The sequence below is a fragment of the Cervus elaphus genome, chromosome 32 (genome assembly GCF_910594005.1).
Source record: "Cervus elaphus chromosome 32, mCerEla1.1, whole genome shotgun sequence".
Classification (NCBI taxonomy): domain Eukaryota; kingdom Metazoa; phylum Chordata; class Mammalia; order Artiodactyla; family Cervidae; genus Cervus; species Cervus elaphus.
In genome coordinates, this window is record NC_057846.1 from 24,254,766 (window position 1) to 24,543,123 (window position 288,358).

General features: G+C 41.4%; 2 protein-coding genes and 1 long non-coding RNA gene across 8 annotated transcripts; 1 reads left to right on the forward strand and 2 right to left on the reverse strand.

The window, feature by feature from the left end:
• Positions 1–7,803: 7,803 nt before the first annotated feature.
• Positions 7,804–33,676, reverse strand: MTNR1A (melatonin receptor 1A). The gene is made up of 2 exons (XM_043893701.1): positions 33,407–33,676; positions 7,804–8,672 (listed from the first exon to the last, which is right to left on the reverse strand). The coding sequence occupies exons 1-2, from the start codon at positions 33,639–33,641 to the stop codon at positions 7,804–7,806; spliced, it is 1,104 nt and encodes a 367-aa protein (XP_043749636.1). The 5' UTR covers positions 33,642–33,676.
• Positions 33,677–47,449: 13,773 nt separating this feature from the next.
• FAT1 (FAT atypical cadherin 1) lies at positions 47,450–169,535 on the reverse strand. Of its 6 annotated transcripts, none has more exons than XM_043893703.1 (29): positions 169,268–169,534; positions 168,040–168,122; positions 151,589–154,874; positions 109,277–109,591; positions 93,068–93,129; positions 90,956–91,285; positions 90,401–90,611; positions 87,790–87,929; positions 83,149–83,424; positions 82,810–83,020; positions 73,042–77,109; positions 72,288–72,484; positions 71,427–71,580; positions 70,380–70,613; positions 68,882–69,271; positions 67,395–67,609; positions 66,716–66,853; positions 64,392–64,535; positions 63,684–63,881; positions 62,042–62,843; positions 61,769–61,900; positions 60,688–60,845; positions 59,340–59,802; positions 58,218–58,371; positions 57,960–58,070; positions 55,684–56,315; positions 54,878–55,015; positions 49,935–49,970; positions 47,450–48,931 (listed from the first exon to the last, which is right to left on the reverse strand). In XM_043893703.1, the coding sequence occupies exons 3-29, from the start codon at positions 154,854–154,856 to the stop codon at positions 48,303–48,305; spliced, it is 13,806 nt and encodes a 4,601-aa protein (XP_043749638.1). In that variant the 5' UTR covers positions 154,857–154,874; positions 168,040–168,122; positions 169,268–169,534; the 3' UTR covers positions 47,450–48,302. The 6 variants fall into 6 exon arrangements, 5 of the variants coding, with proteins under 5 accessions (XP_043749638.1, XP_043749637.1, XP_043749639.1 ...); XR_006339276.1 differs by lacking the exon at positions 168,040–168,122 and adding an exon at positions 54,339–54,391 and having other exon boundaries at positions 48,831–48,931; XM_043893702.1 differs by lacking the exon at positions 168,040–168,122 and having other exon boundaries at positions 169,268–169,533.
• On the forward strand, positions 155,568–165,772 carry LOC122687948. Its single transcript, XR_006339277.1, has 3 exons — positions 155,568–155,579; positions 157,220–157,222; positions 165,638–165,772. It is a non-coding gene; the product is annotated as an uncharacterized LOC122687948 (long non-coding RNA).
• Positions 169,536–288,358: the final 118,823 nt, after the last annotated feature.

The window sequence follows — 288,358 nt, forward strand, 5'->3', positions numbered from 1 at the left end:
AGGGATCAAAATCCCATCTCCTGTGTCTCCTGCACTGGCAGACAGGTTCTTTACCACTGAGATACCTGGGAATACGCTTATGCTGAGATAACTGAGATACGCTTATGCTCAGGTAACTCTCAAATTTAACATTCAGTCATTTAAATTTGATATGCATCTATTATGGGCCACATGTGTTTGCTTATTCACAATGAAATATTTGATAATGCATCAGAGGCAGTCCAAAAAATGGTCAAAATTATTACAAAACATTCAAGTTGAATGTGTTTACTCAATGAGCAATTATAGATTTAATATCCAAGACTGGTTATAGTGTCACACTGCTTCCCAGAATATTTAATATCAAGTAGTTCTGCTGCTTTGTTGAGAAATAATGTTGTTTATGCACACAAATGATTTATATACCCAAATATATGGTAATGGAACTTGAAATAAAGTAGAAAACTGAAATTATTCCTCCCTCAAAGCACAATACTCTATTAACTCCTTAGTTTTAAACAAAAACAGTCCTATTTTGTGTGATTATGATGCTTACATAAAGAAACATAGGCAATAAAAGTCCCAAACTAATATGTTCCAACAGGTATAAGAAATACAACATATGTTTAAAAGTGAGATTCAGTAGGGGCAAACAGGGGCAAACCAGAATTCTGTGTGATTTAAATTTTTCAGAAAGAAATACAATTGAGGCAAACACTCCAGAGTTAATATGCAAATGATTGATGTAAATTAGAATGGTCAGACTCTGGAGTCTGTCCACTACAGCTGGATATTAGTGTAGGAATGTAAATAATATTATGCTAGAAATTGCACATGATTCTAGCAATTGACTTTTTAAAAAGACAACGATAGTTTTGGGGTTTTGTTTTTGTTTTACCATTCTTATCCTACATCAAACAGTCTTGTGTAGACCTTGTGTATCCAGATTCTGGTAAAAAAAAAAAAAAAAAGGTATTTCCTCACCTTACAACATAGATGTTGCTATCAGCTTCACAAAGCAACCAGCCTAGGCAGTGAAATGCAACCTACAGACCAAATATTCATAAAATCTGTAAATTGTGCCACTTCAAATGTCATTTCATTTCACTGCTAAATAACCCTCATATTACCACCAGTACTCTGACAGAAAGAGGGAAGGTTGACAAAAACTATTACACTGGTAAGTAATTCTGATAGATTAAACACGTTTACCTTATCAGAGGCTTATAGTTAATTAACATAGCAGACCTGATGAAAATGTGTTCCCTTTAATAACACAACACATTGCCAGCTATTCATTTTGTACTATACAACAGTACTTATCATTGGATCAATAGTAATCTAGTAGTCTTTAAAGAGTTAATGTTTCAAACAGTTCACAAAGTGATTTACACACTCGGGAAATCAGGCCCAGCAGATTACCTACCTATCTGAGGTTTTTTTCAGGAGAGAAACATTTTCTATTTATTAATATTACAGTGAGGACACCGCTGATCTGTGTCTCGAAGGCTTACAATCTTTTACAATGTGATTTCAATAGAGGAAAATATCAGTCTTTGATCTTTATGAGTTACTTTTTCATTATCATTCTTTTAACTAGCTAATATTTTGATGATAGAGAAGAAAAACATTTCTAGACTTTAAAGTCACATACTTGATCTTCAGTTGAGATACTCGGCAGATAATTTTTAAAAGGCATAGTTTCTGTGCAGTATTTTTCCTATTGTATAAATTATGAAATAAAATGTTATAAAGAGCAAGAAATCATACTACACATAGTTCCCAACACAGTAATTCATCCTCAGCATCAAGAACAAAGTATAATATCTTTCAAAAGGAGTTACCATGGTTAATCTTTTTGAATGTTCAGTTATCTGAAATTTGGAACATTAGCTTTAAAATGACCTTTACTATTTAATTTACCTCTGACTAGACCTTTAACACATACATGACTTGATGGGAAAAGTTTTAGAGATAACTTACAAACATACAAACACACACACACACACACACACATATCCCCCATCACTATCACCATCAACTATAACTTGTCACCACAAACTATAATTTGTTGTTGTTGTTCAGTCACTAAGTCCTGTCTGAATCTCTGAGACCCCACAGATTGCAGCACACGAGGGTACCCCGTCCTTCACTATCTCCCGGAGTTTGCTTAAACTCATGTCTGCTGAGTCAGCGATGCCATCCAACCATCTCATCCTCTGAACCCTCTTCTCCTCCTGCCTTCAATCTTTCCCACCAGCAGGGTCTTTTCCAATGAGTCAGTACTTCACATCTGGTGGCCAAACTATTGAAGCTACAGCTTCAGCATCAGTCCTTCCAATGAATATTCAGGACTGAATATTTAGGATATTCAGTTTCCTTTAGGATGGACTGGTTTGATCTCCCTGCAGTCCAAGGGACTCTCAAGAGTCTTCTCCAACACTACAGTTCAAAAGCATCAGTTCTTTGGTGCTCAGCCTTCTTTATGGTTCAGCTCTCACATCCATACATGACAACTGGAAAAACCATAGCTTTGATATACGAACCTTTGTTGGCAAAGTGATGTCTTTGCCTTTTAATATGCTGCCTAGCTTTCCTTCCAAGGAACAAGTGTCTTTTAATTTCATGGCTTCAGTCACTGTCTGCAGTGATTTTGGAGCCGAAGAAAGTAAAGTCTGTAGTAATTTAGTATTTCCCAAATATGCTTGATCAAACAAATTATCAGAGATATCTTTTACAATTATTGACCCTAGAATTTTCCAAGGAGATTCTGACTATACAGCTGTAGAGATATTAGCAAACATATCCAGATCACTTTTTTCTTCTGCATATAGTTGCAAAACACCAATACATTCAAGAATGTGATAGTTTGTTTTTGCTGTTGTTGTTTTTATTTTTGCATAACTTTAAAATAGAAGAAAGTCTGATCACTGATGAACATAGATGCAGAAATCCATAACAAAATTCTAGCAAACAGAATCCAACAACATATTAAAAAAATCATACATCATAACCAAGTGGGCTTTATCCCAGGAATGCAAGGATTCTTTAATATCCACAACTCAATCAATGTAATACATCACATTAACAAATTGAAAGATAAAAACCATATGATTACCTCAATAGATGCAGAAAAAGCCTTTGACAAAATTCAACATCCATTTATGACAAAAACTCTCCAGAAAGCAGGAATAGAAGGAACATACCTCAACATAATAAAAGCTATATATGACAAACCCACAGCAAACATTATCCTCAATGGTGAAAAATTGAAAGCATTTCCCCTAAAATCAGGAACAAGATAAGGGTGCCCACTCTCACCACTACTATTCAACATAGTTTTGGAAGTTTTGGCCACAGCAATCAGAGCAGAAAAAGAAGTAAAAGGAATCCAGATAGGAAAAGAAGAAGTGAAACTCTCACTGTTTGTAGATGATATGATCCTCTACACAGAAAACCCTAAAGATTCTACCAGAAAATTACTAGAGCTAATCAACGAATATAGTAAAGTTGCAGGATATAAAATTAACACACAGAAATCCCTTGCATTCCTATACACTAACAATGAGAAAACAGAAAGAGAAATTAAGGAAACAATACCATTCACCGTTTCAACGAAAAGAATAAAATACTTAGGAGTATATCTACCTAAAGAAACAAAAGACCTTTACACAGAAAACTATAAAACACTGATGAAAGAAATCAAAGAAGACACAAATAGATGGAGAAATATACCATGTTCATAGATTGGAAGAATCAATATTGTGAAAATGAGTATACTACCCAAAGCAATCTATAGATTCAATGCAATGCCTATCAAGCTACCAACGGTATTCTTCACAGAACTAGAACAAATAATATCACAATTTGTATGGAAATATAAAAAACTTCGAATAGCCAAAGCAATCTTGAGAAAGAAGAATGGAACTGGAGGAATCAACCTGCCTGACTTCAGACTATACTACAAAGCCACAGTCATCAAGACAGTATGGTACTGGCACAAAGACAGAAATATAGATCAATGGAACAAAATAGAAAGCCCAGAAATAAATCCACATACTTATGCACACCTTATCTTTGACAAACGAGGCAAGGATATACAATAGAAAAAAGACAACCTCTTTAACAAGTGGTGCTGGGAAAACTAGTCAACCACTTGTAAAAGAATGCAACTAGAACACTTTCTAACACCATACACAAAAATAAACTCAAAATGGATTAAAGATCTAAATGTAAGACCAGAAACTATAAAACTCCTAGAGGAGAACATAGGCAAAACACTCTCCAACATAAATCACAGCAAGATCCTCTGTGACTCACCTCCCAGAATATTGGAAGTAAAAGCAAACATAAACAAATGGAACCTAATTAAACTTAAAAGCTTTTGCACAACAAAGGAAACTATAAGCAAGGTGAAAAGACAGCCTTCTGAATGGGAGAAAATAATAGCAAATGAAGAAACAGACAAAGGATTAACTTCAAAAATATACAAGCAACTCCTGCAGCTCAATTCCAGAAAAATAAATGACCCAATCAAAAAATGGGCCCAAGATCTAAACAGACATTTCTCCAAAGAAGACATACAGATGGCTAACAAACACATGAAAAGATGCTCAACATCACTCATTATCAGAGAAATGCAAATCAAAACCTCAATGAGGTACCATTACATGCCAGTCAGAATGGCTGCTATCCAAAAGTCGACAAGCAATAAATGCTGGAGAGGGTGTGGAGAAAAGGGAACCCTCTTACACTGTTGGTGGGAATGCAACTAGTACAGCCACTATGGAGAACAGTGTGGAGATTCCTTAAAAAACTGGAAATAGAACTGCCATGTGACCCAGCAATCCCACTGCTGGGCATACACACCAAGGAAACTAGATCTGAAAGAGACATATGCACCCCAATGTTCATCGCAGCACTGTTTAAAATTGCCAGGACATGGAAGCAACCTAGTTGCCCATCAGCAGATGAATGGATAAGGAAGCTATGGTACATATACACAATGGAATATTACTCAGCCATTAAAAAGAATTCATTTGAATCAGTTCTAATGAGATGGATGAAACTGGAGCCCATTATACAGAGTGAAGTAAGCCAGAAAGATAAACACCAATACAGTATACTAATGCATATATATGGAATTTGAAAAGACAGTAACGATAACCCAATATGCAAAACAGAAAAAGAGACACAGATGTACAGAACAGACTTTGGGACTCAGTGGAAGAAGGTGAGGGTGGGATGTTCTGAGAGAATAGCATTGAAACAAGTATACTATCAAGGGTGAAACAGATCATCAGCCCAGGTTGGATGCATGAGACAAGTGTTCAGGGCTGGTGCACTGGGATGACCCAGAGGGATGGGATGGGGAAGGAGGTGGGAGGGGGGATCGGGATGGGGAACACATGCAAATCCATGGTTGATTCATGTCAATGTATGGCAAAAACCACTACAATATTGTAAAGTAATTAGCCTCCAACTAATAAAAATAAATGAAAAAAAAAACCAAACTGGAAATAGAACTGCCATATGACCCAGCAATCCTACTCCTGGGCATACACACAGAGGAAACCAGATCTGAGAGAGACATGTGTACCCCAATGTTCATCACAGCACTGTTTATAATAGCCAGGACATGGAAGCAACCTAGATGCCCATCAGCAGATGAATGGATAAGAAAGCTGTGGTACACATACACAATGGAATATTACTCAGACATTAAAAAGAATGCATTTGAATCAGTTTCAATGAGGTGGATGAAACTGGAGCCCATTATACAGAGTGAAGTAAGCCAGAAAGAAAAACACCAATACAGTATACTAATGCATATATATGGAATTTAGAAAGATGGTAACGATAACCCTATATGCAAGACAGAAAAAGAGACACAGATGCATAGAACAGACTTTTGGACTCTATGGGAGAAGGTAGGGGTGGGATGATCTGAGAGAACAGCATCAAAACATGTATATTATCAAGTGTGAAACAGATCGCCAGTCTAGGTTGGATGCATGAGACAAGTGCTCGGGGTTGGTGCACTGGGATGACCCAGAGGGATGGGATGGGGAAGGATGTGGGAGGGGGATTCAGGATGGGGAACACATGTAAATCCATGGCTGATTCACGTCAATGTATGGCAAAAACCACTACAATATTGTACAGTAATTAGCCTCCAACTAATAAAAATAATTGGGGGGGGGGGGAAGAAAGTCTGATTCTATTTTCCTGCAAAGCACTCCATGCCACAAACCTCATAGTACTTCCAAATAGCTATTTGGATTAAACTTAGAATCATAGTTTATGAAAACATAGTTTATGAAACCATAGTTTACTCATGCTTTTTTTTTGTTCTTCTTCTAGACTTTCAGTATTATTAGGGTAATGAAATACTGAGCTATTACAGAATATTGTTTTCAGTTACCTATAAAAGAAAAACATTCTGGTTTAGCAATTCACTTGCCCAAATCAATTATCAATCAAGAACACATTCATTGCATTTAGCACATATATCTAAGAATCTACAACTCTTTGATTCTTTGGCATTTTTAACTGATTTAGTTCAGTTCAGTTCTGTCACTCAGTTGTGTTCAACTCTTTGCGACCCCATGGACTGCAGCACGCCAGGCCTCCCTGTCCATCACCAACTCCCGGAGCTTGCTCAAACTCATGTCCATTGACTTGGTGATGCCATCCAACAATCTCATCCTCTGTCTTCCCCTTCTCCTTCTGCCTTCATCTTTCCCAGCATCAGGGTCTTTTCCAGTGAGTCAGTTCTTTGCGTCAGGTGGCCAAAGTATTGGGACTTCAGCTTCAGCATCAGTCCTTCCAATGAATATTCAGGACTGATTTCCTTTAGGATGGACTGGTTGGATCTCCCTGCAGTCCAAGGGACTCTCAAGAGTCTTCTCCAACACCACAGTTCAAAAGCATCAGTTCTTCAGTGCTCAGCTTTCTTTACAGTCCAACTCTCATATCCCTACATGACTACCAGAAAAACCATAGCTTTGACTAGACAGACCTTTGTAGGACCTTTTAACTGATTAGATGACTCAATAAATTAAAAGAGAAAAATTCAAAACAGTTGGTCAGTGACATGAATGATAATGATATTCAGTGACAAGATAATAATAAAGCAAATGTCTAACAAAGTTGAACACAGTTTTCTATGTAGTTAGTGCTTTAAAATACTATGGTCATTGACATTTGAAAAGAATTCCGTCACATAGTTTGTTCTTTATCTAGTTGAATGCACAGCTTTTAATAGAGAGGATCACTGTGATTATCATGACTGCAGCTCCCCAATGCTAATCCAGCCAATTGAAGACTTGGTGATGGCAGTGCTTGTGGAGTTATTCACTGATTTATTTTCAGCCTTTCTCTGTGTAATGAGTTACTCATCTCAATTTCCCTTTTTTGTTCCATGTACTCATTTTTAAGTAAAACACACTGTTTGTTTTTCTACTAGAAATATTCAAAAAGTGGAGGGAAAAAAGCAATTACTACCTTGGTGGCACTCGGCAATAAAAGAAAAGTTTGCACACTTTCTCCACTTGAATACATTCAGCATTTTTCTTAAAATTAACTCCCACTCTGTTCCCTGAACTATACTCTTCAATGAACATATGTTCTGTTTCTCTTGGTAAGTAGAACCAGAGACTTGTTCAAAATGCTGACAGCACATTAGCTCAGACATATAGAAACAAACTCTGAAGACTGTAAGTTTTCTCCTCCACATTGTTTTTCTAGGCATCTGTCAAGAGGGAATGAAAATGAGTAAGGCTTGGAGCAGTGTTCACATCTTGCCATTCATGCTCTGCATTTTTAAACTGAGTCCACCTTTATTAGGTTACGGTTGGCTATTAATGGAGAGGGTTTGCGTTTAATTCTATCTGCTACGTGATTGGAGCTATCTGCAAAGAACATTTTGATGGTACACAATGAGACTATAATTTTTCGGTATTCCTGCCTGAAATTTTGGTTCAGTAGCCCATATATGATCGCATTGAGGCAGCTGTTGAAATACGCCATATAGTAACTGGCCACAAACAGCCACTCGGGGATCCTGGGTGCCATGCTGACGGGGTCGGAGGCCACTACAAGACCAATGAAATTTAGAGGAGCCCAGCAAATGGCGAAGAGGACAAAAACCACAAACATGGTGACAAAATTCCTGAAGTCCTGGGGCTTCAGCTTTGGTTTGTTGTCGGGTTTCACCCTCCATCTGACCTGAAGAACCAGGGCCCAGATCCTCAGGTAACAGAAGATGACCACGAGCATCGGGACGATGAAATGGAACACCACCACGGCGATGGTGTAGGCTGAGCTGACGGACTGCGTGAAGGTGCAGGAATAGACCCTCGGGTCGTACTGCAGGGTCCCCACACACAGGTTGGGTACGATCGCCATGAGCGTCAGCATCCAAATCAGGAACACGCAGCAGAGGGAATTTTTGCTGCTGTAGAGTCTGTCGTATCTGAGGCTGTGGCAGATGTAGCAATAGCGGTTGATGGCAATTCCCGTGATATTGAAAACAGACCCGATGACGCTCAGGCCCATCAGGAAGCCACTAAGTTGGCAATGCAGGGAGCTCAGGCTCCACCCATTGTTAACTATAGACGCCAGCGCCAAGGGGTACGGATACACGGCCCCCAGCAGGTCTGCAACTGCCAGGCTCACCACAAACACATTCCCTAAAAGAGAAGGGTTTAGAAAACATGAGTTAGGGCCAGTTTCACATGGCTGTACATGCGTTTTCTTTCACAGGTATTCAAGAAAGAGCTGTGTCTGCTGCTTGGATGACCCCACATCTGTTACTGAAAGAAAGTGAAAAGTGTTGGTCGCTCAGTCGTGTCCAACTCTCTGCGACCCCATGGACTGTAACCCCGTCAGCTCCTCTGTCCACAGGATTTTCCATCAAGAGTACCAGAGTGGGCTGCCATTGCCTTTGTGGTTAGGGCCAGTTTCACGTGGGTCGCATGGGTTTTCTTTCACAGTTTTAAAAAAAGGGCTGGGTCTGCCACTCGGGGGACCCGACATCATAGCTTCTGCCGCATTCTAAAAGAAGTGGAAGCCATTTCCCTGGGAATTGAACTCTTCATTGTCTTTATCAGATCAACTCCACTGTTCCCAAGCTCCTGGATTCCCCAAACAATGCATGTCAAAACTGTTCTCTTTATAACTCTTTGGTTTCTTGTGCTTTAAAAAAAAAAAAAGAAAATCTTGAGTTCAGGATACTCCCATCACGTCTTTTATTCTGGAATCGTCTACATTATCTGAGAAACCTTATATTGCATTTTTATTTTTTCTCAAGCCAGTCAGGACTTCCCTAAGTTCCAGGCCTTTTATCTCTCTCTAACTCTTCATAGGTTCTCACACTCCTGTTCCCAGAAAACAGAGGGCCCCCGTCCACAGCATAGTTATGAGAAAAAGCATCCTGTTATCAGCAGCTGGGTTAGAATGTTGGCTTCGCCCCTTACTAGCTGTCTAATTGGGGCAAGTAACATTATCACATCAAACTTCAATTTCCTCTTCTGTAAGTGGGGATAATGATGGCATTGTCTTTGCAGGGTATGACGAGGACTAAATGAGGCCATCTCTGTCAAGTACTGAGCAGTATCTGTCACATGATTGCTGATTGGTAAATGTTCTGTAACTCTCTCACCTCAATCCAAAGCAAAAGGGAGAAATGTTTTTAGATTTTATAAACAACGTAAGGTAGAAAAATTAAACTCTAGATAATCAGGGTAAGTAACAATTTCATATGAACACAATAATTCAACATATTTTAAAGTTTAAGTATACTCTAGTCAAATTTTACAAGCTCTTTTACAAGTATATTAAAGTAAGTCCCCTACATATGAATAAGTTCTATTCTGAGAGTGTGTTCTTAAGTCCAATTTGTTTGCAAGTCCAACATAGTTAGCCTAGGCACCCAACTAATAGAATTGGCTATATAGTACTTTACTGTAATAGGTTTATAATACTTTTCACACACATAATACATAAAAGTGCTAGTTAGTCATGTCTGACTGTTTGTGACCCCATGGACCGTAGCTCTGTCAATGGGGTTCTCTAGGGGTGAACAGTGGAGTGGGTTACCATTCCCTTCTCTAGGAGATCTATCCAACCCAGAGATTGAACCCAGGTCTCCTGCTTTACAGGCAGATTCTTTACCATCTGAGCCACCAGGGAAGCCAAAATACATAAAAAAGAAACATAAAAGGAATTAAACATTTTTAATCTTACAGCACTTGAAAAATACAGTAGTCCAGTTCAGCAGCTGGCACACAGGGGCTGGCATCAAGCGAACAGGCAAAAAGAATTACCAACAGGAGCGGGAGAGAGGAGGTGGGAGATGGTAGGGCTGATTGTCGGCAGGAGGTGACGGAGGGCAAAGCTGCAATTTCACTCACGCCTGATGTGGATGGCACAGGTTCTGGTTCCTTGCTGGATTCAATTCTATCTCCTCTCTTGAAAAAACCAATCCTGTGATGTCTGGATAGTAGCTCTTTTTTATTCTCATCACAGATGACAGAGTAGCACTGAAGCGCATTGTGGAAGAGTGGCTACAACCTCTGTGGACCATTCTATGTTCGGTTCCTGTGTCTCCAAAGCTATCCGTGCCTCCTCAAATAGCACTAACTTAGGTGACTGGACATGTGAATGCACGTTGACAGCTTTAAAAGTTTGCCGCTAGCAGGCTCGTATGTAGGGGACTTACTGTATTTACTTTTGTGGTTTGTTTTCCTTCGTTTCATACTATTCTTTGGCCCTGAGCAGCTCCTCCTCTAACTTTTCATTGCTCCCCTTCCCTCCCAGTCTGTGTTAAAAGAAATGCTTAGAACCTTCCCTTGTTTGCCCAACCACATGGAAGGGCATTCTCCTTTCAAGGTTCCTAAATCACTTTATTTTTACAACTTTCAATTTAGGTAATGTTGTAATAAATTCCATTCAGTAAAAATGTATTAAGGGCATAGGTTCTGGGGAAATGGGGATGAACAGGCAGAATTCCTCTGACCCTCGATCTCAGAAAAACAAGCACAATTTAAAAGAGAAGGAAGGAGTACAGGAGTACGTACAGAAGACGAGACAGAGAGGAAGGGAGGGGGCTGGACAGAGTGGGAAGATCATTTCAGGCAGACTGGTGTGTGTTCTGCTTTGATTACATTTACTTGCAAACTTGGCTTTCTTCTGTTTCTACACTGTAGTCCCCTGAGATTGTCTGCCTGATAGTTGTATCCTGAATAGTACCCAGCTGAGACTTTTGCTCTAATGTTTGAGGAAATAAATTAAATTGTCTTCTCCCAACATCTGAAATAAAATAACCTTTGTGAGATTTCTGCCTGAAAAATTTTATTCCATCCTGAAAAATGCTACAAAGAAGTGAAGTAAAAAAGCTGCAGGGACTAAAAAAGTAAATAAGTAGGAATGCAAGTAGGAACTTCAGATAGATTGTCATGAAAACAATTTTCTTTGAAAATTGGTTATACTGAGCCAAATTGAAGCCATAAAAGCAAATTTATTTTCCCCACAGTTCAATTTCAATTACCAATGAAATGTTTAAATTCTAACGTGGGCATATTTCAATAAATTTTTTGACTCAGCATGTTTAATACCTTAAAAATGAGTAGAATATATGAAACTCAGCTACAAATTAAATTGTCATCAAAACAGTACATTTTTACCCAGAACGTTATGATGACAAATGGGCTTGATATAGACTCTTTTTTTAAGTTTTAAAATAAGATAATAAGTGATGTCACAAATTTATTTCATGGCTTTAATCCTCTGCTCCATTTATTTTATAGTGATTACACTTCTTTTCTGTTCAAATAATTACCATCATCAAATGATTCATTTTCTTTTCTTTGAAATGATCCTAGTTTACAAGTGGAGAAGAAAAAATGAAGCCATAGATTCTATGCAGATGTTGTTGTTGGGGAGCTCAGCTAGAGGCTTTGTCATAGCTGGTGTGTGTGTGTGTGTGTGTGTGTGTGTGTGTGTGTGTGTGTGTGTGTGTGTGTGTGTGTGTGTGTGTGTGTGTGTGTGTGTGTGTGTGTGTGTGTGTGTGTGTGTGTGTGTAGCTCAGCTAGAGGCTTTGTCATAGCTGGTGTGTGTGTGTGTGTGTGTGTGTGTGTGTGTGTGTGTGTGTGTGTGTGTGTGTGTGTGTGTAGCTCAGCTAGAGGCTTTGTCATAGCTGGTGTGTGTGTGTGTGTGTGTGTGTGTGTGTGTAGCTCAGCTAGAGGCTTTGTCATAGCTGGTGTGTGTGTGTGTGTGTGTGTGTGTGTGTGTAGCTCAGCTAGAGGCTTTGTCATAGCTGGTGTGTGTGTGTGTGTGTGTGTGTAGCTCAGCTAGAGGCTTTGTCATAGCTGGTGTGTGTGTGTGTGTGTGTGTGTGTGTGTGTGTGTGTGTGTGTGTGTGTGTGTGTGTGTGTGTGTGTGTGTTGTGACAGGGAAGAGGAGGATAGATAGTTCCTATCTTTCATTTAAGAATGCTACCAGATAAGAGTAATCACAATTAGACACCTTATAAGGTCCTCGCTTCCATCTCAGCTCTGGGTAATTCCAGATAGATACAACCTATCTGCTTTTATAGACATCTAAGAGTCTATACAACCAGCATAACGATGTACTCTGAAATTTAAAATAATCTCTGTTAATGGCTTACTGGGTTCCAGTCCTTCCCTCCAAGGTCCGAGTTTGCCCTCACTCTCCCTCTTGACATCCTTCTTCTCAACTGGTTTGTCTGTGAACTTCAGGCTTGGAATGGTTAATTTTATGTGTCAACTCGACACTCTCTTGGTATATGTGGTTAAACATTTCTGGGTGTGTCTCTAAGGGTGTTTCAAAAAAGTACACTTGAATCAGTAGACTGAATGAAGTAGAGGCCCTCACTAGTGTGGATGGGCAATCATCCAATTCACTGAGGGCCTAAAGAAAACAGAAATTTGAAGGAAAGGAGAACTCAGCCTTGCTGGCTGTCTTACTGAGCTCGGTCTTCCCCTGACCTTGGACTGGGACTTTTGCCTTAGACACTCGAAGGTCTTCAGGCTCAGACTAGAACTCTACCCTGGCTCTTCTGAGCCTCCAGCTTCAGAGAGTAGACCGTGGGATGCCTCAGCTTCCACAGTCACGTGAGCCAACTCTTCACGATAAATATAGCATCTTTAATATATATAAATGAAACGCATTTATCCCTGAAAATCTGATGAGTGCTGGGTGCTTCCATTAACTGCAGCTGCGCCCTTCTCCAGGGAAATGCCCTTAGTGAACCAATGAATGACCAGCCCTCCTGCCTCGAGTGGTGACAACTGCATGGTTGGATTTCCTCTCAGACGCCTTGGCCTCAAGGTCAGGCCAAGTCTAGGCTTCACCCGCGCCCCCACCCTTGCCTGACTCTATCCCGGCCTGGTCTCCTTCCCTCACTTACTTCTGCTCCCTCCTGAGTGCACACTTTCTACAAAGCATGAGCACCGAACCTCTGACCTTGTTCTCAAGTTCAGCTTTTAGGCAAAATAAGACAGACCTTCAGCTCTATGATGAATCTGGGTGGTTTTTCGAAAGATGTCACCAGCTTCTCGGTGCAAAAAGAGGAGCTAGTTGCTATGACATCTTACAAACCAATCAACCAGCCTCTTTGGGAACAAGTTATAGACTCTGAATGCTTCTCAGCATCACTCTTCAATTCTTTCATCCTCACTAGGAATGGACACGCTTCCTACATCTCACCTCCACCTGTGCGTGGAGGTCTGTCTTCCTCTAAGACTGTATTTGAGATTCAGGACTGTGAGAAAGAATCTTTCAATCTTCCCTGACAGCACGGCACCTGGCATAGAACAGGTACCAAGAACAGTTTCCTGGATGAGCTAATACATCCTTAGTCTCTAAACAACACCTGTCCAGAGCAGAAATTGCATGCTCTTACCTGCCCAAATTTGGGTTTCTCAACAAACCAATATTCATTCCTTCTTTCATTTTCAGCCTGGACTTCACCCGTGTGCAGAGCACGATTAGAGACTCACTGAATTCATTGCTCATGAAGATTTTTTTCAATGCCCCACCCCCCCAAAAAAAACCCTGCTGTGCCTGGACTTTATCATCAAACTGGTAAAGATCAATTTAATGGCAGACCAAGGGATTGAGGTTTTAATCATACAAGGCTCAGATCTAAGACTTGGAACTCAGGAATACTTCCAATTCAGTGTCTCTTCTCCAAGCTGAGGCGGTCCTATGCCCCATTTTGACAAAAAGTTATCACAGTCATAGTTGCCCTGTTCCATAAATAAAACTGAACAGGACTCTGCGGGGTGGCAACTCTGGAGTACAGACCTGCTGTACTGTAAAATACAGGCTTTATTCAGCCTCCTTGACCTTCCCTGAGTTCCAAAGGGTAGATTCAAACAATTGCCAATCAGAGAAGGAAAAAATACAGAAACAGAGGGGAAACAATCAAATGGTGGTACAGCCTTGAGACGGGTCCTGGTTCCTACTCAAAGAAATATGCATAACAATGTCTTTTGAGTTCTTCTACAGAACTAGAGCCCCCACCCAGGTGGAAGATGGTAACTTCAGACTAAACATAAGATTCTTAGAACACAGCTCTGTTGCTTGACCACCAGCCAATCATCCCAGCAGTGCCTCCTGTTTCTGGGGACCAGTGATGACCATCCTTTTAGGTCTGTTTGGCCCCTGTCTATTTTACCTCTGAGAGGTGCTGACAGTTCCAAACTAAGTTGCTGTTATTACAAGAGTAAAAGCTGGTTTCAGATATAGAACACCCCAACTTAGGTCAGGTATAGAGAGACTTCTGCTCTGCTAGGCAGGCCTACGCCCAGGCACAGCAGGAAGAAGTTACAGAAGAAAGAGACCTCCGCCCCAATTCCCAAGAAGCATCTTGAGTATGAAGTCTCTCAGGGGGGAGTTGTTAGGGGAAGCACACTGATTGAAACCGCCCACCCTGGCCAGGCACCATAGTAACCATTTGCATGAGTTGTTTTATGGCAGGAGATCCTGATAAGGAATACGGAACTAATAGGCCACCACCAGCCGGAAGAGTTCGGGAAAGATCGAGAGGAGACACTACCTGTCCGTCCACTTCCCAGAATCCCTCTTGCTAGCATCCATCTTGGCTGAGCGATGCATGCACCACCAGGAAAGACTCTGAATTAGAATGATTGGCCAAAGACCACCTGGAAACAAATCCCATCACCATAAAACCCAAGACTCCAAGACTGTGAGCCACGCAGCAGAGCAGTTCTTCTGGGTTCCCTTACCTACTGCTCTCCACCCGGGTGCCCTTTCCCAATAAAATCTCTTGCTTTGTCAAAAAAAAAAAAAAAAGATCAATTTAAATGTGGGGGAGGGGGAAATGAGCTTCAGCTACTCTTGGAAATATTTTTTTATTTGTTTCAGCAAATCCATAAACTCAGCTCTGAGAAATCTGGTTTAATGAAGAGTCTGTTTATAAACCTGGATGATATAAAAAAAAATTCCATGTGCATATTAAACATTAACGGTAGGACAGGGAAAAGTGGAGATGTTGAAGGTGATAGGGTGCAGCGCAGGGAATGCAGAAGGGCTTATTTTGCACATCAAAGCACACCGGCCCTGTCTTACATTCTTGAACTTCAAAGGACAGTATCTCAGAAACGTGTCTTTTTAGATTATCAGAGGGAGTGTGGACCAGATGCTCAGAAACAAGCCACACCTGAGTTCGAATCCTGACTATGTCGCTTGCTAGAGGACCTTGGGTAAATCAGAGCCTCAGTCTCTTCATATGTAGTAAGTCACGATACTAATGGCCGTGGTGAAGATGCAAGAGAACGCACGGAGCGTGCTTGGCTTGGGATAAACACGTGTTCCTTACTTCTCCTTTGCTGTGGTGGCAACAGCCTTCAGCTTCATAAAAGGTGGCTCCCCAGAGCAGACGCACACCAGGGCTGGAGGAAGCGTCTCTTTTGCCCTGGCTCTTGCCTGGATCCCTGTCACCTTGCAGGGGCCTACTCCAGGCAAATAAGCCTGCTTATCTTTTTTAAAAATTTCTTCTTGGCTGCACTGGGTCTTTGCTGTGGTGTGCTGGCTTTTCTCTTGTTGTGGATCACGGGCTTAGTCGTTCTGCAGCGTGTGGAATCTTCCCGAATCAGGGATCGAAACTGTGTCTCTCTCCTGCATTGGGAGGTGGATTCTTAACCACTGGACTACCAGGGAAGTCCCCAAACAAGCCTGCTCTTACCCTCCTGTCCCTCCGGCTATCAGCCTCTCCCACTCCGCTCCAATTTTTCAAGCAAGGCTGACCCCTCTATTTCCTTTCCACCAATTTTGAATTCATGTTCTAGAATACCTGGGTGCTACTCACATCACATTGCTCAAACTTCTCTCCAGTCATCAGTAACATTCTTCCTGACCCCTTCTCTCAGCCTTCATCCTCCTTAAAGTCTCTGAAACATAACATCCTGTTCCTGGGAGACCTGTCCTTAGACTACCTTGCCTGAATAGTAGAAGATGTTATTCCTACAACACATGACTGTGTGTGAGGACAGCTTGGCTCTCTGGCCACCTCCGTCCTACTTCCTTCCTGGGGTCTTCAGTCTCTTTCTCTGTCACACTGCACCTCCCCATTCTGCCCCTTAATTTGGCCATGACTTCCTAACACTGTGAACACAGATGATGATTAGCTGGTCTTAACTGTTAGATAAATACAGCCTCTATACAATAAAAGAGACTAAGAACATCATAAGGAGCTCGACATAAAGTAATACAGTACAGAAACGCACCACTGCACATCACCTATGTGTCAATTAAAAAAAACAAAAAAGAACTGGAGAAAAAAAAAAGGTAATACACCTCTTGCCCTAGCTCAATTTTGAGCCAGTTTTTAAAGGTGTGAAATCTTGCTTAAGGATTCTGCTTATTTTCTAGATCTGGTCATTCTCTTCTTAGAAGGATGGCTTAGGGAGACACCTGTAATATGTAAACACCCATATTATAGCCGTATTGATCTAGTCTTTCATCTTTACACTGACTACAAATTACTCATGTCTGCACTATTTTTTATATCACAGAATGAAGGATGAAACTTTAAAAACAGAAATGGAATACTTGAACCACATTTTTAAAAAGGCAATCAAGAAACTCTATCAACTCTACTTGGGATGTGTGTGTGTTAGTTCAGTTGTGTCTGACTCTTTGCAACCCCATGGACTGTAGCCTGTCAGGCTCCTCTGTCCATGGGATTTTCCAGGCCAGAATACTGGAGTGGATTGCCATTTCCTTCTCTGGAGGATCTTCCTGGCCCAGGGATCGAGCCCATGTCTCCTGTGTCTTCTGCATAACAGGAAGATTCTTTACCCGCTGAGCCATTAGGGGTAGTCTTTATTTCCTTAGACACCTTTCCCAGTTTTGAAATGCCAGAGAAATGCCAGCTTTAATAGACAAATTAATGCCATTTAATAATATCTCTATTTAATTAGAGAAGAACTCTAAATTGCTAAATTAATTTTAAAAAATCCTGTCAATATTAAAACTGGTGGGACTTCCCTGGTGGTCCAGTGGTTAAGACTCTATGCTTCCAATACAAGGAGCACAGGTTTGATCCCTGGTCAGGGAACTAAGATTTCACATGCCACACAACGTGACCAATAAATAAATATTAGAAATGGTACAATCATATTATTGCCCTTTTTATATGCTAAAATTAAATGAGGAGAAATAAAAAATGTTAACAGTACAGAAGTATAAAATAAGATTCTCACAAAACTAAGTTTTACAACTTCAAAATTTGGTTCTTTTTTTTATCTACTTAGAGAATATTTAAAAAGCATACATCTATATAGTATATGCATGATATATATAAACATATATATATATATGTTACATGTAGCAACCTTTTTTTTTTTTTGCAGTTCTTTTTTTTTTTTTTTAATTTTTTTTTATTAATTTTTTTTTCCAGTGGGTTTTGTCATACATTGATATGAATCAGCCATGGATTTACATGTATTCCCAATCCCGATCCCCCCTCCCACCTCCCTCTCCACCCGATTCCTCTGAGTCTTCCCAGTGCACCAGGCCGGAGCACTTGTCTCATGCATCCCACCTGGGCTGGTGATCTGTTTCACCATAGATAGTATACATGCTGTTCTTTTGAAATATCCCACCCTCACATTCTCCCACAGAGTTCAAAAGTCTGTTCTGTATTTCTGTGTCTCTTTTTCCATTTTGCATATAGGGTTATCGTTATCACCTTTCTAAATTCCATATATATGTGTTAGTATGCTGTAATGTTCTTTATCTTTCTGGCTTACTTCACTCTGTATAATGGGCTCCAGCTTCATCCATCTCATTAGGACTGGTTCAAATGAATTCTTTTTAATGGCTGAGTAATATTCCATGGTGTATATGTACCACAGCTTCCTTATCCATTCATCTGCTGATGGGCATCTAGGTTGCTTCCATGTCCTGGCTATTATAAACAGTGCTGCGATGAACATTGGGGTGCACGTGTCTCTTTCAGATCTGGTTTCCTCAGTGTATATGCCCAGAAGTGGGATTGCTGGGTCATATGGCAGTTCTATTTCCAGTTTTTTAAGAAATCTCCACACTGTTTTCCATAGCGGCTGTACTAGTTTGCATTCCCACCAACAGTGTAAGAGGGTTCCCTTTTCTCCACACCCTCTCCAGCATTTATTGCTTGTAGACTTTTGGATAGCAGCCATCCTGACTGGCGTGTAATGGTACCTCATTGTGGTTTTGATTTGCATTTCTCTAATAATGAGTGATGTTGAGCATCTTTTCATGTGTTTGTTAGCCATCTGTATGTCTTCTTTGGAGAAATGTCTGTTTAGTTCTTTGGCCCATTTTTTGATTGGGTCATTTATTTTTCTGGAATTGAGCTGCAGGAGTTGCTTGTATATTTTTGAGATTAATCCTTTGTCCGTTTCTTCATTTGCTATTATTTTCTCCCAATCTGAGGGCTGTCTTTTCACCTTACTTATAGTTTCCTTTGTAGTGCAAAAGCTTTTAAGTTTCATTAGGTCCCATTTGTTTAGTTTTGCTTTTATTTCCAATATTCTGGGAGGTGGGTCATAGAGGATCTTGCTGTGATTTATGTCGGAGAGTGTTTTGCCTATGTTCTCCTCTAGGAGTTTTATAGTTTCTGGTCTTACATTTAGATCTTTAATCCATTTTGAGTTTATTTTTGTGTATGGTGTTAGAAAGTGTTCTAGTTGCATTCTTTTACAAGTGGTTGACCAGTTTTCCCAGCACCACTTGTTAAAGAGGTTGTCTTTTTTCTATTGTATATCCTTGCCTCCTTTGTCAAAGATAAGGTGTCCATAGGTTCGTGGATTTATCTCTGGGCTTTCTATTCTGTTCCATTGATCTATATTTCTGTCTTTGTGCCAGTACCATACTGTCTTGATGACTGTGGCTTTGTAGTAGAGTCTGAAGTCAGGCAGGTTGATTCCTCCAGTTCCATTCTTCTTTCTCAAGATTATTTTGGCTATTCGAGGTTTTTTATATTTCCATACAAATTGTGAAATTCTTTGGTCTAGTTCTGTGAAGAATACCGTTGGTAGCTTGATAGGGATTGCATTGAATCTATAGATTGCTTTGGGTAGAATAGCCATTTTGACAATATTGATTCTTCCAATCCATGAACACGGTATGTTTCTCCATCTGTTTGTGTCCTCTTTGATATCTTTCATCAGTGTTTTATAGTTTTCTATGTATAGGTCCTTTGTTTCTTTAGGTAGATATACTCCTAAGTATTTTATTCTTTTTGTTGCAATGGTGAATGGTATTGTTTCCTTAATTTCTCTTTCTGTTTTTTCATTGTTAGTATATAGGAATGCAAGGCATTTCTGTGTGTTAATTTTATATCCTGCAACTTTACTATATTCATTGATTAGCTCTAGTAATTTTCTGGTAGAGTCTTTAGGGTTTTCTATATAGAGGATCATGTCATCTGCAAACAGTGAGAGTTTTACTTCTTCTTTTCCTATCTGGATTCCTTTTACTTCTTTTTCTGCTCTGATTGCTGTGGCCAGAACTTCCAATACTATGTTGAATAGTAGTGGTGAGAGTGGGCACCCTTGTCTTGTTCCTGATTTCAGGGGAAATGCCTTCAATTTTTCACCATTGAGGGTGATGCTTGTAGCAACCTTTTTAAAAAGCTTGTTTGGTAAAAGAATGAGAATAACTGAAAGTACTTCAAACTCTAAATAGAGGAAATAATTAATGTAAGCTAGTAGAATAAGTCAAGTAAGTAACAAAGGGCACAAATTAAATTAAAACTTAAAAAAAACTAGCAAATAAAATTCTTAAAAGTATACATTAAAATGTAAATCAAATCTTAAAATTAATTAACTGGAATAGTGTTTGTTTTGCCAAAGAACTATGTCCCAAGCTCCGATATTATCCTAGACTTGGCACATAGGAGACACCCAACAAGTATTTAAGTAAAGAAAAAAAAAAGAAACTGAATGTATGAAAGATAAAAGTACATTATCCCTTTCTGGATCACAAAAGAGTTTTGTATTCCTAAGTGTTTCAGAAAATTACATAAGAGAAAATACAAATCATTGACTATAAACATTTATTATCTGCCATTTAATAGATACATGAGAAAACTTTTATGAATTTAAGTTAGCAGGTTGGTCCCCGAACCTTTCCCAATAGGTATTTCTTCAGGCTATATTAATTTCTTCACAAGATATGGGGCCAATATATTCTCCTCAAAGCTCTGCTTTTGTCTCTATTCTTGACTCTTACTATTGACTCTATTGACGTTCTCTCATAGATTTGCCCTTAAAGGAAAGTTCACATTTCCCTATTTATTACCCTCTATTCTTTCATCCTGAGGTAACACTTTAAGAATGCTCATGACTACTTTAATCTCCAGCTATTACCTACCAATCAACTTGAAAAGTTTTCCTGTTATATAACCTTTATATTCTGAGTCTTACACTGTTATACTCCATGTTTTATTTTTATTTGAAAATAAAAGAACAAAATTTTAAAGGTACCTTGACTGTAGCCATGAAATTAAAAGATGCTTTCCCCTTGGAAGAAAAGCCATGACCAACCTAGACAGCATATTAAAAAGCAGAGACATTACTTTGCCAGCCAAGGTCCATCTAGTCAAAGCTATGGTTTCTCCAGTAGTCATGTATGGATGTGAGAGTTGAACTGTGAAGAAAGCTGAGCGCCGAAGAATTGATGCTTTTGAACTGCGGTGATGAAGACTCTTGAGAGTCCCTTGGACTGCAAGGAGATCAAACCAGTCAATCTTAAAGGAAATCAGTCCTGAATATTCATTGGAAGGACTGATGCTGAAGCTCCAATACTTTGGCCACCTAATGCGAAGAACTGACTCATTGGAAAAGACCCTGATGTTGGGAAAGATTGAAGGTGGGAGGAGAAGGGGATGACAGAGGATGAGATGGTTGGATGGTATCACTGACTCGATGGACATGAGTTTGAGCAAACTCTGGGAGTTGGTGGTGGACAGGGAAGCCTGGCGTGCTGCAGTCCATGGAGTCACAAAGAGTTGGACATGACTGAGCAACTGAACTGAGAGAAGGTAATCTGTTGAAAATAGGAGCCGTGTTTTACATATGCTTAGCACTGTGGCTTGCATTTTGACAACCAATAAGGATTTGTATTCTGTACCATATTGAAGGTATTCAATAAATACTTATTTAAATAAATACTCAATTCAGTCAGCACCAAAAGTGCTCAACATCAAAGCAAGTAAGCATCTTTTTAAACCATAAGCTCAACAACTCAAATTCATCCTAAAATAGTCTAAATTGTATTCAGACTCAAGTAGATTCTTTTTTTCTCTTTTTGTCCATTTCTCTAAGACTAATTTCTTCAATGTGATTGCCAATAATGTATAGCTCTGTAGGAGAAAAAAAATTTTAGAGAACGTCAATCAGAAAACCCAGAAGTTTATCCTTCATTTGCAGCATTATTAAATTTCACTAAAATTCCTTGAGCTATCACCCAGAGTCCTCTGGCTTCAGGTCAGCTAATCTATTTGAAAGTTGAGAAAATTAGGTTGCTGATTAAGGAATCAACTTTGTGAATGAGAGCAAATAATATTGATGACACCATGCAGTGTCCTAAACAAGCAAAAATGCTTCTTTAAAAACAAACCATACCCGAATGATCATCGCAGCACTGTTTATAATAGCCAGGACATGGAAGCAACCTAGATGTCCATCAGCAGACGAATGGATAAGAAAGCTGTGGTACATAAACACAATGGAATATTACTCAGACATTAAAAAGAATACATTTGAATCAGTTCTAATGAGGTGGATGAAACTGGAGCCTATTATACAGAGTGAAGTAAGCCAGAAAGAAAGATACCAACACAGTATACTAACGCATATATATGGAATTTAGAAAGATGGCCACAATAACCCTGTATGCGAGATGCAAAAGAGACACAGATGTATAGAACAGTCTTTTGGACTCTGTGGGAGAGGGCGAGGGTGGGATGATTTGGGAGAATGGCATTGAAACATGTATATTATCATATGTGAAACGAACCGCCAGTCCAGGTTGGATGCATGAGACAGGGTGCTCAGGGCTGGTGCACTGGGATGACCCAGAGGGATGGGATAGGGAGGGAGGTGGGAGGGGGTTCAGGATGGGGAACACATGTACACCCGTGGTGGAGTCATATGAATGTATGGCAAAACCACTACAATATTGTAAAGTAATTAGCCTCCAGTTAAATAAATTTATATTTAAAAAATAAAAATAAAAGTGCACATAAATAAATAAAAACCATTAATTGCCTCTTTGGTAGCCTAGAAAATCCTGAGTGTGTGTATTTATTTTTTAGAAGTTAAGGCATTTCTGTTAGACAACTGAAAAAATATTTAGGAAAAAGAGGAAAATTCAAGGTACCTTTTAACAATCCTACTATTCACCTCAAATGTTCTAGTTTTTATTTTTCAAAGGTGTTGATAAAGAATGAGCAAAACAAGCCTCGAGACTCAATGGAGATTTAAGACTTCCGAGGCAGACATTTTTAAAAGCAGATTTTTTTTTTAAAAGAAAAGCAGAACCCTTGAATGTTAGTAAGAAATAAAAGCAGAAGGTTTATATTTTATCCTTGGTTGACTTTCTAAATTACCAAGAGAAAAGTGATTCTGAAAGCTGGCAAAAGTAAGTTCTATCTCATCCATGATTAATTTAATGCTGAAAATTGCTGCTTTCTTATGAGATTGAATAATGGGAAGAATGCAAGATCCAAATTTAGCCATGTGCACCCAAATTCAATCATGTATTTAGCAGTCTAAAACCACTGCCCTAATGTTTCCAGGGAATTTGACAAGTCTGGAAAAAGTTAGAGTTCTGTATTAAAATACTTTAAAAAACAACAATGCTTAAGCATGCAAAGGAAAACATCAATAAAATGTCTTTAAAGGTAACATATTGCCTTGAGTCAATAATTTCAAACATCATGGAGAATAACAGGAAGAAAACAACAGTCTGAGAAGAAATACATCAGATTAGGGATTTTATTAAACATTAACTTTGTTAGCCTGAAATCATTCTCCATTCTCCAAGTTTGTACATAAAAGTTAAATCATAACTTTCTCAATAATAACATACTTGTCTGAGAAAGTTTTTGTAGCTTCCAGGACTAATACATTTTAACTTAAAGAACAGTTTGGCTATTGAGATAATCAGTCTCTCAGAGGGTGGATATTGAATTAATCAGAATCTCAGCCCTACCTTGCTGTGAAAGGTAATGTTCATCACAAACGGGAAAACTGAGGCATCAGAGAATTTACATAAATTTGCATGATGCTGCAGGAGAATTAGATCCTAAATCTTCAATTTCTGACATTACACTTCTTGCCATGCATAGCGTCCACTTTCTTTTAAAAAATAGATTTTAAAAAACTGAGCAATAATAAATAAAAACAACCTAAGAAGAACTACTCACAGAATACACACTACTAATAACGTGAAAAGAAAGTGTCAGTTGCTCAGTTGTGTCCCACTCTTTGAGATGCCATGGATTGTAGCCCACCAGGCTCCTCTGTCCAGGTGATTCTCCAGGCAAGAATACTAGAGTGGGTTGCCATTTCCTTCTCCAGGGGATCTTCCCGACCCAGGGATTGAACCTGGGTCTCCTGCACTGCAGGCAGATTCTTTCCCACCTGAGCCACCAGGGATAACATAATAATACTTTTATTTGTAAAATATTTTATGACTTCAAAGTGATAGGTAGACAGGTAGATGGGTGGGGCAGGATCTAAGTTTATCCTCCCAGCATCCCTGTGAGATAAGTACCCCCACTGGACAGATGCAGAAGCTGAGCTTTAGAGAGACTGAGAAACTGGGCTCTAAACATACTGCAAATAAAAGCATTGCAGATACAAGACTCAGCCTGGGTCTTCTGACATGAATTGCTATGTGCCTTCCACTGTACTACATAGGGCTGTGTGCTGGGGTAAGAACCACTGATCATTTATTATGAATTTTGGGGTTTAGTCTCCTTTATCTACCTGAGGAGGTTGTTATAAGGACAAATAAAACAAAATGTGGGAAAGTACTTTGAAAACTGTAAATTGCTGTACAAAGTAAATTGTAAGTACAAAGCAGTAGACATTCCAAATAAGAAGTTATTTTTCCACTTTATCCACAGAAATTGGACCAAATTTGCTGTCTGTGAAAGTGTGACATAAAGTATAAATTCAGCAGCTTCCTGCTTTAATTTTTCTCAAGCTGGAAAAATGCTTCAAACACAAATTCATAAATACCCTAAAAATATAACTATAGGGTTGAAAAGCTGAATTCCTTTAATAATCGGGGCTGGTAATGTGATATGGATGCTGTAAAATATTCATGTGTTAAATGGAAATGTTGACCAAAGATGGCCAGTGGTTTTTGCAAAATTGTGTATGAACCAGAGCAATAAAAAGGAGGCTTCGGTTTTATTACAAACGGTTTAGATTTACCATTAACAACACCAGACAGATCAGTGAGGAATACTGCATATCCTAGAATCTAGGCCTTTGTTACTGTTTTAGTTACCTTATACCTGATGTCATGGATATTCAGCATATCACAGGAAAGCATCATTTACAGTGGGAAAAGAATGTAAGGTGCAAAATGAATGCGTATTTGCCAGGAGCCGGCACACGAGATCCCACCCATGACAAGGTCACGAGGAGAAAACCTGACAGGCAAGGCAGATCAGGTTTTCAGGGATTCCGAAAAGCTGCCCCCGGTGCTCACCTTAAAGATGATATCTGTCTTTCTGATGTCTGCTTCAATAGACTACTCCCTAATTTCTGTGACTCAGGCAGAAGGCCTTCCCCGATCTCTTTCCAAATAAGAATCAATTTAGAACTTTAATCAATAAGTTTCCCAGGTGGTGGTATTTTATGAGATTATCCAGGGTGAAAGGAGTGTTTTAATTTAAACTCCTTTGCTGGTATTTTAGTTTGTTTGGCAAATGCATTTATGCCGTTGGTACTAATATGCATGATTGCTTATAATACCCTAATCATAAAATAACATAAAGAACCTAATCATATAAAGGCCCTAATAGACATAGAGCCCTTCAGGGAGTGAGGAAGCCCTATTAGAAAACGTAAGAAAAATTATTCTAAAGGTGGTCATTGGGTTAACATTTGCTTGCTGTGTTTTTACTCTTAATGTGCTAAGGTTGTGTTATGGAAACCATTGGTAATATAGTTAAAGATCTAGAAAAATAAGAGCTTAGCCCTAGTGTGGTAACAATGAGATGGTTGTTAATTGTCAGCCAGGAGTGCTAGGTAGAAGCTGCCTCACCAAAGTCGCAGAGTCAATGTGGGGTAAACTTCTTAGATAAACTCAACTGCAGAGGATTAATTTTTATGTTAACAAGGTTATACTTCCACTCTGTACTGTTGCCCTATGAGACTGCTACCTTTCAGTTAAGGTCACCATAGAAACGGAAAATAGGTTTACATTCACCTGACTTGCATAAAATGTTAATAGGCCCCAAGGCCAGAAGATAATGTACAAGACCCTCATAAACAAAGAAATATGCAGAAAACACCCTGGTTTTGTGAAGGACAAGCTGATGTAATATTAAACTATCTTCCCCTTAGAGATGTACTAACTTAGGGTATAAAAGCTACGGTAAAAAATAAAGCATTGCCAGACCCTGCCAGACCTGCTGCACACCCCGGCTGGTGTCTCGCTCGCTCTCTCTCTCCCTCGCAGACTTGGCCCTATCAAGGCTGGCCTCACGTGCCTTCTCTCGCTGACACCGTTCATCCCGAGGGTACCCCCTGGATCCTGCCGAGGCTGGACCCCGGCACATATTGAAAAAGAAAGTTCCTGGGGACTTCTTGGTGGTCCAGTGGCTAAGACTACATGCTCCCAATACAAGGGGCCTGGGTTCTATCCCTGGTTAGAAAACTAGATCCTGCAGGCCCCAACGAAGCCCTGGCACAGCTAAATAAATATTTTTTTTTTTTTAAAGAAAGTTCCTGAAAGGATAAAATGACTCAGAAGTGTTGAAAATGAGTTTTTTTTCTTTTTCTTTTTGGATTTGGGTACTTGGTTCATATATAAATAGTTTAGATTCTGCTGCGCTTTTCTTTGGCTTTAAAGAGTCCACAGAACTCTGGTTTTTAAATCACCAGGAAACCATGTGACTAAGCCACTTTCATGACCTCCATACAGACATTCCAAATTGAGAGTGCGGGAAAGACTGTCTGATTCTTTATTTTAGAACCACTTCTAACATCCGCCTTTGAACACCTCTGTGAGAGGGAGGCGTTTCCTTATGTGAACCCGCTGTTTTCCGGGTGTACATTGTTGCAAACTGAATGACCAGGCTGGCCATCTATTGAGGCTGTTCCTCCCGAGCGCTTACGACAGGCCAGCAGGAGCCCATCTCTCCCCAGTGGCCCACCCAGAGGCATTCAGGATTGCTTGCTCACATACTCTCTGGTCAGCTCATCATGTGTGTCCCTGGCTCATCCTGCCCAAACTCATGAGAACCTCATTATGCCCCAGAGAAGTAATCCATTGCTCTGCAACCAGAAAGAGGCCCATCAGAACAGGCTCGAATTATTCTGGTCACTTCACGCTCTTCCAAGGAGGGAAAACCATATGGAAAATTTCTAAGATTTGTAAACATTTCTTGGGAAATAAAGTGGGGAAACAAGATGTCATTAAGATATTTTCCCTCCAGCCAATATATGACAAATGAACCAGATAGTTTAGGACAAGTGAGGCACACTTTCGTAAGAATACGATGCCAGTTATCACCATCTGCACACACAGCGCTGCATCCACAGATCTCCATTGCTAGTCAGTTTCATAGCACTATGATTCCCAACTGCGTAGTCAGTTTCACAATCATGTAAATCAAAGGACTCAGAACCAGAAAGGACTCAGAGATCTTGTCCATCAATTTACTGAAGTGCAAACAGTCCAAAGAGATGATGGATAAACACAGATCCATTCAGGAAAGAAGGCCCAGAGCCCTGGTTCTGGGCCCATTCTCTTCCCAAGCTCCTTCCACACCTCCCTATAGGATCTGATTTACTGGTCTCCAACACAGGAGCTCTCAACTTACGAGCAGTTGCACATACTTATACTTATTTCCACTCTATCCCTGACTCTAAATCCACTATTATCATGTCATGAACCCGAACCCTCTCCTGACATTTCTGAATTAATAAGGGAAGCTCCCACCCACTCCCATCCATACCACTCTTTCCCATCCTCACAGGATCCCAATTCGGGCTCAGAATTGGACAGGCTCAGAATTCGGACAAGGAAGGAAGGTTGTTTTTCAGAAGCTCATGAGTTTCAGGTGACCTAGCAATTCTGAAGATTATTTCAGCCATATTGTTGGTCTGACTGCTCTTGTGGACTAGCTAGCATAAGAACCAAAATATCATATACAATATTCTTCTAAGAAATCCATAGTGTGTTAATCGCTCAGTCGTGTCTGACTCTTTACGACCCCATGGACCATAGCCCACCAGGCTCCTCGGTCCATTGAATTCTCCTGGCAAGAATACTGAAGTGGGTTGCCATGCCCTTCTCCAGGGGACCTTCCCGACTCAAATATTGAACCTGGGTCTCCTGCATTGAGGGTAGACTCCTTACCATCTGAGCCACCAAGGAGTGAACTTGTATAATACAATATACTTTTAAGTTCAGGGCTATTTTTTGCTGATGCCCAACAGACACAAATAGGAAAAAGAGATTCAGGTATGACCTTTACTAAGTGGCTGAATCTAATTATGTGGTTGAAGAAAATCAGAGACCAAAGAGCAAAAAACAGACAATGGAGAAGAACAAAAGAGAAGGCAAAGAAAGAGAAAGGAGGGGAAGGGGGGAAGAAAAGCTAGCGCAGGTGATTAGAATGGTCAAGGGCTCAATCCAGGCGGCTATGAACACATGCAATGGGACCTGGGCTGGAGAACTGATGACCAGGTGGTGAGTGTGGTCAAGGTTAATGGAGATGTGCGTCATCCTTCATCGTCTGAGCAAAGGATACAAGCAAAGAGTCAAGTTCAACACAGGCAACAATCTGCTGATAGATGATAGAAAAACTTCAGGTTGGTGGTTTTCAGTACTTGGATTCTGCATAAATTCCAATTTAAACTGTGACTAATACTGCCATCTATCAACACCCTTATTTCAAACCATTTCCCAAAAGTGATGGTCACTTAATGTAAATAAATATCTTAAAATACACCAAGCTGTACACTTATGTTTTATGCATTTTACTAAGCTATATCTGAATTTGAAAATAAGAGGTAGGCATTCCTAAGACCTCAAAGCATCCCTGGAGCATCCAAGTATAAAATTCATAAGTCAAGGCAGAGGCTCCATGATTCCTCCATAGTTTGTGCAGCCTTTCCACATGGTGACACAGGATAGACAGGAATAATGTCCAATATCGATCTGAAAGAAACAAGTGTGGGAGTGGAATACCAGTGTTGATCACCCAGTCTTGGAGTCACTCTGGGAAAGTTTTTTTTTTTTTTTTAACTCTACTGAAAGTTTACCCCACTATGCACCAGACTGAAAAATGAAAATAAACCTCTTTAGAAAGGTATCTTTCTAAGCTATTGCATCCTTGTCTTCTTAAGCAGAACATCCTAATGTGACTGGGTCTTTCCTTGATGGCTCAGGGTCCCAGGTAACAAATCCATCACTGTGCTCTGTTCTTCTCGGGAGTGGTTAATGCTGGGCAGTTATTTGTTTCTGTACAAAGTTCCCATAAAAGGCTGTGCTTATTCAGCTTTCCAGGACTGCTTTTAATGAGTCTATTTCTACTACCTGTGCTGTTTGCCACGTGCAAACATGTGGCAATATGTGTCAATTATATGTGTCAATCTTCCTTCTAATTCACTGCTTATAATTTATGATGGTGCAGATACTAGCCTCAGAGGTTTGTGGCATTCCAATGCAGAACAAATCAGCTGTGGGTGAGAGCACATTATTTTTGCTTATTTCCATTTATTGCCTATTTTCCACAGAGGTTATACTGTCAGATAATTAAATTTTAAATAAATCAATCTTGCTTTATTTTTTAGCTAAAGTTTTAAAGTATAACATGTATGTAGAAAAATGCATAAGTCATAAGTCTACAGCTTATTTTAACAAACTGAATACGCCTGTGTTAGGTGTATCTAGGGAAAAAACACATAATTACACCTGCTTTATCCTTTTCAACATATGCATCATTTTCCATACGCAAAGTTTGCAAAGTATCCTTTACCAAATGCATCATCTCACTAGGTAACCTCAACAATCTGTGGGACTAAAAGATTAGATATTTTCTGTATTTGACAAGCGTGGAAAGTGCGGCTTGGATATCTTAACTGATTTCTTAGATAACAGGGTAGTTAGCAAGTATGAATGCCAATGTTTCAGTGGAGAAATCTTTCCATTACACTATGAAATTTGCTCAGAAGATGCAAATACAATACTGTTGGTTCTTAATATCAAATTTTGGACAGGAGCCCAGCAGACAGTCTGTCAGCACCTAAGATCCTGGTGGCTGGCTGGGGTTGGTGTCTGCATCTGTTCAAGTTCTGATAAACAGAAGGAGGGGGGCTTAGACAATCATGCCATTATACCATTTTCCCCAAAGAAAGTCCTAGTTCAAAGTTGAAGATGCCTTGGCATTCCTATTTTCTTATCTCACCTCTTTCATTCTCTCCTGTCCATCTTTTCATCCTTAATACAGATAAAATAAACTTAACTGAAATTGAAGGACGGTACAATCACAATTTTTCATAATGATCCCAAAACTCATATTTGAATCAGTGATCTCTATCACTGTTTCAGATTACCTTCCATTCTGTTGTTTAGTCAGTAAATTGTGTCCGACTCTTTTGTGACCCCATGGACTGTAGCCCACCACCTTTCTCTGTCCATGGGATTTCCCAGGCAAGAATACTGGAGTGATTGCCACTTCCTTCTCCAGGGGATCTTCCTGACCCAGGGATCAAACCCCCGTCTCCTGTGTATACTGCATTGGCAGGCAGATTCTTTAGCAGTGAGCCACCTAGGAAGCCCACCATTCATTCTAGAAAACCTCAAATAGTTTGAATTGTAATAGTGGTTCTTTTGAATAAAAATCCCCAATTACGAAAGTATAGATGTTTCAAATATTTAAGCTCACCACAGGTCTGTCTCCCAGTTAGCTACAGGAATGCAATGTTTTATAAACTCTATCAAAAAATTGCTCAGCAAACAATCAAAATACAAAGCAGTGTGACGGGACAGCACCTTGCCTAAGTTCTATTTTGTAAAGCATAAGGAGTAGACTTGTTCCAGACATGTGGATATTTTTTTTTAAATGAAAGGTTCTGTAGGATTCAAACTTTCCAAGTGCTGCAACTGTTGATATCAATGAAGTGAGGTGAGCTCTTGGAGGAAGATCTGAGAATTACACTCCACTTGACAATTGAGGGTCGAAAGCAAAGTCCTGTTATTAAACCCTAACCCAAGGAGTCAAAACAATCACTAATGCAATGAGACTATTGCACTGCAGATTAACCCATCATTATCAGAGCAAGCACGCCCAGAACCCGGAGATCCAGGGCGCAGTGGGGACTGGTAGGAAATCAGTCCTGGTGAGAAAGCAGGCTTCTCAACTCTGCTCCTGGGATATGACAGAGAATTCTCATACCAGACTCACAGCGCTGGTCTCCTCATATCCTCCTTTTTTATTTTTTTGTTGAGAAAATTCCATTTAACTTAAAAAAAAAAAAAAGAAGAAGAAAGAAAGCAAAACCAGTTCACCCATTTGTCTCAATCTCTCTACCCATTTCTGGCAATCTACCCACAACCACCAATCTATTTTCTGTATCATGAGCTTGTTTTTTTTCTGGGGGGGGGGGCATGGATTTACATGTATGAGAGATAATATGCTATTTGTCTTTCTCTGACTAATTTCCCTTAGCATAATGTCCTTAAGGTCTATCCGTCTTGTCACAAATGGCAAGATTTCATTCTATTGTATCCATTCAGGTCAGTTGCTTAGTCATGTCCAACTCTTTGCGACCCCATGGACTGCAGCACGCCAGGATTCTATTGTATGGCTGAGTAATACTCCACTGTGCATTTACACATTTTGTTTATCCATTAAGCTGTCAGTGGACACTTACATTGCTTCCATATCTTGGCTACTGTAACCAATGCTGCGAAGAACATAGACGTGCATATATCTTTTCAAGTTAGTGTTTTGCTTTCTTTGGGTAAATACCCAGAATTGGAATTGCTGAATCATGTGGTAGCTCTATTTTAAATTTTTTGTTTTCCATAGTGGCTGCACCGTCTACATTCCCACAAACAGTGTAGAAAGGTTCCTTCCCTCCAAATCCTTACCACCACTTGTTGTCTCTCGTCTTTTTGATGATAGCCTTTCTGACAGATGTGAGGTTCTAGCTCATTGTGGTTTTGATTTGCATTTCCCTGGTGATTAACTATATTGAGCATCTTTTCTTGGACCTGTTGACCACCAGTATGTCTTTAGAAATATATCTATTCAGATCTTCTGCTCATTTTTTAATCAGATGTTTGGGTTTCTGCTATTGAGTTGTATGAGTTCTTAATAGACTTTGGATATCAGCCCCTTATCAGATATATAATTTGCAAGTATTTTCTCCCACTCCATAGGACGCCTTTTCATTTTTCATGACTTCTCTTGCTGTATAGAAGACATTTAGTTTGATATTTGCTTTTGCTGTACTTTTGCTTCTGATGTTGGATTCAAAAAATCAACGCCAAGACCAGTGTTAAGGAGCTTACAGTCTATATTTTCTTCTAGGAGCCTCTTCCTGAAGGCAGAATTCCTTTTGGCAACCCCATTTCAGCCAGTCAATGAAGTGAGGCTATTCAATGGACCAACTCCAATTCAATTCATATTACCAGGTGCTGATTAATTCTTAAACCATGGACTGTACCAAGCATTATAGAAAAAAGGGAGCCCTCTTGGAAAGGAACTCAACAAAATCAAATTGTTGATTGACTACCAGTCAGAACAAAAATATTGCTTTTAACAAATTTGTAAGCACATGGTTCCTTCCCATCCCCACCTCCTAAAAGTTTGCCTCCAAATACAGAAGTAGCCATCTAGTCATCACTTAGAGGTCCGAATAGCTAGTGTCCCACGGACAAATCGTTCTGGGGCTCCTACCCAGGATAAACCAATTTCAATTTACTGCTTGGAGGGAAAAAAAAAAATGAAGTTTAACTCAAGCACAAAATTAGCTCTAGTATTATAGTATATAAAAACATACTCTTTATTACATCAATATCTATGTTTAAGATGTAAACTTGTTTAACTAGGGGAGAATGACAGTCACTTTCCCAAGCAGGTCTAGGTGTCTATGGTTTTTTTTGGCTAAAAACCGAAAACTCTTCCTGACAACAAAACTAAAAATACTTTCCTTATCATCTTGCCAGCTTACATATTTTCTCATATTTGAACAACCCTGGGAAAAATCAGTTACATGTCAAAAAAGCAACTGATTTATTCATTGATCTGATTTGAAAGGAACTTTCTGCAACCTGTACGTGGTCTCTCCCAATCTAATAAAGCTCAGAAACTGAAAATTGTACGGTGGGTTCCCCCCCCCCAAAAAAGAAAGAAAATCTGACTCTGACTTAGAAATTGAAGGCTTCTTAGTGGTTTTATGGAAACATATCTTAGATGGGCAGGTTCAAGAAAAAGTACTTCAGTCTCTATTTTTAAACATGACTCAAGGCCCCAGGTTTTAAGAAAGAGTTTAACTTTTCTAGCAAAGAGCCAGTTCACAGCTCGAGGCGGCTGCGTGCTTGCAAAGACCGCCGAACAGGGGAGAGGTTGCCGTCGGGGAAAGCTGCGGGCTTGCCCGTCCAGCCTGCCGGGTCCCAGGTGCCCCTACCTGCGTTCCTCAGCTTCTTGTTCCGATACACGGACAGGACCACCAGGAGGTTGCCCACGATGTCCACCACGATGGTGAAGATGAGGATGGAGGCGAGGGTGGCGGCCAGCCACGAGGGCCGCGGCCGCGCGCCATCCCAGCCACCGGGTGCCGGCTGCGAGGCGTTGAGCAGCAGCGCGCTGCTGCCATTGCCTTTCGGGGTCCCGCCCGGCGAGCCCCACAGCCGCCCCGCCATAGCGCGGGCAGGGCCGGCGCCCGTGCGTCCCCAGAGCGGCGAGATCCCCCCGCTCGGTCGCCTTTTATGACCCCGGTTACCCGCCCGCTGCGGCCGGACTCCGCACCTGCCGCCCCGCCCGGGACACCTGGCGCCACCCGGGGCGCCGCTGACTGTGCGGACAGCGCCCCCGTGCGGGCAGCCCGGGCCGCCGCCTGCGCCCCAAGGGGACCCTGTGCCTTCTTTTTTTTAAAAAAAAATTATTTTAATTGGAGCCTAATTACTTTACAATATTGTAGTGGTTTTTGCCATACATTGACATGAATCAGCCATGGGTGTACATGTGTTCCCCATCCTGACACCCCTTCCCACCTCCCTCCCCATCCCATCCCTCAGGGTCATCCCAGGACACTGGCCCGGAGCGCCCTGTCTCACGCATCGAACCTGGACTGGCGATCTGTTTCACATACGGTAATATACATGATTCATTGCTATTCTCTCAAATTATCCCACCTTCGCCTTCTCCCACAGGGTCCTTGCGCCTTCTTAAGGAACGTTGCTCTTTGATCCAGGGACCCTTCATGCTCCATGAAACTGTGTCCCCTCTGGGGCATTTCCCCAAATCAGGGCCAGACTGCTTGGGCTTCAACCCTACCTCAGATCCCCGTTCGTTAGATAACCATCGTGTGCCCCAGGTTCCTTATCTCTAAAATACAATGTTATAAAAAGTAACTCATCTAACCTCCTAGATGGTAAGAGATGAAAACCGGCTCAAGGAACTTTTGCAGTCAGGTGTTGCTCCATAATCCCTCACCTCTGCCTCATATGCTGCAAAGGCCATCCCTAATGGTGATCATCTTTCCCCAAAGGCTGTTTTGGGGACTTCTTGAACACTGTCCTTAAAACGACAAGTTCTTGCCCTCAACCTCTGTGCATGCCTCTACCTGCTTCCACTATGTAGGAAGAATGGAGAATGCTGTTGGCTTGAATGATGGAAGGTTCCACTGCAAACACTGGCTCACAGCAATCATAAACTCATTGAGCTTTCAAATGTCAGGGATTAAATAGATTTAAAGGAGCCACAAGCCTGCGTCTATAGCTGTTCAATTCAGGCAAGCGTTCTCTACCAGACTTCTCCCAGGAACAGTACAGACCTAAACACCTTTACCTGCCAAATCCCCACGCTCTCCCTGCAGACATAGGCAAGGCACACACTCACCCTACAGCTTTTAAAAACAAGCCTCCATTGACCACTGGAGGTATCCAAGAAATCTGCAACCTCAATATGTAACTACCAGCCACCAGGCTGTGGGAGTGATTCCAAAACAGTGTGAGATGAGGCAAGCCAACAGCAGTCCGGAACTTTTCAATCAATCAGCCAAAGACTGATTAAATTATCCAGGAAATAAACCAATTCACCTATATCCCAGGTTTTACTTTTGTATCTTTTCTGTATCCAGGCCTTAAGGGTACAGTCTTTGAAATCAATTTCCTTTCATTCGTGAACGTACTTATTCAAGAAAAATTGACATACTTGGCTCTATGTTTAAAATACAGTCCTTGGCTTCTTTTTGGGCTAGTAAATAAGGTAAGGGAGCAGGTCCTAGGATGGGTGCATGCCAAGCTGCTTCAGTCATGTCAGACTCTTTGTGACCGTATGGACTGTAACCCCCCAGGCTCCTCTGTCCATGGGATTCTCCAGGCTAGAATACTGGAGTGGGTTGTCATGCCCTCCTCCAGGGGACCCTCCTGACCCAGGGATCAAGCCTGAGTCTCTAATGTCTCCTGCATGGGCAGGCGAGTTCTTTACCATTAGCACCACCTGGGCTTGTAAGCACTCTCTTGCAACACCTCTCCTTTTAAGTACTATATCGCTTCCAGCCCTGGAGAGCCGGAGGGGCATGCTGCCTTGTCCCACCTGCTGTTTTTGTTTGTTTTGACGCAAAGAGGACAGTTTAGAAGACCTCCTTTTGGTCCAGGAGATCCTCCCAGAAGAAGCAACATAGAACCTGCCTGCCTGCCTTTCATTTTTTTCTTGCCCTATCCTTTGTGGTAGAGGAGCCTGGATGCTGTTACCTGTGTGAAAGGAAGGGGTCAGAGGGGCATCCTTTTAGCTTGTGCTAGAACGTGTTGTCAAACATCACACCTTTCAAGATGGTTCTCTGGAGCATCCTTAGCATCCTGCTTTGGGGACTGGTACTTTTATATGGAACATGGGGTCCAAAGGACACAGGTAGGGCTGCCCTCTGTTGCCCTCCTACCTGAGGCCCCTTATTCGGAAGCTGCTAGAAGAAGCCCCTGGCAAGCAACAGAGGCCAGGTCCTAGGATAAGCCTTGTGGATATGCTGGAGTCTTACCAGTGTTCAGCTGACATCCATGAGCACGCTAGGGAGAAGCGCACCGTTGGAAAAAATAAAATATAGTCCTTATTCTCCAAATGGCAGTGAACACTGTGGGTATATATATGAGCTAACAGAGGTGAAATGAGTCCATGAGTGAGAGCATTGAGGAGGGAATTTGAAAACTAATAGATACTTCAAATGAGTTGAGTCATAGGATTTTAATTCTTTTTTTTTTTTTTAGAGAGAAATTTTAGGTTTACAGCAAAACCGAAGGCAAGGACCGATATTTCCTGTATACTCCCCTGCCATCTACACATTCTCCGCTATGGTCAGCAACCCACACCAAGGTGGTACTTCTATTATCATTTATAAACCTACGTTAACACTCCATTCTTACCCAAAGTTGTAGTCTACATTAGGGTTTTCTCTTGGTGGTGAACAGTCTGTTGGTTTAGACAGTTGTATAATGACATGTGTCCATCATTATAAAATCACGGAGTATTTTCACTCTAAAAATCTTCTGTGTTCTACCTGTTCCTCCCTCCTTCCCTCCAACCTCTGGCAACCACTGATCTTTTTTATTGTCTCCATAGTTTTGCTTTTTCCAGAACATCCTCTAGCTGAAATTATACAGGATGTAGCCCTGCCAGATTGACTTCTTTCACTTGGGAATTTGTTTTTAAGCTTCCCCCAGGCCCTTTTATTGCTTAATAGCACCTTTATTTTTAATGTTGAATACTATTCTATTATTTAGATGTACCACAGTTTAGTTATCCATTCACTTATGGAAGGGCATCTTTGTTGCCTCCAAGATTTTGGCAATTGTGAATAAAACTGCCCAGCTGTCTCACAAGCATTGTACATGCGCTCTTACCAGTAAACTTAAAGCCAGCTGTGACAAACATCGTAAGTAATTATACTCTGTGATAACTCCACTAGACAATTTTTTTTTCATCCTGAGCATTGGGGTCAAAAATAGTTTGAAGCAAAACCACAGACTTCCATTAGCATCCTTTAAATTTCTTATCCAGTTCAGCAGTATGATCTGAAAGTTATCAAATGTTTTCCATATGATTTATTGCATATTCTTTGCCATCCAGGAACAGCTCAAGGACAATATTATTATCATTTCTCAACAAAAACCACCTTCATTCTTTATACCTTCTCTCACTGACACCACACATTCTACTTGCTTTGCACGCCGAAATGCTTCCCTTATCATTTTAGTAGCTGTAATTACATAATATTGTATAGTATAGCCTTTTGTTAAGGTTGAATGCCTTAACAAAACCAAGAAGTAAGCAATTGAACTGTTACACCTGCATCTACTTATTGGTGAACTTAAGTACATATTCCATAACTTCTAAAAGCTTATGTTTTTTCTCATAGCATAATTTCTCTTTAATGTGGTACAAAACGTGTATTTAATAAACCCAAACATCTTTTGAAATTCTACTAATTAACCCAAGAAAGACTGAAGTCAGGCAAAGTTGACTGTGTTTGTATTTTGAGGACAGAAGAGTTCCCTTCAAGCTTTCTTTTAAGCATAGTTTTGTTCTCTTGGGTCAGGATTTTGAAACAGTATTTTATCAAACTAGCTTTCTTTACCTGCATTTGCAAGGGGGAAAAAAAAAAAGTTTTGGAATTTCAAAAGAGTTTCATCTTGACCATTTTTTCCCCAGAGTTTAAAGAATACCATTTCATAAATCATTAAAAAAATTTTTTTTCCCTTTAGTCATAATCTCATAGCTAAAATTTTTCTAATGAATTGAACCTGGATTTTCCATTTTACAGAAGACAACATAGATGCCTGTCACACAAAGGGAATATCCGCTCACACACCATCAGACAGGAGGCTCACAGAGCCACCAAGAGGATGATAGGAAGGAAATCAAACCAATACCTCCCACAAACGACCTTCGGAACCAACTGGCAAAACGCGCGAACAGCAGTTTGTACTCAAAAGAGAAGTTAGCCGGGTGCACACCGGTGGACTTACTCAGCCTTGGAGCTTGTCAGCTCGTCCGGACGCATGTTTCCGTTCCAGCAAGGAAGAGAGGATGCTGGCAGCCGCTGCAGGGCAGGGGAGAAGCGGGGAGGATCCCCAAAACAAGTGGTTTCAGCAGCTGCTAGAAACGTCCCCCTAAGACCTCCTCCCGGGGCCGGTGAGCCAGGAGCAGGGGTTCCTTGCATCCATCCCCGCGCGTTGTCCTGGCCTCGACTGAATGCAGGAAAACCCTGGAGTCAGCTCAGCAGCCCCACCTGAGGCACCAGAAACTGTAATTGAAAGCGCCTGGGCCTGGCTGCTCACCCATCAAAAGCCGATAAAGAAGCAAGGTTGGTGGAAAGGAAAGCTAGGTTTACTTCCGAGGGGGGCATGCCTGCAAAGGCCGGGTCCCGCCACTGATGATCACTGGGCAAGAGCTCTTCTAGATGGAGGGAGGGGGCTAATACAGGAACAGCGCCGTCAGCTCTGCCAGTCATCTTGAAATTGGTCGTGTGGTGATCTGGTCAAGTGTAGCTGTCTTCAGTTCCAGTATCGATGTGTTCCCATTTCTCTGACTCTGGCTGTCAGAGTTGTGGCGGCTTATGTCATGGCTATAGTCTGGGCATCATGCAGTTAAATTCTTTCACCTGGTGGGGTGCCCACAGAACGGCTCCAAGAAGATGGCTCAGAATATCATCTATAGCCCTTGAGGACGAACGAAATTAAACATATTCTTTGGCTAAAGTTTTCCATGGACAAAAGGCAGGCAGAGGACGTTGTGGAGGTAGGCGGGAGGACCACAGAGTCTTGCTCTGTTTCAATATCATTTAGAATATTCCCTGCTGTACTCAGATACAAAGTGGAATGCAAACACACACACACAGGCACACAGATCCCCACAGCTGATGGTCATGAAGAATTTTCCTACAGCTTAAAGCATCAGACATTTGTAAAGGATTAGGGCAGCTTCGTTCTTCCTCATTGTAACAGAGAAGACAAGCCCCAAGGTCCTTGCTGGCAGAGCTAGGACCTCATCAAAAGCCCTAGTTAGAGATTTCAGTCCCATTTGCTCTAAATAAGAATCAGGTTTCCCCAGGCGGGGCTCCACCAGCTTGTATCAGGCCCTGGGCCTGCATTCCATGAGCGATTTCATACTAAATATTTACCAAGCACTTCTGAAAAATTTCAGTGAGTCTGAACTTTAATAACTCAGGAAGTACAGTTGTGTAAATAAGAGGTTTTACCACACGCAGGGAGATGAAACAGTGCTGTGTGTGTGTGTGTGTGTGTGCGCATGTATACTGGGGAAGGATACTCATGAATGGGGCTCACTCCCCACATGAAACACTTGAACAGATCACAATGATTTCACAGTGAGGAGGGCAGAGTTCCTGAAGTAAGCCATTTCCTTCCCACTTCATTGGCTGCGTTAATGTTCCAAGCTGGGGGATGAATCAGCCTTGTCCCCAGAGTACACCTTGACAGAGGATAAGCGGTTTCACTACGTGTTCCTGTCTCCTTTTGTGAAGGCATCAGAGCACCCGAAATCCACGAAGGGAGATGTGTGTGTTACTACATCTTTAACTGCAGATTACTTACAGATAATAATCCCCATGCCCCCACGTCAGTCACTGCCAAGGTCCTCCAGATACACAGGGGTCAGAATCGTGCTGCCTGAGTTTCAAGTTAACATACAGAAAACTCATAAGGAGACCCTTCTGATTTTGATTTACTCTCTGTTACTCCAAGCATGTGACTATTATTTCAGCATTGACAAATACTGCAGCTTTTGGGGCTTCCCCGGTGGCTCAGACGGGAAAGAATCTGCCTGCAGTGCAGGAGACTTGGGTTCACTCCCTGGGTTGCGAAGATCCCCTGGAGAAGGGCATGGCAACCCACTCCAGTATCCTGGTCTGGAGAATTCTAGCTTCTTAGGAGTGGGGAGAATTCTAGCTTTTTAAGAGCTTTTTTAGGAGTGGGAAAGAAGAGTGCTAAAGTTTCATAGTTCAGTTTTTATTAAATGTGTTGCTTCATAGCACACAACCCTGGACCACCCTGGAATATTTCTCGGTCAAAGGTCATGACTACGCATAAGTAAGCTTTGTTCACTTTATGTGCAAAGGGTAGAGATTAAATTAATGTATGTTGATGCAACCCACAAGATGAAAGGAGCTGAGTGAATCAGAGGATGAATGAATGAATCAGACGAGGGGCAGAGTGAGGAAGGGCATGCGAGCCTCTGAAGCACCAGTACTTACTTGGGCTAAGACGAAATGGAGAATGTTATTTTTATTTTGTTCAATGAAGCAGGTGGAAGAATGAGGGGCCACAGGGTAGGAAGCTGTGAACTTGACCCTGAATGTTCTCATCTTATTCCCCATGAAGAGGAAGGAGGGTGGGCTCCCAAGGATGAAGGGGGCTTTCCACATGGCATCTTTGTCCTCATGGACAAATGTCTCCATTTCTCTATATACATGGGGAGATGATAAAAGATACTCCCCCACACCATAGTTGTAAAGCTGATCTTGCTAAACTCAGAGAAGAAAGCCCAGTGCATAGACTCAGCAAGGTTTGATGTTATTATTCTAGTAAAGAACAAACCTAGCCTTGTCATTCAGCATGAGGGGGTCTCCAGAAGTATGGACATAAACAATATATGGAAGAACCATGACCTGAGGATATTTTTTAATTTTCTGAAGCTCCCCCTTAGAAGTAAACACTCAGTGTTTTTATCATTAAAATAAAAACTCAGAATTTATTATTATTAATAACTATCTCAGTCCAATAAGTGCTTTTAGTTGGAGAATAGTTTTGTATTTTGAATATTCAGTTTAATTAAAAGAATTCATGTTTTTAGTAAGGTTTACAAATGAAGTTTTGTTTTATCCATCCTAACTTAAACCATCTGTTTGAAAGTAGGCTTATTTTTGAAAGAAGGGAAAAATACTCATTGGAGGTAAAAGTTTAGATCACAAGAGCATCACTTTAAAATGTCATCTGTAATCCTAATTTGCAATGGGATTCACATTTAAAATCCGTGGCCAAGAAATGGAACCATGCCCCTAAGTCTGTGGCAGGCATGAAGGGCTTGACATATCCTCTGAGGAGATGATTTGTTCCTTTTCCTATCATCTCTCCTCATCCTTAAACTGTTAGATAATATCCATAAACATTAAAATGAATGGAAGCAAGAATCATGCGACATTTTGAGAACTTCACTTTACCCCTTAGGATAACTGGCTAATGGCTCTGGTTTAGAAATCACTGAGCTCGTACTTCTCATCACTTTCTTACAGACCCTGCGAAAGGTCTCAGGTCTGCTCAAGATGTATTTGGTCCCATGACATTTTCACTCAAATGCTATGCCTTTTCTTTCTTCTTTCTGTCCAGCTTCATCGAAAATGGAGCCTCTTCTGTGGTCACTCTTTCCAACAGCACAGTGATGACAGCATTAATGACCCAAGTGTTCACAGAAGCAGAGGTTTTCTCAGGGGAAAAAAATTACTTGTCATTCTTTTCTAGTGCCTCATTCTGTTTTCAGTCAAAGCTGTAAACTGCTGGTAAGAAAATTACATTCTGACAAACAACGCTCTCTTGGCTGGCGCACTAATTGAGCCACATGCCTTAGATGGAGAGCAATCAGAAAGTTCATGAAATGAACTGGTTATCATTTAGTTGCTCAGTCGTGTCTGACTCTTAGAGACCGTATGGACTGCAGCCCACCAGGCTTCTCTGTCTATGGGGTTTCCCAGGCAACAATACTAGAGTGGGCTGCCATTTCCACCTCCAGGGGATCTTCCCGACCCGGGGCCTCCTGCCTTGGCAGGCTGATTCTTTGCAGCTGAACCACGGGGGAAACCCTCAAGGAATGAATGCCAGTCTACAAAAGAGAAAGAACAGCTCACACTGGACCTTCAAAAAGTGACTGACCAGATTTGGTAAGCTGGTGAAAGGGGGAGATGGCCGCTAGAGGGGACGCCCCCATCAACTGAAAAGAGGCTGGGGGTGCTGAGCAGGGGGTGGGGATACTTTTCCAGGTCCTATAAACTATAAACCTAGATGTTATATTGATATGGAGTCCCTGAAAACTGAATGGAAATGAAGGCTTATTTTGTGACGATCCTCAGTTCCTGTCTAGACTTTATTTTTCACAGAAATAAATTCACAGAAACAGGAAAAAGAGCAGGATTGTCCAGAATCTCCTAGACCAGGGCTTTCTGGCACCAAGGTCCTGTCCCTCCAGCCCACTGGGTGATTGGGAGGAGCCCAGGGCACCGGAATACACGGCTGAGACCTCTGGTTTAGAGAAGCCTAGTGCCTCACGTTACTGCACCATAAAATCATCATCTTCTACATATGCTGTGATGTGGAAAAGGCAGGGGAAAAAGGCATGCATAGAAATATCATTACAGAAGGAAATGGCAACCCACTCCAGTATTCTTGTCTGGAAAATCCCATGGACAGAGGAGCCTGGTGGGTTACAGTCCATGGGGTCGCAAAGAGTCGGACATGACTGAAGTGACTTATCACGACAAGAGCTTTAGGTCGATTGTAAGGAAATGTAAAAATGCCATCAAAGTTCTGCCGTTTGTGTTGTTTTAGGTCTAAATTTTATTGTAGGCAATATTTTGAAAACAATCCACGTACCTAGAAATCTGTCCTGAAGAGGAACAAAAATGAATCTACAAAGACATTAATATTGGATTAAAAAAGACATTAATGTTGGGACCACTGTGAGAAGTCATAAACATCATTAAGCATAGTAAAATAGATAGGTTCAAAATCCATATTATGAAACATTATGCTCTATAAAAGCATAAAAACATTATGCTCTTCATATGCTCTATGAAACTCTTTAAAAAGGCATTTTCTAAAAAACATCATTTACATGGTGAAATGGCAAAAAGCAGGGAGCAAAACTGGATACAAAGTACTAAGTCTGTAAATCAAACTTAGGTAGCACACTCAGAAAATAAAGTCAGACTATACACACAAAACAATAATGGATTTGTTTCTGGGTCTGTGTGTGTGTAAGTATCTTCAGTTGTGTCTCTTTGTAACCCTGTGGACTATGGCCCACCAGGCTCCTCTGTCCATGGGATTCTCCAGGCAAGAATCCTGGAGTGGGTTGCCATTTCCTTCTCCAGGGGATCTCCATGGGATCTTCCCGACCCAGGGATCGAACCTGTATCTCCTGCATTGCAGATGGATTTTTTATTGACTGAGCTACCGGGGAAGCCCTGATTAATCTCTTGTGATGGTTAAATTTAGATGTTTTTAAACATGAAAAGATTTGAACTAAACTGCTTCACAAGAAATCATGAGAGGCAGCCAAGAGAGACGCCAGGAAGGATGTTGAGAGCCTGGCAGTGTCTGGCAGGCAGCAGCAGGTCAGTGGCTATTTATGCAAGAGGAGCAGGGGTGAACACACCCAGCAACCCTCTGTGAACATGCAGATCGGTTACAGGAGAGGAACTCTCTTTCGGCAGCATTTTTTTTTTTAAATTAAATATTTGGCATGCCGGATCTTTCACTTGGGCACACAGACTCTGGATTCTCTAGTAGCAGCACCTGGACTCGAGAGCGCACGGGCCTCAGTGATTCTGCTTCAGCTGCTCCTCCGCATGTGAGATCTCAGTTCCCTGACCAGGGGTTGAACCCGTGTCCCCTGTCTTGCGTGGTGAATTCCTAACCACTGGACCACCAGGGAAGTCCCTCAGCAATGTTCTTAAAGGAAAGGAACTCAAAGGAGTCAAAGTTTCTCCTAACCCCTGTAGATAACTTGGCTACAAATTTGCGTTTTAATGATCAGTAAATAGCCAGCAGGCAAAATTCTGTAACTGGTCGTTTTGGCAACTCAAAGCACTGACTCCTCGCAGCTTAATTCAGTCTTTTCATTAAAAGGAGTAGACCACAGCTTTTGCACTCGTATTACTCATTTGCAGCGAGTGTCTTGGGTCACCCTTCCATCCTCCTCCTTCACCATGTTTTTAAAATCAACCCCCAATCCTAGGTGAATGCTTAGTTTCTTTGGGAAGGGATGTGCGAACTTAGACAGCCTGTTTCTTGTCACAAACAGAAACAACCCAAAAAGCTTAAGGCAGCTTCTGGAAAGGCGCTGGGTGTCTCTCAGCACCTGGAAAACATCTCTCACACTCTGCAGGAGATTTGTATGATAGCTCCACACAGTTATTGATAAAAATGAATGTGACGAGCACAGTTACCCAATATAAATAGACTCTTCCCATCACACACACATAAATCTAAATTTTAGAGACCCAATTGAAAAAAAAAGTCCAAAATCGAAATTCAAAAGTTTAAATGTTTCTAACTAGCATTTTTTTTTTCTAATGGATACTTAGCCTGCCAATCTCTTTTCCTTTTAAACTAAATCATAATTTCCCAGGGCAGCAGACAAAGAATGTGGCAAATAACAAGTGGCCTTCAAATACAAATATATCACCAAAAAATATATATAAAACACCGAATCCAGATGGAAATGGCATTTAGCAGTGCCCAGAAATACTGAAAAAGCACTGGAATTTTCTAAGGCATCTGAATTTTGCAAGGGAACTCTAAATGGGCAACAGGCAAACAGTCAAAACGAAATCTAGTTGGGGAAAGTGACCCTGACTTATACCTACCAAGGGTAATGGAAATAAAGGGTCTTTAAGGAAAAAATGGGCAAGCATATGCTAGTTCTATGCGGTCGCTTAATTTTTCTGTAATAAAAGTGTTCAACACTAATTCATATAGTTGGTGTTATGTTAATCATTTTCATTTGAGACCTTAAATAAGTTGTTTATTCATTTCTAACTAACTCCGGATGATGCCTTTAAAAAAAAATAAAATGCTAATAGTCTTCAGTTTAAAATACGGTCTGTATAACATTTTAGAAGGTCAAAGTATTGTCAAAATAAAAACTGACAGAGTGCCGACGGTGGTCCACAAGAACCCCACCCTGGGGAGTAATAGTATAATTTCCCCCTTGAGCAAAGATGTGATTTGCAAATACAATGGGAATCCCCATGATTAGGTCACTAATCAGTTGATATTTAATTAGTCAAATGGCAGAGTATTTTGGATGGGCCTGACCTAATCAGGTGAGTCCTTATACCAGGGACTGGGCCCCTTGAGGTCAGAGATGGGAAGCATGAGGGAAGTTCTTCTGCTCGCTTTGAAGCATAAGCTACTAAGTTATCAGAGGGTCACAGAGCTAGAACCTGAGACAGAGGCTGCCAAAAAAGTGGGTACGGTCAGTGAGAAAGCAGGAAGCTCACTGTACAGCCAGTAAGACAGTGGGGACCCACATCTCAGTGACCCCAAGGGACTGAATCTGCCCAAAAGATGAAGCCTGGATGAGGACCCAGACCTCGGGAGGCCACAGCCCAGATGAAAACTTGGGTTTCAGCCTTGCAAGATGTAAGCAGAGATCCTGGTCATGCCATGACCTGTAGAACTGGAGCTAACAAATGGGGGGTATTTTAAGCCACCACATGTGTGGTTAACTTGCAATGGAGCAACAGGAAACTAACACACCAATGTTCTTCTAGACACTGGGAATCCATGGTTAAGGGCATATTCCAGGCTTCCAGCTGAAGATGGCAGAGCACTGTTTCTTCTCTTGAAAAACCAAGACAGGGAAAGGGAGAAAATGTTAAAAAGCAACCCCGTGTTCAAAGCAAGTAAGAGGGAGTGACTGTAAAGCACACTAGAGCGTGTGAAGGTGGGTGGTGAGGGGAGTGACGAATCCTGCCTTCGCAGAGGAGGAATCAGACCTCGCAGCCTGGAGAGGTCGTGCAGCCTGCAATGATTTCTCCCTGGAAAGTGGGTGAAGAATGGGATGAGTCCCAGGGGTACGGGCTGCTTCAGCTGTATACACGTTGTCAGACCCCAGCCTCTCAGCTCGGTCCTGAGCAGGACTGTTCCCTGAAATGAGAGCTGGGGGTCTAAGTGCATGATAAAACCGCCAGTCTTCCCATCCAGCCAACTTTAAAATAAGAGCAACAGTATTTCTCAAGCAGAAATGGAAAGGTCCTGTCTCTGGAGAAATGGATTCTTAAAGTAAAAGGCCTCTGGATATCAGCAGAGGTCCTCTCGTAGTTTTGACCACGTCCCAAGAGGCACTTTATAAATCTACGAGACCACACCTGTCTCCCTTATTTTCTTTAACCTTCGAACCTTGGGGCCTTTACACTAGCTCTTCTGCCAGCAATGCTGGTGCCCCAGGTGGCCCCCTTGGCATCACTCCCCCTTATCAATTTCAGCTGTTTATTCAAATGCCAGCTTGCCCCTGAGGTCTTCTACAAAATCCCCTCCCATCCCCAACCCTCCCCATTGCTTTCCTGCCCACATACTAAGTTTTCTCCTTAGTGATCACCACTTCATACTCTGCTTCGTATTTTAGTGATTTACTATCTCCCTTTGCCACCCACCCTCCCTTCGTGTAAAATCTAAGATGACAGAGCAATTTTTGTCCATATAGAACAACACTCAGTAGGTGAGCAAAAAGATTTTTCAAATACATAAAAACTAACAAATTTTTTAAGAGAAAAATTAAGGCAATTAAGAAAAAAAGAAAGTTGCAAGGTAGATAGAAAGAAACATCATATACTACGTACCTCTGTGGTAAATATTTACATCATCAAAGCAATGAAAACATGAATGAATGAAGCCAAAAAAGTAAGCTGTAACAAGTGGGAGGATAACAAGAGAATTAGAGGTTTGATAAGTTACATGATCTTTTTTTTTTTTTACATGATCTTCTGCAATTCCTAAAATTAGTGACTCAAGAAATAATATATACACTTAAAAATTCCAAAGGAAAAATGAGAAAAACAGCTTAAAGAGTTACAAGTGGTTACAGCAAAATGTGAGTTTGCTGCTTTTGGTTGTACATATTTTAGCTCTCTTTGACGTTTAAACTATATGTATTAAATAACATGTCATTTAATAAAAGCGAAAATGCGTCTTTGGATGTTATAGGAACGCCTGATTCTTTGTCATTCTTATCACAGGGCTGGCACGTGGTCGGTATTGAACAAGTAGCTGTGGGACAGAGGGATGGATTCTGACTATAAATACACATGGAAGATGACTTCTGGGTTTCACTTTAAATCCTATAGAAGTAGGATGTGTTCTTTGACAAGAGAAAGGTAAAATGCTTCACAGAAAGCTTTGTCTGTGATATAAATCATAGGTGAAAACTATACATGCATTGAAATTATGGCCAAGTAATAGCAATAAAATAATATATAAGAAAAAAATTTTTTAAATTTTAGTTAGAAAATGTTTATTATATAAGAGTGCTGAGCCTCTACACCTGTAGTTTTGAGTAGTATCACGTGGCCATATACTGCCACCTAGTGGTAACATCTGTAAGTGCAGTCTGGTTTTGGCAACTGGGAGAGACTTCACATTTACTCTTCTTTCTCAATTCATTAACTGAATCCTGAACAGGAGTATAAATACGGAGGAAGAAACAGACAGCAAAGCTAAAGTATTTTATTAATAATTTATTGTCAGTAAGAAAGACTGGTTAATGGTAGTTTTCAGTAAAAACCTTTACAAGACCTTGCATCACAAATATACAGACACTATAAAAATTGTGTCCTGGTGGTTTTGGTTCTAAACGATTCTGCAGAAGGTCCTCATTACACTTTCCAATAATGAAAAATGTTTATAACCCTAAAATACAGCAACCCATTTATTTAAGACATGTTCATGGATCAGGTCTGTCCTCATCCTATGTACAGCTGGAAATGAATGACTATACTGAAATGTATGAATGAAATGTCCTACTTCAGTTGAAAAGGACAGAGAGTGAAACCCTGGTTATATTAAAAAAAAAAAAATCAGGGTGCTAGGTAAATGACACGAACACCACCAAAATCTGGTCAAAAACAAAATGCACGAAGTTATCTTGAAAATCTAGGGGAAAACTATGAAAAATCAAATCTGTACATAAAATTTACAAAAAAAAAAACAGGAAAATTAAAATAATCAAATCTATATAAATACATGAATCATGCTAAAGAGAGAGAGGGGAGCTGATTTTCGCTTCATTGTTTTAACACGGGACGAATGTAAATACAAAAAAAAAAAAAAAAGTCTGGAAATGGTGCGGTGGACGTCAACGACAGTAGGTCAGGACACTGGCGATGGCGAACAAGGTCAGGAGGCGCGGGCGGGGGGTTCAGTGCAGCCATGCCCGGGGGCGGCTCCCCGAAGGAAGGGGCGCAAGCGCTGCTGCAGAGAACGGTGCAGGACAGGGCATCCGCTGCAGGGATCGCTCTAGGTTCGCTGGGGTTCAGGCACTTGGGGGGGGCGGGGGTGGGGGGAGGGCCTGCGGGGTCAGACCTCCGTGTGCTGCTGCGAGTCCAGCGGAGGGACCGTCACCTCCTCGAAGGGGCCGTCGTCTCCGCTCTCGTAGTCACTCATCATGACCTCCGACTCGGCCTCGCAGCACGCGGACACGTCGGAGCAGGACGCCGTGGAGGCGTACACCGACAGCGGCAGGCTTTCCACGGCGGGGGCTTCAAAGGTCCTGGGGTACCCCGCAGGGTAGGGGGCGTAGGGTTCTCTGCGGGCGCTGCCGTCGCCAGCGCCGGCTTTCTGAGGTTCGGACAGGTCCACGGCGTAGAAGCTGGGCAGGTACTGGTTCGGGTGGAACCTCTGCCGGCCTCGGGAGGCGGAGCCCGGGCTCCCCGCGGCCGGCGCGTCCCTGGGCGGGTGTATGGATTCGAACTGGTCGCTGAACTCGGGGGGCAGGGGCGGGAGCTCGTCCGCGCCGGGGAAGTCCTCTGGCGGGGGCGGAAAGTCACTCTCGATGTCGTAGCCTCCGGGGTAATAGTCCGTATCGATGGCGTTGGGATCGGCCGAGTACAGGGGGGTCTGCTCGTCGATTACCTCGTAATTGGGGAATTCCTGGATGTCCGGCAGAGGAACGCTGGGCATCCAGTCCGACGTATCCCAGTGATACCCTTGGTGGAAAAGAAAACCAGATGTCAACGTGTTTTCCTCCCCAGCGTGTGCGCCGCGGAAAAGGGCCCAGCGTATGCAGCACGCACAGGCGCAAAGGCATCTGTCCCCGCGCACCGAGGGCCACCGTCGGGGGAAGCCTCGGTCCCTGCTTGGACCCCCTCCCCTCCCGCGCCGGTTCTGAGACCCTCTATGAGTTAGGCTCTGCTCCTGAAATGAGGACTTACAGTTTTAGGTAAGTATCTAACTTTCAAAGAAACGTTAAGTTTTTAACAGAAGAAGCAGTATGCTAGCGCCTAGAGGACATGCACTTTTCTTCAAACGATTCCAATCATCCTTTCAGCTTCCCTGCAGTCACTGAGAACCCTCTGCCTTCTATGAAGAAGAGTGTTAGTTCAGCCTTAGGACCTTGATAAAGAAATTTTGTCCTTGCAAAAAGGCGGCTCAAGAATGTCACCTGATCTGCACTACTTGCCATTAAAAAAAGATACCAACGAATGTGTCTTTCAGATAATAAAAGTAATGACTAGCATGCAAAATTTTAAAACTAAATTTCCTTTAGAATGTCATAAATTTAATATTACAATTGTACTATTTTCCATGAGTCCTCAGAAAGACAACAAATTATATTAATTTAGTAACATAGCAAAGCATGCCCCAAAATCAAATGAAAGGCAATTAAACATTGACAAATGTAATACAATTTTTGATAAACTACAGTAATTTTGTTTCTTTAAAAAGGACTAAGGGTCATTTTCAACTATTTAAAGGTATAATTATTAAAAAAAAAAAAAACCCTTCCAATTTGGGGGTAGCCCCCCCACCCCAGGATTTTTGAAATCCTTTGGCAGCCAGTGAAGGTGAGGCAGGCACGTTCAGAACGCAGGCCACAAACAGGTAGGCAGTCGTTACGGTGCAGACACGTGCAGCAAGTCAGCACTGGGTCAAGGCTCCACTCATTTGTTTTAGTGAAAAATCAATGAACAACTGGCATGCATAAGTCACCTCTTGATTTGCTGAGGTCAGGAGCAGCCAAAGACTCTTTTGGTTGCAGAGTAGAGAGAAAAGAAAACACTTGTAATTAAAAGAGAAAGACGGCTGAAAAGGCAATAAAGATTAAGTCCATAACACAATATAAACTGTTTTATAAAGGCCCAGTCAGCCATGTACTGTGCCTTTTAAGCCATTATCTATGAAAATCCCCAACGGTGAGAAATCTGTGTAGCACAAATAAAATGGGACGTGGGAGCGGAGGGAGAAGATGAGGGATGATGAACTAGGGACGCGGCCGGGAAACTCGGACAGGATTTTACTTTCTTTCTCTTGTTTCTGGCAAGCTACTCCTGAAACACAAAATTTTGTTAGGAGTAATTGAAATAGAGTCTACAAGGCTCTATAATAAAATGTAAACTGGTGAAAAGAATTTAAATGACCCCCTCATGTTACTGAGAAATATTACGAAATCATTTTTTTCCCCTAAGGCTGGGTAATATCAGGTTGCTTAGGTGATAATGCAAAATACATAAGCTATAGCCACATGAAAGACACAAACTTTACAGCACAATATAGCCTTCACATGTCCAAGATTCAGAGAAACCACAGACACACTTAGATACTGATAAATAGCTAAGAGAAAACCTCACCAGACCTTGCCCTATTTGAACATGACTTTATATTCACACTGTCCACCTTTCCTTAGAGACACCATCAGCTGACCTTAACCCTGAGCCCAGCCAAATCTGTCTGGCCTCTCCCTCTCCTGGAGGCCTTGTTTTGCACACAGAACTCCGGCATGGGGCAGAGTCCACGTGAATCCCGTGACTGTGGGGCAGGCGGCTTACCCTGGTAAGCTTCAGGCTCTTCTCTTCGAAATGGAGGTGGAAATCCCTTAGTTATTACGAGGGTTAAATCACATAATGTAGGTCAAGCACTAACCATTGACTATCATTCTAATTCTTATTGTGGAAATCGATGACTAGTAATTTTCTAAACTAGACCCATGCTTTCTGTGCATTCAATGATGCTCTTGAAAACCCAGTGATAAAGTTACTTGGGGAAAAAAAAAAAGTAACTTGGAACAAATAAGATTTGATTGATGGTTCTCTTCTAGGAATTTAAATCAAAAACTGAAAAAATTGTGATTTCTAAAACATGAGTAAGCCAGTATTTAACTAATGTTTATCTCTGGAACTATTCTAAAAAGCCTGCTAAAAATGTGGTAGTTTCTTTCCAAAAAGAGGATTGACAACTTCTGTTTACTAAACAGCCATTCCATTATTCTTAGTTTTCCATTTTAAACTCAATTTATATTTAATATGTCAAAGATATTTTTCAACAAAAGAGATTGCCATGAAAGAACTATTCGAATTCTGTTTCTTTAAACTCAGTCAATATATTACATAAATATTAAGGTTTCATCATGGGAGAACTAAGATTCAGTAGACAAAATATAGATCCCCTTCTGATACGCCAAGTAAAGACATGGTCACTTCCTGGAAACTAAGTGTAAGGCTCACTGGTAACTGAAATGAGTAAGCTGAACCCCTCAAACTTGGCTTGAAACCATCCTTCTCTCACCTACATCTCAGCAAACCTATTTGTTGTCCCAGCAGAAAGGATTCCCTAAGCTTCGTGGGCTCCTGGTGGTCTAGGCCAGTAGTTCTCCAAGTGTGGTTCTTAGACCAGCAACATCAGAATTAACTGGGGGCTGGTTAGAAATGTGCATTCTCTTGGCCCCAGCCAGATTTGCTCCATCAGAAATCTTGGGAGTTAGGGCCTAACAATTATGCTTTTCACAAGCCCTATGGTGATCTGATTTCTAGTCCGAAAATACCTGTGTACTTTGCACGTGATAACTCGAATTCCAGTGCACTGATGGAGGGATAATTTGAAATAATTGAAGGCAGGTATTTCTTAAAATTTTGAACAGATAAAGCTTCCTATGAGATGATTTTTTACTCAACCAAATATAAAAATATTGCCTTCTATCATGTTCTACAATTTTCCTTGACCATACCAGGGAAAATACAAAAGGGAAGAGTCAGGTATAGGCAATTATTAAAGCTGTGTTTTACTGAGTTTTACTATATTAAAAATTTTTTTTAGATAATTAGAATTACTTTTCACTTCTTCATACTGTTCCATGTAAAGGCAGTTGTCAAGACCCTACCGGTGACTTCTGGCAACTGTGTAAATTCACTGTGAACCACAAGAAAGTAACAAAGACCACAGACATACGTAACATACATATATAACGATATTTTGCAACACCCCTGGGTTATGAACGGACACACCTGCACAGCATGAAAGTATTCAACCTCTTCAGAACCATCAGACAAGGACTCTGTACAACACTACCACGGGAAAAACACAGCACTCCAGGGACAGTCACTGAACACGAACACAGACACAACTGTACCTTCTTCAGTCACCGTGTCAACGACAGCATTGACAAGGTGTATTACAGTCACTATGGAAGCTTGTGAAAGGCACAAGAGCAGTAAGTTAGAAAGGCCTTCAGTGAGTCAGGAAACTGCATTAGATATGATTTCTGCATATTATACAGTTTCTACTGCATAGTTTAACAATGTGAAACTTAAACACAGCTATATAGTTATGTATGATCTTTGCACTTGTTCCTTATATGTTGCAGATTTTTCCAATCAAGTTATATATTTGTTATCATTAATCAAAGGAGTAGAGTAACGAGTAACCACATTATACTGTAATTTAGGAAAAGAACTTTCAGCCATAAATTTGTTTCACAATTACAATTATGAATCAAGTCAGGACAAAACAACCCTGATTTTAACATCCCATGGGCAAAAGCTTTCACATTCAAAGAGTCAAATACTTGGCTAGGCCAATTTTCTGGGTCCATTTAATACACTCATACATTATTTGCAGGAAAAAAATTAAGAGCTGCATAATAAGGTAAAATATGCAATATGAATACAAAAATGGCTTTGTCTCTGTTCTCTGTACTCCCACCCCAGTTTTCTTGTCTTTCTGCAGACGAGTTAACAGCTGGTGAGCTAACATACCAGCAGAGAAACGCAGACTGTCTGCCTGGCTGTTTCCTCTGTAAATTCCCTTTTCATTCCGGTATCAAACTGTTTCAAGGTATTTATGCCAAGATAAATAAGTGTGCATGTAACAGGCAGAAGGATGGCCCTCCAAAAAGGCCACATCCTCGCCCTGGGAACAAGTTACCATCCTTGGCCAAAGGGACTTTGCTAATGTGATGAAGATAAAGAGCCTGAGATGAAGAGACTCCCCTGCATGATCTGTAATTGCAAGGGTCCTTAAGGGGACCAGCTTTCCCAGCTGCGGCTGGAGAGCTAGGACTAGAGCAGAAAGACCAGTGAGGTGCAGTGTTGCTGTCTTTGACAGATGGAGGCCATGAGCCATGGCATGTGGGGAGGTTCTAGAGGCTGGAAAAGGTACAGCACAGGATCTCTCCTCTGGCGTCTCCAGAAAGGAGACAGTCCTGCTATTATGTTAATTTCAGCCTGCTGAGACAAGCGTCACACTTCTGCAGAACAATAACAAATCTATCTTGTCTTAAGCCACTATGTAATCTATTAAAACAGCCTTAGAAAACTAGAAATATGATTTAAATATACTCTTAATACAGACTTTAATTTTGATGGATAATGATTAAAATTATGATAAAGATTAAAATAAAGACACTCCTGGATAATATATTTTTTCTCACATTGTATTATCTGGCAATTAATTTTCATGACTAGTTTGACCATAGCTTATTAAAAGTATCTAAGAGTATTAAGAAGAATGATGTTTCAGTTAAAAAAAAAAAAACCTAGGAAAAGAAAGAAAATACTGGCAAATTCTGAGATTGATGAAGAGCATTTAAGGACAAAGATATAAAGTATTATGTAAATTGGCAACTCTATAATGTTTTAGAATTAAATCTAATGAAAGAATTCTACTTTGTTGTTGGTTTGATAAGCAGAGCTCTGTCCAAATACTTTACTGCTAAATAATAAACACTGTTGCACCTTCATATCATATATAACATGCTTGAAATGGCTCAGGAATTAATGGAACATACATATGGCCATCCTTAGTTTCGAAATGGTCTCTGCAGTGTATTATGGACTACTTGGCATTTACAAACAATCAAATAATTATTAGTGAGTTATTTCCTTCCAACTGTTTACACATGGCATTTTTATGCAAAAAAATTACAATCAAACTAATTCTGACATTCAAAAATTTCCACTAAAAACTCACTTTACTGGGTTTCTGGATACTGACAGTTTTCTCTACTGGTATGCGCTAATATGGTAAAGCTGCTTATCAACGCCATTCACCCTCCAAGAAACAAAACTGGCAGCCAAGATCCCACTGTCAGACTTTCTTCATTAGAAATATAATCCAACTTACTAGCAATCTCTTAAACTGCGTTCTCAGTCAGTACGCTCTGATCCAAATGGGAGCTGAGGCCGCAAGGGAGTCGGTGGGGAGAGACAAATAGAACCGTGTGACAATCACAGGTGCTGCTCGGGTTGCCCGTGTCAGACCGGCGCATCTCCTCGCAGGGCTGCGGGGGTGCACGCGTGTGTGCACGCGGGGGTGCTCAAGGAAGCGGGGACGAGGTTTTTTGTTTTTTTGTTTTTAAATCCACATAACTTCTATAGCATTCACTGTCATGGAAGAAAGGCCCATGCAGAACTGACTGATCAGACAGAGCTCATCTTTCAATCAGTCATATTTTCTTTCTTATGATGACCAGTCACTACAGATTCCTAAGCATGAAGGACGTTTTCGGCATCGCCCCCAGAGGATGTTCATGCAAGGCTGTCTAACTGTGGCCTGAAGTGAAGTGTGAAGAGCGTCTGAGATGGAGCCAGCGACCATGTCCCTGACCTGTGTCAGCGAGCGGGGCCGCGGACGGTGGGCGCTGCGGAAGCGTGTTTACTCACCATTGTCGTCGCACGGCTCCGACTGGAAGGAGCTGAGGGAGTGCACTTCGGACAGGCTTTCCCGGGCGCTGCACGGGCGAGACGGCTTCTCCTCCAGCGGCTTTTTGGAGAGACAAGGATCAAGATCCACCACTTTAGCTAAAAGGAGATGACGGACAAAACAGTTACATGTCACAAAGGCAGGAGACTCTCTTTTCTTCCCTGCTGTATCCTGACAGGAAGCAAGTGTGACCCGTGGACTGCCTAGGATTTATTCAATAAAAGTACATTGAAAGAAAAAAAAAAGAAACATCTCCAAAACAGAACCAAATACAAAATGCAGCTTGCAGACTCATAGAATAGAAATTCTCAATAAACCTGCCTGTGGTGGAGACTATCAGACAACATGGGGAATTAAAATTTTATTTGAAAATGGTAATATATAGCTTTTTCAAGGCATCCCATAGAAGTCAGGCCACTTAAATATTGTCGCTTCTTCTGGCCACATCTGAGAAAAAAAAATCATATCATGCCAATGCCCTCCCAATTTTTTTGTCATAAAAATCCCCCCACCAATCAGAGCTGAGAATCCAGATCAATTAAGAAAACGAAATGATCTTTCCAGATGAATGGAACACAACTAGATTCAATTCCTAAATTAAAGCAACATCACGGCCACAATGTGGCTGGTCAGGTCTGGGATGCCAGGAAAAGGTTCCCAATTGTACCAGAGCTCTGTGGAGTCTGGGCACGTTCATCACTAACAGAGACGCCACACTCCTGCGAGGTCAGAGACATTTTATCAAGATGGAGAAAACCATTCTTACTATCATAATCGAAGTCCCAGCTAGGTTTCTGGATGGAGTCGCTGTCAGAAGGAGAGTTTGAAGGCGGCGGGGGAGGCAGGTTTGGGGCCACGCTGCAGACGGCCACAGCTTTCCGGTGCCCGTGCACGGACTCCGGGTTGAAGGTGCTGAACTCGGGGTGCTCGGGGATAGCCGACCCTTCGAAGGAGTTGCGGTCAAGGTTGTTCCGAGAGTCACTTGGAATGCTTGGGGTGTAGGAGATGGGCCGGACAGGCACCTGGGGTGGTATGTCCGAGTAAATGTTCTTATTCAGCTTGGAATCGAAATACGGTCTTTGCAAGAAAGCCGCGCTGGGTCCCAAGTGTTTGTCCTCGGGTTCAGGCTGGGGTTTCTTCTTCCGACTGATCATCTTGCGGCAGAAGACGAACACCAGCACCAGCAGAAAGATGCCCGTGATGAAGACAACGATGCCGATCCCCTCGGCCAGGCCGATGTTCCAGGGGGTCGACACGTACTGGTTGGGAGCCACGTCCTCGCAGTGTTTCCCCTTATATTCGTGGCTGCAGTTGCAGTGGTAGGAGCCGTGCGTGTTCTCACAGAGGGCCCCATTCCGGCAGGGGTTGCCAGCACACTCGTCAACGTCGCTCTGACACCTGCCGAGACAGCCCAGGGTTAGGAGAGGCCTTGGCAGCACCATAGAGACTACAGGCTAATCATCCCTCCTAATAAAACTCACCCAACACTGACCCGGGCTTCCCAGGTGGCGCTAGTGGTGAAGAACCCGCCTGCCAGTGCAGGAGACACGGGTTCCATCCCTGGGTCGGGAAGATCCCCTGGAGGAGGGCGTGGCAACCCACTCCAGTATTCTTGCCTGGAGCATCCCATGGATAGAGGAGCCTGGTGGGCTACAGTCCATGGGGTCGCAGAGAGTCGGACACGACTGAAGTGACTTAGCAACACTGACCCAGACACAGGACAGCCAAAACACACTATTGACAATAACTACACAAAAATCCTTTGTGGAGTAATGACTCATTTGAGTTTACACCCTGTACATCTGGGAGATAAACACGTCACATCAATGTTTAGCTGCCATTTTTCTCAGGGTTCAACAGACAACTAAATCAAACTCACTGGCTAAACATCAGTTTGTCTCGATTTCTGATCCAGATATTTAGAAAAGTGCATGCCGATAAATGTATTCCAAGAGGGCTGGATTAAATTTCTCCGATAACTTTCCCATGGGGGAATATGACAGCTCCATACAGCATGTGAAAGGCCAGAAAACTCTCTGTTTTTCATTTTAAAATGTTTCTCCATGTTGAAAACCCTCCTCAGCTCCTCACCCTTACAGAATCGCCCACAGGAAAGCCGCTAAGCCCCCTCCTTCCCTCCCCTTCCCAGTGGGCGTCTCTGGCACCTGTGCGGGTCCCCCCGTCACCTTCCTCCTCTAACAAAATGCATCCTCCTCTAACACCCCTATACTCACCTGGCATTACAATTTTGATTACTGGGACATTTTTGTCAACTATATTGAATACTGACTAGGATTCAAGTAGACTAATGAATGAAGACCACGTGACGGACGGTAAAATTCAGAATTACTACTAGAACAAAACCTTATGTGAATCCATGCAGGCAGGTCACACTTCAAGCCTTCTAACAAAAGTGACAGGTGAAGGCTTTTCTAGATGCATAGCGCTAGGCACTTGTATGGAACAAGCACTAAGTTTTTTAAACTGAACCTGGTGGAAAGTCTAAGGGGAAATGGCACCTGGAACAGAAAACCATTTCATTCAACGTCGACAACAGGCATCTAGTGCCTCATATTCTTCACCAAAAATAATGATCGTCTCTCAGACTATGGAAGGCTCACAAAAGATACCTAAAGAGTTGAGAAATGTTTTAGATGCTACATAAACAATGAAAAAGAAGTCATCTATCTCATAGATAGGTAACAACCCCATGCGCATCTGTTTTTAAAAAAACAACAATCTTACTGTTTCCACAGTTACTTCCTGCAAGTACCCATACGTTCCTTGTTCATAAATAACATTTTTAAAGTATAGAAGCACTCTATATTCAAAGCATATAGTATTTCAAGCATTATATCATGTTCACTTGCTCAATTTTTTTTTTAAAAGAATGAAAAGATGAATTATACAAAGAGTCACTATGAGCTCTGAATTCAAATTCTAAAGCAACACAGTCCAAATTAAGTAAGTGTTGTTGCATCTTGCCAATCGCTGTGACCCTACAAAGAGCTGCAAACACAGATCTTGAAGGAAGTTAGTTACCTTTCTCCCCTAAAACCTGAGTCACACTGACAGACCGCACCATCCAAACTATCAAAACATGTTCCGCCGTTTTTACAAGGTTCATCTTTGCAGTAGGGGCTAAGCTGGCACCTGAAGGACAAGGGAAAAATAAGCATAAAAACCCAATGTTTTCTCTGTAACTACAGGAGCAAATGAATGTAGACACTGCACAGACACACGATGACGCTGAAAGAGCTACTGCTCTAATGAACGATGGAAGTCTGGGAACCTACACACCTCTGACCGGTATAGAGTCCTCGGCACTGGCAGACGAAGTCTCCGTTGTCCACAATGCAGGTGCCGCCGTACAGGCAGGGGTTGGAGGAACACGGGTTGACGCTCACCTCGCAGTAGGTCCCGATGTGCAAGGCGTTGCATTTGCAGTAATAACCTAAACCGGCAAATGGGAACCAAAAGTACTATCACTCAGTAACTCGAAAAAAGAAGTCTCAGGGTACTGGTTTTTATGTTTAAGTGAAAATTTAGCCCTCTAAGACTTGTAAAACATATTCAATTCCCCATTCCCTCTGGGTACAAAGCTGCCTATATCACCAAACCTTCCACTGTTGGTATCACCTGAATACAAAGGACTGAAGAGGGAACTCATGACTCGATCAAGGTCATCCTAACTTAGCAGGGTGCCCAAGGCCTTCTGGAAAACGACACTCCCACCCCCATCTCAAGTGAGCAATACTGGCAGGCCCCCCGCTGCGCCAGCGGGTAAAAAGAAGCTTAGGGAGAACTGCTGCTGCTGTGTTGCTTCAGTCGTATCCAACTCTGTACATCCCCCCAGACTGCAGCTCACCAGGCTCCCCCATCCCTGGGATTCTCCAGGCAAGAACAATGGAGTGGGTTGCCATTTCCTTCTCCAGTGCATGAAATTGAAAAGTGAAAGTGAAGTTGCTCAGTCGTGTCTGACTCTTAACGACCCCATGGACTGCCGCTCACCAGGCTCCTCCGTCCATGGGATTTTCTAGGCAAGAGTACCGGAGTGGGGTGCCATTGCCTTCTCCGTACGGAGAACTACGTGGAACCAATTCCAACCCCCTGGTTGGCGTCCTTGTGGCTGCAAAGGCATTCAGGGTCAGCTGTGGTTTCCTGTGACTACTGGTGCAGAATGACACGTGTCTGGAAATGTGATGTAGTGTGGCCACCGCTCAGCAGGAGAGAAACTGTCCCCTCCAGCCGCTCCCAGGATGAACCCTAAGCCCAGCTCCACTCGAGCATCACTTACACCAGCAGCGGTATGCGACCAAACTGACTGCACATGAAAAGGAAAAGCAGAAATGCCGGGAGACCTCTGCCCCAGCGCATACACGTGGATGGACTGCTTGGGAGAGGCGCTGCTGTGAGGCTTACCTCCCGTCGGGGAGGGGTGGCAGATGCCCCCGTTCTGGCAGGGGCTGCTTGAGCAGTCCTCCGTCGCCATCAACAAGCACCCGGGAGACACATCCACTGACTCCTCGATGTGCGCGTAGCTCCTGGGTCTGTTGTTTAAGGGCAGCTCCTGCCCATTCAGGTAAATGGAGTCCATGCAGCCCCGGAAACCATTGCCCACCTGGGGGCTCCGTCCGTGCCTCGAGCCCTGCTGGCGGACGTGGCCCCCAAAAAACATGTGGCTGTCGAGGTTGAGGGTTTTCAGTGTCCCCGGGGCTGTGCCCGAGGCGGTGTGGACCTGATCCAGAACCAGCCGGGCGTAGTTCCCGTTCACCTCGAGGGACACCGCGTGCCACAGCCCGTCGTTGACCTGGATGCTCTGCACCGAGACGATGCCGGGGCCGCTGCCACAGTCAAACTTGTACTGGAGCCTCCCGTTGTGGATCTGCGACAGAGACAATCACTGTGCACATTACTCTCGCGGAATCATCACGCCCGGCCTCGGATCACGCGTCTAAAGGAGGGGGTGGGTCTGCTGCCTGAAGGCAGAAAGTTAGTGCAAGTAGGGATGAAAGGGAAAGTCACTCAGTCGTGTCCGACTCTTTGCGACTGTATGGATTGCAGCCCGCCAGGCTCCTCTGTCCATGGAATTCTCCAGGCAAGAATGTTAGAGAAGGCAGCCATTCCCTTCTCCAGGGGAATCTTCCTGACCCAGGGATCAAACCCAGGTCTCCCGCATTGCTGGCAGATTCTTTACCATCTGAGCCACCAAGGAAGCGCAAGGCCTCGCACTTAAGTACTATAGAATACGTGCTCCTTGGTTTACTGTATGAATAATAAAAATAGGCCTCTCAGGGATATCAAAGTTCCAACTACATAACTAAAAGGCATTGTGTAAGTAACTGACAACTGCTAACTGAACAGAAAAGCATCAGATTTTGTTTAAAGTCAAAAACAAATCACTCTTGATAAAAAAGAAAAAAAGAAAAAAAAACGTAAGCTGATCATCACTTCAAGTGTATGTAGGACCTTTCTGTAAACTCTCCATAATATCAATAAGATTCATATCAGAGTTTGAATGTAATGGTCACAGGAACCTGAAAATGTTTGTAAAAAACAGAAGTAAATGTCTATGTTACTGTAGAGCAAAAAGAGCTTTTCACCCCACAGAACTTATGTGTTGGGATCAATGAATCGTTTAAAGGAAGAACTCAATCATTTCATGTTGCTTATCTTGTTCTTTTAAAAAATGGGCCATCTGAACATACAATGGAATTCATGTGTCTAAAGTCTCCCACAATCTGAGATACAAATATGCACAAACACCCACCTCCAAGATGCTGTAGTCGGTCCCTCGAGCATACATGACAACCGCGTGGGCAGAGTACGTTCGAAGCCTCATGGTCAGCTTCATCTCTAACTTGTTTTCATTTTCCATTAGACGGTATTTCACAAAGCTGTTTCCAGTAAATGTTATAGATGCAGTCCCTGGGAATCACAAAGAGAAGAAATAAATCAGAACCAAGTTTAAGCATATTTGTATAAGTTGTCCCCTCACCACCATGCCCTAATTCAAGTTTTGGATCTAAGATGATACAGTATAAAATTCAATTCAATGGGAAATGTCTATTTTTTTCACAAAGAGCAACAGCAAAACTGGATCTCCATTTGGAGTGAATAAGTTAGACTACTGTATCACAGAGAAATGAATTCTAAGATAAATAAAAGATCCAGATATGAAATATCCATTAAAAAATCATTAGAAAACAATTTAGAAAAATATGTAGCCTCAAGGTGGTTTGCAAAATGTTCTCAAGCAAGACGTAAAACAATTCACACTCTACAAAAACGATGAAACTATTATCAATCCAGAGATGAAAACTATTCTGTAAAATTATGCAGAAATGAGAAAATAAAAATTAAACAAATCAAAAGACCAGTGACATACAGACAGTGGGGTCTATTAACATGTAAATAATGTTAATGCTTAAAATTATACAGAGCTCCATCCATTAAAAATAAGAAACAGACAAATCATCTAGGCAATCAAGCAGAGAGCATGAACTGACCAGTCACAGAAGAGGAAGTGCTGCCATGAACAAATGAAAAGACAACCTTCACAAGTAGCCAGAAAAACGGCAATTTAAATAATTAGACGTCATTTCATCCCTGGCGGCTCAGATGGGAAAGAATCTGCCTGCAATTCAGGAGACCTGAATTTGATCCCTGATTGGGAAAGATCCCCTGGAGAAGGAAATGGCAACCCACTCCAGGAGAATTCCTGCCTGGAGAATCCCAGGGACAGAGGAGCCTGGTGGGCTATAGTCCATGGGGTCGCAAAGGGTCGGACACAACTGAAGGACTAACACTTCTACATTTTTTCACTTTTTTATCTTAATTGAACCTCTCACCTGGGCACTGACCAGACTTGCCACCTGGACAGACGCAGGTATACGTCTCCTCTCTGGGGTCAGTGACACATTCCGATCCTTCAGGGCACGGATTATCTTCACATCCACGATGGATAAGTGGGCATTTTCCCTCTTTGTTTTTAAAAAAAAAAAAAGAGGAGGGGGGAGAGCTAATGAATAGGAATTTCAAAAAAACGGATCTTTACTGTGTCGCCATCAAAGGCTGTAACATGAACCGACCCACGCGCTCATTTCCACCTGCGTGTGCGTTACCTCTGCAGAGGCACACGGCCGTCCGCCGGTGGCGTGGGGTCACAAAGCTCAGTCTGGCCGTGCTGTGCGTTGACATCACGCTCTCGTCCACGGACACCTTCTCGTCACAGAACTTCCAGGGGCAGTCGAGGCCCGCACACAGCTTCCGGAACACCTCCAGGATCCTCACACCGATGATCTCCTCGATGTCCGTCACGGAAGAGTTGATCTTCTGCAGGAGCTGCCTGGTGGAAACGTGGGCGACACCCGACCTCTCTACAAACAGCAAGACGTCCAGGTGCGGGTGAGGCTCGGCGGGCTGCAAGCTGACGATCTGAATGCTGTTCCTCCTCACGCCCAGGATGTTCCCCAAAGCTCGCTGGAAGTTGCGCCAGTAGTCACCAACGAACTCTTCCGGGGTGAGGTTGGCGAAGCGGATGGCGACCGTCTGGTTGAGCATCTGCTGCGTCACCTGTCTGACCTGCACCGTGATGTCGGCCGTGGTGGTGAACTTCCCGTCCGTCACGCTCACGTTGAGCAGGTACTGCCCTATGTCCAGCTTCTTGTGCGCGATCAGCTTGCCCCCCGTGCTGGACACGGAGAAGAGGTTGTCCATCTGCGGGTCGAGGCTGTAGGTTAACGTGTCATACACGTCTTGGTCGGTGGCGTGGACCTTCCCGATGACACCGCCCGAGTACTCCTCCCCGAAAGCAGTGATGAAAATCTCCAGCGGCAGGATTGCCGGGGGATAGACGCTCTCTTCAATGACCCTGATGTCAATATATGTCAGAGATGACAGCTGAGGCTTTCCATTGTCTGCCGCCTGCGAGAAAAGAAGGGGAAAAAAATCACCTTTGTCTGTGTCGTCGTTCACAACTTCTTAATACAAATATATTTATACTGCTCAAGTTCTAAAGTACTACCAATCGTTAGATACCTAATTCTTTGTATGAGAAGCATTATCAAGGGACAGGGTAGAAAGCGTTTTCAGAGTAGGTGTATTAACTGATCATAGCGGAATCGGGGGTATGATGCTTGAATTCATAGGAAAGAAATTGTTAATAGTAGTGACTTGGTGATAAAATTAATCGTGTACAATTCTGGCATGTACGGGTTGTTGAAAGAGACCACAGGATAAATACTTCTTTCTGGCCCTTTCACTGATTCATGCTGAAACTTAGCTCCACCCACATCTATGCTAAAGTGTGTGCTAAGTCACTTCAGGCGCGTCTGACTCTTTGTGACCCCATGGACTGTAGCCCGCCAGGCTCCTCTGTCCATGGGGATTCTCCAGGCAAGAATTCTGGAATGGGCTGCCATGCCCTCATCCAGAGGAATCTTCCCAACCCAGGGGATCAAACCTGCATCTCTTATGTTTCCTGGATTGGCAGGCGGGTTCTTTACCATTAGTGCCACCTGGGAAGGTCTATGATAAGGTAACTGAAAAAATAAGTATGCCCCTGCCAAGTGCTGTGGGATAAAAATGAAGATCTGACAAAAAAAAAAAGAAAAGAAAACCAGACTGTAATTCTAATTCAGTTTTGCAGTTCTGTCTTCTCACGAGGCATAAGCTGTTTACACATGAGAAGATAGATCACCGCAGTGGCTCTTTTCCACGAGTTCTCAAAAAAAACCAAAAAAACCATGAGAAAGGCGTGAATACCTTAACTCGCAGTAAGTAATGATCCTTCACTTTCCTATTTATGGCGGCCGCCGTCAGCAGGGCTCCCTGCTGGTTGACTTCAAACGCCCCCTCTTCATTCCCGCTCACGATGCTGAAGAAGAAGGGGGGGCCGTTGTGGGAGGAGTCCCTGTCCGTCACCACCAGCTGCAGCACGCTGAACCCCACGGGCTTGTTCTCCTGCAAAGGGGAGGAGAACCACGCCGCTGTCAACAAGACGCCCTGCAAGCTTTCCAGAATAGGACGTTTGCAGAAAACAGACATTGCTGCTTCATTTGGACGGAGGAGAGGGGAGAGGGGCTGGCGGTGTTGGGAAGAAGAGGAGGGAGACTGGTGGGGAAGGGGGGGGTGGAGGGGAGGGGGGTGTGTAGGGAGACTGGGGAGGGGAGAGGTGCTTGGCAGAGGAGTGAGAGGGTCTGCGTGGGGCCAGGAGGAAACGCAGGGCAGAAGGTAAGGTTAAGAACCAAGCTACTGAGGTTATCTTAAAAACCAAAGCAAAAAGAAGAGACGAAAGCATTTTGGAAATGGTTCATCGTTTAGTACCGACAGAGAGCCCTGTAATGTCACCCTTCCCATTTTTCTCAAAAGCGGTCTTTGGAAAAGGAAAGCTATTTCGAAAGAATAATCGAGGCCCGTGAGAGCACACATTTCAACAGGGACGCATTCCAGGAGCCCAGGACCCACGGTCACCTGGATGATCAGGCTGTAGTTCCCCCTGGAGAAGACCGGGGCGTTGTCATTCACATCAGACACGTCTATGTTCACGGTGGTCGTGGCGACTCTGGGGGGACTGCCATTGTCAGAGGCCTGCACGGTGAGCGTGTAGCCTGAGATCTTGTCGGGGAAAACACAAAGAGAAGCGTGTCTATTTCCACAAGACCAAAGAACAGGGGTTCCGTCTCAAGCGTGCTTCTGACACCCCCAGAGGGGCAGATCTGAGGGTCTCCGCCCCCTGAGCCCTGCAGGCGGGCGACTCCCTAGCCTGCACACAGGGGCATGGCCACAGGCCACCTGCAGAGTGGAATGTGTCTGCCCGACAGAAAAAGTTACTAACACAGAGGAGGAGCTCAGATGCCTCTCAGAAACATACTTGCCCTGTGAAGGTGTTCTAACTTTGAAAACGTGCGGATCTATTAACAGAAATTAAGACAGAAAAGGAACACAAACGATGAGAAAAGATGGGCACATGTGTCTAAGGGTGCAACCTTCCCTCTGCCCCAGTGCGACTCTCAGCTAGAGGCAGACACACAGCTAGCTGTCTCCTGCCCTCGAGGGCCCATTCATTCTCAACGCTCGGGACTCTCCAGATCATCTTCCTCTTCGATGTGGCACTTGGCTTGCCGTCAACTGCCTCAGTCTCCCAAGACCCTTCTCTTTGTGACTTCCTACTAGAAAAGGTGACTTAAGTGGGATGGCTGCTTTTCTAGGACAGCTCCTTTTAAGGTCTCTCTTTCAGAGGAAACAGTGCAGAGGCCAGGAGGCTGGCTAAACCCCAGAGGATGTGCTGTGAAGTACCAGTCCTGCGAGACACGCCCACGGGAGAGGGCGACTCGGCCTGGGGAACTCACCTGCCACCTCACAACGGACATGAGTTTACTCAAGGTTTTGAGAAGTCGGTTCAAGTTAAAAACACTAACTTTTGTCCTGCCCAGCAGTACTGAAGTCCTAAGCGTTAACAGTCATGCCTCCCAATCTCTTGGGAAGTCCCTGCTCAAAAATAATGGGTCAGGAAACGAATTAAAGAATGGAGATTTTATGAAATATCTCAGCACTATCTCCCCAAATTCCTTTCAACTTGGATGTGCCCACTATCCTTCTGAAATCAGTCTGTATTACCCCTGACGCCCTTCTAATTCCCTGAACGAAGGCTCTTTCACTTCTTCCCTCCATCACTTCTGCGGCAGCTCCCCTCCTGTCTGTGAGAGAGGGTAAGCGGATGTGTGGATGGATGGAGGGATGGAGACAGGGAGGGAGGAATTGGCTCTCTCCTCATTCGCTCACATTTACCTCCAAACCTCAGGTCATTTCCATGATCATCTCCGGAGGCACATGCCTTTTCTGTATTTCCAGCTTTCAAGTCTCCAGTTTGACTACAATGTCCCAAAACTGGCTGTACAGTTTTACCTGAATATGCCCCTTTCCTTGCCAGGTCAGCACACCCAGAACACAGTCGAGCGCGTCTCCCCAGCGCCAGGTCTGTGCCCCGTGACCCCGTCTGATGGCAGTACCCCGTCACAGCAGGACTGAACAGCATCGATCGAGGCGCCGGCCACCTCCGCTCTCCGTGGAGGCCACAGCTCAGCTCTGTGGTCCTCACTCCAAGTTTCTGCGTTTGTCTTGTCGCTCACGTGTCACGCTACTGTCCCCGCTTGGGCTCTTGTAACGACTGTCACTGGGCCCCCTACCTCCTCACGACACTCTGACCTGCCGCAGGCCTGGTCCTCAGAGAGCATCCCCTCATGCTGCTGCACTTGGGTGCACAGACGTCGGTAACCACCTAACCCCTGCGATGCAAGCCTGGACCTAGGATCCTGGCTTTGTCTATGGCCTGAAATCTGTTCCTAAAACACCTGATGTACCTTCTCTCCCTCGCTTGTCTGTAAGATCACTCTCCTCCAACACAACTGAATAAAGTCTCCTAAACACACCCCGTGACTGCCTTCCTCCATTCTTTCCTCCCCCCAGTTCCTCACGGGGAATTCCCTCCTCTCAACATGCGCGTCTCCCAAATCTCTGCTGTCATGTAAAACCCAGATTCTAGCTCCACGAAGCGTCTCAAAACACCGGTGCCAACAGAGTTTCATCCCAAATACACACTTTTATTCTCTAAATGTCACAAGTATGAAACAAATCACTATTCTGGAGATCTTCATACTATAACTGCTTTTCAGGTATTTATACTCTGCTTGTCACTTCCTAAGAACAGGGCTGGTTCTTTTGACATTTCCCAACATGTTGGCACTTCCACCTATTGATTTGATAATCTGTATAAACAATTTAATTTCTCCACTTACTGTTTCCCGGTCTAGAAGTTTGGTCACCTTCACTTCTCCTCTGGCAGGGTCGATTGTAAATGGACTTCCCTGGTTGCCATCTATAATTGCATAGTGGATGTGGCTGTTTGAAGGTCCATCAGCATCATCTGCCATAACCTAGAAAACATCACACTCCTGTTTAGGAGACAGATGAGGACGTGACAGCAGAAGTCTATTAAGCAAATTTCTGGTATCAACGGCAGTTACTTATAAATAGAGCCAGTCACTGGGTTAATAAAAGACATTTCCTCATCTTCCAGTTATTTTCAAGTAAGGCCACTGTAAGAACTGGAAGAGAGTGTCCCTGGTGGCAAAGAATACGCCTGCTAGTGCAGGACACACGCGTCTGATCCCTGGTCTGGGAGGATCCCACGTGCCAGGGAGCAGCTCAGCCTGTGTGCCACAGCTTCTGGGCTGGGCTCCAGAGCCCAGGAGCCGCAACTGCTGAGCTGACGTGCTGCAACGACTGAAGCCCCCAAGTCTGTGCTCTGCACGCTCCACAACTAGAGAAACCCTCAACAGCAACAGTGACCCAGCACAGCCAGAAATAAACAAACAAATAAAATTAAAACAGCAGCAGCAACAAGAAAACTGGATAAATCCCTAGAAAAATTCTTGCCGAGACCCAGAAGAAAACTGCAGAGGGAAAGATATGCACCGTGATCACAGACTGTTCAAGAACAGCGTCCTCGCTGATGACCGCCGTGTAGGTGTCCTGGCTGAACACTGGGGTGTTGTCATTGATGTCTGTTACATTGATGTTCACCGTGGCAACATCGCTTAATGACGGTGTGCCTCCGTCAGTGGCCTCAACAGTCAGGTAGTACTCATGAGAGCTCTCATAGTCCAGATTCCCAATGATAAATATGGCCCCTGAGCAGAAAATCAGAGTCACTTCCAGTGCTTTAAAATGCCACCACTTTCTCCTCCTATGACTGAAATCTTCAAGAGCTGACTTACCATTTATGTATGTTCTCTAATTTCTTAATTCAACAAGTAAAACAGGAATTGGCTCATCCTGGGAACTCTCCTTATTGCTTTTACTTTCCTGATACTCTTTGGAATATTTAAATTGCTTTTAAACTTAAATTGCTCAGTACTTGCTATATCCCTGTTATAAAAATGATTACATTTCTCATCTCTTCTAAATGACAGTTTACTACAGACTTTAATAAAACAGAAAGAAAACATAAAAATTCTATTCTTTGGCTTTTTATTTTCTTTTCCTTCTCCTACTTTTACAGAAATTCATATCCTTTTTAAAAATCTCTTGAATAACGCTTTGTTTACATTCTATCATTTTTTTAAAAAATCCCTTTTTGATTTAATAATTCCTTTAACGTCTTTCAATGTTGTTCTTTTTTACCTCCTTACAGTCTATCCTACTTAAAGAGTCCTAAAAATAACAATTTTTATATGTGCTAAAAATACATTTTAAGATAGCATCATCACACACCAACCCTTCATCTGAAACAGTCACATACAATTAAACACAGTTTGAATGGAGCCGTTTTTGAGAGAGCAATTTCCTTATAGCTATTTCAGTCGACAGGTTAACAAGACTACAAAAGTATTTATGCAGCCAGAGTCAAGAGCTCCAGCGACTTTTGACCCTCACTGCCAGTCCCTCACTAAGGAGCTCAGCCCAGGTATTTGCCAGTTATACAGAGCCAGCATAATGAAGAAGTCAATTTAACGAATTATCAGGTGCCCCTACTGAATCTAAGAGCAAAGAGGTCGAAACTCCTGTTTCACTTGGGAAGCTATTTCATATGAGATCCACAAGGGGCACAAAAAAGGGAGCCATTATGCAAAATTTCCTACCATCTTCCATTCTTTATCTTTACTGATTTATTACATCTTATATCTTTACTAAATAACTAGAGTATGATGCTTTAATTTTCTCCTTAAATTTGCTCATAACAGACAAGCCAGAAATGATTTTAGTGTGTAGAAGTATAGTTTTAAAGCCTTCTAAACCACGATGAATTCCACTTCAGATAACAACACAAAGGAAACTTGAGTTTTCTCTTTTTTTAGGGTATCTACTGACAACATGTGACCTGTCATTGTCCCAGTCAAGTGCTGAGCAATCTAGCCTTTCTGGCAGAATAAGGGCTCCCTCCCATTTGAGTGGTAGGTTACCTGTCTTAGAGTCGATGCTGAATTTCCCATGTTCATTCCCGCTTATGATAGAGTAGGTGATTTCTGCGTTTGCTTCAATGTCCCGGCTCGCTGCGTACACTTGGAGAACTTCAGTCCCAACGAGAACGTCCTCAGACACTGTGGCACCGTATTCACGGTACTCAAACACGGGCGGATTGTCATTTATATCCAAAACAGATATGACAATGGTCCCGGTAGCTGTCAACCTTCTGGGCAAACCGTGATCGACAGCTTTCAAAGTCAGGGTGTATACTGCCTGGAGTTCTCTATCCAAAGGCTTTTCTAACTGAATGATTCCAGATAATTCGTTAATGGAGAACTGCCCATCAGCGGAGTTAAGCAGTGAGTAGGAGATTTTCCGATTCAGTCCTGTCAAAGACACCACATCATGTCAGAACGCTTTATTTCAAGAAATGTAAGCACGCTCCTTAAAAATATGGACACCTACAGCTGATTCATGTTGATGTTTGACAGAGAACAAGAAAATTCTGTAAAGTAATTATCCTTCAATAAAAAAATAAATTAAAAAAATACATGTAGCATACATATGAAAAGGGAAAATGCTAATATACATTATTTAAAAATTCTTGTTGACTAAGATCTTAAAAAAATGTAACTTTTAAATGAGAGATTCACTGAGTTAAAACAAATATAATTTCATAGTCATCTGACTTTTTTTAAGACCATATTATATAGGAACTTTGTTCTAAAACCCAGATCTTTAAAAATAAAGCCTACTTATTACTTAGCTTCGGTGACAAACATTTATTTGAAAATTAATACATTTGCTATTCTAACTCTTCAGTGTTACAATGATTGAAGAAGTTATTTCTATTCTCTGCTATCAAAATGCTTTGAATATATATCCTACAGCCTTACTTTCTCCATAAAAAACTTGAAAGATCTGTAAAACTAAAACAATATGTTGTTTGCTTCTGTTATGTCCCTATGATACTAAATCTCTTTGTCACAAATGCTTTATTCGCCAAAAAATAACAACCCTTTATCAATTAATTCAATGGGATATAAAAATCTGTTATCACAGGCTAGAATTTTAGAGGCATCACAGTAAGTTCATTGTGCACAATTTTGAGATTTTGAAGATTCATTAAAAATGAGTTCCTTATTCTGAAGATTTCGTTCAATTTTTAACGCCAACACATTTTTTTAAAGATTTTTTAAAAAAAATATGGACCAGTTTTAAAGTCTTTACTGAATTTGTTACAATATAGTCTATGTTTTGGTTTTTTGGCCACAAGGCGTATGGGATCTTAGCTCTCCAAACAGGGATCTAACTCACACCCCCTACACAGGAAGGTAAAGTCTCAACCACTGGGCCACCGAGGAAACCCCAACGCTAACACAACAATAGTGAGTTACTCAACACCCATCAGGCTGGGTACATGAGAGGGGATGAATGTGTTAAAACAGCCCCTCAGGCCACAGTCTGAAGACAAGAGCATCATCCGGGCTTTACCTGCATCCGCGTCCGTGGCCTGCACCCTTGTCAGGAGCGTGCCTGGCTCCGTGTTCTCGAACACGGTGATGGTGTAGGGATCAGCAGAGAACTCGGGGGCGTTGTCGTTCACGTCCTCTAGCGTGAGCACAATGCTCGCTTGGCAGAACCTTCCCCCTCCATCGGCGGCCTTGACGAGAAGATGGTAAGTTGCTTGCTCCTCGCGATCCAGCGGGGCTGATGTTTTCAGTTCACCTAAAAACAAATATCCACGGGCTCACTTGAAACCGAAGATGTAACTGCCAGCAGACACCCTTCTTCCTCTTACATCTATAAAATCTGAATAATAGCCTTCCTTTGGACAATAATTTTGTCAGTGACAGAGTCAACAGCTAAGGGAGCCCTCTGAGTTGGAGATTGTCAAATCCTGCTAGGAGCCAGCTCTAAGCCATAAAGATCTCCAGGCTGGGGGTCTCTTGTATTATATACAACGTCAAAAAGCAAAAGAGTTGCCAATTTACGGAGTTCAAGGTATTTTTTAACTGACTCAAAAATTAGATTCAAATGTCTATAATTAATTTGGGGGGAAAGCTTAATAGAAAACTACTGCTTGATCCCCAATTTTAACAAAATACAAATTCAAAGAGAAAAACAATCCCAGAGGTTTAAAGACAGGTAAAATATCATTAATCATTTTAATGAATATGCTAAGTTATAAATTTATGGTCACAAGTTCAATGAAACAAACTATATGGAAAACTGATAAAGCAGAAAGCTTGATATACTTTAACTTCTGAGTTGTTTTCTTTTTTTAAAGAAGGCGATATAAAAAACTTATAAACGTTAAATCCTCGATTCAAGTAGGTGATATTGCTGCTGTTGATATTTTATCTCACCATAAATTTTACAGTTAATTGTTGCTTACCTTTCTAAAAGATGCCATTTTTGTAGCAGAAGAGTAAACTCACAAGAACAAAATATAATTTCAAACTATCTGTGTGATCCAAAACCACCTGAATATGTGACTTTGTTGAAACAGAATCTGTTTTGCCCAAATTCCACCTTTACCTGTGTCTGGATTTAGTTTGAATTTTTCTGCACCTGGACCAAATAATGTGTAAGTAATTTCAGCGTTGGAACGGATATCTGCATCCGTCGCAGAGACCTGCATGATCAGCTTCCCAGGAAAGGCATCTTCTGGAATCGTGTCAGAATATAAAGTCTACAAAGATTGTAAACAATACCGTTAACTTAGAACATTGAAAGTTAACATGACTGCCAAGGGAGCAACAGAAATCACTTAACTGGGGTCACAGAACACACAGGAAAGGAATAAAACTAAAATCCAAGGGGTCTGCAGAACTATTTTTCTTACAAAAGAGGAGTCAGGTCACAGCTAACAACCCCATACGCTGAACTACAGTTCTTCCCTGGTACCCATGTTGTCCTCGTGTTAAAAACTATGCGCTCCGCGGGGGCAGAGGCCACACCCTGCACCTCTGGGTTCCTCCAGTATGTGCAAAAGCAAGGGTTCTAAATATAGTCTGCTGGAGCAGAAGAGAGCTGTGTACCAAGAACTCCTGGCCTAATGTCCCCCCCGCCATAACCTCACCCCACGATGAAGGGAATCCCTTCAGGAAAATGGAAGAGAGCATGTTTAGAGTTAACATACAACTGTAATCCTGTCCATAATTCACAGTATTTTTGAATGATGTTTTCAAGCTTTTTAAACATACCCCAAAAGTACTTCTGAAACTACTCCAACTCTGGCTCCATCAACCCCATCTTGACTTAAACATTAAGAACTTACAAGGTAAAAGACATCTGAATTACTTCCCGTGCAGCAGCACCATGTGACTGTCCCACTGAAAGGTTTAAGAAAGAAATCTGAATTCATAATATATGAACTTAAAGACAGGAGTAGCCTACCTTTTCACAAATGGGACTGTTGTCATTTGCATCAAGGACTTTGACTTCAACTATAGCTTTGGATGAGAAGGTCCCGTCAGTTGCTGTGATGGTCAGAAGGTAATTGTCCCTTTCCTCTCTATCTAGAGCTTTCTTCACATAGACCTTCCATTCGTTCTGTATATTTTCAATAGCAAACTGCCCCAAAGGATCTCCGCCTATGACATCAAAGGAAGGAGACGACAGTCAAATTTGTTGAAATTAAAAAAAAAAAAAAAAAAGAGTAAGTACAGGAGAAACAAATTGTATAAAAGATACATAATTTAAAAGTTTTTAAAAAATAATTCCATTTATATTTATTAGATTTCCTGTTTACTAAGCCCTGCCAACCCTCAACAAAACCAAAAAAAAAACAAAGGAAGCAGCACTAAAATGTGTATCTGAACACAGCATGAAGCCAAAGAGAATTTAAAGACCATCAGTAACACTTTCGCCTACACTGAAACTGCATTTTTTAAATCGTAATATCTTTTTTATATACTACGTATAAAGTCTGACAGAATGAATCATAAAAATCAAAATCTGTCTAATGAAACAACGACTGGCTTTGCTCAGGCAAAGAACTTGAAATATAGCTTAAGAGATTGTTACTTTCTACTTATTTTAAACATACTACAATTGAATCTTTAACTCTCAATTGCCATCAAATAACGTATCTCAGAATCCATGCTTCTGATACCACTTGACTTGAAATTAAACCGTCTGCATATGTTACCTGTTATGTAGTATGTAACTTGTCTGTTGATCTCCTCAGAATCGGCATCCGTGGTGCTCACGATGGCAATCACGCCCCCAGGAGGATCATCTTCGCTCACGGTCCCTTTGTAGATCTCGGCTGTGAACCGAGGGGGGCTGTCATTGACATCAGTGACTGTAACATCCACAACGGCTGTGGAGGAGAGCTGAACCTTCTCACCGTGATCTGAGGCCACCACCTTAATCTGGTAGCTGTCTCTCTTTTCATGGTCCAGTTCCCTCAGCGTGGTGATCCAGCCCGTTTCCACGTTAATGGCAAAGGATTCGATGACGTCCATGCTTTGTGACTGATCTAGATTATACATGACTTCGCCGTTGGTGCCTGAATCCAGGTCAGATGCCCTGATCTGAATGACTCTGCTCCCCGCCGGCAGGTTTTCAACAACAAAGGCCTCGTATGGACTAGACTCCAAGACAGGGCTGTTATCGTTGGCGTCCTTCACCTGGATGCTCACGTCGACAGAAGCCACCACCTCCTGGTCACCATGAGTGCACCTGGCAAGCACGGAAAACTGGAACCACTTTGTGGTCTCGTGGTCAAGACTCTTCTCCAGTTTCAGCCTCCCGCTCTGCCTGTCGATCACAAAGAACTCATCTCTGTTGCTCTCGGGGGTATTCCCTTTGACCAGGCTGTAAAGGACAGTCCCACTGTGTTCTGCTCGAATGAGGTCTATTTCGGTTCCGATGGGCACGTCTTCACAAACTGTATAGGTGTAAAACGGCTCTGAAAACCTGGGAAGCCGCATTTCTGGTGGGAGCACTTTAACGTAGACGGGAACAACCGATTCTCTTTGTGGGGACCCGTTGTCCACAGCTCTGACGAAGAAAGTGAAGACCTCATTCTCCAAGCCAATTAAACTTTCCTTGGTAGTAATTACGCCAGACGCTCTGTTGATTTCCAAATTCTCTTTAACACTTTCAGAATCTGCTTCGATGGCATAGGCGATGTCGGCGTTGGAGCCCTCGTCGGCATCGCTGGCGAGGACTTTGATGACCGATGTCCCTTTGGGAGCGTTGGACCCGATGTTCACCTCAAACCTGGTTGCCCGAAACTGCGGGGCATTGTCATTGTCATCTGTGAGGATGACGTTAACGGTGCAGAAAGCAACCTTGCCTCCCGCATCCTTGGCCATGAAACGAATGGGGATTACTTTCTCTGCTGGGGTTTCTCGATCAAGCTTTTCTAAAGTAAAGATCTGCCCTCGCTCATTTGTGTAAAACCGGTCTTTGGCGAAGTCATTGACAATGTGGTAGGTAACGTGACCGTAAATACCTGAATCCCCATCGGTTGCTTTGACCTCGGTCACCAGAGTGTGCAGGGGAGCGTTTTCAGCGAGCTCCACTTCATACTCGTTCTGAAGAAACGTGGGACTGTGCAAATTGCCTCCAATCACAGTCACGTGAACCTGAGCGGAACTCCTAAAAACTCCATCCGACGCAGACACCTGGAGGGTGTAGGACGGCTTCAGGGCGTGCCGGCGCAGGTTTGACAGCGTGATGATCCCTGTCTTGCCGTCGATGACAAAATTCTTATGGTCATTGCCAGACAGGATGGAATATTCCAACTTGTCTGCATCGGAACTGTCTGCGTCATAGGCCCGTACACAGGTCACAAAATGCCCGTGGGCGGCATGCTCGCTAATTCTGGCTTCGTAAAGCTGCTGGTCGAAGAGGGGCGGGTGATCATTGAGGTCTGTGACATCCACCGTGACAACCACATCGCTGCTCAGAGGGGGCATGCCGCCGTCAACAGCCCTCACGGAAATCTGGTGCTGCCGGAACTGCTCATAGTCCAGAGTCCTGACCAGCGAGATGAGGCCAGTGGCGCTGTCGACATGAAAATGATCGTGGCTCTTGCTGTGATTCCCGACCACGTGGTAGGAAATCCCTCTGTTTGGTTCTGAGTCGGCATCTGTCGCTCTGACTTGAACCACAGACGTCCCGATGACAGATGCCTCGGACAGGGTGGCGGCATAGGACGGCTGGGCAAACACGGGAGGGTTGTCGTTGATGTCCTCCACGATTATGTCCACAAAGACCTCGGCATGAGCGCCGGTCAAGGAGTCTGTGGCTCGGATGCTCAGTTTATATGCCGGGTGGGACTCGAAGTCCAGGGGCGCCACGACGCTGATAACTCCGGTGTTGAAGTTGACAGTGAACTGGCTGAAAGGGTCGCCCTCGGCGATGCTGTAGTGCACCTTCAGGCCCTCCGGGCTGTTGGCTTGTACGAGGACAACGGGGCTGTGCATCTGTGCGTTCTCTGGGATCTCGGCACTGTAGAAAGGCTTTTCAAACACGGGCATGGCTTTGTTCATCACGGTGATGGGGACGATGACCTCGGCCGAGAAAGCTGGATCTCCTCCGTCTCTGGCGACCACTGTGACGAGATACTCTTTATTTAAGGTGTCGGGTTCAAACGGCTTTTTCAGTGAGATCTCCCCAGAGGACCCAATCTGGAAGTGTTCGTGGTGCTCCTTGAGGTAGTAATGAACCTCCCCGTTTCGGCCACTGTCCCTGTCGATGGCGGTCACGTGGCGGATCACCTGGCCCACGGCGGCATCCACTTTCACCAGGGCGTAGTAAGGGAGGTTGACGAACACCGGGGCGTTATCGTTCTGGTCCTCGATGGCGACCTTCACGACGACGTGGGCCACGGCCGGAGGAGTCCGCTCCCGCGTGACTTCCACCACCACATCAAAGGCCTCCTGCTGCTCGCGATCGAACGGAATGCCGGTGGTCGACAGCACTCCGGACGTGCGGCTGATTCTGAACCTGCGATCCGGGTTGAGGATGTGGTAAAACAGGGGCTCGTTGATTGGATTCCCAAGGGCAGTGATGACAGCGAGCGTTCTGGCTTCGGTGGAATTCTCCTTCACCACGGCAGAGTAGAAATCTTGAGTAAATTTCAGCTGGCTCTCCTTGCTTTCTTTCACGTTAATTTTGACGGACGCAAAGCTGGCGAACCGGCCATCGGAAGCCCTGACGGTTAACTCATAGCGGCTCCTCAGCTGAGTCGTGTTCTGCACAGTTATGGTGCCAGTCTTGCGGTCCATCAAGAACTTCTCCCCAATGTTGCCTTCGGTGATGGAGTACATTAGCTGTGAGAACGCGCTTGAATCGGCATCAGTGGCATTCACCGTGATGACCTTGACTCCTCTGTAGGTTGGTAACAGAAGAGATGCTTCATATAATGATGCGGAGAACACAGGAGGGCAGTCGTTAATGTCAATGACGTGTATAGTCACATTGGCTGCGTATTCAGCAAACAGACGTGGTGCTCCCATGTCATGAACTTGCACAGTGAAGTGAAACGTGCTTGCTTCTTCATAGTCCAAACTTAGGACTGTATGAACAGCACCAGTGCTAGAATCAATGGTAAAGTATCTGTGTACAGATGGTTCAACAATGTGATAAACAAGCAAGGCATTTGATTCTTGATCAGCATCAGTGGCTCGAATGACTAATGGGACATTCCTGTCTGTTAGGACCACGCTGTTAATAGAAGCTGATTCGCTAATGAGCCCTGTATACTCTGCCTGCATAAAAACTGGCAAGTTGTCATTTTCATCCAGCAGGTGCACCACAACGGTTGTGTTTGCAGACAAACCAGCCATGTTAGTTCCTTGTACTGTTAATGTATAGACGGGCAAGGTTTCAAAATCCAAAGCTTTCTGAGTGATGATACTTCCAGAGTGTGGATTAATATCAAAGGCATCAGCTACATTTCCATCCTTTATTTCATAGACCACTGATGACTGGCTGTGGGCTGTAACCATTCCGACGAAACTCCCAATGCCGACAGTTTCACTGATTTCAGCAGAATATTCTTTTGATGTAAACTTGGGAGAGGCGTTGTCGGCAATGGTCACAAAGATCCGCACAGAGGTGATTTCACTCATTGGTGGGTCGCCTTTATCTGTAGCTTTTACCATTAAGTCATATGCCCCTTGGTTACTACGATCTAATTCTCTGGCAGTTTTTATGGAGCCCAAGATGGGGTCGATCGTAAAAGAATTTCCAATGTTTCCTGGGAGGGGAGAGAGAGAAGCATGTTGAGAGAAAAATACAAGGACCGATCAACCTTCAAAGGGAACTGGCTTCATTCAACCTGTCTCATTTCTCAATGTGTTTCATTTTTATCCACCTAAACTAAGGAAAACTTTTCCAAGTTTTGTCTATAAATTATCAAAAAACAAACAAACAGAATTAATATCACTATGCAGCTAAAGCTAAAACTCTTTCTGGCTGAACTAGGAATATGTTGTGGGAAAAGCTGATTCTCCTTCATAAAGCAGTGAAGCTAATCATTTCCGAGAGTCCCTCAAACCCCCTTTGGAATGTATTTATTGCTTGCAAATTCTCAAGAATCTTATATGAAAGGGAAGACTTCAATTAAATTCAACAGACTTCAATAGGGTTGGCCCTCGTTTTAAACATTCGGGAATTGATGAAGAAGCCTGTATATAATCTGCCCCACTTTCCAGGTTTTGAAGATTTCAATAATATTCCCTGAGTTTTTTTCAGGTCAATTTGATTTCTAGGTGAGTGTTTCTCAACCCGGAGGCGATTTCACCCAGGGGGACGTTCAGTCGTGTTTGGACATATTTTAGGTGACCACTACTTGTGGAGAGAGGGTGCTCCTACCATCCAATGGGTAGAGACAAGGGATGCTGTTAAATACCCTATAACACAGCAAAGCATTTTGTGATCCAAAAATGTCAATAATGCTAAAACTGAAAATCCTAAGATAGTTTTACTTGCTTTCTTTGGACTTTTTACAGCTACAGTGACTACAACAGCTACACATACAACTCCACAATATTCCGTGGTTTTGATTCACTGACTGAAACCTTTTCTGAGGAAGCCAGTTTACTAGCTACACAGTTTACTATCTTTTTGGGCAGATCACGGCAGTGTGAGGGTCCTCAGAACTGATCCATCCACAAAACCTTCATCCCTTTCCTGTTTTCTAAACAAAGAGTCCAGAATCATTTATTTGAGTCATAGAATTGAACTTATTTTCCCCAAATGAATTCTTTTTTTTTTTTTTTTCCCAAATGAATTCTTACACTGACGCAAAACAAGGCTGACTTGCCACTTAACTGCTTTCTCAAACTCTTGCTTTCCCCTCGGTTTGCCATCAAGTGTGGCCCCTTCACGGAGCAGAAATACCCAGAGTGATCTGCCGACCAGGGGCTCAAGGCAGCACTCCTTTCCCCACATCATTACTAGTAAACACTTCCTCAACAGCCTTCATTTCCTTCCTTTAATACATTTTCCAAAAACCCGTGCTAGTTCTTCCTGAGGCCAGACCCAGTCTGGTTTTCATTAAGTCTGCCTGGCTCCGCGTCCAGGCCCCAGGGCCACGTCCTGACCTGCAGCAGGACCGAGGCCCAGAACGTCTCCAGGCCACGAGGCTGCTGAGCCGAAGCCTGGCCCACGAACGGGGTCACACTGCCTCTGCCAGGCCTCGCAGACACTAATTTCCGGCCTGTCTGTATTTACGAGAGCCAGTGACCCCGGATCCTCTCTTGCTGTGTTTCAGGCACTCAACGGCATTTCGAGGCCCTTGCTCAGCGACCTGTGTGTCTTCCTGCGTCCACAGCTGTGGCTGCGTGGCTGCCTGGCCCGAGACAGGGGGCCGTGAAAACCTTGGACAACTGTCTGCATCCCCACCCTTTACTCTCCTGTGTCTGTACTGATCAAGCAGCTGACCGACCATATTTTATATTCATCCATCTATATGCATTTCTCTTATTTTGTACAGTGAAAGCTTCAAATACACAAGGTCTAACTTGGAGGAGTGAATGGATTCTATCTGCACCAAGAGACTCCTCAACCAGGTAAAGACACCCTCAGTGGGTTTGGGGGGGGTGGGGGTCCTCTCCTGGAAAAGACTTCCCCCCCAGCTATTCTCACTGCCTCTCCATGCACCCGTTCATTCATTCACTCTCTCAGGCTCTGCCCAAATGCATCCTTCTTGGAGAACATGATGGTGAGGCGCCCCTGACCGCCCCACTCATCATGGCTGGTCTGTCCTGCTACCCTGGCCTTTTTCTACAGCACGTCGTATTGCCACCTTGTTCTTATCTGTTCTCCCCCTGGAATGTCGGCTCCACTTCAGCAGGGCTTGTCTTATTCGTTGTTTTATCACCTCTGCCTAGAAGAACACCTGATACTAAGGAAACACTCCACAAATATTTGTTGAATGAAACAACTTTTAGACATGTTTGGAAAGAAAACAAATTAATTACCCAACAGGTTGATCAGCAGCTTGGAAAAAATTAATACATTCATTAAATGCTATATTTCTATTCAGGGTTTCCCAGGTGGTACAGTGGTAAAGAATCTGCCTGCCAATGCAGGAGATACAGGAGACTTGGGCTCGATGCCTGGGTGGGGAAGATGCCCTGGAGGAAGACATGGCAACCCACTACAGTATTCTTCCCTGGAAAATCCCATGGAAAGAGGAGCCTGGTGGGCTGCAGCCCATGGGGTTACAAAGAGTCAGACAACTGAGTGACTGAACATACATATGTATCTATTTGATTTTCTTTTCCTCATTGATACCATACTTCAATCACTGCCAACAACCATTTATTGCAGGCAGCACCTCATTTAAAAGAACTAAAAAAAAGGAATGTGTCAGGACTAACTGGAAATCCGTGATAAAAATTTTCATCAGGATTGTGAAATTCAGAAACACTCTTTATTATGTGCAGCAGTTTTACTTTGATAAAGACAGCTCTGAGCTTGTCAATGGTAACAAGAAGGTTAAACAGGAACACAGCTGGTTAGTTAATATATGGATCCTACCCATACATACACTACAGCAGAAACCATCAGATTTGCAGATGAGAAAGCAACGTCATGTTTACATGAAAAACCCTGAGGGCTGCTGAGCGGCTAAAATGTGTCTTTGTCTGATTGAGTAATAGCCACATTCACCAAATACTGAAATACACAGATGGCATTTGTGAACAAATTAACAGGGCAGGGACAAAAGTCTGTACTAGGCTGGGGCCTCGGTCATTCACTTCAGGGGAGATGATTGCTGATTTCTAAACAGTCTTAATTTGTTCCTTCTGTATAAACAGGGCAGTTATCTGGACAAACATGCAAACGTGTGCATGTCAGCTGTGACTTTCTTATACACACCTACACCCCAAAGGACACGTCAGAGAGCTGTGCTAGGACCTGCCTCTTCCCACGGAGAACATGCCGTGGGTGCTCACTGCCTGACTGCAGCAAGCTCTGTAAAGCTGCAACTGCAATGACGTTTAACCTAAGTTTGGGGAAGAAAACCAATGCTAGTCAATACATATTTTTACCGAATGTCTTCTATTTCCAGAGGTTACAACAGTTTTGAAGAAACAATCATCCACTTTAAAAAAATAAATAAAATACTATAACTCAGAGTATGGCACTGATGTATCTCTAAACACATAACTGTTACTGAAAATATTCTTCAGTGACTTCCTTTTTCCCTAAAGACTTGTCATCAGACCAAACCTTTTGCTCAACAAATTGCTGCTAATTAAACCGGCAATGTCATGGCCAGAATTCACAGCTACTCTTCTGAGCTTTATTAAATGACATAGTCAGGAGCAGGTGAGTATGAATACACTGTTGAATGAAGGCTGTGTGACCGTTTTATAGTTCCTTCTAGTCAACAAATTTACAGACACGTAATTCTATTGCATTTTAGTGGCAGTCACTTCCTATAAATCAAGTGGAATAGTATGATTGTTACACTACCAAATCTATGATAATTTTATAGATGTTATATCCAACCAAGTATTTAAAATCCGTCCAAATTTTATGTCCTAATAGGCCCCTTGTATTATCTGGTTTTTGAGTTGAGACACAGTTCCATTCTTGGAATACCAGATTACTAATCCCATCAGTCATTACAGGCATTTAAAGAATTCGCATGCCTTCAGTCAGGCACCAACAATCATATTTTAAACACCCAGTTGTTGAAAATTATGTGAAAGCTAAGGGAAAGTTTAGCATTTTCTCCTACACAAACCCAGTCAGTTTGTCTAGGAGAAAATTATTTTATTGAAGTGCTCAGGCATGCACAAATGGAATGCACTGCTTTTTTTAATGGTTAAATTTCTGAACCAGTGGAAAAATCATCTTTATTCAAGTCACTAACTACACTATGATACATTTTAACACTGCAACCTCAGGCAGTATATGAGGTTTTATTTGTGAGAAATGGCCTAAATTTGTTCATTGTCAGGGAAAATATGAAACTTCAAATATATTAAGAAATAAAAATAGTTTAGCCACATAAAATACAGTGATCAAGCACTGTTTTTTAAAAAGTGCTCTCCATTTGCTCAGCTTTGGATTATGTGATCTAGAGTTAGTTATACCCCTATCATTTCTAATGCCTAGAAAGATACACAATTCCTGAACATGCAGAGGTATGGACTTTTTTTTTTTTTAAAAATCAGGTTAACTGGATGATCTCAATATTCTAAAATCACCATAGGGAAAGAATGGAAGAGAGTATGAGCCTTGTACTAACAATGGCAGAGAGAGATGGGAAATTGGAAGCTGCTTTCTCCATATTTAAGCACTAATATTAATACTAATACTCATAGTTATTTGGCATGAGTAGGGCAAGTCCTGGAGCAAGGTCACTTCTGACTGGATAAATCACATGCTCTAAAGCAGATCCCGGCTTCATCAGGGGCAGAATTATTTCCCAAGAACGCACATCTGTGGACTAATGGTAGCCCCCCTTCCTGCCAAGCAGAAGCATGAATGCTCCTGGCAGGGCACCTGGCACATAAAATGAGAGTCTGAATGAAGACACGGAAGAGTGAGGAGCGGGAGCAGCAAGCAGCATAGGACAGCAGGTCCCTCCGCCGCCACCACTTACAGCTGCTCCTCCTCCGTGGAATCGGCAGCAGGCCTCTGGTGCTCTGCTCCGTCCGACTCTTTGCGACCCCATGGACTGTAGCCCTCCCAGGCTCCTCTGTCCATGGGATTCTCCAGGCAACAGCACTGGAGTGGGCTGCCATTCACAGCTGGAGCTGTCCAGGCCCACAGTTCCAGCTGGCCTCCCCACCCTTGCTGTCTCCTGCCCGATGCCAGCAGGGACCTAGCCTTGTCAACATCTCTTCAAGTCCTTGTCCCAAGCCAGGGACCTACTGCAACCACCCTCTTCCATTAATGAAATGCACCTGTGAAAGATGCATGGGGGTGACCACAGCAGAAAGGCGAAACCTGGAAGGGACAGGAGCGGCATGGCACCCCTCATGAGACGTGACCCAGTGAGAACTCCGCAAGTCAGCACTCCCGTCATGGAGCCTCCTGCTCTGCGCAAGAGAAAATACTCTCTGACTAAATGAAAAATGTTAAATCACTAGGCCAGCCTTATTCCAACAGTACTCTGTGGAGGAACGTGACTGTGTAGTTAAAATCATTTTGGAAGTCCTGAATTGGTCAAATAAAGTTTTCTTCACTGCAGGACTTCTCAGAGCCTTGAATTATGCTAACATTATGAAGTCTTTGACAACATTACCCAAACGTAGTTAGGACTCTCTATCTTTGCTTTCTAATGAGTTAAAAGTTCATTTTTTTTCTCTTTCTCCTAACAGTTTAAGCAGTTTTTATACACAGAAATCTTTCAACATCTGGAAGTAATTTTAGAAGAAATATCTTTCTAACAAGTGCCAAGTTATAAACCTATGCAGTGCTCCAAAAATACCTGATTCGATGGAGTACAGTACTTCAGCATTTTTCCCTTTGTCCTTGTCCAGAGCTGTAACCTGCAACACAACTGAGCCGACAGCTGCTGATTCGTAAACCCGCCCTTCGTAGGAGGAGCTTGTGAACCAGGGGGCGTGGTCATTGGTGTCGCTGACGTTAACAACAACCCTTGCAAAGTTGCGCTTTACAGGGACATCTTGATCGCGTACCTAAAAGAATCGGCATATTATCAATGCTGTTAAGGTAAAGGTTAAAAATTGATTTAAAAAATCACTCTCAATCACATGGAGCCCTCCAGGAACCAAACGGCAGCAGAACAAGGAACAGAAAGCCCTACCATGACTGTGAGAATATGCTGGTGAATGGCTTCATGATCAAGCTTTTCTGAGGTATAGAGAGAGCCGGTTGCAGGATCAAGACGAAACTTCTTGAGGCTCAATGGATCGATACTGCTCTGCAGAGTGTAGATCAGTTTGTTTTTTTCATCTTTATCCACAGCACTGATTTGCAAAATTTCTGTTTCTGGCACTGTGTCTTCAGGAATAACAACTTCATATTTTGATGTCGAAAATTGAGGACGATGGTCATTTGTGTCTATTACTTTGATGAATACCTGTAACGACAACATGACTCACATAACAATATTCCTAATTACAGTGTTTTAGTGTTAAAAAAAAATCCAGAAAAATCAGATGCACAATGAAAAAAAAAAAACTAATTTTGAGCAAAACAGAATTCAAACATGAGAAATAAAAGCAACCAAAATCTGGAATAAAAAACATTTAAAATTTTTCATTGACATATTATCTGTATTAATATGAGTAAGATAATAAAGACCTTTCTACATTATTGAGACTAATTTTTGAGAGAAAAATGTAACATACATTTCTCTCTGAAATGCAGACTTACTTTCTCTTAGGTCTCCAGAGAAGAGATATTTCTAGATTACTCATGGAAAGATAAAAAATTTACTTAACCAAGTTTCATAGATTGATTTCCTGTATCAGATTTGCACCTGTAACTATTAAGCTACTGAGGTGAGGATGCTACTTAAAGGTCACAATATCTGAAGTTCTTGCTCTAATCTTTGAGACTCCAAATCTCTACCCATAAGATATTGTGAATAAGAAGGAAAATTAGGAATGTGCTTTAAAAGCCTTATATTTTTGTGATCACAAACTACACATATATAGTAAACACATTTCTCACTTAAAAGCAACATTAAGTACACTGGAGATAGTTCTCTTAAGTATGCCAGCATAGGATGAAAATCTTAAAGGAAAAAAGAACAGATGTGTATAAAGTGAGTCCCAAGCTAAATTAAAAAATTTTTTTACCCTGACAGTAAGAAGATTAATTTTTAGATTGAAAAGACACATGTGGATAAGGGATAGTAGAAATCACTATGATTACAAAAGGTGGTTCAGTTATAACAAGAAAGCAGAGCTTCACTAGCTCGTTTGGAATAAAGCTCAGTAGTTTGAATGGCACAAGAGGCCAAAGTCCCTGGACCACATGAAGGTGTTTAACCACTTTGGGGTTAACAGAGGTTAGCAAGTATGTGGACCAGAGCCCTTTTCATGAAGATGATACTACCATTCTGTTCTAAGAATACCAAAACCTCAGTGGTGAATCTGTAACATTAAACTATGTGAATACTAAGTGCATCAACCAAACCCCAGAAAGGTTTTATGTAAAAGTTATGTATGTAAACATTTAAAACTATAGACACCTCACCTTGAAAGGTCAATGATGATCCAAAAGTCATGGCTACAAAGATAATTTCTATAAATTAAATCATTATATATTCACTTCCAGTATACATTAAAAGACCCTGATGCTGGAAAAGACTGACGGCAGGAGTAGAAGGGGACAAAAAAGGATGTGATGGTTGGATGGTATCACCAACTCAATGGACATGAGCCTGAGCAAATTCCGGGAGATAGTGAAGGACAGGGAAGCCTGGCATACTGCAGTCCACAGGGTTGCAAAGAGTTGGACATGACTGAGCGACTGAACAACTGAACAACAAATACATTAAAATGCATCTTTCTCACCAAGTGCTGGGCAGAAATAGTTTCATTCTTCTTCAAGATCACCTGATCCCACCTAAACTGGGACAGCTGGCGTAAGAACAATTCTTATTGATAAAGCGACTCAAATGACATATTATCCGGGCACGTCCACACCCAGCACTTGTGTTTATGGAGGGTGTAAAGGCATTGTGGGCATCCCTGCCTGCTGAGGCTTTCAACCTCATTGGGCAGTGCTTTGCACACATAGGTTTCCTGCATTACCAAGGAGGCTTTCAGGAGTCCAGAGATGGTCTGGGCCATTCAGGAAGCTTTCGAGGAGGAGGCAGACTCTGCTTGCACGGCTTTTTGGTTGGCAGATGAAATACACTGGAGTAGGAGGAAAAGCTTGGGCAAAGACGTGAAGGCAAGGGCGGAATGAACATCCTGTCTCTAAGAGACTGCAGAGGAGGGCCTGGACCAGGGGTGACACAGTACAGGAGCAGGGATAAGGGGGTGGGGGTGGGGGGTCCAGGAGCAGAGCTGTCTCCCAGCAGAGGCTGAGAACTGCATGGCCTGTGTGCTCTGAACTGCCTGATGGGGAAAATTCACCTCCTGTCCTTCGAGTCAGGCCGACAGTCTGGCAGCAGGCAGGGCAGGCTGAATCGCTGGGACAGAGGAAGGAGGCAGAAAGGTGACTCGATGCCAAGAGGGGTCACAAGAGCCCAAACCAGTGCTCATGGGCAAAGGAGAACACATGGGGAGCACTCACGGGGGACAGACCTGAGAGCCTGGAGAGGGGACACTGGAGTGTCATCTCGCTTCGCCCTCAGAGGAGCTCTATAAGGAGGGAGTCACGGTGCCCATTTCCCACAGAGGGTCCCTGCCCACATACAGGTGTAAGAGGCAGAGCCCCCGCTCAACCTAAACGGGCTGCCCCAGGGTATGCAAAGATGATGCGAAAGAAAACATGAAAGTGAGGCTGTTTCCAAAAAAAGAAAAAAGAAGTGTAAATTGGATTTGGCAAGTTACCTTGAGATATCAGATAAAGCAAAGTGCCTTGATTTAATACCAGTCAGCATCAACAGAAAACAGCAGGACGGGAAGGCAAGGACGGCAGCTGTTCCAACGGGGCACCGGCCGCCAGGTCACGACCCTCTACCGCCGGCCTCTGTGAGGATGCACCCCGCGTAACCACGGCAACGCTCTCCCATCCGCGGATTGGACGCCTGCCACTCCTGACCTTGATGCAGCAAATACCTGTTCTGTTGGTTCACTGGCAAACAGGAATCTACCCGCTGTGCCTGGTCAGCCTGGCTCTGATCTCCGTGTTCCTCTTCAGCTGGTGCTTGCCTCTCTGCTCCCACTCAGATTCCTATCTTCCTATACTCAGCCCCAGACCACTAATCAAAACCTCATTACTGATTGTTCTCTTACCGCCCACACCTGGACAGGTCAGCCTGGGCCCTGGAACTGCTCTCTGATACTTTGATCAGCTCTCCCTGCCAGCAACTGATATTATCAAGATCCTCTGCAAATGACTCAGAATAAGTTATAGAAGTATGCCTGAAGCACTGAAATAGAAGAAGTTCTGTTTCCCTGAGAAAAGACTAGAATATATTTACTGGACTTTATGGGAATTTTAGTCACCATATTTCATACGATTACCAGGTGTTACGTGGTAAATGGTAAATACTACCTGTAGATACACCACCTTTAGGAATGAAAACGCTTGGCACCCAGGGTCATTTCTATGCTTTTAAGTTTCCTTTTCTAGACTTCTGGTTAGTCAATTACTTGAACTGATCTTCATACAGTTGTACTTTTTAACCTTTCAAAATTATCCTGCTAAATTCATTACAACTTTTGATGCTTTTACTCTCATTTTTATGCTCTAGAATCTAGCTTCTACAATGAGAACAGTTACTGACAAGATTGAATTAATACTGCGTTGGCAATTTTACATGAAAATCTCAAAATGACCCCAAAGCACGACTCATGTATCAATTCTAAATACACTAAAAATCACAAGCATTTGGAGAAAGAAATAAGGTCATTTCACAACTGACTTTAAATTATCTATTCATTTATTAATTGAAAAGATATCACAGACCATAATTTTTATTCTTCAATACAATTAAATGATTTAGCAGATGATCTGTCTTAAGATTTAAAATATTATAAAGACAGGAAATTGGAATTCATAAGCGTTTTATCTTCTAACATTTCTTCCTTTTACCTTTCAGACACAGCAAGTCATACACAAGCCTTCAGCTTCTACCATTCTAATGTAAACTCAAAGAGGACAGGACTGTGTGTCCTTCTATTCAGCTTTTGGAAAATACCTGGCACATAGCAAGTATTTAACAAGTTCTACAACCAGCCCTCACCATGAATCAAAGGGAACTGATATGAAAGAAGAGAACTTAAATGTAATTTATAGGGCTCTGACATTTAAATTTGAAACTCAATGATCTGACCATGTCTTAGTCATCAGACAGGAACAATAAAGATGTTAGAGGAATTATTAGAACAGTTTAATCAGTTATTTTACACAACCAAAGGTAGCCAAGGCGAAAAAAACAATCCAAAAAGGTATTTTAAAAGATAATCACTTTAACCAGTTTTAATGCAAATGACTTGGGACAAGTCATTCTCAACAGTGATATACTTTATACTAATACAATTCAAAATGAGTATTAAAAGATTTTGACGGCATAACAATGTGTGGGGCTTTTTTAAGTCTACTTTCAAATTTTTTTAAACTGGCTAATTGCATTCAAAACCTAAAGCAGGGTTTATGGTGAATTTTCATTCCCTAAATAAAAATCCTCAGTGTGTACATGTATATAAACTGTATCAACACAGTAACTTCTGGTGTGGGAACCTCAGAGGGCAGAATCAACTGTCCCCAGCATTGCCTGTGGACCCCTAGACCAGAACTCTGTCATCAGCCATTCACCCACCTGAGTCAGTATAGTGGTGGTTCCATCTGTAGCCTCCACTGTGAGGTTATAGTTTGATTTCTGTTCTGCATCAAGAGGCCTGGCAACAATGATGGTTCCAGTGCCCTTGTCCACATCAAAGTGACTGTCGTAGTTGCCACCTAGTTTAAGTTAGGACAAACAAAAGTAAAAACAGGTCACAGGATGAAAATCTATGATTTATTTTGTGGCTTTCTAATTTTTAGTGGCAGTTTAAAAAAAAAGAATAAAGAAAAAATTCTGATACAGTGATCAAAGTGATTCCAAGGAGCTTTCGTTTTGAAAGATCAGAAAACAAGGACCAACTGGAAGGACAACATTTGCTTACTGAAAAAAAAGGAAAAAAAAGGCTGATCCATGACTGTTGAGGAAGCTACTAAATCAGAAGAAGCAAGAACTGAAAACAACAACAAAAAAACATTTCTAATTCTACCAACCAGTTGCTGAATTACTTTCAGTTTGTTCTTTTAAGGGTTCTGAATACCTCTTTATATCTCAGTAGCTACGAATCACATCATTTAGTAACCAAAGGTGGCCACTTAAAATGTTACTTAAAAAATTTTTTTACTTAAAAAAATTGTGACAATTAGAGCATACAGATCTAATAAAATAACTATTAAAAACAAACGTTAACTTTGAAAAAAATAGTAGTTAATGTCAGTTAGTCCTGACTCTACACTATTGGAAAATTTTTCCCATTGCTGTGGAACACAAAGCTTAATGAAGCAAAGTTTTCTATAATATGAACGTTACCCAAATGCATTCCTCATCATATTCCAGATAAAACTCTCTTTTCAAAGCCATTGAACTTGAGATATGTATACCAATGAAATGAGATGGCATGAAAATAAAATCTAAACATCATGATGAAGTTCTACTACTAAATCCAACCAAAAAGCAAAACAGCACATGCACAAAACAGAGTGTTCAGTTAAATCTAAAAATCCAAGAATCTATGGAGGTGTGGAGAGTCAGTATGTTTGCAACTGGAATGGGTGAGCATGGACCTGCTATGAAAAGAAAAAGCAATGAAAGGTGGTCACTGGAAAGAATAACGTTTGAAAAATGGCTGTTTTTCTTTAGATCTCATAATCTGAGGCAAATTATGTGATCTCAGCAGATACCTTCTGCTGTACAGTTCAGGTCACAAGGCATCGGAAAGATGTAAAACACTTCTCTAGCAAGCGTGTCTCCTGGCACAGCCAAAAAGAAGCAAGCATGGAAGGCAAGCACAGAACAAGAACAGTCAGTCACAGTGGTTCCCAGGGCAGTCAGCCTACAGGGCGGGGGGCGGAGGGGGATGGGTGTGGGGTGGGTGGGTGGAGGGGGTGTGAGATGCTGCTTGGGGGCAGCCTGCTCATCTGGAAATTCGAAAGGAATTAAGGCAAAGCCAGCAAACTACTCTCACTGCGGTTGACTATGAAGAGAGTCCTTTTTGCTCATTTAAAACTAAATTGTAATGGTTTCATAGGTGTTGAAATGAAATCAACAACTTCATTCAAAGACCAAAGTTGGGAAAAGAGCCCAGCTATCTAGAGAGAAAGTTCAAGGGGTACAGCCTGAACCCCATGTCCCAGAAGCTTCAACCCGCTGAGACAGCAGCTGGGCCAGGAGGGCTAGGGGGTGAAGAGGGAAAAGGGATACTGGGTTCCAGCTAGAGACGACCTGAATATACTTCTGATTTTAATTATCCTTGTAATTAAAACACTGTGTAGACATAAGAATTAAAATACTAAGATATCAAAGTCTAATGTAAAATTGTTTTCAGGATGTTGTATGACATTCTATGTCTAGCTAAATTAAATGACAGGAAAAACAAAAAGAATTGGCTGATGCAGATAATTTTTTTTAGCCTGATTTAATCTAGTGATTCCCCCAGGTGGTACCGTGGTAAAGAATCCACCTGAAATGCGGGAGACATGGGTTTGATCCCTGGGTTGGGAAGATCCCCAGAGAAGGGAACGGCTACCCACTCCAGTATTCTTGCCTGGGAAATCTCTGGACAGAGGAGCCTGATGGGCTACGGTCTACGGGATTGCAAAGAGCTGGACACAACTCAGTGACTAAACAACAACAATCTAGTGAAGCCTACTTCCTACTGAAAATGAGGTAAATCAAACTTAAAAAGTCATAGTTGACACTATCTCTTATAAATTTAAAATTTTAAGCATATTCCCTATAAAATAGTGACATGTGACAATCACACAGGCAGTTATTTTAAACATTCAAATCATATTCACTACAAATAGTTACGTGCCATATGTTATGTATCAAGAAGGAAAAATTAAGAAGCTGTGCCTTTGGACCAAACATTTATATTTCTCTGTGTCCTTCTGATGTACTTTTTAAAACCTTATTTTTATATTAACAAGGTACATACACAGTGCTTTTATTTTAAGCAAGTTTAATGTATGTTGGATATTACTGTAAAAAAAAGTTGCAAGCAAAATGATGCGATTTAAAACAAATTCTCCACTTACAGGTCTTACTATCAATTTTAAATTCTGAGATGTGTACAAAAAGCAGAAAACCTGAAATGGGCTCCCCTCCGTGTGACCTAGACAGGACAATGAGAGCTATCCTGAATGCTTACCAATGATGTCAAACCAGAGAGGTATGCCTGGAGGCTCAACAGATATGACTCCGATCATGTGAGCTACCGGATCACTTTCCATTACAGTAAAGGTGAAAAATGATTCTTCAAATGAAATTGGCTCCAGGGATGGTTTCGGTTTGGAAATCCATTCAATGTGGAGTCGAGTGGTTGACGACTTTTGGGGGCGACCATTATCAACAGCCTTAATCTATAAAATGTGGGCAGAGAGGGGGAAAAGAGCCGCATATGAAAAGTTGCATTCCATAACTAGAAGCACGGATTGGTTTGGTCTAACACTGAACCAATTTCAAACACTTAATATCCCATGCTGTCTATTCCATGTATTTAATGCCCGATAAAAAGAGCAACCTTTTCATGCTGCGCTCAACAGAAATAACTGGAACGAAGAAGGGAAAAACAAACCCACACTTCCCACTGTTAGCTCACCGCACTGAGGTCAGTAAACGAAGAGAGAGAGTGTGAGAGAAGAGACTTAAGACTAGATTACCAGTCAAAGCATGGAAGAAATTCAAAGACTAGATCTTCACTCACCGAAAGAATATCATATTCTCCAGCCCCAGAAAACTTCTTGGACAAAACCACTCCTGTTTTTGGCTCAATGAAAAATTTGCCAAGCTCATTCCCCTCTTCGATGCTGTAGGAGATTTCCGCGTTGGGACCTTCGTCTTTGTCTGTGGCGATCACACGATACAAAGGCTCTCGTTTGGCGTTTCTTTCCCGCTCTGGCTTGTCCCGCTCCGGGAGCCTGATCTTGTAGAACTTTTGCAGGAACTGAGGTTTGTTGTCGTTTTCGTCAAGGATCTTCACGATGACTCTTGTGACGGTTGACTTGGGGGGGCTACCGTTGTCTGTCACAGTAACCTGTTTGGTTTTTTTTTTTTTTAAAGGTAGGATCAAGAAATGTTTTTAAGATATACTATATAAAAAGTGAGAGTCTTCTTCCTAATGATAATCAGCTTTTGCATAAACCTCTGCAGTTCACATGGCATGGGACACACCCAGGTTCTCTGACCATCACCCTGTGAGGGAGCAGGACCACCTCTTCACTTTCACACAGGGATTCGGGGCGGTGGGCGGTGGGCGGTGGGCAGTGGGCAGGGGATAGGAAAGAACCAGCTCTGAGCCCTGGCTCTCTCCTCACCCCGTCATCCCTCTTCCCCACACACCCAACTGTAATGTGACAGCCACCAAAATGTTAAACTCTCACAAATTTAGTATTTTTAAGTGAAGGAAGATTTTGCTAAGTACTTAAAGAGTCCTCTTGTATATGTTTAAAAATAAAATCTTAACATGCTGCATTTAAAAACTATCACTTTTAAACTTCATCAATAAAATAAGTTAAACCGGCCAATTAAAATACACATTATGTATAAGGAGCAAGCCTTCTAATACTAGCAGTCATTTTGCTTGGCTCTCTTTTATTGTCCAGAAGTTTTGGTAGAGAGGACACAAACACTTAAACTGAAGGCCAACTTATTAAAGAAGGTTTTCAGTAAAAGAAAAGCAAAATAACTTTCATTCTAGGTATTCATGTATTGAGTTTTGGCATGAAAATCTAAGATTCTTGAGGATTACACTGATGAATGCTTCTGTATGCATAAGAAACAATTTCACTCTCAAATTACATGTTCATTTTCACTTCAATATGTACATTACAAGGAACAACATTAGTTATTCTCCCCTCACCCAGATCCTCCCAAATTAATCAATGTAATACTAAAAACAGTGAAGTAGATTGAAGTTTCCTGTGGAACTATGTTCCTTTTAAAGCCTGGCAGGTGTAAATTCTGTTGTTTATAGAAGTGTGAATGAATGTATCCTGAGGGTACTTGTCAAGAGTAAGTAAAGTTAACTGCTTTAATTAAAGTACATGATTTTCCTTCCCAAACTCTCAAAATAAAACCGAATTGTATTTACTATTTTAATTTTAACTTCTCAAAATATTTCCTTTTAATCAGTTTTCATATGATCCATAGGGAAAAGGAAAAAAGAGAAATACACCACGTACTATGCTTTGTAGCATTCATCAAACTGTTCCTAAGTCTGGGGTCATAACCCACCGCCAGTAACAAAGCTTTTCATGTGTGACTTAAAGAAACAAAAAAACAAATTCTTTTTTAAGACAGTCAAATCCATGCCAACTTTGGCCTTAAATAAATTACCACAAAAGGACTCCAGAAAAACACACACGATATTATAAGCAAACTAATCTTCATTTCCCATCAATATCTTAACATCATCTTTGAAGCCCTAAGCATCTTACACCTGCTCCCATCAGCCTTTGACATTCAGAGAACTCAGGCTCCAGGGTGAGGCACACAGGTAACAGGTGTGCTGTGAGGTTCTACCCAGGGTGAGAGGACCACACGAAGAAGGATGCCATCGTCTGTAACCTGCTGCTCTGGGTGTTTGGGCATCTGTTTATTTTCTGGGAGTAAAAAGGAGTGTAAAGAAGACCTGAACTGTACTCACAATGTTTTTCTTTATTTTCCTTTTTCTTAATAACTAGAAGCTAATATAACAATATAGCAGGAGCTATGAATGACTAAGGTGACATCGCTCTTTCTCATACTATTTATGATTACAATATTCTTCAAATTATTACAGTATCTTTTGAATTATTAAAAAGAAAGAAATGCTTACTTCTAATATGTGTTCATCTTGTTGCTCCCGGTCTAGTTTCCTTGCTGTGGTTGTGATGAGACCTATGAAATGATAACAGCCCATGAATCCTCACATAATAAAGTCCACCACAAAATACTGTAACTGCAACCACACACCAAGAGTAGAAGTTTGAGCAAATGCGTAATCTGTTCCCAAGAGGAACAAATTTTTAATTCATGTATAGTTAATTATTTTATTGACAAACATACGTATTATTTATTAACATACTTTATACTTTCTCAGGGCTTCCCTGGTGGCTCGGGACGGTAAAGAATCCGCCTGCCATGCAGGAGACCTGGGTTCGATTCCTGGGTTGGGAAGACCCCCTGGAGGAGGAGGGCATGGCAACCCACTCCAGTATTCTTGCTGGAGAATCCCCATGGACAGAGGAGCCTGGCGGGCTACAGTCCATGGGGCCGCAAGGCATCGGACACGAATGACTGACTAAGCACAGCACACAGCATACTTTCTCTTCTTAACATTTCTTAAACATACTAGATAAATGACAGGTATTAAGTGGAAAAAATCAGTTACACTTTAAAAATTTGTTTAGTGGTTTCCACATTACATTTTCTCAGAAAAAAAACATTTATAAAAAGTAAGATGAAATTATCCACAATTTCAACCTCATCTGTGTCTCCTGTGACTGCTGCAGAGGTGATTAAGAATTGACAGAAAAAGTTTCTACAACTATATCAAAAAAGACTACTGGAAAATATAATGTTGACTATGATTTATTACCTCTGGGCCATCCACCCTCAAACATGAGGAACTGTCATAAAAAGTAATGGGATTTTCCAGTAAATGCTAGTCAAATAACAATCATTTAATTTCCCCAAAAAAGAAGAAAAGAAATGATCCTCAAATTAAACCCCATACCCATTATTCCTTTGATTTTCCTATCAAATAAGAATATCTATCTATATCTATTTAAACTGTCAACATATGTTGACACCTAGAAGGCCATTAAAATTAATGAAATATATTCTTATACTTCACACAAATTAAAAACAAAATCCCTCCAACCACTAGAATATCCTCTACAAACTGTGTTGATGATAGACAGGTATAAACTGAGTGGTTGTGATATCAGATGTGAGGATCAGGTAAGGCCTTTAGGTGGCAAATCACTGCTAAGATTAAGCTTCCTTTTGCCCAGCTTTCTGTGGCTTTCCACAGAGAAATATCTCAAACAATTCATATTTAAGAACAGATTTTATCATTCTAATTGATTTTCTCCTATTATCCTAGCTAATTTCACAAAACTACCAATTGAAGGCTATTTAAAACATTTCTCTAAACTTGCAAATGAAAGGCTTGTGTTTTCATTTAATTCAAAGTCTTTTTTCCCTTAAATAGTCACTAAGAATCTACATCAACATTATCTTCCCCACAATTCAGTGAAGCAACGCTCTCTTTTTAATAAGGACAACAAAAGACTATATTGTACATTAGAATCTGGGGTTTTTCCAAAACCGTATTTCTAGATGAAAAGAGGCTCAAGGCAAATGGTTCACAATGCTTAATGGTGTGAAAATGTGGCTTACTGTTGCAAAGGCTTGATTTTCATTAGTCAAAGAACTTTTAAAGTTAATCCCCTTTTTTCCTCCTTATCAAAAGTTTACCACACTTTCTGATTGTGGCTTTAAGGAATTCAAAAATGACAGGAAATTGCTGTGATTAGTCCCATCTAATCGTCCTCATGTACCCATCAGAAACTTGCTGTTAATGCTGACATCGCAAGAGGCCACAGCTTGTCATGTTCATAGCAAAACAGGATTCTGCTCTGTAGAACATAATGATTTATTACAGGAAATCTTAGCAAATAACTTTCTGTGACCAACAAGTAAGTATCTTAGCAAATATGATTCCTCACTTTACAGTTTCCTTACAGCATGCCAGACTGCTAATGAGGATGATCTTATGTCCATATCACCAGTTCAGTATAAAGACAAAAGAGTTCCCCAGATAGCTCAGCTGGCAAAGAATCCGCCTGCAATGCAGGAGACCCTGCTTAGATTCCTGGGTCAGGAAGTTCCCCTGGAGAAGGGTTAGGCTACCCACTCCAGTATTCTCGGGCTTCTCTGGTAGCTCAGATGGTAAGAAATCTGCCTGCAATGAAGGAGACCTGGGTTCGATCCCTGGGTTGGGAAGGTCCCCTGGAGGAAGGCATGGCAACCCACTCTAGTACTCTTGCCTGGAGAATCCCCATGGACAGAGGAGCCTGGTGGGCTACAGTCCACGGGGTCGCAAAAAGTGGGACATGACTGAGCGACTAAAACACAGAAAGACAAAAAGCAAACCTATCACCTAGGTTTGGAATTAACTGAATGTTCTATATACTTAAAACTAATTCTCCCTTAACTCAAATGGAATATTAATTCCATTTAAACACAATGAATTCTACTGTTCCTTTTTTTAATCATCCCAGCTACTCCTATCCATTCCTCGGCCTCTCAGTTTAAACCTCACTTCCAAGGTCTCCCGTGACAAGCCTAGCCTGGGGTTCTGCTCCTAGGTTTTCCAGGCTCTCTTATTTGCTCTGTCATAACATCACCACATGGGCACTCCAGTCACTCATTTAAGTCCCACAAGACTCTGCCTTTCCCGTGTACTTGCTTATACTGTTGTTATCTCTATTATCTTAAAAAAAACACTTAAATGTGTGAACATATGAATTTCTTAAAAACATAAGAGTAGATTTTTAACATATGTATTGGAGTAAGAGGCACATAGACTACACTGAACTTGGAAATGGTACAAATTTATAGCTTATACGAGAGGACCGTTTAACATGTATTTACAGGTAAAAGGCGTCAGGCCTTGAGGCAGGAGGTCTAGGTGATGGTGGTGTCCAGCAGAAGACAATTAGAGGCACAGATGTGAAGCGCAGAGAAGGTGCCAGAGGCGGAGACAGACTTAATTACACCCCACGTACAGAAAGGAGAGTGAGGAATGGTGAACAGTGCATGCATGCGTGCTGCGTTGCTTTAGTCGTGTCCGACTCTCTGCGACCCTATGGACCATGGCCTGCCAGGATCCTCTGTCCACGGGATTCTCCAGGCAAGGATACAGGAGTGGGTTGCCATTTCCTTCTCCTACCGAAAAATAAAGAGGAGGGTTGGCCAACCTTATTGAAGTGTCTAGGACACCATGAAGAAGCCTCAGAAGCAAAGGAGGAAGTCTCCCTCTGCCAAGTAACTTCAGGGAAGCTTGGAAAAGAAGATCAAGCGAGAGCCAGGGAGGCAGGAAGATGAGGAAAGGGATTTCTCTAATGAGGAGGGGACGGTCGGGCAGGCTAACAGAGTGTATGCGATGAGTGATTATAACCACAAAGGAAGAAAGACAAAGATCCAGATGTGGACGAACCAATGCAGGAGGTGCGGGCCAACTAACTACATGTAAGGTGTTCCAGCCCTTCCTTCCCACGTTTGCACACCTGCACCCCAAGGACGCCTATCCCGAGGGTCACAGCTTCCTGGCCCCTAACACCACATCAGGGAGGGCAGGGCAAGCCTGTCCATGGGGAGGTGGGAGGTGGGGCCGCCCCTCAGAGAAAATGAGTGCTTCCTGTGGATTTCCACACAGAATGAACTCTGAGAGAAAACGAAATGCTCTAATGAAGCAGGAACATCGAGGAAGACCGGGATGCTCTCCAGAGGGGCGCTTGACCTCACGGCAGGCCACCACACTGGGAGCAGAACACGACGGAAATGGTATCCAAGGAGCCATCTAGCTTCGAAATTCATGATGCAGTTCACTTCCATCTTCACCTCTGTAATTTTCCACATCTCAAGCCTGCTAATCCTCCACCTTGCCTGCCTGCCTGACAAACATCTATTTTCAAAAACGAATCCAGAGTATACCATTTCTACATACATGCTATTAACCCTGTTGGGATGAAATATCTAATAAGTGTATCCATTTCTTTCTCTTTAAACACTGGTGCTCATCTGTCATGTTTACCACTAAATCCCAGAAGCAGCTGTACTTCATGAAATAGTGCGCTACTTCAGAAATAGAGAGAAGCCTTTAAGATGATCAAACTCAGCTACCTGAGCCGGAGACAAATTAAATTGTTCCAACTCACCAGTAAATCAGCATCAAAGCCAGGATTAGAATTTAGTTTTCCTGGAGCCCAGGTGAGAGGTTTGGGGTTTTTAATCCTCCCTCCCCATCACATCACACTGTATAATTTACTGCACTTTGGTATTTCAACTCTCTGAAATTCTCAACTGTCACTTACGTGAAGTTTAAGAAAAAAAAAACCAGTAACAGTTAATCATTCGTTATTTAACAGGTCCAAAAAAGCACTTTAGAGAATAAAATAAGAGTGGGAGAAGGCAAAAAAAAAGCATAGGCAAGTGCTGCCTCTTGTGATCTTGTGTCTTTATCCTTCTTTTCTCCTGAACTCTGTTAAGTTAAGAACAGAAATGAAAAGACAAAAAATTTCCTTGCCCTACAAAACATCCCATTTGTAGACCAATGCCATTGTAAACAGAAACGGACTGAGAGAGCAAATACAGTTTGCTTATTTGATAAGTTATGTCTGGCTCTTTGCAACCCCATGGACTGTAGTAGCCCACCAGGCTTCTCTGTCCATGGGATTCTCCAGGCAAGAATACTGGAATGGGTTGCCATGCCCTCCTCCAGGAGATCTTCCCAACCCAGGGATGCAACCCAGGTCTCCTGCATTGCAGGCAGATTCCTTTTACCGTTTGAGCTACCAGGGAAGCCCTTGCTCCAAAACAAAAGCTAACTAATGCATCAAATGCACTCATCTCTAATTGTTTTCTGGCTCAGTAAATGCCCAAGTATTGTGCTATGAGCTTTAAATGTATTATCTCACTCGATCCATATATATACATATGGCGATACCTGTACCATAATAAATAAATATTTTTACAGGCTCAGAAATTAAGTTGCTTACTCAACACCATCGAGCAAAGGGGTGAGGGGAGTTGAGTAAACACAGAGCATCAGAGCCTGAAGCCACATTAAGAATGAAAGAAGCCAAGAAGGGACAATGGAAGGCTTAGGTTCTGGAAGGAAGGGTTTGAAATATCAGCACCAGGGATGCAATGAGATGGCAGCTGAGAAGAAAAAGCAACCAAAAAAACAGAATTTCTGAATAGGATTAAGGTCCAACTGCCTGGAGAGAGAAAATAACTTGCGATCTGCAGAAGGAGTTTTTAAAGAACCAAAACTATGAAAGAAAAAGTCCTGACTCTAAAAAAAAAAAAAAAAGCTGTGTGGTCATGCGTTCACCTTGCTTGGCAGGAAATTTGCTTTGAGTTATTTTCCAGTTATTCTACTTGAAAATAAGCAGAGGAAGGAGAAAGATCAAGGAAGAGAACAAAAGCCTGCTCACCTAATTAACATTTCCCACTATTCTGATTACTTCTGCAGCCACTCTTCATCCTTTTGCTTATTTTACAGAAACGCATGAACTAAAGCAACACACATTCTGGAAAGGCGCTGTGGTCACGGAACTCCTGGCGATGATGGACAAGTTCCACCTTGTCCATCATACGCAGCCGCCCCAGCATACGTGGTCACCGAGCACTGGAAATGTAGCTGGTGTGAACAAAACACTGACTTTTTAAATTAATTTAAATGATGTAACTCATCTCTATTCCTTTGGAGAGTTTCCCATTTCAAATTATATATGTCAAAACCCAATTTTAACATCCACAATAGTCAGAATCTTCTTCTGTGGTTAAAATTTGAAGCAGTACTTCAATAGCAAACATACTGTTATATTAAGATCCAAATTCTGTAAGCAGCTGTCTTAACTCTAAATAGTGAAAATAGCAAAACTTGCCAAGATTTTGAGATGCTGAATACTGTTCAATTTTGGTTTTTTTTTTTAAGTTTCCATGGTGCCTGTTCTGAGTTGTTCAGCTATCACAAAACTACAGGAACTAATCAAATGTATGGAAAATAAAGGAGGCACTACATTGGTAATTATTAGTAGTAAATGTCAGTTAATCTAATTTTTTACTCTAATTTTTGGAAAAGACCCTGATGCTGGGAAAGATTGAGGACAAGAGGAGAAGGGGGTGACAGAGGATGAGATGGTTGGATGGCATCCCCAACTCAATGGACATGAGTTTGAGCAAACTCCGGAAACAGTGAAGGACAGGGAAATCTGGTGTGGTGGGTCCATGGGGTCCCAAAGAGTCAGACACGACTGAGTGACTGAACGTCACCACCATTTCTAATTTTTAAAATAAAGTATTAAAGCAAGCAAAGAACAGTGAGACAGGAAAGCAAGAGACATTAACTGCAGAATTCCATGTGGAGCACATGACAAATACGGTTCCAAGGGACTTTCTAGTCTACAGATCTTTGTGCCCAACCAGCTTTTTAATAAAGTGACAGTGTTCACAAAACAAGGCTATTAACTGCAATTTACAAAGAGCACAGCTAAAAGTCCTGAGGTCTGGAGTGTGGGTAGGCAGAGGACACCACGGGAGGAGGGAGGACAGAAACCAGACCAAGGACAGTGTTTTCCTATTCAAACTTCTAAGACTCCTCTTCCAACAGGTGAAACGGAAATCGTATGAATTCTGCTAATTTTCAGACAAGTCAGCTGGAGAATAAGGACTAAGCACTAACCACATCCTCCATATCACGCTTAATTCTCACCCTGACCCTCCAGGGCCTTAGCCAGGACTGAGTGACCACAAAACAAGCAAGATGAGACGAGCGCCCGTAGTGGAGAGGCAGAGCAGACCTGCAAAGGCAGGCAAGGAGGTGGGCATTGCTACTGGAGTTCGCATCTAAAAATACAGACTGCCTGACAGGCCAAGAGCGAACTTCCAGTTTTTCTACGGTTATCACTCAGCATCCGTCCCCTTGGAGCTTTGGCCCTTGGGCTCCGCGATCCTCTGCAGCACCGCGCTGCCTTTATTTAGGTGGTGCTCTAAGGCTGCATGTAACCACAGCCTGTCTGGAGCTCTCTTGGCAGCTGCCGCCATCTGAGCAGCTATTGTTTGTCTCCGCAGTCCTGGTGCCAACGGGATTAGGCTTGGAGCCAAAAATGGAACTCTATTCATAGGCTGTCAAGGCTGGAGGGGCGCTCGGAACTCATTTAGTTCAAACTTTGAGAGTCCCGTGGAAAACCCTCAAAGAATGAAATCAAATGACCAGCCTAAAGTCACACAAGCAGGAGTTGAGCAAGAATTTGCACCCTGAACTCACCAGACTTCTCTTCTGGCTTTAAGTCTATCTTGACTAGCTGTTTCTCACTGAAAAAATGGGTGGTGCTGAGACATGAGATAAACATAAGATCAAAAGCCAAATGCAATTTACTGGGAATTGCCTTCGACATTCCCACAAATGTCAGATACAGCACTGATAGAGAAGGGAGAAACCCAACCCATTTTATAAGTTAACATCATGTTGATGTAAAAGAGGCTAATCTCACTCAGGCACTTAAATGCAAAATCTTAAAATACTGGTACTTAAAGTAATTTTAGCAAATGATATTCAGCAACATAGAAAAGAACAGAATACTCCTTGAAACAATTTATCTTAAGGATTCAAGATTAACAGATTTTGGGGTAAAAAAGTTTATCTATTCCAATATGTGCAGAAAAAGCAGTGCATAAAATCTGATTTTTATTAGACTTTAAGGATAACATACTTCATGGTAAAATAAAAAATAAGCAGGAAGAACAGGTAAGATCTATAGAGTCTTCCTGAATATTTGCAAATATTTGGGAAAAGACCACAAATAAGTAAACTTTTTTTTTTTTTTAATGAATTCCTGTCATTGTAAAATGACTGGCCCTTCACTTCCTTCCTGTGCAGCTATCAAATGTTACCGGAAACCCTCGGAAGTTGTTTGCAGCTATAGCTGTTTCCTATTGCACTTTGTTCAGCCACAATAAAATGCCATTTACTTTGACTGAGAAAAAACAGTTGTAATACGACACTCGCCTAGAACATGGATGGTTACCCAGCATACCTATTCACTATTATAGCACTTTATGACTTTCTCATGCTTTAGGCATCACTATATATATATGTATGTGTGTACATATTTTATATATATATATGTGTATATATATATATACACACATATATACTATTCTATCTGCAGTTAAAGGACATTTCTTACATTGAACATAAAATAACCCTACATTATTCTATTCTGCATATAAACAAATGAATAAAAGGTCCCTGTATAAAGCTGTCCTCTACAAAGTATATGAAGCTGTAACTTGGTTAATTTGAGCATGCACATCTCAATGCAGAATAAGGGATGAACAAAAATGGAGAAAATGGTAAAGATCTGATAAATATACACATAACCAACTATGAGAGCTGGAATTTCAAGCTCTGAAATATTTTTAACAGGACATAATAGCACAAAGAAGTGTGAAAATCTCAAAACTTGAAAATATTGTATCTTCTAACGAACAAGAAACAGTTACTTCTTAAAGTAGAAGCGATCTGAATAATAGTCTATCATCAACTTGATAAATGTCTTCTGAGATTTCAACTTTGGTAACTAATATTCTACTACTATTCTTTAAAGAACAATTTTAATAACCTGGAGAAGCAAAATACAGATCTTTTTTAAAATATTCACTGCTTAGAGTAATGGAAAATAAATTTAATTCTTACTTCAGGAATATCAAGTAGTCTACCCTCTCAAAAATAAATCAGCAGTACCACCAGCCCAACTAGTAAATATATCAACATATAAAAGGTCAGAAAACTACTGCCGAACTGATTTTGTATAGCTTACAAACTAAGAATGGCTTTTACATTCTTAATCAGAAATAAAAGGATATACTGTGACACACGAAAAGTATATGAAATTCAAATTTCAATGCTCATAAATAAAGTTTTATTGGCACCCACAGCCATTCTCATTAATTCCCCTGCTGCCGAGGGCAGCTTTCACTCTTCAGTGACCGATCTGAGTGGCTGTGAAGTGACTCTGTGGCCTGCAAAGCTGAAATTATTTCAGACTTGGCCCTTCACAGCAAAGGTTTAATGATCCTCACCATACACGGTTAACAAAACAAAGTTTAAACACTTAGTGTTATTTACAAGCTTTGTGCTTTTTGGTCTGAAAATATTACTAGAAATAAGATTCGCCTAAAAAGCAACCATCATATAATTCAGCAAAAAACAGAGAAGGTACAGGAAAAACAGATATGAAACCACATGTACATCCCAAACCCAAAAGCCTATCAAGTGAACATGGGATCCTGCAACCAGAAGCAGCAATCATGAAACTCATGTCTCCCTGGCTCTGAGCTCAGGTGGCCTTTCCCTCTCTCTCAAGCCCTACGTAGTGGTGGTTTAATTGCTCAGTCGTGTCCAACTCTTGCAACCAAGGATGTTAGCCCACCAGGCTCCTCCATCCATGGGATTTCACAGGCAGGAATACTGGGCTGGGTTGCCATTTCCTTCTCCACTGAAGTCATGTAATTTACTTGAAAATTGGGGAAAACACAAATGGAGAAGACAGCAGACTGCTGGCATTTGCAGTCTCTGCCTGTCTCACAGGGTTTCTTGTAAAGATCAACCACATGAGGCTGCTTTAATACATTAAGTGCCTCATGCTTAATAAGCTGTACTTGTCACTGCCCTTCTGGCTCCCGGAGAAAGTTTTATTTCAGCCTGATCTAAAAGTGAGGTCAGGGGTGGAAGAGTGGGACAAGAAAGATCGGAACACAGCACAGAAGAGTAGCGAAGGAAGGAAAGCCAAGGGCTGCTGGTTTCTCTTCGGCCGTCTCCTTCAAGGTCAACTCTCAAAGGTAACAAGCATGTGACAGTCTCACAGAAATCAGCCCAAAGAGAGGGACCCGTGTGGCTTCTGTGATTTCAATGGGGCCACGTGCTCCAGATCTAATAATAAGAGATTTAGAGTAGAGATCAGCCTCCAAAACACATGAAATTTTAACTCTACAGAATTGATAGAGGAAAAGCTAGGAAAACAGTAAGCTGAAACAGCCTCAAGAAAGTTTTTAAACCATTTAAAATTTTAAGCAGATGGAAACAGATCCAATAGTCATCAAAGAGCCTAAACCCTTTGAAGATGTTCTTGCAGACACACAGAAATCACATCCACAAACATACTCTATATTCAAAAAGGACACCTCTACTTAATACACATTTCTGATGAATTTATTTTTAACCATGAAAAATTTATTTTTCAGTGTTTGTTCCCAAACAGGAAGATGTACCCCAATGAATGGGAAGATACAAAAACCAAAAAAAAACCCACAAACATTTACTGCTGCTGCTGCTAAGTCGCTTCAGTCGTGTCCGACTCTGTGCGACCCCATAGACGGCAGCCCACCAGGCTCCCCCGTCCCTGGAATTCTCCAGGCAACAACACTGGAGTGGGTTGCCATTTCCTTCTCCAATGTGTGAAAGTGAAAAGTGAAAGTAAAGTCGCTCAGTGGTGTCTGACTCGTAGCGACCCCATGGACTGCAGCCTACCAGGCTCCTCCGTCCATGGGATTTTCTAGGCAAGAGCACTGGAGTGGGGTGCCATTGCCTTCTCCGACAAACATTTACTAGACAGTGTAAAATAAGTGGACCAGTGAAATGGGTATGAAAGGTACATGGATATGTACCTATATTCTTATAATAAGGTGGCAAGCCCATCAACGACTACAATAAAGTAATTTTCCTAAGGTACAGCCTCTAATGCTAATAAGGGAAAAACCTGAGATGTTTACCACTGTGTATAGTATGCTACCACCCCTGTGAAAAAGACGAGAAAAAAAAAATAATGCATGCTTGTTTGTACATGAGTAAAAGAAAGTACAAACAGCAGTTGCCTCAAAGTGCTTGGAAATGCAGGCTTTCCTATCATTCAAGAATGCTGAGGCCACTAGATCAGGAGACCACTGTCACTGAAAAGAGTTTATTATTCCCCGCAGCCAAGCGGGTCTGCACTGGGGCCAGTCAGGAGGCAGAAAGAGCAGGACAAAGAGTGGGTCGCAACCTTCCCTGTGGTTTCCGTGGAAAGGGCAAGGTGCTGCAGCTCAAGGAGGTTTAGAACTGGCTGGTATGAATTATTTCAGTGGATTCCGGTCCTCACTACAACATCTGTGACTCTCAAAAGAAAACATGTTGAGTGTAAGAACCTTTACAAAAAAAATAACCCAGTATACACTCTGTGAGTCTATTTATAGAAAACTTTAGGGAAGGCAAACTAATATACAGTGATTGAAGGCAGATCAGTGGCTGCCTGGGGGCGGGAGGAGGCAGCAACAGAAGTGAAAGGCTTGGGGGACTTAGGGGGAGAGATGGGTAGGTTTGCTGCCTGACTGCGGAGATGGTTTCACAGCTGGGTAGCTACGTCAAAACTCATCCAATCGCAGGCTTTAACCACATGCAATTCACTGTATGTCAACGACAGTCCAGTAAAACTTTTTTAAAAGCAAAGAGCAATACTTGCTTTGTGTCCAAAACTTGGAAAATACCAACACAGAGATAAGGGAGTAAAACTGTAGTCATTTCTAAAGCATGCACAGGCCCCAAATGACCACTTGGAAATTACATGCCCACTGTAAGCCACCTATCGGACCTCAGAAGTTCACGTTGATAGCATTGACTAGAAAGACACTTTGCTGGGGCGGCTCCGGTCTGCCGAGGTTCCCTGTGGAGAACGGAGCCTGGGAGTGCACACTGGTCCCCATTGTTCGGCCCCCTTCTTCTCTGTCCTTGACATTCTGCAAGGAAGCCGTGACGCATGTGCATGCAGGAGCCAGGCTGCCCGGGCTCAGACGATCTAATGCTCCCTGCTCTTGCCTCTCTCCCACCTCGAGCAACTGCATGATTTTTGTTAAAAGAAGCAGATTTACCCTGATACTGAGCATAATCAAACAAAAAATGTTATTAAGAACTTCTGGCGTTAACAAAGTGTGTATTAGCAAAGGAAACAATTAGAAAAGATCAAGTGGCTTTTGCTTGCACCTTCTGTTAAAAGGAAACACCCTGCCACCCCAGTTAAAAACAACATAACGGGAACCATCTGAGATGCAGAAAGGCAGTTCTAGGCACCAAATACATTTAAAAACGTTCATCCAAACTTGTCACTGAGAATCCCCAACTCAGCTGATCAAACCCAGTCCTAGACAAGGTTTTTTGGTTCCGTTTTTAAAAAAATAGGCGTCCCACCATGACAATAGGAGAGAGAAAGTTTCTGGGGGGATGTTTCCTCCTCTCCAGGAGGACTCAGTGAGGCCATCTGATTTAAGTTTATACAGAACATTCCAAGGGATTGCACAGAGACTCTCCAAAATAGGTCATTATTTATAAAAATAACATAAATATTATCCTTGACCTCTTCTGGTATTTACGCCTTTCCACCAAGCACAGCCATTCTCTCATACACTCATTGAACTGGATTTCTTGGCCTCACCACTCCTTCTAATTGTCCCAACGTGAACACCCCCGAACCCCGTCTCTCTCCATCCACTTGACTACTTGCTATATCAGCACCCTAACTTTTCCAAGGGGCCTCATCCTGCTTCCTGCACCGCCACATCCGTCATCATCACTTTCCCACTTCCTCCAGAGGCGTTTATTAGCACCTGGGCACACATCTCACATTCACCTGTTTCTCTCTGCTATTTCATGCACGCAGACTACCAACTCTCAGAGCATCTCTTAACATGCTGAATAGACAGCAGCGGCTCAGTAAACACCTGATGGGTTAAAAAATGATTTGAATGGCAATGAATTCAGATTTCCTTTAGTCTGTTAGATGTTGTGATAATCACCAGGTTCCTAAATTTCTCTTAACCACTAAGAAGCAAGTAGACCCATTTTACTTCATCAGATCTGTTCATCCAAAGGACAGGCATGCCTTTATCAAGCTACTGAGACCCTGGATATCTCATGCAGTGTTAACAGAACAGAGGTAACTAACCCCTGCACATGGGAGAGGCCGTGGCATCTCTCCCAGCTGCAAAGATGCTCATCACTAATCGCAGAACGTCAGGACCCGGAACGCCAGTTTTCTCCAAGATCCCAGAGGTAAACCTCACTACTGCCCACATCTCATGCCTTCCTGCCCAGTGATTTTCTCACTCTGCCATTAATAATTAGGCAACATGATTCTGGGACCCCAGGTGATGTGATGGGTCAGCGCATCACGGAAACTTTCTTCTACCTGACTGTCTTCACCAGCTTTCACAATCAGGCCCCCAGTGATACTGACCAGCCTACTGAAAGTCAGTCTACTTTAAAAGTTCTGAGGCACATATATCCTTCGAGGCATTACATTTGGACCCTGAAGGTCATGCCCAAATTATCTGCTGAGTTGAGGAAATAGAAGCATCCAGAGGTGGACCTATATATTTACTATCTTCTTTTACAGTGCCCATGCTAATATATGGTTATTTCTAGACTTTTAGAGACTTAGGTGGCTTGTGGAATGATCAGACATTTTTACAAAACACAGTTTACTACATGCTTCGCAACAAATATTTCTGAGTGGTAACTATAGTTATTCTCCACTGTTATCTGCCTTCAACTCATAAATAAATAAAACCTCTTGGGAATCTGCATGAATTTTTCCCCCACTGTCTTAGCAGGATCTATATGCCGCCCAAGGGTCTGGGAGCTAGCTATGGACTCCGAAATGGCATTTCTTCTCCCCAAAGGAAGTGTTTTGAGGTTTCAGCAAACATCCCTTCCAAAGAGTTGTCAGAACAGACAGACTTAAAGGGAGTGGCGATACCACATTTATCCCATTTCTTCAAGACATAACACAACAGCAGTGTCCTCATCATTTCAGAGGCCGGAGACAGATAACCAAGGTTTTAAGGCTCCCCACAGTAGCTCTAACTTCTATAATTTCTCTGTTTCTTTCTCCTGTCCTCAAATACACATTATGTCCAGACATATGGTATCTGCTCAGATATTGCAAAGGGCATATGTATAGCTTGCTTGCCTGTCTCTTCACAGAGGATTTAATCTAATCTAAAAGAGAGATGATATAAGAAAAGTGAAAATATTTTAAAGTCTAACTAAACAAGCAACTGTTTAAAAGGGGTGGTTATGTTCCTGAATTACTACCTTGAGGCTGTGGCTTCTAGATTTCTCAAGGTCTGTGACCAGCCCCCGTTTCAAGCAAATAGTTTCTTGACTATGAAATCCTCCTCTGAAATTTTTATAAATATCTCATCTTTCTTCTTTTTATATTTGACAGTGAGTTCTAAATTTTTTAGCTCTTAGTTCTTTCATTTCACCAAAAATGAGGCTGAACTGAGTTATGAGTAATGCTGTGAAACAGTATAAAAGACACTGCTTAAACAAGCCTTTAGTAACCAGAGGTATTGCTGACTCCAATCTTTATGAAAAAGTAAAGTGAAATTGTTACTCACTCAGTCGAGTCCGACTCTTTGCGACCCCATGGACTAGAGCCTGCCAGGTTCCTCTACCGATAGGGTTCTCCAGGCCAGAATACTGGAGTGGTTGCCATGCCCTTCTCCAGGGGATCTTCCCAACCCAGAGACTGAACCCAGGTCTCCTGCCCTGCAGGTAGATTCTTTACTGTCTGAGCCACCAGGGTGTTCTTACACAATCTCTTAGTCCCAGCGCTTATTCTTAGGCTCAAGAAACTCCCTTGGCATCCTATTCCTAACACTTCCAAAAGCAAAGACCCTCAAGTCCTGTTTCTCTCCCACATAATTAAATTCTTACAGGGCTCAATCATTCTTAATCAGCTATTGGTTTTCTAACAATCCAAACCTCACTTTTAATCTCCATCAGAGGAACACATCAAAATTTAGCCAAAGAGCAAGAGCATATTAATCTCAAGGCAAAAGCATAGTCAAAAATCAATCTTGTTTACTTGTACTAATCAAGAAAGACAGTCTATAGCACAGGTTGGAATATGGTGACAAGAGGCTTAAAAACTAATTTTTTAACATCCTTTTTTAAGACATAAAACATTACATACACACATGCTCCCTTATCAAGCATCTTTCTACAGGCATTTCAGTACATGGATATTGAATTCAAGCTTCTCTCCACCTTAAAAACTGCTTCCTTTTAAGTTCAACAAAGTAAACTATAAAATAAGAACAGTACAAAAAAAAAAGGAATAACAAAGACTTGCAAGGAAGCTGAGAATGCCTTCTTAATTTTGGTTTTTATATGTTATTTCCTTGATATATCAAATAGACAACTCAATAACTGAACACGACAGTTCCCCTAAATAAGACATAATAAGCAAAGGCATGACAGAGGTATGTAAGTTATAAATCTACCTCTTCATAATCTAGATTATGGAAACTAGATTCTATGGGAAATACTGACTCACTGAAAAGTCTAGACTCAAAGGCCAACGACCTCCTCCAAGAGAAGCTTTATCTTCCTGCGAAGGAACTGTCCTCTTGGTGTCATGTGGACAGTCCTGTTTTAACTCTGATCAAGAGAGCTTGTAGACTCCACTTGCAAATTTTCATGCATAAATGGTAGCTAACTTTTTACTACACAAAGGATAGCTATGCTGAACCTCTGTGTATGTGTATGTGCAATAGGATAAAGAGAACCAAGACTTAAGGAAAAAGTTGATGCACTGTCAAATGTAAAAGTTCAACATTCGAAGTTTATAAGGACTTTGGAGTCAAGGAAGTACCTTCTCAGAATGTTGGACGTTCAAGAAAAAAAAATGGTCAGAAGGAAAATCTGACGTGTGAGTTCAAGAATTTGCTCCCAATTTGAAAATTACTGAATTCTAATCCTTTACTGCCTGCAGACACACAGCACTGCTCTATGGAAAAATTCCAAAACAACATTAAAAAAAAAAAAAGCACTGTGAACTGTGAAATAAACTCTTTTGATAGTTTTCATAAAATGCAGAGTTTGGAAAATGCAGCAGCAGTAGAATCTGCAGTTAAGTTTAAAATACATTTCTAAATTTAGGAGCTATTAATGAAACTACAATATTTGCTTTTTCACCTGCAAGTGAAACTCTACTAAGAAGCAAAGTAGTTTTATAAAAGCAAACTGAAAGGAAAAAAAAATGGGGCTAAATTTTCATCAGAGAATAAAAGCTTGTCTTGAATAATTCTAAAGGAAGATGACTTATCAAAAGCTAAAGAAAAGTGGCAAATAAAGAAATTTAATTTAAATTTCCCCAAATCAAGCGAGTACATGCATGAATATTTCATACCTAATAGTATTAACACATACCTGTTTTAGAATTAATTGAAAAAAATCCCTGTGGATTTCCACTTGTGATTTTGTATGTCAGCTTGTCATCAGAGCTAGAGTCTGGATCAAATGCCTCAATCTGGACCACAGATACATCCTTGGGAGAGTTTTCCATTATTTCTGGATAATAAACAGGCTCCGACGTCTGCGGAGCGTTGTCATTCACATCCTCCACCTCTATGTAGACCTCTACGAAGGAGGACAGGGGCACCACGCCCTGATCAGATGCGTAGACTGTCAGCCAGTAATGAGAGGTCGACTCGCGGTCCAGTCGATCTGAAGTCTCTATGACACCTAGCAAAGGAAGAAGAAAAGCATGAAGCAGTATGTCAACAACAACTTGTCACTATGTCAAAGTGTCAGCCTACATGACAACTCTGACTTATGCAAGGCTCACAGCTAAGCCATCTTAAGCAAACGAACCTGTGTCTTGGTTTCCTCTTTTATAAAATGGAATAACAGTATGTTGAAAAAATGAGCTAATACACTTACAATGATTAAAATACAGCACTTGGCACATAATATCACTCTTATAAAAGTTTTTGTCATCGCTGGTATTAGGTGCCAGGAACCACGTGGAGTGCTTTACAGAAATTATCTGATTTAAGTCTCAAAACAGCCCAAAGAAAGGAATGGGCAAATATGGTCTCTTATGTCCTGAAATCCTTCCATTTCTTTTAATAGCCTTAAACAAATGGCAACACAAGCAAGATGCTAAAAACATCAATGCTCTCATCGCGTTACAAGCTCCATAGGGGCAGAGACTGCCTCCTTGTCAAATACCAGTTTACCCAGCACATTACTACTTACTATTTATATAACTATTTATTAAATGAATGAACAAGAATGAATGTATATGTTAACTGGACTTGGTATAGAATAGTCCTCAAATGGACCCAAACTAGGACACATTTCTTAGTAAGTCAACCAGTGAGAGGTAGAGCTATAAAATTACAAAGAAGACGGTTAGAATGTCTAACATTTTGGCCCAGACCCTGAAATCACTCATAGGCATACTTAATCTCAGGATGATTAACAGCGGAAATGTCCACTTGTCTTGGGCAAACCCCACCTTTTTATTCAATGGTGTAATCTTGTCATTTGGTTTTCCCAAAATACATCACTGCATTTTTTCTCTTGTGCAGAGTGTGTGTGTGTGCATGCGTGCGTGTGTGTGTGTGTGTGTGAACTAGTCACTCAGTCATGTCCAACTCTTTATGACCCGTGTGTGTGTGTGTGTGAACTAGTCACTCAGTCATGTCCAACTCTTTATGACCCATAGACTGTAGCCCACCAGGCTCCTCTGTCCATAGGACTCTGTGTGTGTGTGTGTGTGTGTGTGTGTGTGTGTGTGTGAACTAGTCACTCAGTCATGTCCAACTCTTTATGACCCATAGACTGTAGCCCACCAGGTTCCTCTGTCCATAGGACTCTGTGTGTGTGTGTGTGTGTGTGTGTGTGTGTGTGTGAACTAGTCACTCAGTCATGTCCAACTCTTTATGACCCATAGACTGTAGCCCACCAGGCTCCTGTCAATAGGACTCTCTGGGCAAGAATACTGGAGTGGGTTGCCATTTCCTTCTCCAGGGGATCTTCCCGTCTCGGGGATTGAACCTGGGTTTCCTGCGTTGCAGGGGGATTCTTTACTATCTAAGCCACCAGGGAAGAGCATCACTGTGAATTAATGCTACTCTTAGTGTTCAATATGGTCCAGGTTGAACTTTGGAAATCCTACAATTCTAGAATCCCTAAAGTTTTCCATTGAATGCAAAACAAAATATTATGGAAAAAGTAACAAATATCAATTTAATCTGTGCTCAGAAATGAAGCATTTTTTATTGACTGAATACACATCTGTATTTCTTATTTTTTATCATGATATAAAATTAAATATGTGCTTATCTGAGGTTATTAATATAAAAAAAGACCTCGTTTATTTTAAATGCTAAATAATTATATCTAACCCTCCCCAAAAGATGTCCAACTTATAAAGACCAAACCTAAATATTAAAATGTGAACTGGATTATCATAAAATGAATATGTACTGCTATTCAAAAGCATTCCGACTACTGTTTCATTAATTCTCAGCAAACCCTCAAAATGGATCTCCTCCTAAAACTATGGAACAAAGACTCAGAACTCTTAAATAAAAAAGGAGCTAGCTGGTCTCTGTACAGCAGATAAGTCAAACATGTGTTCCTTTTTCTCTTGTCCAAACATGAGTCTATGCATACTGAATCCGTTCACTAAATTAGCAAAATTATATCTGTTTTTAGCCTGAAAGAAGAGTGCCCTAAGTAACCAAGGGAAAGTAATCTTTTCCAGTTTTTCTTTTTTATCACTCCCATCAATTGATACAAAGGACATCAGGGAATAACTGAATGTCCTAAGAGGATTACATAAACAAATGAATGCACAAATGCTTCTCTTGTTTCTGCCATGTCATGAAAATGTAACACAATTCACTTGGCAGGTGAAGTATTATTAGAAAATTTCAAGACAGGTACAAGGTACTTGCACTCACCTCTTTTGAATTCTAATCCTCAACTTCATTTTAAAAACTGTGTCTCTCTCTCAATGTCATTTGTAGGCATTTAATAACAATAATTAGGAAAAGTTTTGTCCATCTTTATATCAGGCACTGTAACTATCTTACATGCCTTATTTTATTCACTCCTTATATCTAATCTTCCCATATATGTAGGGTTATTATCCTCATTTTGTGAATGAAAAACTTAGATTAAGAGTGATGAGGCTTTCCCAGGGTCCTAGGAAATGGCAGAGCTGGGGTTCAAACACCAGGAATTTCTGACTTTAGGTACCAACAAAATCCCATCAGTCTTACCGTTAGTATGACAAAGGTGCAGTCAACCAAATTTACTGTGAAAAGCCTGAAAAGACAAGTCAGTGCTATGCTGTCCATTTTTTTGCAGATCAGTATTCAGAAGGCGTGAATTAAGTGTTCATTCACATACAATAGCTTTTTTTTTTTAGTGTCAGGGTAGAAGGAAAAAAAAGAGACAGAAAACGCAAATACATTATAAGATTTAAATCACAGACAAAAACAGCTCTAGATTTTCCATCCAGTCCCAAGTGGAGTCTGGTCTGAAAGCGTCCAGACTGCAGTGCACAGGCGTGAGACGGATGCTTCCGCTGGGAACTGCCCTCTCTCCCAATCACCCTAGCAACTGAGGGGACCCCACCTGTGCCTGACTGCCGAGCCACGGTCTGGAGGGAAGGTGTCAAGGCCCAGGGAATCGCCAGATATTACCATCAGTTCAAAGTGAGACACCGAAGCTGCTCTACTCAAATATGGGAGAAACTAGAATTGGGTGAATTAGCAATTAAACATGCCTAAGTGAGATACTCAGGTGTTTATATTTCATGAATTCTTGGACTGTATATCTTTATGTATATTTCATATCATGACTTCTGAGATGTTCATGTTTTAATGTATTTTATTATATCCTTGTAAAAGAACGAAATTACTTAATACAGCTGATAGGTAACTAAAAAATAAGGTGAATTTTTAACTTCCAAAGGGAAAGGAGGGCATATTGAATAATCTCTTCTTTAAAAAAAAAATGCTTAGATAATAACATGAGTACATTTGCTATATTTATAATAATTTAACAATATAAGGGTTTACTGCATGTCAAGGACTTCATTAGGTGCTTACCTGTGTTAAATCATTTAAAGAACACAGGAATCATTTGATTTTCTTCCAAGCTTCACAAATGAGGCGGCAGAAGTTTAGATAAAGTAAGCAACTGGCCCTAGCCTTAGAGTGATTGAGAAGCACAGTGATTAAGTAGTCAGTCAACAGTTAAAAAGGGAGAACTGAGATGTGAATGAGCCAGTCTGATTCCAGAACTGTGGCTCTTCACCATCAGGCTATACAGTTATCATTAGCCACAGATTCACCGTCACACACACACGACCACAGCAAGGGTGCTGGGCATCACGGGTGTGGGTGGGGGCTGCCACGATGAGAGCCCACAGGCAGTTTCCCATTGTGGAGGTCAGAGTCTTTCCTAAACTTAGAGGACAATAAAGCAGAGAAGATTACAGGGCTCCGCTTGGTCACAGAGGTCCAGGGTCCAGTGCCTAAGCACTATTTTAATTGCAGATTCTAATTCAAATTATTCAATTTGAATAATTGAATATAACAAAATTCAAATAATTTCATTATTCTGAAAGCAGAGTGTAGATGGGAACAGACCATATTTCGGCAGAGAGATTTTTGCAGAGTGTTTATGAGAGTCCTGCAATGAGGGAGACCTGGGTTCGATCCCTGTGTCAGGAAGATCCCCTGGAGAAGGAAATGGCAACCCACTCCAGTACTCTTGCCTAGAAAATTCCATGGACAGAAGTCCATGGGGTTGCAAAGAGTCAGACACGACTGAGTGACTTCACTTTTCTTTATAAGAGTTCAGAGTAAGGTACCTCCTTAACCAGGGGCTCATCAGAATCTCATTTATTCTTTATAAGCGTCCTCGTTTCTGAGACAACCAACAAAGCAACTGCTAAGAAATCTGACCAGAACAGTTTTTATTCTTTCAGTCTTTACTCACTTATTCCTTATTCCTTCAGTCATTATTTCAGTCCTTATACACGTGTCACCATTCTTTTCCCCATCCTTCCTAGAGCCACAACTAGCATGCATAGATGGCTCTCTTCTGTAACTTAGTTATCTTAATTCATTCAAAAGAAATAAGTTTTCAAAATTCCATCATGAAGTACTTTAACACAGGAAAATAACTACTGAAGACTCCCAGGTATTGCTGGAAGTGAACCGACCTACTGTGTTCAGAGACCTACTATAGTTCTCAAAACTACACCAGTTCCATTTTTCTCAGTCCATGATCTTCTACCAAACCAGCTTTCAATAACTCCTACTTTTCTGCACACTGGGTTATAAATTCACTTTTCCTGAAACAACCAACAAAAACTATAAATACTTAAACTCTGGTTTTAAAGAGTTTTTTTGTTTTTTTTTTTTTAACACACACCCACAGTAATACTCCATTTGGCACATATATACATCCATACACTGACTTCCAATGATCTCCCTCTTGTCTTCAAATACCTCCCTCTCTGGGCCTATTTTTTGTTCCTCTTTCAGTGTCTGGGAGAGCAACAATGGCATGCAACCAACTAGATGATCTGTAAGCCTGGGCTGGGAGAGACAAAGAAGTGATAGCCCAGGGCTGCCACAGAGCTCCCTGCAGCCAGACGAGATCATCGGTGATGTACCAGAGGAAGCCAGTGAGATGGCGGTGGTGGAAATGACACCTTTCTTGTCAAAAGGTTAACAGTGCACAAGCAGCAGGCAAGGTAAGGATGCCGCTGTGTGATTCGACACTGTGCATTTTGAGCACAGAAGACAAGTTCAGACAAGCTTGGTATGTGTGCACCATCCAGCAATGTTATAAGAATCATTTCTCAGCTTTAATGAAACGTGACGGAAACAAGAGATGGCCCAGTTTTTCCAATCTCAAGAATATGATGAAGACATTTTCAGGGGGAGTTTGTTAAAAGCTGAAAAATTTGAAAGAAGCCGGAAATCTGGAGCTATTAAATAAAAATATTTATCATTCCAAACATACTCTCTAGGATTTCAAAACTACCACCAGATGTCACTATGGAAACTGATTTTAAATGTGCGTACAGTGGAAAAATAGAGCTGAAGGAAAAAATACAATGTAACTGTTCAAACAGCTTGACCAATGTGGCTGAAAATACAGCTCACAGCAAAATTTCTTTCAAAAAGGTTTCATTCATGTCCATATATTTAAACAGGCCCATGATTAGACAGGTACTGATGGTGTCTTCCTTACACAGTCCAATTATTTAAAGGCTGTAGGGTACAGTATTAGTTGCTCAAGTAAATGGCCCCAAAGTAAATAAAGGTTTCCAAAAAGAACTCCTTTCTGCTGCCCATCCCTGATGGCTAATGGCCCGTTAACTTGAACACTGGCCTTGGACAGGAACGTCCAGCAGTCTCCCCAGTTGCCACCGGTCGGCAAGATGCTTTCAACACGGCAATCTTTCAGGCAAAAATAAAGTAGTATGTAATCACTATAATGCCCAAAATAATTTAACTGATTCAAATTTCCATGGCCAGAGAGTACCTTTTCTTCCTGGAATTTTCCTATTTTCTTGGTTTAACAGGTGTTGGCCCCATATCAAGTTCTAGTGCCAAAGCTTTCAACAAAACCATGCTATTTCAGCTTCTTTAGCTACTCCAACTAAAAAATACTATAATCAGCAACAATCTGGCAACATAAACTTGCAAACCCTATCCTCATCTCTGATATACCATATTATCACACCTTTTTTTTTAACTTCTCTGCAACCAAGCTTATGGCAGCAATTGTATGAAAAGCTTCTTAGTCAACCACCAGAAAAATGTCAACGTAAAATGTAATTTTTGATGATATTTTCCCTGAAGGCAACAAGGGGTTGACCTTTCTTTTCTCCATTTCTGTAGTCTTACCATAAACAGAGTAACTCTTTTGGAACTAAATGATTTCTCAAATGTAAAAACAACGCTCACTTAAAAAGAACAGCTATCTTCTACAGACTAGAGATACAACAGCTATGCTTCTGCAATTAATCTGCAAATGGCCACTCCATTTTTTTCTGCTCATTATGGAAAAATCAGAAGTCGCTCAACTGTCATATTAAATAGTAATGTGCTACAAGGCATTAGTCTTTAAAGAGTCAACGATAAACTCTCCCCTAAAAACTAAACCTTTTGAGGGCATGGATTTGTTGCCTGCTTTGTTCAGGGCCTGGTAAAGGGGTGCTTATTAAGCATGTGTTGAAAAATAGATGTTCATCGAAAAACAAGGTAAGGATGAAAAACAAGTCCCAAACAAGAGTAACGTAAGGAAATATGACAGCTAAAGGTCATGCGGGGTTCTGCGGAGAATCCTGGACCAGAAAAAGCACACTGGATAAAAATCAAAGAAACTGAGTAAACTGGGCCTTAGTTGACAAGAACATATTGACATTAGTTTGTTAATTATAACAAATAGACAATAATAGGGGAAACTGTGCGGGACAGGGGACACTAGCTGCTCAACTTTTCTGTAATCTACCGAAGTTTTTCAAAAGATGTCCATCAGGGATAATTAATATGCAATTTGTTTCTTCTTTAAGTGATAAAACTTTTCTGAATTTTGTTTTTAATCTCATTTTCATTAAACACAAGATTGAGACTGATAATGTTATGAATACCATACCTTGAGAGATCCTAGAGTGTCCACAGAAAAAAACCTTGTTATGTTGGGCTAAAGATTTAAACAGCAATCCAATTATTTATCTGTTTACATTGTAACTTCTAAATTTACTGTAAATATTGAAAGATTTGCTGTCACTTAAGTTTTGCCTTGATAACATTAATGTGAAATGGTGATAAAACGGAGTTTCTTGATATAAAAAGCTCTATTTCTGAAATTCAAAGACTCTTTAAAATGACTATACCAACCTGACACGCAATAGTATCTAACAAATGAAAACCCTTTAGTTCTTTTAGAAACATTAAGTACAGTAGATTATAATATAAATGTATAATATGTATATATTTAATGTTTCTGCCTGTTTTGCATTGGTTGGCAAAATTGCATAGTTACTGCTGACTAAAATACAGGAACAAATGAGATAAGAGTCTGTTAAAGGCATTTCAGATGCTAAAATGGCTATACAGTCCACCTAGGGAAAGACACAGAAAAAATGTTTTTGGTAGTCAAATAAAAGTTTCATACTTCCTTTCGCCTCAAGTATATAAGATATTATCATGTATTTTTACTGGTGTTGGTAAGTATGAAATATAAGGAAAATATAGACAGAGTCATGTTTAATAGTTTGTCTTGCAGACAAAAATTCTCTGCAAAAAAAAAAAAACTTATAAAAAGAAAGTAATACATAATTAAAATTTTAAATGCTCGAGACCACACAAATAGGATAAATATCCCATGCTTTTGATAAATTTAAAAAAGGTCAAGATGAGTCCACCAAGAAGCAACCCCCACAGGCCAAGCAAGCCCCTAGGCACACATCAGCATACAGCACAGGCCAATGTGTACCACTGTCCCCTCACGGCTAAAAAGAGTAAGTCCTGTCGCAAAGGCGAACGATATGGTACCGACCGCTACCATCACCCAGTCTTCCAAAAGCAGGAGCTCGCCGTGTTATTTTGTGAGAAGCCATTTGTGACTAAGAACACAGCAAAGTCAAGTGAAATGGTAATGATGATGGTGGTATTGTTATAAAACAGCAAATCCATCTATTATATAGAGTTCACGATACACCAGCTACGATTTCAAGCATGTCTCAAGTCTTTTCATCTTTACAGAAACTCTAAAAAGTGGGTAATAGAGTTAGAAACTCTAAGAAGTGGGTAGTTAGTTAGTTTAATAGAGTTAAATAGAGATGAGGAAACAATGTCTATTTCAGATGAGGAAACAATGTCAGCCACCTGCCCAAAGTCACACAGTTAAGTTTATTACTGGTGGAACTGGGGCTCAATCCCAAAGAGTCTGGCTCCAGCCATTCTGTGATATGTCTGAGTCTCTGGCTGTGTCCTCTGATTGGAGAAACGCATGAAGGCCACTGAACACAGCCTGCCATTTCCTGGGAAAGTCCTGTATTCATCAGAATGCACAAATGGAGAGACCAGATGGAAAAAACTGGCTTTGTTGTTTTCCCAACATTTGGGGATCTAGGAAAAAGATCTGAAGCTGCAAAAACCTCGCTGTTCTGTGTCATTAAAACATTAAGCATGTTTCATGAGGGCACAAAAAGGGGATGTGGCTAATTTATTATGGTACATATGAAACAGCTTTAAAAAATGGTATGTCTATTAATCACAAGGAACAGTGTCAACAATATACAGATTGAGCAAAATTATAAATCTTTATAAAACTGTATATATAGAGTACAACCTTGCTTTGGTTTAGTTCTATTTCAAACACCAGAAGTACAAACACAGAAGTATATGCCCAGTGTGGGGGCAGGGGGGAAGGTCCAGAATAAACAAAGGGACAGAGGGACAATAAAGGAAATCAATGAATTAAAAAAATGTTTAACTGTAAATTTCCCTAACCATGAATTTTAAGTCATATTTAAAATGCATACAATCAAAAGCCAAGTCAAACTTAAGTACCAACAGTCCTTTAAGTTTTGCTAGTATAACCTTCTTTCACTTTCTCTTTATAGCTTAGATATACTTTCATCTCTTTCATTTAATTTGAGTCAATGGATAACAACTGACAGCTTCAATGATTCAATATTCAAAAGTATTTATTAATATATATGAAACTACTTAACAGTGCCAGACGGAAGTACAACTTTATGAAACAAATTACATTACAATGAGAACTAAAAAACAAACGAACGAACAAGACTACTTGAAAGTCTTTTTTATTATATATAGGAAATTATATAAGTATATTGCATTGAATTAGATCATAAGTTAACAATTAAAGGGAAAGCGTCTTATGCCGTAACTGTCAATCTGTTTTTTCATTATTTAGATTGCCTATTTAAATCATTTTAATTAAACTGTATATCTATCAACTCTTTCAATTAAAACTGCTGCAGTAACTTTAAAATCAGCTGAGGAAGCTTTTTGACTTGCCAACTTACTAAAACATATTAATTAAAGTTCATAATCAGATTTTAAGCATCATGTTTCAAGTCCAGGGATTGCTTTAGCTTTGCAAAGAGTCATTCCCATGGCAAGCCCTGCTAAATCATGTTTTTATGCTTTGTGGAAAATGGTTCCAAGTTCTGATTTCCATGTCAGAATCATTAATATTGTTAATGAGGGCTTTCATGGATAAGCTCGTTTAAAAAGGATCATCCTTGGGTATCAAACGTATCATCTGAAGACATACTACTGCGATAAAACTATGTACACCAGACAGCCTTTGGGGGGATTAGGATCCAGAGGATGCATATCACACACCAACGGCTCTGCTTCTTGCGGTTTGTTTCACATTTTCAAAAGTTTTCAATTTCAATGTGGATTACTTTTTCCGTCTTATGGTTACTGGATGCACACTCAGCATATGGTTTATATGTGCCACTTTGTTGAATCCTCACAATTATTCTGCAAGCTCGACAGCCTCTCCTCATCTTCCATATGCAGACAGAGGGTTAGAGCTGAAAAATCACTGGACCAAGGCCATCATCACAGTACAGATTCATCAATGAATTAAAGAATTCCCTTAGTCTTAGTCACCTAAGCACTTACATTCACTAACCTGTCTAAGCCTCAAAAGTTGAGTAAGTTTCCTTAAGTTACCCAACCAGTTGCAGAGCAGTGAGAATCCAACACCTGGCTGACTAGTCCACAGCTGAAACTCACAGCCACCAGGGGGCTCCCTTCTGCTTTTCCTGTTCTTACCGGGTGAAGAGATGTGATTTAACTGGCACAGCCAACTCTTCAAGCCGCAGTTCTTTCCTCAAAAGCCTGGGAAGGTGATCTTCATGGGCTTTCCTGGCGGCTCAGTAGTAAACAGAATCTGCCTGCCAATGCAGGAGATGCAGGTTTGATCCCTGGGTCAGGAAGAGCCCCTGGAGAAGGAAATGGGAGCCCACCCCAGTATTCTTGCCTGGAGAATCCTATGAACAGGGGAGCCTAGCACGCTCCAGTCCATGGGGTCACCAAGAGTTGGACTTAGCGACTAAACAGCAACCAGGTGATCTTCATAAATCTGTCTCTATTGATGGAAATAAAAAGTCGACACATCAAAAGTTTACCATCACCTGCCCACAGTGGGAGGAATGAAAAGAATTAAAGTATAAAGGATCGAACCCGTGTCTCTTGTGTCTTCTGCATTGGCAGACGGGTTCTTTACCAGCTGACCACCACGGGCTTCCCATAAACCCAACTAAATGTGGGCCAAACGGATCCCCACACAAAGTTCAAGGATCCCATGTGACTAAGTTTAGGATAAAAAAGGGAAAAGGATAGAAAAAAGAATTCACACGGTTCTGTATCCATCAAATTAGTATATTTATCATGTCATCTTGTTACACAGAAGTGCAGACTTTACACTAAATGAAGCATAAACTTATAGGCATTGTAATTACTGAATATCACTGTAAGAATATCATAACTGAGTTAGCTGTGAATGTGCTGTCATTAATCTTCAACTATTGAGAGGTAGAGATGGAGTTCTAAATCTTAAAAGCAAGTTGTAAACATTTTGTGTCAGATAAAAGCTGATTGTTTTAATAAAACTCTCCTTTGGAAAAGAAATCTTGGTGACATCTTAATCCAGACTCCAATACTTAAGAAAACCTATACCAATATCCAATACTTCAGTAACAGATTAAAAAAAAAAAAAAAAACTGTACTGTACAATACTGGTTTCATCAAAAAGGATTTACTATCTTTTAAGGTGGCCTGGATCTTGCTAGAAATTACTCTGGAACCTGGTATTACTGATTTATACCTTCTTTCATTCATTCAACAAACACAGGGTTCCTAAAATGGCCAGGCCTAGAAAGAAGTAACTAAAGAAACCAAGAAAAGTAAAACAAATTATTATGGGAAAGGCAGTTAAACAAAATAGTAACGTATTTCTTCAAACTGCCTTTTTGAGAAGAGCAACATAGTATTTTAATGACTAGTTATCGGAACATTTATTTTCTATTATTTTATCTCTTGCACAAAAGTCATGCAAATCCATTTTTAGGTTGTCAGTGCCTGACTGAATTTTAGGATGCAACATGTAATATATGATTTTTAAAAATAAATTATGACATTAATTCCATTTCTGAGAAAAGATAGGGAGAAGATGTATATATACATTAAGACTGGTAGATTACAGGGTAAGTGAAATTTTTCTTGTGTTCACATTTTCTAATTTTTCTACAAGAACTACATATGTGTTGCATAAAAATCCTTCTTTTAGCCCACATGTATAAAGGATTAATCCAAAGTGTATCAACTAGAACTTGAGAAATTTCAGAAATGTAAAAGCAACCTTTAAAAGTTAAGAGTGACTTCGAGGTTTTCTTAAGCCGGGCAACAACTGCCTGAAACACTTGTACAGCAAAGTGTCCTCCAACATGGAGAAGACAAGGGACTATTCAAGGATTCAAATGTCAGTTGAGAGGACTACGCCTCATGCCAAACTCCTTAACGCACTCCCTTGCTAAAGAAGGAATGGAATGAGATTCCTCGGCTACAGTCAAGTATTACAGTGGCCACTGTATAAACACAGCTCTTTCCAAAACAGACAGTTGTCTCCGGAGTCCTGCAAGGCACCAGGCCGGGAGAAGAGCAAGCGTTCCTTTTCCTCAGGACTGTTTAGGTTTCTAGAAAACAGATTCTAAACGCAGAAAAGTGCAACTATTTTTCTTAAAACCTGAGACCCACATGCAGTTCAGCGACCCACATGCCATTCAGCTATGCAAAGGGTACATGTGTTTTACATGATCTGAATCCTAGTTGAAGCAAATAAAAACCCCTGTACTGTATAAATCTCCCCCTTTCCTAGCTACTCCAGGCAGCATTTTCCTTTACTTTTGATCCGTGAATGAAACAAACCTGTTTCTCTATTAAATTCCATTTTAATAATAAAGCAGTTTTCAAGTTAAAAAATTCAAAGCAATGTACAAATTCAAAAGCTATACTTTAGAGGTAATATTCAGCTACTTTTAATACCCAATTTGCTGCCAAACCCCAGTCTCTAAAAGAACTCACGATGCAGGTGAAGCTTACCTAGTTGCAAACTCACTCACTGCCACTAACTTAGGATAAACTGCGGGTAAACTGTGTTTTATACTGACAAATTAAATCAAACACCTATAAATAATGACCTAAACTCATTACAAGATTTGATGAGACCTTACTAAGAATACTAAGGCAAAATATCAATTTGTATTATACATAATCCCTTCCCTAACTTCACCTATTTTCTGAATTCACATTTCTTTAAATGAAGAAAAGGTATTAGGAAGGGACTTCAGTGGATCAGAAGATTCCTAATTTGATTTTTTTTTTTAAATCACAAAAGACAGGGGAGGAATTATATAGTCTGCACTATGCTAAGCAAATAGGAAACAAACTTCATGAAGTGCTCTGAAACACTGGGAACAGTAATCCGTTACCTTAGAGATGATGGAGACATAATTCTTACGGGAGAGGCTATACAAGAGTAGATGGATGGGGTCTCAAATAGCTATCATGTGTCTGCACTAAAAAAAAAAACTCAAGCAGAGAACTGAATTTGGGAAAACAATTAACTGTATAGAATAAATAACCACAGTAGTTCTCATATTACTTTTTTTCTTAACTTCATCTGAGATCAAAGTTGTTCTTTAAAAAAGTAGTAATGAACATTTCATTAACAAGTGCAACATTTTCTTCTCTAGTTCTCCTAACCACTGCTAAAAAGTGGGGGACAACAGAAGATACATGAAATACTATGAAAATAAGTACGGGGACATCATGTAGCCATAGATATTAGAAAAGTATATACAATCTAATTAGAAGAAATACAGTCAAAAGTGCACAATAATTAATTATAGCATTCTGTTGTTCAGTCTCTCTGTCGTGTCCATGTCCTTGCAACCCCATGGACTGCAGCACACCAGGTTTCCCTGCCTTTCAGAGTCTCCTGGAATTTGTTCAAAGTCAAGTCCATTGAGTTGGTGATGCCATTCAACCATCGCATGCTACTCATAATTAACTAGTAAAACAGTTACTGAAACGTCTCAGAGACGATATAAAAACATAAAATAATACAAATAAAACCTTCTTGATTAAAGGTACAACCGACCAAACGTACACAACACTAAAAACACATCTCCCTTAATAGTTAAGTAAATCATAATCTAATACAATGGAAGTTTTTCACATTTTGTTTTGAAAATTATCTTTACTTTCCAAAATTCTTCACCTCCCCCCACAAAACTAAATACAAATTCAAAATGCAAGGGGGGGGAGCATGAGACATAAACATTACTGGCATTTCTAAAAAACCTCAACTATTCCTAGCACATGACAGAATATCAGATAAGTTCAAAGGAAAGAGGCCAGATGTTCTCTTATCAACTCTGTCATTTTTTAAATGATTTTTTAAAAAGAGATTCAATCTTCAACTCCTGGATAGATCTGTCTCTTCATCCAACCATTTATGAAAGAGGTAGTAAAGCAATCATATCTTTTCCAGTTATTTTACTTTTTGGTTGATTTTCTATAACAAGCTATTTGTTAAAATCTGAAAAAATTTATAAATGATCACTTTATAATCTGGTAACTTCTCAAGCCTAACTCACAGATCCAGTAAGCTAACCCATTTACTTCTAACTATATCAATTAATGGAAATAATACATATGTATTTCCCAAATGATCTAAGTACCAAATCAGAAAAGCAAAATAATTGTGTTTGTAAATTTAGTCTCAACTAACTATTGAAGGAATTTTAAAGATGTTCACTTTACTAGCATATTCTGAAATAATGCTGGCATAGCCATGCCTTTAATTATTGTCTTTAAAAGAGAAATATAACCCAACAGACTAACCTAATCTGTTCAAAAGAAATTGCAAGGGGTGAAAATAAAAGACAGATTCCTTTAGCAGAACTGATGTTTTCTAATAGGGAAAAACAGCTAATTCAAAGATTCAAAGAAGAGAACTCATAATAACATAACCATGAGATCTGAATTATATTTGTGACTATTGATGATACCATCATAAATCATTTAACATGCTTCCATGAAGCCGTCATTTCTGCAGTGATTCTCTCCTCATCTACCACTTTTCCCCGGGCCCTCAACCCCCACTTCTCTGGAAGAAAACATAATGGGATCCATAATCCCAAATACCTCTACAAAGGCACAGGGAGGCAGTTGACTTCCTAAGTAAACAGCATTTTACAAACTTTCATAGTACTTAGTTACTTTAAACCATCAAACCAAAGTAGATAAATAAAGAATTAAAAAACAAGTGATAAAAATCACCCAATTCAACCCTCTAACTTTACAGATGAGGAAGCCATGATCGAGAGATTAAAGACGTGTCATTAAGCTGCAGAGCTTGAATCAAAGCCCTAAGTGGACCCCCATCTCCTGAAACCCCAACCTACCTTCAAGAGCAGTACCTAGTAGAGAAATGAAGGGCTGTCTTAACCCAAATTCCAGTGGGAGTGAAATGTGGCTTCTGGTTTGTGGGAGAAGACTGGTTCAGGAATAGCAAGCGTCAGTGACACAATCTCAAGGTTAACCCTGCTACTGCTGCTGCTGCTAAGAAACTTCAGTCGTGTCCGACTCTGTGCGACCCCATAGACGTCAGCCCACAAGGCTCCCCCGTCCCTGAGATTCTCCAGGCAAGAACAATGGAGTGGGTTGCCATTTCCTTCTCCAATGCATCAAAGTGAAAAGTGAAAGTGAAGTCACTCAGTCGTGTCCGACTCTTAGCGACCCCATGGACTGCAGCCTACCAGGCTCCTCCGTCCCTGGGATTTTCCAGGCAAGAGTACTGGAGTGGGGTGCCATTGCCTTCTCCGAGGTTAACCACTAGAGAGCTTGAAATACTCCTAGCCCAACCTTACCCCGCTCTCCACGACTCTGACTTAACCACACTTCCCAAGCACTGACGGAGGGTATTATTCATTTCAGAACCAGAGAGGGCGACGGGATTTTCAGACAATGTAGGCTCTGCTCTTCAAATCCATCACTCTAAAGTATACTAGTCTTCAAGCAATATAATCAATCATTCTTACAGTGTCCTTGTTAACGGTCCCAACTCTGCACTTCAATAAATGTGTGACTGATGGTTATGTTTCACAATGCCTCAGTTTCCTGACATATAAAACGGGGAGGATAGATGTGTTTCAAGGATGACTTGATTAGTATTAAAAAATACAGGCAATGACTACTACGAAGTCCATACTGATGCTTGAGAAGCTACAGCCAAGCCAAGATTTAGGAAGATTCTTACAGAGGTGAAAAGTGAAAGTGAAAGTCACCCAGTCATGTTTGTGACCCCCATGGACTATACAATCCATTGAATTATCTAGCCCAAAATACTAGAGTGGGTAGCCTTTCCCCTCTCCAGGGGATCTTCCCAACCCAGGGATCGAACCCAGGTTTCCCACATTGCGGGCAGATTCTTTACCAGCTGAGCCACAAAGGAAGCCCAAGAATACTGGAGTGGGTAGCCTATCCCTTCTCCAGCAGATCTTCCCAACCCAGAATCGAACCAGGGTCTCCTGCTTTGCAGGCGGATTCTTTACCAACTGAGCTATCAGGGAAGCCCAAAGTTGCTCAGTCGTGTCCAATTCTTTGAGGCCCCATGGACTACACAGTCCATGGAACTCTCCAGGCCAGAATACTGGAGTGAGTAGCTGTTCCCTTCGCCAGGTATGACACCTTAATCCCTAACTTTGTACTTTACAAGGATGCTACCATGACTTCAGAGACAAACTAGCGAACAGAAGCCACATGATGTTGAAGTAGTGCTTGAAGCAAAATATTAGAATCACTTGAAGACCAGGTGACTGAACCACTCTGAGTGTCCTGAATGGGATACTGCAGAGCAGGGGACTACAGCAGACTGCTGGGTCCACACTTTACACAGAGGCACATCAACAGTACAAAAAAATCCGTTACATGTTTGCATCGAGACTGCAGAAGCGGTCACTGAGGCCTGTCATAAACCAGAGCCCCAGTAAAGAACAGAGTTACTTTTGGAAGATGCTCTACAGTCTCATTTCAAATATGATGTGATTATCAAAACTAGAGAAAAATCAAATTAGAACACATGATTACTAAAAAGAATTTGAAGACTAAATAAACTATATATTATAGTTAATCCCTTTGTCATCAAAGGTATAAAACTGTTAGTATCACATGCAGATAAGGGACATTAGAGGATCTCTTTGTCTAAGTTAAGACTTAAGTACAGGAAGATGAAGCAGAACCCTCCCAAGATTCTTTTCAAAGGTTCATTAATTTTACTTCTAAACTGCAAAAAACTGTTGCTGTTGTTTAGTCGCTAAGTTGTATCTGACTCTTCTGCAACCCACAGACTATAGCCCACCAGGCTCCTCTGTTGATGGGATTTCCCAGGCAAGAATACTAGCGTGGATAGCCATTTCCTTCTCTAGGGATCTTCCCCACCCAGGGATTGAACCTGTGTCTCCTGTATCGGAAGGTGGATTCTCTACTGCTGAGCCACCAGGAGAAGCTCAAAAGTATCTCTAATTCAGACTTTTTATGATGTATAAGCACAAAGAAAAACTCCTTTGAAATTAAAAACTTGCTTCTGAAAGAAATCAGCTTCCTTTTAATGGTAGTTTTTAAGCTGTTAAAACAGCAATCTTATTTAAAGGGTTTATATCCAAGAGAAAAGTCTATTGCCAGAGAGGAAAACAGGTTTGGCACACCATCAAAACCGAAAGGAGCCTTTTTCTTTTTTATTTATTTATTTTAATTGGAGGCTAATTACTTTGCAAAATTGTGGTGGTTTTTGCCATACATTGACACGAATCAGCCATGGGTGTACATGTGTTCCCCATCCTGAACCCCCCTCCCTCCCCATCCCATCCCCCAGGGTCATCCCAGTGCACCAGCCCTGAGCACCCTGGCTCATGCATCCAACCTGGACTGGCGATTCATTTCAAATATGATAATATACATGTTCCAATGCTATTCTCCCAAATCATCCCACCCTCGCCTTCTCCCACAGAGTGCAAAAGTCTGTTTTTTACATCTGTGTCTCTTTTGCTGTCTCGCATATAGGATCATCATTACCATCTTTCTAAATTCCATACATATGCGTTAGTATACTGTATTGGTATTTTTCTTTCTGACTTACTTCACTCTGTATAATAGGCTCCAGTTTCATCCACCTCACTAGAACTGATTCAAATGCATTCTTTTTAATAGCTCAGTAATATTCCATTGTGTATATGTACCACAGCTTTCTTATCCATTCGTCTGCTGATGGACATCTAGGTTGCTTCCATGTCCTGGCTATTGTAAACAGTGCTGCGATGAATACTGGATACACGTGTCTCTTTCAATTCTGGCTTCCTTGGTGTGTACGCCCAGCAGTGGGATTGCTGGGTCATATGGCAGTTCTATTTCCAGTTTTTTAAGGAATCTCCACACTGTTCTCTATTGTGGCTGTACTAGTTTGCATTCCCACCAACAGTGTAAGAGCCTTTTTCTTCTTTTCTTCCTTGACACCAGTGATTACCAGCTATCACAGAGGTCCTCAAGGAGCCAGGCATAAAGCTTGGACGAGCAGAAGAATTCACAGTGGGACTTCCGCAGGGTACAGCAGCACGTGGTATGGAAAAAAGAAGCCTCAGAAGCAAACGGGGAGGGCAGGCAAGCTGGACCTCTGCTGGGGGAGGCAGGGTCACGCCCTTCTCTGGCCTGAAGGTGCATCCCACCAGTCACCTCCAGCCACATTATCTTCTTTGTGAAAAGACAAACTTTTGAAAGACTTTTTAAATTAACTTTTTTTTTTTAAAGGTCTCAATGGAACCTCTCAGATGGTAAAGTAGCTGCCTTCGATGAAGGAGACCTAAATTCGATCCCTAGGCTGGGAAGATCCCTTGAAGAAGGAAATGGCCAGCCACTCCAATATTCTTGCCTGGAGAATCCCATGGACAGAGAGGAGCCTGGCGGGGCTACAGTACCTGGGGTCAAAGGAGTCAGACACACTGATCAGCTAACACACACACACACACACACACGCCCCACATACGCGCACACATGCACACGCACACATGCACAGACTGAATCTTCATGCAGATGAACTAGATCCAGTCCCAGACACACTGATCAGCTAACACACACACGCACACACACGCACACACACAACCTTCATGCAGATGAACTAGATCCAGTCCCAGACACACTGATCAGCTAACACACACACACACACACACACACGCACACACACATGCGCGCACACACACACACACACGCACACACTGAACCTTCATGCAGATGAACTAGATCCAGTCCCAGACTAAGGTTCCACTGTACGGTGTGTTTAGGGCTTCTCTGCTTGGCACCATGAAATGAGTGATGGGTGTTTGAGGAAGGCCAGACCTGCGGCTATGCGACGGAAAAAGAGTGCTTGTGTAAATTTCCTGCTGGCCCCCAGACAAGACTCAGCCGCTACTGTGCCTATCACCCAGAAGGCACCTGCATTCCACACCTGCACATTTCCAGGCACAGAAGGTGGAAATGATACTTGGCCCACTTTCAGCAGAATGAAATCACTAAGAAACTTCTTCAGGAAACTTCAAATAATTACCAAGCGTTTTCCCAAGCAATCAACATCCTTTCACAAGTGAACGATCACATGTTAATCATTAACTTTTGAGGGGAGAAGGGGTAACTAGGGGTAAGGGGGAAGAGGGGTAAATGGAAAAAAAACAAAAATTACAGGTCCCATTACCCCACTAATAGTAGAGGCAGCACAGTGAAACACTTTCAGGCAAATCATCTGTATATGACAAAAAAACTGAACAAATTAAAAAAAAAAAACCCTTTTGGATAGGGTACCGTATTAAATAAAGGAGGCGTGGTTTCCGTTTACTATTCTGAGTTTTGACTAACTGAAAATGTTGATCTCATTATTTTTGGCAACTTCTTTTATGTCCAGAGTCAAGTCGTGAATTTTAGGAATGCAGCAGGCAAGCTCCGCTTGTGCATGAAATACTGTATCTAAGAGGATGAAAGTCAACCAGTGCCCTAATCCCCTGGGCAAGAAAGGTAAGTATAGAGCCGGAGTCTCAAAGCCAGAAATGACGGAGGAGTCACCGAGAATCACATTCCTGTCTTATCTGGCTTGACTTTGATTCACCTCACCTTGCTTTCAACACAGGAAGGGCAGTCCAAGGGCATTCCCCTCAGATCAAACAAAGCATTCTGAATCAGCAGAGGCAGACATGTGAGCTCTTCTCAAGGGGAAAGGAAGAACAAGCCTGACATTTCATGAATGAATAAGCTGTAATGAAGCATTTTGGTCTGTGTCCTTACATAAAATTTCAAAGAGCTGCTAGAATATGGGACTGCAACGGAAAGCGTTAACCACTGTAAGAGAGGCAGTTAACCGCAAAGTTAAACACCCACGTTTTTTAGTAAGAACGTCAAATACACGAAGACCTGCAATTTCGTATTTCAAAGGAAAAATCTGCAAAAAGATTTCCTTAAAATCACAGATTTTGCAACCAGCAAATAACGGCCTGGCTTCAGTGCCTCCGGCTATTCCTTACGTGAGGATTACACAGTCAACATTTAAAAAAAAAAAATCCAGTTAACTTTTCTTTTGAACACAACTTCTTGACCTTTTTGAAGCATTTAGCTAGTAACTTTCCAACCAGTAACATTTGGCCAGTATAACGCTTTCTACACATAGGATGTTGTGACGATAACAGAAATCTGCTTTCCAGAAAGCCAACACACACTTGGTTACTTATGCAGTGAAGACTTTGGGTTAACTTTTACCATAGGCTATTTTATTTGTTTCAAATTAGGTAAGAAACATTATTTTCTCGAATAAAAAAAACACTGGCAGACTCGGAATTCTCTGATCCACTTGGCAGGTTGCTTGGTAACTTATCCAAGTCCATTTTGAAGCAGGCTTCCCAGGTGGCAAGAGTGGAAAAGAAACTGCCTGCCAACGCAGGAGGCGTAAGGGACGTGAGTTCGATTCCTGGGTTGGAAAGATCACCTGAAGAAGGGCATGGCAACTCGCTCCAGTATCCTTGCCTAGAGAATCCCATGGACAGAGGAGCCTGGCTGACAATGGTCCATAGGGTTGCAAACACTTGGAAACACTGTAACAACTTAGCATGTACACACATCCATTTCAAAACACCCAGGCTGTGGGAATCTGCTGTAAGGAAGTCTACTTCCCTTGATGAAAGAGAGTGCAATGTACCACCTCCCGCCCCCCCCCCCCCCCGCAAAAAAAACCCTACTAAAATAAATGAATCAACCTCAGATCCCTACTCTACCTCCGTTGACTCTCTGACTCACTTACGACAATCCCTGAAGCTAGAATTCAAATACATACAGGAAGGAAGCACTGGGAAATGGAGCCCCAAAGAGCTGTAATCAACCAACTGTTCCATTAAAACAGACAACTACTGTCTGGTTTAGAAAAATAATGTAATTTTTACTTCCAGATGATTAAAGATGCATCCATTCAGTACTGTCGCCTTTAGAACAACTCCCCCACAATGCATAAGGCATTGTGCACATAACTATTGGTGAATTTTCTCCTCCACCTAAATTCTGAAGAAACCACGTAAAGACTTCTCTGCATACTTCCTCCCATCTTTATCATTTCATTGGTAAATTAGACTCTAAAAGTAGAGTCATAGACTCGTTATGATTTACTGCAGTTATAGGTATGCAACAGGAAGCTAACAAAAAATAGACATTTGTGGATTTCCAAATGAGTGTTCTTTTTTCCAAGGGCTCAATAAAATCACCTTGGCATATTTAAATCAATGTAGTAACCTCATAACATCCAGGTCTAATCTGTTTAAATGCAGTACTCTGCCTCAATTACAAATCAAATGTTAATATTTTATTCTCAGATCGACTGCCTAAGTCATTATCTCAAAACTTTGGTTTTCTAAAAACCTATTCTTCACACAATTCTCTTTGAACAGAATCCTGTGTCTTTTATCAGCGTCAAGAGCTGTTCCCAGGTATTTAATTTGAGTTAATAGCTGTCAAGGAATTGCTTGTTGCCTGATAACAGAGCTTGGATAATCTGTTCTCATATCATCCCATGAATAAGTTAATTTGTTTAATTCGATCCCTATGCTGCTGAGTATATATTAACTATGGATGTGTGTTAGTGAATTAATTTACAAGGACCACTCAGGGAAGGAAGAGAGAACTTGTATTCTTGGTTTTAACAGCAAAATCACAGTTTTTATTTGAAAAGCCTCACAACAGCTAACATTAGAAACTCATACTAAACATATGCTTTTATAGAGGAAGCAGATCAAGTGAAATAAAAAGTAAAGTCTCATTTTAGAGTTATTTTCCACCCCCCAGGAACTTTAGCACACAGCAGACATACATTTAAAAAAAAAAGAAAGAAAGAAAGAAAGAAGCATTAAGATGCCACTGGGGAGAAAGAGCTTTTAAAAAAAAAAAAAAGCTGAATTAAATCAGAGTATAGTCTCAAAAAGTTGGCTTGTAAAAATCAGAATCTTCAAACACACCAGAAATATAGCCACAAAATAACAATCACCATTTCAATTATCATAGTTCCTTGAATGAAGTAAGTTTTTTGGACTAACAATATTGGCATCTTTTGGGTTTTTGTTTTTAAACACAGACTGTCAGCGGCAGCGAAAATGCAGAGAGAGGAACTCTCTCAAACTGCTGATGAAGCTTTCATTTCTGGATTAATATGTGGCAATTTGTTCTGTATCAAAAAGTTTCTAAAATTTTTATTTCCTCTGACCTAGTAATTCCACTTCCTGCAATTCATGCTAGGGCAACAGAGAAACAATACACACACAAGGAAGTAATTTTAAAGTATTCAAAAATTGGGTATTGTTATACATATGACCATTAACCTCTGTGATGGCATACTACTTTACCAAGAATCAAGTTCTCTAGATTCACAGATTAGAATATTTAAAAATTTTTAAAGAATATTTAAAAATCATAAAAGGATATGAATATTGAAAGAAAGTCAACATAGGGATATGTACGGTTTACGTTAACTTTTTAAAAAAATCCAGCACTTGGAGTTGTAGAGGCATGGGTGTATACAAGTTAGGAAAACATTTCAGTGATGCTCTAAAGAGTAGAACTTTTAAGAAGTGTTTTCTCTTTATAATAGCCTACATTTTCCCAGAGCTCTACAATGGTTGTGTATTTCTTTCTTTTAATTGGAAAATGAAGCTCATTTTAAAAATGCAAGTGGTTCCCTGCCAACTTTGCCCAAATGCTATGGAGAATCAACTCTTCAAAGAAAAGAATCAATATTATGTAATCATTTTCAAACTCCCCCTTCAAGACCTTTAAAGGGGACTTCTAAAGCTAACAGAAACCTCAAGCAGGAAATAAATTTGCAACTGAACGGATGCACCCCCAGAGATGGGACGAGATGCACCCTCAGTGGCTTGGGGAACAATTTCCTTTTATTATTCCTTTGCTCCCAAGTGCTTTTCAATGCCTGAAGAAGTTAATAGGTCCTTAATAAGGACTCGGCTCCCTGAACGGATTCCTGTTCATAAGGTAATCTGGAGACCTGCATGTGGCCCTTTCACACGGGCTTTAGCAAATTTCCTGCAGTGAGATGGCCCCAGGGCAACGCTGTTTTCCTGTGACCTAATCAATAGGGCCCGAGCAGGACAATCCCTCCAATCTACAGTCCTGAGGGGGGCGGGAGGAGAGCTCAAGCTTTATAGAGGAATGCTATTTACCTGTCACAGTGACGGCTCACCCCGCAGGGGTTAAAAAAAAACCAGCGAAACTCCAGCTGCTTCAGCAGATTCCCAGCCAGCAGCCAACACAAAATAAACATATTTACTTAAGCTTCATTCATAACTTCTGATGTGAAACTGCTGAAGCCCCAAAGGAAAACAGGTAGATCTGTGAGATACCAGGCCAGCAGTTGAGGTACATACCACATAGCAAGTTTTAATGGTCTGTCCATTCAGATGCCCTGAAGAGGGTCATTACTAGGATATGACAGAAGGCAAAAAAAAAAAAAAAAAAAAAATCCCAGGGTACACATCCCAAAATTTACACAGAAAATCCCCAAAGCTGAAACTGTGAACTTTTAAACTCTGAGATGAATTTAAAACTGAAGTAACACAAGAGCAAATTTCCAGAAGGGCTGCTTATCATCATTGCCCTTCATCTCAGAGAGAATTATGAAAAGTACAGGTTTTAAGCTACAAAGGCTAGCAATTTCACAAGCCCCTAGGAACTTTTTTGTTAAGTACCATAGGTTTTGCTTCACTTGGAAATGGCAGACCTGGTCTAATCACATCTTTTCGAAAATCACTCTGTAAAATACTGTCTTAAGACATCATACACGTTCACATGAAGATGATTTAGGCTCCACAGGTCAAATCAGACTAGAATTATGTTACCACCCCAAATATGCACCCAAAAGACAACATGAATAGGACTAGTTTAATAAGAGATGTTTATCCTTGGAAGAAAAGCTATGACAAACCTAGACAGTATTAAAAAGCAGAGACATCACTTTACTGATAAAGGTCCATATAGTCAGAGCAATGGTTTTTCCAAGAGTCATGTATGCATGTGAGATCTGGACCACAAAGAAGGCTGAGCACCAAAGAATTGATGCCTTTGAACTGTGGTAACTGGAGAAGACTCTTGAGAGTCCCCTGGACTGCAAGAAGATCAAACCAGTCAAACCTGAAGGAAATCAACCCTGAATATTCATTGGAAGGACTGGTGCTGAAGCTCCAATCCTTTGGCCACCTGATGTGAAGAACTGACTCACTGGAAAAGACCCTGATGCTGGGAAAGACTGAAGACAGGAGGAGAAGGGGGCAACAGGGGATGAGATGGTTGAATGGCATCACTGACTCGATGGACATGAGTTTGAGCAAGCTCTGGGAGATGGTGAAGGACAAGGAAGCCTGACGTGCTGCAGATGGGATCGCAAAGAGTTGGACACAACTGAGTGACTGAACAAGTTACAAAGGTTAGAAATTTCACAAGTCCATAGGAACTCTTTGTGAAGTACCACAGGTTTTGCTTCACTTGGAAATGGCAGACCTGGTCTAATTACATCCTTTGGAAAATCACTCTATAAAATACTGTCTTAAGACATCATATATGTTCACATGAAGAAGATTTAGGCCCCACAGGTCAAATCGGACTAGAATTATGTTACCAACTCCAAGTATGCACCAAAAAGACAAAATGGAACTGGTTTAATAAGAGACGTTTATCCTGGGGGGGAAAAAAAAGGACACTTAATTGACTGAGAATTTTACAAAAGCTATCACTAGGCAGTTTTTAATTGAAAGCAAAGTTCTAATTTGAAATGAACTGCTAGGTTGTTTTCCAATGTCCATTAACACAAAGCGAGAGAGAGGCCAAGCCAAATGATTGCAAAATGAGTTTCCATCTACTCTGACACTGGCTTAACATCACAAGAATTGCTTCACTGTAATATTTTTATATGCCAGGATCGAGGCCATCAGCATCTTTGACAAAGAAATTTTCTGCAACACCAGCAAAATGGGTTTTTAACATCCTCACTAAATACCATTCCAGACGTTCAACTCATCACACAGAAATACTCCACTCTTCCCACCCACCCTTCCCCAAAAGGTGCACCCACCAATCACGGAGGAACAGACATGCGCCCATCAGCTCACTGGGTGACTGGGCCTTGCTCTGAAGCAGCAAGTATTCTTTAAAGTAACTGAACACAAATCTCTCTGTCGGCACTGTGGTAAGAGGCACTGGAAGTTCACATGGGGATGTGATATAAGTGCAAATACACATCAATTCAAGACTTCAGGTGAATAAAATGCAAGGTCTCAACACTTATGCTGATTACATGCTGAAATATATGCTAGATTAAATAAAATGTATTAGCAAAATTAATCTCAAGTGTGTGTGTGGCATCCATGTGCTCAGGCGCTCGGCCATGTCCAATTCTTTTGGGACCCCATGGACTGCAGCCCGCCAGGCTCCTCTCTCTATGGGATTTCCCAGGCAAGAATACTGTAGTGGGTAGCCATTCCCTTCTCCCAGGGATCTTCTTGACCCGGGGATGGAACTCTTGGTCTCTAATGTCCTCTGCATTGGCAGGCAGTTTCTTTACCACTAGCGCCAACTTATATACATGGACAGCCCTATTGAGTAATATTGCCTCAACTGGTATACTAATTTTTCATTAAATATTTGAAAAATAAAAGCAAACATTGGCAGAATTTATACAATTGTGCAAATATAAGCTGTGAAAACAGGCTCATTTTTTTCATACAGGCACTTGCATTGGAATAAAATGCTTAAACAATAGGGTATTTCTAATAAACGGTTGTATTGTCTACTCTGGGACATGAATTTGTTTGTAGTTACACAGACTGTACTGATTAGATGTCATTAATACTATACTGAAGGTTCATCTCTAATCCCAAAATAGAGAATTTAAGAGTGCTAGTCTCTTAGATGAGGCTTCCCAGGTGGCTCAATGGTAAAGAATCCTGCAATGAAGGAGAGGCAGGTTCGATCCCTGGGTTAGGAAGATCCCCTGGAGAAGGAAATAGCAACCCATTCCAGTATTCTTGCCTGGAAAATCCCATGGACAGAGCAACCGTCGGGCCACAGTTGATGAGGTTGCAAAAGAATTGGACATGACTCAGCAACAAAACAGCAGCAAATTCTCTTCGATAAAACAATCTTCCATATACTCTAAGATTCACTATTTATTAAAATACCAAAATTTAGGTTAGCATCTCTAGACCAGGTTTCTAATGAAACCTAAATTAAACTTGTTATAGAACCTTAATTTCCTCCTATGAAAGAATTTTATTAGAAACAAGACCACTCATTTTGATATTTAATTATGACTGTACAGAGATAAACAAGGAACAAATATTTGTGCTTTACTGAGGTCACTTACTCTTTTCTTCTCTAAGGAAGATTATTTTTCCTTGCTTGTTTTTCTAATCTCTTTGCAGAAAACAAAACTAACCAGGGTTTAATTATATCTTCTTAAAAAAAAAAAAAGATAGCCACAAATTTCCTTTTCCATGGATAAGTCAATGTGATCAAAGACATTAATCTCCCAAATTTCCAGACAGAAACATCACAATGCTTAGTCATCAGTACATTTATGAGTCTGTTGCCAGTCGGTACATTTAAAAGTTGGTTTCAAGTCCTGAGATTTAAAATGTCATGAGGGCATTTTCCAATTTATTCTGTTGCATTTGTCCCATAACTCTAATAAAAGTTAACTTTAATATAATACTAAGTGGCATTAAAATACATCTTTAAATTATTTTTAATACATTTCCACTTAAGCTGTGCAGAGGTATAAAGAAGATGCATGAAGCCAAGAGATAGCAAAGCAACCCTCCTATATATTCCCTCCCTCTTTCGATAGTCCCCAGATCATCCCTCTATTTCCCATTTCCCCAAGTCTTCCTTTAAGAAAAAGTAATAAATGGACAAAATAATTTGTGACAAATTAATCAACAAGACAAGTGGCGTACAAAACGACATCCGGAAGCCAAAAGCTATTGTGAAGACTCCTGGCTCCCTTTACCAGACACTCAGTATCTCTACCTTTGGCATTAAAATGCTGTTCAAAAGCTGGGATCCTCAAATTCCCCTGGGGGCAAGCAACTTCAGAAATCTTTGTGATAATAAATGGGAATAAAGACTAAGGGTTTGATGTCTTTAGACTCTTGGTATCTTTGCTCAAGTTCTAGCTTACATGAAAATGTTCTTTTAAACAGCTTGAAGCATTTTAAAACTATGAAATATCTTAACAGCATTAAAAACCTTATGTATACATGAATATGTAAGGGAGAAAATTTTCAAGGCACTACAGATAGATATTTTCACAATTTTAAAATGCCTTTAAATTCTTATTACATTTAATATGCAAAAGGAGTTTCCTTAAAGGGAAAAAAGTCAGGTACAGTGACTGTAATGGACTGAAAAATGAACAATACTTTGCAACTCCTCCTGTCGAGAGGTGGAGTCTATTTTCCTACCCACTGAGTCACCTTGCTCAGTCAATAGAACGTAGGAGAAGTAGCAACAGATGAATTCCTCCAAGCACAGGCCTCAAGAAGTCTTGCTGGTTCTGTTCTCAAGCTCTTGGAACCCTGAGACTATTATGAGGACAAATTCAAGCTAGTCTGCTGGGTGATGACAGACACAGGGCCTATAGCCCTGGCCCCCAACCACCATTTAGCCAACTCCCAGAAGCTGAGCCATCATGCTGACAGCAAATGACCCAACTCATGAGAGCTCAGCCGAAATTAGCCAAGGAAACACCCAGCTGAATCCAGCCCCAACTGCCAACCTACCGAAATGTAACCTAAATAAACTGGTGGTATGCAACCACTAAGTTTAAGGTGGTTTACTTCCCAATAAAAGGTACATAGTTCTCCGTGATTTCCCTCACAGTATTTCAAATCAGCCCAATGATGATGAAAGTTTCAATTCAGCTTCGAATCTGTCTGCATTTACTCCACTAAATCTTCTAATCTCCCTCATTAAACTTAACCTAGACATCATCTCTCCATTTCTTGTAACTCTCAACTGTTCTCAGGCACCAAATGTGCCTCCTCTGAACACATCTCTACCCAAAAACAGAGAAGAACTCCCACAAAGGTTTTCTGCTCTTCCTTGAATCATGCTAAGGAGTTACTTTTATGTTAGGGGGAAAAAAAGTTAACTGAATCGGCCACTGCTAACCATCTGTTCGTAGAGATGAAAGGTTTGGAATCAGATGCCTAAATAAGCAAGAAAAGCAGACAAAGAGCAAATGTTAGTTAAAAAACTTTTTTCACTTAGATGCAGTCACTTAAATGAGAATATGTTTTGGTTTTTGCATATATTACTCTCTTTACAGTCAGGGCATTGAATTTCTCCTTAATTTTACTATGCTTTAAAAAAAAGGTTTTGCTATAAGTAAACAGTATCCCTTTAACAGAAATAACGAAGAGATTTACAATAGACAACAAATGGCTTTTTAAGAGTACAGTCTATATGTGCTCAATCTACTGCAGAAAGCTGACAGTTTCAAAAACACTCTAGAAGTAATTGCTTCTTTCAAGCTTTAGGAAATCCATCAATAATGATACTCGCAAATAAAAAAAGGCTCTATCAATCTAAAAGTCTTTCAAGTGTTCAAATTTTGCCAAATAACAGACAATAGAAACAGATATTCATCTCTTAGTACTTAAAACAAGAAATATTCTTCAACCCAGAGAATTACACAGGCTATGCTACAGCCCAAGAAAACAACAATCCCTAATGCAGGTGTCCTCACCTAGGAAGCCACAAAAGTGAGGATTTCTACTTCTAGGTGTTGGTAACTCTGACAAATGAAGTTGCTTCTGGAGAAGGCAAAATATAACAAAAGGAATCGGCACCGCTATTCAAATTTTGCTGTGGCTGTAAATCTAATTCTTTTGCTTTAAATTATTTCAGAGATATGGAAAAAGCAGTATTTTCAGTGGAAGATCAGTCTTAACTACAGCACATATGATACCTTTCTATCCCAATTAGAAGTTTCTCTCAATATTCCAGGTAGAACAAATTTAAAAGGTCCTTCCCGATCATAGTTACTTAGCCTACGTGTCTCCTTTTATTATTTAGCTATAATCTATTTCAAGTCCAAATTGTCCTCATCCACCAAGTGTCGCTGTGTGCCTACTACGTGCCAGGCCCACTTCCAGGCACCAGTAACAATAGCAAGAACAACACCAAGTCCCTGCCCTCATCAGCTACTATCACGGTAAGTGAAATGACAAAAGCAGATTTTCTCAAAAATATGCTAGAATAGTTCTAACATACACTTTATGTAAAACGCATTATTTGAAAACTCATGGGCTTTAAACCTTATATCCTGTAGATGCGATAGCCTTTCTTTCTAAAACCAACAACACTGAGCTAATTAAAACCAAACATGGATCCTATTCCTGTTCATTCTTTTCTAATCAGTTTTCATCTTCTGCATGAAGTCATCACTCTCTTAGGAAAGAATCCTTAAACTGCTTTAGTTCTATCCTTTAAAAGTAATGGATTTCCATTCAGATGTCTCAAACAGTGAACTAACTTGTTTTTCACATGGTAAACTCATCTTTTTTTTTTTTCATCTAAAAATGTGAGCACCTTCAGCTGAGGAACAAATCAAAGAAGAACATCATGGAACAAACATTTACTGGCTTTATCAAAAGATGACCATCACCAAACAAGTATTTACTGATGACTAACTGTGTGCCAGGCACTGTGACAAGATAAACGAAGATGCTTGAGATAGCTTGATGTCACGTAGCCGTCAGGCTATACAGGCAAGTAAAACTATTAATAAAAAGCCAAAAGCAGGGAGTTCCCCGGTGGCCTAGTGGTTAGGATTCAGTGCTTTCACTGCTCTGCAGTGACCCAGGGTTCAATTCCTGGTCAAGGAACTAGTCTTGCAAGGTATGGCCAAGATTAAAAAAGAAAGAAAGAAAGCTAAAAGCAAACGGATCTCAGAGAATCTTTTAACCAAGAATTTATGGTTGAACTGCTTTAAAATACTTTAGAAGCTAATTCAAATTTAAAGTCCTTTTCCAAAAAGCTGTTTTCAACTAACAAAATGCTTTCAATTTGTGATAAAGAAAACATATTACTTCATGAATGATTCTAAAAATCACTGTTTACAAAAACTGACAAAACATATTGACTGGAAGTTATAGGAATATCAATACCTGTAAATCACAAGGCTTCCCTGGTGTCTCAGACAGTGAAGAATCTGCCTGCTATGTGGGAGACCTGGGTTTGATCCCTGGCTTGGGAAGATTCACTGGAGGAGGGCATGGCAATCCACTCCAGTGTTCTTGTCTGGAGAACCCCCATACACGGAACAGAAAATGTTGCCACACAAACATTTATTTCATCTTTTACTGTAAAATTATTCAGTGCTCCTTTTACAACGAACAGTAGTCTTAGAAATGGGCATTATTCACCAAATGTTTTAATAAAAGACAGCTTACAAAGCTAAAATAGTTTATTAAATCCCCAATGCTCTGATTTTTAAGGCCATTTAAATAAAAATCCAGTCTGTCAAGAAAGTTAAGTTCAGTTATTAGAAGTCCGCATTTCTCACCCTGTTTTACTTTGATAAGTAAAGGCATACTAGTAATTTGAGCTACGGAGGATGTCCACAGTAAGCTGGCTGTTGTGTATACACATGTGTGTGCACACACGTCTGCATGTCTGTGTGTGCTCAGCTGTGTCCAACTCTTTGAGACCCCATTGGCTGTGGCCGGCCAGGCTCCTCTGTCCATGGAACTTTCCAGGCAAGAATAAGCTGGCAATACTAAATATCAAATCCTGGTCCAGAGGGTTGCTTATTTAAAGATGGACATATTGCTTATCATTTTACTACAATCGTTTGTCTCATCAACCTTAATGGGGAGACAGGAATATCTGAAGATAACAGGTCTGCAACGAACTACAGGTTATTACTTCACTTGGAAACAGACTTGGATAACAGATTCTCTTGAATCATTTTACGCACATGCACAAACATACAGAAAAGTGATTTCTGTTTGTCCGTTGTAAAGGTTTACCTCCTTCATTTATAAAGTAGAAATAAAACCCACTGCAGAAGCACATATTAGACTAAGTGTGATATACTGTTATGTAGAGACACTCGCAGGCTGTGGAGCATCATACAAATGCTGTCATCTCTTACTGTCACCTTTGCTATCACTGCTCCTCCCATCTCTGGTCCTCCCTCATGAGAACTTTTGAGGACTGGCTGCCCTGGAACCTCTAGGACAGAGGGACTTTAACCCAGGGTCCAAGGACACTGAGGGTCTCGAATACAGGTAGCCTTTCATGAGGCCCTGGTTCGGTAAGCAAACTGGTGAATCTTTCAACAGATTCTGACAAGTTTTTGTGGTTCTGAAAACAAGCTTGTTTTGAAGATCTGGGCTCACGTATCCAGGAGGGTAGGAGAAGAAATGTCTTACACCATTTTCACGAATACCATTATTATCTGGTACAATCAGCCTGTTTGTGGAACAAAGGCTATGTGCGCTCCGTCAGCCTCTGTGATTAAAAGCAGCAGAAAAATGAGTAAGACCGTGCTCTGTCCTTGAGTTCTGGGACACACACACGAAACAGAGCAAAAAACAAAACACCCTGAGTCAGATACGTACAGAAAGGGGAATAAAGACAATCAGACTAATGACCTGTCTCAGGAAACTCAGGAGAGGCAACAGTGGCTTATTAGGCCAACCTAAGAAATATTTCCTGAGTGCCTATGACATGAACCCAGTATAAAAGGTTTAGCATCCACCCTCACAAGGAGCTGACAACTGAGAAGGACTGTAAATAAACAATTACACTAGAGTGAAACTCACAATACTGTGGGGGAGGGGGAGCCACATGCAAAAAAAGAATCAGCTCTATATAAAGGAGAAAGCTTGTCAAGAAAGATTTATTAAGCAGAGTGAGAAAATAAGAGCCGAACAGGAGATCAGTCAGCAGATCGGCGGAACAGGAGATCAGCAGAGAGGTGAGCGGGCGGGGAAGGGAGGGGCCCCACGTGGAGATCAGCAGCAGAGGATGAGCGGGAGCTGATGACGGAGGACAAGCAAAGGATACAGGAGGAGGGAGGCGAGTTCACTAGGGCATCACTGGCTACACTGGAGAGCCTGGACTTCATGTAATAGGCACTTGAAAGGTTTTCAGGAGGAATTTCATGAGAGATGGAAGCCCCTGGTCAAGAACCATCTCTATATTACCCAGAATACCCTCAATGTAGCACACCTTTGTGACTGCTTTGTCGGTAAGTCACATCCAACTCTTTAAACCCACAGACTACATAACCCGCCAGGCTCCGCTCTGTCCATGGGATTTCCCAGGCAAGAATACTGGGGTGGGTTGCCACTTCCTTCTCCAGGGGATCTTCCTGACCCAGGGATCAGCCCCGGGTCTCCTGCTTTGGCAGGTGGGTTCTTTACCACGGAGTCACCTGGGAAGCCCTGTGTCACACCGAAACCACACCAATTTCTATGACACCACTTAGCTTAAAAAATACATGTGTATAAATAGTTCAAAATTCGATGAACACAGTACATTCCCATCTATTTCTACTCATGAATTATGATTATGATCTAATGAGACAATAAGGAGTACGTCAAGGCTGTATATTGTCACCCTGCTTATTTAACTCACATGCAGAGTACATCATGAAAAACACTGGGCTGGAGGAAGCACAAGCTGGAATCAAGATTGCCAGAGAAATATCAATAACCTCAGATATGCAGATGACACCACCCTTATGGCAGAAAGTGAAGAACTAGAGAGCCCTTTGATGAAAGTGAAAGAGGAGAGTGAAGAAGTTGGCTTAAAGCTCAACATTCAGAAAACTAAGATCATGGCATCCAGCCCCATCACTTCGTGGCAAATAGATGGGGAAACTCTGGAAACAGTGGCTGACTTTATTTTGGGGAGCTCCAAAATCACTGCAGATGGTGACTGCAGCCATGAAATTAAAAGATGCTTACTCCTTGGAAGGAAAGTTATGACCAACCTAGACAGCATATTAAAAAGCAGAGACATTACTTTAACAAAGGTCCTTTCAGTCAAGGCTACGGTTTTTCCAGTAGTCATGTATGGATGTGAGAGCTGGACTATAAAGAAAGCTGAACGCTGAAGAATTGGTGCTTTTGAACTGTGGTGTTGGAGAAGACTCTTGAGAGTCCCTTGGACTGCAAGGAGATCCAGCCAGTCCACCCGAAAGGAGATCAGTCCTGAGTGTTCACTGGAAAGACTGATGTTGAAGCTGAAACTCCAATACTTCGGCCACCTCATGTGAAGAGCTGACTCATTTGAAAATACCCTGATGCTGGGAAAGACTGAAGACAGGAGGAGAAGGGGCCGACAGAGGATGAGATGGTTGGATGGCACCACGACTCAATGGACATGAGTTTGGGTAGACTCTGGGAGTTGGTGATGGACAGGAAGGCTTGGCATGCTGCAGTCCATGGAGTCGCAAAGAGTCGGACACGACTGAGCTGAACTGAATGAGACAATAAAATAAAGAGCTTAAAACAGGGCTAGTACACAGTGCGGTTAAGTTAGTTCTAAGCTCAGTCATGTTGGACTCTTTGCAATCGCATGGCCTGGAGACTGCCACGCTCCTCTGTCCTTGGGATTCTCCAGGCGAGAATACTGGAGTGCGCTGCCATGCCCCCCTCCAGGGGATCTTCCCGACCCAGGGATCGAACTCAGGTCTCCTGCATGGCAGGCAGATTCTTTACCATCTGGGCCACCAGGTAAAGAACCCAATGAATATTAACTACAATTACATGTCAGTGGTGATAAAGATGAAGGAAATAAGAGTACAATATGGCTAAACTGGCTCAAATTAGAAAGGAGTCTTAAGAAATCACAGAAAATAGCTGGGTAACTTTATCAAAAAATAAAAAAAGAAAGAAAAGCAAAAATCAACTAGGCTAAAATTAAAAAGATCACATTTGGTAGACTTTCCCCAGTATAAAATAAATAGATACCTCTACAGAATCCCTTTCAACAGATCAGTTTAGTCAGCTACATGGAGGCCTAGCAATGAAACAGGTTAAATACGATTGCAGACATTCCGAGAGGAGATGGCATACTTCAATTCCCAAGGCAAGTTAATTGATAAGACTGGCCCTTGAAGTATATATGTGAATACTTTCCTCCACTTTTATCACGGCTGTTAAACTGGGTAACTGCCAACTCAACAAGTTCCGCATGTGCCCTTGAATAACAATCTTTCCAAGCCCATTTATTCTCAGTAACAAAGACATGAAAGGCTGTGCTTCGTGGCATTGGGTCCTGCATGGGGAGCATGCACTATATACGCCAATACGTTTGGTTTTTTAAAAAACTAAATGCTATGAAGGTAGCTGCGAAGCAAAGCAGCACACAAAATACAAACTAATAGATAATTCAAAACTTGACCAACCCAGGCTTGTGAATGAAAATAATCCACAAAGTCAAAACAACAGCAACTAAATGGTTAAGGGAAAAAAAAAATCCAACATGAGCAAACAACTAGAGTTTCAAGATCTACTCAACTTTAATAATTGGGCAAGGCAGGCAACATGGAAAGAACAGCCTGGATGTGAATGGGGTATTAAATCTTTAGACACACAGGCAACTCAAAGTACGAACACTCAGCTCTTCAACACACTCAGAACATAAACGCGGTTCCCTGCCAAGAGGGCTGGGGAGGAGAACAGGTTCATTAGGGCATCGTGCCACACAGCTCATGGTGGCGAGGATACCAGCTGAGGCCAGGGCGCCGAGGAGGACAACGCAAGACGACAATGACACAAGGAGCTCCATTCAAAGAGGAAGTGTGGGTTAAGCCAGCTCCAGCTGCTGTGTGGGTTAAAGGTTTTAAAGGTTAGTCAGGACCCCAACAGCCAGCTAAAACAATGTTTCCGTGAGAAGAGGCTTCAATTAACGTTCAATACAGTTCAGGCAGGCAGGCGGCGTTTTTATTCATGGGAAGGTCATCCTGTCACAACTGCAAACACAGGTGAGATACATGTCCACCGCCACTAGCCGGCAAAGCTCACTACCGTCTATATTCAGCACGAGTCCCCCGATACTGATCACTTCAGTGCAACCTTCTTAAAATGTTTAAATGCCACCACCTCGTAACGCTGAAACTCTGTTCTACTAAATGTGCCAAAGAGCCGTACATCATTCTGAGAATAAAAATGAAGGAAGGAGAGTCTCCGAGTCAATACTCCTTTCAAGACCACGCTTCAAATTTAGGATTGAAGCGAACAGCCCAGCCCAGCCCCATTCAGCCCAGAATCCTACTCAACTGGTGGTTTTTATATGGGCTCCCTCCGGAGAATGCCATGGACAGAGGAGGCTGGTGGGCTACAGCCCATGGGGGTTGCAGAGAGTTGGACATGACGAGCACAGACGGCGTGGCGAGACCACTCTTGATGACGGCAGTTCAGTGCAGGGTTCCCGTGCACACACCCCCTAACCCTGCCACTTAGCACTCAAGTGGTCTTGCGTGTTCAGTTGTGTCCAACTCTGTGACGCCATGGACTGTAGATCACTAGGCTTCTCTGTCCACGGGATTCTCCAGGCAAGAGTACTGGATCGGGTTGCCATTTCCTTCTCCAGGGGATCTTCCTGACCCAGCGATTGAACCCGTGTCTCCTATATCACAGGCAGATGCTTTACTAATGAGTCACCCAGGAAGTCCCAGGTGGTTTTAGGCAAGTTATTTAACTTCTGAATGTTTCCTCATAGGTAACAGAGGGATAAGAGTAACTATCTGGTAGTTGTGAAAGTAAAAGTGAAGTCATGTCTGACTCTTTGTGACCCCGTGGACTATAGCCTACCAGGCTCCTCCGTCCATGGGATTTTCCAGGCAAGAGTACTGGAGTGGGGTGCCATTTCCTTCCTCAGGGGATCTTCCCCACCCAGGGATGGAACCTGGGTCTCCCCAGTTGTAGGTAGATGCTTTCACCGTCTGAGGCACCAGGGACGTCGCAGTTGTGAGACAAGTGTGAGCTGCAGTCGTGAGGATTAAACAAGTTCACACACATAGAGGACTCAGAGCAGCACTGGCTGTGACCTCAGTAAGTATCTGTGGTTCATTATTACCACAATGTCCACGGTCACTACTGTCACTTTCAACAAAGGCTTGAGGCTGGAGAGCACCCTCCAAGTGGTTCCAGCCTGTCCCCTGCGGGTTCTGGCTATCACACACCACGACGCAGGATTGAATCAGGGCACGGCACGCCTTCACCACGTGCTGCTCAATAACAGGACACCACCCGGAACCACAGGGCTCAGGGTTATATCCCGCCCCCTCCTCCAGCCACCATCTCTGGGCACCTAAAGCATCAACCTGTTAAATGTACAAATAACTAAAGGAAAGCTGAGCCCCTGTTCCCGAGCATGGGAAAGACGCATTCCCATATGTAAAACACACAGCCAATGGGAACGTGCCATATGACTCAGGGACCTCAAACCAGGGCTCCGTAACAACCTAGAGGACTGGGATGGGGTGGGAGGTGGGAGGGATGTTCAAGAGGGAGGCGACACATGTGTGCCAGTGGCTGATTCAGGCTGATGTACGGCAGAAAGCAACACAATACTGTAAAGCAATTATCCTTTAATTAAAAATAAATAAATTGAATTTTTTTTTAAGTGAAAAAAAAAAACACCAAAATGGAGTTCCCTTTGGATTTCTAATGAGATCCTGTTTTCACCTTAAAACCCTCCTGGCTCACCAGAGGATTCCCCACCCCAGCAGAAATGACTACCATGCCCTCCATCCTTTGACTCAAGAGTCACAGAGCCCCCCTTTCGGTCTCACTGGGGCTCTGAAACCAGTTTCCTTTCTCTTCAACTTTCTGAGGAGGAGAACAAAAAGAAACAACAGGACTGAAAGCAGCTGCGGCCACTCAAGGGAGGAGATGGCGACACAAAAGGCCTTTCACCAGCACATTTCTTCACTCCCTTGGGGCCTCCCACCAGTCCCTATTTTAGTTCCTGCGGCCAGCAATTCTAGACCAGCTCCAAGCGGCGTAACTGGTCCCACCCCAGGAGATCACACTTTGAGGAACCGCCCAGCCCTCAGCCACTCTTCCAGGCTTTTCAGTCCCCATGGTTGAGCCCACTGATAGCCTTCCTTCCTCCTCTACATGCTACTTACTGTCCCGAGAGAAGTGGCCATAGGAAAAATCATGGGTCCCTGGCTGTATGCAGAATATCCTACTTTTAAGTTGGGAAAAGGTCTTTTTTAAACTTGAGTGAATAAATTAAAATCATAATGAAAGCACTCAAGAGCTCTGCTAAACCAGACCGAATCCCCAGAGGCATTCTCCTCCTCACTGAAGTCAACTATAAGGTGAGCCTGGACTGGAATTGCCTTCTGTTTCCACCGGGCTAACATGTTGCTCCTTCGTCCCCTAAGCCAGTCTCCAGACCTAAGAATGGTGCAGTAACGCTCCCCTGGAATGACACTGTAGCTGGGTTCTCTTGAGAAAGACGTAGTCCTTACTCTCCCTCCCGTAATTCATGAATGATGATTTATCCCCTTGCAGACAGCTGTACTTCCATGTTAATTCATTCCAAGTCTTTTCACTGGAATGTAAATTTCAATCCTGAAACCACAATTGGTATTCTAACAGCACTAAGAAGTTCAGAAATTTGCTTTTATCTTAGTGAAAAACACGGTCTCCCCAAATACGTAGAGTCAGAAGGGGGAAACACTCTTACTGGGTTGCATTACAGTAACAGCCCAACTGAAGCGCTCCAGACAGAAGGGAAAACACACATAAAAGACATTCATGACAATACAGACACGGGTGGAACAGGGCTCAACTAAACACTGCTTCAATATGAGGTCCTATTAACAATCTTAAAAGTAAACCTTTTGGCCAAGCATTTTGCTAGTTTTAAAAATCATACCCTATTTTAAAAATGAGCAGACTCGCAACGTTTTATTGGTGCTCAAGTAATAATTAACTCGGTTTGGTCCTCACCAGCCAAGAATACTAAGCTGAATTAATTCCACAAATCTCCAGGAGGAAGCCCTAAGATTCTACTCTGCTCAACTTGGAAGCTGCTGACAGAGCAACCAGGAACGTACTAGAAGTGAGAATGGGGTGAATGCTAAGACATATAAAGTCGGGCAAATAAAAACCGAAATGTGAAATTACAGGTTTCCAAGATACCTACTCCTCTAACATTTCTGTTAAACCTACTTTACAGTCCTCACTGCAGATTTTAAGGAGACAAAAAGAGGAGAATCTTTATAGAGTACTGGAGATTGACTCTAACGGCAGACTTTCCAAATGTTTCGCCCAACACTCAACACTTCCAAACCTCAATCATGTGGGCTTGGATTTGTCAGAATGGTTCACTAACACCCAGAAGCCTCTCCAGGAAAAAGCATATGACACAGTGGGAGATTAACTGATGAGTCAAATGACTGTCACCCCTCCACTGCAAGTATGTGTTACCTCCCTGCAAAGCCAATTAGCAAAATATGCACAACACCCAGAGCAGACAGGGCTGTTCACTCAACTACATATTTTAGGTAGTCCACAGAATTTCCATTTCAAAAACACAAAAAACTTGTCAGGGGATGTTTCAAATTTAAGCAGATTTTTTGTTTAAGGGAAAAGGGAGGATCTTAAAAATAGTAAGAACTAAATTCAGACAGCTGAATATGTCCTCTATTCTATGAGAAGCATACAAATGATATCCCTATGTAACAATACTGAAATAGGTAAAACACCACAAAAACTCGGTTTTATCGTATTCAGCCAACAATGTAGTTTAAAGTTAAGTCAAAGGCAAGAAGCAAAGAGACAATGAGGCGGGCAGGTTCGTGGTCTTCACAGTCACAGCAGCTCTGAACAGGCCCACGGCCATCAGCCCCGTGTGAGAGGCATCACTAGAGAAGAAGGTGCGAGCTCAGCAGAAGTGTGCAAGGAGCAGAGACTTATGTTCTCTTTGTCTGATTCTTCAGGACCCCATGGACGGAAGCCCGCCAGGCTCCTCGATCCATGGGATTCTTCAGGCAAGAATACTGGAGTGGGTTGCCATTTCCTTCTTCAGGGGATCATCCCAAGCCAGGGACTGAACTGGGTCTCCTACACTGCAGGCAGATTCTTTAGTCACCAGGGAAGCCCATACTGACCTTCTAGAAAGATGCTAATGACTCGACTTGGGCCAGGCCAACCCCAACTCATGCTGGAGTTTGCCTGCCTTGTCCGAGGGGGTACCCACTGCTGTTTCAGAACTACCCCTACTTTTCCTCATCTGCCAGGCACCTCCCCACACTCCCAACCTGCCCTCAAAATCAGTGAGACAAAACCCAAACAAAAAAGTGGCATATCTAATTTTAGGATTTCTATAGCACAAACATATTGACTTATCATGAAGGAATTTGACACCATGATACCAGATGTCTTGCTGGAGATCTCTGTAAAAAAAACTTGGGCTGATAATCCTACTGTCAAAAAGAAAATTTCTTGCAACATATACCAGAGAAATGCATAAGAACTATTACATCACCTTTACGCAACTTCAAAAAGCATATAAACATAAATCTGCTGTATTTTCCTCTGTAACAGAAGGACTGTAGAAAAAGATGACCTAGAAATATCCAATTTTTCTCTCACCTTTAAATCTCAATCTTTGTACCACCAATGCCTAACAGCTGATCATACACTTTCCTAACCCAGTGCCCATAATCCCAACCCATGCCCAGCCTCTCACTAAATTACCACCTGGGAAGCCTGGCACTGCCATTCAGCTTGAAAAAGACTAAAATTATTTCAGGATGCTGCCCTGTTGAGCTGGTTGGCTGCACACCCTCTCCCCTATCTGCCCACCCCCGAGAGTAAGAATATTCCAGTCTCTTCACTTTATAGACCAAAAATGCTAGTTTCTAAATAGGTCTTTAAAAAGCAACAATAGAAATACTCTTCTCAACTTGAAACAAAAAAACCCAAAAGGAAGTGCTCACATAATTTAAGACATAAAGGAAATGTAAATTAAGATTTTGTTTCTATTTTCCATCTTTCAACTATGACAGTTCTCTTTCAAGGCTTTCAAAGCCCACCTTAGAAAAGAAAAAAATAAGTAGGAAAAATTGTCCTTATGAAATTCATAAAAACACTTCATACTTTCAGCTTCAGTTACTAAATTCTGGGTATTTTTCTCTGTTACCATTGTACCTGAAAACTAATTCATATCAGAGAGTACGATAAGGGAAAAGATCCATTCTACTCTTCAGGTGGGTGATTACTAACTGCTGTTGGCAATGCTATTTTCTCTTGAATTAAACCATTACAGGTATTTTAGATGAGTGGCATGTAGTCTGCAGATCTATACCACATACTAGAGGTATATAATTCACTAGAGAAAGAATCCTCTGAGTAAACAAAAACACGTTAAAAATTGTGTAACCTCTGAAATCACTTATTACATTTTTTCCTGAGCTGTACACCTATGAGACGTGGAACTGCATACCGGGGTGGGTACCGACTTAAGAACTTATTTGAGGTGTTACTGAATAAAAACTTGAAGGTTTAAAACAATAAGAAAAAAATATGCCTTTTAGAATGGACATATTCGTAAAGGAAATAGCAGTGAGATTAATAAGCCGAATCCCGTCTATGGCCAATGACTGCTGGGGTTACCCAGTTTCCTTCTATTTCCCCAACAGTTTCAGAAGGCAGGACATTCAAAACAAAAACAATCTTTAATTTACTCAGTCAATCTTTTCCCATGTAATAAGCAGCTTCTATCAGGCAATATCTGGTGGGTGCTGAGGATAGAAAATACATGCGCTAAAAGCCTGTCCTTAAAGGTAGTTTTGCGATGAATTGTGTCTCCCAAAATGTATGTGTCCAAGTCCTAAATCCCCAGTACCTCGAAACATGACTGTCCTTAGAGACAGGGCCCCAAATGAGATAAACGAGTTAAAATGAAGGAGTGGTCCCTCATACAAAGAGATGAGGACACAGACATAAACAGAGAGGATCATGTGATATCACAGGGGAAGATGGTCAACTCCAAGCCAAGGAGAGAGGACTCGGGAGAAACCTACTCTGCCAACGCCTTGATCTTTGACTTGCAGCCTCCGCAATTGTGAAAAAATAAATTTCTGTTGTTTAAGCACCCCGTCTGTGGCAGACCTTTGTTATGGCTGCCCCAGCAAACTAATAACATGGTTCACACGCCAGCAGGGGAGACTGACATATAACTATAAAATCCATGAAAAGCAGTTAAATTAGAGGTATGTACAAAATGCAAAATAATAAATATATACTCTAGCATAAATCAGCTGCCCCAGATGTTGTTTTTAGGGCCTCATTCTAGGAGGAAGGATATCATAACAGAGCATTGCCACCACTTCCAAAAGACACTAAATAACAGACTCTAATATGTTATTTCACTTTATCCCCACATAAATTTTTCAATAAATTGGAGTGCTCCCATCTTATAGGTACAGGAAGTCAACTTTAAGAGGATAATCAATTTGTCCAAGACCATCAAATTAACAGCTGAAAGAGCCACGATTCAAAGCCAGGTCCCTTCAACTCCACATTCCAGAGCCTACATCTGACCTTTAAACGAAACCTAGAGAACGTACACGCAGTCTTCTCTCTGTAGGCGCCCTTATTTGCAAGTGTGCAATAATGTCTGAAGAGCATGCTAGGAAGCGGAGTGGTCACCTGTGTCTGCATCTGCACCAGCTGGAAAAACTTCGGAAGGTCCTCTCAAGAGTTACAGAAAAATCACAGGGATGCTTTTGATAAAATACAGAACAAACCTGGAGATCAGGATCAGTGGTCATGATTTCAATTCAGGTTCCGCTGGTTCCATACTACACAAAGACACATGGAACAAGACAAAAAGCATGGATGTGCATTGAGCCCTACCAGGGGCCAAAGGGGAACTGTGAAGGAGTCAACACGGGGTGCATTTAGTTTAGAGAGAAATGACAGGTTAGAGCAAGTCAGCATAAAGACAACACACTCACCTGTTTCTTCATCTATTCTGAAAACGCCAACACCAGAGCCATCTCGGATGGAGTAGTGGACCTCCCCATCTCTTCCCATGTCCTCATCACGAGCAGACACCTTCATGACTGAAGAACCAATAGGGGCGTTTTCCTTCACCGCACCCTTTTCCACAAAGCTGGGAAACACCGGTGGGTGGAGGTTCTCATTCACGTCGATGACCTCAACTTCAATGTAGCAAGTGGAAGACAGAGAAATGGGTTTCCCTTTGTCTTTGGCCCTCACCGTGAGATTATATACCTGCTTCTTCTCGAAGTCCAGCTGCTGGATGATTCTCACGGCTCCACTGAGCTTATCCACATCAAAGTTTCCTTCTCCGTGGTCCAGGAGACTGTACCTCACTTGACTAGACTGACCCAAATCAGGGTCGTGGGCCTCTAACCACATGATTATGGTCCCTTCTGGAAGGTCCTCTCGAACCTTCACGCGGTAGTTAGGGGGAATAAACTTGGGCGGGTTGTCATTCACATCCTCTAAGGAGACTTTGAGAATCACGGTGGAGACCAGCTGGGGCTCTTCCCTGGCTTGATCCCTGGCTTCAATCTTTAAGTAATGCACGTGCTGCTCCTCACGGTCCAAGGGGTTCAGGATTTTAACTACTCCAGTCACGCTGTCGATTGAGAACTTGTCCGTGTCCGTGAGAACAGAGTACCTCACATGTCCATTTGGCCCCAGGTCTTTATCTGTGGCTTCCACCTGGATGATTTCACTATTTATCTCTTTGTCTTCACTTACTTCGACAAAGTAGCTCTCCTGTAAAAATTCAGGTGGATTATCGTTGGCGTCCAGGACTCGGATCTCTAGCAGATGCCACGCAGCCCTCTGTGGCAGGCCCAGGTCAGACACTGTGATGTTCAGGGTGTACCTGTCTGTTGTCTCACGGTCGAGGGGAGACAGGATTTTGAGCATCCCCGTTTCCACGTCCATAATGAAGCAGCTATCCTCATTTCCTCCGGAAACGGCGTAGACCAGCTTCCCGTTGAAGCCCGTGTCGAGATCAGTAGCATTCATGAAAAGCAGGCTGGACCCCACAGGCTGGTTTTCCTTGACCTGGATCCCAGCTGGAAGAGTACTTCTGAACTGGGGCGCATGAGCATTGACAGAGTGGGAATCAAAGAAGACATCCTCGACCTCTCCCTGGTTGTTCAGCTTGTTCGCCTGCAGGAGTTTCTCCGCTAGCATTTTGGCCACACCCGTCTCCTCGCACTGCAGGCTGACTGGCTTGCGAAGGGCAGCCACGGTCATGTTGATGTATAACGGGGTGGCAAAATTCTCTCCATCTGTAGCCGTGATTCTCAAGCTGTGAAATGACGCCTTGGCCCCTAAGCCATCCATCAGCGACTGCTTCAATGACAGTACCCCGGAGTTGGGGTTCAAGCTGAACAAGTCCAGTTCATTTCCAGCCTCGATCTGGTATCGCACCAACTGAAGTTCATCCGCATCGATAGCAGAGACGGTAGTGATCTGCTCCCCGACGCCCAGATCCCTGGGAATCGTTCCTTCACAATTTATCTTCTCGAACAGGGGTGTGTTGTCATTCAAGTTATTGAGAGTAAGGGTGGCAAGGATCTCAACCTCCCGGCGGTAGGGTGAGCCCCAGTCTGACGCCCGAACCCTCAGAGTGTAAACCCGTGGCATCAGCTCATAGTCCAAGTTTTCTGAAGTACTCACAGCGCCTGTGAAATGGTTAATGACGAACGGCACGTGATTCAAGTTCGCAATGCTGTAAGTGACGTACCCGTTCTCACCCTCATCAGGGTCTACAGCGCTCACACTCATGACCGTAGTACCAATGGGCACGTTCTCATCAAAAGATGCTTTGTAGGCTGTCTGGGTAAATTCTGGAGGGTGACTGTTGGCACTCAAGACTTTAACCAGGACTCTGGTCGAGGCTTTTCTGTCACTTGTGGTGACTTCGAGTTCAAAATGGGATGCCTGCTGTCTTTTCAGGGGTTCTAAGATGGAAATGAGACCAGTGTTGTGATTCAGGCTGAATTTAGCTTTGCCAGGCGTGCTTTTAAAAACATACTTCAAATGAGGATAGCTAGGCGTGGCTTTTACCATGACCACGGGGGTGTGGGGAGGAGCGAATTCGCTGATTTCTGCTCTGTAAACCTCCTTCTCGAACCTGACCGGCCCCGCTCTGAACCGGGGCGAAATCACATGGATCACTTTCACAGAAGAGAACTGGGGAGGAGTTCCTTTGTCTTTCGCCTGGAGCGTCAGGTTGTAACCGAAAGGATGACTCTCCCAGTCGATGGTGCCAGCAGCGGCTTTGAGCTTGTATTCTCTGCTCCCTGGAGAGGCCCTCACTGTCCTGAACTGCTGAAGGAGGTCTCCCGCCACGATGCTTAAAGAAGCCACCTCCCCGTTGGCGCCCTGATCGCAGTCCTCCACGGTCACGATGGCGTACGTGGGGTCCCTGTCCAGTTCGGACGGTGACGAGGTCACGGCTGTGATCACGGGGGCACACGCGTTGGCCTGCTCCACGTGAACCGTGAGTTTGGCCATGCTGCTGATGCCGCTGCTACCGTACAACTTCATGCCGCGGTCCACGGCCAGAATCTCCATCTCGTAGACACTGGTCTCTGAGTAGTCAAGTCTGCCGGTTAAAACGACCGTGCCACTGGTGGGGTGGATGGCAAACATGTCTGTTCGGTCTTTGAAACTGTAGTAAAACTCCCCATTGGTGCCTATGTCTGCATCCGTAGCGCTGACTCTGGCAATACTGGTCCTTATGGCTGTGTTTTCAGGCAGAGATACACTGTAAGAGGTGGGGGAGAACAGGGGTCTCAGGTCATTTGTATCCAGCACTTGCACCCTGACCTTGGTCCGTGCTTCAGCGTTCGTATTTTTTTCTACTGCTTTGACAATCAACGTGTAATGGTCCTTCACTTCTCTGTTGAGAATAGCTGTATTTCCTCCTTTGGTCCTTATTCTTAGAAAGCAAAAGTCTCCAAGAACGTATTCTTCGGCTTTGAACAGGTTTTCATTGTCTCCTGAGATGATTTTGTACCTTAGCTCCCACAGTGGATTTGTCATGTAAATACCCATCTTTACGGGATGCCCCACGTAGGTTTTCGCTGCCGAGTTTTCGTGCACTGTGACGTTGTACTGGAAATGTGTGAACTGCAAGGGCGTCTGTTCCAGCGTTCCGCTTCCATCACCATCTCCGAAATGCTGGAGGAGGCGCAGCAGAAGCAGAAGCGAGGCCAAGTGCCTCCCCATCGCTTAACTGTCAGGCACCTAGGAGCCAAGCAAATAAGAAACATTACTTCAGGGAAATAAACAAAAAGTGTACATTTTTTTCTTGAGGCTTGTTTCAGACCTCACATTTTAATATAGCATTCGCCATGTACACAGAGGATGAGTAACTGCAGTGGTTTTCCAGTAGGAGTATCAACACTGCTAATATTTCTAGAATTACTAAGGTCAAGAACAATTTTCAGTTTATTGACTCCAACAATCTTAATGACCATCTACTAGCTGTAACAACAAAATTTATTCCTGCATTTCAATCTTGAAGGCAAGTATACTGCTGTTGCTGCTGCTAAGTCACTTTAGTCGTGTCCAACTCTGTACAACCCCACAGACAGCAGTCTAAGAGGCTCCCCTGTCCCTGGGATTCTCCAAGCAAGAATATTAGAGTGGGTTGCCATCTCCTTCTCCAATGCACGCATGCATGCTAAGTCACTTCAGTCGTGTCCGACTCTGGGCGACTCCATAGACGGCAGCCCACCAAGCTCCTCTGTCCACAGGATTCTCCAGGCAAGAACACTAGAATGGGTTGCCATTTCCTTCTCCAGAAGGCAACTATAACTGACTGCTAACAAGGTACACAAAGGTTTGTCTAGTCAAAGCTGTGGTTTTTCCAGTGGTCATGTATGAATGTGAAGAGTTGGACCATAAAAAGAAAGCTAAGCGCTGAAGAATTGATACTTTTGAACTGTGGTGTTGGAGAAGACTCTTGAGAGTCCCTTGGACTGCAAGGAGATCTAACCAGTCCATCCTAAAGGAAATCAGTCCTGTATATTCATTGGAAGGACTGATGCTGAAGCTGAAACTCCAGTACTTTGGCCACATGATGTGAAGAACTGACTCATTTGAAAAGACCCGGATGCTGGGAAAGATTGCAAGTGGGAGGAGAAGGGGACGACAGAGAATGAGATGGTTGGATGGCATTACCGACTCAATGGATATGAGTCTGAGTAAACTCCTGGAGTTGGTGATGGACAGGGAGGCTTGGCGTGCTGCAGTCCATGGGGTTGCAAAGAGTCAGACATGACTGAGCTGAACTGAAAAAGGTACACAGTGAAGACTGCTTACATTTGGTGCGGTGCAGGTGTGTGCATGCTCAGTCGTGTCCAACTCGTGACCCCGTGAACTGGGGCCCACCAAGCTTCTCTGTCCATGGGATTTCCCAGGCAAGGATACTGGAGTGGTTTGCGATTTCCTTCCCCAAGGGATCTTCCCCACCCATACATCTCTTGTATCTCCTGCACTAGCAGGGAGAATTCTTCACCACTACACTATGTGAGAAGCCTTTGTTTACATTTACTTACATGAAGTGAAAGTGAAAGCGTTAGTTGCTCAGTTATGTATGACTCTTTGTGACTCCATGTACTGTAGCCCACCAGGCTCCTCTGTCCATGGTATTTCCCAGGCAAGAATACTGGAGTGGGTTGTCATTCCCTTCTCTAGGGGATCTTCTCGACCCAGGGATTGAACCAGAGTCTCCCACACTGCAGGAATATTCTTTACCATCTGAGCCCCCAGGGAAGCCCACATTTCCTTGTATCAGCTCAGTTCAGTTCAGTCGCTCAATCGTGTCCGACTCTTTGCGACCCCATGAATCGCAGCATGCCAGGCCTCCCTGTCCATCACCAACTCCTGGAGTTTATTCAAACTTATTCCCATCGAGTCGGTGATGCCATCCAGCCATCTAATCCCTGTCGTCCCCTTCTCCTCCTGCCCCCAAACCCTCCCAGCATCAGGGTCTTTTCCAACGAGTCAACTCTTCACATGAGGTGGCGAAAGTATTGGAGTTTCAGCTTCAGCATCAGTCCTTCCAATGGACACCCAGGACTTATCTCCTTCAGGATGGACTGGTTGGATCTCCTTGCAGTGCAAGGGACTCTCACAGTAAATTAAGTGCTCAAAAGCTCATGAACTTAACACTACTACAGTATCCTGAGCATGAGAAGCTTCGGACAACTAAATCAGAACAACCAAAAAAACTCTCAATGGTGGTTTTATATAACCTCCCATAATGACAGCTTACAATCTCATTTCAAACTTTATCCTGAAATTATATTTCTTTATAAGAATGATTAAGTTCACTCCCTACATAATACAAGGGTTTGGCATCTCATTTGGCACTATATAACTATTTAAAGGTATTACAATAATTATATCATCAAGTTTAATACTGAGGTCATTTCTGAACCAACAAACTGAGCCAAAAAAAGTCTGTTTAGAAAAAGAAGACCAAGAGCTTGATGTCCAACAGGACCTGCCCGCCTTCAACCAGGGACGCGGATCTTGGCACCAGCACTGGGGTGTGAGGACTGCTGCCCACAACCAGTGCTGAGAGGGTCCACTGTCTTTGGGGCTCTGAATAACCTGCCCGCTGAACACAAAACACAAACACATGCAAAACTAAATCATCCAAGCGATCACATGTAGGGGGGCCCGATCAGCAAGGTGGCAGGCACTGCAGGGGGTCCAAGGGTTAAGCGGGAGGAAAGAGGACATTTGAGAAAGGGGTGCCCTGAACCAGCGGGAAGGCAGCCAAGTCCACTGGGCTGCAGCCTGGCTGGGGAGCAGGATGACTACCTTCAGACCAACTGTTTCCCTAGGGGCCAACATCATTCACTTGGTAAATCAAGGCAGCTTCACAAGAGGACAGCATTGCAGCCCTGAAAAGGACCTCTCCAATGAAAAACTGGGAAATGGGACAGCTCCCTGAGCTGAGAGAAACAGCAGGCTGGAAGGCTGGCCAAACAGCCAGGGGAAATTAGCATGGCAACTTAAATTCAGAGGAGCTTAACTCAGCGACCGCCAACTTTGCCCCATGAGTCATTTCATTAGGGAAAAAAAAGAAAAAAGCTGATATGCTGAAAGCATTAGAAGCCTAACTAATACTGAATGACGCTGAAGTAGGGCAGCCTAACTTGTTCTTTAGTGACCATGTCTTCTCAGCATATCAAGTCAGGAAAGCAGACAGATATTTGGCTTCTAGAACAACTGATATTTAAACAAAATAAGACGATCTTTCCCCAAAACTCTCTTAATTTGGTCCACAGATCTAATACTCAAGGGAAATTTGAGGAGTATGCAACAATCTGGTGATTTTATCAAAACAAGTGACAACATTGATTCATGACTGAATTCAACCTACAGGTATTGAGAATCTGACAGTGTGCTATGCTTAGCCCCTCAGTTGTGTCTGACTCTTTGCGACCCCGTGGACTGTAGCCCGCCAGGCTCCTCTGTCCATGGGATTCTCTAGGCAAGAATACTGGAGTGGGATGCCACGCCCTCCTCCAGGGGATCTTCCCGACCCAGGAATCAAACTGGCATCTCCTACATTGCAGGCAGATTCTTTACCAGCTGAGCTACCAGGGAAGCCCCAGACTGTGCCAGGTACATGGAATTCAACAACTCATAGAATGATTTTAAAAGGCAAAGATCCTGGTTCTGAGGAACTTACAAACCAGGGATAAAATGTAAAGAAAATGCTTTAAAGAACCATTAAAAAGATGATGTTTGCACAAGCACCTTTATTTTAGAACACAGTGTTACTATCAACAGTACCCACTTTACAACAAAATATTAATCCAGGATTCTACTGTAAAATATTTTTGCTTAATTCTACAAATAAAATATTATGGAGTCATCAAAAAGAGTAAGAGAGCACTCTATATACTGACATGTAAAGATGTGCAGATATAGTAAAGTGAAAACTAAACCAAACCCATTTACATTTGCAAAAAGGAAGGGGAGATAAATACATGCATAGTTCATGGATGTGCTTAAAAATGACTGAGAAATTCTGAATGGATAAGAAGTAAACTGTTAACAGTAGTAACTTCTGGAGAATAGGCAGCTGGGGGAATGTTTACACCTTCACTTTTCTCTACTATATGAATTTTTAGCATATATATATACATATACACACACACACAATCATGAATTCACTTGTCTTTCGTTATTTGATTCATTCAACACCTGTTTAATGAGCACCTACCATACCCATTTTGCCCAAAGGCTGAGCAGGTAAAGAATCTGCCTGCAATGTAGGAGACACAGGAGACTTGGGTTCGATCCCCTGGAGTAGGAAATAGCAGCTCACTCCAGTATTCTTGCCTGAAAAATCTCATGGACAGAGGAGCCTGGTGGGCTCAGGTCATGGGGCTGCAGAGAGTCAGATACTACTGTGCATGCATGCACCACTGTGTCTGGATCGGTTCTACATGCTGCTGATACATAAGTGAACCAAACTATCAACTCCTCACGGAAGGTACAGTTCCTGGTGAGAGATAACCAAACATGGAAACAGATGCTGATGATGAGTGCTAAGGAGAAAAATACAGCAGAGACAAATAGAGACGGCAGTCAGAAGCACGGAAGGAAAAGAGAAAAACGATGTGAGTTTCTCAACCTCGGCCGTATGGACATTCGGGGCAGATAATTCTTGACTGCGCAAGAGGGGCTGTGGGGCAGAGAGCTGTCCCACGCATCCCTTAGTATTCATCCTGCTCTCCACCCAACCAAAAGCCTACAGCCTCTCCTTCCCGCAGCCCCAGCAAAAAAGATGTCTGCAGACAGTGCCAAATGGCCCCTGAAGCTCAAAGTCATGTCCGGGAGAGAAGTGCTCGTTAGAGAAACCACAAAGAGACAGGCTGGAGGCTTGGCACAGTGGGTGAGGGGACAGTAGCAAGGGAAATTCTTTCTTTAAGTATGCCCGTCATTTTACAATACTTTTAGATCGTCAGAAAAACTACAAAGACCGTTTCCCAATGTTAACATCTCAGCTGATGATGGTACATTTGTCACAACTAATGAACTAATATTAATACACTGTTAGTCACTGTCTGGTCCCAATGCCCTCTGTCTGTCCCAGGACCCCAGCCAAGACAGCCACGTTACACTCAGTCACCATATCGTCTCAGACTCCTCTGGACTGCCTCGTGTTTCATGACCTTGACGGTTTTGAGACGTACTGGTCAGGTATTTTGCAGACTGTCCCCGGACTGGAATTTGCCGGATGTTTTTCGCATGATTAGCCTGGCGCTATGCGTTGAGGGGAGGTTGAGCGGGGGCTGAAGTGCCATGTTCATCACATCGCCTCCATACTGATGCTGACCCTGGTCACCGGGCTGAAGCAGGGCTTGCCTGCTTTCTCTGCAGTGGGAGACTCGCTCCCTGCTTTCCCTACTATACCCTTTGGAAGGAAGTCACTACCCAGTCCACCAGTAGGGTGGAGAGTTCTGCAACATAAACCATTTAGAGTTCTTCCGCGAGGAAGACCTGCTATCCTCTCCTAATTATGTCCTTATCATTTCTTTTGATCAATGTGGCTTCATGGATAAAAGATGACTTGTAGGACTTTGGATGCTATCAATACTACAAATAAAATGAGAACAGGGGAGTGACATGCTGGAATCTAAAGTGAAAAGTTATGACCAACCTAGACAGCATATTGAAAAGCAGAGACATGACTTTGCCAACAAAGGTCCGTCTTAGTCAAAGGCTATGGTTTTTCCAGTGGTCATGTATGGATGTGAGAGTTGGACTATAAAGAAAGCTGAACGCCAAAGAATTGATGCTTTTGAACTGTGGTGTTGGAGAAGACTCTTGAGAGTCCCTTGGACTGCAAGGAGATCCAACCAGTCCATCCTAAAGGAGATCAGTCCTGGGTGTTCATTGGAAGGACTGATGCTGAAGATGAAACTCCAATACTTTGGCCACCTGATGCGAAGAGCTGACTCATTCGAAAAGACCCTGATGCTGGGAAAGATTGAGGGCAGGAGGAGAAGGGGATAGCAGGGGATGAGATGGTTGGATGGCATCACCGACTCAATGGACATGAGTCTGAGTAAACTCCGGGAATTGGTGATGGACAGGGAGACCTGGCGTGCTGCAGTCCATGGTGTTGCAAAGAGTCGGACACGACTGAGCGACTGAACTGAACTGAACTGAAAGGGCTGCTCAGGTACCAGGGTGGATGACAGAAGGGAGGGTGGCCGGGGTAAAAGCTGGAGGGAGACCAATTAGAAGACACTGCAGCAGTACAGGTTAGAGACCCTGGTGGCTCTGCCCCAAATTTGGTCATGGTGGGGATGGGGAGAAGGGCGACATTCTGGATCCATTTCAGGACCCGCTGATGAACTGGAGGGTAGAGGCGGGAGGAGAGAAAAGGGGAGACATCCAAGAAGATCCTGGAGATTGTGTGCTGAGCCGAAGTGGGTTTCAGGTTCTGAGAGAGGGAAGCCTGAGCTGAGGGAGGAACAGATTTTAGGAAGCACAATCGGGGGTTCAGCTTTGGACACGTTAGGACAGAAATGCCAATTGTTATCCAAGTAATGATTTCCAGTCGGCAGTTAGACATGCAGGAGAGGCCCACCCCTGGAGACAGAAGCCTGACAGTGGTCAGAATGTGGAAGATGCTATTGATATATTTAAAAGCAGAAAACTAAATGAGATCACCCACAAAGAGGACGCCGACAGACAAGAAAGGAAAACCAAGGGCAGAGCCCTGCTATCCTCCAAGATGTAGGAGACAAGATAAGAGGAACCAGCCACTGGGGCAGAAGCAAGAAGCAGTGGTGTGACAATGACAACAGTAAGTAAACGGATCTTTCTAAAGATCTGAAGCCTAACATGAGAACTTGAAAATGACTCATCTATACTGGCTGGTGCCCTGCTGATCCCTACACCATGGGTACTCTGGACACGCCCTTCACCCCCACAGCACAAGAGAAGGCTCCAGATTGTCAAACCACTGCAGCTGCTCTTCCCCACAGCATCTCCACGCCCAGCGGCCCCAGCAGCCTCTGCCGCCTCCCACGTTTCTCTCACAGCTGGATTCCCATCACCTCTCACCCTTCACAACTCACCCACCGCAGTTCTCAGGGAACACACCACAGCTGGAATCAACTTTTTGGGCCATGTTCCTAACTGAGACCTCTTAAAATCCTGAATTCACTCTGCAAACTTGGCTAATAGAAAGCCACTGTAATCATAATAAATTATTAAATGAAAGGCTTTTGATCGGACAAAAAAAAATCCACTTTCTAAGAGATACTGTTATGTTGTTGTTGCTTGGTCACTAAGCTGTGTCTGACTCTTTGCAATCCCATGGACTGTAGCCTGCCAGGCTCCTCTGTCCATGGGATTTTCCAGGCAAGAATACTGGAGCAGATTGCTGTTTCCTTCTCCAGAGGATCTTCCTGACTCAGGAAGAATGGAACGCGTTTCCCTGTGTCTCCAGCATTGGGAGGCAGATTCTTTACCACTGAGCCATCAGGGAAGCCTAAGAGATGACTGCTAACCTTACAGTAATTTAACTGAGAACTGAGAACTCAGGTTTCACCTTAAAATGCCACGATCAAAGAAACTGTGGCTACTACTCCAGGTAAAACAAATAGCAAAGCTGGAAAACACACACACATGCACACAAAAAATCTCAGAAAGACACCAATATCATTTCATCTAAAAAGTACAGTATTATCTAGCGCTCATGCTTATGAAAATTAAACTCCAAAAACCATTTTAGCCAAAGGCTACACTCTTGATATTTAGCAGGTGATCACACTCTTTGAACACACAGTAATCCAGGATTTCTTCTGTGAACTTTCCAAAGTGAAAACAAAGAATGTTTACCTAGTTCAGCCTTTAGGGAAAAGGGCCTCAGGTCGAAAGCTTAAGTATCTTTAGCACAGATTTCTGAAAATCCATAAATAAGAAAGATCATTTTTCTGATAGAAGTCAGGTATTAACACGTTCATGTTTCCTCATTAGCAAGACTTCCATGTAAAGTGTTTCAGTCAATTCCTGTGACCACACAAGTTTCACACAACAGAACACAGCCCCATGCTGAGAACATACTGAGCAAGTTTTAGATCAAGTATCCAGATCTAGTATTTAGATCTGAATCTTCTGAATGAAGATTCAGAAGTGCTAGGTGGGACCCGGCACGATGCAATTCATACATTCCATTATACGTTGCATATTTATTATTCAAAGTCACAACTCTCAGGCACATCATTAGCCATTCCAGCCCTCTATCTAAGAGGGAAGCAGGATCACACTCTCCATCCCATATACTATTAATAAAGTTACACAGAAATATTCCAGAATTTTGTGTTTTCCCTCATCATACTCCTATCTTCTATCTACCTCAGTGAGAACATCACTAGAACTCAACTTATTACTGAAATTTAGAGTTTCCTGTTTGATTTGAATAGGGTCACATTTTAAAAGCATCTTCTAGAGATGTCTAAATAATGAGGAAGATAACTATGTTTTCAAAGAGAACTGTCATGAAGTTGTCAAAAGACAATAAGGAATGTAAACGACTCTAGCTTTTTAAAGATACTGTATATTAAATAAATGTTTAATGATCTCTAAAATCACTTAACAGGAGTCAATAAAGAGTACTGTCTGTCTTACAAAGCCTGCTTGTTACTCAGCTATAACCAATTCACAGCTTCCAGATGACATTCACAACAGGAAAAAACCCTGCATTTTTCTAATAAATTATAATAGCCACAGACAGTAGTTTTAAAAGCTTTCATTCTCAACAGTGAAAAATGAATGGGCAAGTCTTGTTTATTTCTGGGTGCATACTAAATCCTTTTAAGCCATCTTAATACTTTTTTTCAGTAAAAATGGGGGCGGGGGGTGGCACTATCAACCCAGAACTGGTATACTTTGGTCTTTTTTTCTCGCCATTCATCAAACCACAAATCAAGTTCACAGCTAAGATTTCTACAACTTGCTTTGCACCTACGTCCTCTCTCTGAACCATTCCCCCCTGGATTCCCTCTTCCCACAGACCTCACCCTAGCCTAATACCCACCCAATCCCAGACCCCTAGCTCACTGAGGTGCTATGAAGGACTACCCTGACCCGGATGGATCTCTCTTATCATGCTGGAGATCACTGTTCATTTGGCCTTCTCGCCTGCTGGACTGTAAGCTCCTTGAGAGCAGGACACCACTGTCTACTGTATCTGGCTCAGTGTTTGGCACAGAGGAGATCCACAGTTGTTCAGATTCATCAATGGACAGACGGATGATGATCGGGGATGGAAAACAGAAGGCAGGACCGAAGTGAGGCTGCTGGGAGGGGGATAAGGAGGAATAACATGGGAAATTAACACATTCATCATTGTAAACCTAACAGAAAACCCAGGCCAGTAACAGTATTGCAGACAGATGCCCTGAAGAAGGCTCTAATTTCCAGCAGCTCAGAAAGGGGTCACCATCTACCTCAAAATGCTTCCAAAGTGGCTACGGGCGACGCCAGATTAGTGAGCTTATTATAAAGTATTATGCTTGAACATTCTATGAAGATAAGAATTAAATAATTACTGATTTTCCTAAGTGGTCTGTAGAAGACATTTAATTATAGACTTATCTCCACATATATAATAAACCTTTCAAGGTAAGCCAGAATTTGGGCAATATAATTAAATCTCGGACTTAAAGATGCTTTTTTAAACTTTTATGTTGCAAAATAAGATTCCTCATTTAATTCAGTAGATTTTTCAAATAAAAAGTTGCTTTCAGACATGAGAAGAGGAAAAAAACAGCAACTTACTGATGTTAGTTAAATGAATCATCTGCATCGCTTACTTCAAACACTCCTTACCAGCGCCTAGGGACAAACTAACACTTGCAAATTGAACAATTAGTTGAGACAAAAAGACAAACCTTGGCTTCATCAACTATATAATTTGGTCCAAAAGAAAGCTTACCTATTACAGTTTCCTAGTCATAAAGATTAAATAGACACCCAGCCTTTCAGCTTCCTGCTATTAAATCTGGTCCTTTAGGCCACAAATTAGGCCACGGAGACATTTAATGCAACAATAATGCACTAATTTGATTCCGTTTACTGATTCCATGTAAAATCAGCCAAACTTGGGTGGGAAAACAGGGATAAGAGAGTTAAAAAAATCTGTAACATCTCTTTCACTTCTGGCATTCAACAAATGACTACTTCAGAGATGACTTAGGAGCTAAGTCCAAACACATACACTAGAGCAAGTGATGGGACCCGGGCAAGGAAAACATATTACTTCGCCTATCACTTTTAGATCCCTCTTTTGGCACCTGTCCATAACATGGATTTAAATGGTCTATTAACATGGTGGGAACCCACTAGGAGTACGTGTGTGTGTGTGTGTGTGTGTGTGTGTGTGGTGGGAACGCACTAGGAGTACGTGTGTGTGTGTGTGTGTGTGTGTGTGGTGGGAACCCACTAGGAGTACGTGTGTATGCGCGCGCTCAGTCAGTAAGTCATGTCCAACTCTTGGAAACCTCATGGACTGCAGCCAGCCAAATTCCTCTGTCCATGGGATCTCCCAGGAAAGAATACTGGAGTGGGTTGCCATTTCCTCCTCTGGGGTATCTCCCTCACCCAGGAATCAAACTGGCAGTCTCCTGCCTTAACAGGCAGATTCTTTACCGCTGAGCAACCAGAAGTACTTTTAGTGACTAATTAAGACACAAATGGATACATATACAGGAGGCCTGAAATATTTTATGAAGTCCTCTAATAATCTTACTTCCTTTCAGAATGCCAAAGAATTTGGCTCATTTAAGGCATTCATTTTTCAAGAAACAGGTACACAATCACACACTTCACCCAGATCAAACCTTACAATGAATGTGTTAAACACCATGTTTGACATAAATCTAAGTTATATCCATTGCTATTTTTAAAAATTATGGAATGTTTTAAGCACTTTTCACCCATCTTAAAGCTTAAATAAACAGCAAAGAAAAGTGTTAGTAACTCAGCTATGTCCGACTCTTTGTGACCCCATGGACTATAGCCCTGCCAGGCTCCTCTGTCCATGGGATTCTCCAGCAATAATACTGGAGTGGGTAGCCATTCCCTTTTCCAGGGGCTCTTCCTAGCCTAGGATCGAACCCGGGTCTCCTGCATTGCAGGCAGATTCTTCACTGTCTGAGCCACCAGGGCAGCCCTGTAGAAAAGAAAGGGAGACGGTAATTCCACTTTTGGAATTAGAGCTGTCCTGAAACACTGAAGGCAAAGCCCAACATCAGAATTAACCTACACAGCTGGAGAAACACCTATGTACTTGGATTTTATGAGTAACTGCAGTACTGGATATGTTGGAGAAGCACAACTAACAGTAAACTGAAAAAACAGCGCCATCATCCAGTTTTAACACGTGCAGCTATCTTCTTAAAACTATTGAAACCTAACTCTGAACGTATGTATGAAGCCTTAAGAATCGGCTTTGGTGAAAAATACATAAAAAACTGAAGATCACTTGCGTTCTAGATCTTTTCCAATTTTTCTAAGCTTTAAAAAAAAAAAACCCTCCTCTACTAGGCACCAGGGAGTTGCTTAACAAAAGCTATTTAATGAAACCACAGTTCAGACACATGCGGAAAGAAAGAAAACAAAAAACCCCCTCTAATTGCATAGAAAATATTTATGAGTTTACTTTCCTAATGCATACAATTGCGTCCTTGTCTTCAAAGCTCCGCAGTTCACATCCGTGGGAACAAAAATATCTTCAGAGACTAGAGAAAGTTAGCTTCCTGGAGGAAAGCAGTTACTGGAAGAAAATGCACGAAAGAACCAGAATCTCTTCCTTTAAAAAAAAAAAAAAAAGACCTTAAAGTTTCACTTCCAAAAAAAGCTAGAAACACCCTGACAACACAGTTGCAAATGTTTAGTTCGGAGATTTCTCAGCCGCACCTATTCTAACTACCTTCAACCAGCTACCACTCAAACCTCTGGGCAGCACTCCCCCCAACCCGCCAGGGCACACAACATCCAAGGAAACCGGCGACTCCATTTCAAAAACCCCATCCCTCAGCAGCTGGGCTCTCCTCCCATCACACCTACGCCGTGAAATCTCTCGCAGATCGGAAGCAGCAGCCGCGGAGCGAGATCGCCTAGGTTCTCAGCAGATACGCTTGTTACCCGAGAGGAGAGAGCGCGGAGCGCGCGCGTGAAGTTTCCCAGCTCCCGGGCGCCGGCGCGCAGGTTCTCGGCCCCGCGGGCGCCCAGAGCCCCGCGCCGCGGCCGCCGCTCGGATTTCCAGCAATGGCTCTGGACGCCAGAGCCGGGGCGGCCCGGGGCGGCCACCCGCCCGCCCGATCCAAGCGCTTGAATCGGTGATTACCAGGCCGGTCACGTCGCGAATTACCCGCTCCCGCCTCTCCGCCTCCCCCGCGCCACCCGCTCGAACCCCCCGGGGCCTGCCCTGAACTTTCCCAACGAGCAGGCACCTACCACCCATCCAGGGGGTCTCTTTCTCTCCATTTCGTTCCCAGGCGCCGGCGGGGCACGATCCTGGGCTGGACACTCCGGGGCGGGAGTCCCCCCGACCCACCCCCGCCGAGCCGGGTGGAAGCCCTCCAACCCCGCAGCAGCAAGGTGCCCGACCGATCGGCCGGCGATGGCACCGCGAGCGCCGCCGCGCCCCTCGCCCACAGTCCCCGGGCCCCTTCTGGCCTCCTACCAACTTACAGCAAAGTTGGCCCCAAGTGGCCGCCACAGAGTTCTCGGGGGCGCGCGCCTGGCCGCCTCAGCGCGCCCCCGGGCGGGGTCCGGGTCGGCCGGGCCCCTGGCTGGGGCCGCCACGCCGCATCGTGTCCCCGCGAGCAGCACGCCCGCGCTCTCGGTGCGCCCCTGCTCCGAGGCAGCACCCGGCCGCCCGCGCGCGCGCCCGGCTCTCACAGGCCGTCCGGCGCAGACCCCGCGCGGCTCACGCACCCGGCGCGGGGGATATCCCTCCGCTCCCGGCCACGCCCGCTCGCGCCGGCGCTCGTTTCTCCCGCGCAGAAACTCTCGACCCTACTTTCCCCGGGGCGGCCGGACGGCCCCCAGCCCGCCGGGCCGCGGGGCCGCGAAGCCCGGCCAAGGGATCAGGCAGCTCCCGGCCGCTACAGCGACCGGCTCCTTGCCAGGAGATCAGTGAATGCCCAGGAAGATCTAGCGACACCGCGAGGAGAAAACAAATCGCTCTAGCGCCGAGGTTAGTTATGGCCAGCACAGATTTGTGCAAGGAATTAATATGGAATGTTCCCTGCTAGGAGAGGGGAAACATTAGCTTAGCTCCAAAAAAAAAAAAGTCAGCTATGGGTTTAAAGAAAAAGCTTCCCACGCCTCCCCCCCCCTTTAGATTTCCGAGTACCTTGAGGGAATTCCTCAATCTGCATTTGAATGCCGCGGTTGCAGGTCTGCCCTTGCTCGGCGGAATCAAGTCTTACAAAAGGTCTGAAAAGGAATGCAGTTTGATGGGAATCTACTTCCTTCTTCAATCTACACTGAAACCCCGGGAAAGTGAAAACGCTTCCTCCGCAACCTCTTTGTGCAGAGGTTAGACCGCGGAACCTCCCAGGCCCGGGTGACGAACCCCAAGGCCGGCCTCCCCCGGCGCACGCCCCCGGATCCCCAGGGCTGCGGGGACAAAAGGCAGCTTGTGCCGCCTCGTGCTCTTTCCCACCCGGTGAGTACACCCCGCAAAAAGTGAACGCAGTATAACGTGAAACTCCAGGTTCTTTAGGGAGAAGGGGAAACCTCCGGGAACTCCCCCCACTCCCCGCCCCGCCGCGAGCCCGAGCGCGCAGTCCGGGTATCCCGGGGCTGTGAGCCCATCCTCGGCGCGGGCAAAGCTCCAGGCGCCGGCTCAGCGCAGCCCGGAATGCTCCCGGGCGTAGGGAAACAGCCTGGGGAAGAGGGCGGACGTGACCTCGGAAAGTTTGTGGAGCTAGAATACGTTAACACTGTGAGGACAAAGAGAGATCATTTCCCCAGAACCGGTGGAGGGGGCTGCTGGAGGAACTACCAGGCCAATGGGGGCGAGGGAGTCTAGGGTTAAAGAGGGAACTGCCTTAGTTCAAAGTTAATGCAGCCTACTCTTAGGCCATCTCAAAGACGGTGATTAGAGGGAAAAAAGTGTCTACCAGGTCGTGGCTGGGAAGGAGAAATCACGCCTGCAGAATGAGTATGCTGATTCGCGGCACCAAGAGCATGTAGTGTATTCCCGGCGTATTATTTAGAATACACACAATTCACACATCCAACAAACATCATCCAAACACTTGGCTACGGCCATAACTGCGCAAAGCGCTCCCTGGGTTACAGGTCAGTTTCATACATGAAACACCTAAGAAGTAGGTGCCCTGATCTCCAAGCTCAATTCGTTGGTGCCCCGGGCCGAATTCTAACTCGAAACGAAACACAGCCACACGCGAACGCCAACAGTTGGTAGGGGCAGTATGTGGGGTTGGGGGATAGGTGGGGGTGGGTAAAAAGGCTAAAAAGACACCATCCCATAACATACAATCACAAGATTTTGAAATGGCGCAAAAGAATTCCTGGAGAAAAATTACCATTCATTAATAAATAATAACGCTTACTTGAACTACAACATCTGTTGCGGAATCCCGATTTGCCGGCCAGGTTCACTAAGAAACCTAATTGCCTGGAAGAAGTCGCACTTCGTAGCCACAGGAACAGACAAGAGCCAGAGATGTAGATTTCAGAGTCCGATGCTGCCACGTTTTTAACTGATCCTTTAGCCCCAAAGGAACGAAAAGGAGGTGCCTTTTAGCTACCCTCTAATTACCTTCACATGAACGAAAGATGGAGTTCAAGCTCCACGTTTGTCCTCTAAATAGTCAGTCCTCCCTAACCCAGTACCCAGAGGTTCTGGGCCATTAGGGGGATGGGGGTGGATTCCCAAAAATTAAAAAAAAAAAAAAAAAAAAAACCCGCTTTCTGCCAGCACCGCTTCTAAATCCAGTTCACCCGAGCTGGTATTTGTAAATTAGACACAGAATGGGCCGGAGTGGGTGGTAAGTGAAGACGAGGGTGACGGCCTGGGACCTCACGCCCACGTCCCATAAGCACCCGGCAGGTCCAAGTTCGCGGTCCGCGCGGAACCCCGCAGGGAGCGCGCGCTTCGCCGGGTGTCCGGACTAGAGGGCGCTGCGCCACTGCGGATCACGCGGCACCAAGGCGCCCTCCCCGGGCACCATTTCTATAATAAGTTACATTCGAAATAATGCACAAACGGCGTAGCTTTTCAAGTTCTTTTGAACAGTGCTCTGCAAGTATTTCACGAATTCCAAAACCTGTGCATACTGATCTTTGATGCCCGAGCTAAGCACAGCCATTGGGGGTGGTGGGTGGGAGGGTGCCGTGCCCGTTCCCCAAGCGGAAAGCCGGTAGGATGCACACGGTTCCCCGTACTAGTCAAGCACCCTCACATCATTTCATTTCTGTTTAAACTTAAAAAGACAGAAAGGCTTGCACGAAAGGAACTCACCCGTTCCAGCCGAGTCCTCGAGGCCCTGCTTTAAAGTGCCGACAGCTCCGTAATCCCCGCGCTATCTGGATGTTTGTTAGAAGCCGTGTCTGAAGTACCAACTTTGCTTCTTCCCTGCGATCTTCACCATGTCCCCAGCGAGGGTGCGATCCGCCCGCGCCGCCCAGGTGGCCGCATCTCGGGAGGCTTACCGTCCTGGGGGGAAAAAACTTGAGCAGCGAAAAAGGAGGCGAGTGCGCGAGGGCCGGAGAGAAAGCAAGTTTGTCAGGACTTGTCCGGGCAGCCGAGCCGCGGAGTTTGGGAGTTGCGGCCGGGAACTGCGGCGGATCGCTGCCTCTCTCCGCGCTCCTCCCTCCCTCCCTCCGTCCCTCCCGGAGGCCGCGGGGGAGGGGAGGTGACGTCAGCGCCCCGCCTCGCCCCCCGCCCCGCGGCGGGGACCGGGGTGCTCCCGCGGGTCCGCCTCCCGGACAGTAGCAGAGGCGAGCGGACTGGCTGGGCCGGCCTCCCTGCTGCAGCGGTGTCTTGCGGTCCAGACGGCGGAGCGTCCGCCCTTCTCCACCACGCCGCGTCTCCCCGGGCGCCGCCGAGCCCCGGCACCTGAGCGGCCCCGCGGCGCGCACCTCTCGGCAGGCTTCCTCGCCGGCCTCCTCCGCCCGCGTTTCCCACGCCTCCAACTGCAGGTGATGCTCTTCCCCTTCTGCCGCTGAGATTTCGTCGCGACGTGTCGCCTGCCCGGTTTTTGTTTTTGTTTTTTTGTAGGGCGGAAGCCCGAACAGCCTCTCCAGACTGGCCTGGACGACTTGTACTTTTCTTGCAGCTCTCCAACTTCAGGATGTGATCTGTTTTAAATACTTCTCGGGCTCTAGCGCTGTTTGTGGTCTGTGCGTTAAAAATCACGGAGCCATATTTTAACGTGCAAATCCTTTCCAAAAGCGCTTCCGTTTTTAGACCGTACTCTGAAGCATCCGAGATCCGAGGGGTGCGGGGCAGGGGGGTGGGGGGATGAGGGAGGAGCCAATTTCTGTTTCTTACAAGTCATCTATCATAATAAGGGCTAATACACGAATGAATCAATCGTCTACTCATAATATAGGATCAGATAAAGGCAAACGCTGTTGAAGTTGAATTTGTAAGTGAAATGCGTCTTTCTATGGAAGCATCCAGACTCCTTTATGGAAACATCCACTCCAGGAAAATATCTGCTGTGGAATATATATATTTTTAATGCCGCTGAAGTACCAAAATAAAAAATCTCTCCTCAACAGCATGAAATTTCCAGGGAGCCATTTCTGTGAGTTTACACTGTCCCCAGAAGGTTGGCATTAAAATTCAAAGACCCCTGGAAAAGGGCTGGCGGTTGGGAACGGGTTCTGTTAATACCTTTGCAGCCATTGGTGTATATCTAGTGGTCAATTTAGCTTGTGTTATCTTTGAAAGGCAAAGAGCAACACCCCTAGGATACAGGAAGCAAGGCGAAGACTTAAGTAGTTTAGAGGAGAGACGATTAAATGTTGGCGCGTTGGGTGAACTTAGCCTTAAGGAAGTCATATAACTTCTCTACATTTCAGTTCCCTCATCTTGATAAGGGCATGATACCTGTTTCACATTGTAAAACTGCATTCTTGTGTTTTTCCATTTAAAAAATGGATTAAAGATCTAAATGTAAGACCAGAAACTATAAAACTCCTAGAGGAGAACATAGGCAAAACACTCTCGGACATAAACCACAGCAAGATCCTCTATGACCCACCTCCCAGAATATTGGAAATAAAAGCAAAACTAAACAAATGGGACCTAATGAAACTTAAAAGCTTTTGCACAACAAAGGAAACTATAAGTAAGGTGAAAAGACAGCCCTCAGATTGGGAGAAAATAATAGCAAATGAAGAAAAAGACAAAGGATTAATCTCAAAAATATACAAGCAACTCTTGAAGCTCAATTCCAGAAAAATAAATGACCCAATCAAAAAATGGGCCAAAGAACTAAACAGACATTTCTCCAAAGAAGACATACAGATGGCTAACAAACACATGAAAAGATGCTCAACATCACTCATTATCAGAGAAATGCAAATCAAAACCACAATGAGGTACCATTACACGCCAGTCAGGATGGCTGCTATCCAAAAGTCTACAAGCAATAAATGCTGGAGAGGGTGTGGAGAAAAGGGAACCCTCTTACACTGTTGGTGGGAATGCAAACTAGTACAGCCGCTATGGAGAACAGTGTGGAGATTTCTTAAAAAACTGGAAATAGAACTGCCATATGACCCAGCAATCCCACTTCTGGGCATACACACTGAGGAAACCAGATCTGAAAGAGACACGTGCACCCCAATGTTCATCGCAGCACTGTTTATAATAGCCAGGACATGGAAGCAACCTAGTTGCCCATCAGCAGATGAATGGATAAGGAAGCTGTGGTACATATACACCATGGAATATTACTCAGCCGTTAAAAAGAATTCATTTGAATCAGTTCTAATGAGATGGATGAACTGGAGCCCATTATACAGAGTGAAGTAAGCCAGAAAGATAAAGAACATTACAGCATACTAACACATATATATGGAATTTAGAAAGATGGTAACGACAACCCTTTATGCAAAACAGAAAAAGAGACACAGAAGTACAGAACAGACTTTTGAACTCTGTGGGAGAAGGTGAGGGTGGGATGTTGTGAAAGAACAGCATGTATATTATCTATGGTGAAACAGGTCACCAGCCCAGGTGGGATGCATGAGACAAATGCTCGGGCCTGGTGCACTGGGAAGACCCAGAGGAATCGGGTGGAGAGGGAGGTGGGAGGGGGGATCGGGATGGGGAATACGTGTAAATCTATTGCTGATTCATGTCAATGTATGACAAAACCCACTGAAAAAATAATAAATAAATTTTAAAAAAAATGTTTATTGAATGTCATTTATTTGCCAGGGAAGCAGCATTCAAGCAGGCAACCCTTTCCCCCAACACCATATAAAGTGTCTAGTAAGCACATAGTAGGGGTTTCCCTGGTAGCTCAACTGGTAAAGAATCCGCTTGAAATGCAGGAGACCTGGGTTCCATCCCTGGGTCGGGAAGATCCCCAAGAGGAGGGCATGGCAACCACTCCAGTATTCTTGCCTGGAGAATGCCTTGTCCATGGAATCATGGACAGAGGAGCCTGAAGGGCTACAGTTTGTGGGGTCGCAAATACTCAGACTTAACTGAGCGACTAAGCACAAGCACTTAGAAGTTCATCAGTAGTCGTCTTCTTTCCCTCCGTGGTTCTTTGCAATGACTCGGGTTTCTCCTCTATACAATTAGGATGAGTTACAAGGAGATTTTAAATGATTTCGATGTGGGAGGGAGGGAAGGGCACCATGAGTCTGCAGACCCAGGGGCACCCAGAAGGTGCCAGATTTCCGAGGAGGGAGGAGGAAATCAAAGGACAATTGACTTGAAAGGCCAGCCCATCAGTGCAGAGGACAGGCCTCTCCTGCTTCACTGTTTCATCTACACAGGCTCGCTCCCTTTATGTCAATAGTTGGCATTAGAAATTGACTGCACATTACAAGTATTTTATGAGTGATACACATAAAGTTGCCCCAGGTGCTGCTGTGCAAGGCAATTTGGTTTGCTCTGCTCACCTTGGAGTTATCATAGGTAAAGAAACGTTTTCCAACAGGAAAAAAAATACAAATGGAATTTATATATAATAATTGATGGCATTAATCGAAATCAGTCCTTTTAAAAACAAACAAAGTGAGGAGAGCAGAAAACTTTTAACAAAACTACACTGGGCTTCCCTACCGGTCCAGTGGTTAAGACTCCGTGCTTCCACTGCAGTGGGCATGGGTTCCATTCCTGGGCAGGGAACTAAGATCCCATAGGCGGGGCAGTGCAACCAAAAAATAAATAAATAAAAATAAAGACCACCTCTGGGCTTACACAGTCCAATACCACTAGCCACAAGTGGCTGAGTAAATTAAAGTCCAATTCCTTGGTGTCACTAGCCACACTTCAAGTACTCAATATCCACTTGTGGCTAATGGCAGCTGTGTTCTTTAGGGCTAATGAAAGAACATTTTTTATCAGGACAGGGTTTTGTTGGACAATGTTGTTACAGACTTTGCTATTGTTTTTGGAAGGCTACATCAAGCATTACAGTTTTGATACATTCAACACTGAGTCACTTCCAAATCCTTAAAAAAAAAAAAAAAACAGCTATCACAGAAAGATTCACTCATGTCCCAGATTTTATCATGTTACTAACAGTATGCTAAGTGAAATCATAAAGGATTCAAACTTTAATGACTTAGGTGTGTTTGGTATTAAGAAATATTAACATGGCTTAAATGGCCTCTTCATTGTCTCCGACTATTGCTGAGTAGCAAAACCAGGGGGAGTCACTCAATTTAAAGTAGGAAAGGATTCTAAGACGTTTTAAAAATAGTCCTAGGGTGACATAATTGTAGGTAGGCTGACTGATTTCTGTCCTCCCACCCTCTCTGCTCCTTTTTACTGCTTTCTCATCTACACCCTCTTCCCCCCTACACTTCCTGAAGGTGAGGCATATTTTATCCTTTGCATTCAAATACAGCTCTCCCTCAGGAGAGAGACAGAACCACTGCACTTTCCAAGGGAGCCATTGGAACAGACAACTAGTCCAACCGATAAGGATTAGTAGTGGTTAACTAGAGTATGTCTATGTTCATTTTCCTGGTCCCTTCCAAGTCTGTTATAACAAGGGCTTTCTTAAAGCTAAACCTTAGTCGTAAAATTGTATTCTAATGGTGAAATTCCAGATGCCAGCGCCAATATTCAGGTGCCGGGGGACATTTGGGAGTATTACACTGGATGGCTAACTACTAAAAACAAACAAAAACGTTTACCTTCATGTCAGGCATAAATAGTATAGTAGAAAAGGCTTGTTTGGACCTTCTGTCCCTCCAGATATGAGATCAACCTCCCCATGTAGTTTGGGAACAGATTCTGCTGGATATGTATCATCCAAAGCTTGTGACGCTTTCCCAGCTCAGTGACTGAAAGATTCCAAGTCTACCTTTTTGAACAGTAAGCAATGAATCATGCAGAAACTGTTGAAATACTTTCTCAATAGAGGCAGTAAAAAGAACATTAGATCCAAAGTCAATAAGTCTGGTTTGAGTCTTGTCTTTGCCACATGAAATCTAATGTACTTTTCATTACTGAATTTTGGGAGTCTTGCTTTCCTTCATAAACATACATTTCTGAAGTGATCTTAAAAAAAAAAACCAAAAAACCAAAAACCAAAAACCTGCCTCACCTGATGTGAGAGACACAGTAAAGAATGACGATAACAACTACAATCACATTATTCTCAAATTTACCCACTCTTTCTCCCCCTACCACTCCCTCTCTGCTTCAAGGCTTTATAGAACCAATAGTAATAAGTAACATCGACTTAATGCCAATTATAGCCTGAACTCTGTTCCAGCTTGTATATATGTATCATTTCATGTAGTTCTTACAAAATTCTGTAGGGTATTAGCAATTAATAACCTATCTCCTCATTCCAGATGAAATAGTGAGGTTGAGGTAGATTGGATAATTCATGCTGGGTCATGTTTTGGACTGAAACTCAAGGCTGACTATCTTCATAGCTAACACACTTGTCAACATAACATCCCCAGCTCCTTACACCCTACACCGCGTTTGTACTCTTTATGAACCAAGGACTTTGTCAGCAATATTGTTGTTTAAGAAGCAACCTAAGAGGAGAACAAAAAACTCACATGATGATTGAAGAGAGATGTTCCTTTGTACCAGCTGTACCAAATATGGACCAAAAAATTGTTTAAAAGAGCGTCCTTTAATCACTGAGGGAGTGTACCACTGATTTGGTCTCACAATAGATATGTAATACATCCATTATTTGTTTGGCTTACCTATTTTCCTAGGTAGATATGCCAATTCTGGATCACATTTCTTTGCGATTTGAAATCATTGTCAGACTTTAACTTGTTTGGTCTGAGCAGCAAAAAAAATATGTACTAATGATTCTCACTAAATTCTGACAAGGTTTATCTCATAGGATTTTCATGATCAGCATTTCAATTTATATTCTGCCTTTCGTTTTCCTGGTCTGGAACCACTAGGGTTTCTTTCTCCAATTCTCCTTTCCATCTTTAATTTATGCTTTTCCATATCTATACTTTTTTTTTTTTTTACTACCAAAATCCTTTTTCTGGTAGTATATTTTGGTGATAAAAACTAACCCGATATAGAGTCTAAGAGGGTCCCATTTGGGAAACAAGAATTGTGATGGTTCACCAACATCCTTTCTCTAACAGATGATCTATTTAAGCCCATTGTAGTGGTTCTGTACTCTTTGTCATGAGTAATAGACCAATTGTAGCCAATGAGATATCCGGAAGCATCCAGGATGTTTATTGGAGGCCACTGGGGGAAAAAAAATTCCTCCCTCCTAAGAGAGAGCCACAAGACACATCATGCATCCTATGGATGTTGTCAGATCAGGATGTCATCCTGGGACCACGACTGTCATATTACTTGCTGAGGATGAAGCCTAAACTATCTCCAAAAGCCATCCCGACTCAACACTTCTTTGTGTGAGAGAGCATACATTTTCATCTTACTTAAGCTGGATTGTGTCAGGATTTGGCTTACTTTTACCTGACATCATCTCCTGCAGCTAGCCTTTAAAAGCACTAGGCCTTATTTTGAAAGAAAAGATAAATGGATGGACCTCCTTAACTCATTGGTCAGTAGGAATTGAGACTGACTCTAATGACAAGTGGAAGGACCCTTGGAGTCCTTAATGATGAAAAAAGTTTTTAGAAGCAGCATGATTCAGTCTTGCAAACTGCCCATGTTTCTACCATAATAAAGACAAAAATTTGAAAATTTATTTGTTTGACCAGAAGATTTTTCTTTATTCCTACTGTTCTTTCCTCTCAAGTATCCAAAAATATTTCTAGCATATTTTCCAGTGTCTAGTTTAAGGAACTCCAGAAATAATTTCTTAGAATTGACAGTGAATGTTAACCAAACTTTGATTTCAAATAATTATCAAAGGATAAAGCAGTTAGCTGGAATACCCCCAGCCAGTAAATCCATGGCATTGGAATTTGAATCCACTTGTAGCCCTGACTGCCAATATTGAATGCCAAGCCAAAAAGTGAAATCAGTTTAGATTCACCATAGCCCACTTTTTCTTCACTTTGCCCTTGATTTGAAATAGAATTATTAAAAAATTTTTAAATTAAGATGTGCTATGGTTGGAGGTAAGGTGCTGTGTAAACTAAGTCAGTTTTGTTTGTTTTGTATATTTAGGAAGGGAGGCACTTTGCCTCTGACCCTTTCCTGAGCAATAATCTGTAGAAAGTCTCTTCTGTTTGGTTAGGTGTGGTAGAGACAGAGAACAAAGGAATCTTCCTCTTACTTCCTCCTCTCCACTTGCTGTCTGCAGAGGCACTGAAAAAAAAGTTCTCATGACACTTGTTAGACACTAAGACGGACTTTAATCAGGACCATTATGATGGGTGTGGGGTCACCAGATGGCATTTTTGCAACAGGAAAGAGAAACAACTTCAAATGCAGCAAGGAAAAGTGGGAATTTTTATACAAGGAGCAAGGTGGGGGTCAGTGGATGGAAAATTACTAACAGAAGACTATCAGGGGCAAAGGGGAATTCTGGATAAACCGACCTGACAGGCTTCTTGCTGAAGGCAGGCCAGGGTGATCAGATATTACACGGGGAGTGGGGAGTGCTGAAAGAAAGGGCTTCCCAAGTGGTGCTAGTGGTAAAGAAACCCCCGGCCAATGCAGAAGACATAAGAGACACTGGTTCAATCCCTGGGTCGGGAAGATCCCCTGGAGGAGGGCATGGCAACCCACTCCAGTACTCTTGCCTGGAGAATCCCCATGGACAGAGGAGCCTGGTAGGCTACAGTCCATGGGGTTGCAAAGAGTAGAACATGACTGAAGTGACTCAGCACGGAGCTTGGTGAGAGAAAAGGAAATTTGTCAGATATCGAGGGTGGGGCATTCTGGCTAAACCAACTTCACAGGCTTGTTGCTACAATTGGGCCATGCAGGACTGACAAAGATGGATGTCAAGGTCAAGGTCAAGGGGCTAAGCGGAGCCAATCTAGAGTTTGGTCAGGACAGAGTGCTTGTCAGGAACAGGCTCCTTCTTTCTACTCTCCTGTTATTGTTTTCTTTTTTTTTCCCTGAGAAAGCAAAGGAGAGGAGCAATTGTTACTATGACCCCCTGAATCTCAGCTGTAGTATTTGCAGGTTGACGATATTAGTCTGTGTTATTGGTTTATTAAAAAAAAAAAAAAGTCAAATTGTTTAAGGAAGTTGAAGTAACACCTAGATGGGTAAAGCCAGAGTACTGTGGAAGAAAGGAGTAAAAAGTCAGAGGGTGTGTGTGTGTGCGCGCGTGTTCAGTCATGTCCAACTCTGCAATGCCATGGACTGCAGTCCGCCAGGCTCCTCTGTCCATGGGATTCTTCAGGCAAGAATACCTGAGTGGGATGCCATCTCCTACTCCAGGGGAGTTTGCTAACCCAGGAAACTCATGTATCTCCTGCATTGGCAGGCGGGTTCTTTATCACTGCACCACCTGGGAATTATTTTAGATGCATGTTCTCCTCTAATGTTCTCTTAGGTTTATCAGCTGTGTGAGTTTGACATGTTCCCGAGCGTCTTAAAGAGCAACATGATTGGCTGAATTCTAAGATGGACCAGATGATTACCAGCTTCTGACAGTCACTCCTCTGTGTGATCTCCTCCCGTATCTTGCCAACCGGGGTCTGTGTAACAGTAGGATAAGCCAGAAGTGATGGTGTGTCAACTTGGAGATCAGGTTATAAAAGACAGTGCCCTCCCTTCCTTCCCTTCCCTGCCCCCTCCTTCTCTCTCTTCCTAATTATTTACTCTGGAGCAAGTCAAAAGGCCACAGGAAAAAGAAACTGAAGGCTTCTTCCAACAGCCACCTGGCCCCAGCTCCAGTGCATATCTGATTGCAGCCTCATGAGGGACCCTGAGCCAGATTACCCAACCAAGCTGCTCCCAGATTACTGACCCCAGAAACTCCACAAGGTAATAAATGTTTGTTATTTTCAGTTGCTAAGTTTTGGGGGAATGTGTTACTCAACAGTAGATAAAGACACTTTGAATGATGCCCTTCTACCAATCAGAGAGTGAGCACTCAGTCAAAGCGTGAACCGGAAAGCACTTAGTAAGCTTTAAAGTACGACATGAATTTAGATGTGAATGTGAATAGGGTGGAAGAAAGCGCCTAGAAAAGCACTCTCCAGAGGAACTTTATGTGAAGATGGAAATGTTCTGTCTTTGTTGTCTTGAAGGGGGCTATGGAGTGCTGAACAAGTGGCTAGTGCAAAATGCGGAGCTGAACGTTTTATTTTAATTCATGTAAATGGAAATAGTCATAGGTGGCTAATGGTACTGTTTTGGCCAGAACAAGTGTGGACAGGTTTCTAAACCCACAAATGACTATTCCAAAACAGTCAGAACACAGTACAGAAAAATCAGGGCCGTGTTTTCTTCTCCAACGATGACTTTTCTAAAGGAGGACTTGTATCGTTTATGAGGTCTGGAGATGATGAATTGACTTCAGTTAAGCAATTGTTTCCTTCCTTGTGTAGAAAAAGGGCAATGGTGAAATGAATGCATTTAGTGAAACTGGGTTTTCTGAGATCTCAGGTAGCTGTACTTTTGTGTGTACATGTGAAATTTATTAGACTTGAAATTATGGATTCAATTGACTGTCCCACACAGTTGACTAATTTTCATGATTGATGGAAGAGGCATGCAGTGAACCACCTGTGCCCACAGTTACCCAGAATGTACAGGGCACGGCTGATTCATGCACCTGGCGGGTGAGTGAGAGTTAATAACCTGGGTGTTTCTTGGCATCACTTTATTCAGTGATGTCATTTGGTAAATATGTAACCCCAAGTGCAAAGCAGCTACTCTAAGCTACTTGCAATGATAGTTAAACCTGGCTAAAGATAGACTTCAGTGTGTATAAAATTGTATCAGTTAAGGTTTGTAGGATGTCATGCAGATTATGCTGTTGGTTGAGTAGGAATGTTGAACTGGATTTTCTTATTCTTTCTAAATGATATATAACTGTCACTTAAATATTGGTGCTATCCTAAGTGCCTGTATCACGTCAGATTATGTCTTTCATCCTCAAGCTTGTAGTTACTTTATCCTAAGATAACTATTGTGGCTCCAGACATGGATCAAGACAGGATGAGGGGGAATTGGTTATCCATTATTCATGAAAAAAAGTAAAACTGGATCCTCATCTCATATAGTGTGCACAAAATTTTTCTGTTGATGAATGAAAGATGTAAATGTATAAGAACAATGGTCAAGATATTTAGGAGAAGATATAAGAAAATTTATTTGTGGCTATGGAATAGTTTACTCCGTAAGACATAAAATGTTCCAACCATAAAAGAAAAGATTGGCAAATTCAGTTACATAAAAACTAAGAACCTCTGTTTATCAAGACACCATATTAAAAAGTGAAAATATAAGTCCCAGATTGAGAGAATACTTGTTTGCCAAATAGACAAAAAATTAATATCTTTAATGTAAAGAAGTTTTACAAATCAATAAGAAATAAAGTAAGCTGGTGCAAACAAAAAAAAATCAATAAGAAAAATGCTCAATAGGAAAATAAGAAAGATTCAATAGATAATTGGGAGAAAAAAACATGAACCTGTGTTTTACAAAGTATGAATGGTAATTATTTTTGTCGTGAGTTAAATTGTGCCTCAACTACATGTCCTGATCCTTAAATGTCCATGTCCTAATTCTTAAAACCTGTGAATTTGACGTTTTTGGGAAAAAAAGGGTTTTGCAGGAATAATTAAGAATCTCAAGATAAGATCATCCTAAATTATTCAGGTGGCTCAGTGGTAAACAATCCGCCTGATAACACAGGAGACACAGGCTTGATCCCTAAGTCAGGAAGATCTTCTGAAGAAGGAAATGGCAACCCACTCCAGTATTCTTGCCTGGAAAATCCCACGGACAGAGGAGCCTGGCAGGCTATAGTCCATGGGGTCACAAAGAGTCAGACACGACTTAGCGACTAAACAACAAATTATCCAGGTAGGTCCTAAATCCAATGACAAGCATCTTTATGAGGGTCATTCAGGTGAGAGACACGCAGAGCTAAAAGGCCATATGACGGCAAAGAAAGAGATTTGATTGGACTTATTCAGCCACAAGCCAAGGAAGGCCTGACACTACCAGAAACAGGAAGATGCAAGGATTCTTCCGGAGAGCTTTCAGAAGGAGCGCAGCTCCACCCGTGCTTTGATGTTGGTCTTCTGGCTTCCAGAACTGGGAGGGAAAACATTTCTGTTGTTTCAAGTCACCCAGTGTATGGAAATTTGTTACAGCAGCCCTAAGAAGCTGCTATGATACATAAGAAGAGATACTTTCACTAGTGATTAGACAAACAGAAGTTAAAACCTCAGGTAATACCCTATACACAAACTGTACTGGCAAAAATTAAGGTGACCGATCATATCAGAGGTGGTAAAGATAGGGCTCAATGAGAACTCTTATGCCATACCAGTAGGTTGTAAATTGGTGCATTTACTTTGGAAAACAAATGCATAATGCCCTGTGAAAATGAATCTGTGTGTATCCTATAATCCAGCAATTCTATGACTAGGTTCAGTACACTCAAGAGGGACCCCGAAACATGTAGGAGACATCCACAAGAAAACTCACTGCCACTTTGTTCTTAAAAGCAAAAACTGGAAAAGACACAAATGTCTAGCAACAGGGAAATGAATAATTTGAAGCATCTTCACATTATAAATTTACACAGGGAAAGTGAATATACAATTGTTACATGTAACAGTATAAACGATTTTTAGAAATATAATATGGAGTAAGGAATAGAAGCTGCAAAAGTTTGCTCAGAGTCCAGCAAAACTAAACAGTATGCTGTTTACGGAAGTCTAGATAAGATGTAGCATATGTTTTTTTTTTTAAAAAAAACGGTGTTTACTTGGGGGGAGAGGAGACTGGTGATGGGAAAGGAGGTATATGCTGGTCCAGGAATACTCTGGTCCTGAGAAGGGGAATAGATCCCTAATTGTATCCATTTTGTGTGTAAAAATGCATAAAATGTGCATAAAAATGCATAAAATGTGCGTAAAAAACAAAAATATGTTACATAAGTTTTTTTAAAAGAGATTATTATTAAAAGTATTTAGTATCAAAAAGTAAAGAAGAATGCTATAATAACAAGGGCTACACAGAGATCATCTATAATCTAAAGCTGCCAGTGTGTCTGCTGAGTATCCTTTTGACAGGTACCTGGAGAGACGGAAGAATGGATGTAACCTCCCATGTTAGTCACTCAGTCGTGTCCGACTCTTTGCGACCCCCATGGTCTGTAGCCCTGTATCCATGGGATTCTCCAGGCGAGAATACTGGAGTGGGTTGCCATGCCCTTCTCCAGCGGATCTTCCCAACCCAGGGATCAAACCCATGTCTCCTGCATTGCAGGCAGATTCTTTACCATCTGAGCCACCAGGGAAGCCCATAACTTCACATATAGAAATGGAAAGAGATAAAATAACCCCCTGCATATATGTTGAAGTGAGAATAGTTGTTACAGCAGGAAGAAGAAAAATGGCCCATTGATCAGAGGAAAGGAGATAAGACTACTCAGATGAAATTCGTATACATCAGTAAAGCTTTCCCAGATATTTGACTTTCTCAGGTGAAGTCCTGAGTCATGCTTTGGGGAAGGACGACAGTGGGCTGAAGAGGGCAATGCCCCCAGGCACTCTGAGAGAAACGAAATAAAAGTGTCAGAGCCTACAGCTAGGATACCTCCTTGGGCCTTGTGGCTAGCGTGCATATGGAGGTAACCTCGCAACCTGCGTTGTGTCAGCTGTTCTGAATGACTGTGTGTGAAGGTGGGTCGAGTTCAATCTTGTACATGGATGCTTAGGTCTTCATTGCAAAACCCCAGGGCCTAACAAGGTTTTCACTTCTTGGCTGTCGGGAATTATCCTATTTGAAGCGTGCCATCTGTTTCCAGTTGAGACCCTAACTGATACAAGCAGGCCTATTAATTATCTCTCTCAAACCAGCTGTTGGCAGTCCTAGGAGTGGTTTCCTGGCAGCTATTACCCTTCACTATTTGCCTGTATTCCATGTAAACAAAGGTGTCAGTATAGAGCTGTGATCCTCAAAGTGCTGTCTCAGAGCAGCCTCACCAGCATTACCTGGGAACTTGCTAGAAATGCAAAGATTGTCCTGCCCAAGGCCTACTGAGTCTGAAACCCTGGAGGTGGGCACAATAACCTGTTTCAGGCAGCCCTGCAGGGACTGCCCTTTCGGCGCTGTGGATAAGAATCTGCCTCTCAATGCAGGAGACATAAGTTTGATCCCTGGTCTGGGAAGATTCCACATACCCGGAGCAAGTAAGCCTGTGTGCCCCAGCTACTGAAGCCTGCATGCTCTGGGGTTCACAGGCTACAACTAATGAGCCCCTGAAGCCTGTGTACCCTGAGGCTGCTGAAACCTGTGCACCCTAGATCCTGTGCTCCCCAACAAGAGAAGCCACCACAATGAGGAGCCCATGAACCACATCTAGAGAGTAGCCCCAGCTCTCTGCAACTCGAGAAAGTCTGTGTTCAGCAATGAAGATCCAGAGCAGCCAAAAATAAATAAAGCAGTGTATATATGTAAAAAAGAAAAAGCAAAAATTAAAAAAAAAGAAGCCTTGTAGGTGATTCTATATGTGTTAAACCATGAGACCCATTAGCATGAAGAATTCACAATGGACACTGAAGCATCTCGAAGACAATATTTTATGTTCAAAAGAAAAATTGTAGCTCCTTACCATATACAGCATGATGCTTTGGTATGCATATACATAGTAAAATGATTACTACAGTCAAGCTAATTAACATCTCCATGTCCTCACAGAATAATTATCTTTTGTATGTGTCTGGTAAGAGCCCATCTGAGGATCTAAGTGAAGTCGCTCAGTCATGTCCAACTCTTTGCAACCCCATGGACTGTAACTTACCAGGCTCCTCTGTCCATGGAATTTTCCAGGAAAGAGTACTGGAGTGGGTTGCCATTTCCTTCTCCAGATCCTAGGATCTAGGCTCTTAGCAAATTTCTAGTCTACAGTACAGAACTATTCATGGTAGACACCACGCTGTATATAAGTTCTTGAGAACTTCTTCATCCTATGTAACTGAAACTTGGACCCTTCTCTCATTTGATGAATAGCTCCCCATTCCTCCCACCTCCCCACTCCTGAAAGCCATCATTCTATCAATACTCTCTGGTTCCGTAATTTTGACTTGTCTAGCTTCCATGTATAAGTGAGATCATATAGTATTTTTCTTTCTGTGTCAGACTTACTTTGCTTAGCATAATGTCCTCTGGGTCCATCCATTTGTTACAAATGACAGGATCTCCTTTTAAAGGCTGAGTTCAGTTCAGTCGCTCAGTCATGTCCAGCTGTTTGTGACCCCATGGACCACAAGATGCCAGGCCTCCCTATCCATTGCCAACTCCCGGAGGTTACTCAAATTCATGTCCATTGAGTTGGTGATCCCATCCAACCATCTCATCCTCTGTCGTCCCCTTCTCCTCCTGCCTTCAATCTTTCCCAGCATCAGGGTCTTTTCAAATGAATCAATTCTTTGCATCAGGTGGCCAAAGTATTGGAGTTTCAGCTTCAGCATCAGTCCTTCCAATGAATATTCAGAACTGATTTCCTTGAGGCTGAGTAGTATTCCATTAAATGTACCACAATTTCTTTATCCATTGAGGTTGTTTTAGATCTTGATTATGGTCAATAATGTTGCAGTGAACATGGGTAAGATACTGATTTCATTTCCTTTGAATGTATACACAGAAGAAGGATAACTGGATCTATTTTCAAGTTTTTGATGAACCTCCATGCTGTTTTTACAATGGTTGTATATTGCCACCAACAGTGTACAAAGATTCCCTTTTCTCCACATCCTCACCAACATTTGTTATCTTTTGTCTTTTTTGACAGTAGCCCTCCTAACAAGTGTGAGGTTATATCTCATTGTAGTTTTGATTTGCATTTCCCTGATAATTAGTGGTGCCAAGCATATTTTCATGTATCTGTTGGCCATCTGTATGCCTTCTTTGGGAAAAATGTTAAGTCCATTTTTTCCATTGGATTGTCATCTTGCTCTTGAGTTGTATGAGTTCCTTATGTATTTTGGATATTAACCGCTCATCAGGTTAATATCCTGATATTAACCTGATAACTTGCAAGTATTTTTTCCCATTCTGTAGGTTGTCTTTTCATTTTGTTGATTATTGCCTTTGATGAGCAGAAGCTTTCTAGTTTGATACAGTCCTTGTTTATTTTCACTTTCATTGCCTGTGCTTTTAGTGTCATAGCCAAGAAAATCATTGCCAAGATCGATATCAAGGAGCTTTTCCCTATGTTCTCTTCTAGGAGTTTTACCAAGACTTATGTTTAAGACTCACTCCACGTTGAGTTGATTTTTGTGTATAGGACAATGTAAGGGTTCAATTTAATCCTTTTGTATGTGGTTATTCAGTTTTCACAGCACCATTTTGACTCACTGTGTCTCTCAAAAGAGAAATTCTCTTTTGTCTGTTGTGTATTCCTGGTGCTCTTGTCGAAAATTAGTTGACCCTATATGCCGAGGTTTATTTCTGGACTTTCTATTCTGTTCTGTTGGCCTATGTGTCTATTTTTATGGAATTCTCCCACACTGTAGAAGTGAAAGAACTTAGGAGGGAAGCTTTAAAAGTAGGGGAAAATTTTTCCTCTTGATGAATTTAATGTGGGGCAAGTCTCAGGGGATCATTATATCATGATGTTAAGTGACTCAAGGCTATTTTAATGCCCTAAATAGGTGACTTTATTGGAGATTAATGAACTGAGTGATCCTATTGAAGAGATTTGTGCTGATTGGATAATCATCTAATTCTACAGCCCATACTCTTTCTAAATTTGGTAGTGAGAAGCAAAGCATATAAACAAAACAATTTCAGCATGTGCTAATTACTTGAGTCAGGGCAAAAGTAGACCAGGGTCTTGTAGCTGGAGTTTAGAAAAGAACTTGGTAGCTTACTAGGGATCTAGGGTTTACGATGTTAATTTTGTGGATTGTTGTTTTTCAGTCAATGAGCTGTGTCTGATTCTTTGTGACCCCATGGACTGCAGCACCCAGGCTTCCCTGTCCTTCATTTTGTCCTGGAGTTTGCTCAGATTCATGTCCATCGAGTCAGTGAGGCCATCCAACCATCTCATCCTCTGTCGTCCCCTTCTTCTCCCGCCCTCAATCTTTCCCAGCATCAGGGTCTTTTCCCATGACTCAGCTCTTCACATCAGGTGGAACAGTTCTCTAAAGTTTTCTACATCTCAGATAAGGACTGAAAATGATTCTGTGAAAAACTACAGTTTTGTCATGACCTCATAAGTTATTTATAGTATTATATTCAATATTGTTACCACCACCACCTACCTGGTCAGCTCCCAGGACTTAAGGTCTTTTTAGGCTTCAATATTTAATGTTTACTACACAGACCATAGTACCTAGCAGAAACTCATTGCTTAATCTTCAGTTTGACAAAAAATTGCTATTTCTTTGAATTTTTTTGGGGGGGACACCCTCCTTTATTAAGTCTCTTAATGACTCTGACGTAAACTGCATTTTGATTAAATAGTCAGCCATTGAATGTGTTTACATTATTTCATTTGCTGCTGACTCTCTACTATCAGATTTGCCTGGATGTGAAACGAAAGGTTATAGAAATAAACTGAATACTTTGACTACATAAGCCTAAATAACTGGTTTACCTCTCTTTATTGTTTTAGTTTTTCTCTTTTGAACTTGTACATTGGTTGTCTCTAGTTGTCTCAGGGAGGCAACAGGGAGATAGGTCTCTAAATTTTGTCTGATAAATAGAATAGATAGTTACAGACCCATTTCCCTAGAAATGTTCTAGTTCTGAGATGTCCTGCTGAAGTGTGTGCATGCTTACTTTCTCAGTCGTGTCCAACTCTGCGAACCCATGGACTATAGCCCTGCAAGCTCCTCTGTCCATGGGATTCTCCAGACAAGAATACTGCAATGGGTTGCCATTCCCTTCTCCAGGGGATCTTCCTGACCCAGGGACTGTGCCCGGGTCTCCTGCATTGCACGAGGATTCTTTTATCATCTGAGCCACCAGGGAAGCCCATATTATCTTGGCATGCGGCGCTAATTCGTTTATGGATGAGATTACATAGTCAAATGTGGAAAGCTGATTTGAAATACCCACTTTAAAACATGGTGAATGTTTTTTTGCATTCTATGAAATTACCTGTCAATTGACTTTATTTTAGGCTCAGATCTGCCTCTTGCTTGACTAGTTTATATTGCAGATTGCATGTGGAAAGACTTATTTTTCAGTGCATCTACCCAGTATTCATGTGTTGAAAGTTTATGGAAAGATGGTTTTGCTGAAGTATACAAGTGATACAATGAAAAGCTCATAGCATTTGCAGCCAGACAGACCTAGATTAGGCTGCTATTTGTGATGAGGGACAAATTACTTAAGAGCTCAGAGCCTTAGTTTTCTTATCTAAAAATGTGTGTAATAATATTTCCCCAATAGGTTGTTGAAATAGCACATATTAGTACCTAACAAAGTCTGATACATAGCATAGGTTTCAGCTTTCTCCCTTAAAAAAAAAAAAATCTATTAACTGATATAAAGCATATTCAAATTCTATTTATTTGAGCAATAATCTTAAAGTCTACTTTATATATTTAAAAGGCGTAGATTAGAAAATTTTTATATAGGAAATTTGATCTCCTAGAACAATATAACTCTTCAAATCAAACTCTATTAATAATAAGCTTTCTTCCAAAGATTTGGATCTTTAAACTATCTTCAGCCCTATTATCGGTATTTCAGATAGGGCCATTTGGATGCAAATTAGCCAGAAAATGAACTCCAGTAGAAGTATTTATTTAGAGACCAATGTTGTAGTGCTCTGATCCAGAGAACTTCCTCACAAAATGGGATCACACAGAGGTCAGTGGTAATAAAACAAAACCATAAATCAAAGTAGAATCTTCCTATAAATCAGCAGCAATATACTCAGTTACTACATCAGTCAGGATTATTTATAAATATGTCAATAAATAGTGTAGTATCTCTTGGTTTCTCTTCATGTTCCACAGTTTATACAATTTGCAATACTTTATAATGTACCTTTGCAATGTAGAAGGATTCCATTGTTTAATGAATATCCAGTTACCCACCTTCAGGAGTACACGTGCCCCCCTTTACTTATCTTAGAATGTTAATTACTGTAAGCCCTTACTACTTCTGTGCTGGTGGGTTGCAAACTTTATCAGGCATCAGAACCACTAAGAACTTACTGAAACACAGATTGCTGGGCTCCACCCTCAGTGTCAGATTCAGTAGACCTGGATTGAGGCCTAAGAATCGGCATTTCTAACAAGTCTCCAGGTGATGTGATGCTGCCCTACTGGAAGAGCAGGAAAGGAAATGAATGATGCTCAGAGACCCTATAGAGATTCCCCCGTCTGATTTACTTCCTTTTTTCTCTTTGCTCTTTCATGCTTATGGTCTTAGAATGGAGCTGTAGCCAAACCATAGTCCCACTGATAGAAAAACATTTTGTGTTGTAAGCCTTTGAGGTTTGGGGGTTGGTTGTTATCCCATCAAAAAGTGGGCACTGTGTCAGTCCACTGTTGCATTATTTGAATAGTGACACTTGAAAGTGATCTAAATAGTCATTTAAAAAGATGCATAAATAAATCGTGGACTATTCAGAAAGCGGTATAAAATATAGCAGTTAAACTGAGTGAATAAACACCATCTTTGTTAACATAAAAATCTTAAAAACAGTCATGAGGGTAAAAATATTGTAGCAGGCTACATGTAGTGTAATGTAATTTACATAGATTTTAGAAAATGCCAAATACTCCTCTGTATTATGGGCATTATGTAGTGAAATGGTTAAAATATGAATGAAGTAACACATTCTAAATTCAGAAGAATATTTACATGTCAGAGGGGAGTGAAAAGGATGAGATTAGAGAGGAGTGAAGAACCTGTAACTGTAAAGTTTTGTTTCTTCATAGAATGAGGACTAGATGTCAAGATCGGGCAAAGATGGATGGTGGGGATGTGGAGGTACTGGTCTGTATACGCTCTTTTATGACTGGAGCTCTTCATAGCACAATAAAGTATATCTTGTCGAGGAGGGAGCTTGCATTAGTAATGTGTTTTGCAACCATGGGGTCTAGCAGCTCCAGGTGTGTGGCAGTCTAATAAGCCTGGAATTTTGAGACTCTCCCAGGTTATAAAAACAAAACAATAGAAATAAGCAGTTCAAACTATTCGTGAATCGGTCTTAAACCTGGGCACGTAGTGGCAGTCAGCATGCTTACCAGCTATTCCTTTTTCTTGAATGCTGATTTATTTACTCGGTTGGAACATTTGATGCTGATTTTAATTCGTTAAAAATGCTGGGCTAGGCTTTCAGAGGTTACACATGGAGCCCAATTTCCTTTCTCTTTCTCTCTCTCTCTCTGTCTCTCGTTTTTGTTTGTTTGTTTGTTTGTTTACTGGAGACAACAAAGGAGGATAATTGGGTGGGTGTGACTGTTTCAAAACTTTACACACTTCCTTCGTTTCCCTTCAGGAGGAAGGCAAAAGGGTAGTGTTGCTTTAAAAACTCTATGGAGAGCAGCCAAATAATCTGGAGAGCTTTTGAAAGGCACAGTTTTCCAGGCCCCATCTCACATCCTAGTCAATCTGAATTTTCCAAATATGAGGCAGAGAATCTGTTTATTTATTCATTCGTTCACTCATTCATTTATTTAAAAGCTTTCTACACTCGCTGTTACCTTCACGGGACCAAAATCTCCCTAACTTCTACCAGTTGAGAATTTCTTTTCTGATTTACCACTCACTGCTGCATATCATTCATTTTTTTCTACCTTATAAAGCAGTAAGCAAGTGCTAAAAACAAAGCAAACCAATAAATAAAGTAGGAATGTTAAATATAAATCAATCTACTCAAGTGTTATAAAATTACGTGGGTCTGTTAAAAGGAGAGCAACCCAATTATAGACTTTACCCTACTGAGCCCCAGATGCTGAACCTCATTTAGAAGTTGGCATATGTAGAAAATTCCTTGTAGCTATGCTTAGAGTATCTTTGTTCCCTGGGTGTGTAAGCCTTCTTTTAAAAATATCTTAACTCTTCCATTCAAGGTGTAGAGTATGGAAATGCAGAGCTTGGGAGGACACTGACTTGGAAACTGGTGTCTTTGAAACTGAAATTGTTGTAATGATAACCTGTTATATAGGTTTTCTTGTGCGCCTACCCGACTTGGCCTCCGTGGGCTGGGCAGCCGGGTTGACCAGCTGTGCCCGGCCATGAAGGATATCTGTGTTTCCTCTTTATCTTGTTTTGTTGTTTTTTTGGCTGAGTTGGGTCTTAGTTGTGGCACATAATCTTAGTCACTCTGTGGCATGTAGGATCTGAGTTCCCCAACCAGGGATTGAACCTGTGTCCCCTGCATTGCAAGACAGATTCTTAACCACTGGAACAACACGGATGTCCCCATTTGTGTGTTAATTGAAAATTAATGTTTTGCTGACATTTACGAAAATATGAATATATTTCATGATTAAAACTTAAATGCTAACCTTTTATTGATGTGTATTTGTGTGTATTTGTGATGTGTATGTATGTTTTATGGAAGACAATTTTTCCACAGACCAGGGGCACAGGGGAGTGGAGGGATGGTTTGGGGATAATTCAAGTGCATTAAATGTATTGTGCACCTTATTTCTATTATTATGACATCAGCTCCACCTCGGATCATCAGGCATTAGATTCTGGAGATTGGAGACCCCTGACTTAGAGGACAGGAAGCAACTGCAGTGAGCCCAGTGCGGTAGGGTGCTGCAGTGACTGGCCTCCACCCCGAGGTGGTAATGAAGCTTAATGAGACTTTTGAAAAATTTCTTTAATTGGAAGATTATTGCTTTGCAGTGTTGTGTGTTTCTGCTGTATAGCACAGTGAATCAGCTATGCACATATATCCCCTTCCTCTTAAGCCTCCCCCAGCTCGCTGCCCCCATGAGACTTTCTTAACTGAAGTTTCTCTGTGGCTGTTCTTGTGCCAGTCTGGGCCTTCTTGCATGGTCTTCAACAGTGCTAACCAAACACGATGACCAAGGAAACCCTGAGAGGCACAGACCTGGGACCACTGCACCTAATCTGCAGTACAGGCAGCAGAGAGGCTGATTCTGTGGCCTTTTGTACCAGAAAGTAAGGAGGCTGCCAGATGTGGGTCTTGTCACGTAGACGCCAGTGCCGATTTGAGAGCACCTGTTGACCAAGATGGCCCAGAGGTAAAACATCTGCCTGCCATTGCAAGAGATGTAGGGGACATGGATTCGATCCCTGAGTCAGGAAGATCCCCTGGAGGAGGAAACGGCAACCCACTCCAATATTCTTGCCTGGAAAGTTCTATGGACAGAGGAGCTTGGAGGGCTACATTCCATGGGGTCTCAGAGCTGGACACAATCAAGGGACTGAGCATGCGTGCATAAACATTGCATGATAATTTCAGGAGCAAACAGAGTGCAACAGATGACAGTGCAACAAATATATAAAGAAAATTTTATGAATTAATAGCAATGGTCTAAAGAATTACTTGTGGTTGCCAGAAGCAAGGGTGGATGCTGGGGAAATTTGGTAGAGTCAAAAGGGACAAACTTCCAGTTATAAGATAAATAAGGACTGGGGATGTCATTACAGCATGGTGACTATAATTAATACTACTGTGTGGTATATTTGAAAGCTGCTTAGAGAGTGGATCCTAAAAGCTCTCATCACAAGGAAAAAAATTTGGAGGGGCCGTGCCACTGGCATGCAGGATCTTAGTTCTTCAACCGGGGATCAAACCTGTGCCCCTGCAATGGAAGCACTGAGTCTTAACCACTGGACTGCTAGGAAAGTACCCCCAAGTTTTTGGTAACTACATAAGGAAATGGATGTTAACTAAATTTACTGTGGTAATTATTTCACAATATGTATAGGTCAAGTCATTATGCAGTACATTTTAAACGTTTCCGGTGTTGCATGTCAGTTATATCTAGTAGAGCTGGAAATAAATAAAATGCAGAAGGAATGATAGAATTTGATAATGCTTATTTTGCAAACTTTAATAAACTAGTGCGTCTAGGCAGTGATAAACAAAGGCTCTTCAAATCATTAGATAAAAGGTTAAGGGGTGCAGTGATAAACGAAGGCTCTTCAAACCATTAGACCAAAGGTTAAGGGGTAAACTTCATGAGGGATGGGGCAGTCTGATGATACCAGAACCCACTGATCAATCTTACCACTGAAAGTGAGCAGGCAACCAGACATGAACTACCTGCTGTGAAATATCTGTGTCTCAAAAACTGAACCTGAATCTAATTAAGCATCTTGATCTAGGAGTTGACAGGAAATGTGAGGGACAGAAAAGCATATATAAACTGATACCTTGAGGATGCAATCTACCAAATTCAGAATAAGGGAAATCCCCAAAGACCAAAGAACCCATTTTTCAGCAAATATTAACAGCATAGAAAAAACAAGTTCAGTTCAGTTCAATTCAGTTGCTCAAGAGTGAGGCACAAAAACAGTAGATATTTAAAGAGGCTCTGAAAACATAACAAAATACAGTCTCAGGATCTTGTTCAGATTTTGATTCAACTGAAACAATGTTGAAATACATTTTATAGAAAATCTGCTAAAATCGAACATAAACTGGGTGTTCAGTTCAGTTTAGTTCAGTCGCTCAGTCGTGTCCGACTCTTTGCGACCCCATGAATCGCAGCACACCAGGCCTCCCTGTCCATCACCAACTCCCGGAGTTTACTCAAACTCATGCCCATCGAGTCGGTGATGCCATCCAGCCATCTCATCCTCTGTCGTCCCCTTCTCCTCCTGCCCCCAATCCCTCCCAGCATCAGGGTCTTTTCCAACAAGTCAACTCTTCGCATGAGGTGGCCAAAGTATTGGAGTTTCAGCTTCAACATTAGTCCTTCCAATGAACACCCAGGACTTATCTCCTTCAGGATGGACTGGTTGGATCTCCTTGCAGTCCTAGGGACTCTCAAGAGTCTTCTCCAACACCATAGTTCAAAAGCATCAATTTTTCGGCACTCAGCTTTCTTCACAGTCCAACTCTCACATCCATACATGACCACTGGATAAACCATAGCCTTGACCAGACACACCTTTGTTGGCAAAGTAATGTCTCTGCTTTTTAATATGCTATCTAGGTTGGTCATAACTTCCCTTCCAAGGAGTAAGCATCTTTTAATTTCATGGCTGCAATCACCATCTGCAGTGATTTTGGAGCCCAAAAAAATAAAGTCTGATACTGTTTCCATTGTCTCCCCATCTATTTCCCATCAGGTGATGGGACCAGATGCCATGATCTTAGTTTTCTGAATGTTAAGCTTTAAGCCAACTTTTTCACTTTCCTCTTTCACTTTCATCAAGAGGATCTTTAATTCTTCTTCACTTTCTGCCATAAGGGTGGTGTCATCTGCATATCTGAGGTTATTGATACTTCTCCCGGCAATCTTGATTCCAGCTTGTGCTTCTTCCAGCCCAGCTTTTCTCATGATGTACTCTGCATATAAGTTAAATAAGCAGGGTGACAATATACAGCCTTGACGTACTCCTTTTGTGACTCCTTTTCCTATTTGGAACCAGTCTGTTGTTCCATGTCCAGTTCTAACTGTTGCTTCCTGACCTGCATACAGGTTTCTCGAGAGGCAGGTCAGGTGGTCTGGTATTCCCATCTCCTTCAGAATTTTCCACAGTTTATTGTGATCCACACAGTCGAAGGCTTTGGCTTAGTCAATAAAGCAGAAATAGATGTTTTTCTGGAACTCTCTTGCTTTTTTGATGATCCAGCGGATATTGGCAATTTGATCTCTGGTTCCTCTGCCTTTTCTAAAACCAGCTTGAACATCTGGAAGTTCTCAGTGCACGTATTGCTGAAGCCTGGCTTGGAGAATTTTGAGCATTACCTTACTAGCGTGTGAGATGAGTGCAATTGTGCAGTAGTTTGAACATTCTTTGGGATTGCCTTTCTTAGGGATTGTAATGAAAATGGACCTCTTCCAGTCCTGTGGCCACTGCTGAGTTTTCCAGATTTGCTGGCATATTGAGTGCAGCACTTTCACAGCATCATCTTTCAGGATTTGAAACAGCTCAACTGGAATTCCATCACATCCACTAGCTTTGTTCATAGTGATGCTTTTTAAGGCCCACTTGACTTCACATTCCAGGATATCTGCCTCTAGGTGAGTGATCACACCATCATGGTTATCTGGGTTGTGAAAATCTTTTTTGTATAGTTCTTCTGTGTATTCTTGCCACCTCTTCTTAATATCTTCTGCTTCTGTTAGGTCCATACCATTTCTGTCCTTTATTGAGCCCATTTTTGCATGAAATGTTCCCTTGGTATCTCTAATTTTCTTGAAGAGATCTCTAGTCTTTCCCATTCTGTTGTTTTCCTCTGTTTCTTTGCATTGATCGCTGAGGAAGGCTTTCTTATCTCTCCTGGCTATTCTTTGGAACTCTACATTCAAATGGGAATATCTTTCCTTTTTTCCTTTGCTTTTCACTTCTCTTCATTTCACAGCTATTTGTAAGGTCTCCTCAGACAACCATTTTGCCTTTTTGCATTTCTTTTCCATGGGGATGGTCTTGATCCCTGTCTCCTGTACAATGTCACGAACCTCCATCCATAGTTCATCAGGCTATCTGTCTATCAGATCTAGTCCCTTAATCTATTTCTCATTTCCATGGAATAGTCATAAGGGATTTGATTTAGGTCATACCTGAATGGCCTAGTGGTTATCCCGACTTTCTTCAGTTTAAGTCTGAATTTGGCAATAAGGAGATCATGATCTGAGCCACAGTCAGCTCCTGGTCTTGTTTTTGCTGACTGTATAGAGCTTCTCCATCTTTGGATGCAAAGAATATAATCAATCTGATTTCGGTGATGGCCATCTGGTGATGTCCATGTATAGAGTCTTCTCTTGTGTTGTTGGAAGAGGGTGTTTGCTATGACCAGTGCATTCTCTTGGCAAAACTCTATTAGCCTTTGGCCTGCTTCATTCCGTACTCCAAGGCCAAATTTGCCTGTTACTCCAGGTGTTTCTTGACTTCCAGCTTTTGCATTCCAGTCCCCTCTAATGAAAAGGACACCTTTTTGGGGTGTTAGTTCTAAAAGGTCTTGTAGGTCTTCATAGAACCATTCAACTTCAGCTTCTTCAGCGTTACTGGTTGAGGCATAGGCTTGGATTACCGTGATATTGAATGGTTTGCCTTGGAAACGAACAGAGATCATTCTGTCATTTTTGAGATTGCATCCAAGTACTGCATTTCAGACTCTTTTGTTGACTATGATGGCTACTCCATTTCTTCTAAGGGATTCCTGCCCACAGTAGTAGATAAAATGGTCATCTGAGTTAAATTCACCCATTCCAGTCCAGTTTGCTGATTCCTAGAATGTTGACATTCACTCTTGCCATCTCCTGTTTGACCACTTCCAATTTGCCTTGATTCATGAACCTAACATTCCAGGTTCCTATGCAGTATTGCTCTTTACAGCATTGGACTTTGCTTCTATCACCATTCCCATCCACAACTGGGTATTGTTTTTGCTTTGGCTCCATCCCTTCATTCTTTCTGGAGTTATTTCTCCACTGATCTCCAGTAGCATATAGGGCACCTACCTCCCTGGGGAGTTCCTCTTTCAGTATCCTATCATTTTGCCTTCTCATACTGTTCATGGGGTTCTGAAGGCAAGAATACTGAAGTGGTTTGCCATTCCCTTCTCCAGTGGACCACATTCTGTCAGACCTCTCCACCATGACCCAACCATCTTGGGTGGCCCCACACGGCATGGCTTAGTTTCGTTGAGTTAGACAAGACTGTGGTCCTGTGATCAGATTGGCTAGTTTTCTGTGATTATGGTTTTAGTGTGTCTGCCCTCTGATGCCCTCTTGCAACACCTACCATCTTACTTGGGTTTCTCTTACCTTGGACGTGGGGTATCTCTTCACGGCTGCTCCAGCAAGTTGCAGCCGCTGCTCCTTACCTTGGACGAGGGGTATCTTCTCATAGCCGCCCCTCCTGACCTTGAACGTGGAGTAGCTCCTCTCGGCCTTCCTGTGCCCTAGACAATAGTAAAGACTTGCTGCTAATTTTGTCCAGTATGATAGTGTCATTGTGATTACATCTTTTTTAAGTCTTCATCTGTTAAATATTCTGAAGTATTTGTGGAGGAAACCATATGATAATTGGGATCCAGAAGAGGGCAAAAAAAAGCAAGGAGGAATAGAGGAGAAAGTAGGGACAAATGTTGCTGGCTTGTGGAACTTGGGTGGAAATATGTGGCTTTCATTATTTTGTTATCACTACTTTTGTGTATGTTTGAAAAATCCATAAAAAAGTTAAAAAAATGAAAATACGTGAACAAGTTCTTTTTTGAACAAACGTACAACATGGGTCCTGTAGAGTAAGCCAGCATTGAGAATCACTTAGGTGGAGAGGACCTTGGAATAATGGTAGGGGCAAGTGTAGAGAGGCTGGAATAACCCCTCCCCCTACCACTACCTCTGGTGGCTCAGACAGCAGTGAATCTGCCTGCAATGCAGGAGACCTGGGTTCCATCCCTGGGTTGGAAAGATCTCCTGGAGAAGGCGATGGCTACCCACTCCAGTATTTTTATCTGGAGAATTCCTTGGGTGAAGGAGCCTGGTGGGTTACAGTCCATGGGGTCACGAAGAGTCGGACATGACTGAGTGATTAACTAATGCTACCCTCCCCCCATCTCCCCCCACCCCCCATGCCTGAAACACTTCCCAGTCACTCTCCTCTCAAGGGTTCTCAGTTTTAATGATGGGCAGACAATACAGAAGAACTCGGCATGCAGGAATACTTGCGTGATGTTATAGTTGGAAGTTTTTAATAGAATTCTAATAGAATTCCTTCTCTGATCTGAGAAAAAGATTAATGGGTATTAATATTTAGCTTCTATTTCCATGAAAAGCCTGTGGAAAAGCATTTTGCAAAGCATCTATGGTAACTAATCCAGAAAATAAATCAAATTAGTCACTGTTGAGGGCTTGCATTACAAACCAAAATAAGATACGTTTTTTTGATGAGTGGCTAGCTTGAGGGTAGAACTTCATGGTTTTATGACACCAACATTTACTATTAATTATTTCCAAGTTAGTTTAGCTCATAAGATGCTATGGAAATAGCACTGAGCTGGATGTCCTGAGACCAGGTTTTGATTTTGGATCTTTCACTGGCAAGGCGTGTGACTTTCTTCAAATTACTCCCTCTGAGGTTCATTTTTTTTTTTTTTCTTTTCAAAACAGAAAACAGAATAAATGTCTGAGGTCCTTCCAGCTATAAAATTCTATTTGTCTATGAATTTAAAAAATGTTCTCATTCCTTTGCCTACACAGTTTCATTTATTCCTACTAACAGACTTATGACATTGGAAGTTTTATTATTCACAGCTGACAGATGTAGAAACTGAGGATAGAGACAGTAAGTAATCTGTAAATAATGAACAATGAAAGTTTAGGTGTGACCTGATTTTCATTCTTACAGAAATATCCAGTCCTTGATTTTTCCTGTGTGTACTGTTGTCTACTATTAGTTGCTGAGGCTCAATGCACTTAGACATTTGAAATCATTGTAAACTGTGAAATATTAGAGAAGTTTGATTTGTCTTAACAGTCATAAAAATTTTGCATCTCAATATGAACTATCATTTTAAAAATATAATAAGAGCATTTCTATAAAATACGTTCCTTTCTAGATGGATTTGTGTGTATATATGTGTGAAAATGCTTTTGAACTGTGGTGTTGGAGAAGACTCTTGAGAGTCCCTTGGACTCTCAAGGAGATCCAACCAGTCCATCCTGAAGGAGATCAGTCCTGGGTGTTCATTGGAAGGACTGATGTTGGAGCTGAAACTCCAATACTTTGGCCACCTCATGTGAAGAGTTGACTCATTGGAAAAGACCCTGATGCTGGGAGGGATTGGGGGCAGGAGGAGAAGGGGACGACAGGATGAGATGGCTGGATGGTTCACCGACTCAATGGGCATGAGTTTGAGTAAACTCCGGGAGTTGGTGATGGACAGGGAGGCCTGGCATGCTGCGATTCATGGGGTCACAAAGAATTCATGGGGTCGGACACGACTGAGCAACTGAACTGAACTGAACTGATGTGTGAAAATAAGTTTCCTAAAATTTCAAGGACTTTAAATGAATCAATAGTATATAGTATGTCTAAGATGTATTGTAAAATAAACAAAATATCTTTAAATTTATTTATTCATTTAGCTTCCCTTGTGGCTCAGCTGGTAAAGAATCTGCCTGCAATGTGGGAGACCTGGGTTTGCTCCCTTGGTTGGGAAGATCCCCTGGAGAAGGGAAAGGCTACCCACCCCAGTATTCTGGCCTGGAGAATTCCATGGACTATATAGTCCATGGGGTCGCAAAGAGTCTGACATGATTGAGAGACTTTCACACACTCACTCACTCAAGTATTTAGTAAACATTTGCCATTGCCTTCCCAGATAGGTAAGTGGCAAAGAATCCACTTGCCAATGCAGGAGACTTAGGAGATGAAGTTTGATTTCTGGGTCGGGAAGACCCCCCGGAGAGTGGGAAATGGCAACCCATCCCCTTATTCTTGCCTGGAGAATCCCATGGGCAGAGGAGCCTGGCAGGATGAGTCTGATACAACTGACTGAGCACACACAAGCATTGGCTCTGCACCTCCTTGTTCCAAATGAATTTGAATCATTAGTGTGGTTCAAAAGTCACCTGGATAGGATAGGAATCAGTTCCTGTCCAGGTGTCCTAGGATGGAGCTTGTTATCTACCTGATTCCCAGGGTCATAGCGTTGTTAGACCACACCCAATGCATTCTGTCTCTGTAATCAACATACTGGCCTCTCTGAGAAAGCTCGAAATGCCAAACTACTTATGCTACGTAACAGAACCTTGTGTATAATTGAGGTGCTCAGCAAGTAAATATTGAATTAAAGCTAACATGAGGACAAGGTTAAGGTAAAAAGTAGACAAGGTTAAGGTAAAAAGTAGTCAAGGTTAAGGCCATTTGAGCAGGTGAGATTTCAGGTGGCAATAAATCAGGTTATTATTTTAAGGGTAATAGATACTTGGTTCTTTGTGGATTTTCTTAAGCAAAACCAGACCTGTGTTGTTCTAAAGATTTGACATCCACAGTTGCAATGAGAGTAAAGATACCTGTTTTTGTTTTTCACTTTATGCTTTTCAAAGCACTTTAATTATATCTCACTTAACTTTTAATATCAATTCTTGATGACATATTCATGTAAACGTTGGCTTGAATTTTAAGTGGGAAATGGACAAACCCAGTTTTGTAGGGGGATAGTGTCTTCCTGCTAAAAATAATATAATGAAAGAAATAGAAGGGCACTTTGGAGGCAGCACACATTTGTACATTATTTAGGCAGTTTATAGTTATAATACTGACACTGTTTCCTTTGGGGAAAACTTTCATATTAATGCCGCCTCTTTAGGTCTGAATATTCTGGTGAAATTAAAGGGAACTTTGAGGGCAGGTAAATAAAAAGGCATGCTGCCCTGTTTTAAATTGTATGACCATGAAGATTATGTCTTTACAAAACTGTTTTTCTAATTTATAGTGCATTTTAATGAGCATAATTCAGTTGTTTAATTCCCAGGAGCACTGAACAGAAAGCAACACTGTAGGTGGCTGATTAATATTTTATGTTTATCTTTAGTCAGTAACCATGTCAATATGTGAAGATGTTTTGAAAGCGGCAACATGTTCAAAGCAGACTTTCTTTGCTATGTAATTTTCTTGAGATATTTCATTTTTTAAATGTTTATATTAAAGCTTTTCAATGTTGTACAGCTTAGCCAAGTAGTATTTGTACTGCACCTTTAATAACATTTAAATAAAAGTTTAAGGGTGGAAAATTATTGGCTCAACAATGGTTTAAGGGAAGTTTCTTTCCTATTATCACCTGCTATATTTAAATCTTTATACCTTCATATACTTTGGGATAAACTAAGTCCAGGTGGTTTCCTTTTAAAATTCTCAGACTTTGTCCAGATTTTCCTTTGTGTTACCAATAGGCATGTTATTAGCTGTGTTGTACCATCATGTATCACTAATTTGCATTTTCGCCACCCTTCACAAACAGCTTGATGTCTCAAATCTTCATTTTTCAGGGGATACAAATTATTCAATAAAAGGCATGATCTTTCTTAAAGAAAATAATAATCATCATTGAGATGATTCAGGTAAACTTATGGACCAGAGAGACCATAATTTATAAATATTTATAAAATATTCCAAATATTTGACAACTGATAAGGCTAGGGCACTCGCCAATAAGAACAGGCAGGAGCCATAAATCTGAACAAAGTCCTGCAGGTCCCTTTGGGGGCAGATGTTAACCCTTTGACTGCTGGACCCTGAGAAGGGGGACGGAGAGGATAAAGCAAGAGCGATGAAGAGAGAGGAGGAAGCTTGCAATGGGGTTCATATTAGTGACTATATATATATATATACACACACATACCAGGGTGTCTCAGCCTTGGCACTAGTGGCATTTTGGGACCAGTAATTCTTTGTCATTGGAACCTGTCCTTTGTACTGTAGGGTACTCAGCTGTGTATCTGGTTTCTCCTCACTGGGTTCTGTGATCACTGCCCCCTTAGTTGTGACAACTAGGAATGTCTCCAGAGATTGTCAAATGTCTCCTGGGAGGCTGAGGACTACGGTTTTATAGCATCTGGCACAAAAATATTTCAATATCCTAACAACTGTTACATTCATGCCCTCATCCACAGGGTCTAAAACTGTCACCTGCCTTTTTGTCGCTCAGTTGTGTCTCTGACTCTTTGCGACCCCAAGGACTGTAGCCCATCAGGCTCCTCTGTCCATAGAATTCTCTGGGCAAGAATACTGAAGTGGGTAGCCATTCCCTTCTCCAGAGGACTCTTCCCGATTCATGGGTTAAACCCAGGTCTTCTCCATTGCAGGCAGGTTCTTTACTGTCTGTACCACCAGAGAAGCACAGAAATATTTCAATATCCTAACAACCATTACATTCATGCCCTCATCCCCAGGGTCTTAAACTGTCACCTGCCTTAGAGAGCTCAACAAATATTTGACAAATGGATGAATGACTTATGCATTCAGTCAACACACGGGGAATCACCCTTCAGGAAATGTTGATGCCTACGTTATCTATCGTCCTCTGAGTGTGGGTACAACTTGATTTATGGTTAAACAGGTGTTCAGTGAGTCCCTTCACCATGTTGACCACAGGATTTGACACTGGGGGGGCTGCTGAGGCATGAGGCCTCTAGGGTTCATTGACTGCATCTCTTCTCACTTCATATACTCTTTATGGATCCTTTCCTCCACGCTGAAGGTTTTCACTTACATGCAGATAAATCCTACATTTGCATCTCTATTGCTCTTTCTGAACTTAAGCTGTATTTCTACCAGCCTTGCATATATTATACCTTCAGTAGGAAATATAGAAAACTGAACTCAGCTTTCACCTGTCCTCACTGCATCCAGACAGACTCCTTGTCTGTCACAGTTTGCTTAAATTCATTAGGTCATTATCGTCTCATTCACGGTGGTAACCTAGATAACTCTCTTGTAATTCCTACAAGTAAGGAACAATCACATGCAGTTTTAACCTGACCACTCATTTGAAAAGACCCTGATGCTGGGAAAGATTAAAGGCAGGAGGAGAAGGGGATGACAGTGGATGAGATGGTTGGATGGCATCACTGACTCAATGGACATGAGTTTGAGTAAACTCTGGGCGTTGGTGATGAACAGGGAGGCCTGGCATGCTGCAGTCCATGGGGTCACAAAGAGCCGGACGTGACTGAGCGACTGAACTGAACTGAACCTAACCACTGAATAGTTTGGATGACAGTCCCTTCTCCTTGTCTTCTCTAGTCTTTCCCATTCTATTGTTTTCCTCTATTTCTTTACATTGTTCACTTAGGAAGGCTTTCTTTTCCTTTTCTTTTTTTTTTTTTCCATTTATTTTTATTAGTTGGAGGCTAATTACTTTACAATATTGTAGTGGTTTTTGTCATACATTGACATGACTAGGAAGGCTTTCTTATCTCTCCTTGCTGTTCTTTGGAAATCTGCGTTCAGATGGGTTTATCTTTTCTCCTTTGCTTTCCACTTCTCTTATTTTCTGGACCCTCCTTAACTGTAGCCTTGTCACTCTGGGCTGAAATGATCTATTTAACTCTTATGTGTCCCATCACTGGGACTGAGACTGCATCTTTTTTTAAAATCATTATGTGATGATCTGTTTTTTCTTTTTTAATCTTAATTTTTTTGGCCTCATCGAGTAGCATGTGGGATCTTAGTTCCCCGACCAGGAATCTGTTCCTTGCTTTGGAAGTGCATGCATGCTCAGTCATATCCAACTCTTTGCAACCCTATAGACTGTAGCCTGCTAGGCTCCTCTGTCCCTGGGATTTTTCAGGCAAGAATACTGGAGTGGGTTGGCATTTCCTTCTCCATTGGAAGAATGGAGTCTTAACTACTAGACCACCAGGGAAGTCCTGAGAGTATGTCTTATTCATCTTTATATCTTCTGTTCCTTGCATAGGTGCTTAATAAATGCTTTCATTATGATCTCAATTCTGAGGGAAAAAACATGAAAACCTAGATGTACAGATCTAGAGAAAAAGAAGATAAGAAAGATAGCCATGTAACACAGCTAGATTCTATACCCTTGGCATATTATTGGAACTGTCACCTAGGCCACAGGAAGTATTGCTATAACACTTATCCATATGACTATATCACAGAAGGAAACTAAAGGTGGTTTGCAAATTTTGGGGAAGCCTGGAAAGGAATGGGGTAAGGGGGAGAAAGGCAAGAGGAGGCAATAGCAGTAACAAAAACTTAAGCTTTGCTGACTGTACCCCATTAAATCAGTGCTGGAATAGAAAGTGCAGACTAGAAATCCAATGATCATAGTTCTGCTGACTTCCTTTGTTCATTGTGAACAACACCCAGTCCCTCCTTCCTCACTACCCTGACACCCTAGAAAAAAACCTTTTTGAAAAACATTATGTTTTGTGATTTTTTTTTTTTCCTGCTGCTTTCATGACTTAAGCTCAACTGAGGACATAAGGCTAGCAGATGGGCATAGTTTTAAAGAAGTTATAATATTTGGGTTGAAATTCCCTCCTCTGTTAATTATGGCCCTGAAGACTTCTTGTCATAATAGTAAAATTTCACAGCCCCTTGACATTAGAATGTTGATACACGGGCCCTCATGCAGCTGTCCGTGCATGAGGCCAACAGATGGGATAGTGTTTAAAAAAAAAAAAAAAGCTGCATTGCTAAGGTTCAAATTCTCTAATCCCCTCAGTGAGGCTCTGAAAGCTCACTGCTTGAAAAGGAGGCTGGCTGCTCCCTCATCTGAAGAACCTTGGTCCTCTGATGTCCTCCTGGTCTCAGTCCAGCGACACACTTGGAGCTGCAGAGCGAAAGCTGTTCAGAAGACATACCAACTCAGTTAACCATGTCATCGAAGATATTCCTGTGGTTGACTTACCATCATGATCCTAATGCTAGTTCTGTTCTGGAAGAATACTTAGGACTCGGGATAAAGACCACAAGGTGGAGAAATAAAAAATAATCATCTTTTCATAATGGCATTCAATTTGCAAAAAAATGAGGAACTATTTATAGTTGGTCAACAAACAAGCACTACAGACAGTGGTGCTTATTTTTTATTTACAGCAACCCATAAAAAAAAAATTCGCTCATGATTCATGTGCAAGTTTACTAAATTTACTGAATATCATAAAATATGGGATGAAGAACATACGAATGGAATGTCTGCAACCTAAACGAAGCTTAATCTAATCATCAGAAAGGCCACATCTTACATTTGGTGACATAGTAGGTTGGAAAGAACATGACTTTTCAGACAGTCAGGCCTAAGCTCAGATCTCATTTCCTGTACTTACTGTGTGACTTTAAGTGAATCAGTCTACCTCCGGACCCCCAGTTTATTCGCGTATTAAACTGAAGATAGAATAACCACTTGACAGTTGGATCTCATTGAGGTTAGAAATTGAGTTTAAGTTCATTTAGAATGCTCATTTAGAACCTGGCAGGCTACAGTCCATGGGGTTGCAAATAAGTCAGACACGATTTAGGAACTAAACACCAACAGCTTCCTAGGGTAGATTCAATCCATTCATCAAAGATTCACAGTCTGTCTTTCAAAGACCCTACACTCTGCCCTCAGAAGTTTCCAGGCCTCTTGTTCCACATCTTCTTTTTTGTGGGACCAGATCAGAAGTGGCAGTCACCCTCCTGTTCTGGATCATCCCTGATTCTGTAGGTTGGGGTAGGCTATTCTTCACTATGTGGGTGTTTCATATGTGTATCACTTATTTATTTTATTTTTTTAATTTAAAATTTTATTATTACTATTTTTGTATATATATATCCCCTCCTTTTTGGACTTCTCTACCACACCACTTCCCAACTTATTTTTATTTTCTGCTTTGAAGGAAGTTAACATACAAATACCTAGGACTTGAATTTCACTTATTTATATGTAAATAAATGTCCTTCTCCAACCCACTGATATTAAATTAAATTTTTAAGGGGATGAATTTTTATAGATGATCAAAGTCCAAAGGTATTAGAAATGAAAGATTTGCTTGAGATTATTCGTCCAGTTTCAGTTTAGTCACTTAGTCACGTCCGACTCTTTGTGACCCCATGGACTGTAGCCCTCTAGGTTTCTCTGTCCATGGGATTCTCCAGGCAAGAATACTGGAGTGGGTTGCCATTTCCTCCTCCAGGCAATCTTCCTGGCAGGGATTGAACCCAAGTCTCCTGCATCTCCTGCACTGGCAGGCAGATTCTTTACTGCTGAGCAACCAGGGAAGCCTCTTGGGATTAGTACTGAAATATTAATTGAACGTTGCATGGATGTTACTTGGGTCTCTAAAAGGTATCGACATGACAGACTTCCTCATGACACATGTACTGATCCTAGACCATCTGCCAAGTGGCTCCAACATTTGTGGGGAACTAAATGCAATTGCTTTAGTTAATGAGGGGTTTAGTGCAGTGAAGAGACAAAGGATTTATCTGGAAAAGACATCTAGGTAAATCCTTTATTTTTAAAAAAATGGATTCTAGAAAAACAATGCCACTTGTCCTTTCCAAGTCCGGGTTTATACTCCACCAAGACAGAGAGAGAATCTCTTCCTCTCTTACGATTAGTCACCCCAGGGGGACTGTGCAGTTGGCTCATGGGGCTTAGTTTAAGGAAAAGTACTCAGAAGCCCTTATTTCTGTTAGCTCTGTGGACTGATCACCAGCAAAGTGCTCTCTGGACACAACTGCCCTCTCCCTGAGGATTTAATGGAACTGGTGCCTCTGCTACCCATTTTATGTCCCTAGAGAATATTCATATTACACAGTGAAGTGAAAGTCGCCCAGTTGTGTCGGACTCTTTGCAACCCCATGGACTGTATAGTCCTGAACCCCTGAATTCTCCAGGCCAGAATACTGGAGTGGGTAGCCATTCCCTTCTCCAGGGGATCTTCCCAATCCAGGGATTGAACCCAGATCTCCCGCATTGCAGGCAGATTCTTTACCAGCTGAACCACAAGGGAAGCCATAGAATACTGGAGTGGGTAGCTTATCCCTTCTCCAGTGGATCTTCCCGACCCAGGAATGGAACTGGGGAATTGAACCGGGGTCTCCTGCATTGCAAGTGGATTCTTTACCAGCTGAGTTATCAGGGAAGCCCTGATATTATATGGAGCCTTCATTTAATCTTGGTTTTATACCTCGGCACCTTGTCATTCTTATTCAACCAACACGCCTGTCTAGGTATAACGTTTGAATATCTTGAAAGACTACTAACTTGTCTGTGGGTCCTGAGCCTTTACTGTGACTTTTTATTCACCTGTTACCCCCTCACTCTTCCCACCCCATCGCCACTTAAGCCTAGCCTCTCTGTTCTCTGCTACTACCAAAATGTGGTTCCAGAGACTTCCCTGGTGATGCAGTGATTTTAAGACTCTGCCTCCACTGCAGGGGACAGGGGGTGTTCAACCCCTAGTCAGGGAACTAAGGTCCGACCTGCTGTGGGGTGCAGCCAAAAATTAAAAAATAAAAATAAAGTGTGCTTCCTGGAAACACTCTGAACTGAGCAACATAAAAGTTAATTTGAATTTTAAAGTCAAAGGGAATCAGAGATACTCAAACATCATGCATAAAGCCTGATTGTGAAGTCCAGGTTTCATTCATTGGCTGGTATGGTAAAGTATTTCATATTCGGGTGTTGGGAAAGAATAAGTGGGAAAATGGGATTCCTTGACTAATGAAATGACTGCATATAGATTTAGTAAACCCTGGAAGGTGTGCTTTGACGGACTGAATTATTTTGGGAGGATAGTGGAATTCAGTTGAGAATTCAGATTTGATTTTCTTGGAAAATTCAGAATGAATGGTGAATGAATGGAATGTGATATGCCCAGTTCTGTCCTATTAAAAAGGATACTTCCCTAAATTCCTCCTTCCCTCAATTTATACTCTGTTCTCTTTCTTCCAGTCTTTCCTTCTCTACAGCTTTTTTTATCTGCTTTGGCCACACACTCATTCAGAACTTGAGAACCTGCAATAGAAGTTTGTTTTTGATTTTGACACAGTGACCTCTCTCTGTGCTACCTTTATTCAATCATATATTGTGTGTTATGAAAGGTTTTCTCTGAGATCTCCACATGAAATTGATTGTAAAAATATCAAGTGTTCTATTGAAGTGTCTTCCCCTTGGATGTGCCCACACCATACAGGACGTCACCTGTTTCAGCAAGGACCAAAGATATATAAAGATTTGCTGCCCTAATTGTCCTTTCATGGGTTGACGCAAAAACAGGAAGAGCAATGGTATTAACCAAATAATGATGATTATTCGCTGAATGCTTCCCTGGTGCCAGGCACTGTTCTGAACACTCTCTATGAATGAACTCATTTAATCTGCATGACATTTAATGGGCAAGACAATCCTACAGGGAAGGTACTAATTGTTTACTCATAAGGGATGTGCACCAGGCCCATGTTCATCTTGAACTTGTCTAGGAAGGTGCCAGATTATGTGCTGTGCCTTTGGTGGAATACAAGAACAACCAAGTAAGTGCCAACGTCAGTCCCTATGGGGATCCCTCCCAAGGTGAGACCCAGCGGCCAACATGGATTTGCAGGAAAGCTAATTTAATCCTATTCATGGGCATTGAACACATTTTTCCCCCTTATTAAGAACAGTGGATTAAAATAACTAAATAAGAGAAGTTAGATCCAAAAGTCTCATAAAATAAGTAAATACCTAACATGTTGCTGTGCCCAGTCATGTCCAACTCTTTGCAGCCCCATGGACTGTAGCCTGCCAGGCTCCTCTGTCCATGGAATTTTTCAGGAAGAATACTGGATTGGGTTGCCATTCCCTCCTCTAGAGGATCTTCCCTACCCAGGGATCGAACCCACATCTCTTGTGTCTCCTGCATTGGCAGGTGGATTCTTTACCACTAGTGCCTCCTGGGAAGCCCTTGAACATGACCCACTGAAGGGCAAATATGCCATCATCAACACTAAATGAATGTCTGCAGCACGTTTCTGAAGTATGCTTTGTTTTAATTTTCTCTGTAATTGGATTCAATTCAGCATCTCATGTGGGGAAGGAAATGGCAACCCACTCCAGTGTTCTTGTCTGGAGAATCCCAGGGACAGCAGAACCTGGTAGGCTGCCATCTATGGGATCGCACAGAGTCGGACATGACTGATGCGACTTAGCAGCAACAGCAGCAGTATCTCATGACATTTTTTTTTTAATTTATTTATTGGGGCATAGTTGCTTGACAAGGTTGTGCTAGTTTCTGTTGCACAGCAATGTGACTCAGCCCTATGTCTGCACATATTCCTTCCCTTCTGAATTTCTCTCCCATCTAGATCACCACAGAGCAGTGAGTCACTTGACTTTTTCTTTTTTTCAAAGGGAATTGATTCGCTGAGGATTTGTTCTAAGGATTACTTTCAGTTAGCTTTTTTGCCATGAAAACCAAGCCATTAAAATATTTAATGGAGAGTCTGCACTGCAGATTTTATCATACACTGCGCTGACTCCATCTCCCCATGCGCTCCTACACTGCCCTGCTGCTGTGAAAGCATGTGTTTTGACCTTGGAAAATCTGGTCTCCACTTGCACAGCTTTGCTCAGTAGGAGGATCCCACTTTGGTTAGTGACGGTTTAAGTAACTGCACACAGACTGGCCCAGATGAGTGAGTAGTTGCAGGTGGAATTCAGAATGATGGTTTGAAGCGAGTAGGGATTTGTTCAAGACTTGAAAGCTCTGAAGCTGAAGATTTGGCTTTCTCTCATCATGACTGAAGAATGAAGTTCTCCTTAGCAAAAAACGTATACTGAGGGAGAAGATAATTTAGGTTGATTTTTACCACCAGCCTCACCTTCTACCTGTAGAAAAGTCCTTTGAAGTCTGCAAAGTAAGAAGGGGAAGAAAAACGGGCCAATTGTGAGTCATTACTTAATTATTCATGAGGTGTATGGTGCATGTCAAAGACAGGGATTAAAAATGTTTGATGTGTGCTGCCTGAGAGATGAATGTTATCCCAGGGTATATTCATTGTCAGGTGAAGAATTTAAAGCATGAGCAGTCAGATATTCCAGGCCATGAAAAGCAAAAGGAGGCGAGTCTTATCTCTTAGGACTGAGCAGTGCTTTGAGACAGACATTTGCACATCTTAATCTAACAGAGGGCTACGAAATGCTTCAGGAAACGTAAAAATCACAATGGATCACTAACCTTTGTCCTTTCTGATTATTCCCTTGCATTGGGAAGCTTTGCCAAAGGGTAGCTTCTACTTACTGGTGAACTTGAAATTCCCACTGCTTAAGTTTAGGACATTATAGATACAACAGAGCCTACTTTAAAGAGAATAAGAATGTGGTACAAAATGTCAGCCTGGTTTTTGACCATCAGAGTAGTGGTCGGCTTGCCCCTGCCCCATGCCTCAGGGGAGGGACCCCTGTCAGAGACACATGGGAGCAGGCCCCGTGGAGCTCTGGGGAGAGGGCGCCTCGTTCAAGCTTCCTCAGCGTCAGAGGTGGGGGTGACACTGCCTCTCCAGGGGACTCAGAGGATAAAGCTGGAACCAAAGAGGATTCTTGAGCCTTGAGAGAGAACGGAATCTGCTTTGCTACCTTCTGGGTTTACTAGGGATTCGTCACCCTTAGTTTCTATTTCCTCCTTTGGGAATGAGGACTTCTCTCCTATGCCCAGCCCATCACTGAATTTGGGAAGTACATCTGGTTTTACAGGTTCACAGCTGGAGAGGAATTTTGTCTTAGGATCAGTCATATTTCAAGTCTTACCCATAGGTGATTCAGATGATACTTATGTGAGATTATGGACCTTAGGCTTTAGACTTGATGCGGTTAAGGCTTTTAGGGCTATTGAGATAGAATAAATGTATTCTGCATATAAGAAATATATGAATTGGGGGGGCGGTCAGGAGCTGAAGGAGAAGGCAATGGCACCCCACTCCAGTACTGTTGCCTGGAAAATCCCATGGACGGAGGAGCCTGGTAGGCTACAGTCCCTGTGGTCTTGAAGAGTCGGACACGACTGAGCGACTTCACTTTCACTTTTCACTTTCATGCACTGGAGGAGGAAATGGCAACCCACTCCAGTGTTCTTGCCTGGAGAATCCCAGGGACAGCGGAGCCTGGTGGGCTGCCGTCTATGGGGGTCGCACAGAGTCAGACACAACTGAAGCAACTTAGCAGCAGCAGCAGCAGCAGCAGAAGTTGAATGTTGTTAACTGAATTATGGCTCCCTACCCCCCTACCGTTCACATGTAAAACCCTAACCCCAGTGTGACAGTGTCTGGAAATGGACCATTTGGAAGGTAATTAGGTTTAGCTGAGGTCTTGAGGTGGGGCCTTCATGATGGGAATGTGCATGCCCAATCACTCAGTCGTGTCTGACTCTTTGAGACCCCATGCACTGCAGTCCGCCAACCTCCTCTGTCCATGGAATTCTCCAATCAAGCATACTGGAGTGGGTTGCCATGCCCTTCTCCAGGGGATCTTCCTGACCCAGGGATCAAACCTGCATCTCCTATATCACAGGTGGATTCTTTACTATATAAGCCACAGGCAGACTTAAAGATGGGAATAGTGCTTTTATAATAAGAGACATCAGAGAACTTCCATCCTCTTGCTCTCTCTCCCCACTTCATGAGGACACAGTGAGAAGGTGACCATCTGCAAGCCAGGGAGAGGATCCTCAGCAGGAAGTGAATCTGCCAGCTCTTTGATCTTGGAATTCCCAGCCTCCAGGATTAGGAGAAATAAATGTCTGTTGTTTAAACCTTTCAGTCTACAAGATTTTGTTGTGAAAGCCCAAGATGGCTAAGACAGTAAGCTTCCTAGGTTTGGTCCTTGAAGAAATGGGATAGATTCTAGACTTTGATCCTAATCATTATAATAGTAACCGCCAACATTAATTGGGTGCTTACTATATTCCAAGTGGGGATATAGCAGTGGGACAGTCTACAGACCTAAACATGGTGGAACTTTCCTACAAGGAGTCCAGGAGACCCAGAAATAGAATGGACTCCTTTGGCCGGCATGAGGAAGTGAGATGTCTGGCTGATTTTAACTTCTTAACAAGTTTTCATTTGTAGATTTTCTATTTACAAAAAACAGAAAAAAGTTTTGAAATCCCAAATAATTACATGTTGACTTAATCACTAATCTTGATGAAAATTTCATTTAAACTATGTGATTTCCATTTCAGGTATGGAGAAAAGGAAGTACTCTCTCTGCCTGACTTGGGAATAATAATCTCCTGAGTACCAATAATTTGACATCACTGGGCTGAATGAAATAAGCATTCTGATCTCTAATCTGAGAAATGAACACCTGTGAGAAGAATGGAAAGAAACTGTAGGATTCACATGTCCAGAGAATATAACTGTTTAGGAAATTTTAACTGTTTAGGAAAAAGAAAGAAGCAAGACAGTTACTACAAATCGATGCATGTCTGGAAGGTTTAGAATTGTTTTTGAATCTTAATCTTTAGTTTTCTATCTGAATGAGAGTGTTTTTTAAAGCAAACAATGAGGGGAAATGCTTGACAATATTCAACCTGGGCAGAGGGGAAGTATCTTCCATTCAGTTGTAATGTTTTAAAATAGTCTACATGTATTCTCCAAATAGAGTATAAGGAGACAGGATGGCAGTAGAAAAAGTAAATCGACATTGAGATCTGTAATTATTATGAAATATGACCATCCCTTAAAACTTTGCAAAAAAAAATTTAAGTAGTAACCACTTCTGAATTATTTATGCTTTCCTAATACGCTCTGGTTCCCTATTTGTGCTTCCATAAACTCTGATTTTACAACCTGTTGATTTTTATTTACTGAATTATGGAATAATGAGTAGTATCATTATTGCAACAGCGACTTAAGACAATACCACTATCCTTTGGCCGTTGTGGAATTCTTCAAGATTTTTAAGAAACTCATAGTGAATGGTTTGCCAAGGTCCTCTTATTACCCAGTCCTCCAACCATCCTGAGTATGCCAACCACCAGTACATGTGGATTCCCCGGGGGCTCTGAGCAGTGGTGGTTGCTGCCTCTATGAATGCGGGCGCTGCAAAGATGAACTGGGGTTGCCCCTGTATTTATGTGTGTCTATGCTCTATGCTCCATTTCATGTCATCACATATAAGTCAAGAGGAATAGCCGTTTTCCTGTCTCTTGTAAGCTTGCTTTGTTCCTTTTAGAAAGAGAAAATCTTTTTGAGCCTTCATGTTGCTGGTGCAGACTTTTTAAAAAATGCAGCACACAAGATGTAGTCACTGTATCCTGTTCTTCACGATTAGTATGAATGGCTACCCGAACTCCCTGTTTTGTTTATTCATCCTGAAGGCTGTCAGGGCTAAACTGAACTAATCGCGTTTGTTTTCAGCAGTATCACGGTCTGGTTAGTGCTTTGTCTCTCTCAAATTCCGACTTCTTTTGACGTGCTCAGTGCACTTGCGGTAGTAGTAGCCGTGGGGCTCCAGGATGGCCTCGCCTTCCCAGATCCTCAGGATCCCCCAGGGAATGACAGGTCTCCCTTTGCCTCTGCCCCTGCCCTGCCGCAGTCCTAAAGGGAAATGGCCTCAAACCCCGCCTCCAAGTTCATTAGAAACCCCTATTTCTCTTACACAATCGAAGCATTCAGTCTTTCATTGATCAATTCACAGACTCCCCAAGCAATTGAAAAGAAATTCATCTTTGTCCCCAAAGGTTCACATTGTTTGGAAATTATTGAGCAGATAGATAGATATGTGGTAGATATTTTCTCAGTTTACATTAACAAAAGGCAGAGTTTGGGCCTGAGGGATTGATAAGGATCTGTTAAGTAAGCACAACCCCCCCCCACCCCGCCCCCACGCCAGCTCCCTAGCTGTTGGGGAGAAACACACCCCCCTGATAAGTAAATGACTAGCATTTACTTCCACAGAGAGACTGTGTTCCTGAGGACTTGGCAAGATCCCTTCTTACAGGTTGTTTTCTGGCTTTGGCCACTCTCTTGATTTCTCATCCCTACAGAGAGAGTGCTGGGTGGATTAACGGATATGATCTGAAAGATCCATTTCCTTATATGTGCAGAGGCTATTAAAGCACATTTATAGAAGCACTGGATTCAAACCAATCAGGGATGTAGTCTGCCCTCTGGTCCAGGACATTTCGACCTTGGAAAGTGTCTCTGTAACCTAATTATCTGGGGATATTTGAGATGCTAACTCCTGTTGCACATTGACTTCAATCGTTGAAGGGCAGTGCCAGAACTAGAAAACCCCAGATAATTCAGTATCCTCAGCTTTGGCTCCACCAGGAAAATTACTTACTTGCCTAGTGATTTGCATCATAGTTTTGTTGACACAGCTTCTCATTTAATCCATCACAATATCAGTATGAGATAGGTATTATTTATCACCCTTTTCAAATGTGGAACCTGAGAAAAGAACTTTCTTTTCTTTCTCTGTGTAAATAAACATCTTGAAGTTCACAGTTGATGTACTGTTGAAGCCTGGCTTGGAGAATTTTGAGCATTCCTTTGCTAGCATGTGAGATGAGTGCAATTGTGCGGTAGTTTGAGAATTCTTTGGCATTGCCTTTCTTTGGGATTGGAATGAAAACTGACCTTTGCCAGTCCCATGGCCACTGCTGAGTTTTCCAGATTTGCTGGCATGCTGAGTGCAGCACTTTCATAGCATCGTCTTTTAGGATTTGAAATAGCTCAACTGGAATTCCATCACCTCCACCTTTGTCCCTAGTGATGCTTCCTAAGGCCCACTTGACTTCGCATTCCAGGATGTCTGGCTCTAGGTGAGTGGTCACACCATCATGGTTATCTGGGTCATGAAGATCTTTTTTGTAGAGTTCTTCTGTGTATTCTTGCCACCTCTTCTTAATATCTTCTGCTTCTGTTAGGTCCATACCATTTCTGTCCCTTATTGAGCCCATCTTTGCATGAAATGTTCCCTTGGTATCTCTAATTTTCTTGAAGAGATCTCTAGTCTTTCCTGTTCTATTGTTTTCCTCTGTTTCTTTGCATTGATCACTGAGGAAGGCTTTCTTACTTCTTGCTATTCTTTGGAACTCTGCATTCAAATGGGTATATCTTGCCTTTTCTCCTTTGCCTTTCGTTTCTCTTCTTTTCACAGCTATTTGTAAGGTCTCCTCAGACAACCATTTTCCTTTTTGCATTTCTTTTTCTTGGAGATGGTCTTGATCACTGCCTCCTGTACAATGTTACGAACCTCCACCCATAGTTCATTAGGCACTCTGTCTATCAGATCTAGTCCCTTGAATCTATTTGTTACTTCCACAGTATAATCATAAGGGATTTAATTTAGGTCATACCTGAATGGTCTAGTGGTTTTCCCTACTTTCTTCAATTTAAGTCTGAATTTGGCAATAAGGAGTTCATGATCTGAGCCACAGTCAGCTTCTGGTCTTGTTTTTGCTGACCATAAAGAGTTTCTCCATCTTTGGCTGCAAAGAATGTGATCAATCTGTTTTCAGTATTGACCATCTAGTGATGTCCATGTGTAGAGTTTTCTGTTGTGTTGTCAGAGTAGGGTGTTTGCAGTGACCAGTGCATTCTCTTGACAAAGCTCTGTTAACCTTTGCCCTGCTTTGTTTTGTACTCCAAGGCCAAATTTGCCTGTTACTTCAGATGTCTCTTGACTTCACACTTGTGTATTCCAGCCCCCTACAATGAAAAGGGTATCTTTTCTGGGTATTAGTTCTAGAAGGTCTTGTAGGTCTTCATAGAGCCTTTCAACTTAGATTCTTCAGCATTACTGATTGGCGCACAGACTTGGATTACTATGATATTGAATGGTTTGCCTTGAAAATTAACAGAGATCATTCTGTTGTTTTTGAGACTGCATCCAAGTACTGCATTTCTTTTGCTGGATTCTTTTGCTGACTATGCGGGCTCCTCCATTTCTTCTAAGGGATTCCTGCCCACAGTAGTAGATATAATGGTAATCTGAGTTAAATTCACCCATTCCACCATTTTAGTTCACTGATTCCTAAAATGTCAATGTTCACTGTTGCTATCTCCTGTTTGACCACTTCCAATATGCTTGATTCATAGACCTAACATTCCATGTTCCTATGCAATATTGTTCTTTACAGCATCAGACTTTACTTCCATCACCAGTCACATCCACAACTGGGTGTTGTTTTTGCTTTGGATCTGTCTCTTCATTCTTTCTGGAGTTATTTCTCCACTCTTCTCCAGTAGCATACTGGGCACTTACCGGCCTGGGGAGTACATCTTTCAGTGGCCTATCTTTTTGCCTTTTCATACTGTTCATGGGGTTCTCAAGGCAAGAATACTGAAGTGGTTTGCCATTCCATTCTCCAGTGGACCACATTTTGTCAGAACACTCCACCATGACCCGTCTGTCTTGGGTGGCCCCACACGGCATGGCTTATAGTTTCATTGAGTTAGACAAGACTGTGGTCCATGTGATCAGTTTGATTAGTTTTCTGTGATTGTGGTTTTCATTCTGTCTGCCCTCTGATGGATAAGAATAAGAGGCTTATGGAAACTTCCTGATGGGAGAGACTGAGTGGGAAACTGGGTCTTTTTCTGTTGGGCAGGGCTATGCTCAGTAAATCTTTTATCCAATATTCTGCTAATGGATGTGGCAGGGCTGTCTTCAACAATACATGAACTGTGAACTTCCAGATTTTCAAGCTGGATTTAGAAAAGGCAGAGGAGCCAGAGATTAAATTGCCAACATTGAAAAAAGCAAGAGAGTACCAGAAAAACATCTACTTCTGTTTTATTGGCTACGCCAAAGCCTTTGACTGTGTGGATCACAACAAACTGTGGAAAATTCTTAAAGAGATGGAAGTACCATACCACCTGACCTGCCTCCTGAGAAATCTGTATCCAGGTCAAGAAGCAACCGTTAGAACTGGACATGGAACAACAGACTGGTTCCAAATCGGGAAAGTAGTACATCAAGGCTATATATTGTCACCCTGCTTATTTAACTTATATGCAAAGTACATCATGGGAAATGCTGGGCTGGATGAAGCACAAGCTGGAATCAAGATTGCTAGAAGAAATATCAATAACCTCAGATATGCAGATGACACCACCCTTATGTCAGAAAGCGAAGAAGAAATAAAGAGCCTCTTGATGAAGGTGAAAAGGAGGGTGAAAAAGTTGGCTTAAAACTCAACATTCAGAAAACTATGGCCATGGCATTTGGTCCCATCACTTCATAGCAAATAGATGGGGAAACAGAGACTTTATTTTTGGGGGCCCCAAAATCACTGCAGATGGTGACTGCAGCCATGAAATTAAAAGATGCTTGCTCCTTGTAAAAAAGCTATGACCAACCTAGGCAGCTTACTAAAAAGCAGAGACATTACTTGGTCACCGAAGGTCTATCTAGTCAAATGTATGGTTTTTCTAGTAGTCATGTATGGATGTGAGAGTTGGACTATAAAGAAAACTGAGCACCCAAGAACTGATGGTCTCGAACTGTGGTATTGGAGAAGACTCTTGAGAGTCCCTTGGACTGCAAGGAGATCCAACCAGTCCGTCCTAAAGGAGATCAGTCCTGGGTGTTCATTGGAAGGACTGATGCTGAAGCTGAAACTCCAATACTTTGGCCACCTGATGTGAAGAACTGACTCCTTGGAAAAGACACTGATGCTGGGAAAGATGGAAGGCAGGAGGAGAATGGGATGACAAAGAATGAGATGGCTTTTGGCATTACCGACTTGATAGATATGAGTTTCAGTAGTTTAAGTAAGCTCCAGGAGTTGGTGATGGACAGGGGAGCCTGGCATGTTGCAGTCCATGGGGTCGCAAACAGTCAGACACGACTGAGTGAGTGAACTGAACTGAACTGAATATACATAAAGCCCATGTTTCTTTCATTACTATAAATGCTCTTGTCTTGAAAAGGGTATGGGATAAGAAAGAACTATATAGACATTTCTTTTTTTCTTTAAAAAATAAAGAAATTTAAGTATCCTGATATTTATTTCAGTCCTGTTCCATCTACAGAAAATTATGCTTCACTACCACTATTATCTTCTTATTTCTACCTCAGAATAACTGTTAAGGACTTGTCCTAGTTCTAAGAATGCCTCAATTGGATTAATATTACTATTTTTAATCTCAGATTTGCACCATTTTTATGGATGTTTGTCAGGAAAACCTAATTCCTAAGAAGAATTACTTAGAAAACTTATATTTTTTTTAAGATACACATGAGCTAAAATGAATATGTAGAAAGCTAATTATATGGCAACTTGAAAAATACAATTTGATGGGATTCACATAGCAGAAAATTCCTTGTCTCCTTAATAGTGTTCTTCCCTTGATAGTGATTTCTAAACCCAGGGTTGCTTAGCTGGAGGCTACATTTCCCATCATCCCTAGCAGTACGGTGCGGTCATGTGACTAAGTCTCCACTAATGGAGTGTGCATCACTGCTCTGTCACTTCTCTGAGAAGAAATCACTTGCTCTCCACTTCTGCTCTTCCTTCCTAAAAAGCTGGATTGTGGAGGTGGCGTTGATTTAGAGGCAGGCAAAGGTAATACCCTAAGGCAGTTGCTCTGAATCTGCTATCCCCAGACCTCTAGGGGTCCCGGGGACACTTTCAGTGAGTCTGCATTGTCAAAACTGATTTCAGTAATAACACTGGGATGTTTTTCACCTTACTCAGTGAGTTGACATTGGCGCTGATGATACTAAAGCAATGACTGATAGAAAGGCCAGCGCCTTTGTGTGAACCGAAGGGGTAGTAAAACAAGTGGTCCTGGCATGCCTCCTGCCATACTCTCACAGAAGAAAAAAATGGCAGACTCATTTAAAAATATCCTTGATGAAGCACCAAGAATGATCATTATTGTTAAATGACTTTTCAATAGCAGGTATAAAGAACCAAGAAATATGCACATAACTCTTGTGCCCAAGGAGGGGTGATGCTTGTCCTGAAGAGAAGCCCTCATGCAACTGTTTGAGTTGAGGACTGGACTGTTCACTTAGTATTTTTTAAAATGTCACACCATTTTTCACTTGAAGAAACAGCTCACAGACAAACCACGGTTATTCAGACGTGGATCCTTGGCAGACATTTTCTTGAAAATGAACGAAGGAAGCCTAGTGCTTCAAGGAAAACCAGTGGCAGTACGTGTTGCCACAGATAAGATTCAAGATTTAAAGAAAAAAAAAAAAAACCTAGAATTGGAAAGCTTGTGTCTTCCCTAGGGAGCTTAATAGCTTCCCAAGGTTTAAAGACTTTTCTAATGAGATTAGTGGTGATATACTAAATGTTTTTAAATATTGTATGATAAAATGTTCTAATAATCAAAAGATAGGCACAATCTAGTGAATCAGGATTTTCCAAATAATGACGATATGATGTCGCAAGAGAGTTCAAAGTGTCACATGAATTTTCACATGGCAGAATATGAAAACTTCATTAAAAGTTTCAGATTCTCTATTGCAGCCAACCTTTAAAAAACTGCCGCTTGTCAAGTTGTGGTGGAGTGTGAAATAAACATATCCACAATTATCTGAGAGGTCATTTAAAATATCCCTCCTTTTTACAAATATGTGACTGTGTGAAGATGAATTTTCTTCTTGTGGGTGCGTGCTAAGTTGCTTCAGTCACATCAGACTGCAACCCCGTGGACTGTAGCCCACCAGGCTCCTCTGTCCATGGAGTTCTCCAGGCAAGAATACTAGAGTGGGCTGCCATGCCCTCCTCCAGGGGATCTTCCTGACCCAGGGATCAAACCCATGTCTCTTGTGTCTCCTACATTGGCAGGTGGATTCTCTACCACTAGTGCCGCCTGCAAAGCCCTTTTAGTTTTCTTATACTTCAACCAAATTAACACATCAGAACAGATTGAGTGCAGAAGCAGATATGAGAATCCAGCTGTCTTCATTGACTTAGTTATCAAGTCAATGAAGCGATCTGCAAAATGTAAAACAATGTCACTCTTCTGGCTAAACTTCAGTTTTAGTTTTGGAAGATACAGTTATTTGTGTTAAAATTAATGGCTTGTGTGTGGGGGGGGTGGGGGTAGGCTGAATAATGACAACTCCCACCCCCCAAAAGATAACCACATCCCAGTGGGCAGAATCTGTAAATATGTTCCTTTATTTGGTAAAAGAGACTGTGCAGATATTGAGAAGGTGGGGAGATGTTGTGGATTAAATAGGTGGGCACAATGCCGTCACTAGGATCCTTACAAGAGGGAGGCAGAAGTGTCAGAAGCAGAAAAAGGAGATGTAATGAAAGAACTGGAGTCTGGAGTTATATACTTTGAAAATTGAGGAAGAGGCCAGTATCCACATAATGTAGGCAACTTTCGGAAGCTGCAAAAGATAAGAAGATGGATTCTTTTCTGAAGCCTCCAGAAGTAAGCTGCCCTGCCACGACCTTGACTTTAGACTTTTAACTTCCAGAACCATAGAAAAATAATGCTGTATTAAGTCCCTACATTTGTGGTGATTTATTATAGTAGAAACTGAAACTAATATAGTCTTATTTTTATAAGAATTATTTCTTAGTTAATGAGAAATCAATGAGTTAATTAAACTTGTTTTCATTTTGAATACAAGAAATACTTATAATATTTGCAGACAAAAGTTCTTTGGAGTCCTGAGTAATTTTCAAAAATGTAAAGCAATTCTGAGACCAAAAAGTTTGAGAACTGCTGCCATAAAGGAAGTCAGAGGATAAGACGGAAGAACCATGAATCCCTGAATGAGTATATAAGCTCATCTGTCTTGCCAGGCTGAACTGTCTGCCCATCTCTGGACTATTACTGTGTAAGAAATAAGCTATCTTATTTAAACTATTGTATCCAGGGTCTCTGTTACAGCAACACAGCCTGTACCTAACTAATAAATAACTAATGTTGTCCTTATATTCTGTTAGTGTAGATTCCCATTTCAAAATCAATTTTAATTGATTTTTAAATGATTTTAAATCTTACCTGATTTTTAATGAAAAAAGGTCAAATTAAAATGAGTGATAGTTTTAGAAAAATTTATTTTTTTCATTCTGAGTCCTGTGTCTTACTGATATTGAGATGTTCTGGTTTCTCTGCCTTAGAGGAAAAAATGTCTTAATATGATTTTCCTAATCCTTAGATTGAAATCAGAATTTTTACCAGCAATTATTGGTGTGATCTCTTGGTGTTAACTCTTCTGTTAATTCTTGCTACTCTTTTAGATATGTCAATAAATTGAAATCATTTTGAGGAATGACGATGCTTATGATTCTGCCTCTGAAATAACCTTGATTTAAAAAATTTCTAACCACCTGATGAGTCAGGGTGGAAAGGCACTATTTCCATTTGCTGGGATGTAACAGGTATTCAAATAATAGAACTATCTCATGGCAGGGCCGAACCTGAAATCAATTTTATGCAGATGCACTAAAAGAGCAGAGTTTTGCTGATAACCCACAGTTGGTTATTTTCAGAACATTTGATAGGTTATTAACTTTTTGGCAGGCAACTGCTTGAATTAGAAATAACTAGTTTCCAAATACTCAATAATATGTCTAATTAGCTTTTTAAATGTGCAACTTTATCCTGTGAAAAGGCCAAGACGTGATATAGGGAGTGAATATAGGTAATAAGCATTAGGATTGCAATTTAAGCACATCTACAAATATTACCACTGTATTCTTGACTGTGCTATTTACCTAGGAATAGACTCCAGATCTCGGGGCTTCAAGGGAACAATGTGAAGTCTGGAGAAGTTATGTCAATAAAGTAAAAATAAGCCAGAACACTTAAACAGTTAGAAAGACCACCAAGTCTGTATGTAGAAAAGGAAGCAGTGAGCATAGACAAGATGTCACATCACAGAACATACCCTTCAGGAGGAAAAGCTAAGAAATTAAAAACAACAGTGTCAGAAAGGGCTCGTCTGTATTCACACGACACACATGACATTGTGATTACTTTCTACTGACAGAAATAAATTATATAAATAGGACATCAAAGGGAATATGTAACTTTGATCTCATTTTTAATTAATTGCACCCAGAGAATTTTCAGATCACATAAATGAGGGGTAGTAAGTGTTGCTTATGTAAATAATTAATAGGCATATATAATCTATTGGACTTTTATCTGTCCGTCCAAATTGGGGGTGGGGGTGGGGAGTTATCTAGAGTTCAGCCAATGAGAAATGAACTTATCATTTATTTCTCTTCTCTAGGCTTATTTCTTTACAACTGGGAGAGATTTCCTCAAGAGAAAAGCCTTTCTATAATCTTGTTTAGAAGAATGTGTGCTAGAGCACAAACCACAATTAAGAGTTTCTTTTTAAAGACGCTTGTGGCCAAAATGTTTAGTTCATCACCAACATCTGTTCTCATCTTCTTCCTTAGAAAGAGAACTGTAGCTGGGCTGTAACTGTCCAGCGAGGGATTACTTTTTCCAAGCCCCCAGCAAGGAAGTGTGTGTCCCCGGGACACATCAAAGCAGTGTGTATGGAAGTGAGGTCTTTAGTTCCACCCAACTTCCTCAAGAGCCACTTTTTGTCTCTGGGCCACTGGTGATGCTCAGAGAGACCCTGACAGCACGTGTTCAAGATGGCTCCAAATGTTTTTTTAAGCTTTTTAGAAATAGGAATGATGTGTTAAGGTTTTTTCCTTCTCTTCTGAAATAATTACCATTGCAAATGAGTATAGAACTTGCTTAATAAGTATTTATTCAACAACAACAACAAAAACCCTAGAATTAAAATGATAACTGAAAGTTCAGGTAACACATTCAGATGGTCTAACACTGGACAACTGATTGTAAAGAAACAGTTTTAAGAACCTTTATTTTTGTTCGATGCATATGTGTGTGCATGCTCAGTCACTTCAATCATGTCTGACTCTTTGCAACCCTGTGGACTATAGCCTGCCAGGCTCCTCTGTCCATGGGATTCTCCAGGCAAGAATCATACATGCCCATTTGGACAAAATACATCTTTTTCTTATTTTAGGATATATCAATTTATAGATTGTTTTACTAGTAGAGGTTTATTTCCCATTCCAGGCTCTGGAGTGTGTTGCTGTGCCCTCCTCCAAGAGATCTTCCTGATTCAGGGATTGAATCTGTGTCTCCTGCTTTGCAGGAAGATTCTTTACTGCTGAGCCACCGGGGAAGCCCATTTTTGTTTGATAGTTCATGTTATTTATACTGCTTAAGATTCAAAATCACTACACATTAATCTTTAGAATAAGGGAGAACAAAGTGGACACAAGTGTGCTATCATTTAAATATTAAAATACCTAAAATACTTTAGGTACACACTTTGAATGAAATAATTTTTATTCGTTTCATTTCATTTTTTAAAAAACCAAGATGAAATGCAGGAGGAAATGCCACAACAGGACATATCAATTCCTTTGGAACGTCCTGATATTTATAATTTCCAGGCAAATTTGTGCAAGCCAAGTCATCAGCCAAGCATTTGTTGACATTGCACAGTGATTTGTGTAAATCAAAGGAAGAACACCTCTGTTCAGACAATAAATTCCTCCAGAGGTTGATTAGAATAAGAGAATTTTTAAAGAGGATTAGAAGACAATTTTCAGCAGGAGGCAAATTGGCATATAAAAATATAGTCATTAACATTCTCTAGGGATGAATAAGAGTTAGACAAACTGGAAGAAACAAGGCATCTGATCTCTGCTAAGAGGCTTCAAAATTAAATGCCACAACCAAAGACTGAGTGCTTTATCTATAATTTTTTTCTCTAATAGGCTTATTTCCAATGAAACAATCTATAAATTCATTTATGCTAAAATGAGAAAAAGATGTATTTTTGTCCAAATGGACACATTTGATTATAAGAAACTTAGAATTTTGACTATTTTTTTCTAACAAAATGAGCTATATTTAACATTTGAAACTGATGAATGACTGTTAAGTCTCTCCAATGACATGGGAACAGGAATTGCCAACACCCCTTGTTCACCCTCTACCTCATCTCAGTCTTTCTTCCCTGACATATGCAAAGGCAATTAAAGGAGACATCCATAGGTTGTCTTTCATGTACTCATTCAGACTGTTGCTTATAAAAATCCCCTCTTTGGGGGACTTACTGGTGATCTAGTGGTTAAGTCTTCATCTTCCAATGCAGAGGATGTGGATTTGATCCCTGGTCGGGGAGCTAAGATTCTACGTGCCTCCTGGCATAAAAAACCCAAAACATAAAGCAGAAGCGATATTGTAACAAATTCAATAAAGACTTTAAAAATGGTCCACATAAAAAAAAAATCTTTAAAAAAAAAAATCCCATATTTGGGACCACCTCTACTCCACAAGTGTTCTTTTAGTTTTCTCTACCAGGCTTGGAATTCTCTAGAATCTCCTCTGTGAATTGCTATTAGGAAGGCCTCTGCATTACTTGCCTCTGCTAGTCTCTAACCTCTCCTTCAGATTGGCAGCACCAAAACACACAGGAGGGAAGGAAAGGTGGATGTTTGCTTTTCTTCTCTAGTGCTTCCACAAGAGGTGCCTCTGCAACAAGTTTTAAAGGTAAAATGTTGCCTGTTGACATATCAGTTGTTAAAATTAACAGGAGAGGAGGTGAGAGGAAGCAATATGAATGTGGTTCTGCAATCCACTTAGAAGGGAGTGTGGGGGTCTTGCCTTTGTATATGCAGGGACCGCCGTGGGCGAACATCACACCCACCCTTCCCTGGGTCCTGGGAGCCCACCCCTTCTCAAGCTCACTCTCCCCACCTCTCCCCCAGCCCAGCTCAGGCTTATCCCCCTGATGCTGGATTCTGGCTTCTCCTCTGAGCAACACCACCTTTCTATCATGTTCCTCTAAGCGGCTAGTCCCCAGATGTGAGGGTATACCTGATTTTGGAAGGGCTAGGTGAGGAGCAGCAGTTTAGTTAAGCAGGACTGAGAGTTATCCTCCCAAGTTCCAAGCAAAATGACAGAGGACACACTCAGGTACCCACTTCCCTGGAGGAGCATGATTTCGCTTTAAACCACCTGTGAGTCACCCTTCTTTCATTTATTAGACTTGAGGGCCTTCCCTCTTTTGCTGGCTTTTTGTTTCCTTCCTAGCTGCACTTACTGCACCCTGGATCTCAGGTGCAATGTTTGCTCCTGGTTTGGACCGCTGTTACATACACCTTTTGCAGTGTACTCATCTGCTCAAATATCCAGTGGGAAACAGTTTCACAAACAGAAGTGTAATATTTCATTTCACTCAGAAGAATGCTATTGGCATTGTTAGACTCAAAATAACATTATACCTCCAGGAAAATGCCTACCTATGTAACCACATGCCCGTGAAATGTTCCATATTTTTTCATACAAGTTCCTTTATTTTTGGACTTTGAAGTTAATATATTTCAATACTTGAGGATGAAAAGGTGACAGGGTCATTTTTGATGTTCTCTTTAGAAACTTTTCTCCATTTACTGTGTTGGCTCAGATTTGTGAGTTGTCCATTTCTTTGTTCAACAAGTGAATGTTTTACGACTGTCTAGTAAGTGCCACATAAGTGCTAGACACTTGCTGGTTTGGGGACAGAGGGGGAGAGGGATGGGCCGGAGAGAAGAGACAGGACCTATAAGTCAGTGCTGTGGAGGACTCATAATTTAATACGTCATAGGGCGGTGAAGAGATGGGCATATAAATAAATCATTTAACTTCAACTCATTAAGTGTTGCAGTAAAAGTAGATATAAAGTCCTGAGGCTGTAATTATCAGGGAATGATCAACTGTGGCTCAAGGAAGCAGGAAATGCCTCATAGACTAGCCTAATAATTATGATGCTTCTGCTGTACTTGGCATCATTGTTTAGAGTTGATGCCCAACCTAAAACCCCATGACGTCATTGTTTCACTTGCCTGTGACTCTCCTGGGGGAAGATGATGCAGGCCAGGAAGGAGAAAGGACTTCGGCCACCCTTCTCTCCCAGGACTGCAACCACATCTTTATTTCGTTACCCTTCTGACCACGTTATGGTCAAAGAGAAAGTGTATGCCTGAGGTGGCTGTTGGCAGTCAGGCTTAGCACCCAAGAAGGGGATCTTGGATCCCTGACTTCGTGCCCAGTATAGACCTGGGGGAAAGTTTGAGGAGGTGGAGAAAGCAATGTTCATCTGGTCGACCTTTTTTTTTTTCTTTATTCCATTCAGTGCTTGGATGATGTGCACAATGCCTGCCCAAGGTGACTGACTCAGAGTGACTGCAGGGAAGCCTGTGCTCTCTGCTAGAGTCAGACGCTTGTCCTACTTGCCTCATCAATCTTTCATTGGAACTTCTGTTAAAAAAAAAAAATGCATTTTTTAGGCTGCAAATTTTCCTGAATTAGTCTTTTCAAAATATTGTGCCCATGCAGATAAATCTTACATTGGGCCTCAGACATCGCAATGCACGTAAAGGCAATTTATCAGCCGCTAAATCGTGAATGACTCAATCAATCAGTATCGTCTTTGCCGGTAGAGACTCCACTTTGAAGTCATCATCAGCCATGCATATTTAGGGTGGTAGGATAGAAATATCATTTTGCAAACAAATTTGAGAGAGACTCTTTCCTCTCTTGTCTTTCTTGTGATGAGAAGGTGGTCACACACCTGCTAGCCAGGCCTCAGGGCTTTTTACTCTTTGCAAGCATTTTCAGGAGCGAAGCATGGCAGATTTCCCCTGGAACTGGCCTTTCAGCGATCCTTAACACCTACCGTGGCTTGCTGGGGCTAGATTCTGAGCCACATTTTTTCCGATGGAAGATATAAAGTTTACCTTCCCAAACAAAGGACAAGTGTTTATCACATTTTTATTTGGTCTTCCATTTGTTTTTCAATACATTTTCAATCTCTTTCTTTAATCAATCCAAATTGTTTATTTTCCTCCAAAAGGAAGATAAATGCCATACCTAGCTTGTCTTGTTGAGGCTTGTCTCTTTGCTGCTAACAGTACTTCGATTGTTAAGAGAGGTTGACGTTTCCACATGTCTTTTTTTTTTTTTTAAACTCACAGACCACAGTGCTTAACCTGGGAAGATAACCGCTGTAGCTCTTCAGGAAATGAAGACCATTAGTGAAATGTCTTTCATTATAAAGAACAAATAAAAAAGAAAAAGCCTATCATTTGAATTTAATTGTCTGAATTCAGAGATTCTTCACTTCACTTTGGCTCATGTATAACACCTAAAGTGATAATGTGTCAGCTGTCAGCATTTCTGATTTACTTTTCATTATATTGTACTTTTTCGCCACTGGCAAAAAAAAAATGCTTTATTTCTTACATAGTTAGAATTTTTTTAAAAGTAGACTTAACATACAAGAGCTAGAAGACTCTCCACCTGTTTCTTTTCTCTCTGTATTCTGTCTCCTTGTTACTTGTCTACCTTTTCAGTGACTGTTTTCAAGGAAGTTCAATAAGCATTCAATTTCTTTTCTTAGACACTAAGAATTAACTTTGTGACAATTAGTTTCATTTGTTTCTTTCTTAAAGTCACATGCTAAGTAAGATCCTTCAGAAGACACTATTTTAATGTTTTTACCTTTTCCGTCCTATACTTACTACTATGCATATTGTGCTCAGTCGTGTCTGACTCTTTGTGACCCCCATGGACCGTGGCCCGCCAGGCTGCACTGTCCATGTAATTTTCCAGGCAGGAATACTGGAGTGGGTTACCACTTACTGCTCTGGGGGATCTTCCCGACCTAGGGAAGAACTCCACCAAGGGATGGAACTCGCATCTCTTATGTCGCATTGGCCGGAGGATTCTTTACCACTAGCACCATGTGGGAAGCCCTTTTCGCTTATTAAGCAGGTATAAATTAAGTTCTATATGGCAGTCTGTCATTATTTCCTTGGATGATACCCTAGATTGGCAACTGGAAGAAAAAGTATTTTCATTCCCATCAACACTTCCAACCACAACTACAACTCTGAATCACTATCCTGGATCTCCTGTAGCCATTTTTTGAGTCGGGGGGTGCAGGGGACACGCTGCATGCTGCATAGCATGAGTCATCTTAGTTCCCTGACCAGGGGTTGAACCCGGGCCCCCTGCAGTGGTAGCCCAATGTATGGACTGCTGGACCACCAGAGAAGTCCCTGAAGCTGTTTTTAACTGGATCTCAGTTAGTAAAAATGGTATCACTCCTTTGGCGGCTGTGTCAGTGGAGCCAATGCTTCACATGTAAAGGAGATATCAGATTATACCCGGTGATCCTTGGAGAGCTCTCCTGTGTGAAATTAGAAAACGTCCATATTTTTGGCCAACACAGATATTGGTACAGGAGCACTTCACAATATCTCAGACTGTATTTTGACACCCCCTTCTCATTATCTCCAATTTTCTTCCTTTTCCCCGTGAACATTTATGTAGGGTCCTGGTCCTAGTCTTCCCGGGTATAAGAGAGTGCTGTAAATAGATGACTTGATAAACTAATTTGAGCATTGATATGAATGACCTCTTTCCCTACCCATAAAATGTCTGCATTTTAACCAATCTTTTGAGTTTCAAATCAGATAAATGATCAGTGAGAGAACATTAGATATTCATGTCCAAGCATTTCTAGTTAAGGTTCCATAGAATCTTGAACACTTTAAGCGTTTAAAAGGACTGAAGAGATGGAGTCTAGGAGGAGTTCATATCCACTACCCTCAGAAACTGCTGCATTTGATTTTTCTTCTTCATCTCTATTCACTCCACAGCTTTTGTTTCTACATTGCGTCTGGCATTATTCGAGGCAGATAGTAATGAACAAAACAGTAAGCTTAAAAATATAAGAGGTTTTCCACCCTGATATATCAGAGTCCAGAGAAACCACAAAGTACTCAAGCTCCATTTCTTTTCCTGTCCCACCATCATAATATGAGTTTTGTCCTCATGGTCCTAAAATGTTGGGTTTTAGCTCGTATCCCGACATCATCTATGAATTCAAGCAGAAAGAAGAAAGACCAAGGCAAAGTGCAAAAGGCAAAGACACATGTCAACCAAGTTTCTCTTAAACAAATTGTAAGTCTCCCTAGGAGACTTCTGATGAACTCTGAATGGTCAGGACTGGGTCACATGACCACTTCTAAACAGAAGCAATAGCTGGTCACATTACCACACAGAACACAATCTAGGTTGTGTTATTGTGAAAGATGATTTGAGTGAAATTGTTATAGGGAAATAGCCATGCTTGCCACAGGGATCTAACTAGTTTGAAAGCAGAGGAAGGTCAATCTTCTTTTTAAATCATAAAAAGATGAAGTATGGTTAATTTACAATTTTGTGTTAGTTTCAAGTATACACCAAAGTGATTAGTTATGTATATATTCTTTTTCAGGTTCTTTTCTATTACAGGTTATTATAAGATATTGAATATGGTTCCAGGCCAATCTTACAAAGTAATATTATTACTAATACTAAGAAGTGGCCAGGCCAAAGCAAGAGTTCAAGCTGAGGGAAAAAAAACATACACACACACACCTGGAATGAAGGTCATCTCTGAGATAAGTTGGAACTTGGTACTTTAAAGCATGTAAAGGAGAATAAATTGAAACTAATGCTGACAGAAAGAGAGAAGGATAGCTCTTTATTAAGTCAAGAAGGATAAGCAGACTTTCATGCAATATTAAGACTTTTAGATTTGAATCCATGAACCCTGGAAATTATTAGCATACTTTCATGGTATATTGACTTCATGAGTTTTACCTTTTTAGAACACTCTGGATTTTTCCAATGGGAACTAAAGAGAATTCAAGGGAATATGGAAACCTCATGTTTCTGTAATGGACGAAAGAGGTGATGTTAGCTTGGACTAGGCTGGAAGCAGGGGAGTGAAGAGTGGTGGAATTCTTTAGGATGGTTGGATTAAGTAATTATATTGATGTGATCTATGGGAGAGAGAGGATACTTGTGTGAATGAGCATGAAAAGCCCAGAGTGGCACCCAGGTTGTTGATCCAGGAAAATGTTAATGGTGTTGTGTGCTGAGATGGGGAATGCAGCCTTTGGGGGCATGGGGATGGGAAACAATATTGAGTTCCATCCTTGACATTGGTGTTGGAGATGTCTGCTGGATTTTCAGAGGGGTTGACTAGTGTACAGTTTGACATTAGGGTCTAAAACTCAGGAGGGAACTCTAAGACAACGACACAGGTGAAGATGCTTTGGGTAGGAAGATCATAATGGAAGCCATGGGAAGGGATGAGAAGGTTCCAGAAGAGTGGGCAGAGTGAGAAGCCCAAGACAGAACTCCTGTTTGGGGACTGAGGAAGTAGTAAAGTTGGTGGCTGGAGGAATAAAGATAAATTGAAAAGGCAACTTCAAAGGGAGACTAGAGATGTGAGATTGAGTTTCCAAATGAATGACATAGTCGTGTCTTGTTCTGTGTGCAGACATGCGAATGTCACAGGAGCTTTCTTGAGTTGTTAGGCAGTACTGACCTAGCTGGGTAGAGGCATCTGCCACGCCTGGGCAAAGCTGGGCAGAGTGCAGGCCAGCACACCCAGGTTGAATATTAGATACCGAAAGTGCATCTACATATCTTCCATCAACAGAGAGAGAGGCGGGTCCGTGAGAAAGCTAAGAAGTAGCCCGGTGGAGGTTGTGTCAGATGCCTTTGGCCTATCCCTTCTATTTCCTTACTTTTCAGCTCCTGTTTTATGTCTAGCTACAGAAAATTCTCTCAATTAAAAATAAGACAAACTCTAACTATAGTTATTTGGCTCTTTGTTTAAAAAAAAATGTGATTTTGCCAAAGTCTTTGAAAGAACTTTAAATTTGAAATTGTACAATAGATTCATTTAATTTTAAATTTGTAAATAAGAACTGCAGGTTATTAAGGCAGTGAAAACGTTGAGAACAACTTTTCAAATAACGCTGGGAAGACTGGATGAGAACATGTGATAAATGCCTCTCTGCAGCCTCCCCACTTATCTAAAGGATGGTTTCTGAATATAGGTGCTGGGAGTTTAGTGCTAAGGGTTCTATACATATCTGCAGCTTTAGCTATTATTTTTAAGATGTCTCTATAGACTGTCCCTTCCTTGCTTCTCCAATCTGGCTCTCCCACCCCCATCTCTTTGTCTCAAGATCCCCAAATGCCAGGAGAACATTCTCCTGGTGTCCTTCTCTTCTTTCTAGCCCCTTGACCCCTTGCCAGGATTTCTCACTCTTCCATGCTCCAAGGATGCTTCTGTTATGTGACAGACAGGTAGACTCTGGGTAGTAGCTTACAATGCTTTACGAACCACAGGGAGTCTCAGCATTGGGGCATCTAGATTTGACAGCTTAGAGTGGAGAGAGGAAATCTCAGTTGCTGAGAAATTTTATCAGAAGTCTTTGCCTTTTTATTTGTGGAGAATTTGTGTGTGAAAGGGAAGAATGGGAGCTAGGTTGGCACGGGTGGGACTGGTTGGTGCCCATTGTTTAGCCATTCAGTCGTGTCCAACTCTCTGTGACCCCATGGACTGCAGCATGCCAGGCTTCCCTGTCCTTCACTACCTCCCAGAGCTTGCTCAAATTCATGTCCTTCAGATAGGAGATGTCTCACAATCTCCTCCTCTTCTGCCCTCTTCTCCTTCTCCTCTTGCCTTCAATTTTTCCTAGCGTCAGGGTGCTGAGGCTGGTGCCAGACAGACCGAGATCCCAAAAAGTACATGGTTTCAGACTTTACATATTAGACTCAGAGTTTGGATACTGGAATACGGAAAAACAATCTGTAAAACTCTGATTTGCATTAAAGTAAATTTTCATTTTTGTCATTAATGCAAATCTCTCTTAACATGTATGTCTAATAATTAGTATGAGATGTATGCATATTCTACTGTACAAAGATAGGCACACATATTTAACACATATGAATGGAATACCCACACACATTGTACCCTTCTGGCCAACTAAGAAATTTCATATCAGCTGGAACTGCTACCTCCTTCTCTTTCATCCATCAGTCATTTTCTTTGACCATTGTCATCCTTAAACACCTGGTTCCCGTGACATTATATATGGGAGCCTCTGACGCAGTATGACTGCCTCATGTTAGTAGGTTCGTAACTGTAGTGTGTGGGTAAGATGTTGCTCTTTTATTTTTTTTTTTAATTGAATTGCTTGAAATGGTAGTATAGAAGTTAAAACTGAATCATGGAATTCCTTACTGTCATCTCACACAACCTAAGTGAGAAACAATTTACAACGTAGAAAGAATGCAGAATTCCTCCTCCTCTACAGAATGCTTGCCGTGGAGTGGACCCTACTTGCCTTTTGAAAGCCAGTCTTTCAACTGCACTCATCTGTGACAATAAATTTAATGCTTACACCAACGAAGAGAGAAGAGAAAGATGAAACCTTTTGCCAGAGCTTGGCTGGACAGCTGTTATTCTTTGTTAGGGATATAAGAGTTTATAAGAAAGTGCTCCTCAAAGGATGGAGTACTTATATGGCATTCTTTACTTTTAAAGAAAAACCCATCGACAGAATCCTGTAAATGTACACATACAGAAACATATGTGAACAAAAAGGGTGATATTTAAAATGATCTAAAGTCAGAAAAGTGCAATAAAGACTGCATTCTTCCATTTCCCTTTAAAAAGGCTTTTATTTTGATGCTTGTTTTTCCAAAATAATAAGGCCACAACCTTGAATCTTTTAACCGGAGAAGATCTGTAACTCCTCTCCTAGGTAGACTGGTGCTCTTCATCTCCAGGGGAACTGGAACCAAAGCTTTAGCCTGTTTAACCTCTGGGTGCTTTTAAAATGTGCAGATTTCCAAGCCTCTGCCACGACTCTGTTTAGCAGACCAGAATGGACACAGAAATCTGCGTGTTTAACAAACAAACCAGTGGATTTTAATGCAGGGGGTTTAGGGAATCACGCCAAGTAAACACTGCCCTGGGGCTAATCTTGTTATTAATTAGCTATTGTCAGCTAAAAGCCTTTCTTCACTGGAGATGAGAATGAAAAAAACCCTCAAACTCAAAACTTCAGCAAAACCTTAAAATAGCAGATTGTTTTCTAAAATTTTTCCTCTAAATTTCAAGACTGCTTTTCCAGATAACATTATTCTCATACAATAATCAAATATTTTAATTCTTTATTTCACTTAGAACCACTAAAAGGTTAATTATCAGCAAGTAAGATTCAGCTTGTACCTTCTCAGTCTAGTTTTAAGACTCAACACACATCTACAGCTGATGTTCAGATTAATGACTGGAATTCTGAGATATCCTGGCAACTAAAACATTGTGGGTGGCCTTATTTCCTTAGACTAAATTCTGAAAAGTGGAATTTCAGGGTCAGAAGCTAATGTTTAATCTAAAGGCTTTGTTTGTATTGCCAAACCTAAAAACTGAGAAGTAATATTAATACATAAGGAAATTGAACACATAAATGCTTACAGTGTGCTAGGTAAGTGCATCTCAATCTTCACTACAACATGACTAATTTAATTTTATCAGTATATCCATTTTAAAGTTGGTAAAAAATGAGGGTTAAAGGACATAAGATCATACAACCAGTAAGTAAAAAAAGCAGAAGTGGGATTTAGGTCAGACGGTAAAGAATCTGTCTGCAATGCTGTTGATTGGGGTTTGATCCCTGGGTCAAGAAGATCCGCTGGAGAAGGGAATCTCCAGTATTCTTGCCGGGAGAATTCCATGGACAGAGGAGCCTGGCAGGCTACAGTCCACGGGGTTGCAAAGAGTAGGACACAGCTTACTAACAGTTTCACTTTCATAGCCGATTAAGTGTTGTGATAGTTTCCGGTGGACAGCAAAGGTACTCAACTACACAGGCACATGTATCCCTTCTCCCCCAAACTCCCCTCCCATCCACCTGACACTGCACTCATTGCTAGCCACTCAGCATGCTGCCTTTGAAAAGTTGTACCAGTTAACACTGTCATCAGAAGTATATGAGAATTCCTGCACCCTAACCAACCCACAGACCAGCTTATCTGCCTCCGGAGAAATCTGAATGCAGGTCAAGAAGCAACAGTTAGAACTGGACATGGAACGACAGACTGGTTCCAAATCAGGAAAGGAGTACGTCAAGGTTGTATACTGTCACCTTGCTTATTTAACTTATATGCAGATACATCATGCAAAATGTTTGGCTGGATGAAGCGCAAGCTGGAATCAAGATTGCTGAGAGAAATATCAGTAACCTCAGATATGCAGATGGTGCCACCCTTATGGCAGAAAGCAAAGAGGAACTAGAGCCTCTTGATGAAAGTGAAAGAGGAGAGTGAAAAAGTTGGCTTAAAGCTCAGCATTCAGAAAACTAAGATCATGGCATCCAGTCCCATCACTTCATGGCAAATAAATGGGGAAACAGTGAGAGATTTTTTTTTTTAGCTCCAAAATCACTGCAGATGGTAACTGCACCCATGAAATTAAAACACACTTGCTCCTTGGAAAAAAAGTTATGACCAACCCAGACAGAATATTAAGAAGCAGAGACATTACTTTACCAACAAAGGTCCGTCTAGTCAAAGCTATGGTTTTTCCAGTAGTCATGTATGGATGTGAGAGTTGGACTATAAAGAATGCTTAGCATCGAAAAATTGATGCTTTTGAACTGTGGTGTTGGAGAAGACTCTGGAGAGTCCCTTGGACAGAAAGGAGATCCAACTAGTCTACCCTAAAGGAAATCAGTCCTGAATATTCATTGGAGGGATTGATGCTGAAGCTGAAACTCCAATACTTTGGCCACCTGATGCGAAGAGCTGACTCATTCGAAAAGACCCTGATGCTGGGAAAGATTGAAGGCAGGAGGAGAAGGGGACGACAGAGGATGAGACGGTTGAATGGCATCACTGACTCGATGGACATGAGTTTGAGTAAACTCCTGAAGCTGGTGATGGACAGGGAGGCCTGGTATGCTGCAGTCCATGGGGTCGCAAAGAGTCAGGTATGAATAAGCAACTGAACTGAACTGACTGAACACAGGGTATTACTTTTCTTTTTAAGTTACCAGTTCAGTGGAAACAATCACTGGTTTAAAGAATGAACTATCTCTTTTGGACAGTGGTTCTTGAATTCAAATTATACCCATCCACTTCCAATTCAGTCACTCAGTCGCGTCCAAGTCTTTGCAACCCCATGAACCACAGCACGCCAGGCCTTCCTGTCCATCACCAACTGCCGGAGTTTACCCATATACAGAGATTAATACTTCACCCTAGTATTTTGTGCTGTGTAGTTGCTCACTGAAGCCAGGTTACCATTTTTCTATATAGTACTTGGTAGTAAATTGTTCTTGGACCCCTTCTCATGCCATGTTTAGTTGAACATGGACCATGGTGCAGCTGAGAATGATGCTGAAATACCCGCCAATGATTTATGAATTGGGACAAGAATTTTAATAGGTTTTGTGTGTGCTCTATCATGTCTGACTCTTTGCCGCCCCATGGACTGTAGCCAGCCTGGCTCCTCTGTCCATGGAGTTTTCCAGGCAAGAATACTGGAGTGGAATCTGGTATCTAGTGGAGTGGCATGCTACTCCAGGGCTTCTCCCTGATGCAGGGATTGAACTCCTGTGTCTTTGGCCTCCTGCATTGGCAGACAGGTTCTTTACCACTAGCACCAGCTGGGAAGCCCCTTAATTGGTTTTAATATAATCTGTTTTTGTATGATGTCTAAGCTCAATTTCTTCTGACATAGATTTGATTCTGCTTTGAATATGCAAAAATGTAACAAGCAGGACAATTAAAAAGTAAACAAAAGAACTCTAGTTAAACAGAATGAGGAAGTACATACATCAGGTATAGGGTTTGTATATTATAGCAGCCAAGTCCTAAATTTAGTTCTGAGTTCATAACCAAGGAAACACAAAGATTCTGCTGTTTCCATTGTCCTCCCCAAATGGAAGCACAGAAGTTCTTCTGGAGAGCACACTTGCTGGCACGAAAGTCAGGGACATCAGATAAAACAATGGATGATGACTTTACAGAGTTAGCCATCTGTATGTCTTGTTTGGAAAAATGTCTGTTTAGTCCTTTTGCCCACTTTTTGATTGGGTTGTTCGTTTTTCTGGTATTGAGCTGCATGAGCTGCTTGTATATTTTGGAGATTAATTCTTTGTCAGTTATTTGGTTTGCTGTTATTTTCTCCCTTCCGAAGGCTGCCTTTTCACTTTGCTTATTGTTTCCTTCCTTGTGCAAAAGCTTTTAAGTTTAATTAGGTCCCATTTGTTTATTTTTGTTTTTATTTCCATTACTCTGGAAGGTGGGGTCATGGAAGATCTTGCTGATTTATGTCAGAGAGTGTTCTGCCTATGTTTTCCTCTAAGAGTTTTATAGTTTCTGGTCTTGCATTTAGATCTTTAATCCATATTACACTGCAGAGTTGCAAGCTGAAATTGTCCTCACATGAATATTTTTTATATGTGACTGTAAATAGATATACTTTTAATTACAGCTATACTTATCAAAATTGTCCTATAAAAGTTTGAGAACATGAGGTGATAACTACTCCAAGTGGGAAATAATTCTCAAGTGACTATTACTGCGTGATTTGATACTATCGATTTTCTAGCCATGAATGTACAGTGTTCCGCAATCTAAGCTCTTGGTGGGCACTGAATAAGACACTGAAAATTATCTTAATAGGGTTATTCATGGCTCAGAGCATTATTTCTTGATTATTAGTAATAATAATAAATTTTGTCCACATTTTGGACAGTGGTTGCCCAGCCACCTGCTTCCAGTCCCTGAGTTCATAATTCTGACACTCCAAACTGAGTTACACTCTTGCAGAAAACGATAAAACAGTACGGTCTAGTAGTGCTTTTATCCTTAATGGGATTGTAATAAATGGGTCTTTTGGGTTTTACTCACTGCTTTACTGCAGCTCCTTTTCCTAGAGCTTTAGTACAGGTGAACTTGTACCGAAGACCATGTAAGTGACAGGAGCTACTTGTGCTCAGAATTACCTGTACAACCCACTCTGCTGTTCTTTCAGTAAACGTGCATATTTTGAATAAGTCGTCCCTTAAGATGGGGGTTCCCTAGTGGCTCACTTGGGGAAGAATTTGCCTGCAGTGCAGGAGACCCGGGTTCGAATCCTAGGTCGGGAAGATCCCCTGGAGAAGGGAATAGCTACCCACTCCAGCATTCTTGCCTGGAGAATTCCATGGACAGAGGAGCCCTGGTTGGCTACAGTCTATGGGATCGCAAAGAGCTGGACACGACTGAGCAACTAATAAACGAGTATATTTCTTTTTTTAACAGTTTTATTTATGTACGTATTTATTAGTATTTATTTTTAAAATTTCAATAAGCTTTATTGGGAGCATGTTCATTGTGTTTAAACTTGTAGGTCTTCACTTCCTTTAGGTCTGTGATCAAAGCTACCTTGTCTGAGAGGTCTTCCCAACCACTGAAGATAAATACCTATACTCTACCCACCCTGTGACACCCTGATTCAGTTGCCCTGTTATTTTTCTCCAGAGTACTTAACAGCACTCAATAAATATGTTTGTCATTCATTTCTCCTATTGACAAAAAGCTCCATGAGGGCAGGGATTTAGTTTTGTTCACTGCTCTATCCCCAGTATATAGAAGAGTTTTTGGCACATCGTAGATGCCCAACAAATATTTATGGGGCAGACTGAATAAGTAACTCCTACTCTATAAGCTGGAGTCAAGATTGCTGGGAGAAATATCAATAACCTCAGATATGCAGATGACACCACCCTTATGGCAGAAAGTGAAGAGGAACTAAAAAGCCTCTTGATAAAAGTGAAAGAGGAGAGTGAAAAAGTTGGCTTAAAGCTCACATTCAGAAAACTAAGATCATGGCATCTGGTCCCATCACTTCATGGGAAATAGATGGGGCAACAGTGGAAATAGTGTCAGACTTTATTTTTTTGGGCCACAAAATCACTGCAGATGGTGATTGCAGCCATGAAATTAAAAGATGCTTACTCCTTGGAAGGAAAGTTATGACCAACCTAGATAGCATATTAAAAAGCAGAGACATTACTTTGCCAACAAAGGTGTGTCATGTCAAGGCTATGGTTTTTCCAGTGGTCATGTATGGATGTGAGAGTTGGACTGTGAAGAAAGCTGAGCACCAAAAAACTGATGCTTTTGAATTGTGGTGTTGAAGAAGATTCTTGAGGGTCCCTTGGACTACAAGGAGATCCACCAGTCCAACCTAAAAGAGATCAGTCCTGGGTGTTCATTGGAAGGACTGATGTTGAAGCTGAAACTCCAATACTTTGGCCACCTCATGTGAAGAGTTGACTCATTGAAAAAGACCCTGATGCTGGGAGGGATTGGGGGCAGGAGGAGAAGGGAATGACAGAGGATGAGATGGCTGGATGGCATCACTGATTCGATGGGCATGAGTTTGAGTAAACTCCGGGAGTTGGTGATGGGCAGGGAGGCCCGACATGCTGGGATTCATGGGGTCACAAAGAGTGGGACACGACTGAGCGACTGAACTGAACTGAACTCTACTTCTAATTACATTAGTCTAAGGTGCATCCAGAGTTCATGCTGACAAGCTGCATGTTCAAAAGCTGCCCATTTCTTTCATCTCCTTTTACCTCATGTCTTACAGGTTGCCATACATTTGCAAAGTTAGCACTTCTCAAGTGTGGCAGAGTTTTTCTTCAGTCTTGAGAATCATTCCTATTGTCAGAGTTCTCAGCCATTATCCTTTTCTTATCATTTTTAATCTCCTTTTTTTCTTCTTTCTTTTTTAAATTGTGAAACTATGATAACCTATTTATAGGAGACTTGGAAAATACAGAACAAAGTTGCATACAGTTCTACTATATATTACAATTATTTTTTTAAGTAGATAAATTAAGATTTTTAGTTGACGTTTCAATATCAAATTCTCAAAATTAATAGGATGAATAGGCAGAAAAGTAGAAGGATAGAGCAGACTTGAAAAGCAATGAAGCAATTCAACATAAGATGTTGTTCAGTCGCTCAGTCGCGTTAGACTTTTGTGACCCCATGGACTGCAGCATGCCAGGCTTTACTGTCCTTCACTATCTCCTGGAGTTTTCTCAAACTCATGTCCACTGAGTTTATCTGTTTCAAAGAAACTTCTTACCTGTCATTTAAATAGATCCCTGCTAGGTTGACCTGACTAGTCTTCCAGACAGGTCCAGACATGTCAATCCTAGGTTTATCCTAACTTAGATTTAAACTGGGTTTCATACTACACTTATATAAAAACGTGAAAAGTGAAAATAATCATATTTTTAGAGATACTCCTGTTGACTATTCTTGGGGGTGTCACTTTTTCAACTTGAAACGGAGGTAAAGACTACCCTCTAGGAAGTCAAATTGTAAGACTGATTCCTTAATTGATATTCTCATATAGGGAGAAAGGAGAATGACTTTTGGGTCTGAGAGACTATAACTCTATTTTGGGTGTTAGCATGTTTAAGGGAAGAGTAGCAAGGATTTCTATCAAAAGAGAGGCCAGGTAATAGTAGAGGCCTAGAAAATGGAAGTAAAAGAAGCAAATGATGGCCAAGCCAGCCAATCACTCTCAAAGGGAGAAGAGTCTTCAGCTATTCCTATCCAATTGGAAAGGGCATCCCTAATAGGATGGGTTGCAGAATGTCTTTCTGCATAGACTGTTTGAATCCCATTGGCAACACCATCCACTTGTGAGAATGATGAATCAGATGATCATGTCTCATGCCATAAATATTTAGTTCAGTTCCTTTCCCTCATTCTGATTCACGTACCTTGACCTTACAATTCTTCCTACTTTTACTGTTGTAGCCACGCATTCCGGGAAACAAACTCACTCAGAAGGACAGTGCAGATAGTGGAGTGCAGTTTATTGCATCGGCAGGCCCAAGGCAGAGTCTCCTCTTAGCCAAGGACCCCGACAGACTTTTGTGAAAACCTTACATACCTTAAGGGCACTGCTCAAGCCCACATCCCCAAATTCCTTAAACCTAGTCTGGAAAGTGTTAAAGGGAGCTACAATCAGGTTACAGCCATGATTCATAATCAGAAGGGTCAGCTAGTTATATGTTGTAGCCTACACCGATGGGTGCCATAAAGATTACAAAGGTGACTGACTACACAGGGGATTATTCCATTCTTTTTGGCGATGGGAAATCTTGGTATGGAATCTGGTGCTTATCAGTCCGGGAGGCCAGTTTGGCCGTAGGTATGTTATCCCCATTGCTACCAGGCACATAGTCCAAAGCTCGCTGAAAGTGCAAGATGGAGTTTCCTTCTTCTTCAAGATGCAGTCAGCTCGGCTTGTTCCTTTCCTCCCTCATTACTTCTCCTATTGGTCCTTTTGAATGCTTATTGTGTGATAGCATTCAAATATATTCTCATTTAATCTTCAGACTGACTCCATGAAGTGGGCCATAGTCCACAGGGTTGCAAAGAGTCAGATATGACTGAAGTGAATTGCACACAGGCATGCACAACGGGACATTAATTTCTCATAAAATAACTGAATTCTTCTTTGAAGACTAAGTGAATTACAAGCATCAAACACTGTACATTCATTTGGGCCAAACAGTGGCCTGCATTTCCAAAATATTAATTACGTTTTTTTCTCTTAAAAAAAAAAGATTTTTTTAGATGAAAAGTTTTGCTTCTCTTCTTGGATGTTATTTATTGTTTTAATAATGGTAGAAAAGCACACAGAGTATAAATAATCAAAAGCTCATTTACTATTGAAATTGGACCAGTGTATCTAAGATTTATTGTTTTCCCTCTCTAAAGTCCACATTTTTCTCTTTTTTGGCTGATGGTCCCTTTCTGTCTCCATACACTTCACAATTATTTTGCTTTTATTTCCTGTACAAGGTTAAAATTGATTTTTCTGAACTTCCAATAACAATTTATAAAGGATATAACTCCAAAGATGGCATTTCCAACCGAAGTGCTTAGCTTATATCTGTTAATTTAATATTTCAGACTCCTTTCTTTAGTACAGTAATTTATTTCTTAACAGAGGATATGTGAAGGACAAAAAGTGTGCTAAGTTAAGTGGTACTATTTCTGCCGAAGTGTTCTCGAGACAGTCACATTATATATGGCATGTGAAAGCCACCACCATTAACTCAGAAGTGTTTTGATGTAAAGGCAGATCCCTTACTGACACATACTTAACATGTATGCACCATGCTTCTCCAAAATTCAAGAATTAGCTCTCAATAATTTCCTAACAATAGTGTATAGGATTTGCTCTTTCATCTGCAATATTTTACTACATGTGTATGATATGTGCATGTGTGTGCTCAGTCGTGTCTGACTCTTTTGCCACCCCATGGACTATAACCCACCAGGCTCCTCTGTCCATGGGATTCTCCAGGCAAGAACACTGGAGTGGGTTGCCAGTTCCTTCCAGGAGATTGTCCCAACCCAGAGATCAAACATGCATTTCTTGTGTCTCCTGCATTGACAGGCGGGTTCTTTACCACTGTGCCACCTGGGAAGCCCTATGTGATATGACCTGTAAATTTTTAGTTGTACTTTGGTCATATTATTCTTTGAGGCTGTTTGGATGTGTTCATGATCCTTATTTTGACATCTTGGTGGCTCCATACAGATCATACTACTGCCATAAACTGTACATTGCTAAAAACTAGTATAATAAGAGAGGGAAACTTTCAAATTTTAGGAAAACACAGGGTAAGAGGAGTATTATATATATATTCCAAAGATTTTTGAATCATCCTATTACATCAGCAGTTTTTTGCTTGGGCGTATTGTTTTTCACACAGGATAACAATCGTCATTGTTCTTATTGTCAACTAATAAGATGGTTTAGGGACCCTGCAGCAACAACCAACATTGAAACAGTTTGGGGACTAAAATCCTAAGGATAAGTTTCTGTGCCATTTTGCAGTGTTGTTAAGGAATAATTATGCTTTATTTATTTATTTATTTTTATCATTCTGAGTATCTGAGATATGTGCATATCTGGCTTTAAGTCACCTATAGACCAGGACTTGTCTCGGTATCAGCAATGCCTGGCACTTGCCTCTCAGGTGATATTGTAGGTGCTGCAAGAACGTCAGCTGGGTAGGCCTGGGAGAACAAGACCGCTGATGCTCTGTAGTCAAGTGGTACATAAAGTCAGCAGTTTTCTTCTTGAATATATATCTTAGGAAGACCGTCTAAAAAGTCTTTCCTAGGAGCCTTTCAAAGAAAGCTATAGCATTATTAAGCCCCAAATATCTTAGGTCCTATTTTACTATTTGCCAAGAAAATAAGCAGTGCTTTAGCATAAATGCTACAATACGCCCAGGAATATCTACGGTTCCTTTAAGACTTGAAGTGTGGGGGTTTCATGAGAGTCCGCTGAGCTGGCTATACTACCTGCTTAGCTCTGTACCAGTAGGAAACCTGTGAATAAAAAAACTAGCTCTTAATTCTAGAAAACAAGTGCTTTCAAAAATAAGATATTATTGGCCCACTTTTGTACTCTGTTAAATTCCTTGAATCCTCTTGGTCTTTCCTCCCTTCCTTCAGTGGTTCCTAATTACTCTGAGTTATGATGGTTCATCTTAAAATTTTTTGACTTTGTGATGGTGTGAAAGTAGTACATGCCGTAGAAGCGGTACTTCAAATTTTGAATTTTGATCATCCCCCCGACTAGCGACACTCTGTCCCCTCCTCGGTCGTGATGCTCAGTAACTGCAGCAGCCGCAGAGCCCAGGCCGACATTCATTCATGTGAGGAAGCTACTGACACAACCATTCTGTACAGACTGCCAGTCTGGTTCACTTTCAGTACAGCATTCAATAAAGCACATGAGATGTTTTGTACTTTATTATAAAACAGACTTTGTGTTTTGCTGAACAGTAGGGTAATGGAAGTCTTCTGAGCACATTCAACGTAGGCCCAAGTAAGCCATGATGTTCTGTAGGTTAAATATGTTAAATGCAATTTTGACTTACAATATTTTCTTTTTTCCTTCTCTTAGCTATGACCACCTTTTTCTAAAGTATTTATTTTCTGATTGATATACAGGCAAAAACACTCTTTGAATTTTAAAAGAAAACCTGCCTTTTATTTTTACCTTACGGTGGGTCTTTTAGGATGTAACGCCTTTGTAAGTTGAAGAATATTTGTTCTTAATCTTCTCCAGTGAATTGAAGACGAGGAAGTGAGGAAAATTGATATTTTCTGAAGTGAGGAAAATTGGTATAACATGGTGGATTTTAAACCAAGTTGTTCTTTTTTATCTTGAAAGATTTTTCCTTAATCTGATATTGTGCCCTTCCTACCATTTTGGCTAGAACTTTTTTTTGAGATATGATTGCCATTATAATGATTTTTTTTTTTATTTTAAAAAATGTTCTTACCTGACAAAAGCTTTTAATGGTCAGTAGCTCTACATTAATCCCTAAATTCATATTTGAAATTTTATTGATCTATGAAATTCAAAGTCTGGCAGGCACAACTGTACGTAAAACCTATTTCCGTCCTTCCAGATTTCTCTGAAAGGGAACGCACTTGGCAACAGAGATTATAAATGCTTTCAAGAATATGACAGATGATTTTTCACATCAAATAGGTGATAAGGCATCACTTGTCAAGTTTCTAATTGGCCATTATCTTTTATCCAGCATCTGCCCTCTACACACCTGGTCATGCATCATGGCTTTAGGACTTCCATATTCATCCCCCAGAAAATCACCGTGTGGGTCAAACTCCAAGGGATGATGCTCATCAGATTGGTCTGTCTTGTGGTTCTCACCTCAACTCATCTCAAGGTGTGATTTACAAATGCTATTGCTTGAGCCTGAATGTGACTCAGGCCACAAATTTAAGAGATGTTTTTAACACCTTCTTCCAATTTTTAAATAATTATCTGAATTGGGAGTTGAAGGATTACATCACAAGTTTTAGTTTTGAGTTGTAGTTTGTGATGAATTGAGGCTGTATATTTCTCTACTGTTTTCATCAGAAGAAGATCCCTTGGTAAATCTAATCATCTGCAGAAATATAAATGGTGATTTTTATACGGTCCCAGATGTTCCATTAGGGTGTTGTTATATCTTTTCTCCACCTAGCTGTTTAGTGTAATGCACGATAAAACAGATACAATGCAGAGTTTTGCCAAATGCTAGTTACAAAAGAAGACTCTGATATGAACAAAATAGAATGAATTTATAAAGTCTGGGTACAGAATGTTGTTTTCAGATATAAAATGTAACTCCTAAAGAGGACAGGCAGAAGGAGGCTATCTAATTTCAATTTTTGCCTAGGTATTAAAAGGTAAAAAAGATTATTTTGTTTATATACTACTATGCCTGAAACATGAAAGACACTAAATAATATGTTTGGATCACAGAACTCAAAGATGTCATCGGTTTTATCTGTATCAGTTTGTATCAGTTATATTTACCAATACAAACTATACAAGTATGTATTGTATAAAATCATACAGTTTTCTGTCAGTATGAGTCTGTAATTTGGCAAACATTTAAAAGTCCATAAAGAAGCAAAATGTTACGTATTATCCATACTTCAAATAACTTTAGTTTATTATAGGAGTTCAGTCATATATAATCTGGTATTCATCTTCATTTTTATCTGTATATAATACTTAATATATTAAGTATAAAATACTTAAAAGATAGCAATCAGTTCAGTTCAGTTTAGTTGCTCAGTCATTTCCGACTCTTTGTGACCCTGTGGAATACAGCACGCCAGGCCTCCCTGTCCATCACCAACTCCCAGAGTCCACCCAAACTCGTGTCCACTGAGTCAGTGATGCCATCAACCATCTCATCCTCTGTCGTCTGCTTCTCTGCCTGTCCTCAATCTCTCCCAGCATCAGGGTCTTTTCCAATGAGTCAGCTCTTTGCATCAGGTGGTCAAAGTATTGGAGTTTCAGCTTCAGCATCAGTCCTTCCAATGAATACCCAGGACTGATCTCCTTTAGGATGGACTGGTTGGATCTCCTTGCAGTCCTAGGGACTCCCAAGAGTCTTCTCCAACACCATAGTTCAAAAGCATCAATTCTTCAGTGCTCAGCTTTCTTTATAGTCCAACTCTCACATCCATACATGACCACTGGAAAAACCATAGCCATGACTAGATGGACCTTTGTTGGCAAAGTAATGTCTCTGCTTTTTAATATGCTATCTAGGTTGATCATAACTTTCCTTCCAGAGAGTAAGTGTCTTTTAATTTCATGGTTGTAGTCACCATCTGCAGTGATTTTGGAGCTCCAAAAAATAAAGTCAGCCACTGTTTCCACTGTTTCCCCATCTATTTGCCATGAAGTGATGGGACTGGATGCCATGATCTTAGTTTTCTGAATGTTGAGCTTTAAGCCAACTTTTTCACTTTCCTCTTTCACTTTCATCAAGAGGCTCTTTAGTTCTTCTTCACTTTCTGCCATAAGGGTGGTGCCATCTGCATATCTGAGGTTATTGATATTTCTTCCAGCAATCTTGATTCCAGCTTGTGCTTCATCCAGCCCAGCGTTTCTCATGATGTACTCTGCATATAAGTTAAATAAGCAGGGTGACAATATACAGCCTTGACGTACTCCTTTTCCTATTTGGAACCAGTCTGTTGTCCCATGTCCAGTTCTAAATGTTGCTTCCTGACCTGCATATAGATTTCTCAAGAGGCAGGTCAGGTGGTCTGGTATTCACATCTCTTTCAGAATTTTCCACAGTTGATTGTGATCTAACAGTCAAAGGCTTTGGCATAGTCAATAAAGCAGAAATAGATGTTCTTCTGGAACTCTCTTGCTTTTTCAGTGATCCAGCGGATGTTGGCAGTTTGATCTCTGGTTCCTCTGCCTTTCCTAAAACCAACTTGAACATCTGGAAGTTCACAGTACACGTATTGCTGAAGCCTGGCTTGGAGAATTTTGAGCACTACTTTGCTAGCCTGTGAGATGAGCCCAATTATGCAATAGTTTGAGCATTCTTTGGCATTGCCTTTCTTAGGGATTGGAATGAAAACTGACATTTTCCAGTCACGTGGCCACTGCTGAGTTTTCCAAATTTGCCGGCATGTTGAGTGCAGCACTTTTACAGCATCATCTTTTAGGATTTGAAATAGCTCAACTGGAATTCCATCACCTACACTAGCTTTGTTTGTAGCGATGCTTCCTAAGGCCCACTTGACTTCACATTCCAGGATGTCTGGCTCTAGGTTGGTGATCACACCATCGTGATTAACTGGGTCATGAAGATCTTTTTTTGTACAGTTCTTCTGTGTATTCTTGCCACCTCTTATAATATCCTCTGCTTCTGTTAGATCCATACCATTTCTGTCCTTTATTGTGCCCATCTTTGCATGAAATGTTCCCTTGGTATCTCTGATTTTCTTGAAGAGATCTCTAGTCTTTCCCATTGTATTATTTTCCTCTATTTCTTTACACTGATCACTGAGGAAGGCTTTCTTATCTCTCCCTGCTATTCTTTGGAACTCTGCATTCAAATGGTAGTATCTTTCCTTTTCTCCTTTGATTTTTGCTTCTCTTCTTTTCACAGCTATTTGTAAGGCCTCCTCTGACAGCCATTTTGCTTTTTTGCATTTCTTTTTCTTGGGGATGGTCTTGTTCCCTGTCTCCTGTACAGTGACATGAACTTCCGTCCATAGTTCATCAGGCACTGTGTCTATCAGAATTAAAACAGTATGAAAAGGCAAAAAGATAGGATACTGAAAGATGAACTCCCCAGGTTGGTAGGTGCCCAATATGCTACTGGAGAAGAGTGGAGAAGTAACTCCAGAAAGAATGAAGGGATGGAGCCAAAGCAAAAACACCACCCAGTTGTGGATGTGAATGGTGATAGAAGCAAGGTCTGATGCTGTAAAGAGCAGTTTTGCATAGGAACCTGGAATGTTAGGTCCATGAATCAAACATATTGGAAGTGGTCAAACAGGAGATGGCAAGAGTGAACGCTGACATTCTAGGAATCAGCGAACTAAAGTGGACTGGAATGGGTGCATTTAACTCACATGACCATTATGACTACTACTGTGGGCAGGAATCCCTTAGAAGAAATGGAGGAGCCCTCATAGTCAGCAAAGAGTCCAGCAAAAGAAATGCAGTACTTGAATGCACTCTCAAAAATGACAGAATGATCTCTGTTCGTTTCCAAGGCAAACCATTCAATATCATGGTAATCCAAGTCTATGCCCCAACCAGTAACGCTGAAGAAGCTGAAGTTGAACGGTTCTCTGAAGACCTACAAGACCTTTTAGAACTAACACCCAAAAAAGATGTCTTTTTCATTATAGGGGACTGGAATGCAAAAGTAGGAAGTCAAGAAACATCTGGAGTAACAGGCAAATTTGGCCTTGGAGTACAGAAATGAAGCAGGGCAAAGGCTAATAGAGTTCTGACAAGAGAACGCACTGGTCATAGCAAACACCCTCTTCCAACAACACAAGAGAAGACTCTACACATGGACATCACCAGATGGTCAACACCAAAATCAGATTGATTATATTCTTTGCATCCAAAGATGGAGAAGCTCTATACAGGCAGCAAAAACAAGACCGGGAGCTGACTATGGCTCAGATCATGATCTCCTTATTGCCAAATTCAGACTTAAATTGAAGAAAGTGGGGGAAACCACTAGGCCATTCAGGTATGACCAAAATCAAAAAGATAGCAATAGAGAAGCAAATTTTGAAACGAACTTAAAATAAGTCTCTATACTCATACACACCTGGAAAACTTAGTTTTTAAGTTTTTTTTTTTTTCTATCCATATTTTGGAGTCTATACAATCAAATAGCAAAATATATAGAGCTGACTTTTAAAATTCAAGACAGTTCATCATTGTGGGAAGAGTTGCAGAATGGAAGAAAGAGGCCCCAAGATCTAGCTTTGCTTTTATTTTTCCTTTATAAAATAGGCAGTAAGGCTACAACATCTTTATCATTTTTTCAGCTTTTTATTTCTAAGCTATAAGAACTTGTTTTTGAACATTAACTAAAAGGGTAGTATTGATGCCTCTGCCCACAACTTCTCAGCCTCATCTCTCATCATGCCTCCTAGAGGCCCTCCTGCTAGTATCCTCTCTCCCACTAAGCCTGCCTCAAGGAAGCCTTGCTGTTTCTCCTCCCAGAGGGCCCAGATCACTCTCTCTCCCTGGAATACAACACACACACACACACACACACACACACACACACACACACACACACACAAGCACACAGGGTCAGCTTCATAAACACATAGTGATCCTTTAATTCCTAGCTCAGAAATAACATCCTCTAGTCCAGGAAATCTTTACTATCGGCCACACGCCATCACTTCCTACCTTGTTGATATATCACGCTACATGGTAATTTATTTGCTAAATGTCAGTCTGCTATTTTATAAGCTCCTTTAATTCTAGCAACTACATTTCCTTTTATATCTCAGGCTCTCATTCCACCGTGTGGTACACAGTAAACCTTCATCAAGTGTTTGTTGAATGAATAAACAAATAATTTGAATGATGTGGCGTGCAGGCATGCTAAGTTGCTTCAGTCACGTCCAATTCTTTGTGACTTATGAACTGTAGCCCTCCAGACTCCTCTGTCCATGGGATTCTCCAGGCAAGAATCCTGGAATGGGTTGCCATGCCTTCCTCCAGGAGATCCCAACCCAGGGATCGAACCCACATCTCCTACGTCTCCTGCATTGGCAGGCAAGTTGTTTACCACTAGTGCCACCTGGGAAGCCTCTGAATGCTTGGTCTATCTGGCAAATTCCTGGCTAATATCTTCTGTGATCATTCAGTCAGTTGTTTGATAAATGTTTGGCACTTTGTGTAAGATAACTGCCCTGCACTTTGCAGATTACAAAACTGAACCAGGTAGAGTCAAGCCCCTGTGCTCTGAGACAGAAGATGTATGCTTGTCACTGAATTTGAAACAGAAAGCCCAAAACCCCACAGGTCCCATGAAAAAATGTAAGCACGTTTTTGTGCATATTAGTGGAGGAATGGCCAAGAGGCACAGACTCTTTAGCGAGATGGCAAGGATTTAATCAAATTAATTGTTCAACAGTACTTGAATAATGTTCATGTTTTTTAATGAAACTTTTACTATTTGTTATTGATACCACTGTAAGTGATGGAGGGACAATAACAGATTCGAAACTGGGAAAATACCAGTCATTCCAGTAGCACTGGAGAGGACAGTTTAGGGTCAAGAATTACCACAGGTAGGATGGTTCAGTGGGTAAAAAATCCACCTGCAATGTAGGAGACACTGGAGATGCAGGTTCAATCCCTGGGTGGGGAAGATCCCCTAGAGGAGGCATGGCAAACCACTCCAGTATTCTTGCCTGGAGAATCCCATGGACAGAGGAACCTGGGGGACTACCGTCCATCGGGTCACAAAGAGTCAGGAATGACTGAATGACTAAGCACACACAGCAGAGGAAGACCGCCTTCAGTAGCTGCTGTGAGCGTCTAGGCAAGAATTAAGAAGGGCTGAGCCTCTGCTGGTGTCAGGGGTGATGGAGGGCAGCAGATGGCTACCCAGCTGCTCACTGCTCTCACACAGAAATTCAGGCTTTCGCCTCTATTAACTCACATGGTTTTATTTTCTAGAAAGGCATTTAAAACTTAAACAATAAAAGTTATAGCCAAGAAGATTAGTAGAAAAGTCCAGAAGTTATGCTCATAGAAGGAAAAAAAAATATTGGAATTAAAAAGGCACAAGAACCTTGCTAATTAGGTTTTAGAACATGGGGAAAAGGCTTCTGTTCACTCTTAAGGGTGTCAAATTCGTCATAACACAAATGTTCTGAAAGAATTAAAAAATCTACCTCTTCCGTCTAGTTGACTTTATTAGATCTGTGAGCGATCAATGCCAACATATTTCTTATGTGTGTGTGTGTGTATCTGTCACTCAATCCTGTCTGACTCCGCAACCCCATGGACTGTAACCCGCCAGGATTTTCCCGGTAAGAATACTGGAGTGGCTTGCCATGCCCTCCTCCAGGGGATCTTCCTGATCCAGAGATTGAACCCACGTCTCCTGCATTGGCAGGCAGATTCTTTATCACTAGTGCCACGTGGGAAGCCTAATGCACGTGTGTGTGTGTGTGTGTCCTTATTGATTTGGTTGAGTCTCCAGGTGTATGCAGTCACATCCCACAGAACTTTTACCGGGGGAAGGGCAGCAAGCGTCACATAATAGGTGAGATTTAACAAGCAGCCTGAGACAAGAGGGGGATACTAGTTTGGTAGGTTGAGAATATAATGGAAGTGTGAGATATGAAGTATGGAAGTATGTGAGGGTTCTCTGAGGGCATTTTCTGAATTAATCTCTGGCAGAGAAATCCTTCCTCCTCCCAGGAGGAAATGGAGAAGGAAGACACGAAACTCGGCCCCACTGAACTTAAGCTAAACTGCCTAACACATGGGAGACTCGTGCTAAGTGTTCTAAGGTTTATGTAGAAGTGTGTGGAGGATTTTGAGTTTTAAGAACAAAATATAAGTCATACTGAACAGATAGATAAACACAGATACAAATTCTATACTTCTCAAACTTCATTAAACAAAGCTATTTAGGTTTGTTTGTTTGTTTTTTTCCCTAAAAAAAAAAAATCTCTGTTTATTACCATTAACCAGACAGTGAATCATATTCTGTGTAAGTTCATCAGTTCAGTCACTCAGTCGTGTTCAACTCTTTGAGACCCCATGGACTGCAGCACTCCAGGCCTCCCTGTCCATCACCAACTCCCAGAGCTTGCTCAAACTCGTCCATTGAGTCGGTGATGCCATCCAACCATTTCATCCTCTGTCGTCCCCTTCTCCTCCTGCCTTCAATCTTTCCCAGCATCAGGATCTTTTCCAATGAGTCAGTTGGAGTTTCAGCTTCAGCATCAGTCCTTCCAATGAATATTCAGGACTGATTTCCTTTACGATCGACTGGTTGGATTTCCTTGCAGTCCAAGGGACACTCAAGAGTCTTTTGCAACACCATAGTTCAAAAGCATCAATTCTTTGGCACTCAGCTTTCTTCACAGTCCAACTCTCATGTCCATACATGACTACTGGAAATACCATAGCTTTGTCTAGACGGACCTTTGTCAGCAAAGTCATGTTTCTGCTTTTCAATATGCCTTCTAGGTTGGTCATAGCTTTTCTTCCAAGGTGTAAGCTGGTACCAGAAGTAATTCTATCCTTAAATAAATTACTTGTGTCTTTTATTTATCACCAAGAATTAGTAAAATTAGTTATAAAGAGGCATCTTATTTTATATTTTATCCTACATATATTTTTAACTTCTTAGTGTGGGAATTTTAAATATACACAAAAGTAGACTCAGCATAATAAACCCCAATGTACTCATCATCCAATGTCAACACTTATTATCTCATCACAATCTTGTTTCATCTTACCCTTTTTCTTATTATTTTCTAAATTTAAAAGTTTAATTTTCTCCCCATGCTATTATTTATTATTATTTTGAAGCAAATCCCCAACATTGTTATTTCATCCTCTAAATTTCAGCATGTGTCTCTAAAAATGAGGATTCTTTGGGAAAAAACATACCCCCAATATTGTTATAATGCTTACAAATTGACAGTAATTCTTTCATTACATATTTAGCCAAGGCTCAAGTTTGTAATTATCTCCTCAATGCCAAAAATAGATTTTTAATTGTTTGTTTGAGTCTGGACCCAAATAAGGTAAATACATTGCAGTTGCCTGATATGTTTAAGTCTTTATTAGTCTCTAGTTTTCACTTGATTTCACTCTTTTTCCTTGCAATTTATTTGGTTAAGACACTGGGTCATTATCTGATAGAGTTCCCTCAGTCTAAATTTTGGGAGCTAAAGCCTCAGAATGTGATTCAACATCTTCACTTCTTTCCTCTGTGTATCTCCTATAAATTGGTAACTTCATAGATGAAGTTAATTCTTTTTTTTTTTTTGACAAGACTTCTTCAGAGATGAAGTGTTTTTTCATTAGGAGACCCAAAACTTCTGGCGTGTCCTCTTATTATAACATAACAGCTGTTGCTGCACAATGCCTAAATTTTCATACACATACTTTAATTTCAAAAGTTCTGGTATAAAACCTATTGAAATGGATTTTCTGAGGAAGCAAAATTGGTTGAGAGAGAGTAGGTAAGTGCCACCTGAGATTAACCACAACAAAAACCACTTAAGAAAAACCCCTGAATGCAAATAATTCCTAATGACCCTATCAAAGGTTTGTATCGTTTATCCAAATTATATGCCATGGATCAGCAAGTGCCTTGACAAGGAAACTTCTTTATGTGTGATATAAATCACCAATTGCTTCCTTATTTAAAAACTGGATGATCATCACAGCTCGGTGACTCCATAAATTTGAGTTTCTAATATTATGCAGAGGAACATAAAACCTGTTTATGCATTATAATGCAGCAATAATGTATCTTTTCTCAATCATTGGCATAACTAAATCTACTAACTTGCCTATAGCATGCATAATGACAAGTTTGCAAAATGATCAGAATTTTAAATTTTAATTCACCTGCAATTCAAATCCCTGCAGCAATTAAAGAGAAAACCCACACATATCAAACCAGTAAGTGCCTTTAACTGAGGAAGATGCAATTTACAGGGAGGGTGCTATCATATGCTCTTTGAGGCTTTAGCAAAACTGGAGTCCAATAGATACATCTGCATATGAAAATAAGTCCTGATTGAAATGCTTTGTATTTGCATCTTCTTTAAAATAAAGAGTCACAGAAATTCAACAGAAACCGTGTTAATCTGAGCTGCCCAAAGGCCTATTTTCTCACATTTTTGACTACTCCTATGGAAGTAAAATTGGCTGCCCTGGTGGCTCGGCCGTAAAAAAAAAAAAAAATCTGCCTGCAATGCAGGAGAGGTGGCAGGCCTTGCAGGCTCAGTCCCTGGGTTGGGAAGATCTCCTGGAGAAGGGAATGGCAATGCACTCCATTATTATTGCCTAGAGAATCCCACAGACAGAGGAGCCTGGTGGGCAATGGTCCATAGGATCAAAGAGAATTGGACAGGACTTAGTGATTAAACAACAATAACAATGGAGGTAAAAATGAAGTAAAAGAGAGATTTGTCTGAATCAGGAGTTGGCACATTTTTCTCTGTAGAAGTCCAAATAGTAAATATTTTAGGTTTTGTGAGTCATTTGGTTTCTGTCACAACTACTCAGTTATGCTACTGTGCCAGGAAAGCATATCTGGATAGTATGTGAATGAATGAACACACCCATGTTTCAATAAAACTTTATTTATAAGAGCAAGAGGTGGGCCTTATTTTGCCTGTGAATCACAGTTTGTTGACCCCCTAATCTGGATAATTCCAGTCAGATCTTACTGCCTATTCAAGAAAATACGTTTGTTTGTTTTTTTCTTCTTCCTCTACATAATCAAGGTTGGCTGCCCACACTAATTGAGTTCAGCAAAAGGTAGCTTCATTCTTTGCTTCATTTGATACATGTCAACACAAGTTTTGTTACATTTTTAAAGCAAGTCCTTTGAGAAGGCCAGCCACCTGTCTGAGTTTATTAGAATTAACGAAGGATAAGAATGGATTGTCCTGTGTGGAACAAAAGAAATCTGCATCTTCCTCAAACTCAATTGTGGACATACAAGGAAAGAATATTTTCAGTTGTGATCAGTTGTGACGAACTGAAACCTGGAGATCTATATGCAACTTTCTTTCCCTTTTAGGGTGAAGTAAGTTTTCTTTGCTGGTAGCAAAAATACATCTTTAAGCTTAGATTTGTTTTCAAAGGACATTTCCTGGAAGGTGGTCTAACTTGTTTCTCAAATGTTGAAAAAATTTAATTTGTAACAGTCAACAAATGATCTAACCCTTACTATTTGCATTTTCCCGGGTTTTATGAAGTGTCAAGTGGACTCAAGATTGCTGGAGTCCATAGCTGTTTTTTTTCTGGCTCAAGGGAAAATTAAACTTTTGAAACATGAGGAAAGATTTTATAATATGTGCCTTTCAAATGATGCTTGACATTTGAAAACTTTTAATACTGAGGACGCAGATAAGTAATCTTATTATATACAGAGGAAAAAGAAGAATTGGTAAACAAGCCTACCGCTGCTATTTATAGAATCTACTAATGATCTTGCTAATAAGAAACGGATTAAGGAACGCATTTTCCACAAATTTGTCCCTGTGGTAGCTACAGTGAAGCCCTACGATTTAGTCATTCAGTTCCTAAATGACAGGGGGGAAAGAAAAAAGGGCCACAAATTACACAGTGATGCACTATGGTGTGTTTGCTAAATATATTTATATGCTTTCAGAGATGGTTTTCAACACAAACTTGAATTTAGATATAAAAAAGTATTTTTATTTAGTGATGAAACTATAAATATGGAACATGTCCTCCAGACTCGTTCTTGTGTGCTTCTGATCCCATCAGAGAAATGCTTGTTTTGAGAGAATTTCTGGCTGCTCTCTGCCCATTTGTACAGTCTTAGATCTGATGACCTTTAAATTTATGACCTAGTAAATAATCTTTCTCAGCTTTGGAAGAAAAAGAGATGGGTCAATAGAGTTTTAATTACAAAAATCCTGGCAGTGACCCTGCTAATAGAATACAGATTCCACAATACATGATGCATTCTGGTCAGCTCTCTCTATTTATTTACATTTTGTTCTACCCTAGAATGTTATCAACTTTAAAAATATGGCTTTTAGAGCAGAGTAATTAAAAATGGCTCCTATACTCATTAAGTCTGAGAAGATTCTCGGGGTATCTATTTTTGTGGAAGCACACATGTTTTCCATTGAAAGATACAGTACAGCTTTCTGAAATGTATAAAATGTTTTTTGTTTTTGTTTTTTCTGAAAAACAAGTACATGGTAATATCTATAGGACAGCTGTTACTCTAATACAATTTTTTGCTAATTTTCTTTTTAGCAGATTATATATATAATAAAATTGATTTTAAATTGCTGCAGTTTGCAACTATTTCAGGTTTAACTATATTGTTATATACAATTGAATGAGTAAGTTTTGAACCTGTAAAGGATTCTATATCCCTGATACAAGGAATTTCTGACATAGTGGCAACTAGTTCTGGCAGATCCAGATCAAGCCAACTACAAGTGGGATAACAGAGGCCTTTCATGATGTTATGAATGGATGATGTTCAGTTAGAGGCTTTTAGTCAAGGATTACAATGCCAGGCAAAATGACCAAGTTAAAATACCTAGGAGAAAAATTCATCTCCATGTTGTCATTTGCCTTCTAAATGGTCATGGGCTGGACTGTCTTTTGAAATTTTAAGAGTTTTACAGAAACAGACTCACAGACTTAGAGAACAAACTTATGGTTACAGAGAGGGGTAAGGGTGAGGGGAAGGGATAGTCAAAGAGTTTGGGATGGACTTGTATACACTGTTATGTTTAAAATGGATAACCAGCAAGGCCCTACTGTATAGCACAGGGAACTCTGCTCAAGGTTATGTGGTAGCCTGGATGGGAGGGGAGTTTGGGGGAGAATGGATACATTTATATGTATGGCTGAGTCCCTTCGCTGTTTACCTGAAACTAACACAACATTACTAATCAGCTATACTCCAATATAAAATAAAACATTTAATTAAAAAAATAAAATATACCTCTTTTTTATACAGTCAAAAAAATTGTAAGAGATTTAGAGGAACGTTTTACTATACACACAAATGCCCTGGTATGAGAAAACATTTCTACGAAAGAATGTATTGAGAGGTTTTTTTTTTTTTAATCAAATAATAAAGAAGTAAGGGGAAACTATGACAATGTGCTTTGTAGAAATGATTGGCTTTGGCAGGTAAGACATTTAATATTGCCTTTGGACAGTTGTCTCTGGCGAATTTGTTTTACACAAAATGGGTTGTAAGTAAATTCTCTGAGTACTGAGGCTGTGTCTACATATTCAGTTTGGGAACTTTTGTTGAAGTTAATAAGTACATTTATTTATATATTTTTTCAGTCTTAAAATATTCATCCCGGTAGTGCATACAGAATGGTGCACATATTCTGAGTCTACACAGCTTGATGGGTTTTCAGAATTTTCACTGTAGTATCCAGGCCTCAGGGGCTTCTCAGGCAGTGCTGGTGGTAAAGAATCTGCCTGCCGATGCAGGACACTTAAGAGACGCGGGTTCAGTCCCTGAGTCAGGAAGATCCCCTGGAGGAGGAAACGGCTACCCACTCTAATATTATTGCCTGGAGAAACCTGGTGGGCTACAGTCCAGTTGGTCACAAAGAGTTAGGCCTGACTAAAGTGACTGAGCATGCTTGCAGGCAACCAGCCTTCACATCAAGAAATGTAACATTACTAGTATCTGAGGATATTTGCTTGCGTTTCTTTCCAAACACTTTTCCCACTCCCGAGGTAACCGCTATCTCTTTACTTCTCAATTATAGATAATTTTTGATTTTTAAACTTTATATAACTTGTATCATAGAGAATGTATTCTTTTGGGTTGGGCTTATTTTGCTTGACATTGATTCATCTACATTATCATGAGTAGTTTCAGATTGTTCATTTTCATTGCTATGTGTGTTTTCTTGTGTGAATACATCATGATTTATTTATCCATTCTACTCTTTCTTGGGTGGTCCCAGTTTTAATGATTGTGAACAGCAGGGCTATAAACATCAATGTACATGCTTTTTGGTCAATATATCTAGGCATTTCTGTTGTGTATATCGTTGCCCTAAAAACCAAGTTTATCACAGTTGTTTAAAAGTATTTGCCAACTCTTATATTGAAATAATCTGTAATAGTCTGCATCCATTGTTTTATTTTCTCCTGTTGATGACTGGTCATATTTCCTTGGCTCTTATATATCTAGTAATTTTTTATTTTATGCTGTACATTATATTTAAAAGAACCAGAGAAGCTCTAGCTGACTTTGTCTTCCACCAAGTGTAGGCAAATAGATGTAGAGCAAGGGGAAGATGAAAGTGAGAATCACTCAGGTGTGTCTGACTCTTTGTGATTCCATGGACTATAGTAAGGGGAGCATCTCTTTAATCAATCAGAGGTTGGATTGTGTGGTGGCTAGGTGAGTTCAGTGTTTGTAAAATTCAATGTCTTGCTTGCTCCCATTCTTTGAATGTGGCTCTATGGTATTTGGATTGAAAGCCTATCAATGATTTCTCTCTTCAGTCAGAACTAAAAGCCTGCATGAGACTCAGCTCTCTGCTTTGAAAGTTCCCAGTGCAGTTCCCAAGCCACCTCTCCCAGGCAACTTCAAGAAACGGCAAAGTCTTAAGGGAAAGACTGATCACGTGCTTTAGGAAGTTCTCTCCCCTGGTACATGTGCTTCCTAAGCTCTAAGAAACGGCAGGAAATCTCATCTGCCTCTTAGGAGCTCAGGCCTTGCTCCACAACCATCTGTGTAGCCTCAGAGCTCAACAAGTGTCTCCCGAGGTAAAATAACAGCATTTCTGGGTCTCCTCAAGTTTCCAATTTGTCATCTGGCATTGCCCAACTGCTGAATGCTTTTCTGGTTCCTATTTTCCATGATAATGATCTCTGGTTGGGACCTAGCCTATCCTACACTTAGCCTGAACCTAGAACAGTGAAGGCCTGACTTTTCGCAAGGTATACTTATAATATTTCCACCTTTCCTGAATGGTAGTTGGTCTACTGTTGTTTTCACAGCTCTCTGATGTTGTTATGAACATTACTCTGATGTTGTTATGAACATTAAAAACATCTCTCTCTCTCTTTTTCTGCTTTTGTTGTAGGAGCATTGGCTTCTACATCATGGAAGCAGAGGTCAAGTAAATTCATTTTAATTATATGTTGCATTAAATAATTCTCCATAGTTTACAAATTAAATATGATATCTTCATTTGTATTCTCACAGCAATTCTGTGAATTAAGCAACGTGTGCATCAATATTTCTATTTTGTGGATTAGGAAACTAGTGTCCGGTAAATGAAGTCTCTTGCAAAAGACCAGTATGCCAAGGGGCAGAGAAGGACCTTGTGTCTTTTTCATTTCCTATACTCAGTGTTATTTTCTGCTCACCACAGCTAGTTTTAACTAAAAAGTTCAAAAATAGTCACAAACATTTTGGCAGATGCTTCCAATTTAATCAGAGGCTTAACACCAGCAGGAAACTTTTATGTCTTGTTTTAAAATTTGATATCAGTTTTAAAAACCAGGAAAGCCACATACACACTGGGGTTTACAGGACACTGAGAACTACAACCCTGACCCCCTCCTCAAATATTCATCCTGCCTTGTTGTCCTGAATCATGCCTGGATTGTCATCATTCTACCTCTGTACCTTTGGGTTAAATGGAGTCTTCCTGAGACTCCTTGTCAAAACACAGATATTCTTGGAAAAGCAGGAATGTTTTTAAAATGATAGTGGGAATGAATTTCCAGGGGATGGGAATAACATGTTGGAAGAAGTGAGTCAGAGTGGTGAAATGCACAAAAGCAGAAAGAGCAGGTAACATACAAATTTCCCCATGTCTCTGAACAAGTGCAGGGAGGCTGCAAACAGCAGGATGCTCAGAGAAGACCAGAGTGGTGAGGGGTCAGTTAACGGTAAATCTGTGGACACTGTAGGTGGAAGGAACCAGATATGTCGGTTGAAAAGCCCTCTAGTTCAAGAGAGAGAACGAGCAGCCTGAGAGCCAGATGGTGTAGATGTGTCTATTCGGGATCTCAGGAGGGTGGTTTTTAAATTGAATATGAATGTCATTAGAGGGGCAGTGTTTTTCAGTTCAACACAGTCCCCAAATAGTTCTATGATCTTATGTTCATTGATGTTTCCTCTCTGCCTCTTGATAGTGTTTGAGCTCAAAACCCTTGATGAGTTAAATCATTTTTATAAATGAGATTCTGAGCCCAGACAGTGGCACATCCAGCTTAATGAAACATCCTTCTTATTATTCTCAGACAGCGCCTTCTCAAATTAGTTCATAACCTATTAATCATTAGTTTACCCAGTGGTTATTTCACTGCACAACATGTTCTTTTTTTTTTTTCTTCACACTTTTCTTTCTACTAGACTGCCTTTTCCTTCCTCCATCCATAAAAGAACAGACATTCTAGCTTCAGATGATTGATCTAAGGCTAATGGATAGAAAACATGAAACGGCTTTCAGCCTAACTATAATGATTAACTTTCTATAAATTTCAGTTGTCCCACAAAGGAACAGTGGTTTTAAATGATGCACTCTCTGTCACTGGACGTGCTCCAGGCAAAATTAGAGATATGGAAGAAGGAATTCCTACATTCTATGGAAATTTGAGATCTCTAAATTCCCTTCCAATTTAGGAAAAAAATATAAATTGCAATCTGTATCTGTAGCATCTGTAAATTTAGCATCTGTAGCGGTAACTCTATTCATGTCTACACCTAATGCATCTCCACTTCCAGAACCATATTCTGTTCTGGCTCTGTGTTTATCTCTGTCTGTGTGTGTCATGAAACATATAAACTTATTTGTGCTGTTATATATTTATCTAATATAAATGAATCCAGTGTTTATTAGGAGCAATGCAGTATTTTAGGTGTCACTGAGGCTTTAATAATAGGCCAGTTGCCAGGAATAAGTAAAGCTGTTCAGGGTTAGAGGAGTTTTGGAATAAACTAAAAGTGAAAGAGATTGAAGATTCTATTAGACATCTTTGATTTAATCTGTGAGTCGCTAAGACATCCTCATGGAATATTTTCTAGGGTTTACATCTCTATCTAAAGCAGCCAGAGGTCTTGTTTTCCAGCAGGTTTTGATAATGTAAGTAAAATCCCGCTGGGTCTGGACAGAGGTTGTAACCATAGAATTGGATGAGAAAGAAGCTGTCTTTCAAGAGATCTTGTATCTATTTAAGAAATCTAAAGAGTGGTAATTAGAGATTTCGTTTTCACTCTCTTTCTTTTTCCTTGTGAAATAGAAAAACAAAACAATCTTTGTGCCTTTGTAAAATTCTCAACTAATGAAATGTTTGGAGATCCATAAGGAGAGACAATATGGCAAGGCTAATTGAGTTTTTAGAAAATTTCATTTATTTAAATAAACTGAGCAAACACATGGGGTGGTTTGCAAACTTCCTATAATTGAAAACAATGACTTACTTGGCTCAAAATTTCAATAGTTTGTTTTTCTGAACTGATGTGGCAGATTGGAATGAAGAAAGACGTAGAAGGGGATGGTATTAATCTTCCAGTTTGAAACCTTCAGTGACTAAAAGTCGTGAAACCCTCAGTGACTCAAAAGTTGCTTTACTAATTTCTTATAGGAGAAGTATATTATAGGGAAAGAAAAACAAAGTTTTGTACTTCATAAGAGAACTGCTTCTTTATCAAATAGCTATAAACATCAGCAAATTTCTTTTTAGCACCTTTCTACATGTAGGACCTTTGTTTTGTTTAGTCACTAAGTCATGTCTGACTTTTTGTGATCCAATGGACTTAGCCTGCCAGGCTCCTCTGTCCATGAATTTCCCAGGCAAGAATACTGGAGTGGGTTGCCGTTTCCTTCTCCAGTATAGGACCTTTAGATAGTGATAAACGTTTCTGTGAAGTAGGCTTCAGTTTATGTTGTATCTAAGAGTGTGCTAAATCACTTCAGACATGTCCGACTCTTTGCCCATCTATGGACTGTAGCCCTCCAGGCTCCTTCTGGAGCCTTATGAGGCTCCTCCTCTTGCCTCATAAGAAAGCCAATCCTTTCCTAAATAGCTATTTCTTTTTTTAATGAAATTTCTTTCTAATATGCTGCTACATGTAAGATTTTATGTCATGATAAACTTTGAAGTAGTATGCTTGAGTTATAAATATTGAAATTAGAACTTGTTTTCCATCAGTTGAGACTGTAGAACATCTCAGGATGTATGAAAACTGAAATTGAAGTCCCTCAATCGTGTCCAACTCTTTGAGACCCTATGGCCTGTAGCCCGCCAGGCTCCTCCAGCCAAGGGCTCTTCCAGGCAAGAATACTGGAGTGGGTTGCCATTTCCCTCTCCAAGGGATCTTCCCAACTCAAGGATCGAACTCTGATCTTTTGCATTGCAGGCAGACTCTACTATCTGAGCCACTAGAGAATCTTCAGAGAATCAGGATGTGTGGTGAATTAATATTTAGTAATTCTTTATTAAGAGGGAACTGTTGGAGCTTCCCTGGTGGCTCAGTGGTAAAGAATCCATCTGCCAATGCAGGAGACATGGTTTTGATCCACAGTCTGGAAAGATCCACATGCCCATGCCGCTGAGCAACTAAGTCCATGAGTCACAACTATTGAGCCTGTGCTTTAGAGCCCAGGAGCCGCAACTACAGAAGCCTGCATGCCTAGAGTCCATGCTCTGCAATAAGAGAAGCCACTGCAATGAGAGGTCCAAGCCCTGCAACTGGAGAGTAACCCCTGCTTATTGCAACTAGAGAAAAGTCTGCAGCAACAAAGAACTTGTGCAGCCCAAAAAATAAATTTAAAAAATTTTAAAAATTAAAAAAAAATACAAACAAGAGGGTTGTTGGTGAGGCAGAGTGTATTGAGAGAGCAGCACCCTTGGCTTTCGAGTTTAAAATCGCAATGCTGCCACACAGCTACAGGGCATTGGTTCATGTTGGCAATGGGAGGAGCCACTATTCCATTCTGTTCCATTGTTCCAATTTTCTTTTTTTTTAAATGGTTTTGATTATTCTAGATCCTTTGAATTCTATACAAAATTTTGCATTGGCTTTTAGGTTTCTACAAAAAGGGCCTACCAGGAGGGTTTTTTTTTTTTTTTTAGATTATATAAAATCTGTAATTCTTTTGGGGGTACTTGGAATCTTAACAATATTGAGTCTTTTATTCCCATAAAACAATACATTTCTCTTGTTATTTTGGTTTTCTTTAATTTCTCTCTGCAGTGTTTTGTAGTTTTCAGTGTACAGGTATTTGTCCCTGTGTATTTCATGTTTTGATGCTATTATTAATGGCATTGCTTATTAAATTTCAGTTTCTAATTGTCTCTCACTAGTGTATAAAAGTGAAGTTGATTTTCTATATTGATCTTGCATGCTGCAAACTTACTGAAATCAATTATTAGCGCTAGGAGCTTTTTTGTAGATTTCACTGAATTTACTGCATAGACAATTTTGTCAATTGTGAATATGGACAGTTTTGCTTCTTCCTTTCCAATCCTATTGCATTTTATTTCTGTGTCTTGCATTATCATACTGAGTAGAACTGCTAGTTCAATCTTGAATAGAAATAGTGAAAATAGACAACCTTGGTTTAGCTTCCTTTGTGTTTTTTGAGTTTGTTATTTGTTGAGCTCCTTGAATCTGTGGTTTTATAGTTTTAATCAAATTTGGAAATATTTGGTCATTGTTTCTTCAAATATTTTTGGTTTCCTCCTTTCCTGTTTCTCAAGGACTCCAGTGAAACATGCATGAGGTTTTTTGATTTTGTGCCATTGATTCACTGGTGTTTTTTCACTTAATTATCTTTTTTTCTTGGGATTGATTTTCAGTAAATTTTTCTGCATTTTCTTCTGCAATGGATAGTCTGTGGTTAATTTCATTCTGCGTATATTAAAAAAAAAAATGTCTTTTCCTGTTAAGGCAACATCCTTTTGAGTATTCCACTCAATGCCTTGGGATTATGATGTTTTCCAGTATGGCTGATAGGAACAGGAACTATTTTCTGTCTCTGTGTGATGGCCTGGCACTGCTCATTATAAACCTTTTAAAGATTTTTACCCTCATCTTGGGTGGTATGGTACTGTTCAGTACTCTGCTTAATGCTCAAGGAGGCTCCATGCCCACCTGCATGGTCCCCTCTGTGCAGTACCTGGGCATCAATGCCAAGGATACACCTTATTGAATGATGCGCACTTCATAAACATGGGGTTGGCAAACGTTTCCTGTTAAGGGCCAGATGGTAAATATTTTAGGTTGGCAGGCCATATGGTTTCTGCTGCAACTATTCAACTCTGCCATTACAGCCTGAGAGCATTTACAGCATGTAAACCATGGGCAAGACTGTGTTCCGATAAAACTTTATATACAAAAGCATGTGGCAGGCCTGAATTGGCTTATGGCCCTCTGTTAATTAACTCCTGTGACTGTCTTTTGGATTTTGTTTTGTTTTTACTTCCTCATGACTGTCTCCTCGGTGGGACTTAAGACAGCAAGCCTTATTTCAGTTTCAAAGCTGAAAGAAAAGGATACTGCTGTTGAAACTTCTCAAATTGGTGTACACTGACACTTGGATTCATTATTTTTGCTTCTGTGCCTGAAATGCTAAGTAGTGAATCGTTTAATGCTGACATTTAAGCTAATTGCTCTTTAATGTACGTTTGACATATGAAGCAACATATTGCAATCTAAAAATAATTAAGATAAATCATTTGCATAGATTGCTGTGGAAAAGCCAAACCATTTTTCATCTCCCTCCTTCTTGGATGGGAGGGATGCACTGCAGTTAGATACAGAATTTCTATCTGTCTCTCTTGATGTACCTCTACGTCTCTCAAGAAGTGACTGGGAGCCGCGGATGGCGCTGAAGTGCCAGCTCCCAGGATGTCCTGTCATCGGTCAGCCTGCCCAGATGCTGCAGCGGTCCCTGGTCTGCACTGCTGAATTGCCCTGGAGAACTTTGGTAGGCAGGCAGTGTACTGTGAAGGATTAGATTCTGTCTCCCAACTATGTAAATCCCCAGAGGACTTCCCTCACCACTTCAAGTTTTAAAAGATTGGCTCCAACCCACAGGTCCAACAAATGGGCACATTTGTGAGTTGCATTATCTTGGGAATGATGCTATACCAATAGGTCATGGTCGAATACCCAGTACAGACAAACTGACTTTTTTCTTGGTGGAGGTGAAGGAAAATCCTCACAGTTTTCTCTAGGGGGGATTACACGCTCTTATAACAACTGTCCAAGGGCACAATATGTCTTTGAATAGAATGGGTCATTTGTTCCTCTGGGCACTTCATCTTTAAAGTTAGCTCATCATACTTCAAAAGGCTATTGTATGTTCTTTCAAGGAAGACTTCTTCTACATTTGTGCAAAGCAAGCAACAGTTTCCTGCTTTATCCTGTGATTACATATTATGAAATCAAAAGGATATCTGTTATTTCTATACAAAGGCAACTTGTTAGTTCTCTGTAAATACAGATTTTTAGGGGCCAACTTTGATAAACTGCACATGCTATTTTTCTATACTGTAATTTAAATCAATTTTAAGAACAGATTTATCATGTTTAATTAGTTAACTAAATAATTCATGCATATTATGTATAGTGTGTCTTCACTACAATGGTAGCTCAGCTGGTAAAGAATCTGCCTGCAGTGCAGGAGACCCTGGTTTGATTCCTGGGTTGGGAAGATCCCCTGGAGAAGGGAATGGCTACCCACTCCAGTATTCTGACTTGGAGAATTCCATGGACTGTATAGTCCATTGGGTTGCTAAGAGTCAGGCATGACTGAGCACTTTTCACTCAAGCTCTATAATAGCTAGAGCTATATGTATCTCTTCATCACTGTATCCTTCATGGCTCGAGATACAAAACACATAGTTTATATCATGAAATATTTGTGCAGTAAATGAATGAATGAATATAAATGACCCCAGTGAGTGAAGTGACTGAATAACTGTTGCAATGAAAAAAGGTGACTCGGTTTTCAGGAAATAATAACTTCATTTTTACAGTGCTTAAAGGTGGCAGGTCTTGTCTGTTGAGTAGAGCATGCAGTGTAATCTTTCAAGAAGGTCTGTGGTGATAACACAATTTATAGAGAACATCAGAGAAACTTCTATGAATAACTTAGAGAAAATTACTTATAATAAAAGGAAGAGTGAGGTGTATGAGTGAATCAAATGGAAGAACCACCTTGATTTAATGTTAGATGGTTGTTCCTGCTCTCTTTTCGGAAAACATCAAGACTCCTGGCTGAAAATACTAATTTGCATTTTGCTTTGAAAATTTTTCATATGGTTTAAAAAAATGAGTCCTCACATAGAGAATTATTAGAACATACAGAGCCAGTATTATGCTTATGCCACACAATAACTTCATAACAGATTTACAGGCTAATTAGTGCAATCAAATTTTAGGTGAGGCATTTAGCAAACTTTATTCTCAAGAAGTGGGAGCAGTCATTCAGATGAAACTGTATCAGTCCTCAATTTCCAAATGCCTGGGATTTTTCAACCCTTTTTTGTCACCGTTGCTGGTCTCTATCTGTATTGAGTTATAGTTGGAATGCATAGTTTGTATTGTCTCTTTGCAGTTTGTTTTATGCATCAATTTTGTCTGCCTCTCACAGTGGTTTTTACCCTGTTCACTGTATCGTTGATGCGTTCCTGGGTCCTCATTTTCAGCAGAGGTCTCCGACTCTGTAGAAATCAAACCAAAATTGAAGGTCATCTGAAACTGGTAGATGCACCCAGGTCAATGGTTGGGTTAATTGATTATTTACTTCTTAGGGCTGTTGTTTTAACTTCATTTCTAGTCCCCCAGGAATTTCTTCATTTTTTTTTTTTTTTCCCTCCAAGCCCAACCATTTATTTGTAAGGGTATTGTTAGTATTTCATCCAGCGATCCTGTGTATTTTCTAATGGAATGCTTTAGAACTCTTGCTAAGATATGGCGAGATAAAGTCTTTTCTTTTTCCTTACATCTTTAGGCTAAGGAGGAAAAAATGAGAAAACGAGCCCAAAACACTCAGTTTTCATCATTATTATTGTATCTATTTAACTGATGCAAGATTTAATGGTGATAGAAGTTGATAATGAAGGAAGCTGGAGGTAGGAACTGAGTGCAGAGAATGCGGTAAAATTTTAAACTGATAAAAAAAATCCCTTGGTTTGCATTCTAGTGGTCAGCCATGCCCTTTGCAAAATGAGAGTGAGGATAGCTTAGCTAGTTGCTAACTTTGTTACCAATGTTTAACATCAGGGGTGTGAGATTTTAGCATTCCATTGGGTAAAAGTAATCTTAGAATTCCACTGAGTTCTATCTCTTTTTTCATTGTTAGAACTAATTATTTAATTGTTAATACTTTAAAAGAGTTAGAAATGCTCCTTTTTTATGTGAAATAATAATAATGCTACTGTGATGCAGCGTTTTACCTAAAGCTATTACCTTGCAGTGCTTCCCTGGTTGCTCAGAAGGTAAAGAATTCGTCTGCAGTGCAGGAGACCAGGGTGCCATCCCTGGGTTGGGAAGATCTCCTGGAAGAAGGCATGGCAACCCACTCCAGTATTCTTACGTAGAGAATTCCGTGGACAGAGGAGCTTGGCGGGCTACAGTCCATGGGGTCACAAAGAGTCAGACGTGACTGAAGCAACTTACATAGACACGTTACCTTGCAGCATCTATATAAATATATTGTTCTTGTCTTCCAGAAATGGTGGTGGTGTAATTTGAGCTGAAATTGAACCATTATCACTGTAACCCAGGCTATATTGGCTAAATATGTGCCTTAACATATTTATGCTCCTCATTTACAAATTTTTATTTCCTTTTTCCAGTTTGTGTATGTACCCGTTTTCCCAGTTGACACATGAATAAACAAGGACTTTAGTAATATTGCTATAGAACAATGGACTACCTTAGGAATTTAAGTAAAAATAACTTTTTTTCCCCTAGTGTTTACTACTAAAGGTGTAAATGGTAGATATTGGAAGATCCACATAACAGGAATTAATAAACCCAATTTTTAGAAACCCAGCAACTGTCTCTCCTAACCATTATATATATTCCACTCATTGATCTAATGGCTTAAATATCATTATTTATTTAGTTGTTATTCCTATGAAACAGTAAGTCATGAAATTTCTGTTTCCAAATGAAACCTATGAACATGTATGATATTTTACCTCCTTTTTCCTTACTGCTTATTCTGGTGAGTGTGTAAAGCTTCTTAACTTATGACCGCATAATCAAGTTCATCTTAAGGCCAAGGCATAACAAGTGGCCAGCAATACAATTTTCAAGTGCTTTACAGAAATGATCTAACCATTTCCAATGTTATAGTATTTAAAAAATCACATAGACTAAGAGTCCAGGCATTGGGATATGTGAGGAAAAGCTTTGGATGAGAGTCCTACTTATTACCTATTAGTTTGAACCAAGTAAAATTGTAATTTTTGGTCAAAAGTGGTTAAATATTGTCAATTGCTTACTGTTCTACCTAATCCTGTGTAGGTGACAGTGGGCAAGCTTCTTATCCTCACGAGCTGGTTTTATCAGCTGAAAAATGAAGATAGTGCCCTACTCAGAATGGTGGTCAGGCATAAACCAGATATTATATTTTATTGTCTTTTAAACCATAAAGCATTATAAATGTATGTTGTAAATATTATGGATTTTAACTTGCATTTTCACTTTAATCCCTATGACCTTAGCTTTTTTTCTGGAAATTAGGTTTTTTTTTGGATGGAGAAATAAAGAAATATTAGAGTATTGGAAGAGTTTAGGTCATGATCACACCTATACACACACACACCACACTCACACATATACACACCCAGCACACTCACACAAACACACCCATATACACCACACACTCACCAGGGAAATGAAAACATTACTTCTTAGGAAAGAAAAAACTAATAGTATTGTGGGATTTTAAAATGTTGATGTGATGGGGCTGCTCATTTAGACACTTTTCTCTATTCACTCTCATCATCATATCCTCATCATCCTTTATAGATTAAAAACAATGAAAAAGACTCCCTTTTTTAAAAAAGATTTTTTTTTGAATGTGGACCATTTTTTGAAAGTCTTTATTGAATTTGTTACAACATTGCTTCTGGTTTTTTTTGGCCCTGAGGCACATGGGATCTTAACCTCTCAGAGATGAAAACTGCGTCCCCTACCCTGGAAGGCAAAGTCTTAACCCCTGGTCCGCCAGAGAAGTCCCTGGACTCCCTTGTTAATGGTATAAATTCTTGACCTGGTTGAATGAAGTTTCTAGAGTGTGCAGAAAGGAATGACAGCATCTTCTAGAACTCACTTAAGAAGGGAGTTGCCTCAGAGGCCTTGCTTTAAGTTTACTAGGATGAAGCAATTCGTAATGTTTGGCAAGCGTGTGGAACTCCGTTTGTTTCACACACACTAGCAAATTTGAAAAAATACCTCTGTGTTAAACCAAAAGATGTATGATCAGGGAAATCAGGCAAGCATCTGCCTCCAGCAAGAGGTGGGGAAAGACACATGAGCACAGAAGCTGATGGGTTTAGAAAGTCCTGGACTGATGGGCATCTTCGCAGAAGCAGAGAAAAGCCAGCAAGTAGAATGGCAGCAGGCCCTGAAAAAGGGTGCTGGCTGTCTTGATGGGAGGCAGCTGTTAAACCCCATGGGGAAGGAGCCAAAGCTACGCCAACTCAGGGTGCTTTGAATTGTGATGTGACAGCTGGCTTGGGCATCACAAATTTGCAGTTCCATGCCTTTTATGAATAATGGCCCAGTGGTTAGTACCTAGCCAGAGACATTCAAAATAAAAATGTTTTGCTGCTCATGACATTTCATAAGAAGACCATAGAAAGCACAGTTTGTATGAATCCTCCAGTCGATGCATTGCCTACGAATGTACTTCATGTGGTTTCTGAGTAAAAATTCAAATGGCTTCTGGAACAGAGATCTGAGACTCTTGAATATGTCAAATTGACATCACTAATATTTTCATGCCAAACAAAGACTGCCATGAAAGCACAAAATACCCTGGGGTTAGAAATGATATTTGATTATTTCAACTTGTTAGCATACATCATTACATACATCTATATGTATATACATCTATATATCCATAAATAAATATTGATTGGGTTTACAGAATTTTAATTAGTCCCTTTGGTATTATCAGTAACATGTCTATCGCCCTTCAAACAAAGATCTTGTTAAAAGTAAAATAAAAGACGAATAAAAGAGGGGTAATCCATGTGAAAAGAGTTCTGTAGCTTGTTTATCCTTAACGTAAATGTAGCATTTAGGTGAGAAATAGCATTTGGAGTCAGAAAGAACTGGGTTTTCATTCTAGCACTACCATTTTGTAACAATAATGAAAATAACATTGAGTTAATGCTTACTGAATACTTACTGTATGCAAGATGCTATGGATAGAGCATTATCCATTATCATTATCTATTATCTATAGAACATTATCTATAATCATTATAGCAATCCTATGATGAGATGATTAGAAAATGTAGCTCTTCTCACAGCTCCAGCTTTCAGCTCGTCAAAGATTCCCCACTTTGTGTATCTGAGCTGACCACTCTCTCAGTCTGCAAGTCTACATTTCTTCTTGGCTGACAGGTGCCCTCACTGCTCCATCAAACACAAACTATCAGATATAGAATTTATTAAGCTCCCCTCACGTACGTGCTAAGTCAATTCAGTCCTGTCCGACTCTTTGTGATCCTATGGACTGTAAGCCTGCCAGTCTCCTCTGTCTGTGGGATTCTCCAGGCAAGAATACTTGAGTGGGTTGCCATTTCCTTCTCCAGGGGATCTTCCCCACCCAGAGATCAAACCTGTGTCTCTTAACATTGGGAGGCAGGTTCTTTACCACTACCTTCCACCCAGGAAGCCCAACCCTCCTTATCCCCACCAAATTAGTTCTCCTGAACCTCTGATGTCCTTATTTCTCTGAAATGTGTCTTATTTTTTTAATCAAATGCTACCTACTGCCTAAATAGGGTTTCTTCCTTTTCCTACGTTTTCATTAAGTCATAAAGTTTATCATCTCTTTTTCTTTTGTTCTCTCTTTTCAATTCTACTGCTCTCAGGCTCAACAACTCCAGGGCTGAATAGTCTCTCTTTCAATTCTTGGCCATGAGCATCAGCTGAATCCTTCATTTTGCCTGGAAATGACACCTGAAGTGCAGTCATTTCCCCACTCTTACTTCATGCCTCCTTTCTGCTCAAACCTCCAGGACCTCCAACTCTAAGCTCTACCCTTACTTCCTGTCCTTGTTTCCCAGCTGCTGGGCAAACAGGGGTCATCACAGGAAACTTCAGAGCTTCCAGCTTCTGTGGCTCCACCTGCCATCTCTAAGTACACCCGTATCCTACTCTGCTCCTTATCCAGACCTGCTAGGGTCGTCCCTGCGGTAGGTACTGTAGGCCCCCGCCCGAGATATCTATTCCCCAGAACCTGTGACTATGTTATGTTACATGGCAAAAAGTGATTTTACAGATGGAATTCAGGCTACAGACCTTCAAACAGGAGGATTATGCTGGACCACCCAGGTGGGCTCATTCTAATCACATGAGCGCTTAAAAGAGGAGAATTTTCTCTGCCTGAAATCGGGAGAGATGTGGCAGAAGAAGCAGCTGGTGAAATCTCATGTCTGAGAAGGATTCCATGTTTTCCTGCTGGTTGGTGTGGAGGGAGCACGGTGATGAGGAACACAGGTGACCTTGAGCTGAGTCTCCTGGCTCATTATCTCGGTGCTAACCATGGACCATCTGTCCTCTTGTAAGAGGACAAGAGAACCTCTTGAAAGCGGTTCTGTAGAACCACTTCAGGGTAGCCTCAAAGGGCAGTAAGGGAGGGAACTCCTCCCAGTGGACAGAAATGCAGGCCCTAGATTATTCACATTTTATGGAACTATAGGATATATGTGTACTCTTGCGCTGTGATGAATAGCTTGGCTAGTTGGTCAGGGATCTGAGAGGGGAAAAAGTGGAACATTGGAGATGAGGACATCTGGGGGAAAAGCACATTGCTGGATAATCTTTGCGAGTTAAGGTAATGCCCTCAGAGAGCATCAACACTAAGAGTCTTGAATAACCAGTTGGATATGAAGACTCAGCAAGTGTAGGTTAAGTGGCCTCTGTCCTTGGCTACAGAGTTCTCATTCAAGAGGCCTATGGATAGCAGGGCCCTTGTGGCTGGTGTGGGGGCTATTCATGGGCCCAGGCTGAGCTAGTTACTCAGTGCCCAGCCTTTCACGGTCCAGCCTGTCAACAGCAGAGACTGAGGCGGAACTGCTGTGAAGAGGCCAGCTGGCCACTTGGTTGCACTTTGATGACTTTGAGCCCTCCACTTTGGCAGGGGCAATGTTTCTTCTTTACTAGAACTGATGTCAATGCTGGACTTGGGCTTGCCTTCCTTGCCTGCAGTGCCTCATCCAGATCCACCATCTGAGGGCTTTCAGATTGCTTAACTCGCCAGCACTGGTTTTTCACAACAGTGCTTCAGATCAAAGAACCCCCTTTTGTTTTTGGCAAGGAAATGCAACACTGGGTAAATGAACTTGGGACCCCCTGCATCGTGTACAAACATGACTTGGGAGCAGTCGGCCTAACAGAGGGAAAAAATGACTCACCGAAGAATCATCTAAGATACCAACTTGAGAACATTTTACAGGGTCGGGTGCTGTCCTTGGGTTGAGGTATGTGTTTTTTCATCTCCAACAGAATACACAGGTTCAGGAATCCTTCCCAGTGACCCATCTGCAGAATTACTGTTTCCTGTCCTTGCCAATTTGTGGCTCTATTGGATCAGAGGTCTTGGTTCCCAGGAGCACTTATCCTGGATGGGACAACAAGCACGGCCCAGAATTTGAAACTGTGGCCACTGCCTGGTCATTTTGGATATTTCATAAGGCAAAGAAAGCAGTTACATATTCATTACCATGAGGAGTTACAGTTGCTGCTCCTCAGTAGAGGCAGGAGGAAATGTGCCTAGAGCCCAGGAAACTCAGTGAGATGTCTGGATGCCTGCATGACCAGCAATAATTATAAATACCCAACAAGGATGAGGCAACTAGGTACTAGATTCTTTTAGGGATGAAGGTCCTTTTAGGGATGAAGAGCTGCTCCACCAGGCAAGATCGAGAGCTACCAAAGGGGTAGCCAAAAGTGATGGCAATTTGGGATGAGTGCTGGAGGAGGGGTCAGGTGTGGAGTAGTGGCGACTGAAACGTGCTTCCCTCTCCTCCCGTGTCTTTACTGTGCTAGGTCTGTGGGAGGGAATGTGGTCAGGTCACACCTTAACTGTTCTTTGACAGGCCTGTTTCAATGGAAAGTCTGAGTGGGTCTGAGTGACGCAGGGAGTGGGTTGTATTGACCCTTCTTGTGCCCCACTTCACATCCTCTTGGCCCATAGGTCACTTGACTCATTAGCACAGCAACTGGCTTCGTGCAGAGAGAATCTAACAGCTCCTGGTCTCAGCCACACTTTGCGCTCTGAAGTAGTTTGTGATGAAAAATGAACAGATATGTGTGTTTGTGATAGGAGGATAGCCCATAAATGGCTGTGAAGATAAAGCAAAGAGAATATTCCCCACCAAGCATCAAGTTTCCTGACTTACATGAAAAACTCAAAATTTAAACCAGGTTCTATTGTTACCAAAAGGTGGAGGTCTGGTTGCTCACTGCTCAAAAGCCATTAAAGAGGCCAGGTTGTGGAAAAGAAAGTTTTCTTTATTTCAGATGCTGGTACTGGTGGTGGGGGGTAGTGGGGAGGATGGGTGTCTGTCCAAAGACTGACTCCCCCCACTGACAATCATGGTGCGAGAGCTTTTATAGGCTAAGGGGGCCACATGCAGAAACAACATAGTCATCTCTGACAGTCATCTTCAGATTGGTCATCGATGGTCTGACCAGCATCATCCTGGTTGTTTTAGGTTCAGTTCATCTTCTGTATGGATGTGCGAGTTGGACTATAAAGAAAGCTGAGTGCCGAAGAATTGATGCTTTTGAACTGTGGTGTTGGAGAAGACTCTTGAGAGTCCCTTGAACTGCAAGGAGATCCAACCATTCCATCCGAAAGGAAATCAGTCCTGAATATTCATTGGAAGGACTGATGCTGAAGCTGAAACTCCAATACTTTGGTCACCTCATGCGAAGAGTTGACTCATTGGAAAAGACCCTGATGAAAGATTGAGGGCAGGAGGAGAAGGGGACAACAGAGGATGAGATGGTTGCATGGCATCACCTCCTCAATGGACATGAATTTGAGTAAACTCTGGGAGTTGGTGATGGACAGGGAGGCCTCTGCATTCCGTGGGGTTGCAAAGAGTTGGACACGATTGAGCGACTGAACTGAACTGAATCTTCAGTTCCAGGGTCAGTGTGTTTCCATTTCTTTGAAGCCAATTCTCAGAATTGTGGCAGCTTAAGTCACGGCTATAGTCTGGTCATCACGTAGTTAATTTCTTCCACTTGGCAGGGGTTTCAGTATCTATGAGACAGCTCACAGGAGATGGCTCAGAATATTATCTACAGCCCTTGAGAAGGAACTAAAGGTCCTTGACTATACTTAATGACTACATTATTATTATTTGGTCTCCTTGGGGCTGTTTTCCTTTGTTTTTGCATGTTCTCATTTCTCTGAGTACATTTATCCTTTGACTGAAGTTTTCCACAGACAAAGGGCAGGCAGAGGACATGGAGGGGCAAGGACCATAGCCTCCTGCTCCATTTCACGATGAACCATCTTTACTTGGAAATGTATTAAATAAAAAAGAAAAAAATGTTTGTCCAAACAGTTAGCAGGAAGACATAGCCTGAAGCAGTTTTCTAAAGCAGTAATGCTCTTAGTAATTATTTTGTTTTTCTTGTTAAGGGTCCAGTGTGACACAGCATACAAAGGTCCTTCCGCTCGTGTGTCATTGGAGCCAATAGAACAAGAGGGAGTCTGGCTCAGAAAAGTTCTGTTCTCTGTCTGATCAGAGAATGGAGAGGTGTTTGCTCACTCTAGAGCAGTGGTCCCCAGCCTTTATGGCACAGGAACCAGTTTCATGGAAGACCGTTTTTCCAAGAACCAGGAGTAGGGAGGATGGTTTGGGGATGATTCAAGCGGATTACATTTATTGCGCACTTTGTTTCGAATCCAACGCTGCTGCTAATCTGACAGGAGGTATTGACCTGTGGCCCAGAGATTGGGGGCACCTACTCGAGAGCATACGTGGACAGGTGAATTCTTTATCCAATTGTCTGCAGTCAGCCTGGAGGATGGGTGAGGGGGCTGGAGTACTTCCCACCTGCCCCCCGCCACTGCAGGTGCACTTCTTACGCTCCAGATTGCAGTGGGAGGCACAGCATCTCTGCACATGGTATGGTGTCTGCTGGGCATGTGGACGCTAACTTCATCCTGACTCCACGAGCCAGTCGCCAATACCATCTTGAATGGAGGATCCATTCTCAGAGCAAGTACACGGCCCACTCCCTGAGGTACTGGTGCCACTGTTTCACACCAGGAATGCTCATCTGAATGGCTGGGTGTGAGACCTCTTCACACATCCCCCTGTGAGTAACTGACACTAAACATAGAGGACAAAAAAGTTTAGACTTTATTTTATTACTCAGGTTCAATTTTTATTTCCCAGAAATTGTTAATGAGCTTTGCCAGTGACACTTATACATTTAGAATAACTGTTTTTGCCTTTTTGTTATTAATTGACCGTCTTTGCTTCTCAAAGCATGAAGCTCTTAGTGTTTTATTTTGCCTTTTTCTAAAGACTCAGTAATTTATTTTAGGATGGATTATTCTCGAAACCAATGGTAGCTCCAGTGTGCTCTTGGGAGCATCTCGCCCCTTAGCATCTAGATAAAGTTTCTTTACTGTGTTCTTTGTTTCCAGAGGAAATAGAAAGGGCAAGGCTATTCCTCAGATTTTGTAGATTTCCTCTGGATTTCCATTTTTGTATCATCTCTGATTTCATACATCTACTGAGGTTTGGGAATCCTGCCATAGCAATGGAGCAGTAAAAATTCTGTGGTACACATTTGCCTGGAAGGTCTTTGTTGGTCTTAAACGCCAAGTTGATTTTATCTGGTCTGTGTCTGCATCATGTGTGACCTTCCTCTCTCCTTCTTACATCTCTGACTTCTAATTATTGTAGTGCAGAACAGTTGGGTTATCTAACATGTAAAGCATTGATAGAGAATTGGTTGTTTCCCCTAACTTACAGTGATTATAAATAAATATAGAGAAATGCAAAAGAAGATTGGAGATTTTGAGAGAGAGGGAGAGATTTTTGATGTTTGGTAAAGATGAAGATTGTGAAAGATACCTGGAATTACTATGTGTGTGGGGTTGAAGGCTATTTATTAGAATCAGAAAAATACTGATTATAAATTTATTTTTGACCACTTAAACTCCAAATATTCAATGTAATTAACTAAAAAATTATTTCATTGACTCAATCAATTCAATCCGTTTTTCTTAGCCTCATGCACAGAAAATCCTATTCCCCAACCCATTTCTTCATTTCAAAGATTATGTTGCAAAGAGGGCAACTGAATTAATAATATGGAAATTCGTATCAAGTAAGCTAGTCAATTTAGGTTAAAAGAAGCTTTTTCTTCAGTTATCCAGAGAATGACCTTTTCTGTTTTCTTGCATGGGTACACAAGTCTGAAGAATTTTGACCTTTACATAGATTTTATAAAGTTATTCTGTAAGTAAACTTATATATTGTGTTGCCAAGTGACAAAGTGCCTGTTATCTGCGGAAGGAGCTCAGAGCCAGAACTTGCTTCAAATATCAGCTCAGCCACTTATTAAATATGAGCTGTGGGGCAAGTTGTTTAACTTGTAAACCTTTTATTCTTCTGTAACATGAGGATAATAAAAACAGCTACCTCATAGAACTGTGAAAATAAACAAGTAAAAAGCCCTCAGTAGAGTGGTTGGGAATTGGTTAAGTACTTATTTTAACTTTTCTTGGTTGTTGTTGCTCCCTGTAAAGGCATGCCATAGTCAAAATGCAATAATAATAATAATAACAACATGAATGTCCCCAGAAATATAACTTAATAAACTATGTAAATATTAGTCTTTGAAATTTTGTCTGAGACTAAAATTCAAATATTTAGACACTTACTTTACTTAAAAAAATTATAACACTTATAGTGTTATTATAATCATTTCTCCACTTATTTTTCTTTTATTGAAAATGACTAGCTAGCTTATATGCATGTTTTCAGATAGCTTAATAAATAAAGAAAAACAAACGTACTTAACAAACTGAATGGTGCATCTTTAAAAGCAAGGCTACAAAAATATTTAAAAGAAGAAAAATTTAAAAAGTACACTAAATGTCATTGGCTTCTTATGAGATATTAAAATTTAATTTTAGAAAAATACAATTAATTTAGCATTATCCATATGAAATGAAGCATATCTTTTGTTCCATTTCTTATTCGTATTTTTAAGATATATAAAAAGAGTTGCTTTTAATTCTTAGTGGTGCAATGTTTGAAGAAACGTTTGTCAATTAAATCGACAACTGCAGACAAGTTTAGAGATTTTATAAGTAAAAATTTAGTTAATTGAATAATCCAATTTAAAATGAACAAACAAATGCAGTTTGAGGATGAAAGGAGCAAAATGTCTAGGAAAGTATTACCATCAAAATCTTAGATAATACATGAATATAGTATGTATTTTATGTATAGTTCCAAGCACTAATTACATTAAATTATAATAATCGTTTATCTTCCTTGAATTTTGCACACAATTTTTAAAATACTGAATTATTTACACTGTATTCCTTAAAGCAGAAATCCATCAGTTGGCAACCTCTGGGAAAGAAATTTCGTTTTGGAGCTGATTGTTTAATGTATCAAATTTAGGGTATTTGCTCTTGCAATCTATTAAAAATATATTTTAGATAATTACAAGCAGAGGCCATAGGTATCTATCATAAGATATTCTAACAATCACTAAGAGTCTACAACAAAAATCATTTTCAATGACACTGTTATTTTTGAGAATTGTCTATTTATTTCTGCTGTGCTGGGTCTTCACTGTAGCTCGGGCTTTTCGGTGTGGACTGGGGGCTGCTCTCTAGTTGTGGTGCCTGGGCTTCTCCTAGTGGTGGCTCCTCTTGTTGTGGAGGAAGGGCTTTAGGGCATGTGGGGTTCAGGAGTTGCTGCACATGGACTCAGTCATATTTCTGGCTCCTGGGCTCTAGGGCACAGGCTCAATAGTTATGGCGCACAGGCTAGTTGCTCTGAGGCATATGGGATCTTTCTGGATCAGGGAAGGAACCCATGTCTCCTGCATTGGCAGGTGGATTCTTCACCTCTGAGCTACCACAGAAGGCCCTCAATGATACTATTAAACTGTCATATCCTTGAAGTAAAAACATTAGCATCTCCATCTCCTCTTTTTCCCTTTTTTCTTTCCTGTATTCCTTTTTCTATTTCATATGCCATTTCAAAAACATTCAAGTGTTTACCTCTAAACTAAATGCTCTTGAGGAAAGTGAACTTTTGGCATCCATTCTGTTCAATCTATATTCTTTGTTTAAATGATTTGGAAGGACCTGATGTACAACAGATGGATAAACACTGGTTTATCCCACCAACAGGAAAGAAAGAATTTGAGAAACTGTTCTCAAATAAGCTAATTTTATTGTAAGTATTAATGGAATTTTTTTAGTTGAATTCACTCAATTCCTTACTACTATGAAATGCTGAAGAAGAATAATGTACTGGGAAAACATGAGTTTGGATGAAAATTAGAAGAGAGGATTGAGAAGGTTGAGGCATTGACAAATCCTAGTTTCTCATCTTGACTATGATGTTGTCTAACTGGGTGGCCTGGAGCAGGTCACCTACCTTCTCTTAGCTCTAGTTATGATATCACTTGTTAAATTTGGAGGTAGGAGTTCTTGATCTCAAAGAAAGTTGAGGCCGAAGAATTGATGCTTTTGGACTGTCGTGTTGGAGAAGACTCTTGAGTCCCTTGGACTGCAAGGAGATCCAAACAGTCCATCCTAAAGGAGATCAGTCCTGGGTGTTCATTGGAAGGACTGATGCTGAAACTGAAACTCCAATCCTTTGGCCACCTCATGCGAAGAGCTGATTCATTGGAAAAGACCCTGATGCTGGGAAAGATTGAAGGTTGGAGGAGAAGGGGACGACAGAGGGTGAGATGGTTGGATCACATCACTGACTCAATGGACAGGGTTTTGAGTAAACTCCAGGAGTTGGTGATGGACAGGGAGGCCTAGAGTGCTTCAGTCCATGCGCCCACAAAGAGTCGGACACAACTGAGCAACTGAACTGAACTGGAGAACGTTTCTAGGTAAAGATATCGAACTATTGAAAGGAGGATATTTTACTTTGATATGAGCTCATTGTACTGTCTCTCTTCTCTCATTAAACCCCCATGAGAGATACTAATGAGGGATCCAAGTGCTTCATTGTGTTCTACCTCCAAACTCTTCTTTGAGCCTCTTATCTTCACATGTTAATGAACAGGTACAAAGCTAAAAAAGAGAAGCAGGGAAGCATAAAATGAGAAAATGGTAGAACAATGAGTATGGTTAATCCATAAACTGAATAACCTGCTTTTGGGCAGTCAGGAATAGACCATTCACTGTAGCTAATTGCATTGTAATTGGTTGTAGTTAGAAGAAACTTTTTATTTTTAAACTTTTTACAAATTGGTTTTGTAAGGACTGCATATCAGGACAAGGGAGATGGATTATCATGTGCCATATATAATTTTTGTACTAGTACAAATGTACTATGTACTAGTACTATGTACTAGTATGTAAGGATTATTTGGGAGTTATTTTTCCTTCTTTTTATTTATATTACACTCATTCAATTCAGATTACATTTTCTCTGAAGAATCATGTGACCTTGTATATATTTGAGAAATGCATTTTTTGTATGTTCAGTTCAGTTCAACACTCGGTTGTGTCTGACTCTTTGCGACCCCATGGACTGCAGCCTGCCAGGCTTCCCTGTCCTTCACCAGCTCCTGGAGCTTGCTCAAACTCATGTCCATCGAGTCAGTGATGCCATCCAACCATCTCATTCTCTGTTGTCCTCTTCTCCTCCTGCCTTCAGTCTTTCCTATAATCAGGGTCTTTTCCTATGAGTCAGTTCTTCACATCAAGTGGCCAAAGTATTGGAACTTCAGCTTCAGCATCAGTCCTTCCAATGAATATTCAGGACTGATTTCTTTTAGGATGGACTGGTTTGATCTCCTTGCAGTCCACGGGACTCTCAAGAGTCTTCTCTAATACATAGTTCAAAGCATCAATTCATTGGCGCTCAGCCTTCTTTATGGTCCAACTCTCACATCTATACATGACTACTGGAAAAACCATAGCTTTGATTAGATGGACCTTTGTCGGCAAAGTAATGTCTCTGATTTTCAACATTCTGTCTAGGTTTGTCATAGCTTTTTTCCCAAGGAGCAAGTGTCTTTTAATTTCATGGCTGCAGTTACCATATGCAGTGATTATGGAGTCCAAGAAAATAGTTTGTCACAGTTTCCTTTGTTTCCTCATTTATTTGCCATGAAGTGATGAGACCAGATGCCATAATCTTTGTTTTTTTAATGTTGAGTTTAGTTGTAAGCCAGCTTTTTCACTTTCCTCTTTAATTTTCATCAAAAGGCTTTTTAGTTCTTCTTTTCTTTCTGCCATAAGAGTGGTGGCATATGCATATTGGAGGTTATTGATGTTTCTCCAGGCAGTCTTGATTCCAGCTTGTGCTTCATCCAGCCTGGCATTTCGAATGATGTACTCTGCATATAAGTTAAAGGAGGAGGGTGGCAATATACATTTTTGTATGTAGTTATACATAAATAAATTAAAAATTAAGTAATACAGAACAAAGAGGAAAGTGGATCAAGAAAAGGGTTTGTGATTTCAGAGTATCTGTTTACTAACCTGAAAGTATATTTTATATTTAGTGAGCATAAAAACATGTATTATAGGTACACTGTAATTCCAAACAATACTATATTTGAATCTGTTAAAATAGCAGCATAGTGTAGAGTGCCTCACGTGTGGTTGGTGAATGAATGAATGCCAGGGAGAAAGAGTGAATGATAGGAGGGTCACTGTATATCCAAGTCATTCTAGTAACTAAACTAATGACTGACCATAAAATGTCAAGCTCCTCATTATGGAGCAATGATTACTAATCATTTTAACCAACACAGATCTTGAGCTCTGAAGAATGTTGTCTACTAAACACTACTTCTATGATAGCAATATCTTTTTCTCACTTTTAATAACAAGGACATAGAATAATGGTGCTAGAAATCATCGCACATTAGGTTTAAATACATATAAAGGTTATGAAGCAGAGTGGTTAACAGTGTGGATTTGTAATGAAGAGCCATGGACTCTTAACCAGTTTGCTTTGTTTAAGACCCCAGTTCATTAGCTGTGTGGTCTTAGATAAGTTTTTAAAAACTGTTCTGTGTCTCAAGTCCCCATCTAAAAAGGGGGATAATAATTGTGGCAACTTCATAATGTTGTCTTGAATAAAGGGAAAGCACCTAGAATTGTGTCAAGGATGTAGTAAGCACCCAAGAAAGACTGGTGATTCCTCTCTAAGTATCCTGAATGCTTACATGGATCATTCCCAACACTAATAGGGGCATGATATAAAATTATGCCATATTTACAGGTAAGAAAACTGAGGGCCATTGAGATTAAACATCACCCAATTTAACAAGGACTGATGCAAGTCTAGAACGAAATCTGGCTCTGTTCCTCTTTTCTCTCTCCCTTCTCCCTCCTTCCCTGTTTTCTCCTTTCTCTCTCCTTGTCTCTGTAACAGAAATTCTGATCAGCAAGAGATAACCAGTGTTGCCACATTACATTAATATAATTCCACACTGAATCAAAGGTGCCTGATACTTCAATTAGCCCATGCAACTTTATTGAAAGTGAACTTGCAATTTCTGTTTAACTCTTGGAAATATTGAACATGCCTTCAGGAACTCCATTTCTTTCAGCTCAGACACCACTGTTATAAGTGGTTTATATAAAAGCTTCCAGTTTGTAAATTCATAATTCTTGATGCTTCAATGTCAGGTAAACCATTTAAACACTGCCATAAATCACATTATGAGGGAAGAATAAATAGTCTTGTTGACTTTTTTTAATGGAGAGTTCTTGATTTTGCAAATATTAAGAACCCTAGTATTTTCATAAGTCCACATTGTGACCAACTTGAGGAAGAAGGAAGAAAACTCCTTGCAAATAATGATTTCATATCAAGTCCTGAACATTCATTCTTTCTGTTTCTGTTTCAGGAGCAAAGAGTGCCAGCACCATGGCCACTGCTAGTCCTGACGTTAACATTGAGGTTTATAATCCATTTTTTGCCTTTTCTGGCTGCCGCTGTTATTATTAAGCCGCAGGCTGGAGGGGCTCCAGGGCCACACACAGACAGCCTTCTATGCGACAGTATCTTTTATGGAGCAGAGCAAAGAAAGTCCACACCCTCCAAAAGGGAGGGAGGCCAGAAGTGAAGCAAAGCGGTAGAATACCCCTCATTATCCTAACCGCCCACGGAACCAGGAAATGGCAGTTCAAGTCTTGCCTGGAGACTGGTGAAAGGAACGGCTGAATAATGGATAAGCACCGTCAAGTTAAAATATGGTGACTTGGAGAAGGCGAATACTAGTTTTTTCTTTCTTTTTCTAAGTACAACCTACTTATCCATGTCTCTGACGTTCAGAAATGGTACTTCATCTACCCCACCCTTAACAATCGACACTGGCTCTTTGTTTTAAGGAAATAGCCTTTGTCTTAAGGAGCATGCCAGGTCTAACCAAGTCCACTTTCTAAACTTCCTGTCTGCTGCTCCACTACCAGGGAGGCACTTTCCTTTTCCGTCTTCGTTTCCCTGAGACCCTTGCCCGTCATGCTCCTGTCTTCCGTTGTCGGCTGTCTTCCCTCTCCTCCCTTCCCGTCCCCGCCCTCACCTTGTTGGGTGTGTTGCTTGGGTTTCCCCTCATTTTGGACCAGACACTTTCACTTCTCTCTTTTTAAAGTTTTTAGGTTCCCTATCCTCCTCCAGAGTTCCTCTTTGCTGAGTCAACAACATGGCCGCCCTCTCCTCCTGGGTTTCCCTCATCCCTTCCCGGGAGCAGCGCAGCCATGCCCGGGCCTCACCAAGGCGGCTGCCTTTGTAGAATAACTTGGCAGGCAGCTGTCTTCCTCCTGGAACTCCTGCCAGGAGACTCTGGTCTCTGAAGTTGCCCCAGGAGAACGTTCCTGTCTCTGAGTAGTATATTCAAGTGCATAGGTCACCGGGAAGGATAAGATCATAATTTAATTTATCCCCAAGCAGTCGGTGCTTCTCAAATCCCAAAGAATTAAGAGTCTAATATAGTCCTCCTGCATATTTGCATAAATAAGTGAATCGATAATTGAGGGCAGTGGCAGGAGAGGATGGAAGGGTATTGAAAACCTTGCCCATTTCTCGCAGTTTTGCTGAGGGCTAGCTCTAAGCTGTGGAAAATAAATTCCTAACCTTGCATACTCATCCTGATTGCATTCATTAAATAGCTTGATTTTGGCTGCCACTTTCTGTAACTGTTTCTGTTACTGTCATTTTTTTTTTTACTATAAAAATTTTAGAATGTGTTTCCTGAAAAAAAATTTTTTTTTAACTGAGCCTTAAGCTCTTCAGAGTAAATGTACTACATGAAGCTACTAAATCAATCAAAGTGGCAACACAGCTTTATGGGGCATTTTTATTAGTTATATAGTTCATTTTTTTCTTCCAGGTTCTATATGAGCTATGAGGTGAATTTGGAAACTTCTTCCCTTGTTCCAAAAAATCAAAACAAAACAAAAATCAACTTTTTTTTTCTTACAGAAGTAGTATATGTTCATGCAAAAATCAAACAAGCAAACAAAAAATAAAAATAAATGGTTCAGAAGAGGAGAGATAAGTCAAATCTCCCCTCCATCTTCATTCCTCAGAGCAGTGATCCTCCACTGGGGACAGTTTTGCCTCCAAGGGGACAGTTGCCAATGGGAAACATTGGTTGTCACAACTAGGGCAGAGGGCAGAGGGCCCAGAATTGCTATAAAACATTCTGCAATGCATAGGACAGTCTCCATAACAAAGACTCATCCGGCACACAGTGTCCTCAGCGCTGCTGTGGTGGTGTCCTGGACTTGAGTGATGACAATTAGCTGTGTATGCATATTCTTTCAGAAAGTTAAACATTGATATGAATTTCCCACCCCCCCCCCCCCCCACAAATGAACTCAGCAATTCTCCCTAATCTGCAACTTGCTTTTTCCACTTAACAGTGTCTTGGTTATTTTTCCACACTGATATGCATAAGAAAGTGAAAGTCGCTCAGTCATGTCCACCTCTTTGCAACCCTATGGGCTGTACCTGCCAGGCTCCTCTGTCCATGGAATTCTCCAGACCAGAATACTGGAGTGGGTAGCCATTCCCTTCTCCAGGGGATCCTCCCAACCCAGGGATTGAACCCAGATCTCCCTCATTGCAGGCGGATTTTTTTACCATCTGAGCCACCAGGGAAGCCCTTGATATGCATAACTTACCTCTTGTTGTTAAGTGGCCAACAGTTGTGAATGGGCTCATTCTATCATCTTTAGATAGCTCTCAAAGGTACATAATTTTTTGTTGTTGTCTCTGCTGTTCCTTGGTTGTAAACAAACCTGCTAGGAAGGGGTTACTGAGAGAAACTGTGCGAAGGGCTGAGTTCTGCCCTGGCACTTTTGTTTCTGCCTCACTTTAGTTTTTCTCAAAATCTGATTTAGAGGTTAAATTCACAAGGGGAGGTTGAATCAGTCTCTTTTTCACAAATCCCCAGTTCACTCCCGACTGTATCACCCAGGAGCGTGGGTGGAGGAAAGAAGAGCGACTGTTTTTTGTACCAGGCCACAGTGGAGCTTATCCAGGAGACGTTTTTAATGTCTGGCTCACAAGCCAGCAAATCAAGTCAGCTGTGGAAATGTTACACTCAGGGGGCTCGCTGTTTCTGAATTACATCCAGAACTTTTTTCAAGAACCTGGATTAGTTGAGATATGCTAGAGATTCTGGGTGTCCTTTAGGTTAATAAAGAAACAACCACTTCAAAGCCAGCCCCTCATAGTGTAGGTTTTTTCCCTTTTCTCCCTCTGGGTGAGTTCAGTCAGTTGACATCCTTTGCTGCTTTTCTATGCCCGCTTTCATTTTGGATGAGGAAAGTGAGATTTGTATATATCCTGTACATCTGTTCTAGAAAGAGTGTGTGGTTCAAAACTGCACGGTCTTGATATTTAATGGTGATGATCAAATTGATCACTTAAGGTAAAGGTTATTTTCATGACCCCAGAGAGGGGGCTGTCCCAGGGAAAATATTACATAATGAGTTACACTTTGCAAGAACATAACTGACCCCAAGGGTAGTGCTTTTCCATTCTTAAACTATGAGGACTTATCTACTTCATCTCCCTTCATGCAGCATAAAAGTTAGTTTTCTTTCAAATTAGCCTCTGCTACTTGTGTGAAAATAGTCAACGTTCATAACTGGAGGGACTTTTTAAAAAAGAAGTGACTGCTTTAAAAAAAAAAAAAAGAAAAACTCTTGCTTCTCACCCATAGGCATTGCAAAAGATTTAAAAACAAAATGAGAAAACTGCTTCCCATTGCCCCTTTTAAAAAATATTTTTATATGTGTTCTTATTCCTTAAAAATGTTACATCCTTTCCTCAGAGTCACTGCATTTCATCCATGACAACCAGCAACATCCCCATATAAACAGCTTCCCAATTTTTCCATAGAGATAAAAATAAAAGAGTAAAAATGACCAATTCTCTTGTAAGAGCTCAAGTATAAACAAGATTATTTTTAAGGGCTCCCACAGAACCGTCTGTCAGTAGCTGTAGGTTGTAAGGAACTTGTACTGGAATCATTGGATCCTGGTTAATCATTTCGCTGTGCATTCCATATAGGGCTGTCTCGTGGATGTGACGTGAAGGAGCATAGGAAGAGGGTCTGCAGGGTCCAAAAGTCAGTTATTGCTTCCTCTGCCAATGATTCACTAAGCGACTTTGAATAATTCACCACTCATTCCTTCCTTCTGATAAAGTTATTTGACATGAAGGAGAAGTGGCAGGGTTTTCTTATCTTCTCTGGAGCCAGAAGCTATAAAGACAGGGCCATGAGCAAGTCTGCTTTCAACTGTTGCTCCATAAATCCTTTGAAACACTTATGAGAGCTCAGCTGTTGAAAGGTGACCGAAAGAGAAAGTGCCTAATTGTGTAGGCAGCAGAGTGAACGGGGCGAAAGAGAGTTAACACAAAAAGACCTTAGCAAAGAAGAGGCGTGTCTAAGAAGTTTTCTTCATGTGGCCATGAACTTTCCTTACCTTTGAACAACTTCTTGTCTTAGGTTCTTATGGCAGAAGTTTAAATGAATAGGAAGATTGTTCAGTGATGTTGAAGAAGGAACCTTGTTTTTTTTCTTTTTTTAATTCCTTTCCCTTGGGATTAAAATCTAAGCAGATTCTCAACTAGGGACACACACAAAGCTCTGTCCAATCTATCTCACTCCAGCTTCTCGCCCTTGCTGTTTTTGTTGTTCAGTCTGTAAGTCAAGTCCGACTCTTTGTGACCCCATGAACTGTAGCACGCCAGGTTTCCCTGCTGTTTTTACAAGTCTTTTCTAGATGCCTTCTCTCTCAGAGTCATTTGTGAATTATTATTATATTGCATGACAACATTATCCAAAAATTATTTGTATTTGATGTATTTTACAACCCTTAGATGATATCAATTAGTTCAAGTGATGGGGTGTCCTTTTCGTGAAACTCTGTACCATAGTTTAAAAGGATGCCTTGCACGTGGTTTAGCCTCATTAAAATGAATGTCTTTAAGTCTTGGAGAATGATAAGGACTAAAAGCAAAAAGTCTAACTGCTTGCCCTGATTCTTGCCATCATAGCATCATCTTAAAAAAAAAAAGGATCTCTCACTCTTCGCTTGAGTGCTAAGTGAATGGGGTTCTTAACAAAACAAACGAAAAATAGCTTCTTTGTGCAATCTGAGTCTTTAAGTTTACATGCCTAGAGAGTTGCATAAAAATAGTACAGGGCTGAAGCTTCCAGTGAAGTTATTTTTTCTAGCAGAACAATTTCTGAAAATTGGAGCTGAAATTATAGTTTGCACATTGTAATGCACTGAAATTCTCTTCTACTTTACTCTAAATAGCATTGTACTATATCCAGTTGTGGGGATAGAATAAAATTACCACGGGAGATTTCTGAGTGTTACTCTTAAACCCAAATGTAGCTGGTTACACATGAAAACTGCATCAATGGGGAAAGGCAGCAAAACAAGGTGAGTTAGTAGAGTTAGTGCTTTGTGGATTATGACCTTTACCAATAGAAGGAAACACATTTTCTATTTTTGTATATATGTATATATAAAAAATATGTGTATGCATATTATATATATGCACACAAATCTGTGTATTTTATATTTATCTACATTGTTACAATTTTGCTAAAGACTTTGTCATAGGACATATTCTTACAACATGTTTAAAGTTAAGCACTTTTGAACTTAAGTTCAAGGGGTCATGTATGGATGTGAGAGTTGGACTGTGAAGAAAGCTGAGTGCTGAAGAATTGATGCTTTTCAACTGTGGTGTTGGAGAAGACTCTTGAGAGTCCCTTGGACTGCAAGGAGATCCAACCAGTCCATCCTAAAGGAGATCAGTCCTGGGTGTCCTTTGGAAGGACTGATGCTGAAGCTGAAACTCCAATACTTTGACCACCTCATGCGAAGAGTTGACTCATTGGAAAAGACCCTGATGCTGGGAGGGATTGGGGGCAGAAGGAGAAGGGGACGACAGAGAATGAGATGGCTGGATGGCATCACCGACTCGGTGGACATGAGTTTGGGTAAACTCCAGGAGTTGGTGATGGACAGGAAGGCCTGGCGTGCTGCGATTCATGGGGTCACAAAGAGTCGGATACGACTGAGCGACTGAACTAACTGACTAACTGAACCAAAGGGAACTTAAAAAGAAATGACTTTTTGTTTTTGCCAGACACATACCAAATATTCCATTGTCATGAGTTAGTTATGATTTATAAACATAATTACCACTCATGTCCTAGAAAGGGAATCTAGGGGAATTCAAATTAGTTTTTTAAAATGACTCCCAATTTACTACATACACCCTGAAACTATTAGCAACTTGATTTGCTTGATGTGCAGATATCCTTATTTCTCAGGTTTTCCCACAACAGTTTCTCTTTTGTTCTGGTTTTAACACCTCCCTTATTTTCCTTCCCGTTTATCAAAGGGGGCTAGTGTGAGTATATACTAGTTCTCTGAATGTCACACATTTTTAACATTTGGTTCATTTTTGGGTAAGCTTCCATAAGAATCTATGTTTGTATTACTTCTTGATTTACTGAGGTAGCTAAAATACACTTTTTCAGAGTTAATATTGCCAATTATGGACCAAATTATCAGATGCCTCCTGATCTGATGTATTTCTCTTTTATGTCTTTCTGCCAAAAGTGCATATCTTGAGTTTAAGCTTGAAGAAATATCAAACAAACCCAATTTGAAGGACATTTTACAAAATAACTGGCTTGTAGGCTTAAAAAGAAACACAAAAAAAGGCCAAATAACTATTCCAGACTAAAAGAACTGAAGTGACCTGACCATCGCATGCAATGAGTGATCCCAGCTTGGATCCTGGATTTGGGGGTGGGGGGTGGAGAGCTATAGAGGATATTATGGGGACCGTTGGCAAAATTTGACCATGGGTCATAGATTAGATTGTAATGTCACTTAGATTTTCTAATTTTAAAAATTGCATGTGGTCTCTGTTTGGTCTCTGTTCTTAAGAAATGCATACTGACATATTCAAGGATAAAGGGACATGATATCTGTAATTTCCTCTCTCATGATTTAGGAAAAAATCATATATAAATAATTTTTATAAATTCTTCTTTGTAAGTAAAATTATATATTATATACATTTTTCCAAATTATATGAGAGAAAGTATGTGTATATGCATATATATGAGACAGAGGGCAATACTTAGTAAAACTGTATAAAGTATGTACTGGACTTTATAAATTTTATGCAACTTTTGAAAGTTTGAAATTATGTCAAAATGAAAACTTACTAAAAATAATAAATATATCTCTTATCTTATTATGAATCTTTCTTAGGGCATAATTTACTGTTGGGGGGAATAATAATTTTTATGTTCCTATTATTCTATTTTTGTGACTCTGTTCTTGGGGTCCACATTGTATACCAGGACAGCACCAGCTTTTCCAAAACTCTCGGCTACAATTAATGAGGAATCTCATGCAGTGTTAATTTTGAATCAAGTGTGTGTTGAATGATAGCACCAGCTGACGGGGAGGCATTAATGTTGTTTGATTCCATGCAGGCATAATATATCCAGCTGTGGAGGCCTGGAAGGCCCTGGGGGGAGAAAAGTTTGAAAAGAAAAAAGTTTTATAAAACTTATACAGTCTGGAAAATAAGGAATGCTAATCACTTTTCAACAATTTTGGAAACAAAATAACTTAGCAAAATCACTGAATTCAGACTATAAGGAGGAGTATAAGGAAATGTTAAATACATTTAGTTTTTTTGGCTGCAGTGGGTTATGCTATTCTTTAACCCTTTCTCTTATTAAATGTAATTCTTTGCATTTCATTTATGATCCAAAGAGAAATGGTTCATCATTTTTGACACATTATGGTGTGATAACTAGAAATACATGTATGTATTTCTATAGTTGAACATACTGAACTCTATGCAAGGCATTGAACTAGATCCTAACAGACTCTAAGAACGCAAACACTAATATGAGGTCTGATTTTGTAGGAATGTAGTTTGGCGTGTAGGGAGCAAACTGTTTAACAGATTATGAAGAGATTAAAATTCTGTAGAATAGAGTAAGTGCTGTGATAGGCATGCAAAGCTCTGGGAACAAATAGAAGGGCATTTGGAAAGGAGTGGTTACTAGAGAAACTCCAAGAAAAGTTTTAGATCCAGGGAGACACAAAGAGAAGGCAAAGTGAGAGAGAGGATGTTAAGCATTTTTTCACTTTCCACTTTTCTGACCTCTTGGACGTTACAATCAAGGGATTTTTGGATTGTTTTATATTACCCTATTTTCACAAAAATAGAAAATTTCTTCCTTTCCATTAGTAAAGGTGATAATCCATAAAGCATTAACTTAGCTAGTGTCACCTTGGTTTGCTACCTTTCTGTCTTTGTGGAGTTTCCAAATGTAATAGGCAGCATTTGAGTTTAAGGAGCAATACTCAGAAACCTCCTGTGATAATTTTATTTCATCCCCTCTGAAGCCACTAGGCTTAACCTTTTCTGCCTCATGGCATCTACACATCCAAGGGCTTATGAGGTCCTCTGAGGCCAGTCCAGCCATTGATTAAGTATCCACCCCCACTTTATCATAGGCCACTTCTAACTAGTCTGGCCTTTATCATGTTGGTGTTATCTGAAGGTTTCAAGGGCTAAAATGCCACAGTGTACTCTGCTCGTGGGGCTCACCATTGAGAAGGTGCTCTGTCATTATCTCTTTTATATTGTCTCTTCAATACTCTGCCTCTTTTTTTGGAACTCTAGTTGAAAATATAGAGGATAAACCTTCTTGCTTTTTTCTTCACGTCTCTTAAACTCTTTTTGATATTTTTCTTTTTCACT

Bases quoted from the DNA above. Each gene is read 5' to 3' on its own strand.
- FAT1 (XM_043893703.1), bottom strand. From the start codon at position 154,856: ATGGGGAGGCACTTGGCCTCGCTTCTGCTTCTGCTGCGCCTCCTCCAG. The intron at 60,846-61,768 runs GTGAGAGGTTCA...TGTGATTCCCAG, and splicing joins CAAGTCTGGTCAGTGCCCAG to GGACTGCATCTATAACATTT. The intron at 48,932-49,934 runs GTGACTTATGCA...TTTTCCACCAAG, and splicing joins TGACCTCAGCAAATCAAGAG to GGTATCACTGGGATACGTCG.
- MTNR1A (XM_043893701.1), bottom strand. From the start codon at position 33,641: ATGGCGGGGCGGCTGTGGGGCTCGCCGGGCGGGACCCCGAAAGGCAAT. The intron at 8,673-33,406 runs GTAGGGGCACCT...CTTCTCTTTTAG, and splicing joins CAAGAAGCTGAGGAACGCAG to GGAATGTGTTTGTGGTGAGC.